Below are 243793 nucleotides of genomic sequence, written 5' to 3' on the forward strand. Positions count from 1 at the left end.
TAAACAAATAGGTGTGCCTGTGTTTCAATAAAGTTTTTTCAATAAAACAAAACAAGATGGTGGCCGGCTTTGGCAAAGCCTAGGACCCCTGCTCTACGCAGTGGGCTCTGTGAGGTCAAGGCTCATGTCTTACTGGCTTTTGTGTCTGTAGTACCTCACACAGCCCCTGGTGCATTGCAGACTCTGTTTAAATTATTAATAGATCATGGGGCACCCAGGTGGCTCATTTGGTTGGGTGCCCAACACTTGGTTTTGACTCAGGTCATGATCTCATGATCTCAGGGTTGAGCCCATGTTAGGCTCTGAACTGAGTGTGGAGCCTGCTTGAGATTCTCTCTCTCTCTCTCTCTCTCTCTCTCTCTGTTTGCCCCTCTACCCTGCTTTCCTTTTTTCTCCCTCTCTAAAATAAAAATTTTTTTAAAGATTAAAAGATTAATAGATCAATGGATCCATATTGGCCATCATACAAGTATTAGTAAAACAGGTAGCTGTAAAATCTTTTTGAGATTGTGTGCATTAAGGAGTTGACCAGAACAATACAGACAAACTCCAATGCTAATTCAGAAATTAAGGAGCCAACATATACTAAAAGAAGAGTGAAAAACTTTTCTTCTTTGTCACCATGAGTCAAGGTTTAGGTAGGTATAGTATTGCCAGAGAGAGTATAGGACATCGCACTAAATTTGGAATTCAGAGAAATAACAATTAACTTTTTGGCCTAAGTATGTCCCGTGCAATTTGGGGACATACACTAAAAAATTATTGGTTATATACCTGAAATTCCAATTTCACAGAGTACCCTTTCTTTTTATTTGTTCAATCTGGCCACCTTACTTACGCACAGACCGTTCACAATCTCTTCCCCTCTTTCCCTCCCTCAACCTTCCAGCAGAAAAGATGAGAGCCTGTCTGACCTGCTGGACCACCTTCCCAGCCCCCAGGAATAGGGCCCCCTGTAAACCTCATGGCAGCAGCAAGAAGTTCTGTTGGAACTGGAAATTTAATTAACAAAACGCTAACATGTAATTTCAAGGCGGGGGGGGCAGTGTTATCACAAAGTTAATAAGAGAACTATTTTAATTACAGTATTTAGCAAGTTATGACCATGCCACTGTGTTCTCTGGGGAAGGATTTACACAGTTCAAGAATCTTGGGGCAGGAAAGGGATCCAACGAAGAACGGAGGTGGAAACATTGCTATCCTGTGCTTCTCTGTAGCACATCTGTGGGTCCTCACACCCAGCATTGCAAAACCCCTAAAGTCAACTTGAAGGAGCTCCTACTTTCCAAATCTGGGATGATTTGAACAACAACAAAATCAATGAAGTAATGGCTTCTGACTTCTGAAAAGAAGAATTCAGGAGCCCATACTGATAGAAATAAATTGAAATTTTGATGAGACACAGAACACGTGCATTGCCTCAAAGTGTCTCCCCATGCAGAAAAAATACTTACTAATTACACAGGGAAGAGGGGTGACTTTCTAAGGGTGAGATCTGGCAGACCCACCTGCTTCAGGGCTCAGAGTTGTGTATTGCGTTTCAGGATGTAATGGAAAGAACACATCATTGCTTCTGTAATGTGTCTGTCAAAGAATCATTACACAAGTTTAAAACTAAGGGATATCCTAAGAGTTACTGGCCAGTGGTCTTTAAAACTGCCAATGTCACAAGGGTCAAGGAAAGATTAAGGAGCCGTGATGGTTTCCAGGGGCCAAATGAGACATGTCAATCACGATAACTGGACCCATTATTGGACCAGTTGGGGAGATGTGAACGGGTTAAGCGGTAGTAATGTGTCCGTGCTAATGTCAGGACTGGGATAGCTGTATCATAGCCACAGAGGCTGTAGTTATGGATACACAGCTATGTAGGAATCTATGCTGTTTGTAGAAATTACACACTAACGTTTTCACGGTGATGGGGCTGCGTGTTGGCAACTAACTCTCAAGGCGTTTGTGAGATCAAAAATTCTTTGTCCTGTATTTGCAATTTTTTTGTAAGCTTGAGATTGTTTCAGAATAAAAACCTAGGGGCACCTGGGTGGCTCAGTCGGTTGAGCGTCCGGCTTCAGCTCAGGTCACAATCTCGTGGCTCCTGGGTTCGAGTCCTGCGTCGGGCTCTGTGTTGACAGCACGGAGCCTGAAGCCTGCTTTGGATTCTGTGTCTCCCTCCTTCTCTCTCTCTCTCTCAATCAAAAAATAAATAAAACATTAAAAAAATAAAAACCTAAACAGTAATGAAAAAGAGCCCCCATAGGGTGATAAGAGACAGATACCAAGATGTAGTAGTAAGGAAACTAAATTTGGGATTCAATCAAGACAAAGAGGTTGGGGATTACAGTTGATGGGGCCCAAACTGGAATTGGGAGCTACAGGTTCGACCATACAATTTCACGTCAATGAAGCACAGGGGAGGGGGGTATGGAAAATTCTAAAGTGGGTCCTCCTCACTTGTGATGATTCACAATGAGGCTAAAACAACCGCCTGGTTCTGGTTCACCGCAGACATTCTTCTGTTCCAGAACACCCTTCTCATGCCGTTGGCGTTACCAGCAGTTTCCTGGGCAGGCTTTGCTTCCTTCTTTGCTCCCCTACAGTGTGCCAGCTGTCGCTGTGCGATGCGGCTGTCTGTCCTATCTGGACCCTCTCCCCGCTCCTCTCTGTGGAGCCTGGTGGCCTGCAGCTCACTAGGGCAATGACAGAGTCCCAGCAGGAAGAGCTCCCTTCTTCCAAGAGAAGGAGCTGAAAACGCAGCCCCCACCCATCCAGTATTAACAAACCTTTCAGCACCAGTTTCTCAGCTACATTTCAGGCCTCATGTCACCTCTTTCTCCTTACTAATTTGAGCCCCCCCCCCCCCCCCGGGGAGATCACAGGGGAATCCAGTGGCTCCTGGGATGGAATGGGTTTTCCAAGGCAGCCAGACACATGTCAGGGTAGCATGTTTGAGACAAAGTCAGATGACTTCATCTACATGAGATACGGATATACAGATGCACCACCTACCTCGGTCACAGATACTCCTAAATATTTGCCCTAAACACTTATGCAAATCCCTGTCTTCTCTGATGAAGGGTTGATAATGCCTCCAAGCGCACCTGTGTCTCCCTCTCAGCATGGTTTAGCTTCAAGAGATGCAGATCCACCAGGAAAAGGGAGGAGAAAATGCCTATGACACCAGTTCAGGTGTCTTTCCTCAGAATTTTCCAGAAGAGGGAAGAATGTGAACTATGCTTTGGTCTCCACTGCTGGCCTGCCAGGGGGCATGGCAGCGGGCGGGTCAGAGAGATGGCCCAGCTCACATAACATAACACCCAGCTCCATGGGGTACCCTTGACAAACCAAATACGAAAGTGCCAGGCTCATTCTCTGCCACCTGCGCTGCCAGGAACCCAACTCTGGATGAAATGAAAGTTTGTTTAAAAGTAGAGGAGATGAGCGCAAGGGTCCTGACAAATTTTATGGTTTTGCCTTAGGAAATAGGTGCCTGCCATCATTCACATATGGTGTTGCCCCATTAAAGAGCACAACTGTGCTCATCCGACTGAAGCAGAGAAATGTCGAATGGCCAACCAAGCTCATATTTAGGGATTGGGTCAACTAAGATGTTTCCGGCCATGATTTAAAAAAAAAATATCCAGAGAAAAATGACTTTTAAGAATAAATACATTTAATTATATCATAGAGTAAGAGGTCTGAAGGCAGGTCGTCCCAGGGTGAGTTAATTTGGCAGCTCAAACATGTCAGGGCTCTGGGTCACCTTCCCTGAAATTTTCCTCATGTTTCCTCATGGTCACAAAATGGCCACTGCAGGTCCAAACATCAAACCCTGGACTGAGCACCTATCATCTGCTGAGCACTGGGCCAAACAGATGGGATCCCTGACTTCTCATGCCCCTTACAGTCTACTGTCCACTGACATGGACCGTCTCCAAGTACAGTGATTTCAATTCCTTTCTAACCTGATGGCATAGGTTAGCTTTGCACAACCCAATCTGTACTCCTATTTTTTAAAACTCAGAGGTAGTTGGAAAGCTTGACATACCCAGAACTTCTATCTTCCAGGATTCCAGCTTTCCCAACCCCTTGAAGTGTGTTGTTCAATAATGAAAAGATGTTGTAAATAGAAAGCACCTAGTACATGTCTGAGACATGGTGAATATCCACAAAAAGGAAGTTCTCATGTTCATGTTCTTTCGTTGATCTTTGAGGTTCCTGGCCACCACCCACATGTCCCCTCACCTCTTTGGGGAGAGAGGTTCCTCTTCTTGTGTTCTGAAGCAAAGTACTGTCTAGTGACAGGAGGGACAGTGTTTCATAGGGAACCTTCTATCTGCGGCCTCAACTCCCCGACATGGGCATCTGATCTAATTGGTGTTTTCAGAGCATGGCTTGTACTAAGTCCTGATCATGAAATCGGTTCCAGATTAATTCTATACAGAGCACAAAGCTCTTCCATGGCTTCAGGAACCACTTCTTAATTGGTTCAACACCTCAGAGATCCTTGTCCTGACACCCATATAGATGGTTGTCTATATGGATGGGAGTCAAGAAAGAATCTTTTCTTAATCGATCAGTTCCTAGATTTAGGCTACCAGGCTACCTCTAATTTAATCCTCCTAATAATTAAATGAATTTTTATCCGAACAAACGTGGATTCAGAGGTTTGACAGTTTACCTGAGGCTTCGCAGCCAGTGGGAAAGCCAAAATTAAACCCAGCAGTATAGGGGTGCTTGGGTGGCTCAGTCCGTTAAGCGTCTGACTTCGGCTCAGGTCATGATCTCGCAGTTCATGGGTTTGAGCCCCGCGTCGGGCTCTGTGCTGACAGCTAGATCAGAGCCTGGAGCCTGTTTCAGATTCTTTGTCTCCCTCTCTCTCTCTGACCCTTCCCTTCTCATGTGGTCTCTCTCAGAAATAAATAAAACATTAAAAAAAAACAAACCCAGTGGTATTAAGACCTGGTCCTGTTTCCTTTTACCATAGATGCGGCCTTGACCACAGAGAATAAGGGGTAAGAGACCAAGGCTGGGCAGAATGAAACCTGCCCCAGTTATTCAGGCCTCAAAGCCCCTGATTTAGAGTGGTGAGCAAAACCACTGTTCCTTCAGTAAACACGCCTTATTCACTCAACAAACATGCTTGCCGTGTGCTAAGGACTAAAAGAGTTTAGGGAGTTCTAAAGTCAGTAAGACTCCATAGATCCCAATTTTCAAGGACCTCACACCTTCACATGGGTCAGATTGGTGAGGGGTAAATGTATATAGAATGTTTGTTTATTTATTTTTAGAGAGAGAGAGAGACAGATCGTGAGTGGGGGGGGGGCAGAGAGAGAGAGGGAGACACAGAATCTGAAGCAGGCACCAGGCTTCGAGCTGTCAGCACAGAGCCCGACGGGGAGCTAGAACTCACAAATGGTGAGATCATGACCTGAGCCGAAGTCGGACGCTCAACCGACTGAGCCACCCAGGCGCCATGAGGTAAATGTATCTATAGATCATTATATTTATTTTTCTTAAAAAGTGGAAGTGGAAAGAGAAGCAAGCATGTCTACCTCTAGAATTAAAAATATAGGTTTTGTTGTTGTTGTTTTGCTTTTAGTAAGAGAAGGCTCCTGCTAAGCAAAAGGTATTGTTAGGGAACTGATACATGTACATAAATAGCAACAGAGTTGGAAGGAGAAAGAAGTAATGATCTGATACCTCTGGTTGCCAAGCAGGAAAAACATTCCCTCCTGATTTTCACACCACTGTGCCAAGTGGGAAAATTCCCGTCCACATCCCTGTATCGAATCTCAGTGCCAGATCTCTGGAGGGCATGCGTCCGTGTGGACCAGCTTTACTGCAATCAGTTAAACAGAGAGCAAGGAGGCCAAGCAGGGAGGGCGAGGGAGAAGGAGTGACAGACTGAGGTCAGCACTTGGGTGGTGTCATTTTGGGCAAAGTCACCAACACACTTATTGAAGTTTCCATTTCTCCATATCCTGGAAATAACTAGCCTTGCCCCTTCATTATTAAAACAAGCAGACGGGGGGCCCAGGGTGGTTCAGTCAGTTAAGTGTCCGACTCCGGCTCAGGTCATGATCTCACATGGTTCGTGAGTTCGAGCCCTGCATCGGGCTCTGTGCTGACAGCTCGGAGCCTGGAGCCTGCTTCGGATTCTGTGCCTCCCTCTCTCTCTCTCTACCCTTCCCCTGCTCATGCTCTGTCTTTCTCAAAAATAAACATTAAAAAAATTTTTTTAATAAATAAATAATAAAAAATAAAACAAACAGAGGTCCACAGGCCCAAGAACTGATAGACCAGAAAATGAAACCAAACAGTAGGGGCCCACCCTGCCCATCGTCTGTTTCGCTCAGGAGACCATGTTTATCAAGAATTCTGACTTTCGAGTCTTTCTTGCTAAAATAACACTTGTTGACTCAATCACCTTGTTGAGGTCTCTGGATCCTTCCATCTCACACCTGCTGGTTCGAGGCCTCTTCCCACAACAAATCCCTCAAGTGCCCAGAGGTGGTTGATGTCCGGTGGGCCCGCTAGCTTTCTGCTTCTTTGACCCCACTTTAAGGGCTTGTCACTGTCCTCGCCCATCACCGACCCACTTTTATGGCCACGTCTTGGACCCGCCATCATCCCAAACTGTCCGGCCTCTGGCGTGTAAAACCTGAGATCCCTGACACAGTGTCCCAACTTTCCAGCTCTTTCTCTTGTTCAATCTCTCGCCTCGTCATGCTCTCCAGACTCTGGACTCCCCCCTTTTCTCACACTTTGTCACCTTTCTCCTTCTGTCCTTTTCTTCCCAGGTAAGCCCATCTGGCCACGGCCACTGGCATGCCAACAGCCACAACAATGCTGGCTACCTTTCCACTTTCAGCCCCAACCGTGTGCCAGCCCAGCCACAGGTCTGCTCTGCTCCCACATCCTGATGCCTGGGTGCCTCCGAGAATGGCTCACAGACTCCGACACGGGTGGGACCCCAGGTGCCAAGAGCCAGCCTTGGATGAATCCCTCCGTGCTCAGCCACCCTCCTGCAAGTTACTGATCAACCTCACGCTCCGTTTGCCTCACAGCAATGACATAATTGAAGTCCCTTCTGCCATCTTTCCTATCAGAGGGGATCTTGCCTGTCTCACTGAAACAAATGGAAAGAAAAAAGAGGCAAGCAGACGTTAACTTCCTCACTTGGTACCCACTGCATCCATACTTCCTTCCCACATCTCTAATATGAGTGGTACCTGCCTTGCATCCAAGAAGAACCCACATGTCACGCCCATTTCTCCTATGACCTCCCTCGAGCAGCTGGCCTTGACATTTCCTGTGTTTTCTACTTCCGTCTCTCCATTCGCTTCTCCCTGTCAGTCTATTGACATATTCAAGAGTTTTCTCTCTTAAAGAGTCTCTTAACTTCACATCCCCTCTAAATACTGTCCATGGTCTACTTATCATCTACGTATCCATTGATCAGCCGTCCGTCTGTCTCCCTGCATGCACACTACCAGGGTTTCTGCAGTGAAGCTTGTGTTTAGAGTGGCTACTTTGTCCCTTGTCAACACGCCTCAGCTCACTGGATGTGGCCCCTCCTTCTCTCCACTGAAACAGCTCTCTTCAAGGTCCCATGTGGCCTCCTATCTCCCAGACACAAGAGTGATTTTTGGTGGTTTTGGTTGCCCTTTCTGCCATGTTTTCACATTATCCACACTTCCTTCTCTGGATGCCATCCTGCCTTTATTTCAGACACTTGCCACTACCTCCTAATTGGCTCCCTTCTTCTCCCAATGCACCCCATTAGCCCTACATGGACTTGTCTTTCTCTCCCCATCCCTTGGATGTCGGTGTTTCCCAAGACTCACTACCTCCTTTCCCCGGGGGTGACCCACCCATGCCAGCTGCATGCTGGTCATCCACACTGGAACCTCCCTGGAGTGCCTCCGACTCAGCACATCAGACACCTCTCTAACGGCTGGTTCTCTTCATCTTTCTATCTCCCTCCACGAATAGAACCACCAACCACTGATTGTCCAAGTGAAAACACCAAAAGCCATGCTGAATGCTCCCCTCATTACTCACACGTGATTAAAAATCAAATCTGGTTGATCCCCAAATCTCTCAACCACCCCCTACCCCCTTTGCACCACCATCTGCATACCATTACCGTCAGCTTCCTTTGCCTGGAATTTGGAAAATTCCCTTATCTAGTCTTCTCGCCGCCAGTCTAACTCCCTCTCGCCTATCCTGTGCACCATGCTGGAGTCATCCTTGCAGCATGCAAAAAATGATCATCTGATCATCTCATCCCCATGCGTGTAAAGCTCCTTCCTGGCTCCTTACTGAGGACAGAATGAAAGGTATTCCTCATGGCATCAGACTTTCTGTGAGCTTGGTCCCTTCCCTCTTGTCTGGCCTCATCTCTCATCATGGTTGCTCTTGTGTGTGACACTCCAGGCATCCATAATTGCTCACCATCACGTGCTCTGACTACCTCAGTCTCTTGCCATTTGGTTTTTCACCTGTCTGAAATAGATCTTCTCTAATCCTGTGCCCCTCCAGTCTCTTGCCTGTCTTGAGGGTTTCCGCTCTTGAGGAGTCTCCCCTGACCACATGGAAGATAATGGGGCTCGGTCACATTGTATGGGGTTGTTTATCTGTCCCTTTCTTTCTTCCAAGGGAGGAGCCATGTTCTTTTGTCTTTATGTTCCCAGGGCTTAGACTCAGGTATAGTGAGTACTCATAAAATTATGTGGAGCAAATACGCGAATAAATGAACTAAAAGAAGAAATACCACTCCCAATCTTTAATCTCAAATATATACAGCTGAGAACAAACATGCCAAAAGAAGAAAAGGAGATGACCTCAATAAATGCAGCCAGGTCCAAATACGATGGCTTTTATCTAGAATATTATTTCAAAAACAGAGTCATACAACTAACACAGGATGTCTGTAAGTAGACTCGTAACTATGTGTGAGTTTCTATTATCTGAAGTATGGGATTGCTAATATCAAGTCAGCCCTCAAATCTGTGGAGTGTTCACTGTGTGCTAAGCCCCCTTCAGCTCCCGACTCCATGTCCCCACCACCCCAGAAATAAAGGCCTCACCTCTGAGCATCTGGCCACTGGACTGTGGCTCCTGGAGCAGATCAGTCTGCACCCCAGAGAACAGACAGTCTCCCCATGTGTTAGGTTGCTGCTCTCACAGCCCCCTTTTTTTTTTTTTCAAATAGTTTATTGTCTAATTAGTTTCCACATAACATCCAGTGCTCATCCCCACGAGTGCCCTCCTCCATGCCCATCCCCCCTCCCCCCCACATCCATCAGTCCTCAGTTTTTGTCAGCATTCAAGAATCTCTCATGGTTTGCCTCTCTCCCTTTCCCCCACCATTTCCACCCTTCTTCTCCCCATTGATCCTCAGTAAAATTCCTCCTAATCCTCCTATACATGCAAACATATGATATTTGTCCTTATCTGCCTGACTTATTTTGCTCAGCATAACACCCTCAAGGTCCATCCATGTTGCTACAAATGGCCTGATTTCATTGGTTCTCATTGCCATGTAGTATTCTATGGTATAGATAAACCACATCTTCTTGATCCATTCGTCCGTTGATGGACACTTAGGCTCTTTCCATGTTTTAGCTATTGTTGAGAGTGCTGCTATGAACATTGGGGTACATGTGCTCCTATGCCTCAGCATTTCTGTATCCCTTGGGTAAATTCCTAGCAGTGCTATTGCTGGGTCATAGAGGAGTTCTATTGTTAGTTTCCTGAGGAACCTCCACACTGTTTTCCAGAGGGGCTGCACCAGTTTACATTCCCACCAACAGTGTAGGAGGGCGCCCGTTTCTCCACATCCTCGCCAGCATCTAGAGTTCTCTGATTTGCTCATTTTAGCCACTCTGACCAGCGTGAGGTGGTATCTCAGTGTCATTTTGATTTGTATTTCCCTGATGAGGAGGGATGCTGAGCATCGTTTCATGTGTCTGTTGGCCATCTCACAGACCCTTTCTATCATTACTGTAAATTCACTGAAACAGATTCTCTCTGTTGGAGCAGGTGCCTCAGCCCAGCAGAGATGGGAGATGGAGTCAAGGTGAGAGTTGCAGCTCCACCTGCCTACAGCTTCTTGGCTATATGACTTAGCAACAAGCCAAGCCTGGGCTGGGGGAACAAGAGCATGCAGGGGGAGCCAGCCAGGAAGGGGTGCTCCCCAATTCCAGTCTGGTTTTCCAGCTTCTTAAAAAAATTTTTTTAGGGGCTCCTGGGTGGCTTAGTCGGTTAAGCGTCCGACTTTCGCTTAGGTCATGATCTCGCAGTTCATGGGTTCGAGCCCCACGTCGGGCTCTGTGCTGACTGCCAGCTCAGAGCCTGGAGCCTGTTTCAGTCTGTGACTCCCTCTCTCTCTGACCCTCCCCTGCTCACGCTGTCTCTCTCTCTCTCTCCTAGAAATAAATAAAACATTTAAAAAAAAATTTTAACGTTTGTTTAAATTTTGTTTAAAAAGAGAGAGAGAGAGAGAGCACAAGCAGGGGAGGGGCAGAGAGAGAGGGAGACACAGAATCTGAAGCAGGCTCCAGGCTCTGAGCTTCAGGACACAGAGCCCAACGCAGGGTTTGAACCCTCGAACCGCAAGATCATGACCTGAGTAGAAGTCAGATGCTTAACTGACTGAGCCACCCAAGCATCCCTGGTTTTCCAGCTTCCAAAATCTTCCAAAAAAGATATTTTGCCTTTTTCAGACCTCCAAAGAAGCAAGGCTCCTAGGAACAGAGCCATGTCAAAGAAGGGAGCAAGAGAGAAATGGCTTCAAGAAAAAAAAGAAAAAATTTTATCATGTCGCCATTTACGATAGAGCAAGGAATCTCAACGTGTTTTAGGCCAGCTAATATAATTTGGGGCGCTCTTTCAGTTAGAGAACACTGCTTTGGATGACTTCATAGCAAGGATCTCCCTATGGTCTATGTCCCGGCTCTTCCATCCCCCTCTCCATCCCTCAGACACACCAAAGGATCCTCAAGTTCAAATACATGTAAACCAAGCTTCTTCCATTCCCTCTCCAAGTCACTGTCAGACTCCTGATGGAGAGCAACCAAACACTGGATCCACCGTCTCGGCCACTCCTCTTTCAAATCACCGACCCCAAAACTAGATTCTTTTTATAGTTCCCCGAACTCAATGGCTGGCGTTTCTGTGCCACGCACACGAGCGCAGACCCATCGACCCAGGACTCCGAAAACATCAGGCCAGGATGGAGAAAATGTATCCGGCTGTCTCCTGCCACCTGAAGCAAATGTCACCATGTGCTTGCTGGGAAGCAGGCCAGACAGCGGTGGATTTTATTATGACCTCTGAAGACTTTGGGTCCCAAAATATAATCCTAAAAGCTAACCTAATAAATCTGGACATCCGGCACTCTCTTAGGCATGTGTCATGAACTGTGTCATTTAATAGAGCCACAAGAGACTTTTTGCCTCGCCCTGTGAGGAGACTGCCTATGACCTCTCCCTGAAGCCCCAAATGTGCCATGCTGAAGGGAGCACACACTCCCCCAAGCCTTTCCCCGTGGCTGTCTTGGGTGCTCTCTGCTTCATCCCAGAACCAGCATCCTCTCCTTCACTAGTGGGCTTGGAACTCTTCCAAAGTAGTCTACCTCTGGCCTTCTTAGCATGACCTCCCACACTGACCCCTGATTCATCTTAATGGGCTTCTGGTTTGGTTTTGCCTTGCCTTGCATTCCATCCACCCGCCTCCACACCTCCCAAAGCCAGCCCCTCACTCAAGCAGAAGGAGCCACAGCAAAGGCTCCTGGGAAGAACGTCACTCCTCCACCCCTCCACCCCCAAAATCAGCACCACACAGGCGCTTGATGATGTCAAGTAGGGAAAGGAAGTCCAGACAGGGACAGAGACAAGTCCCGGTGTCAAAGCAAAGCCACCGTGTGCCCTGTTTTTGCTGCATCAAGCCCAACTTAGGTCCTTCTTCAAAACCAAGCCTTCAAAGAATGGGACAGTGCCCTGGCAAGAAAGGCAAGCTCCCTCTCCTAGTTCCGGGGAGAATTAGCTCATCACAAATTCCTTGCCCACTGCTGTGAGATGAACTTGAACAGAAGGAGCTAAGGGGGAAGCCTGGCCGAATCAGAAGCTCTCGGCAGACCTTCCTCCTGCTACTTAGGTGGCCGGTCTTAAGAAAAAGAGTCTCAAGTGATCAGGCCGCAGCTTTCCTCTGAGTTTGCCTTCAGATCCGGGTCCTTTTCCTCCCCAGCCTGTCTTCTCCCCTCCCCCGACCCTTCAGCCTCTCCCCACTCCCCTTCCCTGTTCACTAGCTCTTGTCTTGTCCAGCACACAGAGGGTTAAGTGTTCCCAGAAGTAGAAAGGCCAGGCCACAGAGGGGCAGGTGCTAACCGAGAAAGTGTGGGCTGGAATCTAGAATGATCTGTCACCGTTCCAAGAGCTTCTTTGGGTGAGGAGTGATCACAGATTTGACTAAGTCTCCAGGTGAAAATTCCATAAATCTAGAAACTGTGAAACTCAATGGAAATTTAATTAAATGAGTTAATATATGTCGAGGGTTTGGGACAATGCCTGGCACATAGCGCGCTATATAAACACTTTGAAATGAGTAAGAGTTTGGGGAAATCTACATTTCAACATCACAGCAGTCGGTATATTCTAGAGCCCTTGCAAACGGTTATTTGACTTTGTGTCTGTGCAAAGTCACTGCTGTGTCTGCCACCGTCCTAAGGGGTTTCTCTCCTCCATTTCATTTCCTCCCTTCTCCTCTGTCCCCCTAAGAACCTGTGAGTTTGCATACACGGCTGAAGAGCCCCGTCTTCTGTTCTCACCATTATGCCTTCTCTTAAACCCAGTAAGAAGTCTTGATTTCCCCGAAGCTTGTGTTGCTGTGGCTTACAGGGTGTCTTTCCTATCGCCTTGGCAGCAAACACACTGGTTTTATAATAATAGCCATTTAGTGCTTTAGAATCAAGCTGTAATTATAGGAGTGCACTGGAAAGCCCATCTAAAGTAAGCTTTCCTCTCCCAAACACATTGGCAAGGGTTCTGGTTGGGTTTTCAGCACAGATGGGGTCTGGAAATCTCAAGGCAAAGAGGCCGGAGTCATGGAAGGAGGTGAGACTCTGGTGGTTCGAACGTGCACACCGGCCCTGAGTGTATCCACCCCCACTATGCACTGCTGGTGAAAAATGCAGAAGCCTCCACCGCAAAGCAGATAATGTGTAGTGTCCTTCCAAGTCACCACTCCGGGAGGAGAGGGAAAAGAAGCAAGAAAGCTTCCCTCTCCCTACTTAATGCTTCATGGGGGAGGGAAGAAGGTGGTCGGGAAACTCTCTGCACCCCCGTGCGCCTGGCACACCGAAGCAGACCTCACGGCTTTGCTAATTGCTCCTGGATCATGCCTGCTCCTGGTTGCACTGAGTTCCAGCTCAGATCGTGCCCAAGCCGCTCCTGTTCACCAGGAGAAGGGAGTGACAGACGCTGCTCCCCTGGGACATGATGAAAGATATGAGTCAGAAGAAGTGGGAAGGAAACTGGCTCTACGTTCAGGGGCCCAGGGTGCCAGCAGCTGGATGGGGCTGAAGGAAAAGGAGGGGGGATCCCTAAGGAAAATAATATCACTGATTCCAGCTTCGTTCTTTCTACCCAACTCAGATAGAAATATGCCAAGATACAGAGGGGTCGGGTCTGAGAACCAAAGAGCCATCTGTAGACACATATTGAGTGCTTCCTCTGCGACTCATGCTGTTCCCGACCTGAGTTGACAAATGGACCAGGGCAGGCAGGATGGGGAGGATGAGGCGAGGGCGATGACCCGGTTTTGATTTTGATGTGGCCATGCCATAAAACGTCCAAGTCAGTGCAGTTCTTAGGTACCGCTGTTTTGCAGATAAACAAACCAAAGCTCGGAGAGGGCAAGGAGTTTCTCTAAGACACACAGCGACCCAGCTGGCTGGCAAGACTTTGCTTTTTTGGCCCTCAGGACAAGACAATGTGCAAGGACAATGCAGAAGTGCTGGTGCATGGACTCCACATGTCTGCTTCCATGGCGACACTGACCTCACAGTTCTCCACCACCTTGTCACCTGTAGCCTTCAGGATGGGCACCTAGGTGACACCATCCACCTACCTTGTGGTCTCAGTCCAGATTAGAGTCAAGGATCAGTGATTAACAAGCTCCCGGGGTGCCTGGGTGGCTCAGTCAGTTGAGCATCTGACTTCAGCTCAGGTCTTGATCTCACGGTCCGTGGGTTCGAGCCCCACATCAGGCTCTGTGCTGACAGCTAGCTCGGAGCCTGAAGCCTGCTTCATATCTGTATCTCCCTCTCTCTCTGACCCTCCCCTGTTCATGCTGTCTCTCTCTCTCTTTCAGAAATAAATAAAGCATTAAAAAACCCAACAAGCTCCCAATCATAAGAAAATCAAAGGGATTCAATCCCTTTCGTGGTTTTCAATCAAACACCATAAAGCTTGGGGCTCTCATGGCTCTTTATTATTAAAAAGGGAAGGGACCCACGGCCGATGTAAACACCACACCATCTCCCTCAGTGTCCTTAGGAAAGCAAATAACAGGATACATAATCTGTGGTCCATCCAGACAATGTAATATTCTTCCACACTAAAAAGAAATGAGCCAGTAAGCCACAAAAAAAGTATGGAGGAGCCTCAAATGCATAGCATTCAGTGAAAGAAGCCAGGCTGAAAAGGATGCATGTGGTATGATTCCAAATCCCTGACATTCTGAAAAAAAGAAAAACGATGGAGAGGTAAAAGGCTGAGGAGTGGGCAGGGGGAGGGGAAGGGAGGGATGCACAGGAGCACAGAGGACTCTCAGAGCGGCGGAGCTCGGACGCTGGGATGGTGGCTACACGTCCTCACAGCTTTGTTCAAACCCACAGCATGTGACAGGGAGCGAACTCTGATGTCGGCTACGGGCTCTGGGCGATAAGGACGTGTCAACATCGGCTCATCTACCGTCACAAACGCACCGCTCTGGTCGGGGTGTGGACAGTTGTGGAAGCTGTACGTGTGAGGGCAGGGGTATATGGGGAATCTTTGTACCTTCTTCTTGGTTTTGCTGGGAACCTAAAACTGCCCTAAAAAAATAATAAAGCTCAAAAAAAATTTCTTTGGTGGCAGGGATCCAATTCAATCCAACCGACATTTAATTGACTTGTTAGTTTCCGCAAAATATTTTTTTTCCTCCTTGACATTTGCCAGTTTCATAGTTTTATTTTTTGTTTTTGTTTTTTGGTGTTTTTTTTCCCCCTTCTGTCTCCTTTGTGAAAATACAAAGAAAAATATCACGTGGCCCCGGATCCTAGGAGTACATTCTCCTGTAGTGTGCCCATTTCAACTATCCTTGTCACTTGGGGGTGTGGGGTTCTTGTTAAAAATGCACATCCTTGGGGTACTTGGGGAGGCTCAGTCGGTTAAGCATCCAACTCTTGGTTTTGGCTCAGATCATGATCTCCTGGTTCGTGGGTTTAAGCCTATGTGGTTCTCTGTGCTCCTGGCACAGAGCCTATTTGGATTCTCTCTCTCTCTCTCCCTCTCTTTCTGCCTCTCTGTCTCTGTCTGTCTCTCAAAATAAATAAATAAACTTAAAAACATACACATCCTTGGGCCCTCCCCCTAATCCATGAATTCAGAGCCTCTATAGGCAGGGCCAAGGAATCTGCATTTTCACAACCTCCCTGAGTGATTAATGTTTGCTCAGGTTTGGTAAAAGCCATTTCCTCCATATACTGGGAGTACATGAAGGCTCTGGGAGGAAATATGACAGCGACATGGCTGTGCCTTCAACGTTTATAATCTAAGATTGATGGGAACGGACACATAAAGGTCCATAGACATCAGGTTAGGAGCAGAGGGCATGGAATCCACACTCTCCCTTTCCGAACTGAGCAGATCTGAAAGTCCGCTTTCACTGTGGTTTTTCCCTCCTTAGATGGACAGCTCAAGAACGTCAGACACGTTCATGGTGATCTCTGCAGCCTGTGGACGAACAGATGAATCCCGCTTGCCTTGCAGAAGACACAAATAAAGACACCAGCGAAGATTGCCCAAACCCAGCCCAGATTCCTTATTCACCCCTACATGTAAAGGTGCAGCTTTACCTGTGCGAGCCACATGCTGAGCAGGGCAGGCTATACAAGTGCCGGGTAAAATTTAAGCAGGGTTTGGACACTACCCATTGGCTGCTAAGGAGAAAGTGACCCCAGGGAACTTTTTCACCTTCTGGAAGGCAGGAACATTCTGTTTCCAGAAGTCACAGCTCTAGGGAGCCCTGCTTGCTGGGGGTGGCGGCGCCTGGCATTGCTCAGTTTCCAGGATACCAAAACTAAGCAGCTAAACAGACACCAAGTTCCCAGAAGGGGAGAAGCCAGGAAGCCTGGGGCCTGTGGAAATCTGCACCCCTGCCCCCCCACACCATCTCTCCCACCACCTTGTAGAGCAGCCCTTGGTGCCGGCCCTTGAGATGCACTGCTTTGACCTTTTTCTTTTCTTTTAAATTGAAAGTGCTCCTGAAATTGTAGGGTTCCCTGATTCATGCTGGGATATAAATCGCTTGCTGTTTTAGCTCGCTAGGGCTGCGGTGACAAAGTATCTCAGACATAAGCATGTCATCTTCTGGAAGCTGCAGGTCTGTGTCAAGATGGCATCAATGTGTGAGCAGGCTGGCCCCTTCTGAGGCCCCCGAAGGAAGGATCTGTCCACCGTCCAGGCCTCTCTCCTCGGCTTGCAGATGGCCGTCTTGTCCCTGTGGCTCTTCACGTCATCTTCCCTGGATATGTGTCCCTGTGTCCAGATTTCCTTTCTATAGGGACACCAGTCATATTGGGTTAGGGACCACTCTACTGATCTCACCCTGACTTGATCACCTTCGAAAAGACCTCATCTCCAGATAAGGTCCCACCCTGTGGGGCTGGGGGCTAGGACTCCAAAACAACACAACCCTAATTAAGCAACCTCCTTTCTTCAGGACAGAAGCCAAAGAGAGAAAGAGGCTTGAGGAGGAAGAAAGCCTGAAAGAAAGGCTCAGCCACCCCAGGGGAGGTGGGGAGAGGGACACAGGCTCACAGTGCTGCCCAGGGCTGGCCTCAGTGCCCGGTGCTCCTTACCCATCCTTCATCTGGCTGTTACATTTGCCACTACTTCCCTTGCACGTGACCCTCGGGTGACACGCTGGTGTCACTTCCCTGCAACTATCGGCCGTGAGCAGAATTCGGAGGTTTTCACTAGCTCCACTTCTCCTCTGTCATCACACCAATAACCTGCTATCGCACTGACCCCCTGCAGACCCTAACAAGCTACACCTCGTTTGCTCCTGGGCTGCCTTGAAAGTACCTTCATTGTGACAGGGGGGCATATGTGGGCACCTTTAAAACACTTCCCAGTTCTGGGGTGCCTGGGTGGCTCAGTGGGCAAAGCGTCCAACTTCAGCTCAGGTCATGATCTCACGGTGTGTGGGTTCAAGCCCCGCGTGGGGCTCTGTGCTGACAGCTCAGAGCCTGGAGCCTGCTTCAGATTCTCTCTCTCTCTCTCTCTCTCTCTCTCTGCCCCTCTCCCACTTGTGCTCTCTCTCTCAAAAATAAATAAACTTAAAAAAATAAACAAAATCTGAAAACGTTTCCCAGTTCTTTTGGCGACGGGCTGGCCGGAGATCGGATACCAGTTCCGTCACTTACCACCTGCATGGCCCTGAGCAAATTACTTCACCTCTCCGTGCCTCAGTTTCTTCATCTCTTGGTGGAGATAATGGTGACTGTCAGTGTTATTGTAATGACTCAATAAGAGAGCGTATGCAAAGCATGTGCGTGTGTAGTCGGTGCTGGATGTTATCCAGTGCTGTGTGCTGCACAACTCCCACTGCCCTCTGTGTGCGTGACAGGCAAGGCTCCCCAGAACCAACTGTTGTCCATATGGAAGTACCAGGAAGCGGTCACCTCAGGGTGGCTGACCCCCAGCCAGCCCCAGGCCACTTGTCCCTGTCTGTAGAAGGCTGGCACCATCCCGACCTCTGTGCTTCGTACATTTCCTATAAGCCCCAAATATTCTATTCCAGATGTACCAACCCCTTGGGTCACTTTAAGGGAAAAGCCTCTAATAAAGGTTGGGGGGATACAGTTGGTGGGGTGAGTCATGTTTCAGGACTCAAAGACCTCTCCTGGGGTGGGGTGGTCCTGATTTCTATGGCCCCAGATAACCCCTCCCGATGCTCAGCAAGCAAAGCCAGTTTCTCTGCCCCTGATCCCTGGTTGTTTTTGAAATCCAGCACCCAGGCTTGAGAGTTCACATAACTTCATTGCAGAAGGATTTCTCCGTAATCTGTGCACACGTCCCAGGGATCAGGACTGTGGGAGGTGGTGCTATTCCGTGGCAGTTGCTTAGGCCCTTGGCCTGCAGCCCACCAAGCTCCCAAAGCCCTCTTGTTCAAGTCGATTTCAAGTTTAATTAGGAACAAGCAAGCAGAAGCTGAGGCCTCTGCAGAGCCATCGCCCCGGAGCCCGGAGCCGGCCAGCGAGATAAGCGTCTTCTCACCAAGCCGAGACGGGGAAGAGGCTGCTGTCGCCTCACCTGTGGAAACAAGCCAGCGGGAACAGGCAGGGTGCAGACGCACAGAGTTTGGGCTTTGAAGGAGCCGGAGTCACACTTGTGACTGGTGGAGCAAGGGTGGCCTCGATGGGAGCCGCCTTCCTGCTGTCCCCACAGCCTGCCTCTCCACCTCCCTCCCACCCTCTCGGGTCACAAGGCCTGGCACCAAGTCTGTCCTCACATGGCTCGAGCCCTGGGAAGGGCTTGAAGGACAAAAGTACAAAGAATAGAAGGGGAGGAGAGAAGGAAGGTGACACAGGCCAGGTAAGCTCACACACCTCTGGAGGGAGAGAGCCTGGCAGGGTGAACGTGTGGCGAAAGATTAGCGCCTTGGCTGATGAGTTAGATGACTGTTGGGTATTTCCGAGTGTGGGTCACTGGCTCCCAGAGTCTGGATAGCCCCAGAATCTGGGAGGCTTCCCATCAATACTGATTCCCAGGTCACCACCCAGACTTAGGAGAAGACCGTCAAAGGGGGCCAAGGATTTAGTAGTTTAAGACATCCTTCTGATGATTTTCAACACACGTTTTAAGAGGCTAGGACAGTCTAGAACAGGGATTGGCAAACTAGAGCCTGTGGGCAGAATGCGGCCCATGGCCTGGTTTTATAAATAAAGTTTTATTGAAACGCAGCCACCTCCACTTGTTTATATATATCGTTTAGGGCTGCTTTTGCAATACAATGGCAGAGCTGAGTAACTGTGACCGAGATCCTGTGTCCCTCAAAGCCTGACCCTGTTCAGGAAGTGTTTGCCATCTCCTGGTCTACAATAGCCACAACCTTAGCACTACATTAGAATCACCCAGGAGGCTGCGAAAATTACCGACGGGGGCCTACCCCAAGTCAATTAAGTCAAAATGGGGGTGGGGGTAGCCCCGGGCATGGCTAGATTTTTATGCTGCTAAGGTCTAGACCACGTTGGGAGAAACCTTGTGCAATTATAGAGTTGGCAATGATTCAGAATTGGCGACTACTCCCTCCCATGACGGCAAACGGCTTCAGTGAATATTTATGGAGGATCGTCTAGGAGGAGTAAGGCACTCGTGCTAGAAGGTGCCTCGGCCATACCTATCTTCCAGGGGTGCCCTGTCCCTAAGGAGACACCCTCAGCTTGCTCCAGTGGCTTCCCAGTGCCGGCTGGCCCACAGCCTGGTGGGCTCAGAGTCACTCGGGGGAGCGATTAGAAACCCAGTGTCTGGATCCCGCCCAGAACTATGAATCCAACCCTCAGAGGCTGGGGCCTGGGAATTGTTTCAGTTAATGGGCTTCCGTGTAGACGTCAAGGCATCAGACTTGGAACCTCTAGCAGAGGTCTCTTTGAGGCTTAGCTGGAGAAAGCTGCATTTTGACTGGATTCTTCAAAAGCCCGTGGGCCCAAAGGAGGAATTCTCCCTGGTTATGATGTGAATCGGAAAGGTGCTGATCCAGGTCCATTTCCCTGGCTTCTGGTAAGGAGTAGTCAGACCCCAAAGCCACGATCGCGCGTAGCATTGGTGTGTACGTGTGTATATGTGTGAGTGTGTGTGTGTGTGTGTGTGCATCAGTGTGAGACCATTTGTGGTGGAGAGAAGGTGGGTATATGCGTGTGTGAGTATGAACATGGTAGCGTGCGTGTGTGTGCACGCACACTGTGAGCATGTTCATGTGTGAGTGGATGGGTGTGTAAATGTGTGTGAGCAAGGGTCTGAGTGTATATAACCGTGTGTGAGTATGTCTCAGTTAACCCCACACAACAGGCCATTCGGTTCCATGAGGAAAAGCTCAGGTTCAAAAGCAGGTGGTCAGCCAGGTAGGGCCGGACCTCTATGGAGCAAGTGAGTTTCCAAAGGTCCTCACACATGGGGTCACGTGCCTCAGCTGAGTCCCAGTCCCCCTGCCCAACTTCAGGTGCCCCCCCACCCGCTCACCTGCCCTGTGAGAGCAGTCAGTGCCGTTCCCCCCCTCCCCCCGTTTTCTCTTCCAAACACCTGGGATAAGACCCATGCCTACGGATAGAGTTTGGAGAGGAAAAATAAAGAAAACGTGAGGTAATGCTTCCAAAGGCACAGTTGAGTGCCTGGCACATTTGTTTGTCATTTCGCGAGATGGTTAGTGAGAACCTGTCCTGGACACATTCTGTTCTCAGTACAGGAAATAAAGCGCCGGACAAAATAGAGTAAATTTCCTTGTCTTCATGGAATGTATGTTCTAATGGCGATGGAGATGCAAGTGAACCCACCCAAGTAAACGTGTAGTACCTTCAGATGGCTGTACATGCTATAAAGAGTAGTAGGCAGGGCCAGACATCACGCTAACATGGGACACGGACACTGGTCACAATTCCAGAAAGGATGCAGTCATTAGCATTGCCTCCCGAAAGTGAACGGCTCGGCTCCCCCTCTCCAAGATTCCCTGACTTCCTGGGACTCAGCTATAGTTATTTGTGGTTAAAAATCGAGCATTCTATCGAGAAAGCTATGCAAAGCAAAACAAAAACAAAACAAAAAATAAAACAAAATAGAAATGTAAAAACAAACAAAACTCCCCACACTTTTGCCGGAGGTTTGTTTTTGCTGGCGTCTCTGCCAAGAGGGAATATTTATCCGCACGCACAACAAGAAGGTGGGGCGTGGCAGAGCGCAGCAGAGGCTGGACCCCTTTTCCAGGGCGGCCAGCTGACAGTGACAGGGACGGCACGGACCCCGAGCCCGCCCCTCCAGAACCCAAACCCTCATTTTCTGCATGTAACTCTAGATGCAGAGAAGGCAGAGAAACCAAGATTGGGGCCGTTTTAGCCAACCGCGCTCCCAGGGGGGAGTTTTGTAATGGAGGAAGAAGATTTTGAAATAACTCTTGTAGCCAGAGAGACATAAATCTCGGTTTCTGGTCAGGGGCTGAGACTAACCGGCTCTTGGAGTCACTCAGGAGAGAAATCCACCGTCTCTCCCCTGCCGCGTCCCGTCCCCACCCCGGGGCCACCGGGGAAATGACCCTTTCCACACCCTGCCCATCCGGCTTTGAAAGGGCCTTCAAGGAATCACGAAGTCGAATGCTTGCTGCCGACTGTGATTTCTCGGCTGTGCTTCGTGTTGTTTCATCCAAGCTGCTGCTCATGGGTGACATTTGTTCCTATAGTTCCACTCCATGCGTCCCCTGGTCCAGCCACCCACCACACGCTCGCTCCCGCGAGCAGCCGGGGTCCAGTGTCAGTAAAAGTCCTTTAAAGACTGCAGGCGTCTACACGGTGGGCTGTTGCTATTCCCCATCCAGATCCACAAGACTCTGCCCCCAAGGGCCACGCTCATGCGCACGCGTGCACGCGTGCACGCACACACACACGCACACACACACACACACACACACGGTTGTTGAGAATTCTCGTGTGTTGAGAATACACAGAGGGCTGTTTGCACCTACTGCCACAGTTTCGAGGAAAGGATGTGGAAAACGAGCAGGAGCGATAAGAGATTCCGCCGTACAGGCTGCACCCTAAAGACATTCTGGATTCTTCTGCAGATGGCTGCCACACCCCTCCTCCCAGATCACGGGCCAAAAGGAGACAGACTAGGGAGAGAAGTTATTCCCACTTGGATTTTCACAAGGAAGCAAAAGACACCCCTCGACATGTATTTACTGAGCACTCACTCTGTCCCCAGTTCCCAAAAATGCAAAACAAAGAAGCCATGTTCCCTCTGTCCGGAATGCAGAGTCTATAAAGATAACAGATGAACAAATATAGTTTAAAATGAGAATAACATCAAACCTCCTTCCCTCTGACCATTAAGACCTTCTGTGATCTGGTCCCTACCTACTTTTCTGAGCACATGCCATACGAGTTTTGCCTCATTTATTCCTCTCTAGCTACTCCGGGCTTCTGGCTGTGCCCTGAACATGCCAAGAATGCTCCTGCCTCAGAGGCTTGGCATTTTCTCTTCCCTCTGTCTGGAATGTTCTTCCCACAGACATGCCAATGGCTTGCTCCCATACTTCATTCAGTCTCTGCTTCCCTGTGTCTCTCTGGGGAGGCTCTTCTGGCCATTCTACTTGCGACAGCCCTGTGGTTACTCTGTCCTCTGACCCTGCTTTATTTTTCTCTCAATATATCACTATCAGACATGAACAGTACAAATATATTTATTATCTGTCTCCCTCGCTACCAGTCAACCTCATAAGGGCACCAATGTTGGGTCTTTATTCCCTGCTATATGGTTAATGTCTAACTTACAAAAAGTACACAACAGATATGTATTTAAGAAAATAAGTAAATGCATAATAAAATAAGTGCAATGTAATCCATCCAAAACACTCCCAGGCTCTGGGAGGAACATCTCACTCACAATATCTCCCTTTCCTGGAGAGTTTCCTCTAAGTACCGTCCAAAGAATCAAATCGTATTTCCCTGATGGCATTTATTATGGGAGCTGGAGATGCGTTTCTCTAGAAGCTCACTTACACCACGGTACAGTGAAATCTCAGAAAAGGATTTTAAGCCACAAAAAAATACAATATTGTGATTTTCTGAAATATTAGCTGCAGAGTTGCAGAAAACTCACATGTGAATGCCCATGCTATAAGGCAACACAAAGTCAAGAGGGTGTCATGGAAATGGGGTCAAGGACCGGAGTGTCTTCCTCCCATCCCTCTTTATTCCCCAGAGCAGTTGCTAGGACCGATTTTAGGGCCTTTAGCCATCTAGAGGTACAGTTTAAAATGCAAATTCCAAAGCTTACCAAGAAAAGCTGGGAATTACAAAACGAAATCAATGAGAGCCTCTCTCTCTCTGCGGACCCCAAAGCTTCCAAGCTTACAGAAAGCCTCTCCACCAGCCTGTGACACACGGCACCCGGACTGTGCCCTCCCTGGCTGCCCACTGCAGCCGCCGAGCCTCTCTTTCTGGATTGCTCAGCGCTGGGTTCAAGACACTTCGGCACAGTAGCTGGCTTTAAAAAATGTGTTAGAAAGGAGATGCGACCGGCTCAGTCTGATCAGAGGAGAAAAGGAAATACGAAAGAGCGGTGATTCAAAATGCTGCAGGAGGGGCGCCTGGGTGGCTTAGTTGGTTAAGCGTCCGACTTTCGCTTAGGTCATGATCTCGCGGTTCATGGGTTCGAGCCCTGCATCGGCCTCTGTGCTGACTGCCAGCTCAGAGCCTGGAGCCTATTTCAGTCTGTGACTCCCTCTCTCTCTGACCCTCCCCTGCTCACGCTGTCTCTNCAGAGCCTGGAGCCTATTTCAGTCTGTGACTCCCTCTCTCTCTGACCCTCCCCTGCTCACGCTGTCTCTCTCTCTCTCTCTCTCCTAGAAATAAAAAAAAAAAAAAAAAAACATTTAAAAAAAATGTTGCAGGAAATGGCGGAGGTTTGTGATGGAAAAGTCTAGAAAGAATGGTATAAGACAGAAGCATAGTTATTGAATCTGAGGGAAAAGGTACTCCATGAAGCCAGATAGGGCACCAGCAGGTGAGACTCACATGTCCCCGGAGCCCCCTACATTCCACATGCCATTTGGGGACCCCTCTGTTGGATGAAGAGTCACAGGCACTAACATCTCTGCCCCCGCAGCTGTAGGACACTGACAGGAAAGCACTAATAGCCACGACAGCAGCAATAATAATAATGGCCCACAGTGCGAAGGGCTTCCTGGGTCAGCGAGACGCTAAGCATCTCACACGCTCGGTTAATCCGCCAACGACTCATGAGACCAGAAGAGGACTCACCCCTGCCTTCCAGGCCCACGTATATAGTTTCTCTACGGCTGCGCACCCTGGAATTTGAACGCGGCACAGACTGACCCTCGAGACCAGAAGAGCTTCTGCCTGCCCTCTCCTCACCTCCACCTGGCCCTGACCACCCCGCATACGTCACGGAGCCACTGTAAGGGGCAAATGACATGTCCTGCGTGCAAGCGCCTCACAAATGGGAGAGCGCGGTCTCTTGAGCCCTTCCTTCGAATGCACACCGCGGGCCTCCTCCAGGCCAGACTCGCTCTGCACTGTGGACTCAAGGCGGCGACCAGAGGGACGCAGGTGAAGGCCCGTGGCACGCGGTGCCAGCGGGCAACGCCCACGGCACAGAGCGGTCCAAAGGGCTGGAAGAAAGGCCGGCCGGGGCAAGGGATGGCGAGCTCGTGAGAGGCCATCGTGCACAAAGGCCAGCGGGGAGGCCTCCCTGGGGAGAGAACATTCCAACAGACCTCCACGGAGGACAGCACCCCAGCCTGGGCCCTTCTAGGGGAAAAGCATTTGGAACAGAACCACGTGTGCAAATGGCTGAGGCAGATGCGCGGACTGGAGCCCGTGAGAGGAAGGGTGGGCGTGGGGTGGGGAGGCGGCCAGGGACAGACCCGGGACTGTCCTCTTTCAAGGCGGGAAGTTGCAGGGCAGCGGCATCCCTGAGTAACCTCGAAAGGGACGGATGGCTCTTGCTGGTCGCAAAAGCAGCGCTCACTCCCGGCCTGCAGCTCCTGACCCCCACGAGCCCTGCAGGAAACAGCCTGGGCTGGTGGCCCCGGGGCTCTGCACGGGCCACTCCTGTTTATTCTCTTTGCAACCTGCACGTTGGGACCAGGATACAGGGAAGTTTGCCGAGGTGCCTCCCACCAGCTTCCCCATAACCCGTCCCTGCTTATTTGCGTGAGATAACAGCAGTGGGTAATTCATTGCAACCGAACAACAGAAACCCACAGATTTAGAGCAAGGGCATTCCATAGCAGGAAGTGATAAGGGTTAGAGGGACCGTGTTCAAGCAAAAAGGGAGCTGGGATTAATCAGGGTGCAGACTGGATGTAACCAAATGCGATTCTCTGCGTTCCTTTGAGGAACACCCAATGCAAAACTATTTGCATGCATGCAACCACTGTGTATGGCATTCGCTAACGCCGTGTGGGGACACACATCATTCAAAGGCAAAAAATATTTGCTGGATCAGCTTCTTGACACACGCAGCCGCTCGCTGGTGTGAGGCTCAAGGGTGGCGGTAAATGGGTCCACGCCATTATGGTTTCTCTCCTTGAAGTCAATCTTCTGGAAGAGCTCCCTTCCCAGGGTAACAGTCAGCACTGTTGCTTTGCTCTGGGCCTTGCACTTGGCCATGGAGGGGCCAGATTCTAGGCTTCCTTTACCGCTGGACCCTGAGCAAGTGTCTCAGAATGGTTGAAAGAGGAATTGGGTGCGCTAAGAGGGGACGTGATTTCTGATACAAGGGTCCCATTCACCCTCAAAAGGAACCAACCCCAGTGACAGGTCGATAGCACATTTCCAGCCTCCAGAGATGAGGCATTACGTTTCTGTTGTTTAAGCCACCTGATTGGGGTTTGTGATGCCAGCCCAGGAAATAAATACACTCATCAAAAGTACTTTATACTCTACAGCAGGTCTCCAGGGATAATTATGTTTCCCTGGGGCCTCTCTGATGCCCCGTGGAGATCGCTCATGAAGTTGTGGACAACTCTTGTACGGTACTGGGCTCTCCGCTCAATGTCTCCCTCCCAGACTGTCACTGCTCACCGTGTCATAGGCAAGATGTAAGACTTTATAGGACTACCACCAGTCGCTGTGTCGTGACACAGTCATTTCATCCTCATGATAATAACAGGTGTGGAACCAAGGACATTAGTTGTATATGAAGTTCATGATGGATGGCTTGGGAATCTGGTGCATCTTGGCCAACGGAGAGGCCTCCTGAGATGAGCTCTGCTCATGGCTGGTGGGAGATGGCAGTCACAGAGCTGTGAGTTCTCCTGATCCAAGGAAACACATCCCGGAGGAGGAAGAGGTAGGCAGTCAGGCTGAAGCTGCAAGCCTGGCTCTGCCCCTCATAGCCGTCTGGTCTTGGACACATGGATTCCAGAGCTTTCTCCATGAGAAAGGTATTGGCAGGAGTGTCCATGCTTCATACGACATTTAGCATCCCTAGAACTCACCCGCCCACTCACTGCAAGCAGTGCCCCACCTGGAGGACCCCCCAAATCATCCTACATGTTTCAAATATCCCTTAAGGGGACAGTGCCATACCTAGAGGGGAGCCACTGGGTCACTCAGAGTCTCATAAACTTTGACTCTAGAATGAGAAAGAGACCATCTTTGTGTGCAGGTCATGAGGACCTAGAGATTTCCATATATAGAGACCAAACTTTCTTAACCTCAGCACCACTGACATCTTGGACTAGATGCGTGTTTATCACAGGGGTCTGTCCTACATGCTGTGTCTAGCTGTTTCTCTGGCCTTGACCCACTACATGCCAGGAGCACCCTTCTTCCAAGCTGTGACATTCAAACATGTCTCCAGACATTGCCACATGTTCCCTGGGGGGCAAAACCACACCCCCTTCACTGAGAACCACTAATACAGATACACTCAGACCAGTATGATGCTTGTAGTGGGGTTAGAAGATACAGCTATTATCGTGGTGACACCCAGCTTCCTTCTGTTTTTACTCAGTGACAACAACCAGTCAATTCCATCAGACAATGAGAATGGCCCACTGAGCGCGAGCAGTACCTACATTAGGTGCACAGCCCACAAGCTTTCTTACTGATTCTAAGGACAGAGAGTAATTATCGCCATTGTCTTCCTCTTGCCAATTTCAAGAGCCTTTCCAGAAGCCTCGCCTCTGACCCCGTCCCCTCCATCAGTTCTCTGAAGATTTCTGCCCCCAAATCAGCAGTTAATCCCCCACCTGTCACTTGCCATTTCCTCTCCATCCTCACTGCCACCACCCAAAGCAAAGCGCCCTGCAGCCTTTATCCAGACACCCAAGCTGTTACTATAGGAAGACCTGGTCTTCCCATCTTCCTCCTTCAATCCTTCATCTCTCCGGTCAAGACAACACCCCTTGGGGATGCCTGGGTGGCTCATTCGGTTGAGTGGCCGACTCCTGACTTTGGTTCAGGTCATGATCGCATTGTCATGGGATCGAGCTCCTCATTGGGTTCCTTGCTGAGAGTGGAGCCTGCTTGGGATTCTTTCTCTTTCTGCCCTACCCTTGCTCATGCTCTCCTCTCTCTCTCACTCTCTCTCTCAAATTAAAAAAAAATTTTTTTAAGACAACATTTTCCAGACACCACATTCATGCTTCGTATAGCAAAGTCAAGATCTTTCACTGACTTTCAAGTTCCCTTTGTCACATTTTGCCTCCCCGCACTCGCAGCCTTACTTTCATCCCAGGTGAGTCCTGTCTGTCTGCATTCTGCCTCCCGCATCCCCACTGCATCCTCCGGGCAGCACAGAGTCGTTGTCCCTACCTCCTTCCCATTCCTCCAGCCCTAGCACAAACCCAGCTTTCCCCAAAGCCTTGTCGAATGTCTCCAACCCTAATGACTTTTCCCTTCATTGAATGCTAGTACAGGTATGGTCATTACTGTATAGCAGAACACTTACTCGTTTAAATCTGGTATTACCTTTTTTACCCTGGTGTCATTAGATGCAAGATTTTATTTCCGTGCTGTTAAGCTCAGTCCCCCACGCTGTCCCACCAAAAAATACCTGGCTTATTCTGTCATTCAGATTTTTCCTAAGCGTCACCTTTTTGCTTTAGTTTAAAAAATATATTTATGTATTTATTTTGAAAGAGAAATGGTAAGCAAGGGAGAGGCAAAGAGAGAGGGGAAGAGAGAGAATCCCAAGCAGGCTCCACACTGTCAGTGCAGAGCCTGACACAGGACTCGATCTCACAACTGTGAGATCATGACCTGAGCCGAAATCAAGTCATTGGATGCTCAATGGAGCCACCCAGGCACCGCTTTAATGTCACCTTCTTATGCAGCCTTCTCAGACCACCATATTTAAAATTGCAACTTCCCCGGGGCGCCTGGGTGGCTTAGTCGGTTAAGCGTCCGATTTTCGCTTAGGTCATGATCTCGCGGTTCGTGGGTTCGAGCCCCGCCTCGGGCTCTGTGCTGACTGCCAGCTCGGAGCCTGGAGCCTATTTCAGAGTCTGTGTCTCCCTCTCTCTCTGACCCTCCCCTGCTCACGCTGTCTCTCTCTCTCTGTTTCCTAGAAATAAATAAAAATATTTAAAAAAATAAAAATTAAAAAAAATAAAATTGCAACTTCCCCAACGCTCCCAAGGAACTCATCCCCTCACCTGCTGGGAACATGGCAGCTAAGGAGATGGAATGACTTGTTGCTTTCACATAGCCTATATAGGTTGACATATTTAGTTGGACATAAAATATATTCACTTCATTCACTTATTTCTTTCATAGTTCAATATCAACTCTGTTCTTCATATGACTTCACATCAATGTCTGTGTTCTTGACTTTAATCCCAAAGGCAACACTCTCCTCTGGACTTTCTTTACTAAACTTCTAATTCTAAAATAGTTTTCAATTCACAGAAAAGTGGGGAGGTTGGTACAGCAAGTTCCTATACACCCCAGTTTCCCCTGTTATTAACATCTTACATTACTGTGGTAGATTGGTAACAATTAATGAGCCAATGTGGATGCATTATTATTAAATGAAGCCCATAAATTTTTCAGATTTTCTTAGTCTTTCCTAATGTTTTTTTTTTTTGTTGTTGTTGTTGCAGTTTCTCGGCCAGAACACATTACACTTAGTTATCATTGTCCCCTCCTGTGTTTCTTGGCTGTGGGAGTTTTCAAGCTTCCCTTGCTTTTCATGACCTTGGTAGTTTTGCAGAGTACTGGTCAGAAATGCTGGAGAATCTTCGTCCAGTTTTACTTGTCTGGCATTTTCTCATGGTAAGACTGCAGTTACAAGTTTGGGGAAAGAAGGGCACAGAGGTAAAGTACCATCTCTATCATATCATCTCATGGCTACATGCTCTCAACATGCTTTATTACTGTTGATACTGACCTTGACCTCCTGGTTGAGGTAGTATTCATCAGGCTTCTCCACTGGGAAGTTTCCTCTGTCCCTTCCTTTCCTGACTGTGCTCTTCAGAGGGAAGTCACTAGGTCCCATCTCCTTGATGGTAGAGTGTCTACATAACTTCTTTGAAATTCTTCTGCACAGAGAATTATCTTCCCCATTTATTTATTTATTCAATAATTTATTTACATCAGTATTGACTCTCATGGATATTTATTTTATTCTCTGGTTTATAATCCAATACTACATTATTTATTTTCTTGCTCAAGTTATTTCAGCTTTGGCCATTGAGAGCTCTTTTACTTTGGTTCCCGTGTTCCTTTGACATACCCTCATCACTGTGTGTATGTGTGTTTTGGTTTTTGTTTTATTTGTTTGTAACTTAGGCATTCCCTTACTTTCTGGCAAGGCAGATGCTCCAAGCTCATCTTGGATATTTCCTGCCTCAGACCTGAAATCAGTCTTTTCTCTAAGGAGCCATGGTTCTTCTTACTAAAGAATAGGACCAGAAACAAAGGGCATTCAGTGTGCTCATTGACAGTACGGTGATGTTAATTCTAAATCCTCTCAATGGACAGAGCAAGGAAATACATGTGTATACAAATCCATGTTTACACACACACACACACACACACACACTTATAAATGTTTCTGTAGGTAATCATCTGTATGTATATTAAACTCATATTAGTACTAGCTCATAATGATATTTCCAACTCTAATCCATTGCCACATGGATCATACTAGCCTCCTCCCTTTGCTTATCTGAAAAGTCCATCCCAACAGCGAGAAGCTGGGCTCCCACCATCCACTGTCCATTTACTTACTTGTTCAGTTCCAGGAAGCGTGTACCAGTAGAACTGCTAACCATGCCCCCATGGGAACCAACTTAATGAACCACAGTACAGTTATGTGCAGTTCCTTTGGCCTTTAGTCTTACAGACACATTTGCAGGGTCACAAGGTCCACACCTTTCCCTCCCTAGCCCTCCCATGAGATTGCTGCATACATTTTCAATACAGTTAGATTCTACTATCACATTTGCCTTCCATCCTAGGATTTTCCAACTTCCTAAATATTTTTTCTTATTGCATACATTGCATATATTGCATACAGGTTTGCTCTCTGGGCTGTGAAGTTCTATGGGTTTTGACAAATACATAGTGTCGTGTATACACCATTACCATATCCAACATAACTGTTCCTTCCATTGCCCTAAAAAATCCCCTGGGCTTTGCCTGTTCAACTCTCCTTCCCTCCAGGACCCCTGGCAATCACTAATTTTCTTCTCTGCTTTTGCCATCTGTATTTTTGCCTTTTCCAAAATATCATAAAAATGAAATCACACAGTGTGTAGCCTCTTGGACTGGTTCCTTACACTTAGCAAAGTATAATTTGTGTAGTTTGGTAGTCCGTTCCTTTTTCTCCACTGAATAGTACTCCATTGATCATTGTAGGTACCACCAAAGTGTCTTGATTCATTTCATCTACTGGAGGGCATCATAGCGGCTTCCAGTTTTTGGTGATCATGAATAAAGCTGTTATAGACATTTGTGTGTAGGGCATATGTCTTCAAATCAGGTAGGTAAACATCCAGGAACACAACTGCTAGATTACATGGTAAGACTAATCTTTAGCTTTGTAAGACTTATTTGGGGGTTTGGTTCATTTGTTTGGTTGGTTGTTGTAAGCCATGCTCAGTACTGAGACATCCAGGACCAGACAGTTGATAAACAACATTTTATTTATTAAGGATCTGACAGTCAGCTGCTTATAGACTCAGTTCCTACTTATAGACTCAGCTTAACTGTGGGTGAAGGAAAGGGCGTCCCTGGCATAACTTCCTTCATCACCAGCATAAGGAGTCAGGAGGCCTCAACATTAAACCTGCCCATGGGGTCATATGCCATGCCTTCTTCTGCACCCAAGTTCATTTCAGTTCAGCCATGCCTTGTGGTTTCTGAGATCATACATGCAAAAGAATATTAATCACTATTAACTGCTAAACCATCAGTTAATGTTAAGCTGTGTGGCCCAACTGAAAGCCATATTGTCTCCATTTGATTATTTACTGTATCCTCATTCCCTAGGCACCCGTTCTCCCAATTCCAAACAATCTTGCTGCCACACCCCAGAGTGAGGAGAAGCCCATTTTTCCAGGGGGAGGGTGGGGGGGGGGAGTAGTGTTAAAGAGCCTGAGCTCATTTAGAAAATATCAGATCTCTCCAGGAGGATCTGGCTCCCCTCCCACGCACAGGAGGACAAGGGAAAGGATCCTACCTCTCTTCTTTTCTTGTACAGTGTGTGGTGGGACAGGGGGGACCTGTGATGTATCTGGATTCTCCTCTGCAGATTCAGCCAGAGCAGTGGGTCTGGGACTTGAGCATGCATTCAAACTCCCTAGATGTTAAAACTCAGACTCCTAGGACCCATCCCCACAGCGTCTTATTCAGTAGTCTGAGTTGGGACCCAGACTTTGCATTTCTAACAAGCTCCCAGGTGATGAGATGCTATTGGTCCTGGGTGAGTCTTGGAGAACCACTCGCCTAGAGGATTACCCTTCATGCATCCAATGCAGCCAACCCATCACTAGGACTTGCCTTCTCTACTCAGATGGAAGGCAAAGCTGGATGAAAGAGCTAGGGAAGGTTGAGCTTAGGTTTGGGGGAGGGGGGCCAATGGGCCTGACACTTTGGCACTAGGCATACAAGTCACCTGCCACTCTGGAAATGGCTCCTTGCTGTGGAAATACAGGCTTAGGGACATGAAATGGACTATGGTGGTCAAAACGCCTTCATTGTAAAAAGGAAGGAAGTGAACCCAGTGGGAGGAAGCAGCTCACACAGCAAACCAGGGCAGAGCCACAGTGACCTAAACCTCCTGGCTCTCCCTACAATAGTAGAGCTATGTTTCCTTACTCAAGGCAGCACAGGTGCCTTCTAGGCTCAGAGGTGAGGAGGGCAGGAGCAAGCCCATTATTGAAATGATGATGCTTGAATTGCCATCTCAACCACAAATGAGCAAAACATAGCTCCTCTCTCCATCCACCCCCTCCAAACACACACACACACACACACACGGGTTCACAAGGGCCAGAACTCCAAAGAGCCAGAGGGTGGGAAATGAGTAAGTAGGGAAGATGAAGGATCATTGTTTTTACAGCAACCCTAGTCAGAGCAATAACTTGTGTTGGACCACACAGGATAAAGAACTCCAAACTTCCAGGGGCGCCTGGGTGGCTCAGTCGGTTAAGTGCCTGACTTCAGCTCAGGCCATGATCTCATGGTTTGTGAGTTCAAGCCCCACATCAGGCTCTCCATTCTCAACATAGAGTCCTGTTTGGATCCTTTGTACCCCATGCCCCTCTCTCTCTGCTCTTCCCCTGCTTGCATGCTCGCTCTCTCTCAAAGAATAAACATTTAAAAATAATAATAATAAATTTAAAAAAAAACCTCCAAGCTTCTGGAAGATAAGAACAACTAAAATTCTCAGTTGAAAAACCAAAGAGGCAGAAGGACCAGAGTCGATGCCGTCAGTTCCTCCCCCAGAACAAAAGGAACTCTGGCCTTCCTGCCTTGTGCCCCTGGAAATTGCTCACCAGGGCAATTCACCATACTTGTTGAATATGAATAAATACCCATCACCATGTCTGGAACCCGGATCTCAGAGGCCCCTCTAAAAGGACAGGTAAGGGATGGGCAAAGGAAGGGGGTTGGGGGAGGAGAGGCTCTGCCTGCTTTTCCCTAGATTTTCAATATTATTAGACGATTTCCTTGAATTTCTAATAAGCAGGTTGAAGTTTAAATTACAAGATCTCTAACAGAGTCAGAATCCAAATGGCACAGGGGATGGCAGACAACAATGGCCATGGCCGGATGGATTTCAGGTTTGTTCTTGGCGAAGACAAAGCTCCCTTTGAGTGGTGGAGAGGAGGAGAGCCCGTGGAGGGTTTCCATTACCCTCATCACCATCCCCATGGCCAGGGGAGGACACAGAAGGAAGAAAGCTTTGCCCGACTGGCCAATGTGCTGCTGAAGATGACAGTGTCGTGAGGCACACACCTGCTATGGAGCAGGGTGGGGCTAAAAGACAAAGATGGGAAAAGAAAGAACCAAGCCCAGCTATGCAAGCCCATGCGTTCAACAAAATTTTTTTTCAAAAGTGCAAACAGCGGAGCAGAGAGTGGGCTCTTGGTAGCAAACGACTACATGGTAAGAGGCGAGGTCTCACTGAGGTCTTCTGGGAGATTTGGTTCACACTTCCTTCATTTTGTTTATGAAAACTTTGCAAAACCCTCAAGCCAGAAATTTTCATTTAATTCACTCTCTCAGAGGTAGTGTAGTCGTGTGGTTATGAAACCAGGATTTTGGGGTGAGGATTTCAATCCTGCTTGGGATAATTCATAATAAATGATGCCTATAAGCTCTCCTCCACCCCGTTTCTCCTAGGGTTTGGGGAAGCATTTAAATGCAAACATATGTAAATGTTAGCAGCCTTTCTATCACTTGTAAATCACAATTTGTAGCTACTTGTCCTCAGTCCCTTGTACCTTGAGAAAAGAGGTCTGAGGAGCACAGCGACTCCCATTAGACTTTGACCACTCTTGGGATCATCCTCCACCAAAAGACCTTCGGCAGATTGCTTTCTTGCTCAAGTTTCAACATTTCCAGTTTCTTCTCCAGAACAGCTGGTCCCAATCTACAAAATAACCCCTTTGCACACTCAAAGACCATTATTAAGATTCCCTTTGGCCATAAACATACGAAGAAGTGTTTAACATATGAAAAAAATGTTTAACCTCACCGGTAATCAAAGAAATCCAAATCAAAACAACAAAATGCAATCTTTGCCTATCAATTTGGTAACTTTTTTTAATGATAGTACTCCACGCTGGTGAGAGTAGGGTAAGGTGGCAATTTCGTACATTGCTGGTGGGAACATAAATTGGTACAGTCTTTCTGGAAAGCAATTTGGCAATATGTTATCAAGACCCTGAAAATTGCCCTTACCCTTTAACCCAGTAATTTCACTTCTGGGAATCTATCTCAAGGAAATAATCAAAGAATCGGACAAAGATTTCTCCTCCGTGGGATTTGTTATAGCACACAGTATTTTGATTTGTGAATAAGTAAAACCACCCAGAAGTTCAGGGATGCTGTGACACATATTAGCAGTCATGTTAACAAGGAATATTCAAAGGCATGCAGAGTGGCCACTGTAAAATGTGAAACACAAGGACAGGATACAAAACTAAATACCGTAGGATTTTAATTACATAATTACATATATTTATACTTTTATACGTGCATATGGAAAGACTGGATACAAAGACAGCAAAATATTAACAGTTCTTATTAGAAGGTGATAGAATTATGGGTGCTTTTTAATTTTCTTCTTTATAATTTTATAACTAAAACAATTATTTAAGAGCTCACGTGGCGTAATGTATGTTTCTAAGTAGCTCAGCATGGTCCCAGTCCTGCCATAGCTCATTGTCCAGAACCCAAACAACAGATGATTAAAGGTTTCTGGAAAGGGCCAGAGAGCAAATGCATTTTAAAAATGCATGTTAAGCTTTGCCGATCATAAAGTCTCTGTTGTACCTACTCGACTCTGCTGCTGTATGGCAAAAGCATCCATAAATAACACATCAACAAGTGGCTGTGTGTTCTAATAAAACTTTATTTGCAAACTTAGTCAGCAGGTTTGTTATAGTCCATAGCCTTGGTTTGCTGACTCCTGGCCTAGACGATTTGAATTTCTCCCAGCCTAAAAAACAAAAACAAAAACGAAAACACAAAAATTATAGTTTCAGACTTCTAGAAGAATCGAAGGAGGCAAAGTTCTTCCCCGCTCTCCTGATAAGTCGATCAGTCTGAAGCCTTTATTCAGAAGTGGTCAGTGAAGGGCCCTTGTTGCGGGTCTTGTTTATTCACCACTCCAAGGTGCTTCCTCTTCCCACCAGGGACACCACCGTCCAAGTGGGTTGGTCTGCACCACCCACTTGGGCCCTAATGCAGATGGTGGGGCGGGGCGTGAAGAAAGCCAGAAGTCTAAGTGATGACAGCTGAGACTGTAGACTTGGCACGGCTGATGGCTGGTTAGAGATTTCCACTCTCTGCCATCCATGTGGCTGTAGAGGCTCCCGGGGTCCTAGGTCTGTGGTTCTGTTTTCCTCCGGCCACTGTGTCCCAGAGGGAGGACAGGAGAGGGCTGGAAGACTGACTATATACTAGCTGCATCCTCAGCAATATTCAAAGGGGTGCAAAGAGATGTTTGGGGGGTGGGGCTCGGTTTTGTAGACAAAATGAACCCTCGGTGAGAGCACATGATGCACTTGTATATACACTCACGTACGATACGAAGCTTTGAAATCCGCCTTCCTGGGATTGGAATCCATCACACTCACCGTGGCATAGACACAGGCCATCATGGTGTAGGTAGTCTTTCTCCCCTCTCCCACCTCTCTTTCCCTGTCCCAACTCCTGGTGTGTGTTTCCAGTGGGGACACCTTATCGAAACCATTTTAGACATGGTACACTTGTCCAGGAGGCAGGAAAGGCAGCTCAGAGCAGCCTGCCCATCAGACCTAGTGATGTGGCCGGAGGTTATGAAATGGAGGTGACATTCCAGGGGTCTTTATTTCCTTGTCACTTTGCCCTACAACCCAATCAAACAACCAGTGGGGAACCATTGAGTGAAGATGGCTCAAGTGGAAAGAAAGAGCAGTAATTGGGGGCTTTTCCGGAAGTCCTCTTCTGACTCTTGGTTTTGATTCCCCTGCCTTGGCTTGGTCTGACAGTCATATTTTCTCTTAACTCTAAATCTCAACTCACAGGTTGTGAGTCTAGGACATAGGCACTGGCGTATCCCGGCTTTTCATAGGGACCCCACCATCCTGGCAATTAAACAGTGATAAGGAAGAGAAGAGAACAAGGAGATTTTGCATCAAAAAAAATTAGAGGGGCGCCTGGGTGGCTCAGCTGGTTAAGCATCTGACTCTTGGTTTTGGCTCAGGTCATGATCTTGTGGTTCATGGGTTCGAGCCCCAAGTCAGGTTCTGCATTGACAGCGTGGAGCCTGCTTGGGATTCTCTGTCTCCCTCTCTCTCTGCCCCTCCCCTGCTCAAGCTCTCTCTCTCAAAATAAATAAATTTAAAAAAAATTAGAAGCCCCCGGTGGCTTCTTTTGCTCATAAAATGCCTCTCACACCATTCCTAAGACAGAAAATATTTACACCAAATCCACTCCTCTACCTACACTCTCCACTAAGCTGCCTGAGACTTATTTTCCTGCTCACGACCGTAATGCATGTCCTTCTCTGATTTCCTCGGGATAGAGGCATTTGATTACTGATTCGTTGGAGCAAGGGTGTGTTGAGGGTCTGTGTTGCTGCCCACCATGTCCTCTTTTTTTTTTCTTATGAAATCCCATCCCATAAACAAATATTAGGAGTAGCGTGGTGTACTGAAAGCCCACAGGATTAGAAGTAATTCATGCAGCCTGCTTCTTAGGCATTTTTGCTATAGAAGAGAGGCCCGGTTTGATATGCCGTTCCATTACTTCCCAGCTGTGTGAATTACTTAATCTCCCCAGCCTTATCTTTCCTCTATTTAAAGAAAAAAAGAACTGTGTGGGGGTGGGAGGCACAGTGATATCTATCGTGCAGGGCTGTTCATTGGAACAAGAGACCCCGCATGAGAACAGCCGGCACCGTGTAGGACAGAACATTTTATTCCCTCTTCCCTTCTTTAAGCAAGGAATGGTGCTAATAACTCCGAGAGGTGCAGGGAAGAATGGTACCTGGCCCCACACTGCAAGTGCTGGTTCTTTAGGAAGCAAGATTTATATGCACAGGTCACTTGCAATGTTGGGTACCAGGCATGGCGGTGCAATGGCCTACTGGAACAGAGAAGAGGGAGAGATTCGTTCTAGCCAGTAGTCGTGGTGAAGGCTTCAAGGAGCCCGTGACGTTTGAGCTGGGCCTCGAAGGACGGGGATGGAGATGCGGGAAAGGCTTCTGGGCCGGGGAACTGTCAGAGCACAGGCTAGAGACAGAAAGGGACAAAGCACTTCAGGAAATGATGACACATTCAGGTGAGCTGAACGGTCAGGTGCACGAGAGCCCAGAAAGAAGGCTAGGCTAAAATCACCGAGGAGGCCAGATCATGAGGGACCCATGAGCACTGTGCGGAGATGACATGTTATCAGTGGGGACCATGAGATTTCGAAACCAGGAAGTGGCATCATCTGAATGTCATTTAACAGCGTGAGCCTGCATCTCTATCTGCCCAGGACGGTCCTGCTGCCCACTCCTTTCACTCCCAGAGTGTTTCTATTTGGACAGTTAATGATGTGGCCACAGCAATTTTTCACCTTGCTGCCAATGGGAGAAACTGGGGCAAAAATTGGTTAGCCCCAGGGGCGCCTGGGTGGCTTAGTCGGTTGAGCATCTGACTTTCGCTTGGGTCATGATCTCACGGTTCGTGGGTTCGAGCCCCGTGTCGGGCTCTGTGCTGACTGCCAGCTCAGAGCCTGGAGCCTGTTTCAGTCTGTGACTCCCTCTCTCTCTGACCCTCCCCTGCTCACGCTGTCTCTCTCTCTCTCTCTCCTAGAAGTAAATAAAACATTAAAAAATTTTTTTAAAAACTTGGTTAGCCCCAGAGAGATCCGTTCAAAAGCCATTTCAAGTATCTGGGTAGGAAATAAGAGTCTCCAAAGGCAGAGAACTGATGGGCACAGAAAGAAAGTTAACAGATCAACGACCCACTTTGAAAGTAAGTTCAGCGAGACCTGAGCATCGGCAGAGGAAAGAAAGAGGGAGCGTGTGAGGTGACTGGTATTTGGGGATTAGGTGAGTTGAATGAATGGGGTGCACAATATACTCTGGAGAAGCAAAGCAAGGAGCTGGAAATGGGAATCTGGGGCACAGGAGGGGTCAGAGCTGGAGATGTGGATCTGGCAGACTCTTGGGTGAAATCGTGGCTGGAGAGGGAGTGTGCAGGACCACCCAGGAAGAGAATAGACAAGATGGCACTCCAGGGGCTCACTGGCAGATGGTGAGTCATGTGTAAAAGAAATGAGGAGCCAGGAAGAAACAGAACCACGGATGCCCAGGGAGAAGGGAGTTTGGGGCTAACTGTTTGGATCCGCAGAGCCAGACGCTCCCGACGGACTGAGTCGACTGGAGGAGGGCCATTAGGAAGATCTTTGAAAGTTCCATTTCGCCAGAGCAGTGGGGGCAGGAGGCAAATTGCAGTGGGCTGAGGAGGGAGTGGGAGGCCAGGAAGTGGTGTCAACAGGCACAGACGATTCTTTGGGTAGATGTGTTAGTGAAAGGCAGGAACGAGATGGAACTGTGGTTTAAGGGAGTAATCAAGAGAAGGCAAGCATCGGCGGGGGGTAGAGGGTGAGTTAAATGGAAGCCGAGGACATCCCAACTGGCTAGGGGAAGGCAGTTCCAAGAGGCTGGAGATGCTCACTAGGAATAAGAAGGCTTCTGTTTCAGTGGTGAGGCTGGCCATGGACCAGAGACAGGACTCCCCATCGTCGTGAAGGGCTGGAAGGAAGTGCAGCTGTCACACTGGGCCATGTGACATGAGTGGCAGCGGTGGTGGTAACAGTCAAGATCGGCTTTGTGTGTCCCACGACACAACAGTTAACGGCCACCCTCACTTTTTGTTCACCTGCGAGTTCCACGTGTTAATTTAAACCTTACCACAACCCATTTTACAGGTGAGGAAACTGAGGCTGAGTGAGGCGAAGGAAATTGCCCACGAGCGACCGTGGAAGTGGCAGAGCCCTGATTGAAACCCAGGTCCTCCTGACAGCACAAACAGCCAGGCTCACAGGCTGCCTGGAGTCCGTGTAGACAAGTGGCTTCGTCCCGCCGGTAGAGCCGGAGGTGAAGTCATCCGCTGTGAATGATGGGGGTGGATTTAGAGGCCTGAGGAGGGAGTAGAAGAGTTGAAACAGCTGCTGGGAAGAATGTGGTCGGGCTGGGCCTGGGGAGAGAGAGGAGAGAGGGCACGGACAGCTTCCCAGAGGTGCTGATAGCTTCCAGGAGATTCCATCTCGTTCTTATCACCCTTCCTCCCAACCCCATTTCCTGCCGAGAACTTGCCCCACACTCTCCTCATATCTCCTCTCATCCCTCCCTCAAGGGACATAAGAGTCACGTGGCCCAAGTAGAGCGGGTCAAAGATTCTTCCCATCGCTGGAAGGCTTGTTGGTCATGAGCAGGGAATGGAGCTGGGGAGGTAATCCTGAGACTCTGTGCCCTAGCGAAGAAACCCACAGCCCGAAAGACTTAGGGAAGCAGTGCGGTCAGTAGGCAACAAAGATGGCAGATGGAATGTCTGGGTGCCCCGGACCAGTTGCTTGGACCCAAGCCCGTAGAGGAAGAGAGCGGAACCAAAGAACTTCAGACAGGTGAACCAGCCCATCCATCCTCTGAACCCTCTTTCTACTGAAGATGTATTGATTTTAGTTAGCAGACCCCAAAGAAATCTCCTGCATGTGAGCCCAGAGCTTTTGCACTGGTTTGACCACTTGGAAAATAGTAGCAGACTTAGGCTGGCTCTCCCTCTTTGGGAGAACTCCACTGAATTATTCACTGAAGGTGTTGGGCCTAGGGACAGGCCCGAAGACACAGGGTTATTGCTTGTTGGATGCGGCCCACCAGCTCGAGCACAACTCTTCAAGCCATTGGTCGAATTAATAACATCCATACGGGACCAGAGTCTAGAAGAAGCTGGGCTCAATTCAAATTTCCATAAAAGTGGCTAACAGGGACCAGGGAACTGGCATTGGATTCTAGAAGTGTGCTGGCTTTCTGCCTCCCCAACGTCATTTTCAACACACTGGGACTTGGGATAGAGAAATCTGTGTGCTGGAAGATTCCAGAAGCTTTTATTAGAATCTTCTCAGGGCTGTCTTTTCCACAGGGCTAGAAACTGACTTGAGAGAGGGTAATCCTAGTTGATTCTTTAGAGAAAAAAAAGCACAGAGAAAATGACCACGGCTTCTGCTCAGGCTAACATGGAATCATTTCAGGGGGTGCAGGCAAGCGGGGCTCCCATCTACATTCCAGGGCTGCTGGCTGTGGATCAGGGCAAGGGAGAGGGGCAGTGGGACTCTTCATGGAGAACTGGGCTAAATGTTTGTGTATTCAGAGTGCGTGGGCAAATGATAGAGAAGCAGTGATCCGTGTGTGTGTGTGTGTGTGTGTGTGTACACACGCGCCCACGGACACTCCAGGCTCAGGAAGAGGTATGTACCATCATCCTGCCCAAGGCAGAATAAAGCTCGTGCCTTCCCGTAGCCCCAGTTTAAACTGGATTCCCCTCAAACCCCTCCCTCTCCCACCCGGTCCAACATTTCTCTAATTAATGCAGGAGAAAATTAATTACAGAGGGATTTTCAAGACCTCGGCATCTAATGGCCAGCCGGCTCGCCCCCGCCTCCCTGGGCCAACTGTGGGGCCCCCATTGGCCGTGCGCACCCCCTCCTCCCCAGAACTGCGCACAATACCGCAGGCTAATTAGGCCGGGAAGGAGTTTCTTGGCAAAGGGGGCTGAGCGCTAGGTCAGTACCTTGAACAACCCAGAAGAAAAACAAAACAGCATTAAAAGAAAAAAAAGAAAGAAAGAAAAAACCCTGTTAATCCCAAGCGCATTTCCGCCAAATATTCTCCTTTTCAAGTGTTTTCTTCCTGGTAAACAAAATGCTGTCGCTGGCTCTGCAAATTTTAGGACACGGTTGCTTAGTAATATTGAGGAAAACACCAAGTCCTCACCTCAGCTCCATTTGTTTCTCTTCTGTCTTGCTCACTTCACTGAGAGGCCCTGACATTCCCACATCACGAGGCACCGCCTGGTTTGTAAAGAAGAGCTTCGGGATTTTTTGTTTTGTTTCTTTCTCTTCTTTCTTTCCTTCTTTCCTTCTTTCCTTCTTTCCTTCTTTCCTTCTTTCCTTCTTTCCTTCTTTCCTTCTTTCTTTCTTTCTTTCTTTCTTTCTTTCTTTCTTTCTTTCCTTCCTTCCTTCCTTCCTTCTCTCTTTCTCTCTTTCTCTCCCTTTTCCTTTCTCTCCCCTTTTTCTTTCTTTCTCTTTTCTGTTCTTTTTTCCTTTCTTCCCATTCCTTTTTTTCCCTTTCCTTTCTATTCCTTATTTTTCTTTTCCTTCCTTTCCCTTCCCTTCCTTTCCTTCTTTCTTTATTTCTTTCTTTTCTTATCTAACTGTTCCCCAAAGCCAAGCTAGGAACACAACTCAGTTCTTTCTCAACCAGTAGAAGTTTCTGCAACCATGGGAACGTACTATGTCTGCACCGTCCAATACAGTAGCCACTAGCCATTTATGCCAGAGAGGGCTCCTGACAAAACCCTTGTGAGCTGAGCTGGCAGAGCCATTGAGGGGACAGCCATAGAGTCTGGGAGTGTGTGATGAGAGTGAGGGACAGAGGATGGCTTAGTGTAAGGATCACACAGCACTCCATTAGAATGTGGCCCCATCTCTCTGTGCGGCTTTGTGTGTTACTAAACTCTTCCGTACCATTCTAGACAATCACACAAGTACACCTCAGGGTCGTATCTGAGTCTCTGATAATGGACGTCAGTCCCCAGCACATATGTGAGGCCCCCAGTGACCCCTTCCGCCAGAGAATAAGGACTATAGCTGGCACGGTCCACTCCTGGTCTTCTTGGCTTGCATTTCTGCTCCCAGAATTCTGTGCTGTTTCCTACTTCCATGCTTTCCTCTCCGTTCTGGAATACCTTGCTTCCCTGGTCCTCTGCCTTCACCTCAGTGATTCCTATTTGATCTAAGAGGTCCTAAAGACTCAGCCTGAGGATCCCCTGAACTGGGGAGTCTTTTCTTGTCCTCTCTAGTGCCCCTTACTCTCTCTGTCTCTGTCTCTCTCTCTCTCTCTCTCACACACACACACACGTTCACACGTGCACACCACACACCCCAGAGCTGGCCCTTCTGCAGCCTTGTCTATGAACATTTGCTCCTCCACATTTGTCCTGTAATGATCTTTTTATAAAGCGATCATCCCTGTTACAAACTGAACACTTTTGACACAGCCTGCCGTTGACTTTGTTTTGCTTTTCAGTGGTGTCCCCAACACCAGGATGGCATCGAGCACACAGTAACTTCTCAATTAATATTCGTCAACCATGAAACAGCAATGATTCATTACGGCTTACCCCCTGCATCAGGAGTCAGTAAACTATATAGCCCACAGGCCAAATCCAGTCCACCGTCTGCTTTTGGATGGCCCTCAAGCTAAGAAGGTTATTGTTTATTTATTTATTTTTTTAATGTTTAAAGGGTTAGATTTTAAATGGTTATTGAGTACCTACATAAAGTAATTGACTTTGCTTCTAGATCTGCAATGCCTAAAAGAGTCACTTTCTGGCCCTTTAAGAAAAAGTTTGCCAACCTCTGGTCTAGATCCCCAGGATAGCTGTTGATGGGGCTTAGTGTAGCTGGAAGTCAGAGAAAAAGAGAAAAGGGTGCTTAGGGATGGGTGCTGAGAGAGGAACCCCAAAGCTCCCATCTGGGCTGAACGCAGGGAGCTGGGCAGATAGGCACGAGCTAGTACCCGGAGATGCAGCCAGTGGGGCAGGGCAGGCCTCACTTTGTCTTTCTCAAACCACCTGCCTCGCCGCCCTGTGCACACCTCAGGGAGTGAGGGTTGGAGGGACACGTGGTGTGGACTTCTGTCAACGTTCTGCCATGCCCACGCTCAACCATGGCAAATGGAAGAGGGGCTTTACTGGCGCCCGGGTTGTGGCTTGGCTGTGTTAAATAGCAGTTTCTATTTAAAGTCAAGCCCCCAAACATGTTTTTAATAGCAACAGAAAGGTCTTCCAGAGCAACACGCACAGAGGCTTGGAAGCAATCATCCAGCAGGCAGGAAGCAATCTGTTCTCTGTCCTGCTAAGGCATGAACTGAGGTTTCTAAGAACCAAAGCAAAGATCAATATTGCTTGATACCTTATCCAGGTAGGCAAGAGGAGGCCAAACGTCACCCCACCTGTGTCCCATGTCCCTTCCCACCCTTCCATACAGTCTCGACGTCTCCCTGACATCGAGCTTGGAAGCAATCTGCCAAATATCACGGGCATCTGGGAGTACCTGGAGGCTCCCTTGTTTCCCTGCTTGGTTCCATCTTCTGACAGGGAGGGGCCGAGCGCACCCAGCATGCTAAATATTTCCCTGCTAGAGAGTCTAGTTTGCTTCTGCTGCTGCTTGGCAGCAGAGAGACAGGAAGCTATTTAGATATATTATCTCCCTTTTCAGGAAGTTTAGAGGAACTTTTCTATTGCAGTTCACACAAACATCCAGCTAATGGTCATTCAGTCATGCCGGCTCATGAAGTCACCAGTGAAGAATGCTCAGCCTGATGCAATGTCACCCGAGCTTCTCCACTCGCTGTCCTAGATCCGAGGGAGAAGAAGAACTGGACGGATTGTAACCAAGACCAGGAGCCCAGCCTAACGGCCATCGGGGTCCAACATAAAGCGATCCTCACTTCCCAGGGTTGCCTCTGGTTTTATAGAGTAATCGAAACGTGAGAGAGAAAGAAGACGGTCTCCGTGAATAGCTTCCGGCCAGATAATGCTGTATTTTAATGGAGGCCAAAGAGAACTCTTGGAAGGAGATTGTAAGAAGGCTGTTATGAAAAATGTGATACAGACCCATGGGGATGAGTCAGTAGCTAGAAAAGGAAATGGCGCGGACCATTGTGGCTAACTCTGTTGATCTGTTATTATGCTCTGGACACAGGCGTTTTACATGCATTAACTCCTCTGGGGCTCAAACAACCCAAGGAGGTAGGCACCATGAGGAACTTAGCCCAGAAAGCTAAGTACTTGTCAGTGGCTAGGTTGGGACATGGTTCTGGCCTGAGCTATCCAATAGGACTTTCTCCAAGGGTAGCTACGTCCCGTATCAGCTCTTTCCAATATGGAAGCCACTAGCTACATATGGCTTTTGAGCCCGTGAGGCTAGTGTGGCTAAGGAACTGAACTCTTATTTTATTTAATTTTAATGTATTTAAATTCAGGTGGCCCCACGTGGCCAGTGGCTAGCATATTGGACTCCCAGATCTAGGCAGTCTGGTTTCAGAATCCACACTCTTAAACATTAGACTACCCTGCCTTTTAAATCAATTGAGAGAATTTGGAACTACTTATTGGGAGAGTAATTAAAATCTAGAGGTAGAGTTGAATTAATATCTTCAAAAATAAGAACACATAAGACATTAAACTCAGTGAAAATGCAAGAGGGAAGAGTTTGCTTAAGTTAAAAAGGAGGCATTAAAAAAAAAAAAAGCAGGCATTAATTAGGATCAGGTGTTTGGCCAAATACCTATTAACAGAAGAAGGTGAAACAACAGCATGATTTGTCAAGAGAGGAGATAGTTTCCTCTTGTTTAATCAATAACTTGTATTGAGCTCCTACAATGTGACCTTATCAAGCCTCTGCTCTCTAGAGCTATGTGGTTTAGGTAGAAACCAAGTCAAATCCCTCAAGCAAATTAAGGCTACATGATCCAGGGTGGATGGTACTACCAGAGTCTGTTCATCTTGTTGGAATTCAGGTTAGATGTTTATCAGTAAAAGCAGGAATGATCAAGGAGGCCTTCATGGAGGAGATGGCATTTTAGCTGGAAGTTGAAGGATGGATTGGATTAGGAGAGTGGGAAGTTGGGAAGGAGGAATGCAATGGCAAGTGTGGAAGGAAAAACAAGCTGTTCCTGACAGATCTCTTGGAGACTGACATTTAGGAATACATCAAAAGTGGCTCCAAATTTTCTAGCTTGTTCAAAAATAGTGGTTCTGGGGGCAGATGTGGGAAAGTTAAGGGGTGGTAGGAGACAGTCTGGGGAAATTATGACTTTGCCTTTGGCCATGGGGATTCTGAGGCAACAGCTTGGGTAAAATCTCGGATTAATATTCACCTTTTCAAGAGCCATTAAATGTCCAATTTAGATGTGAGGAGGGTGGATCGGAATGCTGTCCAAGCTCGCCTCCATCCTAGTGCTCAGTGATGTTGCTCCCCCTCTGAGGTTCAGAAATTAGGCCATGGCAAAATGGAAGGGAAGCCACAGGACTCCAGAGATGTGCCCGTCACCACCCCACTGGGGACAAACGCATACCTTGTTTTCCCTGCTACGCTGAGTTGACAGACATCCGGCTACTTCATCTTGGGAGTTATATTCATCTGGCCTTTGGAACATCCTGCCCGATGACTGATTTCCTTAAATAGCTCCCCACCCCCCACCCCCCCGATTACATTTGCAATACCTACTCACCACAAAACATTTGGAAACTTTAAAAACAAAAATAAGAAAATGCCATCACACATATACACACACACAGACCTATACGTGTATGTGCATGTGTGTATATGTATGTATGTGTATATTTATACATACAGTTAACATATTTATACAGTTAGAGTTTACATCCATGTCTAGCTGGTATTTTAAAATATATTTTTGGCTGTATAAATACACACATATGTATGAATACATAAGAAACTAACAACACCCAACTTTTATTGATCTGTTAGTATGTTCTAGGCACACAGGAAAAAGCAGCCATCAGTCTCTACACACAAACACATCTAGAAGAGTCTATTCTTAAAACAAACCTATAGACTTTTCCTCTACTGCCGAGCAACTGTGTCTGTAACACCTCCTTTGGTCATTTGCTATTTTCCTTTCCACCGCTGTAGGTTCAGAAATCCCTGTAAGGGACCGAGGAAACCAAGAGGGGCCAGCATTTGGGGGCTAGGAGTGAGGAGTAGGGACCAGAGCAGGCAGGTGCCCCTCCTATGTTCTAAACCACACATCTGAAATTCTGGACTCTAAAGAACGTTCCAGACAAGGGGTGCCTGGGTGGCTTAGTCGGTTAAGCGTCCGACTTTCGCTTAGGTCATGATCTCGCGGTTCGTGGGTTCGGGCCCCGTGTCGGGCTCTGTGCTGACTGCCAGCTCGGAGCCTGGAGCCTGTTTCAGTCTGTGACTCCCTCTCTCTCTCTTACCCTCCCCTGCTCACGCTGTCTCTCTCTCTCTCTCCTAGAAATAAATAAAAACCTTAAAAAAAAATAAAATAAAAGAATGTTCCAGACAAGAGAAAAAACACTAAACAAACAGAGGGGAAACCACAAACAGATACATAGCAGCAGCACATGGAGCGAAGGGGAGAGAAGAGACTGAAAAAGACACAAGATGAGATTGGGTAGGACCAAGGCTAATTGATACGGTGACTTGAAACTGCCCCAGGGAAATCAGGGATTGAATTATCCCCTAGTGAATATGATCCATGTAGACAGAGAATCTATGGGCAACGGAAATACGCGCACACGCTTGCAACCCTAACCAAGGATTCTTCACTCCTGCCTTGGTTTCCTGGGGACTCAAACCAAGGCATTGGTGCTCTGTTCTTGGAAACACTCACAAACACCAAGGGTGGGGATGGATCCTTATCTGGTCCTTTTTTTTTTTTTTTTTTTTTTTGCAAGCAGCAGCTTGCTCCCTGAACAAAGTTTGTGGGAGGAGAGAGCTGTCTCAGTGTCTACACCTAGGGACAGGGTAACGAGGGGATGGCCTTTCCTCCAAAGATAACACAACAGCCCCAGATGGCCTGTGATTCTCTCTCCAAAAACTTCCTAATGAGCTGCCTGGTGGCGGGGGGTGGGGAGGGGGGGCATTTTCAACCATATTTTGGCCACTGCTTGTTTTTTAGAATTCTGTCTCCATTTTTCGATTTCACAAACGCCGTTTGCAATGACCTTTCCCTCTCCACCATCTTTGACAGTTTCTCATGCGTGAAACATATTTTTGTTCATTATTTTTTTTTTTTTTTTTTGTCCACAACCTCCCCTCACAACCGTCCAGCCCGGGCCTCCCTCCCTGTACCCTTCACCCCCATGTCAGACATATAATGAATTACCATTGCTTCAGACAACGGGGTTGAAAACTCGTGGTCTCCAAGGCAACGGGGTATCCTGGGGTGGGGTACTGGGGAGGGGGGCTTGCCCGGCCAGGAAAGGACTGGAAGCCAAGGGGGGTGGGGAGGCAGAAGCAGAGATGATATCATTCCTGAAGCCTGAAAGCAGCCAATCAGCTGGTGAGGATATGATGTCATCTCCCCCACCCCCACCCCTTTAGGCCTAGGTAGCCCCACTGAGAATTCTAGACAAGTATTGAGCTGAAGTTGTATTACTGTGAGAGAAAGGGGGCGGGCGGTGGCAAGAGGTGGGGGGAGAGGGATCTACCAGCTCTGTGGATGGCCCTAGCAGACACTGCCGTCTTCACTAGAGGCAGCCCCATAAAAATGTCATCAGCTTTGGGCTCTCCCTGCATTACAACACAATGATTTCTTTGGGGAGAAGAAAAAACCCTGAGATTTATTTTGCAGCCACACCCCCGCCTCCCTTGGAAGAGAAAAACCAACCAACAACAAGTTGTGAATGAAGTGTCTGCAGATCAGCACCCCCAGCCCAGCCTGAGAACTTGCTGAACGGAAAGACGCACGCGCTCACACGGAACCAGCTGAGCCCATTTACGCGGCTCCCTGCAGCCTCGGGGACAGAGGAAATGCTCTGGGTGAAGCCACCCAACCTGGCAGAGGGGCCGTTTAAGGTGCCGGGGGAGGGATGTCTGTCCCCAAGACAATGACAGTACCTAGGGCTCTGTGCCAGGCTCCTAGGAGAAGCAAACAAGCATGGCTTTAGGGAGGGGAGCTGGCGCGTTGTAGCGCCTACTGAAGTGTTACCCCCACGCAGAGGGGAGGGTGAGTGTGCACAGCTCTCTTCTGCCAGATTTTTCTCTGGGGACTGGGAAGCAGTGTTGTTTCATTAAAAAAATGTTCCCGGGAGCCCAGGCCACAGGACAGTGTGTCCAAGGGCTCAGACGGGGCCAGGGCTGCCCTCTCCCTGCCCTTGAACAGTGCAAAAGGTATAGGTTCCCCCCACCACCAGTGATCTTTCTGAAGTCTTTCCAGAGACATCCCTCAGAGACCCACTTATGTCACCTTTGAGGAAACAAAGAGTCAAAGAAAGATCCATGTCCACTCCCCATTTTGCAGATGTGGCCATCAAGGCCGGAGAAGGAAGGGACCAGCCGAATGACAAACACAGTCACCGGTAGATTTGGGACTAGACCCAGAGCTCTGTCTCCCACCCACTTGTTCATTGTTCGAGACAAGCCCATGACGTGGTAGTAGCCCTGGAAGATGGAAAGCCTTCCGTTTCAGCATCACCTGTTTACCATTTTCTGCATAAGCAATTACGTCATTGGAACGGGATGATGATCTCCAGACCCGCTCCTGTGAGGTGTGAGCAAGAGTCGCTCTGCAGACATCGGCCGCACATCCAGCCCCCGCCCCGTCCGGCAGTCCTGGCCACAAGGCACGGCCAGGCTCCCAGAGGGTCCCACGTCCAGGAAGGGAGACAAAACAGGGGTCACAAACATATGTGCAAATTGCACACAGGAGCATCGTGAATCAGGGCCGAAGACGCACGAGGGAAGGGGTGAACATGCGTAGTTTAGCAAGCACTTGCCGATTTCCTACTCTGTGGCAGGTGTAGAAACAGAAATATGGCTAAGCCTGAGTCTACACTCATGGTACTTATATCAAGAAAAGGACACTGAGACTGTGCGCACAGCATCCCCCTCTGAAAGCCCCAGAAAGAATTTTCTGGGAAGCAGGAGGCTTGGCCTTTCCAACATCCTGCGGAGAGGAAGGAATCTGCTTTGTTGAGGGGCTGATGAGCCCCTCTTAACACCAACCTGAACAAAGACATAAGAAACACAGTCAAAGAAATGACTATGGAAAGTGCCCATTTGCCATTCCCTTTCAGAGATACTTCTTGGAGCCGAAAGTAACAGATTTAGAGGCAAAGGCAGAGGCAGGAAGGTGCAATTCCCTTGCACCCGTTACAGCTCTAAATGCCACATTCTTCGAATTTTTGTGGCACTCTGTGCAGATTTTAACAGCCTGGATGGAAGACTCCCAGTGACTACCCTCATTTTGGGCACCAGAGCTGCCTAATTCTTTGTGCTTCTGTTCTTTCCCTCCCACATGACCTTTTAAAAAAACAATAATAAATAAAGGTAAGGGTTTTCTATTCCCATTTTACAGATGGTGGCACTGAGGTTTCAAAACATCAGGAGACCTGCCTAGTCACACAATGGGGCATTTGGTCACGAGCATCCCAGCCCCTCCTTGACTTGGGTCAGTTCATGTCGACAGAAAGTAAACCCAAACAAGCATGTAGTTCCGGGCTCTTCTTCACCCCCATCCACTTTACAGGCATGAAAGTGTGCCTGGCTGAGGATCTCACGCTGTGACAGCCCCCACCCCCACCCCCCGCTTTATCTGTTCTCCTGTGCCCCTCACACACAGCAGGGGGCAGGGGGCTGGGGTTCCGTCCAGAAGCAAACAGTGAGATGTGGCCCGGGGCCCTCCCCGTGGGAGGAACTTTAAGACGCTGATGAGACCAGGGTGTCTGTCCAGGAAGCACACCCAAAGCAGGGTGAGTGAGGGCTCCGGATGTCCTAGCAGAAGGGGACCCACTCAGGGGCCACCGTGCATCCCTCTCTCCGGGGTCAGAATGAGGACAAGCCTGGGCGCCTGGGTGGCTCAGTCGGTTAAGTGTCCGACTTCAGCTCAGGTCATAATCTCGTGGTCTGTGGGTTTGAGCCCCCTGTCAGGCTCTGTGCTGACAGCTAGCTCAGAGCCTGAAGCCTGCCTCGGATTCTGTGTCTCCCTCTCTCTCTGACCCTCCCCTGTTCATGCTGTCTCTCTCTCTCTCTCTCTCAGAAATAAATAAAACATTAAAAAAAAAAAAAAAAGAATGAGGACAAGGCCTACAGATTAGGAGGGGAACATGGGTGGGCCAGCACTAGCTAGAGGATGGTCCAGAGAGAAAACTGTGTCACCTGGTCCCCCATCAAAGAACCACAGGGAACAGAGACTGATCCTGACCTTCAGATTCCCTCCCTAAGCAAAACGGGGATGCCCAAGGCCCGCCGAGACCCTGCAGGAGTGTTTCGGATGCCAGCCTCATGCAAACCTTGTTCTTGTATTCTTTCCCTCCAGTGCCCTTCTGCTTGCCTTTTGCTGAAGAGGGGGAGCTTTGGAAGTCAGGCACCCAGAATAATTCACTTCGACCTGAGGTTCCACGAGCCTCCGTCCTATGTCAACGGGACAGTCCTCGGGACTGTGCTGTGGTTAAATTAGACAACGTATTTTCCCACTGCTGCTCTGCTCAGTGTAGCCCGGAGGACGCAGAAACCAGAGCTGTGTTTGGAGACAGAGCCTCGAAAGAGGTAATAAAGGTAAACTGAGGTCATATGGGTGGGCCCCAATCTCATCCTGATCAGCATCCTTGTAAAAAAAGGAAATTAGGACACGGACACGTGTGCGCTGAGTGGACACGGCAAGGGGACAGCCATTCGCAACCCGAGGAGAGAAGCCTTGGGAGAAACCGATGGTGGCGTTGCCTTGAACCTGGAGTTCCAGCTTCCAGAACTGTGAGCAAATAGATGTCTGTCATCTAATCCTCTCAGGCTGTGGTGATTCGTTAGGGCCACCTGAGCAGACGAAGACAGACAGGGGCCTGAACTCTGTCCTTCCTCTTGGCTCCCGCCCCGCCTTTCCCTTCTCTCTTCTCTCTTCTGCCTTCGTCTGTGCTCCCCCTGCCCTGCTCACAGCGCCCCTGGGTCTTTCCGGACAGTCTGTGGCTGACATGTTACTGGTAGCATTCCTCAAGAGATGAGGTGAGAGGGCTCACCTGGTCCAGGCCTCCAGTTTCTGAGCCCTTGGCTCAAAAGAAGATGGCGGAAAGACCCCGAAGATAGAACTTTGCATTTTGGTTGGATTCTATTTTTCGCTTAAAAAAATCCGAGTTTACCCCTGGCCACACTTGTGATGTGGGACATGCACCCACCAGAACCCATGGAACATAGTACGTGGCATTCAGAGCTGGGAGGTCAGGGCAACTTTGGAATAAAGTCGCTATTTATTGGGTGTCTCACTTCTGACGAGACTGGTTCTCTGCTGCCCACCCACCCACCAGGCCCGCAGGCATGGCTGCGCGGTGAGCACAGGCGTGGTGAGTCACCATCAGCTCAACCAAGGACGCTGGCTGCTTAGGGAGGGTGGGCCTGAACCCCCACTGGGCCAGCGGCCACAGTCAGGTCGGGCTCCCCAGAACCCCTCGGCCTGACTGATCAGACGAGGCCAAGAAGAATGCCCTTCCTCAGTGTTCTGACAAGGTGGCCCTCTTGTGCTCTGTCACATGGCTCCGGCCGCAGCCCCCTCCTTGTCCTCTGGAAGAGGCATGGGGGAAGGGGGGGGGGGGCTGCGGGGCCGCAGGAGAGGGAGGGGATCCTTCCTGACAGTCCAGCTCAGCTCTGCTCCATGGGGCAGGTGGCCTGTACTCAGGCTCCATTTGTGGCCCGTTCCCATGCAACCTTGGCCTTCCCCCGACGGCAAATCAGGGCATTTCCAGAAATGACTGCAATCAGCCACACTACCTGTAGAGCTGCCCCAGGGCCCAGCCAGGGCAAAGGAAAAAAAAAAAAACAAAACCCACACCGTTCTTCTATTTTATGAATGAACAAACCTGTATGCTTTCTGTATACATGTCTGCGTAAATCACTGGGGGGCATTCCCATCTTGGCACAAGGAAAAGCCCATCCCAGGCTGCAGAAGTGGCTTCTTCCCCAGGAGAGAGGCCCAGGGGCGGCTCCCTTCGTTTCTTCTGGAACCTGGGGAGCCGTCTCCTGAGCTGTTCTCTGGCTCTGTAGAGAAAGCTCTTGCTCAGACAATGACTCAGCCCCAAAGGGGCGGCAGCTCACCTTCCCAGGGGCCTCCCGGGCCGAGCTCCAGGGGAGGCCCAGCCAGGCCTGCTGGGGTTTAGGGGATTCTCCGTAAGCTCTCCTCCTGGCACTCCCGCCTGCCCAGACCCACGGCGGCGCCCCGCCTACCACAGCTCGCCAGGGAGGGGCGCCCGGCCGAGACAGCCACCGTGAAGGTCTCTGTGCCGCTGGCATTGTGCGTAAGGGCTCCGTGTCCACTGAACTCACAAGTAATCATTAATGTTACCCCTGGCCCATGTACCCAACTGTTAACCTGACACGAATGAAATGAGTCTCAGGCGCCATGACCAATATGAAAACCGAGTCTGCACGGTTAACTTCAGTGACCCAGGCTGCTTTATACATCGTGCCTTGCATTTAACCAGAATGGAGGGTATCTGATATCAAAATGCACAGGCATTCCTTCCACCCTGGCTTTATTCTTTCTTATTATATCCCGGCCCCAACTGGATTGGACCAGACCACACCAGACGGTCCCAGCTTTAACTGCTGGGATCCTAGTTCTGTTTCCTTGGTGAAAAGGGATTCCCAACACGGGAAATTTCATGGAAAATCTAGGATTGAAAATAATGTACTGCATGTGACTTTGGAATCCACTGGGATGGGCGTGCTGTGGAATCGACTGATTCAAATGGGTATGAGTCTTCACTATGGTTAAAAAATAAAGGGGGGTGGGTGGGGGGACCCAGTTTGAGGAGGGCTCTCCCAGCGGGGAGGATCCGGTACAGCAGGTGTCGCTTACCATTCTCACCTCCTTGAGGCTGGCCTCCGGGAGGCGAGAGAAAGTCAGGGTCTGCGAGGGCTGGGTTGCAGAGACCCTGCCAAGGAAGAGAAGCCCGAGCCACTGCTGTCCTTACCACTTCCCAAGCCTGCTGGGCTTGGTGGTCTCCCTTAATTTAGAAGTAAGTGATGCATTCATCCCACAGAACGCCACACTCACGCCAGGCAGCCTGCCTTCCCCCTGGTCCCACCCCTAGCGCCAGGGACATAGCCCAACACAGCCACTCAGCCTGCATCATCTGCCGGTGAATCATAGACTCTGTGAAGGGGGGCGGGGGGGGGCGGGTAGCATCAGGGAGAAACACAGCTACAGGCAGCCTTCGTTCCCAGGCAGCCCTGAGATGGGCATGCGTGGGCCAGACCGGGAGGCCAGGCGACCACGGAGTCCCGAGGCTCCTCTGCGACAGGAGCGCGTGGGTATTTAGGGTTCGGCAGCTATTGGGGCATTCCACTCCAAAGACCTTCGAGGGGCGCCTGGGTGGCTCAGTGGGTTAAGCGTCCAACTTCAGTCAGGTCATGATCTCACGGTTCGTGGGTTTGAGCCCCGCATCGGGCTCTGTATTGACAGCTCAGAGCCTGGAGCCTGCTTCGGATTCTGTGTCTTCCTCTCTCTCTGACCCTCCACTGCTCATACTGTCTCTATCTCTCTCTCAGAAATAAATAAAACATTTTTTAAAATTAAAAAAGAAAACCCAAAAAACAAAAAAACAAAGACCTTCGAAGCTGGTACTCCCATGAGCCAGTGTTGAGGGTTTGGGGGTGTTCCCAGCTGGCAGATAGCATCTACTCCCTGAGGAAGACTAGAGAGGTGCGGGGAAAGACAGGTAAGGAGCCCTGCTAAGGAATGAGTCAATACATTCTACGACAGAAGATTCTGGCAGATCTACCTGCCCCTACCCTGCCATGTGGCGCCGAGGACTGGATGGAGGCATGCTAATTTACAACAAAGCCTCCAGACTCTTTGTTTGTTGGGTGTTTTGTTTTTTTTTTCTTCACTACTTGCTTTTGATTCCCAGGTGTAGCTGTGTGACTTGGGCAGGCTACCTACCCTCTCTGAGCTTCATTTTCCAGTACAGTACAATGGGTATCGGTACAATGGATATAACAACCATACCACTCATACCAAAGGATTAAGCGAGGGACGCCTGGGTGGCTCAGTGTTAAGCGTCTGACTCTTGATTTCAGCTCAGGTCATGACCTCACAGCTGTGAGTTCAAGCCCTGTGTCAGGCTTGTGCTGACAGTGCATAGTCTGCTTGGGATTTTCTGTCTCCTTCTCTTTCCGCCCCTCCCTTGCTCACTTTCTCTCTCTCAAAAAGAAACTTTTAAAAAAATGGAATGGGGTGCCTGGGTGGCTCAGTCGGTTAAGCGTCTGACTTCAGGTCAGGTCATAATCTCGTGGTCTGTGAGTTCGAGCCCCCTGTCAGGCTCTGTGCTGACAGCTCAGAGCCTGGAGCCTGCCTCTCATTCTGTGTCTCCCTCTCTCTCTGCCAATCACTTGCTCACACTCTGTTTCTCTCTCTCAAAAATAAATTTAAAAAAGTAAAAAATAAAAAAGGATTAAGTGAGATACTTCATGCAAAGCCCACTGCACAGTGCCTGGCATGTGTAGGCTCAAACCCGATGGCTATTTTCATCTTCCCGCTTCTGTCCCCGCAGGGGAAAGTCTAACCCTTTCACCTCTGGAGGGGAGATGCTCTTTCCTAGCCTCTCCCCCCTTCCTTACTCATCGGCTCCACGTTCTCTTGTTCATTCAGCCCGCACAGGCTCTCCTGGGAGCCGGGGATACAGGTGGCAGGTCTGGAAGCTGTCGGGGGCCCCAGGGGGCACGAACCAAGCCAGACCATCTCCCCACAGAGCCAGCGCTCAGCGAGCACACTTCCACTGGACCCTGGAGGTGTGCCTGCCCGAGGCCACGCCCACGCGCTGTCACCCTCAGGCCCCGCCCCTTCCTCTGGGCCTGGCCTCACCTGTCCCTTCCAGCTTTCAGGCAACCCCTCTGGCAGTGCCTCATCAGGCCCTAACTCGTCTGGCAGGCTTGCCTTGGTACTGCGGCTTATCCAAACATCTTCATCGCTTTTCATAAATTCAATCCCTCCTTATCAGCCGCACCATCAGGAGGAAGGGCAGGGGGCTGTGACTGAAGAGCGGAGAAGACAAGCTTTAATTAGCCTCCCTGCTCCACGGGGTCACCCGCAGTTCACTCGCCCTGCCCTCACATGTTCCGCATCACGTAGTGGGAGCGCCAGGCTGGCACCCACTGGTGACGTCTGTCCCCTGCTCCCCACTCACAGGGCTGGGTAGGAGGCCAGTTGTGCACGGAAATCAGCTGGCGTTGCACCCCCTACCCCCCCACCCCGGACCTGTCTGGTCACTGCCTGAACTGCTAGAACGAAACCCCAACCTTGGTCCCAAGAGCAAACTCACTCCGCAGAGAGCGTCAAAGCACCCTTGGGAAGCCAAGCCAACCCGCTCATAATGAGTGGAAAGAGACCGTTCAGCTGTGCAGTTGCAAAAGATTCCTTATCTTAAAAGGGGGTGAGGGGCGCCTGGGTGGCTCCGTCAGTTAAGCATCCGACTTTGGCTCAGGTCATGATCTCACAGTTCGTGGGTTCAAGCCCCACGTCGGGCTCTGTGCTGACAGCTCAGAGCCTGGAGGCTGCTTCAGATACTGTCTCTCCCTCTCTCTGTGCCCCTCCCCTGCTCGTGTTCTGTCTCTCTCTGTCTCAGAAATGAACATTAAAAAAAATTTTTTTTAAGTGAGGATGAGAATACTGATCCTTCCTACCCCCCAGAGCTGTCAGCCCAGAGCAGAACCATATGCAAATTTTCTTCCTTATTTGCCAAATTCTAAACAAATGACATATATCCCTAGCTGTCCAGCCCACTGGATGTGTGGCAACATACGGGCCCAGGGACTGCTTCCATTCACGCTTGTATTTTAACTCAACTCTGCCATTTTCCTAAAGCCCAATTTCTTCCACAAAGACCTTGACTTGATTCAGGCACCTTGCTGATGGGGTTTAAAAGCGAGGACTAATTTGTCACAGTGTAAGGATATCGCACAAACACCACCGCACACGCCTCTGGCCATCTACTCTTTCTGCACGTTGAACCAGTCGAGGGCTGTCCAGGTAACCCAACACAATTGCTCCCAGACCACCTGCCTTGTGCTTTTCATAGGCATCACATCTCCAAGATAATCCAGCAGCCCAATTGGCTTGATAATTAGCACTTTCAAGGGTCCTTCTCGGTGCCAAGCCCTGTTCTAGCACCTAGGAAAGGTCCTTGACTTTGTCATGGCTGCCCAGAGGGGTTACAAGCTGGGGAGCCCACAGACCTGCTCCCCCAAGTTGGAACACCCTTGAGAGCGGAAATGTGCTCTTAGTAACTACATTGGGGAACACCCATGGAAACTGGGACTGTCCTGAGCAAATGGAGAGGTGTGGTTTTGCATTTTCTAGATCTCGAGGGAGATAAAGGAGAATGCAGGTGCACCTTCACAAACAGCATTTGGAAAGTGGATGCCCAAAAGGGTTGAATGAATGGATCCCTCCGGTGGGTCGCTGTGCTGTCTTGGAGAAACGGAAACACACATCTTCTAACGGGGCTCATCAAGGGCCCCGCTGGGGAGAGAGTCCCCGGGCGATCAGCTTAGCGCCTGGCACATTAACACGCAGACAGTGTTGGCTCGAGGGAGGAGACACAGTCCTAGATTCCCTCAAGAGGTCCCAGCCGAGGCATTTATGATTATGATTGTAACTGGCATGTGTGCGGTAAGGAGGCCTTCCCAGCGCATTCTCATGCATTTTCTCTTTTGATCTGAAGCAGATAACGCAGAAGGGAGCATGCGTCTGAAAGGCCACCCTGTTGAGCAGCACACTGCCTGAGCAAGAACAAAGCCCATAAATGAAGAAGGATGTTTGCACTGTGTTTCCCGCTCGCCTGAAAACAGGAAGCTTTGGGGGCCTGCTCAGGCGAGATCTCCACCTCTTCCTTACCCCAGAGCTACATGGCCCAAGAGGTTTTCTTTTCATTCCTTTTTTTTTTTTTTTTTAATGGGGCAAATCTCTTCTGAGGCTTTTTTTCTTTTCTTTTTTTTTTTGGTGTTGTTTTGCTGCAGCGAGAGAGAGAGCCATGTGTGCCCTGCTGGCTCAGTGTGGAGACCAGCCCTGGTGGCCAGCTGGCCCCTTTTTCTCTCACCCAACACACAGCCTCTGAAGAGCTCACTTCGAAAGAGCACCTTTGGGGAGAAGCCCTCACCAGCAGTGGGAAATGCCAGCAGTTGACCAATCGAGATGGCTGGGCACACTCTCGGGGCTAACGACTTGGGACAAATCGGAGGTGGCGGAGTGGGGAAGTATGCTTCCTTATAGAACGACGGGACAGACTTGTCCTGCGGATGGTATTCACTGACACCAGAAAAGATTAGAGAAGAGCCACCTTGCTGATAGGGGAGGACCAGGGACCGCGAGTGAAGGAAGCCAGGGGCCGAGTGTGGCTGAGCAGAGATAGGAACGGGACTGGGGAGGTGTGTTTGGAGGCAAGAGGCAGGACATGGCCCAGACTGGCCTCGTGAGTTTTTATTCTGCAGCCTTGGCAGCGGCCGGGTCTTCCAATCATACGTTCTTGAAATGTAAATGCAGGCAAGAGAGTAACGCTCTGAGTCAGAGCCCTCCAGAGAGCTAAAACCAATAGTAGGATATGCATGTATGTACATATTCTTGTGTGCGTGTATCGTTACAAAGGTGATGACAGATGGATGGGTAGATAGACAGATGACAGATATAGATACCGTTTTTAATGTATATTTATTTTGAGAGAGAGAAAGAGAGACAGTATGAGTAGGGAGGGCAGAGAGAGAGGGAGAGAGAGAATCCCAAGCAGGCTCTGCACTGTTAGCACAGAGCCCAGCATGAGGCTTGATCCCACCAACCATGGGACCATGACCTGAGCCAAAAGCAAGAGTCAGATGCTTACCCGACTGAGCCATCCAGGTGCCCCTGCTTTCAGTCTTGCGGCAGAATTTCTTTCTCTCTGGGCAACCTCAGTGTTTGCTCTGAAGGCCTTTGATTGATTGGATTAGGTCCACCCACGTTGTCAAGCGTGATCTTTACCTAAGGTCAGTTGATGGTAGGCATTCAACACATCTACAAAATACCTTCACAGCAACATCTAGATGGGTGTTTTATTAAATACTACGGAGCAGAACTTGGCAAAACTAGCCTTCACGATAAGGTCTTCTGATCACTGATAAGAGACCCCAAAGCCATTTTACAGGCTCTGCCATCCTTCTAGAATACAGAGTTCTATCTTCACGTGACACCTTGTTGAGGGAGGCACTATATTCACCTCTAAATCACAACCTCTTCATGAGCTGCTAGTGTGAGTAGGTGCCCAGTAATGCCCCTTGAGTTCAACTGAAGTATATTGAGACAATTAACTCAGTGGTATGGAAAGGGCACGGGTCTGATAATCAGAAGAGCCAGGTTCAAGTTCTAGCTCTACCATTAGTGGGTGGTGGACCTCAGGCAGGTGGTTTTTTTCTCCGGGCCTCAGTAGGACATGTAGAAGTTGAATGGTGTCTTCTCCAACCTCATCAATAACTGTGGCCCCACAAGTCCTTGAGGAAACATGCCTTAATGTTTTCAGGGGACAGTTGTACCCCAAGAACATGATAGAGAACATCAGAGCAAACTTAAAAATAGGTAAGTAGGTAGATAGGTAGATAAAATCTGTAATTAAGTATATCAAATAGAAGATAAAATTATATAAGCCAATATGAGGGGATATGTGATTTGTGCATTTTAAGATATGGCTTTATATTTCTCTTTCAGGTCTTAATGGTGGTTCTCTTAATGGACAGTTGCTGGGATGCCCTGGTAAAACCATATGCTTTGAATTTGGCTACAGCTCCAGTGAACAGTCTAAAGACGACATACCGTTGTCTCCACATCTGAAGATAATGAAGTCAAAGAGCCACCCTGGAGAAAGACACCATGGTGGAAAAAGGAACAGGAATCCAAATGGCAAAAAGAAGGAAAAGATGCTTGGTCTCCTAGGAATTATAGAAATTAACACTTTAGAGGTGCCTGCCTGGCCCAGTAGGTTGAGTATCCAACTCTTGATTTTGGCTCAGGTCATGATCCCAGGGTTGTGGGATCGAGCCCTGCGTCAGGCTCTGCGCTAACTGGGCAGCTGCTTGGCATTTTCTCTCTCTCCCGCTGTCCTTCTCCCCCTGGCGTATTCTCTCTCTCTCTAAAATAAAAATTTTTAACAACGAAATCAACACTTTAAGAAGTACTGTGAGGGAAAGGTCCTCTCGCACTGTCAATGGGGTCTTTTTGAAAGTCACCTGGGCAGATCTGCCAAGTTTAAATTATATTCTTCAACCTAATTCTTTTTTTTAAATGTTTATTTCTTTATTTTGAGGGGGGAGGGGCAGAGAGAGAAGCAGGCTCCTCCCTATCACTACAGAGCCCCCATGAGGGGCTCAATCTCACAAACCCATGAGGTCATGACTTGAGCCTCAATCAAGAGTCAGACGCTTAATGACTGAGCCACCCAAGCACCCCTTCTTCAGCCTAATTCTGTGTATAGGTATTTATCCCTAGGAGATAGTCACCATTGGGTGCATATATGTTAGAATGCTTATTGCAATCTTTTGGGTAGCTGGGGAAAACCACAAAAAGCCCCTACATCTACAATATGGTCACATAACTTATTATACATCGGGTGATGGAATTTCATATAGCAGTTAAAGAAAGATGGGTCCGTATGTTTTGATAGGTAGAATGGCAGAACAATGCATACACTATGAGCCAAATTTCTCTTTTAAACAAGCTCTGTCTCTCTGTGCATATGCGTGTGTATACGAAAACACCTGGGAAGAAAGACTAGAACAAGGTGCACTGGGATGAAGGAAGGGGGTGATGGCAAAAAGAGACTGTGAATTATTCAACCTACACACCCTTGTATTGTTTTATTTGTTTACAACTGGAGTGTCACCTGCATAGTTTGAATAACAACAAAAGTAGCATAGCGACAACCGTATTGAACAAAGGCGAAACAAAAGAGAATTCCTAGCCTTTTGCTAGTTCCTGGGATTATCTGCGTGTTGTCTACCCTCCCGGCTCCCCAGATTCTCCTGGGAGAGGCTCCCAGAAGCTTAGCTTACTCTTAAGGAATGTGAAAGCAAAAGGGTTTGTAAATGCCATTGCAGTTTCTAAATTCTTCCATCAAACTTCCAGTTCCGGTGTCAGTCAGGGTCTTGGCAGGAAATGGATGACACACTCAAATTAGGTAATCTGAGGTGAGTTAGTAAAAGGATTGTTTTACAAGGTGTGGGCAGGTGTAGGGAAATCATGAGGGGGTAGTACCATCTATAGGGGCTCAACGGCTGCCCTTGAGAGAGCAGTTGCCAGTGAACACACACAGAGGATGACAGAATGAAGCAAAGAACACCGAGCCTCACTGTCCACCCTTCTCTGCCACCTTCCTCCAAACTCGCCATTGTCCAGAGCCGATGTCTGGAAGCCAGAGGGACAGGGAAACTTTTGTTTCTTTAAGTTAATTTATTTATTTTGAGAGAGACAGACAGCAAGTCGGGGAAGGGCTGAGAGAGGGAGGAGAGAGAGAGAAGCCCAAGCAGGCTGTATGCTGTCAGAGTAGAGACTGGCGTGGGGCTTGAACTCACGAATGAGATCATGACCTGAGCCGAAACCAAGAGATGGACTCTTAACCAACGGAGCCACCCAGGTGCCCAGGGGCAGGGAAACTTTTGATGCAGTTCATGGAGGTTAGCCTGCTGGGGCACAGAACAGGTGGGGCAGGGTGGAGAGAGGCAAACAGGGGAAATCACACACACAGCTGTCCCTTCGAGCGCAGGAAGACAGGCATGACCACAGTTAGATTTTTAGCACTAGCATCACATGCACGGATCTCTGCCACTAACTGGTTCTGTGGCCTTGGGCTCCCTCCTACTCCAGTCCCCATGCTCAGAGTGAGCCCAACACAAAACTCAATCCCACAGCCCTGAGAGCCTGACGAGAGCCAAAAATCAAGATGGGTGCTCAACCGATGGACCCACCTAAGCGCAGATCTGTAACACGAGAGTGATGAGTGGATCAAATTATTTTCTAGATGCCTTCCAGCTCTAACTACCATGACCGTGAGTCCAGACCTCTGCCTGAGCCTTGAGCCCTTTCCACTGGTTGGAAAACCCTGGCAACCCTACCAGCTCACTTGCAGCAGGAAAAGAGCCAACTCTGAAGGACTGTGACGGTTGCACGTGGGTCTACAGGGCTTCTGTGCAGCTCCCGCCCCCTCTACTTGGCACAAAGAAGGCAAAAATGGGCCAGTGCTCAATGCCTCCTCTGCCTGTGCTCAAGGTCAGTGAGTGAAATCCACACCACTGAGCCTATAGGCAGCCCTCCTGATTCACTTTCAGACAAGGGGCAGGTGACTGGGTAAAGTTGAAAACAGATAACAGATTTTCACCCAGTCCGGCACCCCTTTCCTCCTCTGCACCCCGCTCAGTCCCAACCCTCTGAGTCAGAAGGAAGATAGTTCCATTCCTGAGGAATGTTGCCAAGAATCCTCCTTCCTCAACCAAAGACTCACATCTAAGGAATGTAATGTGCAGGGCACCTTTTATTGGGCCCCCTTACATCCTAAACAGGAGGATGGTCTAGTACCCAAGTGACCCCACTGTGGTTTGGCTCGGCCCCTCCGAGGCTGTAGGCTCATAGGTCTCCTCTCTCACAAAAATCCCAGGATTTCTCCTTCACCTCTAGAACATCAGGGCTCTTCGCAGTGGCCTTGAACCGAGAGTACACAAAGGCTGAGAAACCATCTGACTTCAGAAGGGCACAGAACCCAGCTTCATATCTAGAAGGAGCTATAGCGGTGATCCCAAATGCTTTTCCATGACTTAAAAAAACTATCACTTCCCACCACCCTTTCCTGCAGACTTTTGGCTTCAAAATATGGTGAGTTCACTTAAAGGCAAGAAGTTCTTGTGCATTTCCTTCTAGAGTGTGACAGCTGTGCTTCTAGTAGCTGGGAACCTGTAACAAGGAGAGATGGGATGGTGCCAATCAGCTGAAGAAATTGATACTGAATAAGGAAACGTGTCTTACCAGCAAGAGGCTCTCAGCGATGAAATAAGTCCCCAGTAATGCAGGGCATTGCAAGAGACTGAGTCACCCCAGCCTAGATCTGTGCCAAGATGAGATACTCAGTTACCCATCTTCTCAGGTATTAGAGCTAAAAAAGAAAAGATAGAAAAGGTCTGAGCAATTCTTCCTTCCTCCGCATTTGGTTGACTTTCATTTTGGGGGCTTGAGTGTGCCATGAATCCCCAGCATTAAATACTCAGGATCACAGAGACGTCCGAGGAAAAAGCAAAGGGAATGAAGAGTATTGGTCATGAACAGGCAGGCCAAAGGGCTTTGTAAACATCATTGTATTTTATCTTCACAATTATGGTGCCCATTTAAAGAGGCGGAACTGGAGACATTCCCTGGGAAAGGAGGTAGGTTGCCCAGGACCACTATTTAAACCTGAATCACTCTCCCTTCGGAGCCCTGGCCCCATCCACACCAGCACACTTCTACCTATACATGGATTCAGGGGAAGTCGATCTGGATCTAACAGCTTCAGAGACCCCTCCAAATGGTGTCACGTGCTATGTTTCTGTTCAGTGGGCTGTACCACTTTCTCTACGCTCCCCAGGACAAGGCGGTCTGGCCGTTGCAAAGGAAGGACTTGCTAATGGAAGGAAAGGAGACTCCCACCCCCGATCAGTACCTGATTGCATCTTTGCCATCACTGAGGATGGAAGATGGCACCAACCGCTTAGTTCTCCAAGATGGGCCGGCCTGACCTGCCCCAAAAAGGGAAAGGAACTCTGAGGGAGGCAGGTAGGAGCTGGGCTCTGCTCCCAAAGCAGGTGTGGTGGGATAATGTTTTGGAAGTCTTAACCAACGCTCACATGCCTGCTTCCCAGCTGTAATGTTGCCTTGTACCCCTTGGCCTTTCTTCAACTAGTGGGGAGGTTGCATGGTATCCACTGCTCTAGAGAATGGAAAGCACAGCGAAAATGAAAGAAATGATACATTGCAGTTGGAGTTTGAAAGAAGGCTTTGGGAATGTCTGGCCAATATATCACATAAGGGAGGGCTCAGCATGAGGATGAGCAGAGAAGCCCTTGGATAAAGACTAAGAGAGAGTCCCTGTGTTTGGGGAGGACAAAGAGAGCCCGATACCAGGGAAGGAGGGGGCACCTGGTAAGGGGTGTTTCAAGGCTTCTTAAAGCGTGGGACCCTTGAGGGTTTCTGGTTGGGAACAAAAGATGCCTCAGCAGTGACCGGTGTGGATTAACGTAGTTATTGGAGATGTCAGAGAAGGCCAGTGGGGACAATGACATGCTGCCGGCAGCATATTGATATATGCTGTGTCCTAAGGCTACTGTGTCCATTAAACCTTCCTCATCCTCTGAAATTCAACGCAGCCCCAATGTAAAGGGAAGGAAGGACCCTGAAAAGCCCTGATAGAATGGAGTTGTAAGAAAATCAAGTTATAGTTCTTCCATTTCTGAGAGTTTTTTTTTAAATAATATATTTTTAAGTTTATTTACTTATTTTAAGAGACAGAGGAAGAGCTCAAGTAGGGGAGGGGCAGAGAGAGAGGGAGAGAGACAGGGAATCCCAAGCAGGCTCTACGCTGTCACTGCAGAGGCCCCATGTGGGTCTCGAACTCAGGAACCATGAGGTCATGACCTGAGCCGAAATCAAGACACTTAACCAACTGAGCCACCGGGGCGCCCCATTTCTGAGTTTGTAAACAGAGGCTCACACCCGCTCTCCAGGACAGACCCCTGCCCCCACTCTCCTCGCAGGACACAGAGTCTACACCCTCCACTCCTCACCCCAAGGCCCCCGAGAGGCTGCCCCACAGGTGTCCCTACCACCCAGGAAGATCCCCGTGCGTCACTGCGTGCTGCGTGCACACAGGACACTGCACACTGGAGCCTGTTCTCCTGGATTCTGGGGCCTCAAACTGCCCCCTTACAAGGGCAGCCGCTCTGGTGACAAGTCCGCCCCAGCGTGATCCGGTGGCAGAGGAAAATGCTGGGGAGGGAGAGAGGCTGAACCGGAGAAGGACACTCTCCCCCTCCCGCGGTCTCTGGGAACACCGTATCTGAGGTTTGTTTGGCCACCCAAGGTGCCGGGCTCTGCCACACCAGATAACCATTCCGGTTTGACAGGCACCCACGGCCCCCTGGTATGTGCCTTTGGCCCACCTGATAGTTCTGTTTTCCTTTTCCTCTGGGATCCCTGGGCTGCTGTTCCCCTCCTCTCCCCACCCTTCCTCGCCCCTGACTTACAAAGCAGGCTCAGGGGATGTCACCCCTCAGCGTCCTCCAACCCCCCAAGACACAGGTGGCAGGTGCCCCAACATCATGATTTTTTTTTTTTAGTTTTTAAAACCTTAGTAACAAATGGCTTGACATTATCTCAGAGCGCCAGCTCTCTGCCCACCCGCAAGCCATGCATTTGTCTTTCCGCAGTTTTTTCCAGAGCACCTGTTATGCACCAGGCTCTGTCCTAGCAAACGAGCATTAGCCCCAAGAAAGATGTCCAAGACCTCGCTCTTGGGAGAACATTCTAGACTGGTGGGGCAGACACGGAAGTGTGCCACTCAGATCCCCTTCAAGAAAGGACTCGCTGCCGTACTGAGGAGCTTGGCTGGCCCCCGGCCCCCAGCCACTGGCATCTCCAAGGTCCTCTTCAGCTTTCCAGCTGAGGTCATGCTCTTCTTGGGGAAGCCCCTGGCCAGTGCCTGAGCAAGGTGGTGGGCCACGAGCCAAGCCATTTCCATCCATAGGGCATCTCCCCAACAGGCCATCTCTACCCTAGAGCTTTCGGGGGCTGGCAGAGACTTGTCGGGTCTTCCCATTCCCATGGCCCCTCCTGCCCAAGGCTGCTCTCTCCCTTTACTTCTTTTACAGGTGACCCTCCCCAGTAAACCCTAACTCCATCTCAGCGTCTGCTTCCTGGGGAGCCCACCCCATATACAAACCACGGCAACTGACATGTACTATGGAGAGAAATTGAGGCAAGATGGTAAAAGTGGACGTGGCCAAATAGGACAATATTAGCTAGATGTCAAGTGTACCCACCTTCTCTGAGGTGACACTGGACCAGAGACAAGAAGTGGGGGGTTGGGGGGAGTCAGCCATGCCCCGAGGACCAGGGAGAGGGTTCCTGGTGGTATGGGAGGGAGGAATATGTTAGAGGTAGAGAGTGGGGACTGTTGCTGGCACCCAGGAGCTGAGTGATGGGGGAGTCACAAGACATGAGCCAGAGGGGCTCACGGCACCTTGTGCATCACCAAGGGGCCGGGGTCCCTTCTACACGGAGGGAGAGGGTGGCCGTCCTGTGTGGAGCACGGCCTCATGGACAAACTCAAATGTGAGGAAACAGTGAAACACGTCAGTAATGTGTAATTGTAACACCATTCAGGGCAATATTAGCAAAAGTTCCTCTCCCTTCCTGCCAGTCGGGCTGTGACCTAAATGAGACAGGCCTGGAATAGTGGCCAATTGTGGCCACTCGGAAAACCATACTGGAAGCCGGGAGACGGCAAGCCATGTTGCTATGTTAGTACCTGCTCCAATTTGTTTTCAAGAGTGAATCACTCACAAACCTCAGGACGTTATTCATAGCAAGTCACTTGTTCCCTTCCTCACGAGTGATGGTGACACACGCGCGTGTCACTTCTCCCGGGGGGGCGGGGCATCAAGGGGCAGGATCTTCTCAAACAAGGAGCAGCCCCTCTCCCCAACTGGACATCTGGATCTGGGCCGCAGTTCCAGGGAGCCTTTTCCTAAATTGGTGGTTCTCAGCTAGAGACGACTGAGCCCTGGGGGGACATTTGGCAATGTCTGGGGACATTTTGGGTTCTTACAGGTCAGGAGGAGTGTGAGTGGCATCTTATGGGTAGAGGCCAGGGATGTCGCCAAACATCCTCAGAGCACAGGACGGCTTCCAGGACCCAGGATGATCAGCTCCGAGTGTGAGCGGTGTGGAGGGTGGGGAAGCCTGCCTCGGGGCAAGGGTCTCCTGTGCGGTTCCCAAACCAGCAATTTCTGCGTTCCACCAGGAACACGTTAGAAAAGCAACCCCTGGGCCGCACCCCCAGAGTTCCAGAATTTTCTTTCTCAGCCATTTCCTTATTTCAGTGATCCCAGCGGGCACCTCTGAAACACGGGATGGTCTCAGGCAGGTGCCTTCCAGGGAGAGCTTTTGCCCCAGAGTTTGAGAAATACAACCGGCCACTCGGTGTAATCTGCCATTGTGAGCACAACGGCTGAACGTCTGCACTGTCCTACTTAGCGTAGTGAAGGTACCAAGAAAGATTTCCTTAAAGGAAAGAACTCTAACATCTAAGATGGCAGCATCTCCCCACTGGCCGTCTTCCAGCCTGGTCGGGCCAAATGGGGTATAGACCCAGCCAGAGAGAGGGGGATGGGCAAGATGACCCCCTCCCTCCCTTCACCCCTCCAGTCCCCCCATTCCCCCCACCAAGGGAGGTCCTTTCCAGGCGAGCATTCCTATGATAATCATGTAGAATATGGCAGAGTGCTGCATTTTAATTAATTTTAGTTCCTTTCAAGACCACAGTTATTATTATAAAAACACTGATAATACCAAACACATGTTGAAAGTACACAGCAGGGCTCCAGCCCCGGAGACCTGGGGACGTGCTAAGTCATATGTCATCCGGGGCGGCGAGAAATCAGCAGGCCCCTCCCCTGTGCTCTCTGACACCCCACACCCTTCTCTGAGGGCCTGCTCTCTCTTTGTCACCAGCAGGCCCCTTCCCAAGCCCAACCCCTACCCCTCTCCCTCCCCGCAGAAACTGCCAGAAACTGCTAGGGCGGTGAGGTGTCAGGCCTCCAGAAATCCCTGTTTAATTATTTTATTGGGAAAAGGGGCGGGGGAGGCAAAGAAAAGGCACATTCTCTTATTTGGGGAGAATGCTTCATTATCTGCCTCTGCAGAGTGTGAAACACCTCCCTGGGCTGTAGGCAGTGCTGAATTATGACGTGAGAGGCTCAGGCGCCTGGGCGCTCCCCTTCCCGCAGCTCCCCTCCCAGCGCCTCCTGCCTGCCCCCCCCAGCCCCTTCCCCACAGCCCCCCTCCCTGCACCGGCCTCCCACCCCACGGGCTGAGTGGCTGAGCGGTTGAGCCGTGCATGGACACAGCCCACTTGCAGGTGAGGACGGAGATGGGCCAAGAAGCACAGTGTAGTGCACGTTCTCACGACGGGGCTGGGATCTGGCCCCAAGGCGGCAGCCCCTTTGAGGGCTCCTGCCCTGAAAACACCCCCCAAGAAGACAAGCTGGAATCTGCCTGGCTCCACTATCACTCTTGCCAGAACCCCTGTATCCTTGACCTCTGGTGGCTCCCAGTTTCCGAGGTGGGGGGTGCTCCTTGCCTGGTAAAACATATCGAGGAGTCCTCCGAAGAGGTGAGGAAGTTCCTTTGTAGCTAAAACAGAAGACGGGGCACCTGCACTGGGGGGAGTGGTATGTGACTGACGAGTTTGCAAACGGTCCCTAGCCACCATCTTCCTTAACCTCACCTCCTCTTGCAGATGACAGAGCGTATTGTTAGCCCTGTCTTACAGAGGTTAAGTGGCTTTTCCAAGAGTGCACGACAATTATAAGGCAAGGTCATGGGGGCCAGGGGCCGGGGTGGCTCGGGGCTCTTGTCCTCAGCAATAAATGCACTGTGGCCCCGTATCTGCATACTGATCTGCCCCAGGGCTGGATAACTCCCACATTTGGCTAGTAGAGCCCTTTGAAGACATTCTCTCTAAACCTTGGGGGCTTATGCCTGGAGGATCCGGTCCTTGTGTTCAAGATAGCGGCCTCCAGCACTCAGGTTCAAGCACTGGGTTCTCAGGCGGCTCTTCTCCAGCCGTCAGATACTCCTTCCCCCCCGCCCCCGGAGGATTTTATTCCAGGAGGATAAAATCACCTTTTCATTTTCTTAAGTGTCCTGAAGTTGGGAGAACAAGGCAGTATCTCAATAGATTATTCCGCCCCCTGTATGGTTAGCCCATAACCAGCACATCTCCCTGGGGTTCTCTTTCTCACAGCTGTATTAATCAGGTCAACTCATGTGAGCTGCTATAACAAACACTCCCCAGGCCTCAGCGGTTTAACACTTGGAAAGGTTTACTTTTCACTCTTGTCACAGACCAAATCGATGTCTGATAGGAAGCCTCCCAAGTGGGATTTCAAATGAGTCAGGGTGCCCAGCTCCTTTGATCTTGTTCTGCCATTCTTGGGGAGCAGGGAAAGGAAAGAGCAAGCATCGTGAGTACATTTCGCAGGGCAGTAGAAATGGAGTGCATCAGAGCCACCCATATTCCAGCATCCAGAAGCTCGTCGTCTGTAGCCCAAACTATGGTGGGGGGAGGCTGTAAAATGTTGAGTTCTCTTCAAAGGAAGAGACCGTGGGGTGAAGAGCATCTAGGGGTCTCTACTGTACCACTTACTCCGATATCTTCAGCTCTCCCTCTGTTGCATGCCTCCAACGGTCACTCTGGCTCTCTTCAAATGTGACACTCAGGATTAAACCTGCTTCTCTAGATGTGGCCCGGTCTAGTCCAGGAGACCCTGTAGCATGACCTCTCGGGATCTGGATACCATATGTCCATTAAAGCAGCCTACGAGGATTTTAGCGTTTTCAGCAGCAGTCACACTGTTGGATCATATTAGGCTTGTGGTCGACTAAAGCCTCCAGATCTCTTTCATGTGAACTGCTGCCAACGGAGGACCCTCTAATCTACTTCTTGTGCTTCTGAATTTGAAACCACACGAGACTGAACAGCAATAGTTGAAAGTCTTCCATCTTGTTGGGTTTGGCTGAGCATTTGGGTCTACGGAGATTATCAGGGATGTGAGTGCGTGCAGGCATCATCCCAGCTATGCTGAGGGTCATCGTTAGACTTTCTTGATGCTTAGTCAGGTCACTGATAAAAATTCAGATGCCGATGGAGACCTAAAGCACAACACAACTATGTTTGAAATGAGCCTTTGATTGATACTTTGGGTACAGTCGTTTAACTATCTGGGGATCGGCCGAACAGAACTGTTACCCAGCTTACATTTACTCTTTTAACCAGATGACGGAGTCCAATGCAACCTCGTTCATTTAGAACTAGCTCTTTGAAATATCTAATTCACCCCAATATATCATTCCTATTGAATTCAATATGCTATAAACCCTAATTAATTCATAGTCATAGTTTTATTTTTTTTAAATCTACGTTTATTGTTAACAGAACCCCAGTGGAATTTAGGTGGCCTGAATCTCAGTGCTTCCCACACCATCAAGAATACTTTGAGACAATCCAGGCACATGGCCTTGAAGCAGAAACTGACCCAACTAAAGTGGGGCCACGTGGCTGCCAGTTCCTCCCCCGAAATGCCCACATATTTTCCATCTTGCAGCTTCCCATCCATCAGGCCAGCATCCTGCCCTTCCAATTAGAAAGATGAGAAACATGACTGCCAAATATCATGTTGGGTAAACTACCTGGAGTCATTCAGGTGTGACTCATGTCATGTGTACGTTCATCACGGGCTTAGGGAAGGCCTCCCGGGGGACGCCCATGACACCGTCCATCAAAGTCCACCTCTCCACAGCCCCCAAGGTCAAACTCAGGGAGGAAGGCTGGTCTGGATTAGTGAAAAACTCCAGGTACAAAAAGCTGCCAAAGTCAGGGATGTTTGTATGGTTACCAACTGCAGAATGCCTCACCTAAGAGGCCGTGGCCAAGAAGAGGTTCTGCGAGATCTGATAAGAATCCTTCCTAATTAACACACTAATTGTTTCCAAGTAGATGCTTCTAAGGGCCTGAAAAGCTTGTTCCCTCAAGTAGACCCAAACCCTCCCTCTCTCCACCAAATATCGTTTCTATCGTTAACTCCCTGGGCTACACTTTTTATCACAGAAAATCTAGAGGTAAGCCTAAAACATGGTGAAATGATTCTGAACTCTTTTTTTTTTAAGTTTATTTACCTACTTTTAGAGAGAGCAAGCAGAGGGGGAGCAGAGAGAGGAGGAGAGAGACAACCCTAAGCAGGTTCCACACTGTTAGTGCAGAGCTCGACGTGGGGCTTGGACCCATGAACCGTGAGATCATGACCTAAGCTGAAACCGAGAGGTGGATGCTTAACTGACTGAGTCACCCAGGTGCCTCAAAATTATTCTGAAATCTTAATGAATGAAATCCCTGATAATTACTGTATATTTTTTCTTCTTTTTTTGAAGCTGAGCTTTCAGGACTTACTAAAGAATGGGGGCAAATCATCCAAATTAATTTTTTTTCAAACTCCAGAATCATGCATCTTTTGTTTATACTTTTTTTTTTTAATTAAAGTAATCTCTGCAGCACCCAACATGGAGCTTGAACTCACAAGCTCTAGATCAAGGGTTGCATATACGTGTGTGTGTGTGTGTGTGTATGTATATGTGCGTGTGTGTGTGTGTATACACATATATATATGATTTTTAGTGCTAACTTATTTAACTGGATAGCTTTCTGTGTAGGAGTCAGGCAGTGGACTGTGTTTTCATTTATTATCTCTATTAATCATCATAGCAAGAACAAATCAGCCCCATTTACAGATGGAGACAGTGAGGCCCAGACGGATCACACACTGAATAACACTTAGTTTCTACAAAGGCAGGAATCAAAATCAGGCCTCCAATTCCATCAAGACTTCACTTTTTCTAGGAAACATAGGCATAGGGACTTAAGCCAACAGGCTTTTTGCGGACACATGAAAAATGATTTGAACGCTTCAAGGGAAGGTATTGGCTCCAGAATAAAAAGAACTACAAAATCGATTTTTACCAAATGTTTAGCTAAATATCCTCAAAATAACCTTGTTAACTGGCCAATGGTAATTTAGCTCAGTTCTCAAATAGTTATTAATGAATATAATAAAGTTTAAATCATGAGAATAGACCTTTATTCCAAAATCTCAAAAAAATAATAAAACTCTTCTTGTTCTTCCCCTCCTAACATAAAATTATATTTAACATGGGGTGTGGGGACATTTTAAGACTTTTGAGAAAGATGAGGGCTGGGGCCTCCAAAAATAAGAAGCTTAGGGGTTGCTGAGATCTGAAAATGTCCACGGATTTGAGTCTCGCCTCGTAATCCCTCTGTTATACTACACTTCGTGTCCAAGCTCATATTTCTCGGTCCCTGAGATGAAACATAAACCTGTAGTTCTTTGTGCTTTTTGCACTAATTGACTCATCAACTTCTTCTATAGGTTGGCTTACAGGGTACACTCAAGTTGAATGTATAAAATGATATTTCTTTATAAATATTTGCCAATACACTAAAATTAAGGATTTGGGCTAAGTCAGAGGGCCCTGGGGAGAGAGTGCTGTTGGCTGAAGTGGCATTTCAGGACAACGGGCTAAGAACAGGACAACCTAGGAACAGGTTCAACAATAACTTGGCCCAGCTCAAAGGGACCATTGCGCCCCTGGGGGCATGGACCAGGCTTTTTCCAGGAGGAGCTGGAAGGATGGACGGCACAGGAAGCTTGCCAAACTCCACGTCCACCTACTTTCTACAGAGAAATCACATGCGGTGGCACCGGTCACAAGGGCCCCAATTTCTCAGAGGTGGTGTCCAGAACAGGCGTCCTGAGCCTCTCTGCCTCTCATGAAGCTTTTACCTCCCTCAGAAGCCAAAACAACCAGGCAAAACCAACTTCCTGAGTTAGAGAAAGTTCCAGAGAACCCAGCTAATGGTGACAGTCGTGGGTTGGGGGTGCAGGTGGGGGTCAGGGCTGAGCTCTCCTGAACCCTGCTAACCACCACTTAACAACCAATATCAACAGCACCTGACAGTTGGAGAGTATTGTTTTGGAAGCTACTTTTGAACATGGATCATCTGACATAATTCTCACACCAAGTCTGGAACGTATGTAAGGCAGAATACTTCAATGGCAGTAAGTAGGTGGGGCACACAACAGTTAAGGGATGGCCCCAAAGCCACCCAGTGATGTGAGGGCAAAGCCCTCACCAGCCCAGGGCCTCTGGACCCAACGATAGCCCTTTTCTGACTATTGCCGTGGCTCTCCCATCCTGTGGTCTGAGCCTCCTAAGAGTCACCAGCTCAAACCCTCCACTTTGGGATGCAAAAAAGCCCCAGAGACCCAGACCTGCTGGCAGAGGGCCTCAAATTACCCAAACTCTTGACTCCAAAATAGTGTTTGTGTGTCTAAGGCCTGGTAACTTGAACTACGTTTCTCATCTTTGCCCTTTAAAGTAGCCCAGGAGCCTGACTCACACTAGCTGTGCCGGAAGATTAGCCATACCACGTGGCCATCGCTCCTCCCTGCCACTGTGCTCCTGCTCTCTTGAGCTAGTGGGCAGAGCAGCTTTCTGGCCAAATGCAGCCCCATTTCACGCTTTAGAAACTGGGCTGCCATATGGCACCTAACCCTACGTCTAACCCTAAAACTAACCCTATGTCTAACTCTATGTCTAACCCTACATCTAACCCTACGTCCAACACCACATCTAACTCTACATCCAACCCTACATCTAACTCTATGTCTAATCCTACATCCAACCCGACATCTAACTCTACATCTAACTGTATGTCTAACCCTACACCTAACCCTACATCTAACTCTATGTCTAACTGTATGTCTAACCTTACATCCAACCCTACGTCTAAATCTATGTCTAACCCTACATCTAACCCTGTGTCTAACCCTATGTCTAACCCCACGTCTAAACGCACTTCTAACCCAAGTCCAACCCTACATCTAACCCTATGTCTAACCCCACGTCTAACCCTACGTCTAACCCTATGTCTAACCCCACATCTAACCCTACATCCAACCCTACATCCAACCCTACATCTAACTCTATGTCTAACCCTACATCTAACTCTATGTCTAACCCTACATCTAACTCTATGTCTAACCCCATGTCTAACCCTACATCTAACCCTATGTCTAACTCTACGTCTAACGCTATGTCTAACCCTACATCCAACCCTACATCTAACCCTACATCCAACCCTACATCTAACCCTATGTCTAACTCTACATCTAACCCTACATCAGCCCCAGCAGCCGCTCTCGACTGCTGTGTCCTCTGCCCACCTCATGTTCCCAGGACAGCTAAGTCCCCACAAACCTGAGACCCATGCAGCCAAGCCCAAGACTTTGCCTGCAAGTCTTGAGCACGTTCAGGGTAGCTGGCACATCTCAAAACCCTTGTCATGTTTACTGTGACGACCTCTCTCCCTGCCCCTCCCATGTGTCCATTCAACAGGTATTTATTGAGCTCTCCTGCAAGCCAAAGACTGGGAGACCCCTTGCATACAGTCTGTGTCTTCAAAGAACTCATGACCCAGGGGGATAAATGGACAAGGAGACAAGTACCATTCGAATGGATTCATGTGATGGGGGACGCACAAGGGCAAACTATAAACCCAGGGACAGAATTTTAAACACATGTAACTCAAGGAAGGCTCTCTGGAGGAGGCGACGCTGGACTGGAATCATAACCCATGGATCAGATGCTATTTCCAACCAGGGCTCTGCTGGCTCCGTCAGGACCAGCCCAACCCGCCAGACACTCCAGTTCATGCCAGTAGGTGCAGTCTCCCAGGCATAGCACCAGGGTCTCCAGGGACCCCGCCCCCAAGTCGGTAGCTGGTCTGTCTTTATCCAAGGCTGGCATCAGAGTTTCCCACGAACCAGAGAGCAGAGGCAGCAGGGAGGGTTTGATGAGAGCTGTCCTCACGAAGGCAGTATGCTGGCCTGGCCGGGAGGAAGAACCCAAGAACTGGGCTCTTCAGGACTGGTGCCTCCATGGAGTGAGGGTACGGGGACCAGCACATAAACCACCAAAGTTTGGCCGTGCAGGGCCCTGGAGAAGAGGATGCTGATTTGGCTTGGCTACCTTCCCAGATGAGGAGACAGAGCACAAACCCCAAGGCTGGTGGTGTTATTCCAGACGCCGAGCTGAGGCTCGGCCATGCCCAGAGACTGTGTCTGCGCATGGGAAAGAGGGCCCCCCTCCCAGGTGGCCACCAGGAGCGTGCGACAGGCATCCCTGAGTTTGCTGTCAACCTCATCCTGTGACTGACTACGGGCAAGGGAGCGTGTTGACCCAGCCCGGCTCCTCCCAAAGGAGGAGCAGACATGGCTCAGCCACTGGGCTCCAACAGGGTCCCATAGAATAGGGTCTGACAGAGGAAGTTCCGTGACAACCGCATGGGGTTGAGTGCAAAGCACGGGGGTTTTGGGGGGCAGAAGACAGGACACAGAACAGTTTACTACTTGCCTGTTACCCGTGCCAGGCACGGTGCTAGGGGCTTTGCATACATCATTTCAGATCGTCTGAGCCATGCCAAGAAGTGTGATTTGTCCGGAGTTAACAGACAAAGGTTGGGAGGCTCATCGAGGCTCAATGACTTGCCGAAGGTCAACCAGCCTGAGTGACAGCACTGAGGTCAGAACCTGGTTCACGTGACACCTGCTTTCCTCATGCACGATCGTATCCAAATAGAAGCCCCCTTCTGCCCCCACTCACACCTCTGTTGGTCAGAAAAGGTTTTCAGCTTGTCCAAACAGCAGGGAAGAGGACGGGGAGTGGGTGGCCAAGACAAGGCTCAGCCATGCAGTCATCCGGGCTCAGCCTGGGGAATGCCATGTGCCACCCCGGGTCGGGGGCCGGGGGGAGGATGATGATGGTGAGCCCGTGACCGGAAGGAAGCGGCATCTGCAGGGTGGGCTCCCCGAGCACTTCTGTCCTGTGTTCACCGGGCACCCTTTGGCGCAGTCAGCATCACACCCGCCTTCACATGGCCCGGGCAGGACCTCTCAGGGGCCCTGGCACCTCTGTGCACCCAAATGAAACCTCTGGCCTCTGGTTCCTTCTCCCACACCCTGCGAGCTCCACGGAGCCAGGCGGCAACCTCTCCGCCACCCTCAGTGGTGGCCGGGAACACCGGTGCCTGTCTCGGGGAGGCTCCTGGAAGCCGTGGGCACGGATCACTGCACTCAGCCATCGGATTAAAGGGGCTCAGAGTGAGGGCAGTCTGCGTGGCTGGGCCTGCCGGGCTGCTCGGAGCAAGGCCAGGCGGCCCTTCCCTCCTCTGCCCGGCCAGCGGGATGCCAGGCAGCCTCAAGAAGCTGTGGACAGAGAACAGGGGTTGAACTGGCCTCACTCTTTCCTTCCAGCTGTCTCAAAGGGCACAGCCCTTGGGCTCCGGAGGTGGCCTTTCCTGGGGAAAGGAAAGCTTCTTGTGGCCAGAGTCCCTGGAGGGGTGTGGACGGCTGCACAGACAGTGTCCCACCCGGGTCTTGTTTAGAGTGAATCACTTGAAAAGAGACCTGCAACTACCATACAGGAAAGCAGAGGCACAGGCCAAGAGCCAGAAAGAAACCAGGTCAAGCCTCATGGAATCAGGCCACCGGGAAGGAAGGCAAAGAGCCCAGTGTTTATGGAGTGTCTTCTCCGTGCCGGGCACACTCTGCACATGTGAAATGTCAGCCCTTCCGGGGAGGTCAGGCTTTGCCCCATTTCACAGATGGGCCAAGACGGTAAGTGATTACCAAAGCAGTGACCGAAGAAGCAGGAGATATGGCTAGGATGCGAATCGAGGTGTGACTTCCCCCAAAGTCAGAACTCTGCCGTCATCCCCAAGAGCACCTCAGGTCCCTGACACCCTCCTCCTGGGAGCACCGCAGCAGACAGCATGGAAATTCTCAGGGTCTCGCTGACTCTTAGGAGGCTGCCAAGTGTCAGGGTCAAGAGCACAGAGCAGAGTTCAAACCCTGACTCTGCACTTCCAAGCCGTGTGACTTCGGGCAAATGTCGTAACTTCTCTGTGGCACAGTTTCCTTGTAATGAAAAATAGAGCTATGGATGGTCTCTCCTCAGAGCTCGACTATGAGGCTGAAATGAAGGCTCTGGGGTAAAATGTTTAGGCCAGTGCTTGAACACTGTACGCGTTCCATGGGCGTTAGCTATTAGGATTACAGTTAACGTCAAGGTCAACCTGAATGTCAGAGACCTAGCTCCCGTCACCAGACCTTCCTTTCCCAAATCCCCCTCCTAAACCCCAGACAAGTTGCAGGTTTGCAGGCAGGTTGCTGACTGTTCGGGGCAGGCCCGCAGAGGGAGCGGGGACCGGCAGGGGAGGAGGCTGGGTGACTAGAAATAAACACTCATCAGCGGACCACACACTTCATTTCATCTCCCGCCCCTCCCACTGCGGACGGGAGCAGAGAATGCAAATTCCTCCAACCACGTTGAGTCAAGGCGAACGCATTTCTTCCTCGAGGGAGAGGAGGCCGCAGGAAATCAGACGCAAATGCCGCAAACTACCGGAGCATCACCTCTGTCAGGTGCGGCTGCACCTGGCGAGCCGGGGAGCTGGGACAGAGCCAGGAGTCGGGAAGGTTTGGGACCGTCACAGGCCAGGAAGCCAGAGGTGGGCACGTGAGCACACACGAGGGGTCCCATGTGCCAAGACGCACCAGCACTCCGGTCCAGCTGCTCCTCAACTCAACAGCCCTGGCCTCTGGGAGAGCCATAGCGCAACTCGACCTCCCCCACCATGACACAGGACAGAGCCGCATGGCCTGCGGGGCTCTAAAAGGAACATGGAGTCCGACACAGGTACCCTCATGAAGTCCCTGGAGACGGGACCTCCCAGGACCGCACCCAGAACACTCTGCTGTGAAAGACAATAGCACATTCCCCTCCCTCCTTGTCCCGTAGGTGAGCGCCAGCATATATTTCTGCAGGTCACCTGGTCCTAGACTGTAGCCCTCTCTGGCTCCAAGAAAGCCTCTGTCGGAGAGCCCCAAAGGCCCGCGGTTGCAGCCATTGTTCCTGGCCCCAGGGTCTCCCAGCTGTGTCGTCCGGGCAGCACGCTCAGCTCACAAGCATTAATTTACTCCCAATTCTCGAGGCTCACCTCCTTCACGGTATTTTCCCCCTTCACTGCTCCCCACAGCACAGCCAATAATGCCCCATTTTATATGGAAAACACTAAAATAGGATCACACCTTTTAAAAGATATTTCCACCTCACAGCCCGAAATCAGACTTCACCTTTCTCCCGCCCTCCACAACCATCACCCCGGCCCCCGCCCCCCCCCACGCACGCACTCACGCACGCGCGCACACACACGCGCACACACATGCATGCACACACACCCGTTTCGCTACCAGACTTCCCTAAGCCCGTTTAATTGAAAAGGCATGATTTAGGCTAATTGACAGCAGATGCGTTCGGCTGCAAAACGCAGAGAAGCATTTGTTGAACATGATTTACAGCAACGAGGCAAAACTTTCTCCTTTTTATATCGTTCTTCGAGCTCCGCGGCCAAAACAGCTCAGCAGAAATGAGAGGAGAAAAAAAAGTAATTAGTGTTTAATTTTTTAACAATTTTTAACTCCCTTTTTAATTGCTTTACATAAACCTGTCCTAGAATTTTACAGCCTTCAAATCTCTGTCTAAGTCTGGTCCTTGTTTCTGGTTTTAATTACAGGGAGGCTAGTCTGGCACATTAAATTAGAAGAAAAACACACACACACAATTTCAGAAATATTTTGCTGTTGGACTCCCAACTGAACATCTAATATTTCAGCGTGCGAACGGGAAGGCTCTGGTGGAAGCAAACGTGGGCCGAGAGCTCCCGCAGCCTCACTGTCAACCCCAAAGTGTCCCTGAAGTTATCAGCGGTGAAAGAGCAGTCACATGACGGTGTCAGATAGTCCACAGTGGCCCGGGAACCCCAGCGCCGCTGCGAAAATGACCGGCTTCCCAGACGAGCTGGGCGGGTTCTAGACCTTTGCAGGCTTTGGTCAGACTTCAGGTTCTCAACTTCCAAGCCAGGCCACCAGATCCTAGGTTCCGCTTCTCTGCAGTCCCTTTTCCGCAGGACAGAAACCAGAGAGGAGCACTGTGCGGAGCAGACAAAGGAGCTGGGTCCCCGCAGCGCAGGATCAGTGGAAGGGAAGGAAGGGTCCAGGTAGCAGCTGCAGGTTGCACACCGGCCAGGTGGCTGCATCCATGTGGCACCCTTTGCAGAGACGGTTCGAGCAAAGTCGGGGCCTTCGCGGAGCATTGCAACTTCTCCAATATGGCGGCCACCAGCCCCCACGTGGCTATTGAAATGTAAATGGGTGACCCTTAAATACAACTGACCGTTCCCTTCCTCAGTTGCACCGGCCACGTTTCACAGGCTCGAAAGTCTCCTGTGGATAATGGCTGGTGAATATATTGTCCAGTGTAAATTTGAGGCATTTCCATCCCTGCAGAAAGTTAGGTTGGACGGGCTTGCTCCGGACTCTTCCCGATGAAAACATGGTCTGGAGCGAGGCAGCTTGGCGGTCCCCCGGGGAGGCGGTGAGAAATGCAGGCTCTTGGGCCTCATGGAGACTTGGAAACTGCATCATAACAACACCCCGGGGGGGATCTGAGCACACACTCAGGGTCACATCCCTGAAGCAGCGTGGCTGCCTGGGCCCCGCAGCAGAGTAATGGCCCGTGGATTCTTTTCAAGGTGTGCACAGAGGTGGGGGAGAGCGTGCGGATGGGGGTGGGGGGTGAGGGGGGGCATGCCATAAAATGTCCTCGGGACACAAAGCCCCAGGGCTGAGCCTCCCCCTCCCCCCCCCACCGCTCGTGTTCATTAGCGCCGCAGAGGCCGCAGACCCCCTTGGCAGACCCTGCCCGAGCCTGCCCTGGGCTCCTCCAGGACTCCCGCTGGGAGGCGGAGGGGCTGCCTGGCGCCGCTGGGCGGGCCGCGCTGGGGATGGAGCCAGGCCAACGCCGGCTCCCCACACACGGTCATTACCTCCTGAAAACCCAGGAGTTATTACAATTAAAACACGTTGCAGGGGGGAGTGGGGGCTGGAGGAGGTCCCTTTAGGAAGGAACACTGGGATTAAAAGAAATTAGACAGTTGTCATGACAACGCTGCCAGGCCGGGCCTACCCTGTGATTATTTCAATGGGAACGGGATCGGGGCAGAGGGGGCTGGGACAGGGGGTGCTGGGGGACCATACCCAGCTGCGCGGGCAGGGGCCATGCTTTCTCCCCTTAGAACGAGGCCCAGCAGCCCGGGCAATGCTCCCCAGGCTCAGTCCTGCTGGCCTTTGCATTCTCTGTGCCTCAAGCCTATCCCAGACCACTGTCCTCCAGGATACGGACACCCCAGGCCTCCACCATCCCTTTTTAAACTGGGGAACTCCCAAGAGGGCCCCTGCTCTTGTGGCCCCATGCGTGGAACGGCCTGGCCTGATTTCCCCTCAGCTCCGCTCTGGCGATCAGGAGCCACGCAGTTTCACAAGCATCCCTTCCTCTGGGCGGCAAGGGGGACAGCCTGCGACAGGAAGTACAGGTGTGCGTGCCAGGCAGAGTCCCGGAAGCCAGGACTGGACGTGTTCTGGAAAAGGGCCCATGATAATGAGCAAGATGGAAATCTGCGTGCGACACCCCCAGGCACCCGCAGAGGATTAGGGTCCCTGCAGAATGGGGATCCTCTGTTTGGCAGAGCTACAGGCACTGAAAAGAGAAAACAGTAATTAGCTCTCCATCTCTCAGCTCGAACCCTCCTCACAGCAGCCCCCAGCAGGTCTGGCTGAGAGGCAAGGAGAACCTGTTTGGAAGCCCCTGGGGCAGCAGAAGGGACGGCTTGCGATGGGGGTGGAGGGGGAGAGGGATGCGGGCTGCTCCTGTGAGGGGAGCTCCCAGCAAATTCTCCCTTCTCCAGTCTTGGTTCCTCTGGTGCCAACTTAGTGCGCTCCCGGGCCAGGCTGCAGGATGCGGGCTACACGCTGGACCACAGGGTCCTGCCATGGAGAAAGACCCCAGGCAAGTCCTTGATCCTCCTTAAAGGATTTATTTTTTATTTTTATTTTTTTTATTTTTGAGAGAGAGAGACAGTGTGAGCAGGGGAAGGTCAGAGAGAGAGAGGGAGATACAGAATCTGAAACAGGCTCCATGCTCTGAGCTAGCTGTCAGCGCAGAGCCCGATGCGGGGCTCGAACCCACGAACCGTGAGATCATGACCTGAGCCGAAGTCGGACGCTTAACCGACTGAGCCACCCAGGCACCCCCTTGATCCTCCTTAAAACGCCAAGCTGGGGATCCCGGAAGTCTGGCTCCTCCTCCTCCTCCTGGCTTTGCCCTCCCTTTTCCAACCCCAGAAGCCACTGCCCATCATTCTGGATCTTCAACACAGCCTTCCCTGTTTGTATCTGCAAGATCTGAGGTGTCCCTATAAAAAATACATGCTTGTAAAATCAGGCCTAAGTGTAAGCCTGGCCCTAGCCACTGACTTTGCGCGTGACCTCGAGAAACTCACTCGACGTGTCTGTCTCAGGTTCCTTCTCTGTGCAAACGCATCTAATGTACAGTGTCGTCGTGAGGATGTAAGATAATGAACTTCAAGTTCCCGGCTCAGTGGTAACCAGCGTTCCCAATTTGCCCCAGTCTGAGGGCATTCTCGGCACGTAGGACTTTCCGGTTAATATAGGGACATTCCCCAGCAAACTGGGACAAGTTGCCCCCCCTTCCGGCCACAGCACGTGCATCCTGGAAGACCAGCTGTTACTGTCTATAGGGGGCTTCAGTCCTTTGTAAAATTCTTTTTTTTTTTTTAATTTTTTTTAATGTTTTATTTATTTCTAGGAGAGAGAGAGAGAGAGACAGTGTGAGGAGGGGAGGGTCAGAGAGAGAGGGAGTCACAGACTGAAACAGGCTCCAGGCTCTGAGCCGGCAGTCAGCACAGAGCCCGATGTGGGGCTCGAACCCACGAACCGTGAGATCATGACCTAAGCGAAAGTCGGACGCTTAACCGACTAAGCCACCCAGGCGCCCCTGTAAAATTCTTTATACATTATGTACCTACACCAAAGGTATATATTTACATACCACGTATATACATATATGTATATGAATTTTCCAAAGAGATAAATTGGGAGGTAATTATTCACATTTCAACAAGAATCCTCACTTGGCAAAATGATCAAATGTGACATTCCTGTATACAAGGTTGGAGTTAGGGAACGGGACTCTGTGTGAAAGGAAATTTCAGAGAGACCGAGCTGATAGATGGGAAAGCAACAGGAAATCCATTTGCTTCTGAGATCCTTTCATTTCTGGGGAAACCCCAGAACTTCTAGAAGACTCTGGCACCCGGCTTTGCTGCACTCTTTCTCACGGGAAGCAGAGTGCACCTGCACCTGGGCTCCACACGCATCTGGGGCCGGGGGAGGGGGAGAGGGGGAAGGGAGTCCCTCAAAGCCACTTGCCTGAGGATGTGCTGTCAGGACGGGGTAACAGAGGCTCCAGGGTGCACTCCAACTGGATGGGCTGGGCCTCCTGAGTTGCCATTGGTGACACTCAGAGGCAAGCATTCTATTTATTTTTCTGCCCTCCCTCAGTTCAGAGTTCATGGGCTGCCCGGGTTTGCCGAGTTCTAGAACAACTTCAGGTGGCGAATTCACACACACATCAGAAACAACTAACATCAGAGCATCCTGCCCAAGATTTCTCTCTCTCTTTCTCTTTCCTTCCTTCCTTCCTTCCTTCCTTCCTTCCTTCCTTCCTTCCTTCCTTCCTTCCTTCCTTCCTTCCTCCCTCCCTCCCTCCCTTCCTTCCTTCCTTCCTTCACCATTTAGCATTTAGGACAACAGGTAAGAGGGGACAGGAGGTAAAGAGGGGAGATGACAGAGGGGTCACAAACCCCCCTGCCCCCCACCAGCTTGGAAACCCAGAGGCATGGCTGAATGACAGGCATGTTTGGCCTTATACGGAGTTTCCAGAAGCAACGGACTCCTGCCTGACCCACTGAGTTGCAGTCCTGGGTACTGAGCTACCCCAGCTCCACGTCTCCTCGCCCCCAGCTTCTGGGCAAACCTGAGCAGAGCAAGGGAGGAGAGGCATCCAGAACCCTGTGTCTCTGCCCTCTCCCCTCCACCTGCTGCTTTCGGGAGTGGGATGGGGGGGGGGTGGGCAACCTAAGCCATGTGGCTACAGCCACAATCAGGATCACAAGCTTCACTCCCTCCAAGTCTAAATCATGAGGAGAAAGCGCCCGGCTGGCAACACACCCTGTCTCCCTCTGGGTGAGGTGCCAGCGGGGCCGGGCCCAGCAAGGGGGGAGGGTATTGGAAGGTGTTGAAAAGGAGAGCTCTCTTTTTCTCCCGGTTGGAGAGATCAAAGTCCTCACTTAATGAAAAGGAGGCAGATCACCTCTGTCCTCTGTGCCCCCAAGGAAATGCCATCTCCTTCCTCCAGGAGCCCCGGGCTCCCTGAGGCTAAGTTGCCCCGGGACCCAGCCCCCCAGCCCTGCCGAGGCCGAAGCTTAGATCCCAGGAGGCTGTCCGCCGGTTCTGGGCATTCTGGAACGGGCTTAGCAGTGAGGCTGGGTCTTATTGCTTCTTAGAGGGTTGTTTGGTGAGAGGTGCCAGTCCTGCTTGGAAGAGAAAGTGAGCTAAAGGCTCCTGACATTCCCCCCACCCCAAACCCTCATCTTGATTCCTGTTTCTGCCATTGCACTTATTATACTACTTGGAAGTCACTCATTCTCACTCCCTCCCTCTCTCTTTCTCTCACCTTTGATCTCTTAAAAGCAAGATTGGGCTCCCTATGCGTGCCTCTGTATCCCAGACACACACTGGGCACTAAAAGTGTATTTACCAAAACAGACTCTTTACAGCCTTCCTACTCTGTATGACCAAGGGACACAGGATCTATCTGACACCCAAGCCTAATCCCCCGGCACCCTGGCCAGATATCCTGACCTCTACCTACCTCTCACCTCTCCTTTTCCACAAATTCTCCCCAAAGGAGGCTGGGAACTGGCCCATTGTTCTGCCCCCTACCATTTAACAAGAATAAAAAGAGAAAAAAAAAAAAATGCAAACAAGCCCTAGAAGAGGAAAAGTAGCAAAAAGGAAAAAAAACAACCCACCAGGGAGCGGAGGAACAAAATGTGCGTGTGCACACATATAACACAAGTTAGCAGATCCCAAAGCCCCCTGGACAGAAACCAAACAGGAAATCGAGAATCATTACCAAATGCACTTCCCCTGTTTGCCCTGCCCTCGGTCCCTGGGGGTGGGCCAAGGGTCCTCAGGTCCTGCTCACGGAGCTAGAAGATGTGGGAGGGTGGGCCATTTCCTCCCCTCCCCCTTCCCTCCTGACCTCTTGGTAGGGTTTCTCGGTGGATGGTTGACAGGGCAGGACGGAAGCCGCTTGCTGCGGCCACCTCCCAGGAGCAGCAGGGCTCAGAGCTTTTCCATGAAGGCCCCCCACGGTGTGGGAGGGGAGGTGGCCAGCAGCTGGCCTCCCTCACCCCACTCCACAGAGAGCTGTGTGATGGCCCTGGCTTCGGGATCAAGACCTCCTGCTCTTAAGAAAACAGATCAGAAATTCTGGCATCAAAATAAAATATGTTGAGAGGAAGCAAGTAACCCGCGGAGCGAAACGCAGGCCACAAGGTCGAAGTGAAAAGTCTGAGCAGAAATCGCACCGCAGTGATCATGAGTTCAAGTTCATCCTCCATGGGCCGCTCCTTTCGCTCGGGGGCCCCGCCAAAGATCGCACCCTGGCTCTGCCTCCGCTGCCTCACAGATCCATCAAACATCAGCCAGCTTCTAATGTAAAAAGCCAGAGAGTAAATATTTTCGGTTTGGGGGCCACAGGGTCTCTGTTACAACTGCTTAATTCTGCCACTGCGTGAAAGCAGACACAATACATAACTGAAGGGGCATGGCTTCGTTCAAGGAAAACTTGACTTACAGGGGTGCCTGGCCGGCTTAGTCGGTAGAATGTGCCGCTCTTGAACTCGAGGTTGTCAGTTCAAGCCCCGTGCTGGGTGTAGAGCTGGCTTAAAAAGAAAATCTAAAAAAAAAAAGGGAAGGGGACTTTATTTATAAAAACAGGCAGCTGGCCAGACTTGACCCACAGGCTACAGTTCTCCAACACCTTGGCACAGTTCAAGACAATGGAATGATATGATGGTTGAAGAATATGGGCTTTGCAATCAGACAGATCGCATTCAAATCTTTGTTCAAGACTTATTAGCTGGGTCACCTTGGACCAGCCACTTAAGCACCTCAATGTCCCACCTTTAATGAATGGTAATACCTGCTCCCCAGGTTACGGCGATGATGGAACAAGCTAGAACACCTGACACTCAATAAATGCTGCTGCTAAGAACTCTCATTACAATGGGAATTCAGTAGACTCCAGGGTGGAGAGTGGCTTTGAGTCTTTACTGTTGTTGAAAGAGACTCTGCATACCTGGGTGATGAGGGTCCTCAGTGCTTTTCTGTGCAAAACCTCATTTCCCAAAATTCAATATTCCATGGATTCACTTCGTGACATTAAGCCAGTTGCACATTAGATGCATCTGAGAAGCTTTTAAATCTCTTAAACTGGAATCTCTGGGGGTGCACTGGTTTATTTTGAAGCTCCCCAGATGATTCCACTGTGAAGCCCAAGTTGAGACCCACCGGACTATACAGAAGGGAAGAACAAGGGAGAATCTTCTCATTTCTTTCTTCTACTCAAGGTGGGGTCCATGCACTCACAGCATCAGCATCACCAGGGAGCTTGTGAGAAATGAAGACTCAGGCCCCACCCTGGACCTGCTGGGTCAGCCCCTGCATTTCAACAGAATCTCCTGGAGACTCCTGCGTACATCCAAGTTGGAGGAAGACCAATCTATTCCACAGATGCCTGACCAAACTTGGCTCATTATCAGAATCCCCTGCAATGATTGAAAAATTCCTAGATCTCATCACCACCTCACTGGGTCGAAATCACCATGGGTGGCCCAGGGATCAGTACTCTGTTCCAGTATTTTCTTTGAAAATGTTCAAACACACAAATGTTGTGCCCACATACCCACCACCTAGATTCTATGATTGTCGAGATGTTGCTAATGTTTGCTTCATCACGGATCTATGCATGCATCTACCCGTCAACCCATCTCATTTTTTAAATGCACGCCAAAGGAGATTGCAGACATCCAGACCCTTCACGCCTAAACACTTCGGTATGCACATCATCAGTTTTTAGCAAGGTTTCCAATTGGTGCAGCTATTCATCTAGTGATAGTCTTTTTTTTCTGTCTGGAAGGAACAGTATGGGAGACGATTACTCGTGTTTGACCTCATTCCACGTTGCTCCGTTAACCCCATCTCTTCTTTCCCTTGGTAGGACATGAGCCAACGACCACTCGCTACTATCTCCCTGCATCTCTCGTATTTAACGATGTCATTCACTGGATACCGCCATGTTCCCCAAACCTGCCCTGGTGTGTTCCCTCCTGGAAGACCCTCCCCGTCTCTAGAATCCCATCTGGGGAGACTAACGGTGAGCCTGCCATTGCACCTGCCAATTCTGTACTCGAGAACTTTGGAATGGCCTTAGGGATAACGTGTGATGTTGCCACTGCTCACGGCTGCTGGGTTTCAGAATGTTGTGGACCAGAGAGCTGCCATGTCACCTCCACTTCTGGTTTTCCTTCATCTTATCTTTGTTTTCGTTCTGTTTTTACAGCGACCTGCTGGATGTAATACTCCAAGCTCTGTCAGTCTAGCCTGATGTGAACCCCAAACTAATCAGAGATATTTTTCTGGCTACTTTAAACCAGAAAAGAGGCGGGCCCTAGGACACAAGGCAGGAACATTCATTCTGGTCAACACCGGCATGCCGTTCCACTCCTGCACCCAGCCTTTTAGGAATCTTCCAGAATCGTGGAGTTGGGTTGGCAGTCAGAACCAGTCCACCCTGCACACTTCCCACCCTGCACACTTCCGTTCCTCCCCAGGGTACTCAGAGAACCACCAGAACTCTCAGGATAAATTAGTTCAGAGGTACTGCCCCTAAATGCCCGATGATTTCCAAATACTCTTCAACAGTCTCCAAAAAGTCTTCTCCGAGAGTCTGAACACATGACCCCCTCCTCCCAAGCTGCTCTGTCTTATAGACAGAGATAACTGGGTCACAAGTAAGGTCACGCTTCATTCAGCATTTCCACCTACCAACATAAAAGGGTGAATGGGTTCTCTCACCCCCTGCTTCTTGCCCACTTCTTTTTCCAGACCACCCACTCTCTGTTTGCTTTGGTCCCCCAACCTTGAAACCCGACACCCTCCTCTGTAGGAACCACCCATGCTTAAACAAATAAATACCCCAAAGTGACCCACTCCCTGGTGGTATTCAAATAAATGTCCCAGGAAGGAGTGTAGGGGAAGGAGGAAGGGTGCTCTGGGCCTTCCCTGCCTCGAGGCAAATTTGGGCCAGTGTTTCTTTGCAAATATCCGGCCAGAGCTTCTGTACAACACTAGCAAGGAGACCCACCAGAATGGAGAGGGACTCTTTGGGCTAAGAGGTTCTATAAGGCGGGGTGCCTGGGTGACTCAGGCAGTCAAGCATCCAACCCTAGTTTTTGGCTCAGGTCAAGATCTCATGGTTCTGTTAGTGAGATCGAGTCAGAGTCAGGTTCTGTGCTGACCTCACAGAGCCTGCTTGGGATTCTCTGTATCCCTCTCTTTTCGCCCTTTCTTCTCTCTATCAAAAATAAACATAAAAAAAAAGTTTCTTAAAAAAAAAAAGAGGTCTATAAGTCACATCTGGGGAGATTCTGGCTGCTGGAGATTGGGGAGGCAGAGACCAGGGCCTTGGGCGGTGCTCAGCCAAAAAGCAAAACTTCCAAAGCCTGTATGGAGTTCTCTCTGAGCTCCTTGTTACTCAGTCATCAGCCTTGAATTCCCTCCAACTGAGGCGGGACTGCTAGGGGCCATTCGGAGAGCGGATGGGTGGGTAAGTGGGGAGGAACAGGTACCAGTGTTCTCTATGACTCAGAAACACTTAAATATAGTCTTCTCCAGTGAGAAGAAGAGGGGTGCAGGGAAACAGGAGGGACCCGGCAAAGTGAAAACCTCCTTGCCTCTGACTCAATGCAGAAAACCACGAAGAGTCTTTGGTGTCACGGAATGTGGACAGCTAGGAATAAAGTCTCGGCTTTGTCACGGGTCAGTTGGTCAACAGAGTCTCTAATGAATGGGATTTTCGAGCACATCTGGGAAACTGGGGGGGGGGGGGGAAGACAATGCCACTTTAAGAGAACCTCAGATAGTTGTAGACCTCTCCCTACCACGACCCTCCTGGAGGAAGGGAGGGGGAGAGATGTCCTCAGAAGGTGGCCAGGGGGGTTTATGGATGGCCAAGGAAAGTGTGGGCAAGACAGTGTGAGAAAGCTGGCTGGGCGCCACTGGCGGGGAGAAGGCGACTACATTTCAAAAATAAACACAAACCCCAAAGTAAACACTGTTAATGGAAGTGACTAATCAAGGGTATGCTGAACTTGGTCGTTCTTGATAAGATACAGGGGGAAATGCACTCGGAAAAAATAACAGATATTTCCCCCCTTTGGTAAATAAAGTGATGGCGAGAGGCGTGGGGGTGTGGGGCACCAGGGTTGGCACATGGTTCAACCCTGCAGCAGAGATTTAAAACACAGCTTCTCAAGCCCAACACTATTGACATTCCGGGCTGGGTAACACTTTGTAGTGTGGGGTGTTGTCTTGTGCATTTTGAGATTTTTAGTGGCCTCCTCAGGCCTCTACACACTAAATGCCAATAGTACCCTCCCCTCAAGCGCTGACAACCAAAAATGTCCCCAGGCATTGCAAATGGCCCCTGGGTTGGGGATGGGGGGCAACATCACCCTTGGTCAAGACCCATGGGTTAAACTCAGGAGCACGGCCGAGTTTGAAAGTCACATATGAGCTCGCGGTAGAGGCTCAGGGGGGCAGACAGCTGGCCATCTGGAAAGGAATGTGGCATCTCATGCACTTGAGCTTTTGCTGGTGGTTAATAGCTGTGTGCTACCAGGACCTCAGCAGGAAGCCACCCGTCAGCTCCTAGACTGACATGACCAGGGTCTTGTCGGTTCAGAAGCCCTAGCAGTGAACTAGCAGGTTCACAACCACGCTGCTTCCAAAGCTCTGGAAACACAGTCGTCACTGGTCTCAAAGTCGCCTTCGCTGGGAAGCTGAATGACTATGATCCATTTCAAGGAAGAATTCTCCGGAGAAGGGACATCCGGATGCCAACTGGAGCCAAGTGGGTAGAGCCACCAGTCTCACTGGGCTCCAAAGTGCGCCATGTGTACGGGCCAATGACAGTCACTTCCCAGACCCCAAGCTTGTTTTGCAAGGCAAAGACCAAGGACAAGGCGGTGGATCCGGGAATGGTTTTTAAAGACACTGTTTTCAGAGACCCCTTGGCCAACCACAACTTGGTCTACAGAGCCTGCAAGGACCTAATCTGTATTTGACACAGCTGTCACTTTTGCCGGGTGGGCGTTGGGGGGGTGGGGAGGGGAGGGGAGTATTAACTGAGTCCTGAAGTCAAAACGTCAATCACCTCACATGCTGTCTTCACTGGCGAGCGCCTCCATGGGTCCAGGGATCACCTATAACTCAGGCCGCCCACATTCCCAGAAGACCATCGCATCGTAAGGCCGTCCTGCACCCAGGCAGGGAAGTCTGGCCTTCTGTGCTATGAGCCCCACTCAACGATGCACTACAGAAGGGGAGGTTTACTGCAACGGGGCTTTATTTTCCAGGGACGCACGGAATTAAATGCATTGCTTGCCTGTCTCACTGTAGAAGTAGAAATAATTTCAGCCGCTGCTACTCAGCCTCTGTAAGTCCTGCTTGGAGACAGGCTGCTGGGCTTGGGGAGAAAGGTGACGGGCAGAGAGATGGAGGAAGGGGAGAAGCCTATGGGGCCAGTCTGCCGGCTCCAAGTCCTGGCCTTTCTCTCTGCCTCCCTCCAACCCCCTATTCTGGAAACACCGCGAATCCTCTTCCCCGCTGGCCTGCTGCTTCCCTCCTCAGCAATCTGCTTTCCACAAAAAAAGTGTTCTAAATAGAGCGGAACTGAGAACGGGGCCGCAGCCCGGATGAAGTCTTCCCCCTCCCTGGAGAGCCCGGCGTCCCCCAGGGAGGGCTGCTCTACCCCCAGCGCCTCTTATTCAAAGCATTCTTGACCCGGGAGCGCCCAAGCCTGACGGCAGGCAGGCGCGAAGCCACCACAAATGGATTTTGCCTCTGCAGCACTTTGCCTGGGCCGGACCCCTCCTCCCGCCCAGGGAATCTCGGAGGACTCCTCTGGCCTCTTCTCCCTGCATTTACCCTTGGAGGCACCCAGGGAGTCCCACTCCAGGCAGAATTCAGAGGCTCGCTCCCATCAACGCTCATCATTAGCTTGCTGGGTGCGATCGGGTGGCTGACCCACCTGAACCCCCGTGCTCCCCAAACCAGCGTCTGAGAGCAAGGACTGTAGTCTCTTTCTTACCACAGTAGATTGGTGGCTACTAAGTTTTAGTAAGTTAGAGTCTCCTGCTGCTCTCAAGGGGGACTGGGCACCAGACTGGGGTCTGCAGACATTCCTCCTGCATTCTGGAAAAGTCTACCCGAAGCTCCTACCTACCCAGCACGACAACAGTGGCACATTTGGGGATCTGGGCACAGCATGCGGTTCTGTGTGTTTCACTCTTCAGCCCGCACACCAAGAACCATTCTAGCGTCAGCCAGATTTTACTAGTGAGGTTCTCAGACCTTCTGGAATAAGAATCCTGGCCTCAGGCCTCGGAAGACAGGGCCATGAAGAAGGCCCGCACATTCCAAAAGGGAGTGTCCAGCACCACCCTTCATCATGCCACCAACTCCCAACCCCGGTACCGAACCCAGGTCGGGGGACCCTAGGACAGCTCTAGAATGTCATTGGAGGGAGGTGCAGGGGTGGCAGTCAGGAAGAACAGAGGAAGTGGGGGGGAGCCCATCTGGAAGTTGGGGGGGATGCAGCAGACCCTTCCCTCCACCCCGGGCCACTCCCTGGTGCCTCCCCTGAGTTAAATCTTCTGGAATCTAGAGTCAAACCGATTCTGTGACTTGCCAGTGAGTCACGCCACTCTGTTCTTCACAGCCTCTCTGAATTCAGCACCTCCAAGAATATCAATTCATCCGACCAGGCAGAGGCAAGGAGTTTAGAAAGCGAAGAGAACTTACACAGAAAGTGGGGACTACCCACACATACCGCTGACCGATGAGGGCAGAGGGAGAGTTTGGAATATGAAAATAGGGGTCCTTAAGAATGCAGTGCATTTATAAATAGGAATAATCATCGTTCAAAATTGTTTGGTTTGGGGGGATTTGGGGTTTTTCCCCCCTCCAGTTTCATGTATTTCAGAGCCAGGAAGAAGAAGAAGAAGAAGAAAAAAAAAAAAAAAAAGCTTTTCCTCTCTATGTCCTTTCATTCAGAGCAACAACAATAACACCAAAACGTAAATGCTGAAACAAGGAATTGAAACCAGGTATTTTTCCCATCTGGATGAACTGTTTTACGATAAGCGACTTGCTGGGGTCAGGAAACCTGAGATCAACGGCTTTCTGCTCACACAAAAACTCACCATGGGGATTCGAAGAGCTTTGTGTAGAGAGATAGTCACCCCACATACAACCCCTTTGTATCTGTTTCAGCTTCTTTGGAAACTATTTCTCTCGTCTGCTTCACCTCCTTCCCTCCTTCCTGATTCTCACTTAGCCAATATTACCAGCTCTCCTGGAGGAGCAGGGTCCAGCCAGCGTGACTGTCCGCCGTGTCTACACCCTGAAGTGAATGAAATCCGAAGGCGAGGGTGCGGTGGGAGGGAAGGGGGAAACTCCAGTGGACAAAGGAAGGGTAGGAAAGAGCTGTTCCCTAAGTCCCGATAGGGAGCTTATTTTCTTTACTATTAGGTGTGTGATGCTCAAAAGGCAGAGGAATGGTCAAAATCAAAATAAATAGCCAACGGAAACAGGCGGCCCCTCCCTGGGAATGGTAATTGCACAGGATGAAAGTTTATCCAAACACAGGAGAAAAATGGTTCGTGTTGGAGGGATGGGGGAAAGGAGTGATCCTTACTGGAAAGGAAATTTGTTTACAACATTCTATTTGCTCCTTAGTTTTTAATGCTGTTCTGGCCCCGTGTCCTGTAAACAGACCAGCTTTTCCATTCTCCAGTGGTGCCAGGAGAGCCGTCAAAGACGGAGCAGACTGAGCCGTCGCCAAAATCCTGGATGACTGAGGTGTCCCAGCTACAGGAACCCGTGCCCAGCCAGGGGTCCGAGATGGAAGAGGGGCAGGATTTGAACTCTAGGTGTGGAGACACAGAGAAGGCTGGCTGGCTTATGAAATCACCTCTTCTCTGTCCCGGGGCAGGAGGCAACAGAAAGCATCTTGAGTACCCAATGTGCATGTCTAATTGAGTATTCTGTAGGGGACCCTTAGTCAGCAGAGGCCACAGACAGATTCTGGAGAGAACTTGGCCACTGGGGAAGAAAGCGTGACTGGTAGTAGAGTCAGGTGATGGGAATATGGTGTTGAGTGTGCCCAGGAAGGAGAATCACCGTTGCTAGAGTCAGGGTCCAGACACCATCCACATCAATAAGCATTCCCAGCCAGCAGCTCAGCTCCATCCCCAGTACCAAACCAACCAGGCCAAAGAGCTTGCTCACAGCCAGAGAGAATCAGCGACACCATGGCACATCAGGAAAACACAGGCTCCATGGCAGAGCTCACAGTTGAAGTTTCTCTTCCTAACCAGGCACAGACAGCATCTGGGCCAAGAGTCATGGCCGGCGGGCCGCTCGGCACCATGGATAGAGTATAGAGCCAACGCTGACTGAGTGCTGAGTACGTGGCACTGTTCTCAGTGCCGTGCCTGCAATAACTCACTTCCACCTTGCTGCCACCCCACGAAGCAGTTTAAAGATCAGGAAATTGAGGCCCAGGGAGGCAACTAACTGAGGTCTTCCTGCACTTCCTAGAGGTCTCAGGACTAGAGGGGTTGGGATGGTGCAGGTGCAGGTAGTCTGAAGCCAGAGGCTGTTCCATCCAGCCTCTCTGGTCGCTGTGTCCTAAAATAGAAGCAGAGTTTCTAGATTTCTGCATGAAAAGGGAGTCTTCCACCCCCACCGCTGCTATGCACATACCATAGAGGTGTAAATGGGAAAAACACACGTACACAACAGAGATCTGGGGTGTTTTGTTACAGCGGCCACCTGGAGCTGATACGGCTTGCGTGTTCAGTCCCTCCTTGAGGTGGCTGTGGAGAAACTGGCACATGGCATGGAGGGCAGGGACCTTATGGGGTGCACTCTACAGCAAGTCACTGATGCCTTCAGCTTGGTCTCCTCACCTGTAACAACAAAGTCTCACAACCTTCTCCCACTATGGCCGTGAGATTCAAACGACTGAAAACTGTAAAGCACGGCAGAACACGGAACATACTATTTCCTGAACTGCCTGCTTTTTCTCTGCTGAACGTCCTATCCTCTCTCAAATGTCTAAATTGGTACTGGTGACCACAGCCCACAGATGGCATCCACTGTGCCCCAAAGTCTAATTTTACTTGTTTGTACAAAGTGAGAAGAAGACGGGGTGGGCTTTGAGTTCTTCCCCCTCTTCCCAAAGAAAGTGAACCTCCCACAGAGATCTCTGCCCTTCTCTTTTCCTTCCCACGCTCTTCCCCTTGAAAGGGGTAGTTAATCAGAGAGAAAATGGGAACACCCTCTCTCTTCCCAGGGCTTGCTTGCGTTCAAGTGTCAATCCTTCTGTCTTTTGCCTTCTGTCCCCAGGTAATAATGGGGACCTGCTCCCCATTACCCAACTTCTCTGTCTACGAATTACTAGAAATGTTGGCATTAAGGGGGAAGGACAGGGAGTAGCATCCACCCAGGCTCTCCGGGAGCCCTAACAAAGAGCTCATCTGGCAAACACAATTAAGATTGCAAGATCCTGAAGGCAGGGAGCATCTCACATGTGATTTTTTTTTTCCTTCTGTTTCTCTCCAATTAGACACTGTGAAATTCTTCAGAAATTTTGACCTAAACTTTTGAGTTTCTGTTTCTCTTTCCTACTTTAAAAATGAACCCACCTCTCAAATAATCAGCAAAAACCAGACGCGTTCTAGTTCAAGAAAAGTCTCTACAGGGAAAACCACCCATCACGCAAGAAGCACATTTTCTGCACTGTTCAGAAAAAGAAAACACTTTACTGATGAATAAATAGCGGGCAAACAAGTAACCAGCAATTTGGTGGGAGACGCAGTGACAGGTCATTAGTAGGAAAACTCAACACAACATCTTTCCTATACATCTGCCATGTTCAAGCCACCATGCAGCAACTGAAGAGCTCTGAACTTGAGGCCCCTTAATGACCTTGATTTTGATCCAAACCCTCACATGTAAGACTGGGTCCAAGTGACTGATCCATGTGATTCTGTTTTCTAGGATTAAGTGTCAACCACAGTGACTGCCATGAGGTCATGAACATGAGTGGGCAACTCATCTCAGGGTTAAATTTCAGTGCATAAGGAGTGACCCAGGTCCTGCTCTTATAAGGGTAGGGGGTGTTGGGGTGGCGAAGGAGATGGAGCTTTAGGGAGAAGTAGGTAAAACATGTTCAGTGTAAGCACAGTAAAAGACCTAAGAAAAGTGCTGGGGTCCAGGAAGAAGGGATCAGCAATTTTCGAGTACCTATCCAAGGCCAGATGCTTTAAAAGGACAATGCCTGGTTGAGAGGGAAGAAGGGATTCAGGGAGCTTCCCAGAAGGGAGCCTTTGAGCTGAGCCTTGAAGGATCAGTAGGACTTCAGCAGCCTGGGGACCCAAGATTGACCTTTTTAAAAATAGGCTCATCCAGGAAGAATTGCCAGAGGATTAAAAATCATGCTGAGTTCAATCGAAAATCACCACTGGAATGTGAAAGGAACTTTCTTAATTAAGCGATTCCAGAACATTCCCAACTCTTGGCTACAGGAGTGGTGGCAGTGAACCATCATACCCTGAACTGGCCCTTACGGTGCATCCTCTGTGGACAGCTGCCAGAGTGGCCAGGGTACTGAGGGTCTGCCATGGAGCAGCATACCCCAGTGGACTGCACCCTGCATTGGTGGGTATCAGCAAGCACTGCCCATGAGGCCTGAGAACCCATGAACTGCAATGATTTAGAACAGACGGGCTTGCACTGAGGATGTCTGAGGCAAAGGGTAAAGAATCTTTCATGTAGTTTAGCTTCATTGCAGCTCATACTTGGAAACTGGACGGATCGGGTGCCTGTCCAGCCCCTCTGGTCACGTTTCGCTCTGTGGATGGTGACAGACCCTGGTCAGACCCCAGTTAGCACTCATAGCGCTACCTTCAGCGGTTCCTTTTTCAGTGCATCTGGCTGGAATCACCACTGTTCAGCACAAACAGTTACATATGAATGTGTATCTTTTTCTGTTGCCCATAATTATGCTTGGGGAGAAGGACAGAGGGTCCCCACAAGGACCACTGGTAGGCTCACAACCCCTTCCCCCTGAGCCTCCGTTCCAGCCACTGGGCAGTTCCTAGGCCAGCAGGAGCCCTGACTATAAACAGCTTCATGACCAGGACAACTCGTCTTCCACGCCCTACTTTCCCCACACCTTTAAAGCCCAGACCTGAGTTACAGTAACAGGGAGAAAGGACGGGAAAGGAGGGGAAGAAGGAGAAGGAGACGGGAAACAATCATTTAAAAAAAAAAAAAACACCCTTTGACAGAACTCGATAACCCAAAGTACACGGTGATCGGTGCCGAACGGCATACAAAAGCCAATGGCATGTCCCAGGACGGGTCAACTTAAGACTTAATATTTGCCTTTCACTAAGCAAACTAATAAATCCCCTCCAGTTGTAGCCACACAGAACTCCCAGTTTTTATTTATTGGTCAAAACTGCAGGCACGTTTCCCCCCTTCTTGTCACCCGGGCAAACAGCAGTTCCTCCTTCCCCATGCCTCTGCCATCAGTCTGTATGTCTATTTGTCTTCTGCCTCAACAAACTCAAGTTCGGCAACTTGACAACTAGTGCAAACAGCTTTGAAGTATTCTTTGGTAATGAACTTCCCAGGACAGCCCTGGTTTTTGGCCCGTGCAGCCAAAGACCGAGGGAGAGGAACTACTGGTCAGAGAACAGGTGGGCATCAGCTGGGTCAGGTGAGGCTTAGAACCTGATGCATGGGAGGGACCTGAGAGGATCACCGACTTCCGTCTCCCATTTTGTGGATGAGAAAACCGAAACCAACAGAAAAGTATCTAACGCTGAAGGACGAGAGTACAGATTTAGCCTGGGTAAAGGAGGTTGCACTCTGAAGCAGAGGTAGGGGAACCTGCCCGCTTTCCACTTGCCTGGCATGAAGAGTCTTGTCCAAGGTCAGTGGCCATTCCCAAGGTCATGCTGATGCCCTTTAAACCGTATTCCCCTGAGCAGAGGGCCTTACTTCACTATCCGAAGCTCCTATCTCTCCATCACCACCAGGGTTTCCCTTTGAAGAGGATCAAAAGTCCCTGAGGGTCAAGTTTAGGCACCATGGGAAAATCTCACAGGGGAGCCTGAACAAAATCTTGAGGCTGCGGTGCTCATTTGAGGTTATGTTCATAATGAATGGCAGCAAGATGAATATGTCCAGGATGTGGCTGAAATGTCTTTACACTGTACCTTGGGCAACATCTGATTTACTGTTCTCATATGGGGCCAACCCCCCCCCTCCCCCAGCAACTCTTCAAGGCATGGACTCTATTAAATAGGATGGCCTTGTGGATGTCAGAGACAGAAGAGGCTTTGGGGATCATGTGGCCCAACTTCTCCATTTTACAGGGAAGGAATGAAGACGAGGGCCTCTCTGAGACAGAAACTCATCCTTGCCTCCCCATTCTGTGCTTTCTATCAGCAAAAGATGCACTGGATCCAGAAGTATGAGACCGATAGACATCAGGGAGAGGGCAAGGTGGGTCCGCCTCGAAATCTCATTAAGAACTTGACATTCAGGGTCTCTTGGAAGTCCATGAGTTGCTCTTCAAACTCCTACCACTTCCCCACCAGGAAGAATACCACTCACCCCTCTCTCAGCATCGTCTCCCACTCTGCTTTTCAAAAAGGCTGCCTCCCCCAGGCCTGGACAGTCCCTGGTCTGATGTTGGAAAGGGGATTCCTGCATCAGTCAGAGGTAAATCTAGATAAAGATGCTACAGACCACTCTGAGCTCTGGGAATCTGTGTTTCTCTGTGAATGAGAAGATAAGGAGAGAAAGAGAAAGAGGAGATTGTTGCCTTTGGCATGGCAGCAAGACTTCTGGAACGAAAGACTGTACATAGACTGTATGTGGGATATAGATGAGGGAAATGTCTGAAATGAGTTCGTCTTTTTAAAAAGGAAAACAGCACCCAAGGAGCTAGACGAGTGTTCCTTCAAGGGCAGTGAAGGTAGAGAGAGTCTGAACAGGGACAAAGACTCGGCTACACGGGGGATCTCAGTTTTCACACAGGAGTAATGAATGAGAGACTGGTTTCTAGAGTGTTGCATGCTCCTCTTTACCTTAGCAGGCAATGACCCTGTGACCACAGCATGCATGCAAGAGGAGTGGGATTAGCTGAAGGCTCATGTTCCAATACCGCAGACACTCATGCCCATCTTTCAACGGCAAAGATGGAGGTCTGATCCCTTGACAAGAAGCAACAACTTCAGAATGGCATGCAATCCCGAAAGCCTGGATCTGCCTAACCTGAAAAGAACCTGTAATTTGCCTTCAGATTGTTCTTTCTTGGCATGAACACCGAAAACTGGGCAGGCACAACCTTCCCGTTCTCCACCGCCCACGACCACCACCAAGTTCCGCTCCTTTATCCCAGCTAAAGTCAGTGTCTGGAAAGGTAAGAGTGAGCTGGGAGGTCCCATTCAACATGATCTGAGTTGAACTCAAAGGTTATCTAGGAGACTTTGGAGAGAAAGCACACACTTGGGTCCAATTTACATGCCCTTGAGATTTCAAAGAATCCTAGAGTTCAAAGGAATTTCAGGAAGTCCTCCAGCCAACTCCTTTGCTCTCCAGACAATGCCATCCCAATCATTAAAAAACATTTTTTAGTGTTTATTCATTATGAGGGAGATAAGTGTGAACAGGGGAGAGGCAGAGAGAGAGAGAGAGACAGAGAATCCGAAGCAGGCTCCAAGCTCTGAGCCATCAGCACAGAGCCTGACACAGGGCTTGAACCCACGAGCGAGATCATGACCTGAGCCGAAGTCGCTCAACTGACTGAGCCACCCAGGTGCCCCATTCATCCCAATGATTTTAGCTCTTAGCCTCTGTCTCCCAAAGATGCAGAATTTTCTTCTTGGCTTATTCTATGTGGTATGTACATGTACCCCACAGATGTGTGCATATGTGTACACGTCGCAGTCTGTTTTCCCCTGTTCCCAGTGGCTGTGTTTTTGTTTCCTAAAGAACTGCTTTGTTCTTAACAAGAAAGCTTAGCCTCATCTTTTTAAGTAGGATTATATCGGAGAGGAATCCCTGATACTTTGAACGGCTGACATATCCACTATCCACAGCACTTCTTCTAAAGGATGTGGTCTCAGCTGATTCGCTACACCCAGGTTTTTATACAATATCATGGAACCCTACCACCCTGGAAAACACCGGATTTGGTCAGATTGGTGCTTGATCCCACGGCATCCATCTGTCGCCTGCCCGGTGGTCAATGATGTGGTCAGACACAAGGGTTCTGAATGGCAGCTGGCTGGATGAATAGAGGCAGCAGCAAAGGCAGTGTCATCTGGTCACGCAGTAAGGTGACAATTGTTCTGGTTTGCCCAGGGCTGTCCCAGGTTTATCACTGAACGTCGTGTGTCCCAGGAAAGCACTCGACCCTGGGCAAACTGGAGCAGCTCCCTCAGCTCATCACCAGTGCAGAATACTCTAGAAGCAGGAGGACTGGGTCCTGCTGCTGAGCAGAAGGTCAAAATGGCTGTGGTGGCAGAGTTCTTGCTCTTCCTGGAAATGCTGTAGCGAATGGATACCTTGAATGGCTTTGGGCTTCCAGAAAGGTCTTGCTGGGCAGCTGCTGGGAAGACTGTTTCCTGTCTACCTTGCTTCCAATGCAACTTGAAATAAGCCCTCCTTCATGGAAGCGATATGAGACACGGAAGTGATATGAGAAGCCCACAGACAAGCCTTACATTTCAACAGCACAAAGTGTCCTCAACAGGGTCCTCTCACTCATTTTGTGGTGAATCTGACATGCCAAGAAGGTCCCCAATGTTCCACTTAGAAGATACTGATGTCACTAAATGGTCATAGGAACCCATTCCCTACAACAAGAAGACAGACGTGTACAGCTTTAATTCCTTCTACAAAGACGAGCCATCCATTAGTTTGGGAAGCGGGACGTACGGACATCGTTGGTTCTGCAGTGTAGCTAAGATCGAATCTAGAGGTGTTTTCAGCCACGCGTATGGTGGTGACGGAATATTCGACTCATGTCTTGCGGGGCCCCGTCTGCTGTCAGGAGTGCCGTCAGCATCCTGGGGGAAGAGGGTGCTCAATAAACACACGTGCTCTGGTAGCCAGCGAGTCTGCAAGGAAAAACTGTGTTCAGGCATGGGTCCCAACTGCCACCTGTGGGGGCGGGGGGGAGGGTCTTCACAGCAGGCTGGGTGTCTGCATCAACAGAAGATAGCTGGGAAACAAATATAACGGTGTGTCGATTATACGTCACAACTTCAGTTTAAAAAAATGGAATATAGCTGGGATGAACAAGTAGTGTTTTTCGCTCTTCCAGACATACACCTGCGTGTGATCCAAACCAAGGAAGCTGGACACGGAGGACGCCAGCCTTCCTGAGCGAGCTCCCCTGCCAGGGGCCCCTCTGATGTCCCCGACATCTGAGAGCCCTGAAGAACTCCGGCACTGATCTGCATCGCTCTGGAACCCAAGGGGGCCAGATCCCAAATAAGCGAGAGGACAGAACTATTCCAACACTGCTCACATAGCAACACAAACACTGGCCGCTTTAGAAGGAACAGGAACGAACATTAAAATCCCATTTGACCTAAGTGTAGTTAACTATTCACTCTGTATCCGGCTGGAAGATAATGGAGCAAACAAGAATGGCTGAGGCCAAAGGCACAGCAGAAGGGGGAAGCGGGGGGCAAGACAGAGGGTGTGGTAGAAAGCCCTATGGTTCGTGGGATTGGGATGGGGGGGCGGTTCTTAAGAGCAGGCGGTGGCAGAGGGAATGTTTCCCATAAGAAGGAAGGACAAGGTCTGTGACAAGGTGTCTCGTCCAAATGTATGTAGGTCACGTCCGTCTCACACAGGTCCACGCAGAGGCTATTGCTTGGTGCATAGGTCTTTAGTTTCTCCTCCAATATCCTCTCAAATCTAGAACTTTCTTCCTTCTCCAAAATAGGAATTCTTAATCAGATCCAGAACTCTGGCCTCCTAAGGGATGGTCCCGTCTCAGCCGGGTCCTTCTCGGGGATCCTGGTGGGATATGTTGGCCCCACCCGGCTTCCGGGCGGGAAGTGTGGGCGACAAAGAGGAGCCGGGAGCCGCCCCTCCTTTCCAGGCCTGTGGACCGAAACACAGCATCAGAGTTAGAGTCTGGCTTCTGCTCTCTCGACAGGGAGCTTGACTTTCCTGTCTTTAGTCCAGAGTTCTAGCTGGTGAACAGAACCTCCAGTGCTAAACGAGCTATTTGAGTTAAGACAGAAAAAAAGGAAAGGCCTATTTATACCCCTCAAAGAACTCCTACATGGGATTATCACCAGGAACCTTCCACACAGACCTCACCACGATACCCACAGCTGACTTCAAAAACAAAGCAAAACACAACACACTGAATACAGCCGGCCCAGAAGAAGTAGAAAATTCTGTCTTGCAGCATTTCACAATGATGTCTATGAGACGTGGTGCAGGAAGCATGGAGGTGTTAGATCACCCACTTTACAGATGGGAAAACCGAGGCACAGAGGGTGTCGGTGTTCTCGGTATAGGATGCCAAGGGCCTGGTCCCTATCCTGATGTTCACCTTAGCTGGTACTTCGGGCTGTTCTCACGAACCCCTTGAATTGGGAAATTATCCAGAGCAGATGGGGTTCCTTAGAGGAAATGGAAAGACACACCTGAACACATTTTCTTTCCTAATGCTGGCCGCAGATAAATGAAGATGGGGCTGGGCTCTGCGTACGTCCCTCACTTCCACCCCCGTGGTCCCCTTTCCTGAGTGACAAATATAGCTAGTGCCACCAAATGCCCCTGGGGGACATCCCCATTTTGAAATCGACGAGGCCCGGCAAGGCCAGCAAGTGGCCTGCTCTCAGGCAGAGACCCCAGGCCTCGCAAGGGCAGCCACCACCATCAGCTCATACGGAACAACCCGGACAACTACAAATCCATGCGAATCCATACGTAACCCAAGTCCCAGCTGGGGCTTGCTGTGGTGGAAACGGACATAACGCGCACGGGCGAACCACGCCCTCACAGACCTCAGGAGAGAGGGAACTCGGATCAAGCTCGAGGGACACACCCTGGGCCCCCTTCCCCCCCTCTGCAGACCCATGGAGGTCGCACCTTAGCCCCTCGCACCCCTACGAAGGGGTGCACTCTCCTGTGGGCTTTGTCTATACCTCAGGCAGGGATGTGTGCAGCTGCCGTGACCTCCCAGAAACAAGGTGCTAATGGTCAGGAACGGGAGGGGGTCCTAGTGAGGGCTGGGGGTACTGAGCAGAGAACGCAGAAAGCATTGCTCTGCAACAGAGCTGCCAAAGGGGGGAGTGTGTGTGAGAGCCACCGACTCCGCAGAAAGCTGGCCAGGGTGCCTACGCGGAGGTGCCCTGGCGCTCCAAACGGCTCTTGGATTGGCGGCCAAGAGGAAACCGTAAGTGTCACCCAGGTGTGGCCTGGGCTCTCCAGACACTCTTTCATTTGGACCGGAAAGCACCCCCTGCCCAGCCCCAACGTTCTGCTAACTTTTCTCTGGTTTCCTTCCCTCTCCTGGGCCGCGGCCCTGTGCTCTGGCCCGCGGAGGGCCAGGAGGAGCTTTTTCCCCAGGGAGATGCACGCAGCTAGCAAATTAATTGGCAGTAGCGGGTGAATCACACTGGGACTTCCTTCTTGTTGCTGGGCAACCTCATGCCCTTGGCCACAGGACATTCAACACAGAGGGGAATGTTGGGAGGCATTTGCAAAATAAAATAAAAAGCAAAACATACAACCCCCCAGACTCATCCCGGTGGGCTGGACCCAGCCAAGGCAGGGGGGAGGGGTGGGGAGGGGGGCTGAGGGAGCCACTGCAGGGAAGGAAAGTAAGGTTGACACAGAATCAGCCCAACAGAGCCACACACCCCCACCCTCCCTCCCTCCCCACATGAACTCTGCCTGGGGTAGTGGCATTTGTTTGTGGCCAAAGACACGCCTCCGTTAGCCTAGAGAAGGGCACCGGGGGCTCAGGGATTAGCAGGCACCTAGAGATCTGAGAGATTACCTAGAAACCAGAGGGTTCACGAAGCTTGCTACGTGACAGCTGTACCTCCTGTTGATGCTTGTCAGCGTGCATCGTGCCCAGGTGAAGTCACGCTGCTGCGTCCGGGGCCAGGGTCCCCTCCCCCCAATCCTTCATCCCCGTGAGTGTTTTCGTGCCCGTTGCCGAGGCCGCTAGGAGCCGAGTAGACAAGCCTCCGGCACACCACGCTGCCCTTCAGAACCAGTCTCTGGCCTCTTTGAAAAAAACTCCCGGGGACAGAAGTGAAATATATGGAGAGCCTGTGCTGGGAACAGCTGACGGAGGAAGAAGTGGGGTCAAGGCCACGAAAGACGGGGCAAGGGCAGGAGAGCCCCTGTGATGGGCGGAATGTGAGCCCCCAAAGACATCCATGTCCTAATCCGGGCGACCTGTGAATGTTCCACCTCTGACAGGTAGAGGTGATCCCGGAAGAGCCGGGTGCTGCCACATGCCACCACAAGTGTCCTTACGAGAGGGAGGTGGGGGGAATGAGACATGAAAATGAAAGAAGGAGCCTGGGGTAATTCAGGAAGGGCTCAGAACACAAACTCCTTCAGAAGCTAGAAAAGGCAAGGAAATGGATTCTTCCCCAGCGCTCCCAGCACACACCGGGCCCGCGGGTCCTTTGGCTTGCGCCCGGTGAAATGGGCATCCAGAATGTATGAGAATCCATTTGTATTGTTTTAAGCCACTGCGTTTGTGGTAATTTCATAGCTACAACGGGAAGGTAATCTTGTCAGTCAGGCATACCGTGCCTCTGTCTCCCAGCAGATCTACAGAAGAGGGTATTGCATTAGGGATGCAAGTGACAATGGAATGCAGCTGGTCAGAAGGGACAGGGTCCCAAATCTCGCTTAGAAACGTCTAACAGAGACCGAATAGGCTCAGAAGGAAAAGGTAGGTCTCTGAGAGCAACTGAGGCAAGAAGCAGACCAGGCTTTCAGCAGCCTCTCAAATTACACCATTTGTGGCTGTCACTTGGGCTGGTGGCTTCATCTCTGAGAGCCTCAGTTCCATCAACTGAAAAACCGCCACACCCTTCTCTAGATTTCTGTCACGCAGGAGAGAATGCTCTTCTGTCTTAATAAGTCACTGCCAATTTAGAGTTTTCTAGTAACCATGACAGATGCGATATTATCACAGATCTAGAAAAACAGGATTCAGAGTCAGTCTAGAGTAGCCACTCTCAAGGTGTAGCCTTGGACCCACAGCTTCAGCAAGCACCTGGTAACCTGTTGGAAATGCAAACTCTCAGGCCCCGCCCCAGGCTTACTGAATCAAAAACTGGGGGGGCTGCTCTGTGCATTGTAAGATGGTTGGCAGCATCTATGGCCTCTACCCACTAGATGCCACTGGCACCGTCCTCTCTGTGTGGCCATCAAAATGGTCTCGGGCATTGTAAGAAAGCGGGGGCGGGGGGGCGGTCATCAAAACCACTCCAAGTTAAGAAAGGGTATCTCTCTGTAGGGGTTCATTCTTGACCTTGGCTGCACATCAGAATCACCTGGGACGCTTTTCAGTCTTCCAACGGCTTGGTCTCGGCCCCCCGCCTGGTGAAATCAGAATCTACTAGGGCAGGACAAGGATTCCAGTGTGTGGCCAAGGCTGAGAACCACGGCGTGTTGCAGAAGGCCAGGGAGTCCGGAGGAGAGGCCTCTCCGAGCTGGGCAAGGTGCACACCTGAATCCTGACTATGGGAAGCACAGGAGACGCTCCCAAGCAGACTAATAAACATGGCTGCTGTGGACCCGGGGACAGGCATCCTAGTTGCCAGATGGGGTGACTAGATGGGGTGGAATTCCTGGTGGCTGTGTCACCTCATTTCCCATCAGAACTGGGTGCACACCTTTCAGTGTCTGCCATGAATAACCACACAAAGCCTCAGTTTCCTCCCCTAATAAACACAGCACACAATGAGCCAGCAGCTCCCACAAGCTATAAACATGAGCTCATTCAACAAAAAGAACTGTCTTCATCAAGACAGTGGGACGGCAGTGGGGCCTATTCAGAAACGGGGAGCATTCATTCTCCTTCCAATTGGGTAAACTCCCCAGGCACTGAAACCACAATCCTCCCACAAGGATGCACCCGGAGCAAGGAGAGATTTCCCAGATATTTAACGGAGCCCTGAAATATCAGCCTGGCCGGGGCTCCACACTGGGTTGGAGCAGAAAGGAAGGAAAGAATTAAATGAGAAACCAGCAATGAAGGAGGGGGCGGGGGTGAACAGGTTGATGCTCTGGCTCCTCGAAAAGAAAGATGAAGTCACGTGTAAATCGTCTCTACTGCTGGGACTGTCTTTTTCCTCCATTATTTCACTCCCTGCCTACCCTGCAGAAATGCTGAGCCAAGCTCTTCCTTGTTTCCCTTGGCCCAGACCATTAAGTCCAGGATGTCACTAGGAGAAGGGGTGGGGGGGAGTGGAGTAAAGGAGGAAGAAGAAGAGGAAGAGGAGGAGGTGAAGAACAGAGGGAAGGGGGAGGGGGGGCGGGAGGAGGCGGGGCACAGTAGAGGAAGACAGGGCGATAGAGAAGCTCACAGGGCTTTGACATCCTAAGGCATCCCTTCACGACAGCACCAGGACAAGCTGGCCTCTCTGTCCCCTGCCTACACCAGCCCCCCACTGACTAGCCCAGATGCAAAGATGAGGAGCAGGTGTGAGTCTGTAACCCTCACAGCAAAAGCCAACCCCCCTGTGGGGCTCTAAGAGGCTAAGGCTCAGCAGGATGGAGCCTACCAGCATGTTCCCATCATTTCCCAGAGGACCTGATTTCTGCTCTTTCTAACCATGGAAGGCGGCTGATTAGAACAATGTAGAAGAAATCCAGCCACTCTGTACCAGCGGTACTGAAGAGGAGAGGAGCTCAGGTCCCCTTTCTGCTCCCAGCGCCTCTTAAAAAGTTCCTGTGCAACCAGTTCACCCAAAGCATCTAGGACTTTGCTGCTGACACCGGCCATTCCCAGGGTTCCCCCATTCCTTTCCCTACACTCCCAGCCTTCTCTAACGTCAAAATATATCTCCCACCTGACAAAACCCCTGGTTCCCTCCAGCCCGTAAACCTCGTGTGCAAATGTCCTGACTCTTGCAAATGTGTTAAAAAATAAACTTTAAAAAGCTTCCAGATGTTCTGTTTGTACGGTGGTATTTCTCCGCTCTTGTCTCCAGAGGCCAGTGCCTGGCGTCCAGCATCCTGACCGCCCGGATGAGATATGGGGTGGCCGAGAGGCACCGCCTGGGGGTCGTGGGAGAAAGTGACCCTTCCCCCAGGGCCACACTCAACCAGTTCATCTGTCAACCCTCCCCCTGCAAAGATGTGACCCTTTGCTTCCTCTTCGTTCTTCAGCCACGCCCACATCCCATTTCTTCCACTCTTATAGGTGAGATACACAGTCCTGGGGTTTGTTCCCTGAAGTGCAGAGACCTCCAAAAGATTCCAAACGAGTGAGCCTGAGATCTCTGAATAATACGCCTTCAGGCTTGGGCTCCTCAGAACACCCTCAAAATCCTTATACCAACTGCCTCGGATACAGACTCAAGTACGAAACGACACAGAGCACTCCTTACACGTGGAAGATGTGAAATCCCCATCTGCAGGGACATCTGAGGAGCTGGACCAGCCAGAACAAGGGGACGGTGCTCACGGCCGGCCAAGGCCCCTCGGGGCTGGTGGCCTCTGATCTATAGAAAGGTAATTGCCAACGGGCAGCCCTGTGCACACACAGCCCCACACGCACCCTCCCCAGCACACACACCTGAGGGCTCAGGATTCTTTGCACAAGGTGACGCCCGCTGCCTTTGATGTTCACCGGGTGTGTTCCCATTGGGTGAAAACCAGACCTCAATAAAGCCGGGCATTATCAAGAGGCTGGTGGTTTGCGATTGCACCAGCCTGTTATCTCCGCTGTCCTGGGCGGGGCTGCTTTGCGGTTCCCCCTTGAAAAGCATTAACTTCTAGGTGGATCAAAGACCCTTCCGAAGGAGCGACCTGACCTGGATCCCTTGTATATCTGCAGGAGACTGTTCCTGAAGATGGACTTTACAGATAATAAGGACCCCAGTCCCACACTCCCTCCGCCCTCTCCTGATCATGCAGCAGGCCCCTCAGGGGCCACCCAAGGGCCAATCATGAGGCCCTTCTCTTCTCTTTCTTCAGATGGCCCACTTACCAGTAGGTAATAATAGAGGACTGGGCCAGAGAGGGTCCGGCTTTGCTGCAACAATGACCAAGGAGACAGAGAGACACCTACGTGGAGATGCGGGAGCTCCTCTGTCCTCTGTGAATCATGCCAGGGACGGGGTTCCAGAGGAGGGTGGGTGCCACCCACTTGCCTTAGGAGGGATAAACTGATAGGTCCTCTCACTTGGTCACTAAACTCCCTTATGGGACTCTCCTGTCTACCCAAATGTTCGAGGGCCCAGAGCAGCCTGCAGTGAGGGCGCTGTGGGACCTGTGGCTTGTCTGGATCGAGAACACCAAGGACTGTCAACCCCGTGGGAGAGAAAGAGCCCATGCACTCAAGGACCCATGTCGGCAGGCTTCGAGGGCCCTGAATGTCCCTCAGCACCTCGCAAGTCAGGCACCGGTCAGCTGGAGGCTTGCTGCAGCAGCCACGTTTTCCTTCTCGGTGCTCAGAGGACCCTCTTTAGCGTCTGGCCCCAAAGAGGCACATGAATGAAAGAAAGAAAGGAAAGAAAGGAAAGAAAGGAAAGAAAGGAAAGAAAGGAAAGAAAGGAAAGAAAGGAAGAAAGGAAGAAAGAGAGAAAGAAAGAAAGAAAGAAAGAAAGAAAGAAAGAAAGAAAGAAAGAAAGAAAGAACGAATGATCGAGCAAGTGAATCACTAGAAACACAGGCTACTTATGTGACAGGCGTGGGAGGGATGTGAGGCAGGGACACCCATTCCCACTCACAGGAGACTGTGTCAGGCAGCACGCCTCACTGAAGACACCTCAGCTGCTGAAATGGAGTCAAATCAAGGTTTGCGTCCCGTATCCTGGGCAGGTGACCTCTGTTCTCGCTAACCCAGGTGTTAAACGGGAATAAGAGCAGTATTAGTGTTGTGAGCGCTGAGTTCAATACTGAAGGCTCAACAAGTATCTGTCACTGTAATTGTATCTATCTCTACCTCTACTAAAAAACACCGGAGCACACCTCCAAGGAAGGAGGGACCGTAAGTCACTGCCTTGATTATTTTCCTCGTGTAGACCAGGCCTAAGGTGTAAAAAACTCCAGAACCATCTTCTGTTACTTCTTTTTTTTTTAATCAATAAAGTTGCCTGTAGCATTTAGATTAACCATTACATCAACGCCTTCCATGCCCCCTCCAGCGCCCCTAAAACACATGGGAACGGATGCCCCCCGTGCAGGGAGCAGATGACAAAGGCCCCTCCTCCTGAAGCGCCCCCCTCCCCCACGAAGAGGACGGCCTGGCCACTGAAGGAGGGGACTGGGCTGTGACCTGGATTCCAACCCAGCTGAGGTGCATCGGAACTCTAGGTTTGATGCTGTTTATCCTAGAAGCACATGGACAGACGGACGGATGTCCTCTGCCCGCCCCCAGCTCTTAGGTCCCGCCCTTGCTTCTCTCCTCCTTCTAACTCTGAGTCCCTAACTCCTCCTCGAACCCCCCCGGGGCCGCCCGCTCTGCCCTCTCTCATTAGAGATACTACAGCCTGCAGAGCCGGCTTAGGCCCACCCGCCACAAAGGGGACCTCTGGGGACTCGGAACGGTCTGCCTGGCCCAGGCCCAGCCCCGGCCCCGCCTGGACGGCATGTGGCGTGGGTGCCAAGGTGTCACTACAGGGCCAGGCTGTTACCCAAGCCTGCAGCTGGGCTCTCAGAGGCCGAGGGAGGTCAGCAGCAAGTTCACAGGACAGGCCACCCACACGGCACATCAGGACCGCTGGACTGTCCCCGGGGCCAGCGCGGCTCTGGCCCTTGGCCCTGACTCGGAACACTCAACCATATGGCCTCCCTCAGGGAGGATGAGATGGAGGAAAAGAATAAACGGGGGATGGGGTGGTGGCGAGGGGGGGCGGGGAGGTGGGCAAGAATGAGCCACACCTCCCGCTGGGGGCCAGGGACCCTTCTGGGCTTGGGGGAGGGGAGTCTGGAAGCATCCCCAGCAGCAGGTCCCAGAAAAGCAGGCGGGTGTCAGGAAATGAACTCTGACAGCAGCACCGTGCCCGCGATGAGATGGGGTCTTCCTCTCTGTGCTCTGCAGCCCCCGATGGGTTCCCAGGGTTGGAGCTGAACTTCAAACACCCTGAACCTTGGGCTACTTCACACTTTTCCTATTAAAGACCCAAACTGGATTTTCATGTTTGCAGAGACAGCTTTGACCAAAAGTGTAGGCAGTGGAGCAAAACAGAAAGAGAACTCTCTCTCTTGTTCTCTGTCCCTTCCGTCTAAAACTAAAAGTACGAGGTCTGGAGAGGGGGACAGGAGGGAGGTGCAAACAAAATCTTGGCAGCTTTGGTACCTCGAGGTACCCTGGAGCCTGCCTGTGTTGTTTTCAAAGCTTTTCTCCCTTCTTTGGTTCTGCAGACACCAGTTGGTTGGTCACCAGTCGGGGCAGGGATGGGGGTCAAGGGGAGCTGGGCAAGGCTGTGGGGAAGGAGAAGAAAGGCGAAGAACAGATTCTCTGGCAGAGCTGCGGAGGCAAGAGCCTGAATGCCTCACCTGGGTGGAAGGCAACCTTCCCAGTTTCCTCGGCGTGCTGGGACTTGCTAGAAACCAGAGCCCTGGCTGGCAGAGTGAGGGTGGACAGCGGAACCGCAATTCACAGGGACAGCCGGAGAAGGGGGCCCCACGGGGGAAGAGGGGGAGGTTTCAGTGAATCATATAAATTAGAGACAGAAAGGATGTCAGGCCACCTTCACTTCCTTCCTCTCCTAATGGGAATTATCTCATTAGCCCCAAGCTTCCCAGAGGCTGACTCTAAATGATTCCCGTAATGGGGATTTCAGTCCACAGCCTCCCTATCGGATTGGACTCCTAGGAGGGCTAAGAAGGGCTCTTAAAGGGACAGCAGCAAACCACGCCAGTTAGTCTACTTGACACTGAGTGCCTTCTGCAAACACTTGGTGCAGCGTTAGTCTGACCCTTGTGTCCTGTATTTCCACTTACAGGAAGTCACTATGAGAAAGCAATTGTGGACACGGGGTTAGGCTCTAAGAACAACATCCCCTTCCCCCTAAGAATGACAGTTACGTTCCAATCCCTGAAACCTGTAAATGTTACCTTATATGGTAAAAGGGACAGGTGGGATTAGGTTAAGGGTCCTGAAATGGGGAGATGATCCTGTTACCCAGATGGGCCCTAAAGGCCATCACAGAGGCCCTTATCAGAGGGAGGCAGATGGAGGTCTGACTACAGACAGGAGAATGGATGTTGGCCACAGAGGTAGAGGTTGGCGTGATGTGGCCACAAGCCAAGGAAGGCGCCAGCTTCCAGAAGCTGCAAGGGGCCAGGAAGGACCCTTCCCCGGAGCCTCCAGAAGGAACCAGCCCACGACCTGATGTTAGCCCTGTAAGCCTTGTAAGATTTCAGACTTCTGGCAGCCAGAACCGTAAGAGAAGACATTCGTGTTGTTCTAAACCACCAAGTTCATGGTGATTCGTCACAGCAGCACCCAGGAAACAGAATGGATATGAATCAAGTTCTTGTTACCAGGAGGGCCTTCAGAGCCTTTCGACGCAAAAGAAGACAATGCTGGAAACATCAAAGAAGGGTTCCAAAATAGCTATGCCATACTCCTATGATGAAATATTATGCAACCATAAAAACACCATGATATCATTACTTAAAAAGAAATGACTGATATATAACTGAGTATGGATCCTGAATATGTTCCTTGACTTTTACAAAATTTTAACTTTTTTTTAGGTTTATTGATTTATTTTGAGAGAGTAAGAGACAGAGCAGGGGAGGGGCAGAGAGAGAGTCCCAAGCAGGTTCGGAGCCATCAGCACAGAGCCCAACGCGGGACTTGATCTCGTGAACCACGAGATCATGACCTGAGCCAAAACCAAGAGCCGTATGCTTAACTGACTGAGCCATTCAGGCTCCCCCTTTTATAAAATCTTCTAATGGTAAGCACCTTCTAATTACCTCTGTCATCATATAAGTCACAATTTGGCGGAGAGAGTCAGAATCCAGGGTCGGTACCTTTCTGGACTCTGAAGACTGTCTCCTGGCAGAAGGGATCCGCACCACACATACGGCATCACATCAGCCTGGCATCACGGCCCTCCACCCATGGGCCCGTGGGCTCGCAGACCCTCCTGCCTAACACACGACCCGGTTTGGTCTCCTGATGCGTAGCCTGGTCCCCTGGACTCCTCACCTCACGCCTGTTCCCCTAACCGACCACAGAGTGTGTTCACGTCTGCCTCACGCTCCATGCAGAGGCTGCCACGACAGATGACCACGGTCTAGTGGCATCAAACAACAGATGAGGAGGACACAAGTCTGAAAGGAAGATGGTGGGTGGGGGCGTTCCAGGTTTCTGTCCCAGCTGCTGCTGGCTGTCAGCCGTCCCTGGCCTGTGGATGCTTCACTCCAATCTCTGTTTCCATCTTGAGATGCCCTTCTCTGTGTCTCTCTGTCCCCCCCCCCCCCGTCCTCTAAGGATCTCTCATTGGGTCCTTAACTAACCACACCTGCAGAGACCCGACTTACAAACACGGTCACGTGTGAGGTTGTGGGTGGCCGTGACTTCTGCAGGACGCTCCTGGACGCACTGCAGCCTTTTCTTTGAGCCTCGGCAACTCGGCAAGGTCGTCTTGGATTCCGGCAGGTTCCAGATGTCAGTCCCTCCGGGAAGGACCCAGAGGCACACAGAGTCTCCTTAAATGAATGAACTTCCTAGCAACTGGAGTTGCCGATGCCAGGCAGGGCGGCCTCAGGAGGGACTCTCCACCGTGCCAGTGTGCCCAGCAGAGAACACCTATCTGGAAAGACTCAGAGGATCTCCTGGTCTGGATAGGAGATGGATTTAGGTGGCCGGGGAGAGTCTGGCTTTAGGAGAGCCAAGGAAAAGGCGCTCGATAGAGATTTACTGCCTCACCAGAGAGGCCCCCTTAAATCTCAACATTCCTCCTTTCACTGAAAGCGTGGGACGTTCTGGAGCAAATTAAACGAAGAATGAGATGATCTGTATATTCAACGACTATCTGTCGAGCACCTCCTTGGTAAACTGCCTTTTGAGATACAATCGGACATTCCTACGTGACCCTCTCTTCCTTCAGGGCAAGAGAGTGACATAGCAGGGCAAATCACACGGCCAGAGACACCTAAATCAGCACTTCAATGATTACGCCGACCGAGAAGGAGACTTAGTACCACTCGAGTTGGTCTATGGGCAGGTGGTGGGTTCTTCGGGAAAGCCTAAGAGATAAGGCCCCCGGGACCTCTTTCTGCTCCTTCTCGGCCCACTGAGGGAGGGAGTGGAGGCAGGGAAGCATCTTCTGGAGCAGCAGCCCAGACTACAAACACCTACGGGCGTGATCTATCAGCTGTGGGAGGCCCGAGAAGCTCTTAAGCCGCAGGTGGGTGCCGGTAAAGCCCTCCTCCCAGGGGAGCCCAGACCTCAGGCCCTGCTTGACTGCTAATCACCATAAGTACCACAGCGCCTCTACCCCGATCTGGGTGGCCCTTAACCGCTCCCAGAGCCTGGTCACGTGCTCGGTGATCTCAGCTGGCCTCACACACACCCTGTCGAGTAAGCAGGACAGGTCTTGTCATTATTCCCACTTTACAGATGGGGAAACCGCCTGAGCCCTTCGATGACTTGCTCGGGGCCACCCAGGGAGCACACGTCCCGGTCACCAGCCCAGCGCTCCTTGTGCAGCCCGGGCTGGCAAAGGGCATCCCCACCCCCTATGGTCTGCCCACGAGTGTTCTAGGGTTTGCAGGACACCACAAAGATCAGGGGATGGCTCTTCCCTCTCTCTGTGCTGGGCTTCTGTTTTGGACCCTGGGGCGCGGGACCCCCTAAAACTCCCACCTTTTCCTATTCAGTCAACTCTCCTCCTCCTCCTGCTTGACACAGGAGGTGGAAGGGCATGGCCAGGCAGAGGCAGGAATGACCTGTGTCCAGGCTGGGCCGCCCCTGCAAGGGTGGTGAAGCGTGCCTTCTGGGATCCGGGAGGAGAAGCAGCCCACGCGTGCCTCTCTGGGCATGGAGAGAGAGGGAGGGCACGAGCAGAGCTGACCTGAGCGCCGAGCTCAGCTTGCGAGCTACAGCCTCGTAGCCAACCCGCCCCGTAGAGGTCGTCGGGGCCGGGCCCTCAAGTTCACCGAGCTGTCTCGAGCGGCCCCAGGAAGCGGTTGGGTGGCTTCGGAGAAGAGCAGAGCAAGAACACCACTACCCTCTTCTGGGGCCACAGGTCAGCAGGGCAGGAGTCGGCCCGGGTCGGCCCTCTGTGGGAGGAGGCAGGGTTCCTTCTCTGGGGCCCCTGGAAAGACCAGCCCATACGGCCCCAAGGCATGCACGGCAGATCTGACTGAGGTCCTAGAACCAGAACCCTTTGGGCAGCAGCTGCGGGGGTGGGGAGGGGAGGGCAGGGCAGGGTCGGCCCCGTCCACAGCCCACTCCTCCCAGAATGCCCGGGTTCGGGCTGGCTCTGCGGACTTGATCTTCCAGCCAAGGTTTCCCCTTACCAAGCCATTTCCTCATCCCGTGTGCACTCTGTGTCCTCCTCAAGGCCCCTTGGGGGACACTGGGCAGCAAAGAGCTCCGTGGGCTCCTCAGCTTTTGGGTTCAGGCCGGAGGGGGGCCGTAAGAAGGGGCGTAGAGGGCGTGCAGGCTGTGAAAAAGCCAGGCCACCTCCAGCAATCTAGGCCAGTGTCTGGTTCCCATGACACTCTTACTGGCAGCGTTAATAACTAACCACGTCCCAGACAGGTGCTGGCGGCCTGGCCTTAGGAGTTCTTGCTCAGGGTTGATGGTGAGTCACTTCCCTTTTATAGTTTGCTAGCAGACTGAGTCACCCAGAGGCCGACCCTTTCACACAAGTTCTCACACCTGGGCCAAGTGGCATTCATGCCCACACCTTCGACCACCTATTCTCCACGTCAGCTGGGCCCGGTGAAGCAGACCCTCAAGGTCTAGGCCAAACAGCGTCCCCGTGCCCCAGCCTCTGCCCCTCCCCATCCCCACCCACTCCCTCAATAGGGACAGTGACCCCAGACCCAAGGAGTCTGCTGGAGAGATGTCTGAGAGAGGGGTACCTGGCGGGTGGTCACTCGGGCCCGACGGTGGGTTAGGTCTCTGTCACCTTCGACCTTTACCTTAAAGAGCACTCTCACACCTGCCCCCCGCCCCCCCGTTTGTACACAAGGACGACTAGAGGTGGAAAGTTCTAGATCATGAGCCACAGGATAAAACTGTGAGGGCATAAGTTAGCTCCATCACTCTCAGGAAGGGCAGAGGCTGTGGGGAGGTAAACTGAGTTCCATGACTGTCACACTCTCTCTGTCCTGTGTCAGGTGGGAGGCAGGACGGGCAGGGCCAGCTTCCCGTGTGCACTGGCAACACATCAAACCAACCTCACCGGGGAGAAGGTGGACCCCTCTTTGGGAAGCCCTTCCTTCCCCGCTCTTGCATGGTATTTCCTATAATTTTTTTAATGAAAAAGAGAAAAAGAAAGGGAAAAAAATGAAATTGAGGGGAAAAAAAACCCAGGAGGCAAAAAAAAAAAAAAAAAAAAAACCCAAAAAACTTCACTGAAACAGTTTGGGGATTTACTTTTTTTAATCCTCAGAAAGTCCCTCCCGCTACCTGGTTTCTAAAACAGACGATAAACACAAGATGACATCAGGTTGGATGGCACCGGGCGCCTCATCGCCAGGGGCTCCGGCAGGTGTGAGACTGACAGGTGGAGAAAAGATGACACTATTTCTATCCTTAGAAGATGAAAACCAAGCGGGAGAGATGACAGAAGAGGCTGAGTGCCGGGTGTGGCGGGAAATCCGACACCCGCCTCCCGCTGGCCTTTTGGGTGAACTCTGCTTGTCTAGATAGGGCGACGGGACGGGTGGGTGGGTGTCCCCCACCTCTCAGGTGTCAGAGTGCAACTCACCCTGGGGCTCAGAGAGCGAGGCTGCAGCGCTCTTCGCTGCACGGAGCCCCCCTGGACTTTGCAGACTGCATTCTGAAACCAGCTTTGGCGGCAGTGGCTCAAGCTTGCGGGGCGCGAGGGGCTTTCTCCGCGGCACATGTCCCGCACATAGTGTCCGTCCGAGGATGCGGCCGACCAAGCCGCGTCCAGGGCACCGAGAGTGCAGGTGCCAGAAAGGAGCAGCCCCACCCCCAGCGGCTGGCTCAGGGGGCCCGAGTGAGTCATCAGGCCTGAGCAGTGACCATGATGTCCCAGGGTGAGAAGTGGGAGGCCTGGGGACGGAGCCCGCTGCACAGACGCAAGCCACGGTGACTCACATTTGGACCCTGAGGGTAAGTTCCATCTGCGAGTCCTCTGGATGGCTCCTGTCCCCCGGGTGACGTCATCCCCACTGCCGCTCAGAACTAGGGCTCGCTTCTTTCTCCCAGGGCCCCGGCTTTTCCGTCTCAGTTACGGTCGTGGCAGAGAGCCGCGTCTTAGCCACAGCCCACCTCTGCCTCCCCCCGCACCCCCCACACCCATGCATGATGGATGGACCTGAGGAAAGAGCAGGTCCTCCCTGGGTGTCAGGCTTTTTCATCCATAAAAAAAGAGCTCTTCCTGCCTATGATCTCATACAGGAGCCTCTGGGGCGAAAAGGCAGTGACTACGATAACTCTGATAGGAAGTATCCTTCGTCAAGGCAAGTCGGTGCCACCGTATCATTCCTGTTGATGATGCCCGCCATGTGGACCCGACCATCGGGCTACCATCTTGCTCCATATCCCTGGGCCATCTGTCCGGAAGGAGAGGAGTGCACGGCTAAGGGGAGGACAGTGTCCCCAGCAGAGTCGGTGCCCGGGAGCCCGGCGAAGTCGTTCAGAAATACACTGAAGCGGGGCGCCTGGGTGGCTCCGTCGGTTAAGTGTCCGACTTCGGCTCAGGTTATGATCTCACGGTTCGTGGGTTCGAGCCCCACATCAGGCTGACAGCTCAGTGCCTGTAGCCTGCTTCAGATTCTGTGTCCCCCTCTCGCTCTGCCCCTCCCCCACTTGTGCTCTGTCTCTCTCTGTCTCAAAAATGAATAAACAACAAAAAAATTTAAAAAAAAAAGAAATACACTGAAGCTTGGCCAGAACTACACAGGTATTCACGTCACTCCACGCATCGTCTTTTCCCTTCTCCAAGAGTGTACAACAGAGCACGTACATGTTTCTAAGGCTTCGTAGGGTAGGAGGAGGTCCTGGCCCTGGTCCCCAGCTGGCTCCTCCTCCATGTGCGCGAGCAACTGAGAAGTCCCCCAACATGGGCGCGAAGCATCCCCCTTACGGGCTTAGTTTTCAGTGCACTCAAAATCGCAGGGCACTAGCAAACTACCACCAAGACCAGGTCCTCACGGAAGCATTTTGAGAAAGACATGCCGTTTCAGGCGTGAGCTCTGGGGCACCCTGAGCCTGCCCCAGCCAGGTGGTCACTGAGACCCCAGGACAGGAAAGACAAACAGGGAATGAGGACATCCCTGCCACCGTCAAGCTCTCTCTGACCACAGGAGGAAGAGGAGAGGAAGCCAAGGGTGCTGGAGGGTGACAGGGCCAGGGCTGTGGGGAGATGACGAGGGGCGGCCTCCAGCTGCCCCACCCTCTCGGTGTCCCCTGAGGGCAGCCTGCCCCCCCCCCACGCCCTTTTGCAACTAGAACAGGGAAACGGGGGCATCTGGCCTCTCACCTCCCAGATTTCTTCCCCGGTGTCTTCTGTTTCCTCTTTCACTTGTCTCTGGTGCGGAGCCCACAGCCTACGGGTCCGATGCCCAGTGGCTTCAAAGGCAAGGAGGAGAGGAGACTGACCCTCACAGGAAGCACCACCCCTGTGCACGAGGCGATCCTACATCGGGCAGTCATGGCTGCTGAGGTTCAGCTCCTAAGAAACGGCCTCGAAGCTTCTCAGCTCATCCCCGCCTTAAACGTCACCCTGTTGTCACCTGTACGTGACGGGACAGGAACAGGCACCTCGACAGCCCTTTCTGATCGTGCTGCCACGCCTCAGCTGCTCTGCTCCTCAGTGTCCACAGCAGGCCCCAGGAAGCGGGAGCACAGCACACTTCTCTCAAAACCCTGCAGTGGCTCCCAGCGTCCTCCATGGGAAAGCCTGACGGCCCCCTGTGCTCTCGCTGGCCGGGGCCTCATTCCAGCCCCACGGATGCCCCTGTCCTCAAAGACACCAGGCGGGCAGGAGCCCCAGCCTTGACGGTGCTCTTCCTCTGCAGAAAACTCTTCCCAAAGTGTTTGCACGGCCGGCTCCTTCAAGCCTGTGCTCAGAGGTCCCCTCTGCGGTAAGGAGCCCTGCCTTATTCAACACTGCAGCCCACCCTCCCCTCCCCTCCCTGCACACGCGGCCTCCCTTCCCGCCTACATTTCCGTTGTTTTGCTAGATAATTAACATCTTTACTATTTTGCTGTTTATCATCCGTCCGTCCCCCACTTGGCGGCCAGTTCTGTGCGAGCAGGACAGGGCTCTCTGCCTTGATGTCCTGGCGCAGAATGGGCGCCCAGTAACGCTCCGTTAGATGAAAGGAAGAGCAAAGGAAGGAAAGAGTGAGGAGCCCACTGCCATTCCCAAGGGCATTAAGGGCTGCCTATCTCTGGGAATGAACTGCTATTCAGGCTGAGGTCACTTGCGGAGGGAGGGGAGAGGGCGGGCTGAGGCGGAGGGTGCTGTTGTCACAGAGGCAGGGCCCACAGTGGGCCTGGAAATCCGCTCGGAGTCGCTCATTAACACCCCTGCCCCCAACTCACACTCTGTGTGCAAGTTGCCCTCCCTACCTGCAGCCTCAGCACAACACTGACTTCACCAACCGACTCCTTCTCAGCCCCCCACCTTGGTCCCCACCACCATCTGGGCACCTAGTGCGTGCAGAAAACATGCAGGGAGGGAGGGGAGGGAAGAAACACCCACGTGACAGAAAATAAGCCCTGCTCCACCCCCACCGCTGTGAAGGTGCCAGAAGGGAAGGCAGAGGTGAGGTGGGGCTCTGGTGGCCTGGGCCCCTGTGGATGTGGGGTTTTGAGGAGGTGAGCACATAGCTAGTGACATGGCAGTAGGGGGGGGAGGTGGGGGTGGTGGAAACATTCCAGTCTTGGGGATAGGATACGAAGCATGTAAGTTTGACTGAAAGGATCCAAATTTGAGTGGGAAGAGGTAGCAAGAAGATTAAGTGTCCAGTGAGATCTGGCTGCTCAGATAACTGAGAGAGAAGAATGAGAGGGTTGCTGTCTTCTTTTATCTTTTTTTTTCCTTTTGATCAGAAAGTAGCTATGATGAATACTGGGTTTAAGAAAGCAGGTTAGAGAAAGCACAGGTAGGGATCATCTGGGGGAAAGACAGACAGGAAAGCTAAAGGTTGAGCCCCCAGTGAGTATCCCAGTGTGTGCTACTGAAGTCAAGATCAGCAGGTGGCCGGGAGAGGGGAGGGGAAGGATCAAATCCAAAAATTGCTACTGTCAGGATTCGGTGATCTAGGGGATGGAGGAGGTAACACCTTTGGACACTTCCTCCTCCGTGATCCACGAGGAATAAAATAAATGAGGAAGGGAACGGACAGGGCGTCTATTATGATCTAGACTTTCATTTGTATTTTTGTATTGTCTTATTTAGTTCATGGCCTCCCCTGAGGACAGGTATTAGCATCACCATCTTACAGGTGAGAGGCTTAACAATTCACCCCAGGTCATATCCGGAGCTAAAGAAGGGGTAAAAATAAAAACAAAAAAAAACCGACTGGCATTCATTATATGCTTAATCCATCCCAGGCACTATGCCAGGCACTTAACTCTGTATCCTCTCATTTCATGTCCCAACAGCAGGGATTTGCTTGCATTGTCCCCATTTTACAGATGGGAAAGCTGAGGTTTAGTGAAGGCCACTGGCCTATAGTCACAAAGGGAGGAAGTGATGGAAGGCGACCCTGGATGACTAACCAGTCCCTCTGTCTCCTCATCTGCAGGCTGTGTAGAACGCACTGACCTGTGACAGTTGTGACAGGTGAGAACAAGTTCACCTGGGGAGAAGCTGTGAGAACCCAGCCTGTCTGGGATTAACTGCCATGACTGTTAGTGTTTATTAACCTGTGACCCTGAACCTCCCCCGACAGTGAACTGCAAGGCTCCTGCCTGCCAATCCCCTCTCTGGGCTGGCCCGCAGGTGCGGGTGTGTTAGGGATGTCTGGGAAGAGGGACTCTGCTGTAGAAGGAACAAAACTCCCAAAGCGAGAAGAGGTGCCCCCACAACCCCCCGCCACCGATTACCGCTCGCAGCCCACCTTTTTGTCTTGCCCTTCTTTCTTGGTTTGGAGCACCTACGCAGGTCGGCCTCAAACTTCTGATTTCACCTAGAAAAAGAAGAGAGAATTACACCAGGAAATAAGATAATAAAACTCATCTTCACGCTTAAAATGTAGAGGGGGTGGTCTCTGGGTGACAGGCAGCCTGCGAAGGACATAGGAGTTTAACAGTTGTTTATTCTTTTTTTTTCCCCCTTTATTTTAGCGGGAGAGAGAAAGTGTGAGTTGGGGGAGGGGAAGGGCAGAGAGAAAGAGAGACAGAGGGAGAAAGGGGGGGAGGGGAGAGAGGGGGAGAAGGGGAGGGAGAGGAAGAAAGAACCCTCAAGCAGGCTCCACGTTCAGCACAGAGCCCTACTCAGGGCTCAATGCCACGACCCTGGGATCATGACCTGAGTCGAAGTCCAGAGTCTGACGCTCAACTGACTGAGCCACCCAGGTGCCCGTTTATTCTTTAATATAGAATAAAACTACATTCATTCTGAATAAACACAAGCACCCATGTGTGCTGGTCACAGCACACATGCCGTGCCTGTGACCATTCCTATGTCAGTCACAGGCACGGCAAATGGAAGGATACTGTCAAAGAAATACAGGTTATCATCTTAATACACGACACCTACGATAAAATGAAATGAATATTACAGTGGATAGTGATTTTATTTCAAGTTAAATCTTAAATTGACAGTGGATCTTTACTAAAAAAAAAAAAAATCATCCCTTGCCACAGTCCTGAGTGGTTCTGGTTTTGAGGGTCCTTTGAGTCAGACTCCTAGGATACTACTGAATTTCATACGGTCTGACTCTATGGTATGTCTGAACTCATCAGATGGGATAAATCGGGAGGGACCATCTAGCTCTGTGCCTGGCCCCAATCGTTATTAGCTTCACTTTCGTTTATTCCTTTATGTGTTTCTAGAAAGAAAGGTTATTCCGTGCCATCCATATAATTCCTGAGCAAACGTATGCGGTTATCAGCATAGCTGCTGCTGCTGCTAAAATAGATATTTAATCTTTAAATCCGACCTCTGTTCAACCTGATTCAGACACCAGGAAGAGTAGTATTTCAAAAGGTGTTTAAGATAATAGCCCCATTCTAAGCTTCCCCATCATTAGGCTCAAAGAAATCACTCTAGACCCCTAGGTTGGCAAATGAAAACAGAGAGAAGAAAGAAAAAGGGGAAAATAATACCATCAGATTTGAAACAGAAAACTTGTAACCTTCACTCACAAGGGAAAGGATTGTTTGGGTGGTGTTTTGTTCTTTCGTCGGATGCGCACACACATCATCTTGGGGCTCGGATCCCTCCTGCGGTTTCTACAGTTACGGAGGACAGGGTCCTTGCTGGTACTCTGTGGCCAGCCCCACCCACCGATGCCCACTACCATATAGGCATCCCCTGCGCCCCACAAGTCCTTCTGCCAATCCTGGGGACACACGTCTGCCGGGCCAGCTCCTCCTCCCACGGCCAAGAACTTATCCCAAGGCCAACCACAAATGCAACATAAGGCTCTTGAGTACAGGGCAAGGAGCTCAACCATTTTAGCTCCGCTGAACCATGTAACACCTGAGACATAACCAGAGACTCCCCCATGCCAGAAAGGTCATCGAAAAGAAGCAAGCAAAACCACAACATAGCCTCCGACTTTACCTCGGGCACCAGAACGGATTCCCACTCCTGGTACTGCTTTATGTAAAGTCACTCCCATGCCCAAAGCACGTTCAGTTTAGTAGGTGGAAAGCGTCCGATAACCCCTTTCGAGTTGAGGTGTAGATGAGTGGAAATGAGTCCAGCCTCACCCTTCGGGGACGTAGGACATTTAGCACAAGTACGTCTGAGCTCAGCCTGCTCCCACGATCATCATTTCGATCCAGCCAGTGTAGTAGCAGACTTTGGGGAGTGGGGGGCTTAAACTCTACGGAGGGGGAGGAAGGGTTCTCACTGCCTAGGCTCCCAGACCCAGCTACTCACTGAAATCACTCCCCCTGGCAGGTGGAAAATCATACTGAAGCCTGGGTCCCATTCCCAGCAGCTCCCACTACTCTAGAGTAAGGTCTGAGCCTTGGGTTAAAGAACATTTTAAGTTCCCCAGGAGAGTTTCACATGCATCAAAATGTAAGGATCATCTGGAGGGTCTGATAAAATTCAAATTCAACCAGCCTGAGAATCTGTGTTTCTAATAAGCTCCTGGGCGAGCCCAACGCTGGTGGTCCGACAGAACACGCTGAGTAAGCAGGGCTTAGCAGGGATGCCCTCAAACAGCCGCCTTGTGTCCCCTGCCCCAGAATCCTCAGGCAACTGACCCCACCCGGCCCCACTCTCCCCAAAGCTTCTCCAGCAGCCCCCAGACCTGCCCCGCTGACTCCTGGAGTGCCAGATGGAGAGAAGTCACTCGTATCTCAAGAGACAGCTGCCCCTCTGCCGCCCCCCCTCCCCCAATCCAGCTCTCAGCAATCTAACCCTGGCCGGAAATACACTCTAAGAAAAGCTGCATTCAACAGAATGGGCTCTTTCTGATGGTGGATGCAGCCTCTCTCTGCCCACGGCACACGGACTCAGCACCTGGCACACGGAGCCCTTGGGTGGCCGCATACCCGCCTCCCCGCTGCCTATCCATCCTCGGTGTAGACTCTGGCAGGACAGGGAGTGGATGGCGTTCCCTCGGAAGGTGGCCAATGGCAGCTGGCCACGCCCAGTACCAAACCTCTGAGCTTGCATCCAGGTTGCCCGCAGCCTGTCCCCAAAGGTCCCTCCCTTCCATCTGTACCCCCACCCTGACCAGGTCCTTCCAGACATCTCCAGGGATACCTTGAGCCCAACACTGGGCCCAACCACCTCCACCCAAGACGAAGGGGCTGGTCCTCCTGGGTGCCTGTGACTGAGCCACGGAAGGCTCAGCAGGTGAGGCCACCAGAAGCCATGAGCCTGGAACACATCCTGTCCCACACCAACCCCCCTCCTCGCCTCTCCACCCACGCTCGTCAGCCACGCAGACGACAGAAGGCCGCACGGTGAGGCAGACCAGAGCAGGGCAAGATCAAACACCGGCTTTGAACACTTTGTAAGCGAGAGGTCCCTCTTTGGCCAGAATAAGGGTTGCAGTTGAGGAGAATTCTTGGACCTTCTGAATGGGTCCCGTACCACAGAGGAGTGACTTCCACGAAACAGGCCAGGGAGCTGTCAGCAGGCCAAACCGCGGGGCCCCATTTCTAAGAAGGTACCAAGGCCGATACCCACCGAGCACAGGACGCAGGGCCCAGGAGCCCGATCCAGGAAAATGTTCTAATTTCTTATAAAATCAGAAGGAGTAAAATGAGTATAATATTAATGCCTAAATAACAATGAACCCAGCCTGGATGATATTTACCCTTAAAATCACTGCAGTCATAACATGTCATTTTTAGGAGCGCCAGGGTGGCCCAGTCCATTGAGCATCTGACTTCGGCTCAGGTCATGATCTCACAGTTCATGGGTTCGAGCCCCGCTTCGGGCTCTGTGCTGACAGCTGGAGCCTGGAGCCTGCTCCAGAGTCTGTTTCCGTCTCTCTGCCCCTCCCCTGCTCATGCTCACTCACTCTCTTTCTCTCTGTGTCTCAAAAATAAATAAAGGGGAGCGTGGGTGGCTCAAGTCAGTTGAGCATCCGACTTCATCCCAGGTCATGATCTCACGGCTCATGGGTTCGAGCCCTGGGTTGGACTCTGTGCTGACCGCTCAGAGCCTGGAGCCTACTTCGAATTCTGTCTCCCTCTCTCTCTGCCCCTCCCCTGCTCATGCTCTTGTTTGCTCTCTCTCTCTCAAAAATAAACATTAACAAATAAAGAAAGAAACTTAAAACATTTTTAAAAAAATAATAAAATGTCATTTTTTTTTCTTTTTGGGGAAGGGACTCATGAAGACAAAAGGGCCTAAGGTCACGAGCATCTCATCCACCTCAGAGTCTGACTTCCTTCCAAACTTGCCACCCTTTACGCAGACCCTTTGTCAAATGCCCTTTCTTGGAGACCCCTCCCCAACCCAAAGCCCTCCCCTCGAGTGCCTCCCAACAATGCCCCGCTCAGTCTGTCCCAAGCTCTTCTGTTCCCTGCAGGTGCGCCGGGCCTGCTTCCGTCCAGGCTGACGAGCCCCCGCCCCCGCTCTGTGGACGCGGCTCAGCCTGGCAGGCACCGCAGCACCTCTGAAGTCCCCCCCCACCCGACACGCTCAGCCCCCCACAGCATCAGCTCCGAGCACACCTCACACCCAGGCCTATAAAAGATAATCACACAGAGGCGCCTGGGTGGCTTAGTCGGTTGAGCGTCCGACTTTCGCTTAGGTCATGATCTCGCAGTTGGTGGGTTCGAGCCCCGCGTCGGGCTCTGTGCTGACTGCCAGCTCAGAGCCTGGAGTCTGTTTCAGTCTGTGATTCTCTCTCTCTCTGACCCTCCCCTGCTCACGCTTTCTCTCTCTCTCCTAGAAATAAATAAAACATTAAAAAAAAAAAAGATAATCACACAATCTGATCTGGCATATTAGGGCTGCAGAGCCATCTGATTCATACAATGAATTCGAGGGCTGTATCGGCAGGAAAAATTAACCTGGATCTTTATCAGGATTCACCCCCAGGTCAGGATTAGGGTCTATGTATCTTCTCTAATTTTCTTGCCGAGGTAGGGGGGAAAGGCGTCCTCTGCTGCTCACCCCCTTCACTTCCCCACCCCATCCAGGCTTGGCTTTTGGACAAGCAAGATGCCCAGTGATCTTCCCCACGAACGAAGTCACTCTAGCTAAAGTCCAATCAGGCACAACTGGAAGACACAGATAGATAAAGAGATAGAAAGATAGGTAGGTAGGTAGGTAGGTAGATACGCAGGCAGTTAATTTTTCACGAAAGAAAAGTTGGGACATCCCAGGCCCAAATCAAGGGCTTTATTAGTTGGCACTAACTCAGCTCAAGTAAACAAAAGAACTGACATGCCAGGTTGGCAATTTACCTCCTAATTATTCTGGCCCAACTGTGAAAGGTGTACTTGGAGAACAATCATAGATACATATTTCCCTAAATACACGGTGTCTCTCTCCCTCTCGCTTTCTCTGTCTGTCTCCTGCCCATCTCCCTTCCGAGGAGCCTTTCTAGAGGAGACACCTCGTAACGAGAGCCACCTACCTCCTCAGCTCAGGCACGGCTACATCACCAAAGACCTGTTACCAGAATGTCAAGGAAAGCTGACACCAAGTTGGGGAGTATCCTTCACCTAATCGAAAAAAAGCACTGTGGCAGGGCGGCAAGGTTTCCCCTCTCTTTCCCCAGTGTGCCTTTCTGGGGGTCTCCCCTGGGGGAATAAATTCCCTGCCTAGATTCCTAAGTCAGCCCTGCAAACGAAAGACGAAGCCCCCATCAATAGAGCGATACTTCGTGCTCACGCCTTAGTGGCTACTGCAAAGGAAAGCCTGTCTGCAAAATAAAGAGGTGATGAGCACAGAGGCTGAGGACCACACAATGCCAGCATGTTACCCTGGGAATTAGTTCAATGTGCCTCTCTAGGAGACTGACTTGGCTCAGAGACAAAGTGCGTGCTTTTGCAGGCTTATAGTGGAGCCCACAGAACATTCGCTCTTTGATGAAAGTCTCTTGGGAATGTACTGTATGTGGGCAACCTCAACTCAAAAATATACGTATGCGTGAGTGAGTGAGTGTGTGTTTGTGTGTGGCTATGTATATATGTCCCAGGACAATGAGTTTACAGGAAAGCAAACCAGTTCTAAACAAGAGCCTTTGACTTAAAGCAACAGAAATGCGGTTTCCTTGCACCTAATCCATAAGGATTCTAGGCGACCCAGTTAAGAGCGGATGAAAAGGACGTCGGACTGTGCAAGCTTACTGTCAGCTGGATGACAAGCTCTGTAAAGAGTTCTAGCCAAATCTCAGATTCCGACTCCAAAAAGGTGGAGACGAGGGTATACATTTCAGAAGGAGACAAACATCCATTCCACGCGGACTGTTCTGAGGAGTCACGGAAGGAGGGAAGCAGCAAAGAAAAGCGTCTCTCTGAACAGTGACTATGTTGACGCGGGCTTTATTTTGAAGGACTGCCCATTCTAAGCACAGAAATACAGACCAGACGATGTCGAGTGTCCAGCAAATTTGCTGCAGATGAAGGACATCGAGTCTTGGCAAATAATCAAACTTATGTCACCCACTTCTGGGTTCTAGAGTCAGAGAGTCTAAGATAAAAATCCTAGCTTGACCACCAGCTAGCTCTATCACCACGGACCCCTTCCTGGGTATCCATTTTCTCACCTGAAAAACAGGGACAGCAGTAGCGACCATTCTTTGTCACTAGTAAGCCTCACACCTGTGAGCCATGATCATTCTTGATACTTCTATTTGAGGATGTAAAATATTTCACAGATTGGTTTTTGGTACTAAATTAAACCATTTGTTCAACTGTGTAGCATACTTCCTGGTCAATAGAAAGTAATCAACAAGTAAAACTGCTATGAGCGTAAACAAATAGATTATAGAATCACACAGCTTAGAAAAACAACCTTGGAAGGAGAAAGCAAAAGGTTACCCATTGCCATTTCTGGAGAGTACGTTTATGGGCAATTTGTTTTATTTCTGCATGTCGAAAGTGAATAGGCATCTTTTGGTAAAGGGGAAAAAAAAGTCTTGGTATTTAAAAAAAAAAATACAAGTGAAATGGACATCCATCGTCTTCAATTAGAAATAAAGCTATAAATGTAGTTTTTAAAAAACGGTCAAGGGACGCCTAGGTGGCTCAGTCGGTGAGCGTCCAACTCTTGATTTCAGCTCAGGTCATGATCCCAGGGTGGTGGGATCGAACCCCACATCTGGCTCCACATTGAGTGTGGAGCCTGCCTAAGACTCTCTCTCTCTCTCTCTCTCTCTCTCTCTCTCTCTCCTCTGCCCCTCCCCTGCTCACGCTCTCTAACAAAACAAAAAACCACAGTCAAAACAGAAGCTACAGGATTGCTTGTGAAATCAGAAATAGATATTGCAAGCTTGCCCACAAGTTAGCATTTGAGATGAGATCTAGCAAGGGTGCCCTTGGGACCTGCTGTGTGTCCCGTGGCCCAGGGGTAAGTAAGACACACCCAGGTGGTGAGCAGGGCAGCCCGCAGACTTCACTGACAGGAGAGCAGCACTTTGCACTGAAGGATGATACAGTCAATACTGGCTTGAACGGTAAACTTGACCAAGAATCCTAACTCGGCTGACGGGCTGCAGGCCAGAAGGTTAACAGACCTGCTCCGTGGCATTTTCCAAATACCTGTGCCATTATAGTCAGAGGGTTCTAATGACACTAGTCGTTTTGGTTCAGGACCTACGGCCCTGTGCACTTCCCGGAGCCTGTTACATAATCCCGGGCTGAAAACACAGGCCAAGCTCCATGGAGATGTGGAGACCACGCCAGAAACAAGGGGCCCGCTGCTGGAGAGTGTGGAACTGGGGGGGGGGGGGGGGAGGAAGGGTGCATTTGAGCCTGAGAACCAGGATCCTCATGGGCCTCATTTGGGCGCCCAGGTCCAGGAGCTTCCCCTTATCCTCCTCTTCCTCCTGGGTCCAGCACAGAGGGGCTCCCCACGGCTTGGGGCTCCTCTTGTTCTCGAAGATTTCCCAAATCCCTGCCCCTGTCCTTTTTCCCAAGCCCCAGTGTGCAAGTGAATCACTGATTCCCAAAGAACTTCGAATTCTCCACACCCAAGGAAGCCCTGATCCCCTCCACCGGGCCCACCTCGGAACCTCCCCATTTTGGTGAATTTAACTTCACTCTCTCAGTTATCCACATGGGTAATATCTCCCCAAATCATGGGAATCACCCTACCTCTGGTCAGTTCTGATGTTGTTCATGATCCGTCTTCTCTTTTGTCCCCATGGCCCTGACCACAGCTTCGGCTCTTGCTAACCTCAGGTCCAGAGCATCCATATAATAAAAATGTCATCTGTTGGGTATTTACTGTGTCCCAGCCCTTTACATGTGTGCCTTTACTTAATTCCCTCATCTTGTGCCACGTCTCACCCTGTTCTCTATCCTTCAACACACCAGCTCTATGTCTGGGCTGCAAAGCTCTAAGCTCTTTGGTGTCTCAGGTCCTTTGCACATACTATGTCCTCAGCCTGAAGCATTTTGTTTAACTTCCGACATCTCAGCTTAGACAGCACTTAGAGAGGCGTCCATGATCACTCTACAACATGGGTCACCCAAGCAGTCAAAACCACTCTGTTCCTCACAGCACTTAACCTAATCTGAAATGATCAGATGTATTTATTTCCTTTTAGTTTGTGCGTCTGCCTACAATCTTACGACTGGACTAGAAGAATCTGGCATGCAGAGATGATATCTGTTTGGTTCTCCACGGTATGATCAGCATATGTTGTAGGACCCAGCCCTCTTTTGGTTGAATGAATGAATATTAGTACCCCTATGTGAAAGATAAGGCAACAGATGAACAGAAAGCTTTACAACTCGTTCAAGGTCATGAGGCTTGCACATAGTTGAGTCCACATTTGCACCAAGGTCCTCTGGCTCTAGGGGTAAAGCTGACAGCCACCTGGCTATTCTGCCTGCCACGGGCTCCAATGACCCCCTACCTGGGCTTTCAACTTGCCCGATCCAGCCCCTTCGGTATTGCTCTCCCGGTTTATCATTCTGAAATATCAACTATGTCTACCAAACTCTGCTCAACAGTCAATCAGCAGCTCCCTACTGCCTTCCACGCACAGACCACACGCGGCGGCCTGAAATCAGAGGCCATCTACACTCTGTCCTTCCTTGTCTCTCCCCAGCCTTGTCCACAGGGTTTCTCCACTTCTTATCTAATCTCCGCTCCCCACACCTGCAAGGATGCTGCCCTCTCTCTGCCTCTCCCTGACACCTTCCCTTGAGGCCCAGCCCAGATCCGACCTCTCATGAGAAGCCACCTGGCTTTCCAGCCCTCAGTGGTGGCTCACACTCAAGCCACAGTATTACTGGGCGCACCACAGGTACACTAAACACGAGATGAAAGAAGGAAGAGGTTCCCTATCCTATCTCCCCTCGCTCCTGCCCGCTGCAAGATCTTGAATTCCTTTAGGGCAGGCAATATGCTTCCTGGCTTGGGACCCCTAGAGCTCAGGATAACCCTTGCGGAGAGGAGTTTTGCTGCTGCTATGTGCCACGCTCTGGCCTGAAGTCCTCCAAAGATGGGGGTGCCTGGGCGCCCGGTGGCTTACTTAGTTGAGCATCTGACTTTGGCTCAGGTCTTAATTTCACAGTTCATGAGTTCGAGACCTGCGTCGGGCTCTGTGCTGACAGCTCAGAGCCTGGAACCTGCTTCGGATTCTGTGTCTTCCTCTCTCTCGGTCCCTCCCCGATTCATGCTGTCTCTTTCTGTCTCTCAAACCTAAATAAACATTGGGGCACCTGGGTGGCTCGGCTGGTTAAGGGGCTGACATCAGCTCAGGTCATGATCTCGCAGTCCATGGGTTCGAGCCCTGCATCGGGCTCTGTGCTGATGGCTCGGAGCCTGGAGCCTGCTTCGGATTCTGGGTCTCCCTCTCTCTGCCCCTCCCCTATTCACACTCTGTCTCTCTCTCTCAAAAAATGAATAAAAAATTTAAAAAACTAAATAAACATTTTAAAAAGTTTAAAAACAAAGAGATGGGTGATGGGCACAGCAACGGCAAAGCTCTCTCACGGCCGCCAAGCCAGAGCAGCTGTACTCAGTGTCCCTGGAGGCTGGCTTCTCAAGTCTTTCCCACCCCCACCTCCACCTGGAGCTGCTAACAGGAGGGCTCCTCTGAGCTCTGTCCGGGGTCCTCCCTGAGCAGAGGCTCTAATGGGAACCTAAAGACAGAGCCCAAGCCACTGCGCTTAAAAGGGAAAAATAAAGTAAAATAGAAAGTTTATAAGCCCACTGTTTTTCTCTTTTAAAACCACCTCTTTGCCCCTAGGGGCGCCTTCTGGACTCGGTGTCAGTGAGCACCCTTCCAAGTACCCATCGGGAGCCGGAGCATCAAAGCAGAGCCTCCCTCGGCAGGGATCAGGACAGCTCTGGGGCTACGTGCTTGCCGAGGGCTGCCCCGCAGAGGTGTGCGAGGCCCCGGTCCCCCACCCTCTCGCCAAGTCTTGGCCTCCACATGTGTTGCTTTCACTGTGTTTAATGGAAAAGAAAATGCTCAACTCAAAAACACTTTTCCAACGATATTTTAAGGGAATATGAGATCACAGAAAATCAGGGAGGTAAATTGAAATGGTGTAACCCCAAGCCACATTTTTTTTTCAAAGAATCTCCTGGGGGGGAGAGGAGGGGGGTATATCTGGGGAGACCTTACCCTCGAGGCGACCTGGGCAGCAGCAACTCTGATGGTCACCATGAAAAGTCACGATGCTACCTGAACCCACACCCTCACTGCAAACATCCTCCTCCCCTCTGAGGCCCGAAGGGACCCCGAGGTCCCTTAGCTTTGCAAAAGCTGCCAACACCATCTACCCACCCCTGGCCCTTGCCAGCCGGGTCAACACCCTGCCTCTGCCAGAGATACCAAATGTTTCCTAAACCCACCCCAAGGCCAGCTCCCTGAGCTATGAATCGTTATTAACATTAACTCGGGGCATTAATTAAAAAATGTTCAGCCAGGCAAATTCTCATACTTTTAAAAAGTCATTTGGGTAATCGCCTTTCCATGCCACAAACTTTCCAAACGACTGACAGGTTGACATTTCATAATGTTGTTTGTGTTAATCAAGAAGGAGGGAAAGAGCCAGTGTGGTTCCTCAGTTCAGTTTTCAGGTGCTTTGATCTACTGATTGGCAAATCCCCACTTAACAGCTATACAGCAAGTCTGGGGGGCAAGGAGGCTCCCCCCTCCCCGGGGCTAGGGTCTGGGCTGGTGAAGAGGGAATGCCCCAGGGCATTGCCACAGCTTCTTCCATCTTCCAACCCTCTCCAACACCCAGCAAGCAGTTTCCCCTGAGCCTCACTGCAGAAACCCCCAAACTTTACTCCAGGCTGCACACCACCCCATTCATGCCCCCTCTCTGCCAGAGAAGGGCTACTTCCTGCACAAATATCATTGAGGGGGGTGCTATTTCAGCAAACTCAGGAATCTGAGGGCAGTGGGGACTAGGCTCTGAAACTCTCAAACTTCTTTCTTTTTTTTTAATGTTTTATTTATTTCTGAGAGAGAGAGACAGCGTGAGCAGGAGAGGGTCAGAGAGACAGGGAGACAGAATCTGAAACAGGCTCCAGGCTCTGAGCTGTCAGCACAGAGCCTGACGTGGGGCTCGAACCCACGAACTGTGAGATCATGACCTGAGCTGAAGTCGGATGCTTAACCGACTGAGCCCCTCAGGCGCCCCTCCTCAAACTTCTTTCTTAAAGCGGGAGAAACCAGAACCAGGCTGGAGTACGTGAGTTTGAATCCCACCTCCACCATTTACCCTAAGTCTTGGGCTTCTCTGTGCCTCAGTTTCCTCATCTGTCAACATTTGTATAACAAGCGTAATACCTGCCAAGAAGGTTGTTTGGAAGGTTAAGTCAATATTGGTAAAGCACTTGCAACAGGGTCAGGGCATAAGAGACGATCTATGTTTAACAGCGTTCCCTCCTCCCTAATGCACACGAATAAGGAGCCAGCATTTAACTGAAAACAGGGTTGAATCCGTCCTGGCTGACAAGAGCACAGAGGGCCACGCCGTGCCCACTTCCCCGTTTCCTGTTTCCAGGGGGCCACTGCACCCCCCCCCAAGGCCCGGCAGGGCCCCAGGGCACAAATGTGACAGCCACGGCTCATTCTGAAGCCTGACCTGAAGGCACGCCCGTTTCCACGTGACACCATGACCTGACCATGCCACAGGGTCTTCTACGGGAAGACGAACGGCGTCCCGGGAGCCTGCACTGAGCACTGCAGGCCCCACTGCGTCCACGGGCAGGCAGCCGACACAGGGCCGGCCAGGGCGAGGCATGGGGTCGGTGTGGAGGGAGCTGCACACTCACCTCCCAGCCCTTCCTCAGGACCTCACTGCGACCCGCCTGCCTGACGGACACCGACAGCAGCCACCACCCTGAAGGGAAGGATGGGTTTTCATTTCTTATTGTTGTTTTTTTTTTTTAAGTTTATTTGTTGAGAGAGAGCGAGCATGCACACACACGCACATAAGTTGGGGAGGGGCGGGGGGGGGAGAATCCCAAGTAGGCTCCACACTGTGAGCACAGAGGCCGAGTTGGGGCTCAAACCCACCAACCGTGAGACCACGACCAGAGCCAAGGTCAAGAGTTGAACGCTAAACCGACTGAGCCACCCAGCTGCCTAGGGAAGGGTTTTCTTTTATCTTTTTAATTTTTTTTAACATTTATTCATTTTTGAGAGACACAGAGAGATAGAGTGTGAGCAGGGGAGGACCAGAGAGAGGGGGAGACACAGAACCCGAAGCAGACTCCAGGCTCTGAGCTGTCAGCACAGAGCCCCACGCGGGGCCTGAACCCACGAACCCTGAGATCATGACCTGAGCTGAAGTCGGCCACTTAACCGAGTGAGCCCCTCAGCGCCCCAAGGAGGAGTTTTCTTAAGGAAACACCACCGTGAAGCCTCCCAGTGATCTTTTAACAACAAAATACGACACACGCAGGCACAGACCTTATCTAAAATCACTGCGGACCCGCGGATGCATGCCAGTGTTAATGGAGCACCTACTGTGTGCCTGTTGTGAGTACAGGCACCAAAAACACAGGGCACATGGGACGCCCAGGTCGCTCAGTCAGTGAAGCGTCGGACTCTCGGTTTCGGCTCAGGTCATGATTCCGCGGTTTCGCAAGTCCAAGCCCCACATCAGGCTGTGCGTTAGCGCCATGGATTCTCTCCCTCTTTCTCTCTGCTCCCCCCCACTCTCTCTCTCTCTCTCTCAAAATACATAAATAAACTTAATGAAAAAAATTGTTTTGAAAGAAATACAAAGCCCAGAAAGCCAGGTCGCAAGCTCCCCAGAGCAGGAAACCTCGTAGGAGAGATGACGTCCAAAACAAGCAACGCTCATATTATGTGTGCACATTATATAACGTATATGTCACACGGATACGTACAAGAGGGAGGAGCTGGGGGAGAAGGTGGCTCCAGGGGATGACAGAGTGGGGGCATCTGGGCCGGAGATGAGCAAACGGCTGCGGGGTCGTTAGCCAGAAGGTTAGCTGGGTTTTAGTGGAAAGGGGGACGGCGGGCATCTCTGCCTATGAATTCCAACGCTGGCGCTCTGGCTGTGCCATCTTGGGTTTTTAACACTTTTCTGAACATCCGTAGAAACGCATAATGCACAGACACCCCCACGCAGCAGGCAGGCAGTAGGTGATCGATTAATTGCCAAGGAGAGAAAAGCGAGAAAGCCTGGCCGAGGCGGTGCTCGAACGAGGCCGTCGGGAGGTGACTGGCTGGGCTCAAAGTCAGACCAGCAAGCGAGAGGCCCTCATGGGAGCCTGGTGGCAGGATGGCCCCGACCCTGCATTTATGCTGTTTTATCAGCCCCATCGGCAAAATCTGGGCCATCGTTCCTCCTCCTTCCTGTCTCCCCGGGCTGTCTGAGGACACACGAGAACCAAGCTGGGCCAGAGAGCGGGTAGGAGATCTGTGATTTCAGAAGAAAGGCAAGCCGGGAGCCGAAAGAATGATTATTCAACTCGTGGAGGCCATGTGTGGATGATGGTTGGGATTTCTTCAGGTTTCTCAGGAAACCCTAACAGAAGAGAGGTAATTTCACTGAGACCAGGAAAGAATGTGCAGATATTTTAAAATATTAAATGGAATTCCTGAAGCCCCATGATAGGACACCTCCTTTTCCGAGCCCGGCTTGATTTTAAAGCCTTGAGTGGTAACCAGAAGCCAGACAGATCACAAGCTTGTTTAACTTGGCTCCCTGATCCCACGGCAAGCAGCCCCCCCTCAGGACTGGGCAGCCCGGGGACCCAGCCTGGCTCCTCACATAGTGTGACACCACTGGCTTCCTTTTGGAGTAGTATCTTCAGAAACAGTTACTTAAACTGAGAGTCGCAGGCCACTCCAGGCTTCCAGTGAGACCCAGGACACCTGTGGGGACACAGCTGAACCCGCCAGCCCATCAACAGACAGGAAGGCTGGGGGCAGGGGTTGGGAGAGATGGAGGGCAAACTGGGAGAGGTCCAGTCTCCTGCCGAAAGGCTCAAAAACCCCCAAAACATAACCAAGCGGCCTGCCGGGGAGCAGTGGTCCCCACATGTGGGCATGTGTACAGAGGAGCGTGGAATAAACACGCCTTGCCACCAAGGGCTCAGAGCCTAATGCAGAAACTCCACAAAACCCAGCTCTATAGGGCTCACGATGCACACAGACACAGGCCGTGGAGCCGTGCCTTACACCATGACACACGCAAGCAAAGTTTTATTAACTTACGGAGGTGAAGGGTCAAGTTCACAACTGGAGAGAGACTGGGTATGCCCATCGCCTTAGATGTTTCAGAAAGAACTGGGTAGAACGACGTCTGCACAGGCACCAATACAAACTTTGGCACCGGTGGTTTTTTATTTGGTGTTATTTGGTGGACATTCATCTCCTCCTACGTAGCTGCTCCAAGTACTGCCCTCACCCCCCAACTCTCTCATGGCTCCTGCAAATTCTAGCTGCATCTGTATTATAAGAACTTAGCGGAGCTGTCTTACTGTCCTAACAAGGATAAACACCTCCTGAAGGCCTAATCCATACGCCAACTTTTGTGCCATTGGACGAATGTAAAATCCTTCAGAGTCCCACCCTAAGAAAGTCCACTTCACTAAACTTCCTCCATTTAGGATAGGGATGGAGATCATTCTACTGTTCTGTGCTTCGGAAGATGTCGGGGAGTCCCAATTCTGCCACCATTCGATCTCGAGCTATTTCTAATGAATAACACGGAACATTTAACAAAACGTGATCAAGAGATTGTCGGGAGAACCAGAGGTGGTAACTTGTACCACCAAATGGCTCAGAAGCCTCATAAATTAGAGAAGATGAGGTCTTCCAATCCTTCCTTGGAGACACCAAAAGCTGTTGGCTAGCTTTGAAAACAGACAGCACTTGCAGTCCAGTGGAAGAGGCATCAGGGAGCGAGGGGGGCCAAAGAGAAGTCAAGAGCCAAGAAACCCTCCCCTAGAGAAAGGCCCTCCGCCTCAGCACTAGAGATGTTTGGGGCTGGATCATTCTTCGTGGTGGAGCCTGTCCTGTGCCTGGGATACAGGATGTTTAGCAACCTCCCTGACCTCACCCACTAGATGCCAGCAGCCATCCCCAGCTGGGAAAATAAAAAAATGTCTCCAGACCACTGTCCGATGTCCCCCGCAGGGAAGAAGGATGCAAAATGGCGCCTGGTTAAGAACCACTGGACTAGAGTCAGGTGGCCACAAATTAGCAATGGGATCTGAAGGCTGTCAGAAGTCTCTGTTTCCCAGAGGCCTTAGCATTCTCATCCATGAGATGAGGACACTGGATGGTACCAGTGTTTCCCACACGAGGAGCGATGGTCCCCTAGTGGTACCTGAGATACTGGTGGCCACACTGTGACAAGACATTAAATAACACTGGGTCACACGGAAGTGCCTTTCCCTTTTCTGCTCTCTTTCCATACTGATCTGTACAGGAAAAGCATCCCCATTTGTGCTTTAAGTAATAGCTCTGCAACTCTGACTATATGAAGAGAGCAATTCTCAGGCACAGAGACTTGGGAAAGTCACAAAACCTCCATCTTTTATGATTTCACTGTATTTTCTACTTCTGTCCAATGACCTCCGATTCCATTTCCGACAGTGATGCGGATTTCCCTCTTAGTGTATGTTTATTTAAAAATATGAAACCATGTAGAAAACTATTAAGAAAACAACAGTATGGGGGTGCCTGAGTGGCTCAGTCAGTTGAGGCTCCGGGCAGCTCTTGATTTCGGCTCAGGTCATGATCCCAGGGTTGTGGGATCAAGCCCCACGTGGGGCTGCATGCTGGTAGAGCCTGGATGGGATCGTCTCTCCTCTGCCCCTCCCCCACTCATGTGCTCCCTCCCTCCCTCTCTCTCTCTCTCTCTCAAAAAATTTTTTTAATTTATAATAAAAAAATGAAAAAGAAAGTTATAGTGTGTGTGGCCGTATGGCAAAAATCACCAAAGTCTTGGGAAGCACTTCGAACGGGTACCTCTGCCCCTCCCCCATCAAGTTCTAATCTCCCACTGGACATTTTCTTGGGTGCCTAAAATTAACCTCAAGGCATGAGGTGAGATTAGTAATTTGAAAATTCTTGAATCCAAAGTCCCTCTATAGTTTGGTTGTAAAGGTTGGTCATTTGCCACCTGTTCTCGGTTGAATCGTGTCCCCCCACTGAGCAGATTCGTATGTACAAGCGCAAATCCTCAGTAGTTCAGAATGTGATCTCAGCTGGAAGTTAGGTCACGGCAGAGGTAAATCAGTTACGATGGAGTAGTACTGAAGTAAGGTGGGGGCCCCACCATGGTCTGCCTGGGGTCTTTATAAAAGGAAGAAATCTGAATACAGACACACACAGGGACCACACCACGTGGAAGTGCAGGCAGAAACGGGGTGATGCCTGAACGCACCAAGGGACACCAGCGATTGCCAGCAAACCCCCAGACGCCAAGAGAGAGGCATGGAACAGCTCCCCTTCAACCCCTCAGAAGGAGCCAAACCTTTGACCTTCTAGTTTCCAAAGCTGTGAGACCATAGAGGTCTATTGTGTAAGCCTGTTTATTTGCAGTACTTTTTGTAATATTAGCTCCTGCAAACTAATACATCATCGTAGATCAATTTGCTAGTTTGGTGACTGTATTTTGCACTTTTGAATCTCCCTGCAGGGCAGGAAACGCAGACACACCTGCTGAAGACCAGAGACAGAGGGCATGAGTGGGGGAGGGGCAGAGAGAGAGGGAGACACAGAATCTGAAGCTGGCTCCAGGCTCGGAGCTGTCAGCACAGAGCCCGACGCGAGGCTCAAATCCACGAACCGCGAGATCATGACCTGAGCCGAAGTCGGACACTTAACTGACTGGGCCAGCCAGGCGCCCGTCACCATCAGTGTTTACACACATCTTTAGACGTCCGCCGTAGGTACATCTTCGCAAACTGTATAAATTAGCTGTTGGTTTGTTGCGTACTCTTCTCTGCTTGCCTACACTGTGTCAGCTGCTAGCTGTGAAATATGGGTGCCCAGCTTCAGTATCAAGGGGGGGCCCAGAGTGGAGGCAGAGCAGGGCCGAGAACGCAGGTAGCTGAGCACAGGTGTTATCATCTAGAACTCAGAGTCCGTAGGATTCATACTGTTTTCCCTAAAATACGCCGTGGCCCCCCGTGCAGATGCTCCTACTGAGCCTTTCAACCAGAAGGCTCTGGCTACCTGCGGAGGCTCAGAGCAGGCTCCAAAGTTCCAGTATGGAGGTATTTGAGGATCTGTCACCAAAACCAAAGTCTTATTTCAAAAGGATGCTCTGGTGAGTAATCCAAAGCACACAGAGCCTTCTGAGCCCTTCCGCAGAACTCACCACGTGACATGGTCACATCAAGGACCGCCTTGGAAGTGACCGGGGCCACCTCTCACTAGCCAACAGCAACAGGAACTAATGGCTCACCTTATACTAATACCAAGTCAGAACTCAGGACTTGGAAACACTTGCCACGTGGCCAGGAGACTGCAGCCCCAGTTTTGGGGGGGGGGGGGGTTCAGAAAAATGCCTCTATGATTCTTCACCCCTGCAATATACAACAGCAATAACCAATAAACAGAACCCACGAGCCCACTCGCATTGTGTTTCCATCTAAAACAAATATGCCATAACCCCACACCTCCGATCACAACCGTCCGTTTGAGAGATCAAGAATCAGGCTGGAATGTTAAATAGCAATCTTTTTTTTCCCCACTTCTGGGAGTAGCCTAGTTCGAACCAGAGCCAACAGAAGCATTAGGAGCCAGAACGCACAAATACCCAGCTGTACCCATGGACGTCATTCCCCCGGCACCTATCCTGGAGGTCTTAATACCCGCCCCCATCCTGGAGGTATTAGTCCAAATCGTGATTGGGCATCCACAGTGTGTCAGATGCTGTGCTGGGGGCTGGGGCTTTGCCAGTCATGCAGTGGACACGGCCCCAGGCAGGGACAGCGGCCATGAATAAGGACACACGGGCATTCAACGATCGATCGCGGAGCTTCTGTGAGGAAGCCCAGAAGAACGATGTGGGGGTGGGAAGCGAGTTACAGCCTCAGCGGAGGCCCCTCTCGGGGAATGACACGAGCCATGTGAGCTAACACAGGGGAGCGGCCGCCTTTGGCCGGACCCCAGGCATAACTGGGGTGGACCCCACTACAAGGCCACACTGCAGAGTGGAAATTCTGAAACCGTTAAAGCAAAATATAACTAGGCTTGAGAGAACATAAGACCCATGAGGATACAAGCCAGGGGCACGCAAACTGCAGACATGACCTCAAGGTAAGCTAGGAAACTCAGCGAGTCCTTGACACCGATGCCTCGTTCTAGCACCTACCACTGAACCGAGGCGAATGGCAACAGGTCTTAAAGGGACCAGGCAGAACGGTGAGATTTCACCCCTCCGGTCCACGAGGTTCTGGAAAGGCATTGATGAGGGCCTTGAGCATGACCGCTCGACATTTTAGCACCGTGAGTGAAGCCTGGTTAAAATAAAGTTAAATAAATAAGATAAAGGCTTCCGGATTCCTTGTCCCTCACTGGGATAAACCCCCCAAGGCAAGCCTGGAAATTCCCTAGGCTGCTGAGTCCCTGGGGCTCAAAGTTCTCCTCTTCCCAGCCCCACCCGCCAGCGGAAAAGTACTGGCATCTCGGCGGCTGGGTTTCTTGCAGGGGTCCAGGATGGAGACGCGTCCATGCCCCCCTACCCATCCCCTACAGCGAAATCCCACCGCACCGGGTCGAGCCCCAGCCTCCCCCTCCGGCCTGACTGGTTTCACAGCCTTGAACAACTCTGCCCAAATAACCAAGCAGTCAAGTGTGGCCGGCGGCCAGGAAAAATGCCTTGAAAAGCAGGGAGCTCTTGAGATCCGACGGCTCACAGCTTGGCCGGGACGCCACCCGGTGTGGAAAAGGAACATGAAGGTCTGGTGGAGTGAGGGGGGAAGGAGGCCTCGGCACCCTGCAGCCAGCCTAGGACCAGAGGGCCCAGCGCCGTGGGGCCCGCGGTGATCACCAAGGGGGCGCTTCCAAAGTGAAGAGAAAGTTCTGGAACGGCAAGGCAGAGGTGGGCGACGGTGGGGCAGGCTCGAGGGGTGGGAGACACTAGGACCTTCGTGCCTCTTCTCGTGAGATGCCACACCTGACCGGCCAGGGCACACCTGGACGCCGGGGCAGGCCGAGCTCTCCAACAGTTGCTCACTGTTCCCTGAGCGGAGAGGCCTGGCAGCCGCACTCCTCCCAGACAGGGGGGTTTTTCTCCTCCTCAGTGGGGCCACGCCTTGCCCCAGGCACATATTCCGTCCGTCCAAGGGTTTCGTCCAAGCCCCAGGCTCTGACCACAAAAAGTGCCCTTTTCTTTGGCGGGCTCACCTCAGACGTGAGGTACTGGGGAGCCAAACCGCCTGCTAAAAGGACGTCCCCAGCACATTTCTTTCTAGTCAGAGGGTCCATGGCTGGCGGCCACAAACAGCACGCCCCCCCGCCCCTGCCCCCGGCCTGGGGCCCTCCAGACTTGCTCCCTTGGTTCCTATTTTATTTATGGCAGAGAAAGCAGTTGCCTGAAAGAGCTCTTGGCTTATTTAAGGTCCTCCAGGTTGACCCAAAGCGAGTTGGGCAAATCTCCGGCGAGAGCCAAGCCGTTGAACACAGAGCTTCAGGTCTTGCTTCAGTCGGCGCTGAGGCACCCACCCTGACATTTCTGGGAAAAAGTGCAAAAAATAATGGTGACTGCCTTCCCCCTGCGAGCCTCCCACCCCAATACTCCCATGTGCTCCTGGCAGAGGTGGTCGAGGGGACGGGAGGAGGGGGGTGTGCGGTTCACCCTAACGGTGGGGTAGAGGGGGACCCGCCTCACGGGAGCCTAGTGGATTTCTTCTTTTAAAAAAAAATTTTTTTTTTTTTTTTGGTCACACAAAACCTGGTTGTGAAAGGAAAAGAAAATGCCAGCCCTGTTTGACAGACATCAGATTTATGACCATTTTTTAAAGCCTCAAGTACGTCACAAGAATTGGCCCACCCACTGCACTGCCCAATTGTAAACACGGCCGTGTGCCCGTTGCCTCTCTCTCCCTATCGAATCTGTGGTCCCTGCAGCCCCTGTTTCCCTCCCTCAGTCTCTGGTGGGTTCAAGAGATGCTTGGCTATATATGTACATACGGGGGGGCTACACCATGGAGCTCTCCCAGCCAACCCCCCAAGACAAACACGGCCCGGCTCACGCCTCCACCGGTGGCAGGCAGGCCTCGGAGGCTAATGAACACAGTTGGGGCTTACGGTCTGTCCCGCCCATCGAGTTCTCCATCCATTTTACACCCGACAAGTCGGGAGACCATTTTTTCCCCCTTCTCTTAACGTACGAACTCAGTAAACTCTTGTCGGGCTTGGCGATAAATTTATGAATTTTGGCCTCCAGATGTGGCTGGAAATAAAAGTAAACACAGGGCGCGAACCACTGTATTTCAGGTTTGTGCCCTGGGAGGCTGAGTTTGCAAAACCAGAGCCGAGAGAGACTCATTTGCCCTTTTCAATGAGACGCCGGGAGACAGCTTTCCTCAAGGTAGGGATGCTATTCTGAGCAGGAGGGAGAGGCCAAGGTCCTGTGGAAATTTTAGGGTAAGGACTGGAATGCAGTGATTTGGCCCCTTATTCAGAGCCATTTGCAATCCGGCCCCCCACTCTGGCCCAGAGGGGGTCACAGCAGTGTTCTCCGATGGCTCTGCTTAGGACACAAGCCTGGTAGAGGAAAGTCTTCAGATGAGAAAGAATTTTAAAAATCTCTATCATGAGATCTGCTCTCCTGGTATCATCTATCCAGAAAGAGACAGGAAGGTGTTCAGAAAAGATGCAAAGGGATCAAGTGTAAACAGATAGGTCTGTCCATTCCAAACACAAACCAATAGGTTGCATTTGAGTTTGTGGGTCAAAAAACTACCGGGGTTTGAGGGCTTTTGAAATCTAAAGTCCCAGGGACTTATCCCTAGTGAGGGGCAGGGGAAAAAATAACACGGACCTCTAAAAAACGCAATGTGTTAGAAGCTGGCATTTCTTCGGCTTTTTCTTTAGAGGGGAAAAAAAAAGAGCACGAGAGAGAGAGATGGAGCGCTAGGCATAGCGTTTGACTGAAGTGGATTACCGCATGTCTTTCTGGAGTGTATTTGCTTTAGCAAAGTAATAAAACAAAAATTCATAAGGCAAAGGTTTTCTTGGTAACAATTCAGTGGAAATATTTGTGAAGTCGTGACCAACCGCACACACTGAAGATGTTCCCCCTGGAAATGGCTTGGCAGGGTGACAGCCTGGGCATGTGGCTCAACAAGGGGGCAGCGGTCACTACAATCCACCTTTGTTCGGTCCCAGAGAAGAGGCTAATAATTCATCTCCACATGTCGAGTAACATACCTACATCTGCCTGAAAACTGGATCCAGTAAGCCAGTGGGACTTGCTGCTCTGGGGGGAGGTCCTGAGCCATACACTAGGGATCTGCACAGTTTGGGTTGTACATATTCGGATTTTATATCTTGTTTTGTTTTCGAAATGGGACTTTAGGACGAACCTTGAAGGCTCCCTCCTCTGGATAAGGAGTCACAGAATCACTGAATCACATCCTCAGGAAGATGTGTGAAAGGTCAACCATCAGGTCTCCACCTCTGTACTTTGATGTAAGGGGGGCCCACGAGGCATGCCGCTAGCTGGCTCAGCATACAGACCTGAAGTGTGCTTCAACATTCTTTAGGAATTAGGTGATGAGATGCAAAGACAGGAGATTGTTTGATCGTACATAAAAAGCCGGCTTTGGGGATGGTCTTGAAAAACGAGAAGATCTGGCAACCCCATGCTCGGATTCCTACCTAAGAACAAGCAGCGAGTTAAGAAGCAGCAACCTCTTTAAGGCAGGGCGTGTGCTCTCCAGGGCGCGGTAATCTGTACTATGCCAAAGCATCAGCCTTATTCATTCCCTTGGGTTATCTCTGTGGGCTCTGAACGCATCTAAGCTTACAATTCCTGGTCAGAGATCATCTCCACTAGATGCTTCTTATTTGATCTCTTTCACTGCAATGTCAAAGATGGATACTGGTCCACCTGGCCCTCCGGCCTACACAGAAATAACACAGTTTGGTAAAAAGGGGATCAAAGAGAAGAGGTAACATCAGTGTCTGGCTCTCTTTGACTTGCTGGTACAAGCCAGTAGAATTTTTAGTGCTTTGATACTTCGAAGTCTCTAACCATGAAATGATTTGAGCAGGTGTATCTTAGATCTATACACTATAGATGTTACTTAACAGCAGCATGGAGGGACCCAAAAAAGTATGCAACAGACACAGGTCACCTCTCTCTCTCCTCCCACTGCATCTGAGTTACTATCACACGTGGATCTCAGTATTGATGTGTTCTCAAGAGGCTTACATCTTTGTAAGGGGCTACAGTACAGTAAAAGTGTGCTTGTATAAGAACCTAGGAACCAGTTTGAAGGAGCTCTCATTGACCAAATCTGGGATAGTTTGAGCACCGAAATAATCAAGTAAAGTAGTGAATTATAAACCAATGAATACTTAGGTATTCATGAGTCCCTGCCAAGGGTGAACAGACTCATTTATTTATTATACAAATAAACAGGGAGGTGGGTAGGCTCTTGCTAATAGTAGAATGCCAAGAACCAAATGGTAAATGTTGAGGGAACAGTGAATGTGGAAAATCATTTGCAACCAGCAAAGTGATTGGATCAGGCAAGAATGATCACTGGATGCCCACTTCTAGGAGGAAATTTCGATGAGAATTTTTGCCTGACCTTAAAGTATCTCCCTAACAGACCATTTATTAGTTGCAAGAGAGAAAAAAAACACAGTAATTATACATTGGAGAAACCAGACGACACCTTCCTTACATGGGTGGGCAAAATCCACACCGGACAGATGGACACTGGGTACCTCTAGATGTGTCGTGCTGAGAAAGACACCATACCACCTACTGAGTAGTCCAAGAACACATAGCCTCAGTCGAACCATAAGAAAACTTCGTGCACAAAATGAGGAATTTTCCATTAGCAAAATGGAGGAGAGGAGAAACTGTACTCTTCAAAAATGCCCATGTCATAAAAAAACAAAGGCTGTGCAAACATTCCAGATTAAAGGGGCCAAGGAGACACGACAACCCAATGCGACAGCTTTCTCTAGACTGCATTCATTTCTGGAGGGAAATGGTATCATAAAGGGCATTATTAGAACAACTGAGAAAACCAGACCATGGACAAAGAGTAGATGAGAGTATCACATCCGTATAAATTCACGAAGACAGTCGCTCTTCAAACGAGGATATCACTCTTCTTAGAAAATGCACACCAATGTATTTAGAGGTAAAAAGCCCACGATGAATTAACTTACCTTCGAGTGGTTAAGGAAGAAAAAAAATAGAGAGAGAGATAAAGTAAATGATAAAGCAAATAGGGCAAAATGTTAACAACAGGTGAATCTGGTTAAAGGGTGGAGGAGTATCTCATACTATTATTAGAATTCTTGAATTATTTCCACATTAGAAGTTTAAAAACGTGTGGGCGTGTGCATGTGTGTGTGTTTATGAAAGCAAGATGGCACACGAACACCCTTTTAGCACAAATCTGTGGGACAAGACATGCGGGCGGAGCAGAGGAATGAACTCCACGGACTGGCAAAGCTGGGAAGCTTGAACGTGGGTCCCACACACAGGTAACTCTCACAGTTAAAAAGGTGGGGCTGGGGTGCCTGGGTGGCTTAGTCGGCTAAGCCTCTGACTTTCGCTTAGGTCATGATCTCACGGTTCGTGGGTTTGAGCCCCGCGTCGGGGTCTGTGCTGACTGCCAGCTCAGAGCCTGAAGCCTATTTCAGAGTCTGTGTCTCACTATCTCTCTGACCCTTCCCTGCTCGCTCTGTCTCTCTCTCTTCTAGAAATAAATAAAAATATTAAAAAAAAAAAAAAAAGGTGGGGCTTTCCACACACAGGTAACAGCAGGTGCCAAGATCAAGCAGCTGGGGCCTAAGCGTCTGCTGAGGGGGTGGGGGAAACTCTCCCCAAATGGACTGTGTACGTCCAAGGGGTATGAATTGACAGCCAGTGAGGGTCCCAGATGGGAGATCAGGGAGCTTCTGGTCAAGATAAAGTCTAGGGAAGGAACAGGAAGTAGCACATGTAAAAAGGTGCATAATGCACTAGGGAGCGGGCCAGACTGGAGAGATGGGCACTCGGCCAGGAAAGCCAGCTGGGGACCACTGCCCAAGTCGAGGCTGGCGGTCACCTGATGGCCACAAAATTACCGCCGGTGTCCCACAAGATGAAGACATGCAAAGCATTGTTAGAAGATTGACAGCATAATGCCTTACACAAACATGTTGAGTTTTTCAAATATTTAGTGGATAAAATATTAAGTCATTACTCAGTCAATAGGAGTCTGTGAAAATAGTTAATATTAATGTGGGTCTTCATGTTCAAAAGGATGAGAAGCTCTGGGGATAAGATGTCAAGTTCCCGTCCAGGGTGGGGCCGTGGAGAACAGGGAGGTGGGGGAAAAGAAGAAAAGTGGATTGAAAGTGCTATACAAGTTTAGGGAACAATATTTTTAGTTTAATTATCACATATTTACTAAGATGCAGTGTGTAATGAACTCCCAGGAAGTGCAGAGAGGAACAGGACAGACATAATGACCCTTGTGTTTAAAGAGCCAACCCTGCAGGTATATATTAAATTATAGTGACCAGCTGACTACCAGCCAGCAGGTAAATAGGTAACAAAACTTCACACTGATGTCCAGACAAATTATTGTAGCCCAACGGGAAAGAAACCTAGGGCAGAGCCCAGCCTGGGGGTAAAAGTAATGAACTTGAAGAGATGGGTGTAAAATGGGATACACAGAGCTGACATATGAAGACATTCCAAGGTCAAAGATGCAAGTTTCAGAGCTTTTTTAAAAAATTTTTATGAGAGGTGTGGCTAAAACCCTGGCAGCAGATTGGACTCTAGAAAATAAATGTAGGGCTGAAGCTCATCTCCAGTGAGCAGAGGTGAGATGGGGGGAGCCCGTGGGGGGTCAGTGTTAAACAGGACTAAGAAAGGCAATGAGAAGGACTCGCACACGGAAGGACTAAGAAAAGGCAACTAGATATGAAGTGGTTTGGAGGGAACCACACGGAAGAGTGGGAGAGCTGGAGTGAGATTTCCAAGGGGAAGGGATGGGTGAGCTGTTAAACTCAGAGAGGATTCACAGAAATCTTTACCTCTCTGTGTAAGGAAGGGAAAAAATTCAGCGGCATGGTCCAAGAACATTTTTAAGTTCAGAAAGGCCCTTGGACATGTTTGCGGAGCTGGTGAGACAGACAGAATTAATGGCCTGAAAGGGTCAAGGTGAGGAGGAGGCATGAACACACCTGAGAGGCAGTGCTTCTGAGTTCTCTTGTCCGTATTTGTGATTTGGGAAAGGAAGGGGTTAAGTGGGATAAGGGGAAAGAAGCAGAGAAGTTGGGGGCCGGGGGGGGGGCAGACAGGAAGGGGCTGCATTTAATGCCGAGGACAGGAGGAGACCCGGCCATGTGCCTTGATAGGGGTAGTTTTCTCCCAGTGGGAGCCCTCTCCCCTTGTCTTCCTCCCAATCTGCCTGCATATCATTTACCTGGTTTAGTTAGAAACCATGGAAACAGGAAGCATGAAGAAACCCTGAAATGCGAGGAGGCCACCGTGCCTCATGGGGCCGTACTTCTGTTTTCTGGGGAACGGGATCCTTCAGCAACAAAGAGTGAGATGTCACACAGGCCGCTGCCGACTGTCCCACAGCCGGATTTGACCTTTACGGGACAAACGAGCTGGCGGCAGCTGTGGACCGGGCACAACTGAAGCCCAGGCTCCCAACATCGGCCCAGCTCTGGGGACTCTGTGCTCGGCGCATCCTTCCCTCCCCCCCGCCCCCCCATTGCCAGCACACTCCCAGCTTCCCAGGATCAATCATCCCAGCCCTGCTCTCCTGCGTGGTCCTTTTTCGCATCCTACAAGTAACAGGTGCTCGACTTCATCGGAAGATGCAGGAGTGGGGCGCCCAAGTGGCTCAGTCGGTTAAGCATCCGACTTCGGCTCAGGTCATGATCTTGCGGTCTGTGAGTTCAAGCCCAATGTCGGGCTCTGTGCTGTCAGCTCAGAGCCTGAAGCCTGCTTCGGATTCTGTGTCTCCCTCTCTCTGCCCCCTCCCCCACTCATGCTCTGCCTCTCTCTGTCTCAAAAACGAATAAATGCTAAAAAATTTTTAAAAAAAGATGCAGGAAAAACCTGATCTAGACTCTGCTGCTGCTCTGGGGTCTTAGCAAGTAGCCATTTGCTCTGCATCCTTTTCCCCATTCATACTCAGCACTTCGAAACCCCCAAATCCTAAGTCCTATGTTGAAACCATAAGCGCCAGAGTCGTGGTATTGGGAGACGGGGCCTTAGGGACACACTCAGATCGTGAAGGTGGAGGCCCCACGACAGCACTAGTGCCTTTTCAAGAAGAGACGTGAGAGAGTTTGCTTTCTTCACCGTCCGCCCCCCAAGCCCCCGTGATGAGAGAAGGCAATGAGAAGGCAGCCATCTCTAAGCCATGAAGAGAGCCTTCACCCACAGCCTGACCATACTAGTGCTCGGATCTCAGACTTCGAGCCTCCAGAACCCTACAGAATCAATGTCATTTTGGGCCACCCAGTCTACAGAGATTTTGTTACAGCAGCCCAAGCGAATACAAAAGGTAAAGCCTTTAGACCAACACATGACTCTGAGCCAAAGACGTCCGCCCTTCCATCCCCAAGATTTAAAGCAACCTATAATGTCGGAAGCCTTATGCCAGCCACACGAGGGGCCTCGGGGCCACAAAAAGTTCACTCGGCTCAAACCTGGTAACTTGACCAATGTCGACAAGGTCACTCTCACTCTCCAGCCCTGACTCGGCGTACAATTTCTAGATTTGTTCAGTCCTGTGCATGGGATCCCGTGTACCTCTGACTGGACTGTCACCCCAGGGGACAGGAGACTCAGAAACCCTGGGCTGTCCACGGGCAGGCTCACGTGTCTCTTAAATACTCGGGATTTTTCCTTCCTCCCTCCCTCCCTCCCTTCCTTGCTTCCTTTCCCCTTGGGAAATAGGATGAAACAGCTGCCATTGCCCTTAGCTTCTGCCTTTCAAGCTGGCCCCTCCTGGTTCTCCCTGACACCTCACCTTGGCTCCCCTCCCGGCCAGGTCGAGGAGTGTCTGGATCAGAGGAAATACCCCAGCGGCCACAGGCACCCAGGGCCTGCGTGCGCCACGGTGGTCCTTGCTGAAGCGGTCACGGCCCGCGGCCAGACCCCCTCGGTCCTCCCCGCTCGGGCTCTGCCAGCCACAGACGTCTTCAAACAGAGGCTGTGAAAAGAAGCATTGCTTTGAATCTGCCCCCTACCACCGTCCTGGGAAACAGGGTCTACAAGGAAAATATTTTCTTAAAGTAACTCCCTGGTTTGGGGGTTTTACCTGCCATAGGGGAATTATTATTACTATTATTACTTTTTTTTTTTTTTTTTTTAAAGAAAAGCATTTAGCGGCCCCTGTAAGAGCAGCTGACAGAGAGGAGGGGAAAAGAAATCTCTCTCTCTCTCTCTCTCTCCAGACCCGCCTGAATTTGAGGTTTGGCTCAAACATTAGGACAGGGCTGGCCAAGAGAAAGGTGTGGCTCGCTGAAGGACATGTCCAGGAGGCCAGCAACAGTAAACCTGAATCCCGGCTCTAACCTCACCTAACTCCCAGGCTGGACCGCCGGTGACTCACTTCATCTCCCTTGTGGGACTCCTGACCTCACTGGGGAGCTGGGAGATTAGCTCATGTTTATAAAGCGCTTTGAAGATGAAAAAGCCCGTGCCTAAACGGGGCTATTATTATTATAACTACCTGTGAAAAAAAGAGAAAAAAGAATGGGAATCCGTGTCTAATGATCAGTTCGTAGCACCCGTGGAGCCAGAGGTACAGAGAGCAGACCCTTGTGGACAATTACTCTGCGCGGCTTATACTTATGTCCACGGCACTGAGAGAGTAGTTCCCAAAGTCTGGGATGGGAAACATCACAGGGGTGCCCAGCACACAGTACAACGTAGCATCAAATCACGAGGAAGGAAGCAACTCCCTTCCCTTTCTCTTTGAATCCTCCTGATTGCGTTTAAGGAGAGAGAGGCTCAGTTCCATGCAGGCAGGTCTGTGACATCGCTCCTCTGTGCTCATTTCCTTTCGCTGTAAAGAGAAAGATAATCGCAAGGCCAGAGGCTTGGCAGACGAGGGCATCTCCCTGGAATGCACCAACATGGTTTGGGTTTCAGTGTGCTCCTTCTTTTTACATTCACTTTGTATGGGAAGCGGCAATGGGTTCACTAAATTCCATTTTAAAACCATATTTTCTTCGGGGTGCCTGGGTGGCTCAGTTGGTTAAGCATCCGGCTTTGGCTCAGGTCATGATCTCTCAGTTCATGGGTTCGAGCCCTGTGTCAGGCTCTGCGCTAACAGCGCAGAGCCTGGAGCCTACTTCAGATTCTGTATCTCCTTCTCTCTTTGAACCTCCCCTGCTTATGCTGTCACTCTCTCTCTCCCAGAAATAAAACATTAAAAAAATTTTTTTAAATAAAATAAAATCATGTTTCTTTAAATAAGAGTTTATCAACTTCAGCCATGGGAATTGGGGGGGCTGGTTATAATTCTTTGCGGGGGGGGCTGTCTTGTGCATTGTGGGATATTTAACAGCAGCCTTTACCTTGTCTATACATTAGATGCCAGTAGCATTGCCGGGCCCAAGTGACAACAGCCAAAAATATCTCTAGACACTGTCTAATGTCTCCCAGGGCAGGATGGGGGTGCACCCCCACCCCCAATTTGAGAATCATTGTTTTTAATTCAATTCACTTTAAACAACAACAACGACAACAACAGATTTTAACAGTAAAGACTGAACTAAAATGGCCCCAGTAAGGGAAAATCTTAACAGACTAGCAGCTGACTGATGGACAGGAGATTCAACCATTTCTGGAAGGCACAAACAAGAATGTTTGGAAGTCATTTTCATTCCGGGCCATTCCCAGGGGTCATGCCTCACTTATCAGATCTCCAGAACTCAGTGGACACCTGCTTGTCATGACTGGCCTAACCACCTAGAAGCCAGAGAAAGGACGGGACCAGGGCAGTCACTGGGAAACGTGGGTGGAGCCCATTCAGAAATGTCTTAAGGTCCCAGACGGGCCTTACGAGGTGAAACTGTGGCCCAGGACGAAAGGTTCTTGGGCCCGGGGACAGATTCGGTCTGGAGTAAAACAGGCCTAGAGCGTAAGGCCTCCCAGCACTGATCATTTTCTTCAACATGGCACCGTGCACGGCACCACCCAGGAAAAAGAAGGTATCACTGTCCTAATACAACACAGGGCAAAGAAAGGGCTTATAAGTAGGCTGCTCCCAAAGGCTAAAAGTCAGCGGCAGCACAGCTCTAAACGTGAAGTAATGAAACCCACATGGCAGCCGCCCGGTAGCATGACGGACGCCTACTCCGTCACCACCGATGGCCCGGCGCCCACCAGGCCCAGGCCATGAGCAGCTGCCATCGGGGGCTCCTCGGCGCGGCCACCTCTGGGCTTTCCAGGGGATGCTTTCCTTCCATGCCTCTCTCTCGGGTGTGGCCCTGCCTTCCTTGAGCCTCACCTGTTTGTCCCCAGATCACAAAGAGGTTAAATGGCCCAACTTCCTGGTTCATGCAAAGGTGAGGCTCTCTGACAATTACACGGACACCAGAAAAAAACAAAAACAAAAACAGTCTAATTGTGAAAATTTGGTGTCAGCTCGGCCCACAACGCTTCTGTGTGTCAGGGACTGGCAGTAGACATCTGACACAAAGACGAAGGCAGCTCACAGAGGAGGAGGTTCTTTGAACCATCAGCCGGAAGGATATGAGGGAACCACAGGGCTGCGTGTTGTCACAGCCAACGAGCCCGGTCTCCCTGGGCTTCACCTCAGCATGGCAGGAGGAGTCCCTGGAACACGATGTTCCCGCGCATTCCTGGGGACAGCCTGGGGAAGCAGTTTTTCCTGGTCCCACTGGCAGATAAGAAACCTGAAGGCCATGCACCCAGGTGACCTACTCTGCGATGTGGAGAATCAAACCAACGTAGGCTAGTGACTGGTATTAACACGGCCACTTACGATGGTTATACCATCAATGGGCTGCCCTATCAATTGATGAATCAATAACTCACTTAGCCTCTCCCAGGAAAGCCCAGAGCTAGTCCTCCAAGGACCAGACAGACACATAGCCATGACCTGATCTCCGAGAATCCTGAATCTTAGGGAGCACAGAGAGAGCACACAGAGTAGGCCCCACTGTTTCTAGGAAGTTTGTAGTCCAGATTGGAAGATGTTGACGGAAGGTGAGAAAGAGATTTATTTTTTTTAGTTTTTAGTTTTTTTTAAAGTAGGCTCCGTGCCCAAGGTGGGGTTTAAACTCATGACCCTTGAGATCAAGAGTCATGTGCTCTATTGCCTGCACCAGCCAGGTGTCCTGAGAATTCGATTTTTTAAATTATTTTTTTTAATTTATTTCTGAGAGAGAGACAGACAGACAGACAGCATGAGCAGGGGAGGGTCAGAGAGAGAGGGAGACACAGAATCTGAAACAGGCTCCAGGCTCTGAGCTGTCAGCACAGAGCCCGACACGGGGCTCGAACTCATGAACCATGAGATCGTGACCTGAGCCGAAGTTGGATGCTTAGCTGACCCAGCTACCCAGGCGCCCTGAGAATTCAATTTTTAAAATCTCTGTACTATGGATAAGTTACAAGGCTAAGGTTAAGAACACCACCCTCTCCCACCCCCAAAATTTATGAGCCCATCCTCATTTCCCGAGGGCTTGCAAGATACGGTCCCTTTTGATCATGTATACAAATCCCTGAGAATGAACCCGGGGGTGGGGGTGGGGGGGGTGAAGTTATCATTGTCCTTAAACTGAGTCCAAATGAGCCACATTTGCCCCTGAAAGAATCCACAGCCCTGGTGACAGGGTGTCTGACAGAATGAGGCAGGTTTTATCATGTGATTAAAATCTCCGGTCCGCAGTTTTATGTTCCCTTGCTCATGCGGATATAAAAAACATCGATGCTCCTGCAATCTCTCACAGGTAAACCCAGTGACACGGGAGGGATGCTTATTGAAAAGTTGCCTCTTGGGGTCCCTGGGTGGCTCAGTCAGTTGAACGTCCAACTTCGGTTCAGGTCATGGTCTCTCTGTTCGTGGGTTCTGTTGAGCCCCGCGTCGGGCTCTGTGTCGACAGCTCAGAGCCTGGAGCCTGCTTCAGAGTCTGTCTCCCTCTCTCTCTGACCCTCCCCTGCTCACACGGTCTCTCTCTCACTCTCACAAATAAATAAAAAGATTTTAAGAAAAAGAAAAAAGAAAAGTTGTGTCTTGTGCCAAAGAGGTGGGGACAACTTAGGTGTCTGTCACGAAGACAGCGGACACAAAGAGCAGTGCATGCACTCTGCTCCTGCCTAGATAGATTAGAAGCCGTAGAACTCTGTCTGTCAAAGGCCGGATACTCCTTAATCCCGAAGAAACAGTGAGGAAAGAGCCACAGACGATATATCCACAGGGAGGTGTGTCTGGGTCACAATAAAACCCTATTTACCAAAACAAGTGGCTGTCGGTTTTGGCCTGAGGGCCATCATCTGCTGACCACTGGCCTAGAACATTCTTTCCCCAGATACCTGCCTGATCTCAGTTCAGAGGTTATCTCCTGAAGAAACCTTCTCTGGCCCCACTCCACGATCCCTGTCTTCACTCTCTCCCTTTATCCCTCTCTTATTTTTTTCATAACATTTCTGACTTCCGGTTCTGTTTGTTTATCCGTTAACAGTCTGTTTTCCCTCAGGGATACCAAGATTTGTTTTGTTTTCTGTTTTGTGATCAGCGCCTGGCACTTAGTAGGCGCTCAGCGACTGCCTGTTGGGTGAGGGCAAGAGGGACTGCCCCATCCATCAGCCCACGTCACGCAACAATGCACGTGTCTCATACTTTAGGACCAGGGAACACTTCAAGGTCAGCCAGGTTAGCAGACCACCTCCCTGCCCCGAGGGAGGCTACATGCTAAATCACCCTGCACAGATCTCTCTCTCTCTTTTTTTTTCTCTTGGGAGAATCTCCAGAGAAATCAGACAGTGAAACACTCCCGGGTAGCAACCCCAGGTCACTGCTCTGTGCCACCAATGAGAAGGTCCCAGGAGCCAACAGCATTTTCTCTTGGAACCTGCCAACCCCTTTGGAACATTCCACGCAGGGCTCTGAGAGGCAGAAGGGGGGGGGGAAGAGCAACTCGCGATGGCTCACCCTCACATCCGCCAGAGGCCGGCTTCACTCCTGTTGTCCAGGAAATGGAACAAGCACATTTTCTCGGCCCAGAATGAAGCCCACCTCTCCCCATGTACCTAGTGCGGGTCCTTGCTTCCTAACCTCCCAGCCGGTTTCTCAAGTGCTGCCGTAGTGAAACCTGCCTCCCCAAACCTTGAGGCTTCTCGAGGAGTCAAAACCTCTACCGTCGAACGGCCTCAGAGACTGCAGAGCAGATTATAATCCCCAGCCTCCCTCTCCGTCTTGTGACTCACAGCCGGCTAATCCCCACTGGCAGATTACTGATCGGCCTTTCTCTTTCTCCCAAGGGCAGAGGGACACCAGACAGGACTGGCCGCCGCAGAAAGAAACCCCACCCCACCTAATCCATGAAGGGACCCGACTGAAGCTTTTCCCTAAAACCGCGATCAGACGAAACTTCGATCCGTGGCTGTTCCCTGACCCTGAGCGTCTCGTCTTTTCTACTTCCCCGTCCTCTGGATGTGACCTGAAGGAGCCCCAGGCGGCCTCAGGTGCCTCGCCACTTGGTCTCATTGGAAGAGTCTGCGGTCACACTTTCTGTCCAACCGGTTCTGTCCCTTATTTTTGTTTCAGGAAGGATTATTGCCATGGTGATGTCCAGGTGACAGAGGCAGGAGGGGAAGGGACCCACCTGTAGTCAACCCTACGTGCTTCGAGCGTGTCAGAAAGCAGCAGCCGTGGGAAGGGAAAACCCTGAGCCGTGTTCCGTACCTGTCTCAAGATAGAATACACTAGAAAGTGGCTGAGCCGTGGCCGCCAGGCAGCTCTCCGCGAAGGAGGCGAGGTCAGTCCGGCACTCCCAGAGGCGGTGCACATCGCCCCGTCCGAGGTTGGCCGGGTGCAAGTTTTCATGTTCAGGACAGGTGTGGCAGGAAGGAAAGAGAAAAGCAGAGTATGCGATTGGGGGGGTAGGGGGAAGTAAAAAGGGAAAGTGGTTTTCAAACGTGATTCAGAGGGTCGCCAAGGCCCGCGGGCCTCCTATCCGCATGGTGCTGGTCGGTTCTGTGTTTGCTGTGCCGCAGCATGGCCTTCTATCTGCACCTCTAACGAGAACAGGTGGGGCAAGCAAAAGCGAACCCAGTTCCTGGGTATTATTAGCTCAGCATCCGCAAAGGTCCTCTCCGCCTCTGAGGAACTGGAAAGCCGCTAGAGCTACGCCCGCTCACAAAGAACACAAGGAAATGCAGAACTCACTGGAATGTTCCCCATCTGTGCTAGGACGAATCTCCAGAGGTACCCACAGACAGGCTCATGAAATAATGAGTTTATGAGTTTGTAGCTGCTGCTTATTATTTTTAGAGAACTTTGTTTTGTTTTTATTTTTGAGAGAGAGAGAGAGAGAGAGAACACAAGCAGGGGAGGGGCAGAGGGAGAGAGAGAGAGGAAGACACAGAATCCCAAAGCAGTCTCCAGGCTCCGAGCTGTCAGTGCAGAGCCTGATGTTGGGGCTTGAACCACAAACTGTGAGATTATGACCTGAGCCGAAGTTGGATGCTCAACCGACCGAGCCACCCAGGTGCCCCCTTTGCTTTGTTTTATTTATTTATTTTTTAATGTTTTATTTATTTCTGAGAGAGAGAGAGACAGGGTAAGCAGGCGAGGGGCAGAGAGAGAGGGAAACACAGAATCTGAAACAGGCTCCAGGCTCTGAGCTGTCAGCACAGAGCCCAACGCAAGGCTCGAACCCACGAACCATGTGATCATGACCTGACTGAAGTCAGACGCTTAACTGACCAAGCCACCCAGGCGCCCCTGTTTTGTTTTAAATAAGTATTGGGCACCAGTGTGTGCCACAAGCCAGCTACACAGCAAACTTTACGGCTGCAGTGGGCTTCCCCAACAAAATCACGTCCCCAGTTCCAATGCCACGCCACTGACCATCACTGGAGCCCCACCTCAGCTCCCTGGTTTTTTCATTTAATTGTTAAGAAGGCATAGACTAGATCTGTCCCTTCGTGGTTCTGTTATCTGGAAAGGACATTATATTTTATAGGTTTCCATATTCTTGCTACCCAAGAAGGCAGGGACAGTCCAGGGGCTTTTCAACAGGAGAGCCTCACAGGTGAGGAGAATGAAGATTTTATAGACATAGGAAAGAACGCTTTAATTAAGCAATGATAGGTAACGGTGCACAGGGAAAGGCTCTATGGTATCTGCTAGTTTGATTGCTAGCTCGGTGTGTTTATCAGGTTTGTAAGAAAAAGTGAAGTGGTGTGAGGCTGCTGTGAGCTCCCTCCCTGTCCTTGTCAGCTATCACTTGATCTTAGCCAAAAGGCCGAGAAGCGATTGTCTCTGTCAACTATCAAGGCAGTAAGAAGGTCTAACGGGCCCATTTATGTGGGAAAAGTCGCCAGAGCTCTAAGGCTGGGAGACAGTAAGCCGACTGCACATGGCTGGCCTTGCCCTTCTGAAATCAATTAAAGGTGGCCAGCCCCTCTAACCACACGATTCGAGTGTGCATGCCAAATGAGGAGACGTCGCGGTCAAACAAGCAATGTTTCGTGCAAATCATGGGTTTGGAGCAGGGTTTTGTGGAGGGAGAGTCTTTGCGGAAAATGCTGGAATGGCTACGGACGGGTGGGCGGGGCTGTCCATCCGACCCACCACCTCCCCATGACCGTGCAGATGAGGGTTCTCACCACCCTCGACGGATACACAGTCAGGAGCTAATAATGAGGTCCCAGAAAGGACAAGATGCGCCCTTTAAAACACGCACCCACACATATACTCAGGAAGGTTCAGAGCCTCATCTCTTTTGCCCGGGCTCTTTCACGCAGAGGATCTGGGTATAACCCATGGGAAAAAGCTCCTCCGAGGCCACACGTGGCTGATACCCTCCTCCCAGTCTCCCAGACGCTGGCTCCCTTGGGAATATGTGAGCACAGAGCCACTGGGGTGATTCATACGCCGAGCGCTCAGCTCGGACACCCATGGATCTGCAGCTTCCATGACTCAGCTTCCCCTGAGCCCCTCCCCCGGTCCCAGTCAGGGCCGCTGGCTGCCGTTCCAGGCCGGCCACCGTGCAGGGATGGGCACCTGCCTCGGGCAGCCTCTGCCCCTTCCTGCCTGGTCTCCTCCATCAGACTGGGGAACTTCGCAACAGGAGACACTCTCTTCTGGGACTGGCACTTCATTCTCCTGGCTTGTATTTTTGCAACAGTAACTACACTTAGCTGTTGAACTGGGTACAGGACAGCACAGAGGACCTCAGCACTGCACCGCATGTATGTTCTTGATACAAATCTGAACATACATGATACATGATACATGATACACTCTGCAAAGGGCAGTCTTCTAGTAAGGGTCACGATGCTCTCCGATGAGCTGTGAAATGACATTATACCTTCCAATCATAATTTTTGGAAAACAGCTCATGTGAGTTTCCTGATAGTTGGGTAATTTGCTAATACCCACCCCCCCGCCCCCGGCTCTCAGGTCCTCCTCAAGAAACCCGATTTGGGTTGCTACCTGAATCTGTGCTCCCCAAGCTGCAAGTCTAAGATCCCAAATAAATGCTTCAGTTCTAGTTCAGTTCTGCCTCTTCTCTTGGTCGATAAGACTCGAGCGCACACAACGGGTCCCAGGAAGAGTGGGGGATGGGCGTCACTGTGGGCTCAGAGAAAAAGGCAAGAAAACAACAGTTGAAAAATTCGAAGCTCAGGTCCAAGGTCATCATATTTTAATTTTTTTTTATACTTTTTTCAAATGCCTATTTATTTTAAGAGAGAAAGAGAGCGATTGGGGGAGGAGCAGAGAGAGAGAGGGAGAAAGAATCCCAAGCAGGCTCCACGCTGTCAGTACAGAGGCCAGTGATGGGCTCAAATTCACAAACCTCGAGATTATGCCCTGAGCCGAGATCAAGAGTCGGACGCTTAACTGACTGAGTCACCCAGGTGCCCCGAGGGTCACCATTTTAAAATCACCAACGAGGGGTGCCTAGGTGGCTGAGTCAGTTAAACGGGTGACTCTGGCTCAGGTCATGATCTCACGGTTCATGAGTTCAAGCCCCGCGTCGGGCTCTGTGCTGACAGCTCAGAGCCGGGAGCCTGCTTCGGATTCTGTGTCTCCCTCACTCTCTGCCCCTCCCCCGCTCACACTCTGCCTCTCTCAAAAATAAACATTAAAAAATACATTAATCAAAATCACCAATCACACTCTACTCAGCTTACTCTTCTCAGCCACAGTCTCTAAGCTTTGCCTCTTCTGTGATTTGTGATTTTGTACATTCAGGGTCCCGGCTGCCATAAATCCTTTCAAGGACAAGGTGGAATGAGTGGACCCCACTTGTAAAAGGAGGAGGGGTGGGGGGATAGATACATTGTACCTCCCCCCTGCTCTCTGTCCCATCTTACCCCCACCGCCAGCCCCACCCCCACCCCCACTGGAACTGACCCACCCATTCAACAACCTGGAGTTTCCTCTCCTGAAGGGAACTTTAGAACATACAATTCTGCCAATACTTGGCAGTCCACTATCCTGAAACTCCGAGCTTATTTCAGAGAACATGTCATAAATAATCACTATAGGATTTCCAAAACTCTGACCCTGTTTCCTCTTCTCTTAGCTTGACATAGCAAAGCTTTATCTCCTTTGCTGATTGTTACTGGGCTTTGCTCCAACGTCCACGAAGCCCTATAATTGTTGTTCTGCGTGCCCGCACCTACCCTGCCTGTTTAAATAATCAGGAATCTAGAACCAGGACTGGCAAACTTCCTGCAAAGGGCCAGACAGTAAATATTTCCAGCTTTGTGGGCTGTATGGTCTCCATGACAACTCAACTCTGCCTTGGTGGTAACAAAGGAGGCACTGGGAAAGTGCAAACGAATGGGCACGGCAGAGTTCCAATAAAACTTTATTTACAGACACTGAAACGTAGATTTCCTATCATCTGCACGTGGCAGAAAACATTACTTTTTAAAAAAACTTTTAATGTGAAAATGATTCTTAGCTCACGACGTGCACAAAAACAGGCAGCAGGTGGGTTTGAGCCCTTGGAAAAGGAAACCCTCGGTGAATTCTTGCTTTTGAAAAAAAAAAAATAATGATAGTAATAGCTAACATTTATTGAACACTGATTAAACAGAAGGACTCGACAAAAAAAACCTGCTTTTTGTTCTCACGGGTGTTAACACCCAAGGTAGGTAAATATCATCCCTGTTTAGGAGACGGGGAAACTGAGGCTTAGAAGAAGACAATTAATGTGGCAAGTTCATGGAGCAAGGGTATTCAGCAAAGAAAGCTGACTCCAAGGGCGCCTGGGTGGTTCAGTCGGTTAAGGCTCTGACTCTTGATTTTGGCTCAGGTCATGATCTCACAGTTTCACGGGTTCAAACCCCATGTCGGACTCTGTGCTGACAGCGCAGACCCCGCTTGGGATTCTCCCTGTCTCTCTCTGCCCGTCTTCCGCTTGCAGTCTCTCTCAAAAATAAATAATAAATTTTTTAAAACTTAAAAAAAAACAACAACCTGGTTTCAGACAGAGACGAGGAGGCACTGGTAAGGCATCCTTAACCAACAGAATATATTAAGGAGGATGTGAGGAGAGGAGGTTCGAGAAGCCATCTGCCTGGGGCTGAGTTCAGAAAAGCCTTCCGTCAGAGCGGGCACGGAGTGGGGGACACCCATCTCCTCCCTGCACCAATGCCTTCTCAAACATTCTCCCAAGTGAAACAGAGCTTGAAGGGACACCTAAGAATCATCAAGCGCTGGGGTGAGGGAGGAGGCTGGAACATTTTAAAAACTAAGTGCCCCCTTGTTCAGCCGGCCACAGAGAAGTGCAGGGAAGGGACCGAATACAGGGCCATGAGCCTATCTCTGCTCATCATTCTCAGCGCTGGTGCATGAATCGGCTCACCGGCCCCTGAGGTTCCCCCCCGGGATCCCCAGAGTGGTGGCTGCCTCCCACACAACTCCCGACAAGAAGCCTCTGCCTTTTCCAGACGCTCTGGTCTCCTAAGTATTCCTTGGTCCCGCCTTCGCCCCAACCCAGCCTGCCTGCTGCCAGTCCACCTTCCCAGCTAGATGCAAAACACCCTCTGCGCTCAGCCTCCCTCTGCGGCCGCCCAGAGAGAATTCCATTCAAAAGGGGGTGGGAGCCAGGAAGAGAGCTGGGTGGCTGCTTGCAGCTCCTTTCAGAGCTCTGCCTGATTTCCTCTCCATCCCGGGCACACCAAGGCACATGTGAGTGCAAGAGCACACTCCCTGGCTGCCTGTGATGCCACCACACCCGGTGGAAAGCCACGGATCCTGGATATAAACCGACCAGCTCGGCTGGAGCAGAGCTCAGTCCTGCAGACACGCACCCGGGTTTCCTAATCCTCAGGACTTTAAGGAAAAGGAGGCCCGACCCGCGGGGTGCTCCGGCAGGCCGATGGGGAGGGAGGCAAGCTTCTCATTATGTAAAACACTTGGCTCCTTCCTCTTTCTCTGCATCCTGCTAGCAATTTTGTATCCGGTTTGGGAATTCCAGGAACATCTGTGATTGTCTTTGGCCCAACCACACATGTGCAAGCTGAAGGGCTCAGTCATGTTCCTACCTGCCCGTGCCCTGTCATTAGCCGTGAACTGTGCAGTGAAACATACCAAACCCTGGCCAGCAACCACACCTGTGCGATCCCACCTCCCTGCCCCGTCCCGCTCAGACCCAAAGCACAAAGACCAAGTCCCCCTTTCCTGCAGTGAGAAACTCAGAGGCCCCAGAGGGCTTGTTTTGAACAGCCAAAGTCCTCTGACCAACCAGTCGGCACATTTTTAACACAGTTCCCCGCCCCTCCTTTGGCCTCTGCTGGCATGTTAGAGTTTGTGTGGCAAGGTCAGGGCAGGCCAGATGGAAACAGGTGAGGTGCGACCTAGTTCAAGAATCTCACAAGAGGCACTGGCTTGGCTGAGTTGTATTTCAGGCAACACCGATGGCCGCTGTAACATCAGAGAGTGAGTCTTTGGGACAGGGATCCCCCCAAATGCAAGATCGCGGGGGTCAGCTACCCCTTCTTCCTCTTTGGGCCTCAAATCTGTAAAATGGGGTAGAAACAGCGCCTCCCATCATTTAATGAACTAAGTAAGCAGGGCATGTAATGCGTTTAGAAGAGGCCGTGACCCCTAGAGCACATGCAACCAGTAGTTGTGAATATTTATTATTCTTACCAGTCCCCGTCCCCACCATGGAGCCCTGCTCTGCCCCCACCACCCTGCACACGCGTGGCTTTCTCCTGTGTCCCCAGTGGTTCTTCAGCCTCCAGCCATCTTACCGCCGCCGTCTCTTCTAGCATTCCACCCTCACGTCTCTGCTCCTTCATGTACCAGCCCTCCCACCATGGGCCTGTCCCAAGTGACCTCTTCTGTAGGTGCAGATGCACACCTGCAGTCTCCCCAGTGTCCCCGGCCCCGCTCCACCCCCGCATGATCTCTGTGTTCGCGTGCTTATCTGTCACCATTGGTCATTCGCTAGGCTCCAAAAGGAATGAAAATGTATGCATGGAGGAACCCAGTCAGTGTTTAAACAAAGCAGTAGCTTGGGCCTCTCTTCCTACCTCTGAATTCCCATCTCCGAGTGGCGAGGTAGGCGACTCCCCATGCACATCACGGCAGGTCCAGAAACTCAGAATCCCTCCTGCATTCTCTACATCAGCTTCCTCATTACATCCAGATCTTAACACACGGGTGATACCCAATAAATGCAAAGTAAACCACTCACCCATCAGCTTAGGTTTGGGCTGACATTTTAGACATCACCTTGGATGTATCCCTCGCCCCCGCAAGCCTTCAGTCCCCACAGTGTCAGTTTCACCCCCTCCCCCAGTGTCATCTGCTGTAGTGCCCTGTTTTCTATCACCGCTGATGCTGTTACTAGTTCCACAGTCCAGTGACTGCCTCCTGGCTCACAGCCATCCCTCCCCCTTCCTAATGTCGGGGAGGTGGGGGGTGCAGATTAAATCCTGCCCAGCTCAAAAGCTCTCCCAGTTCTGCAAACTCTCAGGCCCTGGCTGTTGAGATCCTCCCACTTGTTGGCTCCATACGCCATTTTTCTTAATGTTAATGTATTTGAGAGAGAGAGAGAGCGAGCACAAATGCATGAACGGCGTAGGGACAGACAGAGAGGGGGAGAGAGAATCCCAAGCAGGCTCTGTGCTGCCAGCGCAGAGCCCAACAACTCAGGGCTCGAACTCATGAACCGCGAGATCATGACCAAAGCCTAAATCAAGAGTCAGAGGATCAACCAGTGGAGTCACCCAGGCGCTCTGACCCCACCCACCATTTCAACCCATGTCCTCTACTCAGGTCCTCCAGCCCCAGCCAACTACTGGTTTCCTGCTCTGACCCACTTCTGGCCCCAAGTTCAAAGCAAGCTTCCACCTGACTTGGCCTTCTTTCCCTCCCCACCTCAGCTCTGCTATGAAAGCCAATGATCCCCTACAGCCTCCTTTATTCCTCTCTGACAACATTCCAGACCTCTCCCAGACACTCCTGCCTGCCTGGGTCTTCCACCCAAGTGCTCCCGGTCGCTAACCTAGCACGCGCATGTTCCGCCATGTGTTACACCAGTCTGCCACCCCCGTGGGGACAGGAGCCACATCTTACACTTCTGGGCCAGGCAGAAACACCCTGCACAGAGCCACCACTCGTAAATGGTAAGCATACATGTGCTGTGAGGACATATAAATACACTTTCCTTTTTCTCACGCAGCCACCGCTGAACAGGCTCTGAGCACCTCACGGGTGACCGCCTGGCAGGCAGCGAGGTTCCCATTTGCTCACATCAAGTAGGTCTCATGCCATCCTTCACGATGGGCCACGGGAGCCTGGGAAAGGGTAGAAAACCCACACTTGCCTTTCCCAACCCGCCGGTCCCCTTCAGCCACCACAATCAACCATTCTATATATTTGACTTTCATCAACAACATTTTGTTGACATAAAGGGATAAGTGGCTATATTCTTTTTAAAACTATGGGGCTCCTGGGTGGCTCAGTCGGTTAAGTGTCTGACTTTGGCTCAGGTCATGATCTCATGGCTCATGGGTTCGAGCTCCGCCATCCAGCTCAGAGCCTGGAGCCTGCTTCGGATTCTGTGTCTCCCTCTCTCTCTGCCCCTCCCCTGCTCATGCTCTCTCTCTCTCTCAAAAATAAACATTAAGAAAATAAAAACTACTAATATACTCCAGCCAGTTCACTTTCAGCAAGAGAGGGGAGGTGACTTGCCCAAAGACACACAGCCGGTGAGGGGAGATTATACCTTCACCCATATACCCCCAGATCGGCCAACACACTGGCACTTGCCAAATAAGTCCACTGTGGAGAGGGTCCCCGCAGCGCACCCAGCGGCCACCCCACTTGCATCCATGGGCTCCCTCACTACCTCGTTTCCTGCAGTGAGTAACTCAAGGCTTCTCCTGAGACAGAAGGGTCTCAAACTTGGGAGCAGGTGCAGCACAGAAACAAGTGTTTCTGGGTGAATTCTGGGTGAATGTAAGAATGAATTAGGAGTCTGGGAAAGCTGTGACAGCCCCAAGGAGGGGGCGCTTTGCAGCTCTCAGGGTCTGCAGCCAATGGGGACCTGGCTCTTCCTCACTTTTCCTAGTAAAGCCAGAGATCCAACAATTCATAGTAAATACCCACAACGTAAACATCAGCAACACACTCAAACCTTTGCTGCAACAAGGTATAGATGAAACAATCACACCAATACCCAGGTCCCTGGGGCCATAGACTGGTGCATTCTGACTCTTAAGAAGTCCTTTCTGGATGAAAGACCAATTAGCAAGACAAAGGGAAGCCAAGAGCTGAGACCCTGAGGTCATAATGAACTTTGAGTCTGAAAGTATAAAATCTAGTACAAAATGTAACTTCTAAAAGTAAGGCAATTTCAAACAACCTACAAAAATCCCATTCTTGGGGCGGCTGGGTGGCTCCGTTGGTTAAAGAATCTGACTCTTGATTTCAGCTCGGGTCGCGATCTCATAGTTTGTGAGTTCGAGCCCCGCAGCAGATGCTGGGCTGTCGGCACAGAGCCTGCTTGGGATTCTCTGTCTCCTTCTCTCTCTGCTGCTCGCTTGCTCACTCTCTCTCTCTCTCTCAAAAATAAATAAATAAAAATTTATTAAACAAACAAGCAACCATTCTTGCATCCATAATGCCCAGGCAGCGGCTTGGGATATAGGATGTCCTGGGGTAGACAGACAGTAGAAACAAACCAGCCATGTTTTGCTAATAAAGCTCTTAAAATGCCCCCCCCCCCCCATTAAGTAACTGCAGTTCTGACTGTGGAGTAATAATAGCGACCGTAAATTAGGGAGAGAAGACTCAGTGGCTTGCGGATCGAGGTGGCTCTCGGATGCAACATCCTTAAATTCAGACAGACATCAGTGGGAGAAACGACCCCGGTTATCAGAGTCGGGGCACCCCCCAACTTCCCTCTGAGTCCTGTCCATAAAACAAGGTGATTTACGGAGACACAGGGAGGGACCCTCGCTTCCCTTGTGCAGAATTTATTTCCCTTTAATGGGCTGTCGTGCCTCCCCTTCCTTCGAATCTCTTCCTCTCCAGGTTTGCTCACCCCTCCTCCGAGGGACAGGGAGTCAGGCTGGCAAAATGCTACGGGGCAGAAGCAAATGGTAAAAGAACGAAAGGGCTGGGCTGAGTGGGCACTAGAGGAAAGTGGCCGCAGCCTGAAGAGGGCTGGCTTGGCAGGTGTGGGTTTTCCTCGGCTCCCACCTGGCTTTTATTGGGGAAAGAATTTATTAATGTGAATAATCCCGCCTTTAGTGAAAAACTAGAATGTTGCAGACAGTGGGGGAGGGGGGACGGGGGAAGGAGAATGGACCCCCTTAAGGGGGACACAAATGATTTTCATCCTCGTACACAGCTTGGGGACTCATGGGGACCAGACTCTGTAATGAGACTGCCACTAAAATTACTCCAAATGCCCCCCTTTCTTAAAGCTCCCACCCAGTTCTTGTCTTTTCTAAGAAGTGACTGCTCTGAACCCAGGAGGCCAGGGGTTCCAAAGTGAGGGAAGGTCTTAGAAGTTGCATCCCTCCTGGTGAAGGCTCCTGCCTGACACTATGAGAAGGTCACCTGGGCATGGGGGGGTGGGGGGTGGAGAACGGAACTTCCCCCGGGACAGGTAACTAGACACCTGCTGTCATACTTCACCAAGCTCCTTCGCTGACATTAGTTCATTTGATACTTGCGATAGCCGTGCTAGGGCAGCGGGACTCCGCTTTATGAAGGAGAAACTGAGGCCCAGAGAGGTTAGACAACTTGCCCCAGATCACACAGCTAGCTAGTGACATCTCTCAGCCCCAAGTGTGAAATTATTCTTCCATAAGTACACCCACCAAAGTTGTTTGGAGTCAGGGAAAGAAAGAAAAAGAAAGGAAGGCAGGCAGGCGGAGGGGAGAGGAGGGGGGGGGCAGGAGATTGCCAGGCGTGATGGACTCCAGATTCCCCGTGACGTGGTCGGACACCCTCTGCAGAAACTCCCCAGGGGTGCCTCCTCTGGGAGGAGTTTTCTCTGGGTGGGGCCGACACAGGGTCAAGGTGGCGCCGTGGGCTTCAGGCTCCAGACGCCCCCAGATGGCTCAGAAAGAAGTGTCTCCAAGGACAGAGTCCCTGTGTTTCTACACCTGGACCCAGGATATACCCACCCTGGTGACAGACCCCAGAGGCCACTCGACTGAATGGCCTGGAGCTGAAATGTATGTTTCTGTAGAGGCTACGCCTACGTCAGTGGTGAGACTCTCACCGAACCGGTGACGGTCTGGAGGAAGATGAAATCCAGACCAGGTGGCCTGGCACGAAGGCTGCCACCCACCCTGAGTACACTCCACACTCAACCCGCACGTCAGGCTTGGTAGACCAGGAGGCTGGTCTCTTTTCTTTTGGGTTTTCTTCCTTCCCCACAGGGACCTCCTAACAAATGCTGCTGGCTGGCTCGGACCCTACTGAGAGCGGTGGGCAGTGCTGAGTGCTCGCCTTGCCTGATCTACGCAGGCACCTTCCCAGGGAAGGCTGGCTCATGAGCCCAGCGGTAGAGATGCAAGTAATGGATCCTGAACTGGATTTCACATGCTTTGCTCACCTGCAGAGGAAGGCCTGGGGCAGAATGAAAGAGACCCTTACCAAAGCAAGCCTATTCCCTCCCGTAAGAGATTGGGAAGTCTTGACATTTAGTTCAGGTGACCACTCAGCTCCCATTCCCTCCCTCTCTCCTCAGGGCCACCCACCCTTCCAGCAGGCACCCAGCCTGGACATAAGTCTTATTCTCAGCTGGCTGCCCACAGAGTCGTAGAAGGTGTTAACTGATAAGCAAAGTAGTGATTCAGTCATTTATATCCCTAAGTGTAGCCAGCCCCTCCTCCCAGGGCTATTGTAGCTTAAGAGGTTATTTTTGAGAGAGAAGTCTTTGAAAATTCAAAGGAAAGCTGTGTGACATAGCATCTCTCAACCTTGACAGTACTGACAATTTAGGTCGGATAATTCTTTTTTTTTAATGTTTATTTACTTATTGAGAGAGAGAGAGAATGAATGAATGAATGAATGAATGAATATATCCCAAGCAGGCTCTACGCTACAGGCACAGACTGATGGGGGGCTCATTCCCACGAACCATGAGATCATGATCTGAGCTGAAATCAAGAGTCAGACCCTTTACAGAGCCACCCAGATGCCCCTAGGCTTTATAATTCTTTACTGAGGGGACAGGCTTGTGATGTCTGGGGTGCCCCTCTTCCCCCTAAGTGGTGGCAATCCAAAGATATCTCCCAACATTGCCTGAGGTCTCCTGGGCTTGCAAGATGGCCCCTGGTTTGGGACCACTGATGTAATAGCGGTGGGCAGGGAGACTAGGGAGCAAGGGCCCCATCAAATCATACCACCCTGGGCCGGGCCGCTGCCTAATCAGGCTACTGTACGACTCTGACCACGGGGCATTTTGGAAACGTCACAGTGATACCAGCAGAGAGAAGGAAACGGCCTTCTAGGTCAGAGGAGAAAGCCAAGGCAAAATCAGATAGCCAGAGCTCTCTCTCCATCTTTGTCGAGGAGAGAAGGTTGGGTCACTGGCAATGAGAGCTGAACGCAGACGTTCCCAAGAAGTCGAGGGCCCCTTCTGAAATCCCATCTCATAAAGGAGATGACTTGTCCACCATCATTACCTCCCCTTCTTCCAACATGGCCCCTCATCCCTTCTAAGGAAAAGTCTTCTGGAGGCTTCTTATTAATAACGGAGGAGAGACCTGGAAAGGCCTGCACTAGTTTTTATTTACCTGGGCAGGTGTCTGTCAGTTTGGCCCCCAAAACGATCCTGGAAACGAGGGTCAAGCTAGGCCCCTGATAAAAGATGCTAAGAGAACAGCAGGAGGAAGGGATGGCGGGTGGTGGGTGGGGGGGCAGCAGGCTCCTGATTAATTGAGAAAACGCAGCCATGCCCTGCGTGAATTAGGCGGCCCAGAGGAATGCAGGGCCCTTTTTTGTGTGCTCATTCATTTGAAACAAAAGCGAAGAGAGTGGGCTACAAAGGGGTCAGGGGGGAGGGGAGAGCGCCAAACCAATGGGTTCCTGCGAACAGACCTTGTTTGCGGGAGACGGAGGTGCTCCAGAGAAAGGCGGTAATGAGCATGTGTGGATACAGTCTGTCCACCTATGTCCTTAAATTCACTTTTTATTCCTGTTTACTGAGAACAGTTTATTCCCCAGATTTAACCACTTCAACTTCCTCTCCAGCCCTGCACTGTCCAGGACACAAGCCACCAGTCGATGGGCCCTGGAAATGTGACAAGTCCGGCCTGAAATGTGCTGTCATGTAAAATACACACCAGGTTTCCCAGGCTCTGTATGAGAAAAAAATAATAATAAAGTAGAATAACTCACTAATAGATTTCTATCAGTTACATATTGAGATGATAACGTTGGGGATACAGCGGGTTATATAAAGTATACTATTAAAATTGACTTCATCTGTGTCCCTGTCCTATTTTTTTTTTAATAACAAAGCAATGCTCCTTTAATTTTTATTTCATTTATTTATTTATTTTTAGAGAGAGCAGGGGAGGGGCAGAGAGAGAGGAAGAGAGAGAATCCCAAGCAGGCTCTGCACTGGGGCTCGAGCTCACAAACGGCGAGATCATGACTTGAGCCAAAATCAAGAGAGCGACGCTTAACCAACTGAGCCACGTAGGCACCTCTGTCCTTTGTCCTCTTTTAAATGTGGTTACTGGAAGGTTGAAGATTACATACCTGGCTTGAGTTTTACTTCTACAGGACAACGCTGCTCCGGGCTGATGGTTCTCGGTTTCTGCTCTTTCTCTCTTCCCCTACCTTATGTCTTCCCTTCCTTGCAAAGCTGCCTCAGGTTATCTGGATCCTTTTAAAGAGTGTATCAATCTTAATTCATTTGCCAAAGACATTCAAGATGTGTTGTGCCCAGAAAGCACTAAGTTGGCATCAGTAGGGGACCCCAAAATGAATCAGACTTTTGGACAAGAGGCATTTAAGGACCTGAAGGACCTGGCTTACCCCTTTAAGAAGTGAAGTTGAGAGCGCCAGCTCTGGGAGACCCACCAACACAGAAACTGCAAACTCCCTCCCCTTTTGGCTTGGCCGCCATGTTGGATCCGTTCCATGTGGGCAGCTGGTAAAGCTTAGTTTTTTTACCTTCAACACACAAGTGGTTTTTCTGGTTCTTTTCTCTCTCTGGTGACACTAACCCCGCCACCAGTGGTCCCTCTCTATGCCACAGATTTCTTTTTTCCTTCCTCCTCTGGCATTGGGATTGTACATCTTGGAGGAAAGAACCTGTGTTTGAGGACACTGCGTTGTAGCTTCGTGTCCCTGAAGCCAACTCCTTCTTTGGCTGAGGGCTTCAGCCTGTTGAAGGCCCAGAAAGAGCAATGGGAGATAGTTGAGAAAAGGCACTCATCATCCCAACTGACTGCATGGACTTCGAAGGCTAATTTTCATCCAGAGAGTCCAAGTGAAATACATCAGTGATTGGTACCATAACTAAAACAGGGGTCCTCAGCTGGAAGCAATTCTGACCACCACCCCCCCACCCCCGGGACATGTGGCAATGTCTGGAGTCATTTAAAAAATCTTTTTTTTAATGTTTTATTTATTTCTAGGAGAGAGAGAGAGAGAGACAGCGTGAGCAGGGGAGGGTCAGAGAGAGAGGGAGTCACAGACTGAAACAGGCTCCAGGCTCCGAGCTGGCAGTCAGCACAGAGCCCGACGCGGGGCTCGAACCCACGAACTGCGAGATCATGACCTAAGCGAAAGTCGGACGCTTAACCGACTAAGCCACCCAGGCGCCCCTGTGTGGAGTCATTTTTGATGGTCATAACAGAGAGGGGGGCACTGCTGGCACCTAGCAGGTCCAGGCGAAAGGATGCTGCTAAACATCGTACAACACAAATTATCTGGCCCAAAATGTTAATGGTGTCAGGGCTGAGAAACTCTGAATATGGAGGAGATGGGCATCCCCCCACGCCCCGCCGCCGCCAAGCCAGAGCTTGCTCTGATCTCTGGCATCAACAGCATCCATCCTCTCTCAACACCACCTTCCAGCAAACACACCTGGGAGAAGATCCAGGAAAACCTGAAGGATCAGGGCAAGACGAACAACTGGGAGAAGAAAAACAGTACAAACATGATGAAATAAATTAGCCCCGCTAATTACCAAGGTTCTAACTTAGCACCTGGAGCAACAGCTGGGGGTGAGCAAACAGCACCCCCAATCTAGGCAGACTCTGGGCACACTGACTTACTCCTCCCTGCCTTCCTCTGGCAAAAGACTCGACTGAGGAAAGAGTAAGCAATAAAGTCTTCAAGCAGAGTGGCTGCCCTCTGGAGGCCGCCCAATGCCACAGCTGCCTCTGGCACACCTGTACACCCCCAGCCAGGACATTCCCGGAAGAGACGGTTGCTCAATGCAGTAAAATCTCCTCCGAGGCTGAGGTCCTGGCTTCCCAAGCTGGTGACTTCTGCAGCTTACCAGGTCGCCTGCCTCCATGAATACTGTTCACCTGTGTGTGTGAAATGTCCAGACAGAATGCTACCGCCCCTCCCCCACCTCCGCATTAACTACTTCTCTGTTCCTATGTTTCTCCATCTTGGAAGAACTGTCATTGGTTCTATAAGGTACTCCCACGAAGACCCACCACTTACTGCTGTGATCTTTCCCGGGGGTAGTAAGGTCTAAGCAGATGCCCGCTGAGCTCGGTGAGACTTCCTAGCCCGCCCACAGGCTCCACACCACCGCGGTCACTGTGGTGTCACAGTTGTCTCCAGTGCCCATAGCTGCTTCCTCCGCATCACCCCTGCAACTCAGCAGCATCCCAACCACGCGGCGTGGAGGTAAGAAGCACTGTGACTCTGGTCAGGGGCTATGTTTAATTTTGATTTAAAACCTCCTGTTGAAATAGATGCTGGTGAGGATGTGGAGAAACGGGAACCCTCTTGCACAGCTGGTGGGAGTGCAAACTGATGCAGGCATGATGTAAAACAGTGTGGAGGCTCCTCAAAAAATTAAAAATACAACTACCCTATGACCCAGCCACAGCATTACTAGGAATTTATCCAAAGGATACAGGAGTGTGGATTCACAGGAGCACGTGTACCCCAATGTGTATAGCAGCACTTTCAACAATAGCCAAATTATGGAAAGAGCCTAACTGTCCATCAACTGATGAATGGATCAAGAAGATGTGGTTTATATATACAATGGAATACTACATGGCAATGAGAAAGAATGAAATCCTACCATTTGCAGCAACGTGGATGGAACTGAAGGTTTTATGCGGAGTGAAATAAGTCAGTCAGAGAAAGAGAGAGATCAGATGTTTTCACTCATATGTGGAACTTGAGAAACTTAACAGAAGGCCATGGGGGAGGGGAAGGGGAAAAATAGTCACAAAAACTTAACAGAAGGCCATGGAGGAAGGGAAGGGGAAAAACAGTCACAAACAGAGAGAGAGGGAGGCAAACTATAAGAGGCTCTTAAATACAGAGAACAAATTGAGGGTTATGGGGTGGGGAGAGAGGGGAAAATGGGTGATGAGCACTGAGGAGGGCACTTGTTGGAATGAGCACTGGGTGTTGTATGTAAGCAACAAATCACGGGATTCTACCCCCGAAACCAAAAGCACATTGTATACACTGTATGTTAGCCAACTTGACAATAAGTTATATTTAAATAAATACATACATACATAAAATAAAATAAAATCAGAAAATTAAATAAAATAAAACCTCCTGTTGAAGTGATTTTCCCAGATTGCACACTTTCCTGGGTTGAATGGCGGCCCCCGAAAGACAGGTCCACATCCTAACCCTCAGAATCTATGTATGTGTCCTCATCTGGGGATAAGGGCCTTTGCAGATGGAATTAGGTTATGGATCTCAAGACCAGATCCTCCTGGACTACCCAGGTAGGCACTAAGGCCAATGACAGTTGTTCTTACAAGAGACAACAGCAGGAAAAGACAGATACATCAAGGAGAAGAACATGTGAAGACACGGAAGCAAAGATGGGAACAGTCCTGTCCCGAGCCAAGGGAAGCCCTGGCCACCTCCAGCTGGAAGAAGCGATGGGAGATGCTTGCCTAGGACCTTCAGAAGGAGTCCGGCCTTGCTGACACCTTGATTTTGGACGTCTGGCCTCAGAACCATGAAAGAATAAATTCCTGCTGTGTGGCCCAATTAGTGGCAATTTGGGCCAGTGGCCCGGGGACACAAATACGCTCACACCCAACCCCACCTCTCATCAACCATGCTGCTCAGGCCTATGGCTTATTTAAAACGACATGTGGCACTCTGGGCTTGCGTGTTGCATTTATTCATTATTTTTACTTATTTTTTTAAATTAAAATGTCTATCTTTGAGAGAGAGCACACACGCTCATGCACACACAGGAGCAGAGGAGGGGCAGAGAGAGACGGGGACAGAGGATCTAAAGCAGGCTCTGCGCTGACAGCAGAAAGCCAGATGCGGAATTCAGACTCACAAACTGTGCAATCATGACCTGAGCTGAAGCTGGACGCTTAACCAACTGAGCCACTTTGGCGCCTCCATGCTTTCATTAAACATCAACTCTATCCAAATATCACCTCCTCAGGGGTTTCCAGAACAACTCCATCAAAATGGTCCTTCCTGAATCCTCCACATATCGCTCTCTCACCTCCTGTCCTGCTTTTTCTTCACACCCCTTACTTCTCAGCAGTACTGTAGATTTCTCTCTGTACTTGGATATCTTCTATCTCCCCAATCTGAACATATGCTTCCTAAGGGCAGAGGTTCATTCTACTGATTTACTGCTAAGACTGCAGCAAAGATGATGCCTCGCACCTAGAAGGTTCTCAAAATATTTTGGTGGGATGAATAAAGTCAGTTCTTTTTTTTAATTTTTTTTAATGTTTATTCATTTTTGAGAGAGAGAGAGAGAGAGAACGTAAGCAAGGGAGGGTTAGAGAGAGAGGGAGACACAGAATCTGAAACAGGCTCCAGGCTCTGAGCTGTCAGCACAGAGCCCTACGCAGGGCTCGAACCTACGAACTGTGAGATCATGACCTGAGCCGAAGTCGGACACTTAACCAACTGAGCCACCCAGGCGCCCCTAAAGTCACAGTTCTTATCCTCAAAAGCAGAGAAAGCCTAGACGTTCTACTGTATTTTAATTCCAGAGCTTTTCTTTTTTTTTTTTTGCAAATAAAAAAGTTGTCTTGCACTCTCCCTTTGGGCTACCATGGACTTTTATGCATATCATGTTTGCTCCGTGAGTCAGAAGTACATTAGGATTTGTCTTTGGAAAACATGGGATTTTTCTCCGAAGGGAGATTCCCATGCTCCTGTTGGCTAGAGCATATTGCCTAAAATGCCCCTAAATTTTTAACAAGTGACCATTTTTCTTTTTTTTGCATCTCCCACCGCTAGCACATTCTTCAAGACACACAAGGTCATGGTCATGCTGACTGGCAGGCTAGTGCTCCCCTGGGTAGTCGGGGCTCCAAGTAGGTGGTTGCCACCAAGGCTCGCAGTGTCCCTGGCACACCTGAGGCCATTCATGACCTTGAGGTCACACAGAGAAGATCCGACCAGACCTCTTCTTTAGGAATGCTAAGATCCAAGGAAGCTCTGTGAAAAACGAATGACACCATTCGGTCAACCTGTAGCTCAGCCCATGTGAGTGCAAGGGAACCCTGAATGACTGGCAAGCTCTGCTCTCTCTGTAAGGCATAAATAAGGCCCTCCCTATTCACACTTTTTCCAGACGTTAGTTCTGTAATAGGCTAGAGCTGTTCCAAGGCAGGATAATAAGTAAACAGAAGTCTTTAAGGTTTTGATGCCGGGGGTGAGGGGGATATTCATAGGAAGAAAAATAATTGAGAGTAACAAGCATCCGTGAAAACTTGAAAGAGACTGTCCTTCCAAACAAAGCCAAAAATATTATCCGTACTTCAGTCTACATTCATTTGGGGTGCCTGCCTGACCAGTTAGGGCGGTGGCTCTTTGTCCTAAGCTTTCCATCAAGTATCAGCCATCAGTGTTTTGCTACTCTGGCCCAAGGTCCACGTTGGGAAAGGAAGTCTACCCTCAGGAGACGGGGAAAAGAACAAAATGACCTTCATGTGACAGAATAAGAAGGTTCCTTAAGGTGGTTTCAAATGTACACAGCAACAACAACAACAACAAAATACTTGTAGAGTTTGGGTGAAATATCAAAGAAGAACAATTATCTAAAAAGGCTATGGGGACGCCTGGGTGGCTTAGTCGGTTAAGCATCCGACTTTCGCTTAAGTCATGATCTCGCGGTTCGTGGGTTCGAGCCCCGCGTCGGGCTCTGGGCTGACTGCCAGCTCAGAGCCTGGAGCCTATTTCAGTCTGTGACTCCCTCTCTCTCTGACCCTCCCCTGCTCATGCTGTCTCTCTCTCTCTCTCTCCTAGAAATAAATAAAACATTAAAAAAAATTAAAAAAAAATTAAAAAAATAAAAAGGCTATGAATATATTCTCCCTTCGTGTAATACCTATGTGGATGCGATTGGACTTTCTGTGCATACGTCATAGCTACATGTATGTCTACAGACTGAATGCAGAAGCAAATATGTCCATCCATCCAGACAACGGAGAGCTTAGCAAATACATGGGGGAAAATGCCACGCTTCCCAATTTTTTGCTTTGGAAAATAAAAGTATCATAAGGTCAAAAACGCAATGCATGTATTATTCTGATTTTTCAATGAATAAACAACCTTTAAAATTTTCTCAGCTTTCATTTCGAATACAGTAAAGATCAAAAATTACAAGCCAACACAGAAAAGCTCTTTGGGCGACGTCTGGGTGGCTCGGTGGGTTCAGCGGCCGACTTCAGCTCAGGTCATGATCTTGTGGCTCATGAGTTCGAGCCCCGTGTTGGGCTCTGTGCTGACAGCTCAGGGTCTGGAGCCTGTTTTGGATTCTGTGTCTCCCTCTCTCTCTGCCCCTCCTCCACTCATGTTCTGTATCTTTCTCAAAAATAAACAAACATTAAACATTTTTTAAAAAAAGAAAAGAAAAAGAAAAGCTCTTTGGGCTCTCAAAAATCTAACTGTGTAAGAGAGTTCCGAGACTAAAAATGGCAGAAACATTGCTATAAAAGGATATTTAATGATTTTGCTAAATTGGGAGGGGAAAAAACAGACTATCAAAGCCTATGGCAAACACGAGCAATTTTATTTTCTTCTCTGGATTCTTCCTCTATTTCTAATTTTCTGTGAATACATGGTGCATATTACATGGCTATATAAAGATACACAAACACAGCATTTCACCAGCTCCTGTGTGTAATACTATCTCTGTAATGCAAAGCACAATATTTGGGGCGTACCTCTGGCTTATGTCCAGAATAACGATTCCTCAAATGAATTTTTTTTTCTTCTGGGAAGTGGGGGAGCTACTAAATTCTCAAAAACCAGCACCAGCAATATATGATCATCTCAATTAAAACATTTTTTTAAAGCCAGGGGCCAAAGTAGTAAAGCCATAAAACTAAACCTAGGCTGGGTACGGAGGTTTCTACTTAAAAAAAAAAAGGGGGGGGGGGGACAGTGGCCTGAATCTGTTTATCTGTTTACCCTCTGCGAACAGGGTAAACAATCCCGAATAGCGATGCTCCCATAGCATTAGGAGATGCTAAGCGAAGGATAACTTTAAAAGAAACCTGCCTGGTCTTTGGTCACCTGGCTCTTTCTGGGTGGCCTTCTGAGCAACTGACTCTGGAGATTTCTGTCTCTGTGGCTCTGCAAAGAAGCTAATGAGCATTCCCAGGGGAGCAGTGAGACCCAGAATGCTGAAGACCAAGGTGGTTGGTTCTGAAGAATTTCTGGAACAGGGATCCTGGAATTCAGAGGCTCCCGGGGACTCTCCAATGCCTGCTGTCCTGCATGGAGAACCTGCAGAAGACTGGATTGAAAACCACTGCAGTTGCCATGCAAGCAGCCAGAGCATCCAGGAGGCTCCCTACTCCCCCCAGCCAGGCTCAGCGGCCCAGCCCCTGAGGCTATTTCCTGCTCAGACCCCAGGCACACAGACCCCTTCTGAGGTTTTCCGTGTCACCTCTCTGGGCGGCTCTGGCAGGTCCACACGGCTCCCCGGGGCTGCATAATTAGCGGGCTTCAGGCTGCCCGTGCCCAGTGGTTCCCGACTCCCAAACATGGCCCTCGAGCCCCCTCCTCACCGGCGCCACCCCTGCAGCCACACCACACACACCCTGCCCTTCCTCCCCTCCCTCCCGCCCCACCTCGACAAGCCTGGGTCCCCCACACAGCCGCCCCAGGGCCGCCGCCGCCCCCTCACACTGACACGTTCCCTAATCCGCAGGCAAATGCAGACCCAGTTACAAAGCCCTGCTGTCACCATCTCAGGAGCCAAACTTCGTCTCAACCCATTTAGAGACTTTCAAAGCTACGGGGGAATAAGGGAAACGCAGGAACTCAAGCTAATACTTATCGCTCATCTGGAGTCTGTGCTCTCCGTCTCCTTCCCTTTCTCTTCTTGCCTTCCCTGCCCCCAACCCCCAAATCATAGCCCCCCCTACTTGAAGGCAAGGTCTTCAGAGGTCATTTATTCTACCCTCCTGCCTTTGGGCAGGGCTATCCTCGAAACAAACGTGAAAACGAGTCCTCTGTCTCTAAAAGGCAGAGGCCGCGCCGCCCTCTTATACGTGGGCCTGGGCTACGAATGCAGAGTCAGACACATACCCGTGTGCTTGACAAGGAGCACGAAACGCACAACAGAGCAGTATGACTGGCGGGGCGCCTGGGTGGCTCGCTCCGTGAAGCGCCCCGCTCCGGGTTTCGGCTCAGATCACGATCTCATGGTTTCGCGAGTTCCAGCCCCGCGTCGGGCTCTGCACTGACTACGCTGATTCTCTCTCTGTGCCCCTCCCCACTCACACTGTCGCCATCTCTCAAAAATAAATAAACTTAAAAAATAAAACACCATGTAAGTGTCTCCATGCCGGCCGGGGACACTGCTCTAGACCACACGGACACCCCGCTCTACCCAGGAGCTGTGAGGACACCCTCCTCCGGGGAGCCCGGAAAATGCAAGAGGGGACACACCGGTGGGGGAGGGGCTGGGGAAGCACACCCGTTCTTTGTGTTCTCAAGTTTACTTTCAGCCTCAGCGAGCGAAGGGCTTTTTTTCCCCTTAATATAATAAAAAAAGTTATGTGACTTTAATTAAATGCACTTATTAAAAGAGTGAAATATTTGGAGAGGCTGTTTTGTGCTGCGGGCACATTTTCCAGCGTGCTGTAGAGCGTCTGCATCCATCCGCTCGAGGCAATTTTTAATGCACAAATAAATCCGCACCTGACGTGCTGACAGATTATTATGCACTGTTGCAGCCAACAAAAGTAAACACAGGGGCAAGTTTTAACCTCTTGTAGTCGCGGAGCCTTCCCCACTGGGCCCAGCTCAGGTGTACAGAGCCGCCCGCAGACGCCTGCCCCCGGCCAGCCATCGCCCGTCGTCCTGGCCCCCGAGACAGGCCGCTCTCCCCATCAGGCTGCCACGCTCCGTGGGTCCCTCTGGCCACCAGACCCGGCCCTGCGGACGGACAGCCCTGCCGCGTGGTTCTCCCAGCTCTGCCCCGAGCACGCGCATCAGGATGGCTGCTACAAGGCGACGGGGGAGTTTCCACTCTTCGGAGCTTCAGTTATGGAAGTGCCAGTTAGCATATGCTGAAGGGATCTACTGAGAACTACGGGCCTGTCTCCTGTTGCTCTGGTTAGGTGGGATGTGCAAAGCGAAGCTTCCAGAAATGGACGCTTTGCAACAATCAGAGGTCAGGGTTACACCTGCCTGGCCCGTTCCATGCGGCTCAGGGGGCTCATGTGTCCTGTCTCCCACCTTTGAGCTGCTGGGCTCCGCCCAGAGTTTTTAGGACCTAGGTTTCTTCATCTGTATAATGTATCTTCAGCTGAAGGGCTGGGCACGGGGAGGGAGATTCTTAAAAGAGAGGAGACCAGTCTCCTCTCCCACAGTCTGTCAGGCTGGCCATTCCCACCTCTTACCTGGTGGCTGAGATCAGAGCGTTCACCTGCATCTGTAAATACTCGCTTTGTTAGGATAATTTATTGGGCGTTTACTACAAACCATACCCAGTGCTAAGTGCTTTAATACATGATCTCATTTTATCTCCAGATTCTCTAAGGCATGGATCCCTTAACTCCATTATTACCACTAATTTGAACAGCTTCCTCCCTGCTCATTCTCTCAACAATCTTCCTCATGCTTAGTAAACGAGGTTATTTCTCTCCAGGGAATCCAGGACAAAGACCACAAGTACAGAGAAGCAACCACATCATCCAGAGCACACCTATTTCAAATGTGGAGGAGACCAGGGCACCTGGGTGGCTCCGTCAGTTGAGCGCGTCCAACTCTTGATTTAGGCTCAGGTCATGATCTCACGGCTAGTGAGTTCAAGTCCCGTGTCGGGCTCTGTGCTGACGGTACAGAGACTGGGATTCTCGCTCTCTGCCCCTCCCCTCCCCCTCCCTCCCTGTCTTTATTTTAAGTTAAATAAAAATAAACTTAAGTTTTTAAAATATAGATCTGTTATGACCACAGAAACGATACTTTTTCTTTCCTCTGCGGATCCCTTTCGGGATACATACATTTATTTTTAAAACAACCGGAAGGCTTGGGCACCATGAAATGTAATCAGACAAACACAGGGAGTCCCTGCAGCGGGTAGAAGGCTGAGTGAGGCAGGTGCCCTCCCACTGGCGTCAGCAGGCAGGTGTCACTCTGGTGGACATTTGTCAATCTCCAGGGACTGGGGACTGCCCCGCTCGGTGAAGCAGAGCGCGATGTTGCTGCGATGCTGAGGATGCGGGTCCTCCTTCTCCGGCTCCCTTGCCTTTAGGGCAAGAACAAAGGCTTAGGTTCCCGGAAGCAGTCACGCCCGTGCCTGACCTTGAGCATGAAGGAGTCATACAAAGCCGTGGAAGTCCTGAGAGACCCAGACCGGTGAGAACAGCTGACACAGGACTGACTGCCCGCTCTGGGGAGGCAGCCAATCTAGCACAGCCTCCTGTCCCCAGAGTCAGTGGCACAGCCTGTGACGGACGTGCCCAATGGTACAAGAGACACTCATCAGACCAGCTCTGCACCATCTGAGACCTATTGCTGGATGCAGAGCCTCGAACCGGGTTTCCTTCCCTTCACAGAGATGCTTAGCTAATGCAATCTGCTTTTAATAAATCTTTTTTGGGGGGCTTAAATGAGCCAGAGGTCATTTCTGTTGCTTGCAAACAAGAACGTGATGGAAACAGAACTCTGTGCAAAAAAATCCTAGCTTTGGAACCTGGACGTTACAGCGCTGTGTCTCTTAGGTTGGGCTTTTTGCTTTGTTGTGTCTTTGGCCTTTATTAACTTTTAACTTTTTACTGCAATAAAATATGCAATAGAAAAGGGCTGTCTGGGTGGCTCAGCCAGTTAAGCGTCCGGCTTGTGATATCGGCTCAGGTCGTGATCTCAGGGCTTGTGAGTTCGAGCCCCGCATCAGGCTCTGCACTGACAGGAGAGCCTGCTTCGGGGATCCCCTCTCCTCCCCCCCACCACTGCCCCTCCTCACAAAATAAATAAATAAACTTTAGGGGCGCCGGGGTGGCTTAGTCGGTTAAGCGTCCGACTTTCGCTTAGGTCATGATCTCGCGGTTCGTGGGTTCGAGCCCCGCGTCGGGCTCTGTGCTGACTGCCAGCTCAGAGCCTGGAGCCTGTTTCAGAGTCTGTATCTCCCTCTCTCTCTGACCCTCCCCTGCTCACGCTGTCTCTCTCTCTCTCTCTCCTAGAAATAAAAAAAAATATTTTAAAAATAAATAAATAAACTTTAAAAAATATGCAATAGAAAAAAATGCACACCTCACAAGACAGCTTACTGAATTTTCACAAAGTAAACCCATCCGTGGAACTGGTACTCACGTAAAGAAACACGATCGCTACCAGTACTCGCTGGGGCCCACCTTGCTGTCATCATAACCAAAGACGACCACTATCTTGATTTCTGCTACCACAGATTAGCGCTGCCTGTTTTTGAACTTTACGACTATATAGTAATACAGTGCGCAGTCTTTACATCTCACTCAGCAGTATTCTCAGGAGATGCACCCATACTGCCATGTGTTGCTGGCACTCCTCCGTTTTCACTGCTGTATAGTATTCCACTGACTGAATATATCATGGTTTATTTGTCCATTCTACTACTGACCATGTGAGTGCTTTGTAATTTGGGGCTGTTTCAAACAAGGCTCCTACCAACATTCTAGTACATGCCTTTTGGCAAAATGTGAACATATGCTTGCTGGGTTATAGAGAGATGTTCATAATACATACACATACACACAAACACATATATAAACACACATATATACGTTCAACTTTGGTGAATGCTACCCAAAGTTTTCTAAAGTGATCATATCCATTAGAATGATTTCAATTTTTTTTTAAATGTTTACTCATTTTTGAGAGAGAGAGAGAGAGAGGCAGACTGCAAGCAGGGGAGGGGCAGAGAGAGTGGGAGACACAGAATCCAAAACCGCCTCCAGGCTCTGAGCTGTCAGCACAGAGCCCGAACCGGGGCTCAAACCTATGAACCACAAGATCATGACCTGAGCTGGAGTCGGACACTTAACTGACTGAGCCACCTAATTGCCCCTCCATTAGAATGATTTTTAATTGAACTTCCAGAATGCTTTTTGCCCCCAAAATATAAGACACTGGAGAAGGATGAGATAGGCAAGGAGGGCGATGTCAGTAAAATTCATACTGTGACGTTTTGTTCTCCTTAAAAATGATTCCACTGCAGACGTATGAGTAAGTCTTGGTATTCAGCACACAGCCACCCGGCTTGACCTCCGTTAAATGACTGCTGACAGGTCATCGTGAAAGTCAAGGGCACAGCTGGAAGGAGACTTCTGAACTCATGGCCTTTCGACCCAGCAGCACAGACTCACATTCTTGCCAGCACCGCCAGCCCCAGGAACCCAGCAGCCGTGCAGTATCATGACTTTCCCCAGCATCCGAGAGGAGATGGCATGCGTCTGGACTGGGGTCACCAGCCTGCATGCCTACAGGGCCAGCAGGAATTTAAATCAGGCCACAAGGGCCCGGCACGGCGGGGATCAGGTCAGGAGTGCTGGGGATTTGGATAAATTGAGAGCGAATGTCCAGTCTTAAAGGGACATTTATTACTCAGCCCGCTGATTTCTGCCATATGGGAAAGAAGAGCCCGCTGCCGCCAGATTTTTTGGACTTTTCAAGGGAAGCTGGAAAACTGCATGGTTTTTTATGAGATGCTGCAATTGGTAATGCTGGTAACTAACCTCAAAAAAAAAACAAAAAACAAAACCCACACGCTGTCCGCCCAGCAAGATACATTTATAGGTGAGATCTCCGGAGAGGACCACCTCTGATGTACACGGACTCAGCACATAATGTTCACAAGAAGAAGCCACAGGAGGCAGACACAGCACAGAGCAGACAGGAAAGAAATAACGGACACTGAGAGCCCCAGCAAGGCACAGAAAAGAACCCAATCCCTACTCTCTTAGGTGGATGGGCTCCCTCCTTACCAACGACCCTTTTTGTTACCCTGATGAAGTCAGCATTGGACCTAAAACCCTGAACGTCATGAACACCTCGGACAAGGTGCCTCACACCTGAAGGGGAGCAACACTCTTTGTTCTTCTCTCTACATCTGGCAATGAGGTGTTGTGTCATTGCCGTAGGCTGCCGTCCCTGCCCCCGAGCCTCGTTGCACTGGTGCAGGAACCATTTGAATGGACTCACGTGTGGCGAAGTGAAGCACAACCTGAAAACTAGTTTATCTGCGCGAGAAGTCATCGATGAGAAGACGCTCCCATTTTTAGCAAATCAGATCTACCTTCTCATTCAGGCAACTTCCACACACAGGTTTCCTGAGCTTCCTACAGCAACATTTGTGAGGTGGGCCACTTACCTCTTCTTTTCCACTTCTTCCCCTACCAATGAGCACCGACAGCATCTCCTTGCCTCTGCCCTCATTAAACATGTCGGGCTCACACACATGCATGCAGGCGCACACACATCCATTTACCAATTCCAGGAGTGAACAGGTAGAAGCAATCTAGCCACCAACATGGATGGGACTCCATCTGCCCGTACTTTCCCCTGGCCTCAACACCCACTTTCTGGTTCTTAGCTAGGCAGATGCACAGTGGGCACTCAATAAACATCTGTCAAATGTCCTGGAGTTGCCGCGACAAAATTGCCAAGTCCCACGTGTGCCAATGGCCGCTCGGGAGTTCCTACTGCGGATGTGTGATCCACCACGCCCCACAGGCAGGTGGAGACAGGTGTTCCCAGATGCGGAAACAGGCACAAAGAGGTGCTGAAGCCACCTGGGCAGAGAACAGATGGAGAGGCGAAAGGCAGGGCCTCTTTTGGGTCGTTAGCCTCCAAAACCTGACTTCCCGAGTGGCTAAGATGATTATTCAATAAATTAATAACCCAAGTGCTCAATAAACACAAGCCAGGTAATGGACACTTCATATCAGGAACTAAGGTAACTCTTCCAACAGCCCTACGAGGCTCGACCGAAGAGCCTTAAGGGAATAAAGAGCTCACCCAGGGAAATTAAACAGGTTTGGCTCAGAGCTTCTTAAAGTGGGGGTATTTGGGGACATACGGTGTGGGACGTTCTGGGTTGTCACAATTCATGGAGCATCTCTGCCATCTGGTAGGTAGGTGGCAAGGACACTGAATTATCTGCATCATGCAGGACATCCCTCCTGAATGCCAACAGCATTTCCCAGTTGAGAAACACTGTTTTTTTTTGGGGGGGGAGGGTTATATATATACATATATATATATATATATGTATATATATATATATATATATATATTTTTTTTTTTCCTTCCAGAAAAGGCAAAGCCGGTATCTGAACTGGGGCAAGGTGGCCCTGAGAGCCCTTGCTGTTCTTACTGGTCCCATTCTTCATCTTCAAAGACGTTCTTCATGCCACGTGGGCTACTTACTGGTACAATGACTGGCTGCCTTGTGGGCCACATCTTATGGTAACTGCAGCATGCAGAGAACAGATCTTGATCTAGCACGAAAAGTGCATCTCTCCAACAGAGAACAGATGTTTAAGAAGCATTCCCTACAGGGGCTATAGCTCTGAATGTAGTGTTATGAGGAAGTGCTTTATTTTACGATCACTTTTTTAAGATAGAGGCGTGGTTTCAAAGGCTGCAATGTCCCAGAAGATAGAGGACCCGATGGAACAAAGCAGACTACGAGTGGCACCAAGTAACCAATAGAGACCATGCACGTTCCGGGACTGGAAACCAACGGAGACCATTTGTGACAAGTGTTCAGAGAAGGCGTCACGAAGCAAGCAGGACTTGAACCAGACTTCCGAAGACGGAATTGATTGCAATCAGCACGAAAGGAAGAAAGACGACGTGGGCAACCCAGTCAAGTGTGCAGAAGCGAGACTCAGCTAGCCGAGGCGAAGGGCGCTGGGGAGACCCCCAGGTGAATCACAGGCTCCACCCATTCAGAGCAGAAAGGGGCGAACCTACGGGATTGAGGAAGGGTTTCATCTATACCCGAGGAATCCCAATCGGTCTTATAGGACATCAGCACCCACCAGAGGCTGAGTGCAGAAGAGATGAAAGTGGTCATTTCAGGAGTTAACAGACCTCACAGGAGTAGGTGGGGTGAGGGGCCAGTTAGAAGTGCTCTCAATAAACCCGCCATGAGTAAGAGCCTCCGTGAGGTAGTACCAACAGAAATCAGCTGCCAATTCCTGCCTGCTACGCTGTTTTGTGGTCGGTTGGATAGGAAACCATGTTGGGAGAGAAGAGAAAGGATTAAATCCCACTTCTCATTTTAGACTCTGATAACCACAAGGATGATGGCACCTGTCACTAATAAAAAAAACATTGAGGGGGACACCTGGGTGGCTCAGTTGGTTAAGCAACCGACTTCAGTTCAGGTCATGGTCTCACGGTTCATGAATTTGAGCCCCGCGTTGGGCTCTGTGCTGATAGCTCAGAGCCTGGAACCTGCTTTGGATTCTCTCTCTCTCTCTCTCTCTCTCTCTCTCTGCCCTTCCCCCACTCATATTCAGCCTCTGTCTCTCAAAAATAAATGAAACATTAAAAAAAATTGAGGAAGGGTATTTAGCCACCCAATTATTTAGGTAGAAAAGTCAAGGGAATAGTAAAAGCTAATCAGAGAGTCAGCGCTGTAATTCAGAGACAACCTTGTCATTCTCAGATGCAGAATGAGAACTTTCCCATCAGCCGGCTTTTGGGAGACTAAAAGCCAACAGCTTCTATGCTAACCGTGAGGTCGGCGGCTCCCGGTGAAACGTGCCTCCTAATGCTATGTGTGCCCTTGTTCAATCCCCACCCTTGAATGGAGGCTGGCCCTGGGACTTGCTTTAACCAACACAATGTGGCAGAAGTAGTGTTATGCTGGTTCCTAGGTCTTAAGGAGACCCGAGAGCCATTCCACCCTACTCGAGGGGCTGTGCAGAGAGACCAGGTGGAGAAAGAGAAGCCCCGAAATGATAAGGGAACAGAGGGAGGTCCAGTGTCCCAGGGGCCCAGCTGAGCCCAGCCCCAGTGGGTCTTGAGCTGAATGACGCTTTCTGAGTAACCACTGACCAGACTAGTAGAAGGCCTGCCCAGTCAAGCCCATCTCTGATTCCAGAATCATGAGCAAATAAAAGAGATGCTATTTTAAGCCACTACGCTTTGGGGTGGTTCGCTATACAGCAGTAGAGAGCTGATATGCCTCCAGAAGACCATCAGCTATGCCAGAACACCCTGCTGGCCCATGCGAAGCTCTGAGCACAGGGACAGATATGTGCTTATCGTGAGTGATGAGAAGTATGGACATACACAGCAATACAGAATCACTTCCATCTACCATCTACTGGTACCCAGCTTAGCACACAATTGACATCTGGATAAACATTTGTAAAATGGACACAGAGCCATCAATCTGATATAACTAGATGCTAGAGAAGCTGGTCCCAAGCTTATTTATTCCGGCAAACCTTCCTAGGAACTTGTAACCTTCAACATCAGGAAATGTTCTCACCTCTCTGACTGTAGTCCCCAAGGCTCCTGAAGCCTGTTTCGTCTTACCCAGTGGGATGGACAGCAGCGGGTCAGTGTCCCAATGCCCACCGACAAGGCACCGTCCTCAGCTTCACCGAGTTCTCTTTGTTAAGAAAAAAGGTTACTGCATTTCGACTTGTGCAAACTGTTTTTTTTTTTTCAACCATTTCTGGAGAGGCACTCTTTCTGCTTAACAAGATCCTCCTGCAGATCTTGTTAAAATGCAGATTCTGCTTCAATCAGCCTGGGCCGGGGCCTGAGAGCGAGTCTGCATTTTTAGCAAGTCCCAAATGCTGCTGCTGCTGCTGGTGATCCAAGGGCCACGCTTCGCACAGCCTTCTCACTGGACGGATGAGCAGAATGAAGCACAGAGGGAAAGTTCTATGGCCAACTTCAGGCCCCCAGACCAGACTGCATGTTCCCCGGAGGAGCGTTAGCTTTAAACCAGCGTGAGCAATCAGGGCAGGCCGTACTCAGCTACAGAAGACCGCCAGAGCAGCCGTTCCCGGCCACCGAAGGAATGGCCTGCTGTACTGCAATCAGCCCCAGAGCTTAGGAAATGCATATTCCCAGGCTCCCCTGCAAGAGACCGACTCAGTGGCTCTGGCACGGGGCTCCAGAAACTCCACGGGGGATTCTGATGCACAGCTGGGTTTGGGATGATTCTACCTAGACTACTTGTGGAGCACTGTAGTGCTCCAAATGACGCACTGGCCAACACTTATTAAGGGTTTTCTACGTTCCAAGTGCTGATTTAAGTCACTATTAAATGGTCTAAGCTTCACCAGAACTCAAGGTATTGTCATCCTTCCCATTTCAGAGAGGGCCAAACTGAGGCATGGAGCAGCTGTGTGACATGGCAAAAGCCACTCCCTTAGTAAAGGAGCTGAGCTGGGATTAGAACCCAGGTCCTTGAGTGGAGTCTACATCATAACCACTAGGCTCTCTACCTCCCTTTACAGTGAAGGTAAGGAAGCTCCTTGGAAAACCCCTGCGATGAACTGTCTGGGCACCTGGGCAGGAGAAGCCACACGCCATTAGTTCTCGCGCACATCACTGCATGCTCCTCGGGACAGAAACGGGGGAGATGCCCTAAATCAAACTTGGTAAACCCTGCATTCAGGCGAACTGGACAGATTTCTCCTTGCGACATAAATACATTAATCTCCCAGGGTGTGGAAGGTACATTTTACACCTCTGCCCAGCGGTACTGACCGCAGAACCCTTCTGTCCAAGGGCACCTCGAGGTAGGAGGGGGTAGTCAGGATCCCGCTTTCGGGAACCGTAGGCCCAGAACTGTGCTTTGCAAACTGTAACTGCAGATCTCGGTAAAATGCAGGTTCTAGTTCACGAGGTCCCGGTGGGGCCTGAGAGTCTGCCTTTCTAGCAAGCTCCACCTGCAGCCGCTGCTGGGTCCCACTTGGCCTGACAAAGAGCTGGAACACGGCGCCGGCTGGCTGTGCTCTGCGCTACCTCCCTAGACAAGTCTTACCCCGGCTCATCATCCCCGAGAGAACACCCCTTCTGCAGATTTCCAGAGGCCCCGGCTCCGGCTTACCTCCCCAAATGTGGACTGTTCCACACACTGCCAAGTTTGCTCACAGACCCAGGGGATGGGGGCAGGCGGGAATCCAGGCCTTACAGAGAAGCATTTCCCCCCGGGGGTCTGCACCCCAGCCCTCCTCTCTGTCATTCCCCACCCCGGCCTCAGAAAGCCCTCAATCTGCAGGTGAGGTCCCCTCAGCAGGCAGCCTCGCCTCCTGCTACGGATCAGCCGCAAGGAAGGCAGAGCAGGGAAGAGGAGGAAAGCAGCGAGCAAGGAGGCCCTGCGAGGTCTTGTGACCGACGGGGCCTCCTGGTGCCGCCGAGGTGGCAGTGCCAATGGGCAGGGCTGAAATACTTGGCCTGTCTCCGACGCAAACACCCAATCCAAACAGGCCCTAGTGTGCCTCCGAACAGACTGTGTAAATAAGGTGGGGGGGGGGGGAGAGGGAAAAAAAAAACCCAACTGGCCACAGATCTCGCTTTCAAACACGTTGAAACAAAATAATCCCTCTCACTCACTCCCCTCCTGCTCCCTCTTTTTTTAAAATTTCCACTGGTGCCGAGGCCTCAGTGGAGCCTGGCTGGCGGCGTGTTAGAGCCTGCAGCCTACCTGTCCTGCATAGGAATGAAGACGAGGGGTTACATGATCTGCCCGCGCTGCAGGCCCGGGGACCACGGCTGCCGCATTCAGAGTCCAGGAAACAGAGAAAAAGCTGTTCTCAGAGCTCCACTGAGAAGGGACTTGGGGAGGGGAGGGGGGAGGGGGAAGAGCAAGGCAGAAGGGGGAGCAAGCTGCATGAGAGACGGTCCGATTAGCCTGGCTTTGACCAGAGGTGGCCCTGCCTCCAAACTGCACACCCCGACAATCAGGGTACTGGCCCCACAGAGCAGAGCCGGGAACACGCAGCCCAGCTTGGATGGCCTCTCTCCGAGGGCGCCGCTGAACTCCAAGCGTGTGTACCCAGACAAGGGGGCAATTCGCTTGTGGTTTGCTGCTGGGTTTGTCTTTGGTTTTGAACTTTCTAATGGCAGGGCGGGGTCGGAGGGGGCCGGTGGTGGAGGGGTAGGGTGGGGGGGGGCATGAGTCATCTTGCAGATGAGAACCCATCTCCCCCCTTCTCTGCAAGTTGAAACAATTGAGTTGTCTCTCTCGGTTCTTGCCAACGTCTCTTACTCAATCTTGGATCAAAAGGGCGGAGGGGAGGGAGGCCGGGACAGGAATCCAGACAGTTCTCTGCCTCTGACATCAGGCCCAGCTGTTGGAAGTGCGCTGAGGATATCTGACCCAGAAGGGAAGCCAACCCAGCGTGGCGAGGTGGGTGAAGGAAACAGCAGAGGGTGACCCAGTCTGGGGAGCCCGGGGAGGCACACGTTGTAGAGAGAAGGGCCCAGCTTCGGGGTGACCTGCCCGGGTCACATCCACTCGCCATTTCCCTCCTCGCTCATATTCTTAGAAGCAGGACTGTGACTTTATCCCGTACACAGGCAAGTCCCCTGTAGGCATTTCACAGCGATTATTTACAATCACAGCTACTCTACTCGGGAGAGAGGAGACTCAGCCGGGCGAGCCCAATAGCCTGCGGCTCAGCAGGAAGAGAAGTCTAGGTCCCGCGTCCAAGAATATCAGCAAATCCTCAAGAAGCATCCGTTGTTGTAACACAGTTTAAAGGCTCTGGTTTGCAGGGCCTGTCTGACACTGTCCAGGTCTGTGGGCAGAGCCGATGCCACACCTATCATGGGATTTCGGCTTCCTTTGCAAAATTAAAAAAATAAAATCCCTTGCACATTAATCTCCACTTACCGTGGCATGTGCATTTGGTCTGCAAGCATAGACAGCACCGTATACAAGAGGGGAGCCCAGAAAAATCGGACAGCCCGACCCCAGGTTTCAAGGACTGTGTTACCTTTACAGGGGAGACACAATTAACCTGCTAGAGTTCAATGGCCTTAGTCTCTTCTGAGACACACCTGTAAGCATCATGGGAGCACGGGCCACCCCCCTTGGCTGTCCCTCTGTACCGGGCAGCAGGCTAAGGAACTTCGAGGCAGGGATCTGATCCCCACAACCATCCGGCAAGGTAGAAACCACTGCTGCCCCATTGCATGGGTGAGCACATGGAGGCTCAGAGGAGAAGCCAACAGGCCGGTCACACAGCTGACAAGTGACACAAGGGGACTCTCTTCCCGTGACTCTGTCATGGCACCGACTCACTTTCTGCCTGGAAGTCAGGTGGCTCCCAGACAGAGCTCCAGAGGGCCAGGCAGATGGGTCTTACGTACTTCCAAACTGCCCTTGGCCTTGGGTTAGCACCAGGAACACTAAGCAGATGCTTAGACGGAGTTTGTTGAATAAATGAGTCAAACTTACAAGAAGGGAGAGGCCACTTGGTCCCTTTATTCAGATATGTGTTGAACATCTACCACGGGTCTCTCACTCTGCTGGCCACAGGGACCCAGCCGAGCTGAGGGAGCCCACGTTTCAGGGGCTCAGTCTGGTGACAAGGGTGACTCTGGAGCCTCAGGGAACAAGCTATACGTACACAAATCCCCGAGGGCACTGCTGAAAATCAGACGGAGACCCAGCCCCTGCCATGGGGGTTTCTGTCACCTAAGGAGCGAAAATAGATCAACTAGAGAGAGAGAGAGACAGAGAGACACAGAGACACAGAGAGAGACAGAGAGAGGAAAATGGAATCAGAAAGCTCTAGTTTGCTAAGAGAAAGGTAAGCTGGCTCATAAGCACTTTTCTTGTAAGAATCCCTCTTCCTGCCAGGGACGCCTGGGTGGCTCAGTTGGCTAAGCGTCCGACTTCAGCTTAGGTAATGATCTCACCGTTCATGGGTTCAAGCCTCACATCGGGCTCTGTGCTGACAGCTCAGAGCCTGGAGCCTGCTTCAGATTCTGTGTCTCCCTCTCTCTGTCCTTCTACTCAGTCTCTCAAGAAATGAATAAATATTTAAAAAAAGGAATCCCTCTTCCTGCCATTACATTCTGCCCTATGTCTAAACAGAGGAGACACACATAACGTACAGTGAGAACGCAAGCTCTACCCACACACTTACCAAAATGGCTCAACTTCTCAAAAGTGACCGCCCCTAAATGGGTGATGGGCACTAAGGAGGGCACCTGTTATGACGAGCACTGGGTGTTGCCTGTTAAGTGACGGATCACTAAATTCTACTCCTAAAGCCAATATGGCACTATAAATTAACCAACCAGAATTTAGATAAAAGTTCAAAAAGGAAAAAAAATCCAAAATAAAAAAATAAGTAAAAAGCGACAGCCCCAAATGCTAATGAGGAGAGAAGCCACTGGAAGGTTTGTGCACGGTCGCACAAGGTTTCCCAGTACAGGCGCACTGACTGGGAAAGGGTCTGATGGCTTCTTCTGGAACTAAGCAGATAGCTACTCCCTGACCCCACGGTTCCATTCCGAATTGTCATTGCCCGCGAGAAATGAAAACGCACATTCACAAAGGATGTCCACGGCAGCTTAGGTCAATGCAGCCCAACACCGGAAACAAGAGAGGTGCCCGCCAGGAGAATGGATAAATGAACTGTCATTCAACGGGGCAGCAGTAGAAATGCACAAAGGCACTGGATGTCCACTAATGGGATGAGTCCCTGAAACGTCACCCTGAGTCAAAGAGGGGTCACATGATGGAATGAATACACATGGCATGACTTCATTTATGTGGCGTCCCCCCTAGAATGGGCACAGTCATCTAGGGAGAAAAAAAAATCAGAAGAAGAGGTGTCATTGGGGGCATCAGGGTGGAGAGGGGCGGCAAAGTCCGCGTGGGGGAACCTGGGGGCGCACGCAGCATTCGTACGTAGGGACACTGGAGATGGGGGCCGAGGCTGCCTGAAAGGAAGCAAAAGGCCTCTAACCAAATACTGAAGTCCAGTTAATGACATGCATGCTGGGGTATTTGCAGGGAATTAGCAACTTACTTTGAACGGATCAGAGAAAATGGGGACAGAGCGCGTGGAGATCAGGCTGGCTGTGAGATTCGCTGAGTCCAGCAAAAACCAAGCATGGAAAGGAGGTGGGGGGTGTACGGGTGCTTGCTGTAAAATGCTTTCTTTCAACTTGTACGTACATTTATACATTTCCATAAATAAAATATTGGGAGGGCAGGGAGGGGGGTAATCGAAAGGGCACCCCAAAACAGCCTCATGTGAAAGGCACCTCGTTGCGGTGAGTTTCCAGAGCTGCTTAGGGATACAGGAGGCTGTAGAGAGAGGGCAGAGCTCAGAGCCGGACCCAGGGCCTCCCAGTGCAGATTCCCCGCGCCGTCTGGGTGAAGACCAGTCACGGCGGCCTGGGTCTGCGTTCCATCGCTGCGTGCAGGACGCAGTTTCCTGCCCCTTGGGATGAAGCATGTCTCGGACTCACAGTACCTCTTCCTAAACGGCGTTTGGGTGAGTTAAGTGTCAATGAATCAGAAACAAATGGATTAAGTTTCTCCGCACACATGCGGGCCTGAAGAAAAAATACAAAATAAAGGGTAAGGAGTCTCTGTTTCAAACTGCGCACAAAACCAGCATTCTGAGAAATACTTGACTGACTGGCTGATCTCAGTCCCATACGCCCAGGGCTTCTGGGGCCCGGCTCTTCAACACGCAAATGACTTTGAAAAATATTTCTCCTCCTGGAAAGCAGAGGGGGAAAGGAAATGCTTTGAAGCCCTCCTGGTTATTTAATTATTTTTTTCAAAGGTAAAGCAGTGTATTTTTATCCAATATTAAATAAACATTTTTGAAATGCTACGTTCAAAGCTTTTAAGCCTCTGATGTTGGTTCGGGATGCTTTTTGCTTACTGTTCTGGGGGAGGGGGCGGGGCAAGTGAGTATGGGGCCTCTTTTCTTGCCAAATGTTCTAGAATCGCAGAATGTTAGACCCAGGAAGCCTAAGCCACCAGGATAGTACTGTGGAGGGGAAGGAGACTCAGAAAGGCTGTGGTGACCTTGCTCGAGGGATAAGCAGTGAGCAGGCTGGGCTCAGGATGCTGGCGGCATGGCCTCCAGGGCTACACGTGCAGAGCCTTCTAGACTCTGGAGGAGATCTCCAGTTGGGCTCTGAGGCTCTGAGCTGGGATCCAGGGGCCTCGCTTCCTGGACAGGTGCATTTACAGAAATGTCTTTTCTCAGTCACCAGGAAAGATGACAATGGCCGTCTCCCCAGGGACACCGGGAGACGCCTCTGTGTGTCTGCAGATAAGGTAAGGCAAGGACATGCGAAGTCAATGCACCTTTATGAAAGACTCTGGGCTGGGGAAAAAAAAGTCACACCTCTGAAGGATTTTTTCTCAACTGGCCTAATTTAGACACAACATATACAAACACAGCCCACAAAGATTATTTGGGCATGGAGCATGGGGCAGTGGGATGGGAAGGGAACAGCATAATCATGATCCTCAAATACTTCATGTTTGAGTAACAGCCCATAAATCCTTATTAAGTGAATTAACAAATATGCTCATCCATCACAGAAGTAATGATTAGCATAGAAGATTTCAGAAAAGATATGCTGGGGTAAGATACAGCCAACACCAGGCACAGAGTCTTCTAGGGGACCATGGCATCCATTACGCGTAATGCCGTGTGGGCTTGATTAGCTTTTGCCATGGCCTTAAGAGAACGGAGTCATTAACCCCACTTTATAGATTTAAAAAAATTTTTTTTTCTTTAAGAGCAAAGTTCTTGATCATGACATATCTTGACTGCCTGGTTATGCCCGGAAGAATTAAAAGTTTACCCTAAAGGATCCATGAAGTCTAATGGGGAGAGACATAGGCAATAATAACCAAAAAAATGACAACAAAATTCTATCGGGTGCTACTCTCTTTCCCCAGAGGGAATAAGCTTCCATGATTTTAACGTTTATTCATTTGAGAGAGAGAGAGAGAGAGAGAGAGAGAGAGAGAGAGAATGCAAGCGGGGGAGGGGCAGAGAGAGAGGGAGACACAGAATCCAAAGCAGGCTCCAGGCTCTGAGCTGTCCGCACAGAGCCCCAAGCAGGGCTCAAACTCACGAACCATGAGATCGTGACCTGAGCCGAAGGTGGACGCTTAACCAACTGAGCCATTCAGGTGTCCCTGCCTGATTTTTTTTTAAAACATAATTCTCACTGCAAACTAGAAAATTAAGATCATCTATAATCACAGCAGCACTCAGGCAATCTGCTCATCTTTTGTTATAAATCCTTCCAAAAGTTTTAAGGGTGCTTATATGCTTTTTCTTAAAAAAATTATTTTGGAAAAATTTTAGATTTACAGAAAAGTCGCAAAGGCAGTACAGAATTCCGTAGGTCCCTCACCCAGGAAAGGTAACAACGTGATGGATATTTTATGTAACTATGGTACATTTGTCAAAACTAAGAAATTAACATGGACACGCTACCGTGAACTACAGATTTTTTTGGATCACCCCAGTTTTTTGGCCAACGTCTCTTTTCCTGTTGGGGGATCCAGTCTGGGGTACCACATTGTGGGGCAAGTAATGTTGTAAACACACCGTTTTCACTGAACAGTCCACATCGTGAACCTATTTCTAGGTCAATCAGTAGTAGTCTACAGCATTATTTTCAATAGCTTCCCAGCACATATTCCACTCAATGGATGGGCGATTCCCTCCTCTTGAAGGACACACCCATTGCTTTCGGGTTTTCACTGTTCCCTAACTCCTAATGCACGAGTTCGCCCAGGCTGTGTGTTGTCTAAGGCTGTCCTCGGAATCAATTTCTACAAGTGCACGGCGAGTGTGTCAAGAGCATGTCCTTCAGGACTTTTCTTGTACGTTGCAACCCTCACCTTCGGAAAGCCTGAGTCCTTTTGTCTTAGGACCAATTGATCAGTCACTTTAAATTCATATGGACAATCAAAGACTCTTCTACACCATAGAGAGAAAACCAGTGGACTGGAAAGAGTTGACGGACATTTGGGACAGGCATTCACACACACACACACACACCCTTGCAAACCAGACTCATTTCAAAGAGCCACCCAGAAATTAAACCTTCCTTCCCTTCAGCGCAAGCTACTTCCACTCTCCTCTCTCCGGGTCTGACAGAGAGGGGTATCTTTGGATCCTCGGCATTTCAATCCTGGAATTATTTTCGAGGTGCAGGGGCAACCCCCGCCGAGTTTAATTTCCTTCTCATCTCTCTGCAGTACCTACTGGAGCTCCGGGAAGGAAAACTTGAGTAGGCCTGTGCAGTAATGCATGCAACGGGCAGAACAAAAGGATTCGATAGTCAGCAGAGTTGTATGCCTTTTATTTTTATTTATTTATTTTTATGGTGAAAGAAATAGGGGAGAGGTAGAGATCGCAAAGAGGCTTGCTTATCCAGAAACGGCTCACTGCGAGCCCAAACCAGGAACCTACCCAGCTAACTGGGAGCCATCACCCCCTTCTGAAAGCAGCCCATATTTTATTTTGAGACTCCTATTCTTCGGTGCAAAACACTTTGTCCCCATGCTTAGCACTAAAACGTTACATATTTGAGAAGCCAGGAAAAGAGAGGGTGGCAGGAAAGGTTTGGAGAAACGGAGCCAGACCCCATGCTGGGGAATTCTTAAGTGCCATCCTGGCCTGCAAAAAGAGGAAAAAAAAGAAAAGAAAGGAAAGAAAGAAAAAGAAAAAACAAGCTACTGGTCAGAGGGAATGCTCCTCGGTGCCAAGCTCAGCTTGAATTCATACACAACACAACCTCTTAAAGGGAAGCAACACTGCTTTAAACTCAGAGCCTCCCCTCTCGATGCAACTGATGAAAAACGACAGGAAGTTCAGAATATTCTGGGAGGAAAAGGGCTGCAACATGAGACACTTTCTTCGCCTCAATGTTTGCAATCTTGTCACTCTGGTCAAGGCCACACCTTCAGGTCAGGAGGGATCAAGTCGTTGGGGGCAAAGGATGCCAGGTTCCATTTCCCCCAAGAAGAATAGTCCCCAAGGTCTTGGGCTCGTCATCTCCCTGGGGCCTCTGTGGTCTGCTTGTGTGGCTGGTCAAGCCAATTTTGCTTTTGAATTCTACCCAGAAACTACAAGAGGGTCTTCCCAGGAAAGAGAAAAATTGAATTGGTTACAGGGGTCTAGGGTCTGCCCAGAGGACAATCCTAACCCTCCTTCCTACACAGCCCCCTGGCTGCTGGGGAGGTGGGGCCTTGAACCTACAGAATCTGGGTGCAAGGAAGAAAACAAAATGAGCCTTTCACACAAAGGGGACACTTCCCCTCATTAGCTGATCAGGTACTGTAGAAACTTAACAAGAGCAAGCAAATGCAATGAGAAACGAAAGCCTTAAAAACCAAGGCACCATACCTCCAACATGTATCTTCCAGGATGAAGCCAGCATGTTGCTGCTAATGGAGCCGTGTTGAGCTGACTTAGAGATTTTTGGCATTTAGGTGATTCAATCTACCAACCTTAAGTTATTTTTTTGTTTTTTTATTAAATTTTTTTGTTTAATGTTTATTTATTTTTGAGAGAGAGACAGAGACAGACAGTACCTGAGCAGGAGAGGGGCAGAGAGAGAGAGAGAGGGAGACGCAGAATCTGAAACAGACTCCAGGCTCCAAGCTGTCAGCACAAAACCTGACATGGGGCTCGAACCCACGAACCGTGAGATGGTGACCCGAGCTGAAGCTGGACGCTTAACCGACTGAGCCACCCAGATGCCCTCAACCTAAAGTTAAAACCCAAGCCATGACAAGATCAGACAGACCTCAGGAGTCTAACTGTGTGAGCATACACACGTGTGTGCTTTATCACGGAGCGGAATTTGTCAAGTGACCAGACTTTAACCGAAGCCACGAGCTGTAAGCAATACTCCCTCGGCGTTGCGTGTGTTTGTTTTCTTTTAATTGTGAAGAGTTATGCACGCCCTGTAAGCACAAACTGTAAGAGGGAAGATACATGGGCAGACCCTCATACTGTAAATAACACATGCCGCTGGCATCAAATAAAACGCGAAGCAAATTAGGCCTGACATTTAGGGATAACCTCGTGTTACTGCCCTACACACACAACTCCAGCACACGAGACAAAACCTCTTGCAGAGGTGATTCAAGTCAGCTGGGGCGGGGCGGGGGGGGGGGGAGATGGTGGTAGGGAGGCGGGAAATGGGGGAGGGGAGCAGAGAACCACTGGTAAGTCCCTCTAGAGGCTGGATTACAGAAGCTTTAGCCAGGACTCCAACTCAGCATTCTGGACGAGAAAGCCACCCCAGTGCTGTGTCACAGGATAAACAAAACCACATGACTCCTTCTCTCGGGGCTGTGACTCCAGCCGAGGTAGGGGGCACGCTGAAGCCCAGGGAGTTGGCAAGGGAGCGCCGGCTGGAAGGAAGGGGGTTGAGGACCTCAGATGTCCCTTTCCTCTCCAGGTCTCCAGGTCAGAGAACCTGGGAGGTGAGATCCAAGGACAGCCGGGCGCATCCTCCTTCAAAGATGCCTAGTTGCCTTCGTTTCACCTGTAATCCCTCCAACGACGTGTGCACTTGCGTTTGAAGTAAATGCTTGCAGGGGGGTGCCTGGCGGCTCAGTCAGTAAAGCGCCCGCTCAGGTCACGATTCACCGTTCGAGAGGTTGAGTAACCATATTGGGCTCTGCGTCGGCAGTGTGGTGCCTGCTTGGAATTCTCCCTCTCTCTCTCTCCCTCTCTCTCTCTCTCTCCCTCCCTCTCTCTCTCTCTCTCTCTCTCTCTCTCCCCCCCCCATGCCCCCCAGCTCACACTCTGTCAAATTTAAAACAAAAATTCGAAGCAAATGTCTGCAGGAACCTGAATGCTTTCAATACCTCAGAACATGCTTTGGTTCTGTATACAGTGTAAAGTTTACTTTCCTAGCCAGGATCGACCAGAGGTGTGCGGGGTTATATATATGAACACGGGCGTCCAGAAAACCCATCCCCTTCTGCCTTCACCTGCTCGCAGCCTCCCCACCCCGCCCCCGGGCCTGAGGCAGGTACCACAGTTCCCATACCCTAGAACGGAAAGACCTGATGGCCATTTGGAATAGGAGAGAAACCCAGGGGCAGCCAGGACCCATCAAGAGACATGAGTGCCCCATGCACTCTGTGGCCAGGTGGAGAGGAAGTGGGTGGGCACCTAACCCCAAGGCTGACTCCCAGTGTGTCCCTGCCGCCCCCCCACAACCGCCCTTCCAGAAGACAAGAGTGGTGCTGTCACTCTGGGGTCCCTCTCATCTGCCCTCCTTACTGGGCTACCCGGAGGTGGGCAGAAGGGAAAGCCACGGCAGCCCTGGACCGGCCTCCAAGCCTCGGGGCTGCAACGAAGAGACGGTGTGAAATGCACAGCTAAGCCCCCCTCCGTGCCCATCTCTGCCCAAGAGGGAGGTGAACTTGGCCACCTGTGTTCAGGGGCCCTGACTCCACCTGTGCCCGGCCCCGGCAGGAGCTGGGGTCTACCAGATGGCTAAAAGGTTGACTGCAGGGGCTCTGGGGTCACTCATTCACACCAGAAGATTCTGATAGATTCTGACCCATTGCTTCCCCTCATCCAGCCCCATTCCAGAGAAACCCCGGAGCGCTCCTGTCCTTCCAGGCGGGGTCTCTTTAAACAGCCACCGCCAACGCTGTGGGGGATTTGTGGTGACTCAGCCCTGGCCCCAGAGAAGCTGGACGCACTGTCGCTCAGCCAGGACGTGGCTGCAAGCCCACGAGCCGCCGCGAGGAGACAAAGCCGCTCTCTGGAGCCTTCGGAGGCCCCCTCCGTCTGGCTTGACAGGCCTATCGCAGTCCCCGCCATGCTCCCCGAGTGGACATTCAGGGGCTGGCTGCGGCCTCCTGATGGCTTGAAGGCAGGACAATTGCCCGCCTCAGTCCCAGAAGAGCAGGCAGCTTGGGGGGGGGGGGGGCGGCAAAGTGGGTCTCTGCTTCTGTTCCCTCTCTTGTTGAAGGCAGCTCTTCTGAGTGTAGATGGAGTTCTGTTTGTTTTCTCCTCAGGAGGCAGGGCCAGGGGATGAACCAGCAAAGTCAGAGTATGGAGCCCAGTTCAAACCCGGTGGCTCCAGAAGGTTCAGGAGCCCCGCTTCGATTGTGACTGGCCTAGTTCCACCCGTTTCCAAGCAACACAACACAAAATCCACTGGGATGTTATCACCGAGCCGGTGAACTGGAAGGCACTGGGCGTCACTGGGGCTCACACCCCCACAGCACGGTGCCTGGGGGCGAGGAGCTCAGACACGGGCAGAGGACGGCAACGCTCTGCCCAGAACGCTAAGCCCCGGGGCTTTTACTTAGAGGCAGAAAATGAGGTCCAGTCTCTTGAAGGCAAGATGAGGGCACCCAGCAAGGGGCTGAGCCAGGCCCGCCCTCCCCCGTCACGGATCCCGGGTGTGGACGGCTTAGGCGCCTTCCAGGTAAGCACTCCCAGCCAAAGGCGGCCTCAGGAAGCCGTGATGGGTCCACCTGAATCCATTCTGCTCACTTACAATTTAGCTCTCTGCTCAGTAGCGTCCTTAAAATGCCGGGGAAACGCCTAGAAATTGTTACTCAATCCCCTCCTACCAAAGCAAAAAAACTCCCCTCACCTGTTTTTATCTGTCTCCCTAGGACCCCTCTCTAATTATGTCTGAAACAATGTCATCTCGAGGGCTGGGCATCAAGCACGGTCTTCCCAGTTACTCAAATCTGCAGGGAACTGTGAGTCCAAACCAGATTTTAGGGCATATTTTAGGAAGGACACATAGCATTAACAATAAAAATCTGGGGACGCCTGGGTGGCTCAGTCAGTTGCGCGTCTGACTTTTGGCTCAGGTCATGATCTCACAGTTTGTGGGTTCGAGCCCCGCATCAGGCTTCCTGCTGTCGGGGCAGAGCCCACTTGGGATCCTCTGTCCCCCTTTCTCTCTGCCCTTCCCCTGCTCACGCTCTCTCTCAAAAATAAATAAAGATTTAAAAAATGAAAATCCACTGAACACCAAAAAAGGGTGGGTTTTACTGTAGCTCAGTTATATCTCAATAAACATGACTTTAGAAAAAAAAATCTACAGGCTCATCCTTCCTAAAGAACAATAAACACACACACACACACACACACACGCGCGCACGCGCACACACAAAATTAGGAAGAAAATGCAAAGGGAATCAGCATCTTTCCGCTTGACTGAGGTGTTAATAAAAAATACAAAGTTCCCAAGAGAGTTCTGAGGAGGCTGGCTCCGAGGCTGTGCTGGGGAGCTTGTTCCTGCCCAGCTCTCCTGAAAAGCCCACGGGGCCAGACAGGAGTGGGAACCAGGGCAAGTGTTAGCCACACTCTCCCTTCACGGCACATCACACACACACAGGCTGGCGGCAAAGGCTTCACAGCCGGGAGACCAAACAAAGAGGTTTCGCAAGGCACCGATCCCTCACAACAGCCAAAAACCAGAACCACCAACGGGCCCCCCAACATCCCTGCAGCCGGCTTCAGGCACACACCTAGCAGGTGTTCTAGAAACCTCACAAAATTACACTGACCCCGTGTCGGGCTGCAAATGAAATGGAGCCCCCTTTCCCCAGCCGCGTAAGGGACGCGGGGCGCCTATCAAGTCTTCTACGCTTTCTGCAGCCCCTCTGTGTCGCACGTGATTAATGAGTGCCATGTCACCAACGTCCCGGGGGTCAGCCTACTGGAATGGAAAACATGAATGAGTCACAAATGGCCTCAGAATGGGAGAAATTCCAAACATGGCGAAGCAAACGAAAAAGAAAAAAAGGTGACATTCTGCCTTGTTGCTGACTTGAATAGAAGCAAGGTTTGCTCCTTGTCACAGACCAAAAGTTTAGAGCTTTTCAGAATCCTGAAAGCCAGCAAATGCATCTAATTAAGTGATACCCTAAAGCCCTGTGCACTTTCTAGAAGTTGCCAGAACCCTAGGGTGGCAAAGGTTGACGTGGGCTGGGGGGGGTGGTGTTCAGATTTACTTATCCTACATTTTATGAACAGTAACCAATTACTGTACTGATCCCTAAACATCATGCGCTGCCCTCAACGTGAAGTGATTTATGGTTAGCAGCACACACAATTACCGTGTAATCATCACAGCCCTGAAGGAAAGGCATTGTCATCTGATTTTACAGGTGGAAAAACTGAGGTCATGCACCTAAGAGATGACAGCAAGGAGATTCAGACGCCCTGCTGACTCTGAGGCCCGCACCCCTAACGCTGCCGCACTGACTCTCTGATGAAAAGTCAGGTCTCGTCCACACAGTGCACTGAGCTGAGCTTGCTGTCCAAAGAGGAAATGGTTTGGACTTTTCAGATTTCTGATCCCACGGAGGAAAGGATGGTAGCACTTGGACGGATCGCAAGCATGGAGGGCTGCTCAGGAGAGGAGCCTCTTCACCAAGTCTTCCCCAGGTCCCGGAAAGCTCCAGACTTGCCTCTGCCCAGCCAGGCAGAGAGGGAGGGCCTGGTGGCTTTACTGAAAGTCAAAATGTCCTTCCCAAGAAGACACTGGCGAGCCTCTGGTGGAAAAGCCAAGGGATGGAGAGATCAGAGGGCTCACGCCTGCCAGGAACGAGATCCAGAGGTTCCCCAGGAACTGTCCCACTGTCCCTTAGAGGAGTCCCCACCCTGAGCACAAGACAAAAGTCAACCTCCAGCACCTTGAGAATAAGGAAGAAACCAGACACAAAAGACCACTACTTGTGTGCCTATGTTTACATGAAATGTCCAGAACAGGCAGATACACAGAGACACAAAGTAGATTAGTGGCAGTCAGGGGCTCCCGGAGTGAGGGAGGAGTGGACAGTGCCTACCTGATGGGTATGGGGTTTCCTTCAGGGGTGGGGGTGGGGGCATAAAGGTTCTAGAACTAGATGGTGGTGAGGGTTGCATAACACTGTGAACGTACTTGAGGTCACTGAGCTGCACACTTTAAAATGATTACAGTGGGGGTCCGCCTCGGTGGCTCAGCTGGTTAAGCATCTGCTTGGGCTCAGGTCACCATCTCACGGTTCATGAGTTCAAGTCCCCAGAGGGGCAAGCAGGAGCCCTGCTTTGGGGGAGTCCCACTTCTCTCTCTCCCTCTCTGTCTCTCCCCTGGCTCACTTGCACCCCCTCTCTACCAAAAAATAAAAATAATATAAAACGATCACAATGGTACATTTCACATTATGTGTATTTTGCCGTCACTTGGGGGAGGAAAGAAGTGAATCTCCAAGGAATCCTTGAACACATTCAACGGAGCCTGAGACCAAACCGCAGAGCCAGGTCTCCGCTTCTACGAGCCTTAGAAGTGGATATTCCCCCAAAGACCCTCAAATTCATAAACTCTGTGTTTAGATAAACTCTGTGTTTAGAGAGAGGGTGGAGTGGGCAGAGAGGGAAGGAAGACGAGCACGGCCGCCAGGGCTTGGAGGCAACCCGGGCCCCGGGAAAGCAGGCCACCCTCCCGGGGCAACTGCTGCCCCCTCCCCAGCTGGGGCCACTCCGGACCCCGCCCCCCCAGCCTCCGCCCACCCGGCAGGCATCCTGGTTACTTTCTTGGGGCTGGGAGCCTGGTGTCCTTGGTCTGCAATACAGAGTCAACAGCAATTTATCTGCCCTGGGCAAACAGGGCAGCGGTAAGTGGCGGAACTCTGACAATATTTAATGACCCAGGGGGTGGGGAGGCCTTGCAGGATGGGGGGGGGGGTGAGGAGAGGAACCAGAGAGCCGGCAGAACACTCCAGGGGAAATTCCGTCGGGGGGGAGATAAAAGGGGGCTGTAAAGCAATTTTGACAGGTTAACAGACAGGTAATATTCCAACGCTGTTTACTTAACCAGGCTAGCGCTCCATGCGGCAGCGATTAAGCCGCCGCGCGGAGCCCCGGCAGCGGAGGGTTTCACAGAAACAAAGATCCAGTCAGAGAAAACCAAATAACGGCCCGTCGGACGCTGGCCGCCCCGCCTGCCGCTCCCCCCGGCGCGCGGAAGCCGCGGGGGACGCTTCCTGGAGATCAATCTGGAGACGTGGGATGTGCTGCGCGGCGGCCCACCTGGGGCAGGGGGCGTGGCGGCCCACCTGGGGCAGGGGGCGTGGCTTCTGGCAGCGCCTTGGAGGGGGCGGGGCCCAGAGCGGCCCTCCCTCCCCCTTCAGGCCAGACCAGTTCTGCCCGTTCCCAGTCCTAGAAAGGCAGCTTGCCGGCCCCACCCACTGTCCCAGGGCTGCTGGCTCGGGACAGTTAGCCAGCAAGGAGGTTCATGCCAACCCCCCAAAACCCCAAATACCCCCCCTGGATTCAAACCCCTGTTCTCCCATCTCCGAGCTGTAAGTTCCCTAACCTCTCTGGGCCTCAGTTTCCTCACCTGCAGAATGGGACGGTGATTCCCACCAAACTGTTTATTTAATACACAATTAAATCATTATGAGGAGTACATAAAGAACATGAGGGTTACATGAAGCACCCTGCCCCAATCATCCTACGCAGGCAATATATTTTCGTTTCCTGTTGTAAGTGTTTCTATGACTCACCTGCTCAGGTTCTTTTTTAATGTTTATTTTTGAGAGAGGGAGAGAGAGAGCGAGAGAGCGAGCCGGGGAGGGGCAGAGAGAGAGGGAGACACAGACTCCAAAGCAGACTCCAGGCTCTGAGCTGCCAGCACAGAGTCTGATGCAGGGCTCAAACCCACGAACTGTGAACTCATGAACTGAGCCAAAGTTGGATGCTTAACCCACTGAGCCACCCAGGCGCCCCTCACCTGCCCAGATTCTGAATAAAACAGAACCACCTACAGATGGAAAGGTGCTTAATTTTTTCAATGTGTTGAGGCTGTTCTGTCTCCAACCCTGCTCTCACAGAATGGGGGGAAAGCTCTTCATGGGGACCAGAAGAGGTGTCCCCTTGGCTTAGGTACCAGAGTGAGACACCCAAGGCACTCACTGTTCTCTGGGAGCTCGGCAACCTGATACGGCTCCATATGCCTGTGTTCCTGGGAGTACGTGAAAGTGTTCGAAGCCATCGAGCCAGCACATCGGGGGTGCCAAGATTCTGACTTCATTTCCTACATGGCTCCCTGGCCCGTGTTACAGGACACTATTTTGAGGTTGGATTATATATTTTTAGGTTATTTGGAAAATCACTGTGGCTTTAAATAATAAAATTCTGAGTGACATCTGTCAGCCCCGATTACAGTGAGCCTGCTAAGCGGCATGCTCTTTTTCATTTTTGAAAGCCCCATGAAGTAAGTGTTACCTAGAAAGGCTTGCAAGAGGCTTCAGGGTTGTGTATTCAACACTCTCTGGAAACTGGTCCCAAAGGCATGTACCAGAGACCCTGCTATGCCCAAGAGCTGAGCTGGCAAACCCTGCCAGCAACAGGGTATAGGCATCAGAAACCAACGAGCCACAGGGGCATCTGGTCAACCTCCTTCATTTCATCAGTGGGGAAGCAGAGGCCCCAGGAGGTAGTGGTGGGTCTCCCCAAGGTACATCCGGCACTTTCCAAGTTATCAATAGTTTGTTTCTTCTCATTCCATGACTCACAGCAGCACACCAGTGCGGTCTGTCTCCTCCTGTACCGGCCAAGAAATCACCTCACAGAAGGGTTCCTTCACATGAATCTCTGCCCCAACTCTTCGTTTTCAGGGTGCAGTCATTAGCCCTACTCAGAAAAGTGCATCTTTATGCCTACCTCTCGGTTATTCATCATGTGAGTCTTACCTGGTATGAGACTGGCAGTCTGAGAAACCCCTGGGGCTGTCACGATTTCAGTCCCAAGGGGAAGGTGTCATTTGCAAAATGAGCTTGGAACGTCTGGGTTCAGACGGTCTCTTTCTCAGACATCAGGGACCCCCATGCCAAATATCTACCAAAACCATCTGCCCCACCCCCCACAATCACCACCAAGTCCTGAGTATCCATAACCTGTGGATACTCCCCTTTGATAACTATGAACACAGAAAACTATGAAGACACAGAAAGGCTGTTTCCATCCAAGACCTTGAAGAATTATCTGTGAGCACAAGGCACGAACTGGACACTCATCCAAAGGGACAAAGAGCTACTAAGAGTCAAACTCCACTTCCCCTCCCTTTTTTTTCCTTTTTCTCTTTAGAGGGAGAGGGAAAGGAGAGGCTGCAAAGTATGAATTAGCCTCTGAGCATTACAATAATCTGGTAATACGATTTCATAGAATCCTCCTTTTATCCCCAAAACAGTGTGATCCTTAATGTCTGAAATTCTGTTCACCCCTCTCTCAGTGGGACACTAATTCAGTGCCAAGCACAGGGAATCGGTCCGTGAATGTCGGACGAACAGGTGAATAGATTTGGAAAGTAAACCTTTCAGGGCAAACCATGAGAAGATAAAGCACATGACCTGAGCACACATTTTGCTATACAGATTATGTGACTTGAGCACACATTTCGCTATGTAGATCATGTGACCTGAGCACACATTTCGCTGTACAGATCAAGAGACTGGAGGCGGGCTGAGAGTTCCATTTCAACTGACACAAAACCCTGTGTTAAAGGTGTCTGGGCTTTGAACTGTCCTTCCCCACGAAGACCTCTGTAACACAGAGAGGGTAGGATTATTCTTCACATGTGACCAAGGAGAAAACTGGGGAATGCAACAAAAAGCCTCCCTAGAGTCTCCAAATGAATTAACAGTAGAGCTGGGTCTAACTTTTGGCTTGCTCACCCTCTTATTTTCAATTCCCTTATCATGGTATTTTAGAGTCTTTCCAAAAAAACAAACAAAAAAAAACCCAACAACAACAACAACAACAAAAAAACCCATATCTACCTACCTACAGACTAACCGACTGACCTACTAACCTACCTACACATCACATTAAAAGCCTCCAGACAATACTGACTTAGGGGATAATGAAATGATACCACATTCCATCAGCCTTGCCAATAGCCTATGCCTAAAACCACATCACTGTTTGTGGCTCTGGAGCCCAGGAAAACAATCCTAATCATATTTCTGGAAATCTAGGAAAGATGGCTCGCCAAAAGAGAACTATGAGACCATACCTCAAAGCCTTCTGTGCAGTGAACACTAGAAATGAGGAGCTCTGAATGATACTTCCCCCAAAGAGCTCACCTTCATCCATCCGTACTTCTGTATCCCCATCAAAGACACTGACACCACACCTGGGAGTACCCCCACCCCCGGCCTACAAGATAACAGGTGAGCAGTCAGGAACACAGTGGGTGCTCCATATATGTGAAATTAAGAAGACTCTGGGTCCATGATGCACTTGCACTAAAAACTATGCTCTAGGGGCACCTGAGTGGCTGAATAGGTTAAACATTCAACTTGAGCTCAGGTCATGATCTCATGGTTCAGGAGTTTGAGCCCCACATCGTGCTCTGTGCCAACAGCTCAGAGCCTGGAGCCTGCTTCAAATTCTGTGTCTCCCTCTCTCTCTGCCCCTCCCCCAGTAATATTCTGTCTCCCCCCTTTCAAAAATAAATAAAAATTAAACATATGTATATAAACTATGCTCTAAATGGGATGTATCCATAATGGAATATTATTTGGCCCTGAAAAGGAGGGAAATTCTGGTAACACGCTCCAGTGTGGATGAACCTTGAGGACATTATGCTCTGTGAAATAAGCCAGTCACAAACACGCAAGTATTATAGAATTCCACTTAAATGAGGCCCTTGGAACAGCCAAATCACAGAGAAACAGTAGAATTGTGGTCGTCAGCGGACTCTGTGAATAGAGAGCTCTTACTTAATAGGGACAGCATTTCAGTTTTGCAAGTTGAAAAAAGTTCTGTGGGTGGATAGTGGTGATGTCTGCACAACAGCGTCAATGTGCTTAATGGCACTGAACGGTACACAGAAAAAGGGTTAAAATGGTTAATTTTATATTATGTAGGAGTGTTACCATAATTATAGGTAAGTAAATAATGAAAAAAGAAACTGTGCTCAAAGAGAAACCCAGGTTTTGACCCACCACGTTCCCAACAGGGCAAGAGGCTGAAGATTCCTTCAATAGACACCGTCAATGTCTTGGTGCCCATCCCTCGGTCTCTGACATCCCAAACACAAGACAAGGAGACAATGCAAAGGGCATTAGAGCCTTCCCCAGCATTCTGAGGCTCCTTCCTTCATTTCATCGGCCAGTTGCCACGCAGCTCACCAGGAAGCAGGCTGCAGTTCTGGAAACGAACAGACTCACGAAAATCAACATGGATGTAGCACAAGAACTGTCCAAAGTCCAAAAATCTGCTGCTCTTTAAAGAAGCCAGAGGAAAAGAAACTAGAAGCCAAGAAGAGACCAGCAAGAAGAGCCGTGGCTACCGGAGCAGAATGAGGTGGCACCTGGCTTCCTCTTGCCCTGTAGGGCAGGTGGGAGTTCCTACACTATAGGGCAGGAGGTGCCCCTAGACGAATGCATATCGTCAGCCCCTCTCTGCCAAGTCTGCTCCAAGAAAAAGAAACCGTGTTTAACCAGAGACACAGGATAGAAAAGGAGCCGACTCTCAATACGTGGGCCATTAATGCACTCGAAGGTTGGTTTTGCCCTTAAAGGAAAAAAAAAATTATGGTTTGTCAGGTAAGTAGAAAGAAAAACCCTCAGGATGGAAACCTGGCTGGATAAAAGTCTACACATGAGCAAAACGGTTTCTTAAAATGCAGTGCCTAAATATCTCAGCCTAAAGAAAAGGTCCTAGGATCCACCAAACTTCATCCCAACTCAGAATTGAGCTCCGTTCTAGTTTCACTTCAGACACATGCCTACCAGAAGCCGTTCCTTCTTTCTTCGTCGGATGGGCTGGTCTGTGGATCACCTGGCTGTGAGTGTGCAACCCTTCCATTCTGCAATAAAACACTACAATCAACCATGAACTATCTGGCGAAAGTGGGGAAGAACTGGCGAGACAGAACCTTCCAGGTTGCTGGAAATATTCTAGATCTTGATTCAGATGGTAGTTACACAGATGTACACATCTGCAAACACTCATTAAGCTCTCCATTCAATATTTGTTTACTTCATATGCATTATATTTTAGTAAAAAGTATACATATACACTCATGTGCACACACAGAAATTTTAAGTCACTAGAGGCTTATTTCATGCCCAACAAGAGCCAGTTGTTTGCTAAAAAGGGTTCCAATCAACAGTTAATTCCTTCTCCCGAGCCCCTACCTCTCCTCCTCTGTGCCCTACACTTCTGTTCCCCAAGCTGGCTCTACCCATAGGTCATCTGGAGGGAGGAGAGTCCCCAAACTCTCCCCAAATCATGCTGAAATCTGTCACTCAAGGATTTTCATGAAGGTGTCCTCTTCCGGCATTATAGGACGCCATGAACAACCCATGAACATTCACTTCTCAACGTGACACCCTTTCAAACAGCAAAATCCACTGGTGATGTCTCATTCAGGCAATTTACCCATTCAACACGTAAGATTTATTGGGCGGCAGTGATATGACAATGTTTCTGACACAGAACGATTCTTCAGACCCCCTCACGATCCTGGCTACCCTCCTCCAAATATACTCCAATTACCAGACCCCAAAATAACCAGCTACCCTTAGTGCTCTGTATGGCCCAGAATCATTTTACCGTAACTTTCATTACCTCGGACACTGTGATTCTCTTGATGCAGCTTCGTATTTTAATCGTACGGTTGACTTCCAGAGTATTGCCCCTTTTCCTCGCTTATACAATTGTGTAGGACCTAACGTTGCCCAGTTTCATCTTGTTGGTTTCACCCCAAAGTCCCTGCCCCTTTGGGCCATGTGGAACCTGAGTGTCTGGGTGTGCCAGCTGTCCTGCTAGCCGGGGTCACCTCTGAGTACGACAGCTCCCGTCTTCATCCAAGCAACGTGCCGGTGCCGACAGCCCCTGCCTACGCCCACATGGTTCAAAACCAGTTCACCTATCTGCATAGCCGGGGATGCAATACACTGAAGGTTTCTAGTTTCTACCATCCACCCTGCAATTCTTTATCTCCTCCAGAAGCACACCGAAAAGAGCCATCGTATCTCCTGCGAGCGGGATGCTTGCTGCCTGCAGCAGGTCCCTGACGGGCCAGCCCTATACAACCACTGCAAGGTTCCAGACTGCCTTTCTCCACGTCCATCACCCCCACTCATCTCCCAGCTACACAATCAGGAACGTGTTCTCCTGGTCTTGTGTATTTTCCTCTTCCGTCGTCTCTCGCGTCCCCACTGGCCTTGGGAAACATAACTTTATGTAGTTACCACCCCGGTGTGGGTCACGCTCAGCCCTTGGGTCAGTACAAATGTGTGCTGGGTTCAGCCCCAAAGCCCGGCTCTGAGTTGGTGCAATAATTAGCCCAGCAGAAAGTGATGTGCATCGGCCACGTGAACTAAAGCTGGCTCAGGGGGGCAGCCACCGAGGACGCCCCGAGACCTACGCGCAGCTCGCTTCATCTTGCCTGAGCCCACCAACCCTCGATCTCATGTCTGGCACTTCACCAGCCAGTTTTGTCCACTCTCCCCGTGCCATCTTGCCTCCAAACAGCCCTGGTGGTCAACCTACCTAAACTGTGAGGTATCCTCATGACCCTGATGCCCCCCCCACCCAACACCCACCCCCTCAGAGTGCACCCAGGCTCCCGTGCCCACCTCCACAGAGCACCCCCGGGCCCCATACCCAACCTGGCGGGGAGCATCCAGCTCACGTCCCCACCCCCACGGAGCTCCTGGGGTGTGTGTGTTTGTGTGTACGTACACCTGGACCCATACTTCTGGGCTGGCATATCTACTTGTGCACAAATATGTGCGGAACTATACATAAAAGCCACAAATGAATGCCTCTGAAGGAAACACGAAGGCTACTCTTTCTGTTTTGTGTGGGAGATGAGGCACGCGGACCTCCTTCAGAAACCAAGTCCGAACAGCAGCTCTGGGAAGGGACTGACGGGGGTGCAGGGGCTCCCTGGGGCTCTGTTTACCCGGCAGGTATATTTTCCAAGGATGGACCCTCCTTTGATGCTCCAAGGTGACATGGTGTGAGCCTCAGAGAGACTGGTCCCTCTCCCACGTGTCTTCCTATGGGTGGCATCTATAGGTGTCTGAGGCCACCAGAAGGCGTGTCAGGCTGGCAGTGCTGGGGAGTCACCCTTGTGAGCAGGTGTAGTACCCACCGTGAGCACTGTTTGAGCGCCTAGTGTATACTGAGTCCTGAGCTAAGAATACGTAGGCACAGTTAAAGATAAGCCCATTCACTGTTTCTATAAGACAAGACACTACCAACTTCCCCATTTTCACTTCCAGAAACAACCCTAAAAGAAACATCTAGTCAACTTAATCAACAACTTAAAGTCACACACAACAGGGGGCGCCTGGGTGGCTTAGTCGGGTAAGTGTCCGACTTTCGCTTAGGTCATGATCTTGCGGTTCGTGGGTTCAAGCCCCGCGTCGGGCTCTGTGCCGACTGCCAGCTCAGAGCCTGGAGCCTGTTTCAGTCTGTGACTCCCTCTCTCTCTGACCCTCCCGTGTTCACGCTGTCTCTCTCTCTCTCTCCTAGAAATAAATAAAACATTAAAAAAAAAGTCACACACAACAGTGCACACGGTACAAAATCATTGTTCTCACTCTGCTCTTACTTAATCCGAGGATTTGTATGATGGAGTAAGAGCCAAAGAGAGGAACACCTGGCCCCTAAAACTGATCCCCCTCAAACAGTCCATCCCCGATAGGACAAAACTCCCTCCCCATCTCTACTCGACTATTTGGGAACTGCTACTCCTGCACAATCGGCTCGGTGTTCAGATCATCTCACAGGGGTGGGGATGGGGGGTGCGGAAAACATTCCTAATGATATTTTTCACAGAGGCTGCAGAACAGATATACCAAGCAAGGACCCAAATTGGGTTATTCTTTGCGCTTGAAAACACAACCCCCAACCCCCTGGCTGGCCCAAACCCTGCAGCTCATGTGATGCTTCAAAGCACCTCTCTCAACACATTTGTTTCGTTTTTCATTTTGATGATCTTGCGGGAGGCCAGCTTCTCGGCCAGCTCTTGTTACTCATGACCATCTCCCTCCTTTCAAAAGAATGAGCCGGTCCCCTCCTTTCCAACCACGTAGGCACTTTATGAGCAAACAAACAAACTCCCTCGCTGGCGCTATCTGGAGCACACGATGTTAAGAACAAAGGCTGAAATCATGTTGCAGGTTGCGGCCCGTAAAGTCGCCCAAATGGTGGGAAGATTTTTGTGGAGTGCACGGAAGTCAACTGCAAGAAACGGAGAATGCTCTCGGGCCGCAAGGGTTTGTGCCTTTTAATTAATTAATTTAATAGAGAGGGGAGGTCAGGAAGGAAGCGCCCTTTGTAACTTCTCAGGCGGTGCTGGGGTTTGGGACAAGGGGGCACTGGAAACACACAATGGGTACACTGTGAAATGCGACATTTCACGGGGGAATAGGTTGCAGAATTCCCAGGAATTTTGAGAATCAATAAAGGTGACTTCCAAGAAAACTCCAGGCTGCAAAGAAATACCCAGGCCAAATGGCTAGATCGCATGAGAATTTCCATTCCTTTCTGTGTCTATAATCTCCTGGGAGTGTTTCAATGTTAAAGCTTGAAAATTATTTAGGGGCGCCTGGGTGGCGCAGTCAGCTGAGCATCTGACGTCAGCTCAGGTCATGATCTCACAGTCTGTGGGTTCGAGCCCCGCATCGGGCTCTGTGCTGACAGTTCGGAGCCTGTAGCCTGCTTTGGATTCTGTGTCTCCCTCTCTCTCTGCCCCTCCCCCACTTGTGCTCTGCCTCTCTCTGTCTCTCAAACATAAATAAATGTAAAAAAATAAAATAAAGAACACAGAAGGTGTGAAACGCGATTTAAAAACAAATTTCCTCCTATCATCCAAACACATGGGTCACTCACAGTAATGCCAAGCCTCCAGAACTCAAATTCCAGCCATCCAATCCAACCCACACTTAGTTATGATCACTCCTGAAAGGGAACCGATCACATCTGTCCGAAGCAACACACGATATGAGTAGGTTCAAAATAACGTCCCATGTTTCACGAAGACGGTATTTACGTCAAGATTTCCTTTGCCAGCTGCCGTCACAGAGCATCTGGTGATCTCATGAAGAACTACATCAAGGATACAAAATGCAGGAAGAGAAAGTCTGACAAGTGGAGAAAAGGGAAGTGATGATGTCACTCTAATCCCAGAAAGATCGTAAGAGCTACTAACCTTTTCCCGTAGCACTCCTGCCTGGCACTGGGCTACGCATTTTACCCACACGGTCTCATGTCCTCTTCCCCAAAACCCACACCCCTGTGCACACCCAAGCTGCAGTGTTACTGTTTTGTTTTGTTTTTAATGTTTTATTTATTTCTGAGAGAGAGAGAGACAGCATGAGCAGGGGAGGGTCAGAGAGAGGGAGACACAGAATCTGAAACAGGCTCCAGGCTCTGAGCTGTCAGCACAGAGCCCAACGTGGGGCTCGAACCTATGAACTGTGGGATCACAACCCGAACCGAAGTCAGATGCTTAACCGACTGAGCCACCCAGGCGCCCCCAGTGTTACTGTTTCTTAAACACTCCCTTCCAAGCGTGTGTGCGTCTGCACTTGCTGTTCCCTCTGCCTGAAATACCCTTCCTCTCACTTCCTCCACGCAACGCTCTTTGAATACCTCTCAAACTTTCAAGGCCCATCGAATGAACGTCCCTGATGAAGTCTTCCCGCTGGCCACGGATCCATCACTCAGTGGATCCCTGGGAGCCTAGCCTTCTCTCTTCGGCCACTTAGCACACACCACTGCCCTTACCGGCTCGCAGCTCCGCCTCCCTAGGACCTGAGGGCTGCCCTTGAGGACACGTACCCACACACCTCTCTGAGGCCCCAGCGTGTGGCACGGTGCCAGGCAGACAACACACGCCTAACAAATAATTGTTGAATTAATTAACAAGTGAATCAATTTCTCTCCACGAAGATCTCCAGATAAGAGGTTTCATTTTTTTGGAACACAAAACACGTACCAAAACTCAGTGCCGGCACAGATGTTTACAAGCGTCAGACCCACACCTCAACCCCAGGGCAGTCTACACAGGGATGGAGCACAGGCTGTAATTTGTTCAGCAAATTTCCCCACTGTCTATCTCGCCCAAGCAAACAACCTCCCTGAGCTCCACTCTCGCTTACTTACAACCTTCCGAAAGTGACCTCTAACTACGTGAAGGAGCGTGGGAAGGGGCAGGGGCGCCGGCCCACCTGTTTTCACCTAAGGCCAAGTCCTAAGCTCAACAGGGTGACCTTGGCTTCTCGTCCCCCAATCCCAGGAGGAGAGATTCCTCTCCCAAGATAACCCCAGGGGACGAAGCCGACCCCGCGCCCAGGTCCAGGCGGGGGAGAAGGGCTGCTAAGGTACAAACCCCAGACGGCACACCCGTCCCACTTGCGACATCCAGAGCGGACCGGACTCAGGTATGCGCACATGGCTGTCACCATGAGGTCAGTGGGTTGTGTCTGAGACACTTTCCTGCCTGCCGGTCCCACGGGGACGCAGAAGCCCCAGAGGGGTCCAACCACTGCACGTAGCTGCCCGGCCGGCCTGAGAACAACCCGCAGACAACAAAGATCCAATCTCAGGAGACAGCCACATGGTCCTATGTCATCTTTGCCTGAGGGGACTATGTGACACTTCCCCTCCCTCATCAGCCTCCAGGGGCAGGGCAGTGGGATGCAGTGTCAGTCCAATGGGCCATTTCCATCTGGAGCAGGCTCATTAGACGGTGAAGGTTTTTGTTTTTGTTTTTGTTTTTAATGTTTGTTTATTTTTGAAGGGGGGGAGGGGCAGAGAGTGAGAGAGACACACGGAATCCGAAGCAGGCTCCATCCAGGCTCTAAGCTGTCGGCACAGAGCCTGACGCGGGGCTCCAACCCACGAACCGTGAGATCTCGACCCGAGCCGAAGTCGGACACTTAACTGACTGAGCCACCTGGGCGCCCCAGAGGGTAAAGTTAAGCAAGTTGGTCATTTACTTGCTTTGAGACCTCCCTGTGGGTCACACCCCAGCCTCTAAACCGCAGTGTCACCTGGAGCTAGGCAGGAAGGGCACTCGCTATCTGGAGCTATCTGGAGAGGCAGAGAGACAACAGTCGGTTTCTTAGTTCTGCCTCCAATGCTGTGTGACCTCAGGCAAGTTGCTTAACTTCTCTGGATATGCTTCTTCATTCATAAAATGTAAATAATACCTACCATCCAGAATTGTGAAATCTGAGCAAGCGTGTAGTCAGTAAACAGAAGCTATTACAGTATTTACATGGAGTATTTGACCATAAGCCTGGGAGGGCAATCTTTCTTGGCTTCTATGAAGTACTGTTCCCAGCATACGCTTGTCACAAACAGCGTTATCGGGATGCCCCGTCCTAGCCATAGGCAGCATGTACGCACGATGACACAGGGGTCCCTGGGACCCGCACTCGGGGGGCTCTGGCCCAAGATAATCAAGCTAACACAGCAGAAGCCTCAGCCACACCACCCGAGGCAGATAGGAAATGCCAGCTTTCACCCGGGACCATCTTTCTCATGCCTTCTCCAAACTACTCAGTGCGGTTGTTTTCAGAGCTAGAAAGGCGGCATCTCTACCCCCGCCGTGAACCCTCGGGCCGGCCACCAGCATCCTCAAAGGAAAACAACGAGTACCGGCGCCGGTGGGAGCATCGGCGTAATGTGGGACCCACATAAGTGGGTTTTCAGGGGGGAACATGGGGGGCTCCAAGGGGCCATCTCCATCTGCCCCGGGCCACTTGTCACGCACTGTGGAAAGATCCCTCAGACAGCAAATCCGAGGGAGAAAATCTTGCCTCGAGCTGGCCAGCTCTGAAAAGGAAATGGCACTAGGCGTCACCTATCAGAAAGCCCCTCCCTACAGACACCTGGCCCCCCGGAAAGTAAGTAACGTCACCCCGGCTGAGTCGGGTCCCCGTGTTTGCTGTGCGTGTCCCTTCCTCTCGCCGTCCACCAGGCGACAGTCCTTCGTCACCATCGTCATCCTTGCCAACGGGTGGGCCTGAAGGCAGTCGTGTTCCCTAGATGATTGATTTTGCTTTAATTGAAACTCACACCGGAGTGTCACCTCGGGCAGTGTTAGCCCTCTCACCCCCCCTTCCCCTGCCCCCAGAGTCAAATGAAAGGACTTTTCTTTTTTAAAGGATCTGAAGAACCACAGCAAGGAGACAGAAGGCGCTTCGGCGGGGGGGCCCCAGAAGACACCCCAGCCTTTCATCCTGCTCTGGAAGGCTGTCTCTTCCCGTCCCTCCCCACGCGCCCCTGCCCCCGCCTTCCTTCCGGGGAGATGCTCCATCTCGTGGCATCGCCCCTACCTGATGCCCTGGGTCACTTCTTCCGGTCGCTGTGTTCCTTCCACCTGCAGGGTGACCAGGCCCCACACGCACAAGTGCACCCCCTCGGGGGACGTGTCCGTCCTCAGTGGAGGAGAGTATGGGGCAGGCCTGTTTTTCACATCTTACGGCCACAAGTGTGCATCTTCATTACTGAACACGCTGCCCCTTTATTCAAAGCTCCACGGTTGTTTCTTGCGTCGTTTCGGAAACAGGAAGTGGATCCCATGACTTCTAGAAGGAACCCACAAGGCTCCAAGCCGGAGGTCCTTGGCAGGGGCGGGATGGGCCACCGTCTGACTGGATGCCTCCCTCGAGGAGAACACGGCGGGGGGGGGGGGGGGGGGGGTGAGAGCCAGTCAGCAGAATGCGTCCCGCCGGGGCCCTTGCCATCTGGGGGACTCTGGGCATGGTGACGACGACGTGTCTGGGTGCCTGCTCCCACCGCAGGGACCCTAACAACACGTACGTTGCTGGGATCTCGCGAGATTAACTGGGATAATTTACACAAAACCCTCACGCGATGTGTGGCTCGTGGGAGCGCGGGATAACTATCAGCTTTAACGAAAGGACCCTCCATTACCTCACCTTCCTTCACATCAGCCTGGACGGCTCAGAGCTTCTCGATTTTCCGGAAGAGAAAACAAAAGCCAAGAGAATTGTGAGATCGCCCGAAGGACACAGGCTAGAGGCAGGCAAAGCCAGGGTGTACGTGAGCTCTGGTGGGTGTGGCTGCGCCCCCGCAGGCACTGGGGACCTGAAGGCCACCTGGGCCATCAAGGCTCACTGTCTCCTTTGTCCCCGTCCCCTGCGGTTTCTCCCCAGAGTCCTGAGAAAGCCAGGGACCCCTGGGCCTCTAGAGGCAGCCAGGCAGGTGGTGGGAGCCTAGCAGCAGCGGGCAAGAGGGAGGGAGGAGACAAATAAAGGAGCGCTTTCCGTCTCCTGGAGCTGGCGTCCCGCCGCCCTGGGAACAGGGGACCCTGCGATGCCAGCTCCAGCCTCCCTCCTGCCCGTGCCCACTGCTGCTCTCGGGCAGAGCGCAGGCCAGTCGGCTGGGGCAGGCTCGCTGCGGCGTGTGCCCTGAGGGACGGAAGGCAGACCTGGAAGCAGCAGCCTGACACACATATGCACATGCACACGCATGCACACCCGGGCCTCTGCATCCATCCCACATCCTCCAGGACAACGAAGGCCTGCCTCTCGGCCTGCGGCGGTGCCGCCTGCACACAGGTGCCCGGAGGTTCTGCAAGGCAAAGCCCCGGCGCCCAGCACCCCGCGCTGGGTGTCCCACGAGCTGCTGAGTGAACCGGGCAGCTCGCTTTGCAAACGGAAACGGGGCAACCCTGGCCTTGAGCAGGAACCCGGTCTCCCCAGTTCTGCCCTCCCCGGGAGCCACTGTTCAATCGCTCTCTTCCAAAGTCTGAATCACGGCCCCAAGGAGACCTTTTCACACAGAAACCTAGCGGAGCGCCGTCTGCATGCGAAACTTCACACGTAGGCCTGCTTCGGTGCAGTGTAGACAAGCCAGCTTGCCAAGGAGAACCGCGCTCGGTGCATTAAATTAAAAATCGGGCACCCAGACCAATGAACCAACGGAACCCATCTGGGGGCGAGGGATTAGAAGGACAGACCCGCACGATGACAATACATCTTGGAATAAGATGTATTGAAATAGAAGTCGCTTCTGGGTAAAAAATCATGAATGTTTTCTATTTCTTTCTCTGCGCCCTTCACTGGTTTATAAATGTGCACTATGGAATGTTTGGAGTCAGATAAAAAGCCCATTTTTAAAAAGCTTCCTTTCTTCATCTTAATTTTCTTTGCATTCCACGCTAGCCGGCTCGCTTCAATTCTGTGTTCAAACACGGTTCTCTCCCAAGCACCAGACCTAAGAAGGATTTTTTTTTTTTTTTTTTTTTTTTTTTTTTGGAGCTAAGTTGGAGCCACAGAAAAGCTTGAAAAGAGGAAACAGGCCAGCCGGGCCATGGCTCCCTTCAATTCCTCCCCAAAAATCAGAGCAGAGATTAAATTAAATTGTAGTTCTTTGGCAGGCCTGGGGCCTGGGGCCACGGACTCGGTAAATAGCTATTAGTAAGACCGCAGAAACGTGGTGCCGGCGAGTAAACAAATCAAAACAAGGAAAAAAAAGAAAGAGGTTTTAGGAAGAATGAAGTCAGTGGCGAGGATCGTCTGCACCGCCAGGACATGGGCAAGGGCAACATCGCCGAAGCCCCACGAGCTTCTTCCGTGCGGGGTGTAAGTAGGGAGACGCTGGGTCCCCGGCAGGGGCTTTGTGCTCCCGGGGGTTGCGCCTCCGCGGGCTGAGCCCAGGAGAGCCTCCCAGCGGCGGCGTCCGGGGTGACGGGCAGCACCGGCCCGCGGCCACCAGTGAACACGCTCCATGGAGCCACAGCGCCACCAAGCGGCCATTCTGGGAACGGCCACGCAAGGCCCAGGAAAGGTCCAGGGCTCCCAGGCCCGCCTGGCTCTGGGAAGAGGGTCTGGAGCAGGTCCTGGGCCTGCCAAGCTGTCACTCCAGGCCCGGAGGCAGAAGCCTGCAGACGGACACCAGCTGTCCAGGCGCACGACGCAACCCAGGGCCGGCCAGAAACCGGCTGCCCTAGAGGATGCTCTGGGTCTGTTTTTGCAATCCCAGACCCACCCTCTCCTCCAGCAACTTGCTCCAAGTTTAAAAAGGGTTTTTTTCCCAAGAAGGGCGGGGGCCAGAGCCCAGGGGAGATGTGATGGGCAGCAGGACCGCCCGTCACACCCTTTGGGGTTGCAGAGAGGCACACAGCAGCCATGCATCAGGTATATGGCCCCAGGGCTGTGAGACAGGCCACTGGGTATGTTCCCAGAGAATCTGGGTTTGGGTCATGGCGCCGCAAGGACCACAAACTAGGACACGTCTCCCCTGGGACGTGGTGCATGATTCCATCCGTGTGCCTCGGGGACAGACTCTGGTCCTCTGAAACAAATTATGGGGCCGTGCAAGAGGAAAACACATGATCTCCATTCACAGAGCATGGGAGGAACCCAGCACAGGAGAGCCACAAATCCTTAGGACACCAGGAAAACACATCCTAATAAGAATATTATAGAACAGGAAATCATTGCAAAGGCATTGAGCATTTGCTACGTGTGAATGACCGGGCTAATTCCTTTATACACATTATCTTATTTAATCTTCCAAACCACCTTAAGAGATGAGCACTTCTATGGTTTTTGTTTTACAGAGAAGGAAAGGCAAATACCCAGAGGTTAAATAGCTTGCCCGAGGCCTGCAGCTGGTGAGTCACAAGGTCACGCCTGGATCTCAGAGCCCCGAGCCCACTCCCTCGCTTATTGGGTGCTGAACCCCCTCTTCGCATCCAGCCCCCCGTCTCCCAGGGGTAGATTTGGGTTTTGTGGGACCTGAGGCTTATACATTTTTCTGGAGGGAGGGGCGACTTCTGTAAGAAAAATACTGAGGTTAAAAATATACGTGAGGTTAGAAATAACAGTTTGGTGCAGAGTGCAGAGGGCCCATGCAGGTGGGCGGCTGTTGCTTCATTACCGCCAGGGCAGATCCACCTCTGCTCTCCCCCACCTCCCCTGCAGCTGGCTTCCCTGTGACATTCAGCATTCACCACTCGCGGCCACTGCTCTGGCCTCTGCAATTGACAGCCGTGCCCCGCTTGTCCCTGAAACTGCTTTGAGTCAAGGTCACCAATGACACCCCACCTGCCAATTACAGTGACTGTTCTGCAGCCCCCCCCCCCCCCCCAGAAGAATTACACCTCTTACATTTCTGCTCCAGGAAATTCTCTTCAGGCCTCCTGGACACCACATTCTCCTGGTTTTCCTCTCAATGCTGGCCACTGTTTCTCTGTGTTCCTCACCAGCGGAGTTCCCGTCACCTGCTCCTTAAATGTCCAGCTGAGCGTAGCAGAGGAAAGAGCATAACCTCTGAGACAGCCAGACCCAGGGTTTAACCCCCTCCCCACCCCTACACCCCCCAACCCTGTCCCTGGTAAGAGCTGTGTGGCCATAGCAAATCAGTCACCCCCTCTGAGCCCATTTTCTCTTCTGCACAATTGGGATGAAACGCTGTAAGCTATTTTTTAAAATAAATGACATGATACATGCAGAGTGCTTAGTAGGCTGGCCAACACATAGTAGGGCTCCATGATCACTGACGGCCAATGTCAGCCCCAAGTGCCAGTACATCACTCTGTCCCGGGGACTAGGTGACTATTCCCAGCACCTGCAGATCAGCTCACCCGCAGTCCCTCTGAGGACGCCATCTTGTCTACAAGTGTCCTGGGCATCACCCTCAAGCCTGTGCCCTCCCTTTGCTGACTTCTGTAAGACACGGGTGACAGTGTGCGGAGACAAGATACCCGGGACTTGTCCTGAATCCACCTTCCACCACACCACCAATCTCCCCGGAATCCATCAACCACACCAAGGATCTCCCTCCCTCGGCCCACACCCTCCTCTCTGGCTTGTGCCCAGGCTCTCCGGATCTTGCTCCCGACCTCTACATGATACACCCCCCTACATGATACGCACCCCTGCTGCCCCGCCTCCCACCCATGCCTCTCACCAGAAGAGCCAGCTTCCTCAAACACATGTCACATTACACTGCTTCTTACTTAAGAAGCAATGCCTTTCCTTTGCCATCAGTAGGCGGTTCAGCCCCACTACAAAGCCCAGGTTTATCAGACTCCTGTCGCTCCTATACCTGCTGCAGCTCCCCCTACAGTCCCCTGCACCATCATGCTTCATTCAGACATCCCAGACTGCCTGCATCTCCCAAGCATGGCACCTGGTGGCTGTCCCCTCTGTGCCTGGGCATGCGCTATTCCAGCACCTGGAATGCTCACCCCTTTGTCTGCCGACTACCGTCAGGACCTAGTTCAAACGTCACCTTCTCTTGGAATCCCTCCAGGATGACTCCTCAAAGATACGCCAATTCCCTCTGTATCCTGGGCATGCCCTTTGCATGCCCATCCCAGCACTATGCAGACCCTACAACATTCGTATTGATTTGCGGTTTCCTGGGCCGTTATATGGTGAGCTTTCCGAAAGCAGTAACATATTGAAAGGCAAGATAGTACACTGCAGAGGGTGAGTTCTGGAACCAGACACCCTGGGGACAAGTCCCGGCTCTATCTAGCCTTTCCCAGACAGCTGAGAGAAGTTACAGCACCTCGCGGAGCCTCCACTTCCTCATCTGTACCATGGGACACGGGTGGGGTCTTGGAGCAGGTGGCGGTTGGGGGGGGGGCGGTGTCAGGGGGAGGATGAACTGGCTTAGAGAGTACCTGACCAAGGCCAACACAGACCAAAAGCAGCAGACGGAAGTCCCACAAGTCATTTAGAATGTTCTAGCAGCCACTTGAAAGAACGCCAAAGAAACAGCCAAAATTAATTTTAATCATGTTTATTTAACACAATATATCTCAAGTCTTCTCATTTCAACACGAAATCAAAATTTTTAAAAAGTATTCATGAGCTGTTGCGCTACTTTTTCACAGTGAGTCTCTGAAATCCGGTGCCCACTTCCGGCACCAACAGCACCTCTGAACTCGCACACGTGGCTCCTGGTGGCTGCACCAGGCGGCGGGCTCCGGGGGACCTCCCAGGGAAAAGATGCGGGGAGGCATGTGCCTGGTTTTCCTGACATTGCCCCCTTTTCCTCGACTGACTTTTCATTTCATCTTTTCACTGAAGTCAATCATAACTCAGAGTACAGCTAAAGGTGGGGTCCTGTGAGTTCCAGGAAACCACTGAAATGGGGGGGCGTCTGGGGTCTCCAACTCAGCCCCCCTGCAATGTGCAGGTTCTGTGATCACCGGGCAACTACCCAGCTCATCATGTGTCCCCCCGACCAGGCCCCGTGAGCTTGGGGGATAATCTGTGCAAAGGAGTCTTTGCCAGTTTAAATGAACAGACAAGAATTCTTGTCTCTTCCATCATTGTGGATTTAAGTTAGTTTGCTTCGGATTCTGTGTCTCCCTCTGTCTCTGCCCCTCCCCTGCTCGTGCTCTCTCTCTCTCTCTCTCTCTCAAAAATAAACATTTAAAAATTGAAAAAAAAAAAAAGAAATTAAAGCTGAAACATTTCTGTGGGCCCTGAGCCCAGGCCTCCTGCCCCGGTAAGGCTATTCCTGGGTGGAGGCACTGAGGTGATCACCTGTAAGGCATGTTTTTATAGATGGGAAATGCATGTATCTCAACCTGTGTCCACCTGCTTCCCCGCAAAGCAGGAAGCCACAATCCTACAAAAGTCGTGTAAGCCACACGGAGGCACAACCGGATTCTTCAGGCTAGTACTCTCAGGTGAGGGAGGCTCCCCCATCCCTGAGACCTGCCGGTGGACGCCTCATATCCGGATTTTCAGGAGGATGGTGTTTTAGTACTGGTCTGCAAGGCCAGGTGGTGGCTCCTGCCTCTGTGCTAACGCGGAGCTGAATGGCGACCCACATCCATCCAATGTAATAATCCATTTAAACACCTGCCTCCCCCACTGGCACAAGCTGAGCGTGAGACACAATTCCATCTTTATTCCTCTCTGCTGCCCAAGGTCCAGCATATCACCCGGAAGGGAAAGAAATTCTGACCACATATTAATTATAAATCCTCTCTACTCTAATTGCCTTTCTATACGAGGCTATGATAAGCTAATGGAAAGGATTTTAGTGCTACCATTCCTTAAGCCAGAATTTCTATTACTTCTCTCCAAGACACAGGTGTTATTCTTTCCATTGCACGGATGACTCACATAATTTGCCCAAGGTCTCTCAGTTAGTACATCCTGCCCAAAACATGCTTATTACATGGCAAATATTAATTATTCTCATCTTAAAACAAAGGGACAGCACTCCACGTCCAGGCTGGCGGTGCGGCATTCTGAGATCACAGGCGCCAAGAATACCAAAGGCTGGGACTTCCATTGTGCTGGACCCTCTCTCATTCATACTCTCTCCTGGTCTCTTAGCCAGCTGCCACAAGGTGACCGGTGGACAGATCCACGTGACAGATCCACGTGACAAGGACACAAGGTCTTCGATCCAACAGCCCATAAGGAACTCAATCTGGCCGACAACCCTCGAGTAAGCATGGAGTAGACCCTGCCCCACTCGAACCTTCAGATGACGGCAGCCCCAGTCACCACCCTGACTGAAGCCTCCTGAGACACCCGGAGTCGGAGGATGTGGCTTCATCACACCCACATTCCTGCCCCACAGAAACCTGAGACGATGCACGTTGTTTCCAAAAAAAAATAATAAAGGGGAGGCGGCAGGAGTGTCTGGGTGGCTCAGTCAGTTAAGCGACCAACTCTCGATTTTTGCTCAGGTCATGATCTCACGGTTCATGGGATCAAACTGTGAGGTAGGCTCTGTGCTCAAAGAGCAAAGCCTGCCTGGGATTCTCTCTCTCTGCCCCTCCTCCTCTCATGCTCGCTCTCTCCGTCTCTCAGAAAATAAATAAACATGAAAAAAATTTTAAGAACACAGGTTGTTTCGAGCTGCTAAGTTTGGGGGGATTTGTTACCCAGTGTGAGGTAATGAGAACAAGTAAGTACCTACAACAGTGTCTGGCACGTACGAGGTACTTGAATATTTGCTGAATGAGTGAAGAGAAAGAAAATTAGATTTTTTTTTAAATGTTTTTTATTTATTTTTGAGAGAAAGAGACACAGAGTGAGCAGGGGTGGGGTGGGGCAGAGAGAGAGAGAGAGGGAGACACAGAATCTGAAGCAGGCTCCAGGCTTCAAGCTGTCAGCACAGAGCCCGACGCGGGGCTCGAACCCGTAAACCATGAGATCAGAACCGGAGCCAAAGTGGGACGCTCAACCGATGGAGCCACCCAGGGGCCCCCAAAATTATCTTCTAAGATGATGACTTGCTACCTTGACTCTGTTTTAGAGGAAGGAGCCTATATATTAACAATTTATATCGAAATAGCAACCTCTCTCCCTGCTCTGCACAGCCCCCAACACGAGGGCCAGCCTGTGGGTCACTACTGCCCTGGCCGCAGTTCCGCACCACTGCACGGTGACAGCAGCCTCGGACAATGTCCCCTCTCTCACCTCGTCCCACCCACGCTCACAGACGGGGTGCAGGTTCATCTTCCCAAAGCCCTCTGTTCAAGCCTTTCAGGTGCTTCCCAATACCTGCAACGTCACTGACGGTCAAAACTGACTCGTGGGGCGACTGGATGGCTCAGTCAGTTAAGCATTCAACTTCGGTTCACGTTTCATGGTTCATGGGTTCGAGCCCATTGGGCTCTGTGCTGACTGCCAGCTCAGAGCCTGGAGCCTGTTTCAGAGTCTGTGTCTCCCTCTCTCTCTGCCCCTCCCCTGCTCACACGGTCTCTCTCTCTCCCTCTCAGAAATAAATAAAAACATTTTAAAAATTAAAGACAAAAAAACAAACTGTGACTCATGGCGGAAGGGTCCTCCCAAGGCTGCCCTCCCGGCCACCCCTCCCCACCCCGCCCAGCAGCGTCTAAAGCATCAAGAATCCACTTTTGTGCACCAATTCTTCTGCCACAACCTAGTGCACAGAACTGGGTAGATTATACGCCTGCTGTAAACTCAGAGCCCACTCACCGCGAGAGTCTGGGTCTTCTCCTCAGCCTGGCAAGCTCACGCCAGCCCCCCCCACCACCCCCTCGCCGACCCTGCCACTGGCCGCCGCCCTTTGGTCTATGAAGTTAAGCACGGTGCCCCCTAGGCCGTGTCTCAAACTCCGCTCAGCTAGTGTTCATCTCTCCGCTCTGCAATCTGGCTCCTTCTTGCTCAGAAGGTCCTAGATGAATGTATTTTTATGGGCACCCAACCAGGACACCCCCTAAATTGTATTCCACCTCCTGATTTGATCAAAGTCTTTCCCACCATAATAAGGAGAGCAAGTCCCTTGGTGAGACCCGAGAGGAAACGCCAGGTCACTTAGGTCAGCAGTGCTCCTTCCACTGGTAGCCACACCCATGGAAGGACTCTCTCTCCCTTACCCTGCCCACCCTAAAGATCACCTTCCTGGTCATCTCACTCCTAGACCTGCAGCCTCACCCCTAGGTAAGTGGTCTTGGTGGGGGGAAAGGGGGGCTACAGGACCATCCCCAACATCCACATCCCTAACCCCGGTGCACGTGCAAATGTCCCCTCTGAAATAAACCACACGGCTGGACTTGACTTCCCCTCCCAACAATGCCATAGAATCTCCACGGCTGCTGGCTCCTCCCCTGTCCCCCCACTGAGGCAGGGGAGGCTCGTCTCCAGAGAATTCCTGGTGTATTTGACATTACCTGTCTGGAACTATGCTGGCTTTAGCCCAACCATCCCATAAACTGCTTGGGGAGGGCGGTGGCGGAATCCCCTCGGAAAAGAGAATCTCCTTCCGACTCCTAATGCCTTTGAGTCCGTCAGTTCTTCCTTCACCTCCATCCCTATCAGCGTCTCCTCCTTTTACACTCACCTCCTCTCTCTCTCTCTCTCTCTCTCTCTCTCTCACACACACACACACACACTGTGTTTCTGTCCTACAACTTTGAGCAGATCATGAAGGACATTAGCATCATTCCCATTTGTGTTCAATAGAAGTGAAATTTTAGCCACAGGAAAACATAAAATGGCTCATGGGAGGGATGCTGTGTAAGTGTCTCATGGGTGGTCACAGGAAACTTGAAAAACATCAAGAATAAAATGTTTTATTATGAAGTCAAACTAATTAAACCAGCAGATAAAGAGGACAGACAGTCCCCGGAAGAGGGAGACTTTGACACTTAGCAGGTCACATGGATGCATCTAAAGAAGGCATCACGTAGAAGCAGTGGCCTTCAGACACACAAGTCACACGTGTGCCATCGCACATGCATACACGTACCCCACACATACACACGTCCATGCTTGCAAGTGTGCACACACTCATGTGTCATATGCACGCACACATCCCCACACATTTGTATACACCCCACATGCATGCATGCACACACACGCATTCATACTCGATGCCCACCCACTCACACATGTGTGTGCACACCCACACACCTGCACTCATTTACCATATACACTGACACGTGTGTGCACACTCCCATGCACACGCATGCACATCCCCCACACACGTGCACACACGCTCTCATTCTCTATGGACGTTCACACACTCACACACACACACAGCTCCCAAGTGCACATGCCCCTGCAGTCATGCACACTCACCCCAAGTTAAAGGATGGAACATGGCGCTGCACAGCCAGCCCCATCCAGGGAGAATCAGGTAGACTCTGGAGGCTTAGGGCACCCCCTTCTCTAATCGCTAACCCCACACTCACCAGGTAACAGCCTGAATAATAAGGGGGCCTCTTAGATGCCGTGAAACTGGGGTGCGGGTCATGGCAGAAGCTCCAAGAATTCTAACAGCTGGAAAAGGATGGCTCCTACCTTCAGAGACACACCAACACCTGATGCACACATCTGCCCTGTCTCCCACAGCGTCCAGCTGTCCCCAGGCACCTAGTCATTTCCAGTCTCAATGGGGCCAAGACCTAAGACCCTGGAGAATTCCCCGACTCCCTCTGAATTTCCCTCATGCCCTGGCATCAGCCTTGCCTCACAGCCCAGACCACCACTTAATGCTGGGGCGCCGGGGGGTCAGGGGCAAGGACTGGGGAAGCGGTGATGGGTGACCCCACACATATCCGAGGTCAGCATCCCCTGCGATGTGCTACTGTGGGTACCACGGAAACCACTGAGGCGGGAGCATGATAAGTGAGTGATGGTCTAGATAGATCCAGTTCTACTGAGGTTTGGCCATGACCCTGAGGAGGGCCGTGAGCAGTGTGGCCTATGGGCTTCCTCATTAGGATCAAAGAACAATGCCGGAGCCCTGCTCACAGCACGTTTTCAGGGTTAAGTAATAACAAAGACCTATGTGTCCCAGGGTGCACAGACATGAACTCCAGTCCCGGCCTTTGCCTTTGCAGATGGAAAGCTGGAGGCAGGGAGCAGGGCAAGCCCCCCCGACCCCCAAAAGAGGCACATTCGATCTGAGCAGCACCACGATTTCCATGCAGAAGTGGAGCCCGCACCCTGCTTCCTCTTACAAACTAGACATCCAAAGTCTTCAATCACCACAGGCTGCTGCCAACCCCCACCTGAAACAAAGTTCTAGTACCGAAAGACCCACATGTCCAAATCCAAGCAGTAATTAGACACACACATTATTACGGGCTTTTTATAAACATGGCATTGAAAGAAATGATAAAGAAATATTCACTCAAAACCAGAACTTAGGGATGATCCCCCTAAGCTTGGAAATAATTATTCCACCATCAAGACAAGGAGGAATCTGTTTTAACAGGCATCCGTGAGCCCATACTGTTATGAGTAAACAACCAAATAGACACATTAATGGGGTGGGGAGAGACAAAATCCCTTACAGGAGAATTCCCAACAATATGGGCAGATACTTCCCCATCTAGGAGATATGCTGGCTTCCCCTCCTGCTGGGTGTGGACTGAGCCCGGTGACTCTTCTAATGGACAGAGTAGGGAAGGGGAAAACCAGCCAGTCTGCAGTGGAAACACCCGGCTGAGCCACCTTCTCTGAGTGATGAAGGTCAACATCACCAGAGAGAAGTCACGTGGCTCTCACATACCCGTGATGTGATGCAGTGGATACTCCACCTCTGTGATACTCTTCCCCAAACGCCAGTCTATTATGAGAAAACATCAGGCAAACCAAAATTAAGAACATTCTGCAAAACACACAACTGGTACTCTCCAGAATGGTCAAGGTCACTGAAAACGGCACAGACTCTGAGAAAGCTAAGTGCAATGTGGGAATCCAAACTGGATCCCCAAACAGAAAAAGGTTATTGGTGAAAAGACTAGTGAAACAGGCAAAAAAAAAAAAAAAAAGTCTGCAGTTTAGGTAATGGCATTGCACCAGCGTTAATTTCTTTGCTTTGCCAACTAGGTCACGGAAGATGTTAGAGCAACCCTCTGTACTGACTGTGCAACTCTTTGGTAAATCCGGAATTATTCCAGAATCAGAAGTTTATTTTAGAAATTGTACTGGATACAACAGGTGGATAATGGGTCAAAATCATTACCACCCTCTCCACCACCCCCCCACCACCCCAGGGATTATACAATAGGATGATGTTTGGAAGCTGTATGCATAGGTTCACTGGCCACAGATCCACGGTCCATCATGAAAGGCAGCTGAACCGCCACTGTGCCGGCCGCCTCGTTATCTCTAATTCCCAGACCACCTCGGGCATCAGCCTCCCCATAAATGGGAAAAGGACAGTGGGGGGCGTTAAACAGCCTGACAAAGTCACCTGGCATTCAGGTGTGCCTCTGATTCAGGGCTGGCCCTGAAGTACATGTTGTCTCCCATGAGCGTGCCCCCTCCCCCGTCCCTTTCAATACCAGAATCATGGCTGACCAGCAGCCTGTAATATCAGAGCCTCAGTGCCCTGTAACAAGAGACAAGCCCATCTGGAAGGAGTGGAAGGGATCCTCTGTCAGACAGGTTCAGGGTCCCAGGCCCTGGAGAGTTCTACTGAGAGCTGATACAGCGAAGAGCCACTAGGTGGCGATAGACCCCACCAATGTCAAGGAGAAGTGTTCAGGCAAGGAGAGGCCATCCCTAGCTTAGACCCGGTTCTTTAACTCAGACTTCCCAACAGCAAAGCTTTTAATAGGCCAGTGTTTCCTTGGCCACTGACGCGCGCGCGCGCGCGCACACACACACACACACACCCCTGAGATGGATCTTTAAATTCAATCTTCAGGGGTCAAGGTTAGCAGACCTCACCTTGACAAGCATATTAACACTCACCACTGTGGACAACAGGGTTCTGGCCCCCATTTTTAAACCTCAGGGGCTCCAGGTTGAGAACCCAACTGCCTGGGTTTGAATCCCAGCTCTGTCACTTCCTATATGAGTGACCTGGGGCACCTGGCTTACCCGAGGGCCAGTTCTAAGAACTGAAGGCTCGGCTCATGGGGGGTGATCTCAACCTCTAGCCAGTTTCGAAGAACCCACCGAGACGGACCACCCCTTGGGCAGGGAGAACACGAGGCGACCTGCACCTTGAGGGAGACACCAGGGATTTGCATGACAACAAGGCAATGCTTTATTCTTGTTCTACTGAGATGTTTCTTTTGAGGTCAAGGTGAATGTTTAGGAACAAATGTTTTACAAGTTTTTCTAGGCTAGGGGGTGCCTGGGTGGCTCCGTCAGTTAAGCGTCCAACTCAGGATTTCAGCTCAGGTCATGATCTCACGGTTTGTGGGTTCCAGCCCTGCGCTGGGCTCCGTGCTGACAGCATGGAGCCTGCTTGGTATTCTCTCTCTTCCTCACTCTCTGCTCCTCCCCTGGTCGCACATACTTTTCTGTGCACGCTCTCACTCTAAATAAATAAACTTTAAAAAAAGAAAGAATATTTTTTTCTAGGCTAAAATGCTACAGCCTGTATCCAAACCTTGGAACTGGGAGTTTGTCATTCTTGCTACTCGTGTGTGGGATGGACACGCCAATGTTTTCTGGAGACAATCAAGCTAGAGCAGAGCAGAGGCAGGGTCTCCCATTCTTGAGAGAGGCCCTTAACGGTCATGTGAAGTGTCAGCCCCATCTCAGCAGGGGGCCTCCGCTGTAACACCCGCAGGGAAGAGGGACCCTCCCTGGCCTGGCAGAGCAAAGCTTCCAAACTTGTGTCCGTGAATATTCACCACGAACCTCCGCTGCCAGCAAGGATCCATCCTCTCTCTCTAGACCAGTGAGTCCCCAGACCAGCAGCAAGAGCATCATGGGAGCTTATTAGAAATGCAGGGCACCTGGGTGGCTCAGTCGGTTCAGCGTCCGACTTCAGCTCAGGTCATCATCTCATGGATCGTGGGTTCGAGCCCCGCATCAGGCTCTGTGCTGACAGCTAGCTCAGAGCCTGGAGCCTGCTTCACATTCTGTGTCTCCCTGTCTCTGCCCCTTCCCTGCTCATGCTGTCTCTCTCTCTCTCTCAAAAATAAATAAAATATTAAAAAAAAAAGAAATAAAGAAATGCAGACTCCCGGACCCCGCCCAAGAACTATTCCATCGGAAACTCTAGGGGTGGAAGCAGGGATCCGTGTTCTAACAGTGCTCCATGTGGCTCAGATGCACTTAGGCTGGAGAACCACCACTTTTTTGATATTCAAAAGAGTACCCATCCTTCGTCACACCAGCTGTCACTGCCCTGGTCCGGCCTTCCTCTGAGAAGCACAGACCTGCTCGTTGCTATTTACGCCGCACGCCTCCTTAAAGGGGAAGGACAGGGAATGAACCCAGAAGTTACTTGAGGTTCAGAATTCCCTGTAAGAATATGACGCCTCAGCCACGTGGCATCTTGCAGGGAGCCCAGAGGCCCGGGGCATCTCTACCAGTCCAGGCACATGGACAATGTGATCTACTGAGAAATGACAGAACTGATTTAGAAGGCTCTAGACTACTCTAGACCGTATCCATGACACATATAAGGATTACAGCAGACCGTTTGATCCTAGCTATGTTTGTGGCTTCCTTCGTCTTATGTTTTCCACCTTTATTTTCTTTACTTATAAAAATAAGATTGTCAATAAAGTGCCTTAAATTCATTTGGCAACAAGGCTGGGCATAAGTAAGTTTAACATTTTGCAAAGACACACAACTTCCTTAAAGTGATGTCCAACTGGGTAGAGAAAAGGCAGCTTGGATTTTCAGTTTGTCAGCCCCAGCCTCAAAGTTGGTAAAATTTGGAGATGCGTCTGCAGTAATCTCACCTACACACTAGAGGGCATCACAGCCCAAGAGTCCGGCTGGCCGAGACCAGGCCCTGGGCAGCTCCAGGGGCAGAAACACGGTAAGAAAAAGGCCCGTAACCACCTAAGCTGCGAGATGCAGGCCCCTCCCAGCCTGGCACCTGTACACTCCCACTGCCCGTGTTCACACACAGGCACGGTCAGTGAGTGGACACCTGCGGACACCCAGAGCTGCAAACCCAGGCCACTCAGTCGGCATTTGTAGAAGTTCCCACGCTCGGGATGCCTGGGTGGCTCAGTCAGTTTAAGCGTCTGACTTCGGCTCAGGTCATGATCTCATGGTTCGTGGGTTCGAGCCTCACGTCGGGCTCTGTGCTGGCAACTAGCTCAAAGCCTGGATCCTGTTTCAGATTCTGTGTCTTCCTCTCTCCCTGACCCTCCCCTGCTCATACTGTCTCTCTCTCTCAGAAATAAATAAAACATTAAAAAAAAAAAAAAAAAGTTCCCACGCTCGCCAAGTGCTCAGAAGATAAAAGGAGATGGTGCCACGATCACCTGGGATCATATCACTTTGCAGAACCTTTTCTCCCACCGACAGACATGCACAGGTACATACACTTCAGTTACACCAGCACCAGCGTCCCTGGGAGGCGCGTTCCTTTACCCCACGTGCTGATGAGGAGCACGAATCCCGCAAGTGCAAAGTCACCTCCGTGGCCAGATGTCTGGGCCGGCTGCTGGCTGAGCTTCGGCCAAGTGTCACCTGGCCAGGGTGGTTTTCATGGTAGCCCAGCACCTCCCAAAAGGCAAACAGGAGCCCATTCTCAGGAATGCTGGCCTCGGTGACCCAGAGCTGGAATAAACCCGGGGTAATGTTGCTGGCGGAGGCCAGGGGTGCGTCCCCAGGAGCCTTGGCTCATTGCCAGCAAACAGGAAAGGGAGGGTGGGAAGCCTGGAGTCCCTTTATCTGCCCTGAGACTTCTGCCCCCCACCCCCAGGCTCCTAACATAATTTCCAATTTAGGCCCCTCCTTTGTCTACATCTGCTGCTGTATCTCACTCTATAAAAAGATGGGGGTGGGGCACCTGGGTGGCTCAGTTGGCTAAGCGTCCGACTTGGGCTCAGGTCATGATCTCACGGTTCGTGGGTTCGAGCCCCACGTCGGATTTTGTGCTGACAGCTCAGAGCCTGGAGCCTGCTTCAGATTCTGTGTCTCCCTCTCTCTCTGACCCTCCCCTGCTCACTCCTGCTTGTCTCTCCCAGCACCTCAGTCTGACCACCGTGGTCAGCGCCCTATTCTCAGTCACCACTCAGCAGGGTCCCGCCCCATAGAAATTTGGAAAATACATGAAAGAAACAAAGCACTTACCCCCAAATTCACAGAGGTGTGGAAGCCCAGGGGACAAATGGACACTGTGCGGGGGGGGGGGGGGGTCCTGCCTCAAGGCTGACTGTGCAGCACAGCCCCCCGGTAACCCAGCCCGACTCCCCGGGCACCAGGGACATCAAAGCCAGAGCCCTGCAAATCAGCACAGCGGGAAGCAGCCACCGATTCATGTAACTCCCCTGCAACAGAATCAGAAACACGGGTTACACAGCCTGGTTCCAATTTACTCCCTTTCTGTCCTGTACTGATACATACCGTGTGTCAAAAGCAAGCCCCTCGACATGGTTTCTGGGCAGAGAAGGACAACGGCGACCTTTCCTACATCCCCAAGAAGGATGAGTCTGTTGACCCACAGAAGTCCCCAAGGATACATCACGCCTCGATCAGGAAAGCTGCCTCCACTCCAGCCCCAGGCGCCTGTCAACTCCCGCCTGGTCCCCGTCAGCAGCCTGCATCCCACGCTGCCTTGAATTTCTGGGCTACACCTGAGCTAAGCCAGTGTGTACACCCCATCGTTCCTGGGAGGTAGCAGCCCCCGCTTCTCCCTGTGTCCCCCATGACGCGCAGCCCAAATGCTAGGAGAAAAAGATCTGGATGTAAGCTTTGCCTGGGGTGGGTAACTGCAGTCTCTGCCCAAGGACATCCACTTAACGCATAAGCCATGGCTCAGTAGGCCTGTGGGTGGGGCTCCAGGAGTCTTTTTCCAGCCGCTTCCCTCTTTACAGCCTTCTCAAGGTATACTGCTGGGGGGGGGGGGGGGTGGGAGGGGCAGGTCTGGGTGCTGAGCGATTGCAGGGAGCTGTAGCCACTCTTCGGGGACCTTCAACTCAGAGGAAGAGGCTTGGTCATGGAAACCTGGGCCCAGAGGTACAGGGACAGAACCCATGGTATTTTTTTTAAAAAAATTTTTTAATGTGTAATTTTTGAGAGACAGAGACAGAGTGCAAGCAGGGGAGGGGCAGAGAGAGAGGAGACACAGAATCCGAAGCAGGCTCCAGGCTCTGAGGTGTCAGCACAGAGCCCAGCACGGAGCTCGAACTCATGGACTATGAGATCATGACCTGAGCCAAAGTTGACGCTTAACCAACTGAGCCACCGAGGCGCCTCATGCCTATGGTATTTTTAAGGGCTATGAACATGTTTTAATCATTTTGAAATCAGAAGAATAAAAGAACACAAACTTTTAGACTAAAGAAAATGTCTTAATATATGTTAATATGTTTGTCTTGATAATAACACAGTTGTGAATTTTTTTTTAAAGGAAGAGGAGGTCCCTGAAGGCAGAGTGCCTGGCAAAGTCCACGCGAGGCCGGGAGCAGCCTGGGAGGGAGGGGTCCACGTCCCAGAGCGGGACAGCTTACGCACACTTGCACGTGGACCCCAGAAAGCTCCCCCTCTCCACAGAAGCCCCTTCTCCTCTGCCCTGAGGGGAGGGCTTCTGCGCCCAAAACATCAGGACACGGCTCCACCTCACTCATGTTTCCTGCTGCCAAGAGACTCTTCTAGAATCAGGTCCACTTTGCAAAAGGGCCTCATCCAGTTCTGGGGCCAGGACTCCAAAGAAGCGTAGAGGACCGGACGGGAGCAGAGAACCAAGAAGATGGGGCTCTGACCAAACTCTACCTCAAAGGGTGTCCCCTTTCCCTCTTACTAGTAATAACATTCACGTAACATAACTCCTCATTTTAATGTGCACCTAGCTTGTCCACACTGCTGTGCAGCCATCCCCACTCTCTGTTCTGGAATGTCGTCAGCCCACCACAAGGAAACCCCACACACCCATGAAGCAGTCACAGCCCTCACCCCCACCCGCTTCCAGGACCTGGCAATCATTAACCTGCTTTCTGTCTCTTTCATAGCAGTAGAAACATACAATCCGTGTTTCCTTTTGTTTCTCGCTTCTTTCACTGAGCATAACACTTTCAAGGTTCCAAGTGTCAGTACTTAATTCTTTTTGTGGCTGAGGATCATTGTATTGTACGCTACCTCTTAGTTCTTTTCTCCTCTTGGTAAGCATGAGAGCACTCAGAAGGGAAAAGCAAAAGCCTCTATGACTCACATCATCAAACTTCAGTTAAAAGCACTCCGCTCGGTCAGAAATACAGGGACACACAACTTTCACATGCACAAAGTCAGATGCACATACAAACACGCATTCTCTTTGGCTGCTGCCATGACATCCTCCCCTCGGGTCCATTATCCAGAGCCCATAAGTAAAGTGCTGATCAAGCACTTGGATTAGACGATTCCAGAAGCATGGTGGGGGGGGGGGTCTCCACCATCTTGGCCATAAGTCCGTCTCATCTGGCCCTCAGGCAAACTGCTGGTCTTCCACCACCTCCCTCTTCCATGAAGGGGCGAACCAGCCTTGCGTCCTGGGAAAAGCAGACTTGGGAGGGGGTGGATAGCAGAGAGCAGAAGCAAGTTCGAGGAGGCAGCAATGAGGTTCCGCGCTTTGCAAATGAGAGAGCTTTTTAAAAATGAAGGAGGATGAAGAGAGGAAGAGTGTACAGCTCCTGGGAAAGAGCGAGCTGAGACACCCCCCACTCACCCGAGACCACGGTGAAGGCTGCTTCCCATTGACCAAGTCAACAGCCTTGGCTTGGGTCACCACCTCCCCCCCGCCCCCCACCTGCAAAGAGCAGGTGAGAGAACACGAGCACAGCTTTGCTCCTCTCCCCAGCCTCTCTGGAGGTTTAAGGAAGTGGATAAGACTTATGATTGTCAAGTCAGAGACCCAAGTCACTTCAGATGCTCTTATTATTTAAAAAAAAAAAAAAGTACAAAAAAGTTTATGACAGCCTCGGGGTGAACAATGGAAATCCAAACACTGGGGACTGGTAAGAAAACAATGGCCCATTGACTGAGGGGCCCGCATGCCACAAAAGATCATGACCCAGGGAGGCCAAGACACAGGAAAATCTCCTGTGTTACAAAAATGACAGAAGAGGGGCACCTTGGGGGTCAGTCAGTGGAGTGTCTGACTTCGGCTCAGGTCATGATCTCGCGGTTCGTGGGTTCGAGCCCCGTGTTGGGCTCTGTGCTGACAGCTCAGAGCCTGGAGCCTGCTTCAGATTCTGTGTCTCCCTCTCTCTCTGCCCCTCCCCTGCTCGCATTCTTTCTCTCTCTCTGTCTCTCCCTCTGAAAAATAAATAAAAACACTAAAACCAGATAAAAAATAAAATAACAGAAAGACAGAACAGAATCCATACTACGGAAGCATCATCCCCTGGGATACGGACGTCTGGTCAAGGCGTCGAGGAGCCCTCTGACATAGTTCCTCTCTAGGCCGCTGCCAAGGGTTCGTCCTCCGACACTGTTCCAGTATGTCCGTTGCCGTGAGAACGAACAGCGTCCGCGTCACTCGCTGCCACGCTGACCTCCGGGGCATTTCCCACCGCCTCCCTCCTCTCCCCACAGGACCCAGCAGAGCTCTCCTGGAATAAAGGCTCAGCCCCGCGCCCCGCCCCGCTTCCCCCACAAACGTGTTCGTGTACGTCTGCGTGTGCACACACGTGCGCACACACGCATTCTGCAGTGCCTCTTAGCGGTTCCCAAGTCGGGGCCACTGGTGGCACTTGAGACCAGGCCATCGGCACTGGAAGCACAAAGCGGCTTTTCTCTTTCAAGGGGTGTCGGCTTACTGCTCGGAGCTCCTGAGCCCGGGAAGGGCTACGAAAAGAGGAGGGCTTTTCAACGCTTGGAAGGAATCCCAGAGCAGGCTGCTCCTGTCTTCCCATCCCTCCTGTGCCCAGTGGTCCCTCCAGGACGGGAAGGCAGGGAGAGAGGGGGAGACGGAGGGGTGCAGCCAACATGGAAACATGGAGCGGCCCCTGGGGACACGGGGCAAGCCGGACACTCAAGCTTCTCCTTCAAAGGTTAAGAATTCTGCACCCGCCCCCCGTCCCGGAGCCTGGAAATCCACTCACGGGCACAAACATTTGCTCGGCTGCGGCTGAGTGTCGGGCAGATCCAGGAACAAAACTGAAGCAACTCCTGAATCTCCGGGATGTGCATCTTGGGAGGAGCGGGGAGAAGACACCAGAGACCAGGAACGCGGCAGCGGCGTGCATCCTGCCACTGCAACACCCAGTGTGACCGAAAGGCACAAGAAGCACCATACAAGAAGTTCCGGGGCCTCGTGTACAACAGGCTAACCTGAAGCTGGTGGTTTTCTACCCAAGAGTTACACGCAAAGCAAACGTGGTGTCCGCTTGGCAGAACACCGCAGGGGCGATGAAACGAAACACGAAGACGGGAGACGGAAGAACGTGGAAAAATGCAAACAGAAGCCTGGGCTGAGAAGGAGAATCAAACCAGGACTCTGCAAAACCCAGATGCGGACGGGAAAGAGCTGAATGGACAGAAAATACAAGCGCGTGGCAGGGAGGCGGGACTCTGCAGAGAGGTTGTGCATCCAGGGGTTGGGAGGAACAAGTGTGGTTTGAATCGTGGTGTAAAACCAGAGGAGGGTCTCCGGAGCGCCTCCGAGGGCCGGCAGCCGAGGAAGCACTGACTGTGTGTCTGCGGGGGACGCGGCAGGCTCCCCAACACCCCGCACCTTCCAGAGCCTGGGACGGGGCATCTCCCACCAGCTTTCTCCTCCTGTGTCTGTCCCTTAGCAGTGGCCACAGCATCAGTGGGCCACCTCCCGGGAGCAGAGCATCCCCACCTTCTGCAGCCACACCGCCCACTTCTTCCTGACCAGGGCAGGCAGCGCTGCGGTCTCCCCCATCTGGGGGTGGGTGCTCTTGCTCGCTCTGCCTCAGCTCGTCCATTTTACGCCTCCTCACCCCCTCCGGGCTGGGAGCCTCCGCTGCCAGACACCCAAGACCAGTTTACTGAATGAATAAATGGCCCCTCTCTCCTTGTCTCCTTGGATTGGGGCTGGGGAGGTGGGGAAAAAAAACCTAAATTCATGAAATTGGGCATTTTTACTCTTGTATATAACAGTCTTGAGAATCAGCCAAGGGGGAGCCTTGGAGAGAGGAGGGAATTTGCCAACATCCTCCCAGACGGCCTCTGGGGAGTGGGAACGAGGCCTTGGGAGGGTCAAGTCCTTCCTGGCTGGGAGGAGGGCTGGCCCAAGTTCCAATCTTCCACTTACTTTAATTGCCAGGAAACAGAGCTTCTCCGTCTGTCATTATGACTTAATTAAGCCGAAACCGCCCGGAAGGAGGAAGCCAGGTTCATGAAAGCTGGCTGGCAAGGTGGGACGTGTGGATCAGGAGCCCGGGCAGGAAGCGGCGTAGACAAGACACGCCTCAGACCCCCAGGTACAGCCCCCACCCTCCTACCATCACATAAATGTGTTGTACGTTTCCGGTTAACCTATTCACTGCACCCCACACACACATACACCCCTCGATGAAAAGTCAGTGGCGGCCACTTGGCCACTTTCTCAGAATCATCCTAAGCCAAAGAAGCCAAGTCGGAGGCCTGCATGGATACAAAACGCCCACGTAGGGAAAGTGACACAGCATATCAGCAGTTGCCTAGGGCTGGCCAGGGCAGAGGGGACCGGTGGCTAACGGGCACAAGGAAATCTGCAGGGGCGGGGGGGGGGCGGGGGGAAGAGGAGTTGATAGATGTGGCAAAATTACATCGTGGGACAAATCCCCTGCATCGTCGGGATGGTCACTCAAGTTTACAAATTTACTGCAACTCACACTGTTGAACGTTGACAATAGGTGAACTTTGTAAGATGTAAGTTACTTCTTGATAAAGCTGGTTTCGGGGCGCACGGGGGGCTCAGTCAGTTAAGCATCCGAATTCGGCTCAGGTCATGATCTCGAGGTTCGTGGGTTCCAGCCCTGCGTCAGGCTCTCCGCTGTCAGCACAGAGCCTGCTTTGGATCCTCTGTCTCCCTCTCTGCTTCTCCCTCACTTGCATACGCGCACATGTTTCTGCTCGCTCTCTCTCTCTCAAAAATAAACATTAAAGAAACAAAACTGGTTTTTAAAAGAAAGAGTTGGTGTGCAGGTAGGCAGCTCAAGGGAAAAGAATGAGGTATCATGCTCAGAGCCACCCCTCCCCGCCCCGGCCAGCAATCCTTAGCATAAATGTGGCTCGCCCACCTCCCAGGGACCAAAAGCCCCGGCTGACAGTGGTGGCCGCACAGCCCACGGGCTCCCCGCTCAGACCAGCCGAGCCCCTCACCAGCAGTCTGATCCTGCGCACGCCTTCCTGTCTTCTCATCTGTAACGATGCTAATAATAGTCACCAAGACGTGTAATGCCGCCAGAAGGTGGCAAGTCACACACACTCAACACACTAGGGTTTTCCTTTCCATTTAACAAGTGCTTCCAGCGACCACAGCGTGCCCGGCCCTGTGCCGGGTGCTCCGAGGGACGCAAAAGTCAAAGGAAAAGTGCTCCATGTTTTCAGCCTTGTGCATACACTTAAAAAGCAGCTCACAGCGACTGAGAATAAAACGTCACAACCAGGGTCTAAAAACTCAGTGCTGAAAATTCAAAAGAGGGGGGCCATGGCCTGGAAGGAAGGGGTCCCCGAGAGGGCCTCTCAGAGGGGCCGAGGGCCAAGCCAGCTTTGAGCAGAGGCAAGAAGGCAGGACCTGCCAGTCCCCAAGCCTGATTTAAAGTCCCTGCTCTGCCCCTCACCAGCTGTGACGCCGGGCAGGATACAGAACATCTCAACCACATCAGCAAAACCAGCTGCAAAATGAAATCCCTTCCAACGTTTGTGTCAGGAGGACGGATGCGGCAGGTGGAATGAATGTCACAGAGCCCAACACATAGTAAGTGCTCGCTTATCATCAGGCGCCTGTGCCTTTAAAGAGGTAGCCATGGAAAGGTGAGGAGGAGGGAGGGGAGAGGAGGAGGAGCGGGGAGGGCAAGGAGGAGATGGGAGAAGAAGGGAGGGGCGGGGGTGGGAGAGGACACGCAGATCAGTAAAGATGAGGTCTCACCAGGGAACCCGGGAAGGGAACAGCCTCACGGAGCACTGCGTCCCTGATTCCCCCCCCCCCCCCCCCCCCCCCCCCCCCCCCCCCCCCCCCCCCCCCCCCCCCCCCCCCCCCCCCCCCCCCCCCCCCCCGTCTCCCTCAGAAAGCCCGCTGGACCCACCGCTCAAGGCCGCACACCCAGCCCAGGGCAGCGTCTGTCCCTTCCTCCACCCTAGCTCCTGCGAACAATGAAGGAAGCCCCACTAAGCCGGGCGGACCCCAGACACTGAACAGGGAGGACAGGATGCGCTTCCTTCAGGGAACAGACAGGCCCCACTTGGCACCGTCAGCTGCCTCAGGAGGCCGATGCGTCATCACAAGTGGAAAAAACGGGGGGGAGGAGGGGGATTCGCGTCAGCAACATGCAAGGCCCAGGAGCTGGGATTGTGGGGGCGGAGCCAGGAAAACAGGACAGAGCACCCCACAGGCAGGAGGCAGAGCGAACCCCCTCTTCCTCCCACGCCGGCCCCCTCGGTGAGACGGGGACGGACACGCCGGCTCCTCCGGACCCTCCCTCAAACATGAAATACAGGGATTTAACGATCCCGAGCCCCCCGCAAGGCAGCCTGACTGCGGTAAGGGATCCAGGGCACGGGTGTCCGCGAGGGAGCACCGCAAGCGGGTGACCCCGAGCCCGGTCACTTGACTTCTGTGAGCCTCAGGCTCTGCCACTGAAAACAAGGACACACAAAGCCCTCGCAAGGCTGCGGGGCGGGTGGACATGACCACGGAATGACCGACCACGAATGACTGCAGCTCCCTGGGAACACAGCCTGGTGCTCAAGCACAACCCCCGAGCCCAAGAGCTTCGGTTTGGGGCCAGCTTTGCATCACTTGATAGCTGTGTGATCTTTGATGTTACTCGCCCTCTCTGTGCCCGAGTTTCCTCATCTGTAAAATACGGATAATAACGACGCCTTCCTCATAGGGCCACTGTGAGGAATACGTGAGCGGGTGCGTGCATGTGTGCACGTGTGCCCGAGCAACCTTACACGTATGCTATGTGTGCATGTCTTAGAATGAGCACAGAATGTGCTAGAGTGTCGGCAAGTATTATCCACTAATAAGTAGCACTAGCACTTCTTGTTAACTCCCAACCACGGAACTTGAACAGTGTAGAACTCCTCTCTCAGCACAGGGTCGTATCTGCCCCTGTGCGATTCTGAACCCCCGCCTCCTGCGAGGAGTGTGTCAGAGCTGAGCATCCACACCCACAAATGGCTCCCCCAAACCCGCCCCAGAGTGCAAGGCCTTGGGGGCCAGCCACCCCACAAACTCCCATCGAGCCTGCTGTCCTTCTAGGGGTCCAGGTTCCCAAGCCCATCGTCCCTGCCTGGGAGTGCTCCTCACACACCTCCTCCCTGCTCTGCCCCGCCCCCCCAACTTGCCCTGACCTCCCTAAACAAAGGTGCTTTTCTCCCTGCTCCCACGGTCACCACGCTTCCCTCAGACCTATGCTTGTTTTCTTTCCGCTTGGGGCCATCGCAGCTTCCCCCCCCCCCCCACCAAAGGCACCACTATACCCCGGGGACAAACCCCGTATTGTTTTTGCGGATCTAATAAATGACAACGCTCCCCCACCACCTGCTACTCATCCCGCGGGCCGCACAGCCCCGCCTTTCCCGCTGAAGTCTCCCTTGTGGTGAGGCGTCACCCCCCCAGTGAAAGAACAGGAGGCTGGTGTCCAGGGCAGGGGGACACCTGCCTGTGACCCCAGGTGCCGCCCGGGTGCTACCAGGCGAGCTTCAGTCCAGAGAGAGGCCGCCCCCGTGGGCACGTCCCAAACGCAGCCTCCGTCCTCCCGGTCAGGCCTGGACCCGAAGGGAACACAGCAACATGGTAATTAGCAGCGCCCCTGAGAAGACTGGAGAATGTTCCGTCGTTTTCCAAAACACACGCCTCACGGAGAAAGCTCCCCTCGCCCACTGCAAGGGGCGGTGACAGCAGGGGTCAAGCCACCACAGACTCTCCTCCCGGTCAAACCGGTGAGGCCGACCTGCCCTGCTGGGGGAGGGCATGTTGGTGCCCCAGGAAGGCTGAAGACCAGCAGAAAGGGCTGCTTCTGGGCCGCCTGAACGTGGGCTGCGCCAGGGTGTGTGAACAACGAGCTAAAGGAAGAGGTACAGGCCATCTGCCCAAACACGGACTCACACAAGCACTGTCCCAGCCCCACAGAACAATCCCCGGAGCCGCCCTCCCTCCTCGACCACCTGCTCTGAGCCTCCGGACCTCGTGCTCAGTGCTGCCTGTTCACCAACCCCCCTCGGGGCTGATGCAATAGAGGTGAGCCCCCCTCCCCCCGCTACCAGGAGACCAGCAGCCTGACTTCTGATGCCAAGCGGACTCTCCTGCCCCTCCCCGCCCTTGGCCAGGCTGTATATGGACCAATGGGTTCTCACACCCTCACCGTCGCCGAGGCAAGGGTCCCACTCACTGTCCTTGGGCCTGGGTGGAAAGTGGGATGGCATCCTTCCTGGGCAGGAGCGACTTGAGCCACAGGGAAATGTGCACGAAGCACCGAGGGACAAGTGAGTCCGTGCACATACCCGGACACACTCACAGACCCACACGGGCACACGTCGTAAAACATGTGCTCGTGTTACTTCCAGAGCTGGGCGGGACTTGGGGGCGCGGCCTCGGTATTGGGCCTGTGGACTCTGCGGGGCACAGAGGGGCAGGGTAAGCAATCCAAGACCTCTCGCCTGGGAGAGAAGCAGGCAAACCTGGAGATGCGGGTGAGACCCTAGGCAAGTTTCACCCTCCCTCAGGCGGCCAATCCGTAGATCCGTGGCACCAAAGCCTCCAGGTATGGTAAGAAGCCAACCCGAAACACTGGCCCTATGAAACGAGGGCTCACGCCGCGACAAAGGTGACGCAACAAGCGGGGCCCCCTCACGAAGGCGGCCGGCCTGCCAGGAGTGACCTGGAGCCACACCCATCTGGCCCTGTCCCATCTGGTGCGTGCTGCCATTGCGCCAACGTCCCTGGGGATGGCAGGGACCTGGGGCCAGCGATACCCGTTTTCCGGGTCCCGTGCCGGGAGACGAGTCCAGGGACACACCAAGGATGCGGAGACCCGCTCCCCAACGTCCAGGCTGAGGATGCGACTGCTTCTCCAGGGCTGACGTCTGCCTGCGGTTCCGCATCCTCGCCACCCTCCCCCCAGTCACCACCCTTCCCACCCCGTCCCCAAGACAAGAGCTCGGGCTCCCCTCTTTTGCTCCATGCCTTCTCCCCACCCTGAACCCGGCCACCCCACCGGCTCACTTTCCTTCCTGCCACCATCGGTGCCTGCGTGTCTGTATAACCGCGGAAGGAGCACAGTTTATTTCTCGCCCAACACCCTCTGGGCTCCATCCTGAATTCCGCAAACCCCTCTTCCCCGTGCCCAGCGCCTGCTTCTGAGACCCACCCGCCCTCCTGTAGGAAGTCCCCCTCAGTGATTCAGGGTGACTCTCACCCCCCTGGTTCACACTGCGGGCAGGCCCAGGGTAGTGGCCAAGTCAGGCTCCACCAGACAAGGGGAAGGCCCAGGAGCCTCCTGCCCTGGGATGTGAGACCCCGGCTGTGCCAGCAGCTGCGATACATGAAGGAACAGGGACTCTGCCCTGGGCCCGGAAAGCCCTGCCGAGAAGGCCTCGCTCCTTGCCCCTGCCCCACACCCCCCACCAGGCATCCGCAGGAAGACCAGAGCCACACGGAGACAGAACACAGGTGACTCCGGAATTTCAGGGGCCAACTCTCCTGTCCCCCACCCCAACTCCCACAGACAGGTCAGCCCCCAGGGTCCCCCACCCTGAGAAAAGAAAATGGGAAGACAGAGTCACAGCTTTGGGGCCGCGGCTGGGTCAGGGTTCCTCTCTAACATCAACAGGGAAGACGCTTTCTGGACCCCCGGCTCCAGCAAGGCGCCTGGACCCAGCCCGTTCGCCGACGCAGCCAGGCTTCTCCCTTCCAGCCCCAGCTGGGCCGTCTCCCCACTCCAGCGGGCACACGTGGGAGCCAAGCGCCCCAAGGGCACAGGCTCGAGAGGGGTGCAAGATAGACCAGAACACACAGCTTCACCTTCTAGCACCTTAAGTAGATTTCGCTTAAGGGAAATCTGGGGGAAGGGAGCAGGGAAGGGCAGGAGATGGAGGGGGAGGGGGAGGCGGGAAGGCTAGGGCCGGCAGCACCCCCATTCTGCCTTGGCCCTGGCACGCTCAGCTCTTCCGCCTGTGCACATGCGCTGTGCTGGGCCCTGGCGGGGGGGGGGGGGGCCTGCTGGTCAGCAGGGAGAGGCTCCGGGCTCTGGCAGGGCGGGAGGCTCAGGTACCCACCTCCTGGGGAGGCCGGGCCCGGAGCCGTCCCACGACAAGACTCCAATTCCAGCGACTCACAGACAGTGCTGATTTACCTCTGGCCACATGTAGCAAAGGCTACGCCAGACTTATGGCAACAGCCAAAGGTGGGGGCCGGGGGGGCCCCACATACCCAAGATGGGACGCTTGTGACAAAACCATGCACAGAAGGGAGGGTGTATGCACACACTCATGCACACAATCACACCCAGAAGGGAGGGTGTATGCACACTGCACATACGCACACACACACATACACACATGCACACAAGCACTTTCCCAGGTGGTCAAATTTATCCGTGATGCATGCTGCCTAAAGACCTTTAAACCAAGAACCTTTTTAAGCTCATTTATTTTTGAGAGAGACAGAGACAGCACGAGTTGGGGAGGGGTGGAGAGAGAGGGAGGGAGAGACAGAGAATCCCAAACCGGCTCCATGCTGTCAGCACAGAGCCTGATGCAGGGCTCGAACCCACGAACTGTGAGATCGTGACCTGAGCTGAAAGCAAGTCGGAAGCTTAACTGACTGAGACACCCAGGTGCCTCTAGACCAAGAATCTTCACACACACACACACACACACACACACACACACACACACACACCGCTGGGGCCTGGCCCACCTAGTGGGTTTTGCCCTACCCAACAGGTTGAAGACAAAACCTAGGGATTCCTCCCAGCAAAACAAGACAAACTTTCCAGAGGGCATCTTGCAGACCAGGAGGGAGAGCCAGAGCCGGGGAGGCAGTTCTGGGGGGGGGGGTGACAGTCCACTGCCCCCCCACGGAGATGCCCCCCAAAGATAAACTGATAAGATAATAACCCAGGAGGCTCTCCCCCACCAGCCCCACCACAGACCCCTCCTCTGTTTGCTCAGACCCCTGCTCTCCAGCACAAAGTCTCTATTGGTCTCCCCGCAGGGGTGAAGAAAGGGGGTTTTGTCCTCCTCCCCACGGGTCTGAGTGAGTTTATCTGAAGCTGCAGCAGTCTTTGTAAGCTGAGTGTCCCAGGATAAACGCTCCCTTAAGAGTTGCTTGGCTTGGGACAGAGGGACCCTCTCCAGAGGAGAATGGGGAGCTTGTTCCGATGGTCTTTTAATATGGGGGGTGGGGTGTCACTGAGGACAGGCCTCCGACAGACTTTCACAGAAGGGTTTCTGTCCCGGGGCTACAATGGAGAGAATTCTTAAAGACACAGATGCAGAAAACGGGAAGGATTTTTTTTTTCCCCCTCTAAGAGGAGGGGAGGGAGGAGAGGAAAAGGGAGCGTGGTGAGGACGTCTCCTTCCCAGAACAATTCAGGTTATATATAGCCAGGCATCTCAGCCTCAAAGGCCACATAAATGCTAGCAGAGACGCAACCCCGCGGAGATTTCTGGTGGTGTGGCCGCGTGGCCGCGTGCCCTGCAGCTGGGTCCGCTTCCCAAATCGACCTCGGGAACCACCCGCGAGCAGAAGAGAATCTCATTTTTACCTAAGTGAAGGGCCTCTGTGACACTGTACTAAAGGATCGATCCTTTGAAGGCAGTCTGGGTCCAAATGTTCACTGTAGAGAGGGGGTGGCGAGCAGCCACAGGCCCTTAAGTAAACAAAATTCTCTCCAGCCACAGGCCCGAGAGGGTAATTTAGTCTTCGAGATGTTTATTTTGGTACAAGGTCACCCTCGCTTTCTTCTGAAGACACCCCAAGCTATCACAAATGATGCTGGATGAAAACTGCCCCCACGGGACCATCGTATGTTTTGGTTTCATTTATGTTTAATTGAGCACTTCTCCAAGAGGCCGAGCGGTACGGCAGAAAGGCCTGGGAAGGATGTGTCCACCGAGAACGACCGGGCGTTCCTTCTTGGCCGCCTTGCTCGCGGAAACCTGCCAGAACCAGTGAGGGAAACTAGGAGGCACCCTCGACGCCGAAATGTATCCAGGAACCATCGAATACACTGTAAGGTACAAAGGGAGGAAACTGAGGCCTCGAGATGTGGCAGAACCTGCCCAAAGCCACAAGGCAAATTAGGAGACTGAAAATGGGCAAAACCAGAGCTCCTGGCTGAGCCCCAATTGTAGGCACCAGGGACAGAGGCATGTGATGCCCAGGACTACTGGGAGCAAAGATCGGTAGCGCCTTCTAAAAGCAAGATGTGAAAAGCCATTTTTCTATGCAATGTGTCTGGATGAAGTAGGCAGAGTCCACGGCCCCAGCACCCACAGCCACACACAGCAGCAAAATGGCAGGGTGGCCTGGACCTCTGACCCGTCACCTCATCAAGTACACATTGTTTTTACTGGAGTCGGCATCGAGCCAGGCACCGTGAATGCACACTTCTGATTTTACTGAAGAAGGAAAATCCAGGGCGGTGTATATTAGATGGTCAGCGATACAAATTCAGGGACGGAAAAGACCCCAGGATGGAGAACCATCGAGGGTACCTCGCTGCCTCCTCCCCCACACCCCAGGCCGTCTGCCCGCTCAGGCCAACACAGGCCCCAGGGCTGGTGAGTCACTTCCAAGCCACCTTCACATAGGTCACTGCACTGAAGCCTGCACTTCCCAAAGTCTACCCTCTGCAGCTCAAATTCTTCGCTTCTGAAAAGAAATCCCAAAGAGAACTGGACCCCTTGACTAGAAAGTGGGAATTTCCTTCCCCAGTTAAATCCAGCGACATCAGAGCAAAGACACAACGGCAGCCCAAGCAGGTAAGGCCATGGAGCTCATCCATTTCTGTAACATTTACACAAGTTTTCAGCCAAGAAGAGGCAAGAAAAGAAGCAGAAGGAGGAATCCAAGATTCAATCCACTGGACCCGGTGAATGAGACACACCTTGACTGCCACCCCTCCCCAGCCCCAAGGTCACACAGGCTCTATGTTCTACCCTCCAACGTCAATGAAAAGGACAGAGTGCATGGTGGCTGATGGCAGTGAACCCCAGAGGGGCAAGGAGTTCTCAACTGCCCTTAATGCACTGGGAGGCAATGTCGGTACAGCACTGGCCGACTCCATCCAATTTCCAAGAAGAAAATCAGAAGGGCAGGCCTAGCCACAGGTGTGGGCTGAAAGCCCAGCTCAGCTTTCAGCTCGAGGAGTCAAGTGCCCACAACACTGTCCTGTTATTAGAGAGTTACAATCCTTCAACGCAAAACTTCCATTAAACACCTTGGTCGTGAGCCGATCTACTTCCCTGTCCCCCTCAAACATGTGCACCCAACTTCACGAGGCTCCTTGAGAGAGGATGCTAGACCTCCCCAGAATTATCACTCCAAACGCCAATGGTTGCAGGAGATGGAAAATGTCACAGGAACCCAACTGGGGACGCCAGTGGCCTGAGCATCTCTGATGGGATTTCAGCAATAAGGGGGTTTATGATGTTGACGTGTGTCTGGGACGTAGGTACCTCCCAAGTGAACAGAGTCAGGACAATACTATAGGGAAATGTAGTGGTTTAAAAATTCAATAGACCTGCATGCGGATCCTTACTCCAGGCTTGCTGGCCGGGAGATGGCGTGCGGTGACTTCTAGCTCTCCCAACCAAGTCCTGCACCCGCAGGGAGGATGGCAAAACAGAAGAGGAAGACCTCCGGGAAAGGCCTGGAACCTCGGGAGAGGCGGATGATAGTTGCTCATCAGCGAAACTCTGGTAGGAGAATCTTTCAACGAGCATGGTGTAAATGTTTTAACACTGACTTCACTGAGAAGGGACAAGGGACGAGGAGACACTGTTTTAAACTTGTCTGTGGTGGCTCCCAAGGAAGGGGTGAGAGATGAATCACAGCCTCAGGGACCTTATCAAATGCATCTGATTTGTGACTTTCAGCACTCTCCAAAAGCAGCAGGGATCCGAGCTGGCAGCCTGAGGCTAGATGACGCAGTCACATGCCAAGCTGGAGCAGATCCAGGTCTGGCTCTGGGCAAGTCACTTAAGCCCTGGGAGCCTCGACTTCCTCATCTATTCAATGGGGCGATACTAAATGCAGCAGCTAGCACGCGGCCGAGGACATCCATCACTTTAATACGTGATAATCACCCCTTCTCCTCAGCTGCACTACCCTTGCTAAAAAGCCTAATCACACTCACGCTTCCCAGTAGAAATAATCTGTCACCATGACAATGAACTTTTCCCCCTCACGATGGCCAACGGGGGCAGCTTGGAGCATCTGTCAGGGCAGCATGGCGGCCATTAAGAGCTCACGGGACCCATGAGCGTAAGTCAGTGTTCCTCGAACAGCGCCTACCTGTCTAACATGCGGACAAAACAAGCAAATAGGGGGCCCCCCACCTGGGGCTCAATGGCCAGGAAAGCGAAGCCATCTCTTTAACATGGAGCCCACAGAAGCTGGGGCACCAGACGACACGTGAATGTGTGGACACGATGGAGCCATCTACAGAAGTCCACATACATGCCTGTTCCAGAACAAGCCATCCGTCTGGTCTAACAGGGAGCTCAGGCTCCTCCCCGCCTGCCGCACGCAGGAGCGCAAGAAGTCTGCACACATCCATTAGCCCCACCTCCCATCACTGGGCTTTTCATACCAGGAATAGGACACAATGTGACCCCTCAGGTGAGAGCTGCCGTGCCAAGCGTCAAGTCTCTATTCCAGGAACAACTCTTTCCTGAGGGTCAATGAGAACCCAGCACTGGGCAATCCCGTGCAAGGCCAGATCGGGGATCCAAGACCCAAATCCCCAGTCTCTTGATGGAATGAGAGGACATCCTGTTAAAAAAAATAGACTTTCGGGTCCAGAAACTCAGAGGAGGAAAGAACTGGTGAAGTTCATCCATTTGCCACCTGTCCCTGAGCATGACTACGCCCCTACACCCCCCTCAGGTCCTAGGGGAAACACAACTAATCCCCTGCCCACCATTCATCCTGGTGGATTACCCAACAGTCCAGTTCATTCAGAGTGAACTTCTGAGGTTTCTCTGCATCCTTCCCTGTCCCTAAGGCCCTCCCTTCCATCTGCACATCCCAGAGGCTCCGCGCGGAGGGAAACTGCCTCCACCCACAGATCAGCTGTGGGGCACGTGACCACAGGACAGCCAATCAGTGCATCCCACCTGCAGCTCATCTGAGGCACGTGACCACGGGACAGCCAATCAGTGCATCCCACCTGCAGCTGCAGCTCAACTGAGGCACGTGACCACGGGACAGCCAATCAGTGCATCCCACTGGGCCACAGGGATGAAGGGAAGCCCTTCTGAGGGAGCAGCCCTCTGGAAAGCTGAAATGAGGGCGTTCTCTCGCTCTGGGTCTGTAGAGGCAGGGCTGTGCCAATCCTTCTGCCCTTTCTGCTTCTACCAGGGAATTAAAACCCAGAAATAAAAAGAACTGGAGAAAAAGAGAGAGCCAGATCACCCCAACGCACAACGCCTAGACTTCCCAGGCAAATGAGCAAATGAACCACCCCAAACTTGATTGTTTAAGCCAGTTAGAATTGGTTTCTTTTCTGTAACCAAAAGCACCCAATCTAAAAACAGACTCTTACGGATGAGGAAGTGAGTCCCCAGAGGCCCAGTGACTCGTACAATGTCACGCAGACACTGGTGACTAGGCCGGGATGGGACCCCGGTGTCAGGCATGCCACAGAAACATGGCTCCTTCCTTCCAAGTGCTTGGGGGTTAAGGATGTTCCTGGGGCGCCTGGGTGGCTAAGTCGGTTAAGCGTCCGACTTCAGCCCAGGTCATGATCTCACGGTTCGTAGGTTCGGGCCCCACGATGGGCTCTGTGCTGACTGCCGGCTCAGAGCCTGGAGCCTGTTTCAGCTTCTGTGTCTCCCTCTCTCTCTGACCCTCCCCTGCTCACACTGTCTCTCTCTCTCTCAGAAATAAATTTAAAAAAAAAAAAAAAAAAAAAAAAGGATGTTCCTTCCAGTCTCCAAACAGTCAGAGGAAATAATGTCCACATCCAGGCCAACAGGGGTTAAGAAAGAGATGCTGGGAACACCTGCTACGAGCCTGTGAAAGGTTGGCTTCTCTCTCCTTCCCCAACAGAACCCCGCTGCTCTGGTGGCCGCACTGGTTGGTGGATCCTATCTGTTGAACCCTCACACAGAAGGAAAGAATACGACAAGGTCCTAGTTTAAGGGACAGGCAACATCAAATGGCCATTTCAATTGTGAACAAGCATCTTCCCCAAGTCAGTGCCCGACAGATGCCAGGATGAGAAGGGCAGAGAGAAAGAATATGGAAAAGGGGAAAGACATTAGCTCAGATGCCACGGGAGG

General features: G+C 51.1%; 1 long non-coding RNA gene across 2 annotated transcripts; it reads right to left on the reverse strand.

Moving 5' to 3' along the window:
- Positions 1-97321: 97321 nt before the first annotated feature.
- On the reverse strand, positions 97322-242560 carry LOC120230281. 2 transcript variants are annotated; one of them, XR_005527961.1, is made up of 5 exons: positions 242451-242560; positions 242101-242282; positions 241030-241165; positions 118037-118105; positions 97322-99685 (listed from the first exon to the last, which is right to left on the reverse strand). It is a non-coding gene; the product is annotated as an uncharacterized LOC120230281 (long non-coding RNA). The 2 variants fall into 2 exon arrangements; XR_005527962.1 differs by having other exon boundaries at positions 242431-242560.
- Positions 242561-243793: the final 1233 nt, after the last annotated feature.

The sequence above is a fragment of the Hyaena hyaena genome, unplaced genomic scaffold (assembly GCF_003009895.1).
Source record: "Hyaena hyaena isolate Hyena2069 unplaced genomic scaffold, ASM300989v1 scaffold_39, whole genome shotgun sequence".
NCBI classification, from domain to species: domain Eukaryota; kingdom Metazoa; phylum Chordata; class Mammalia; order Carnivora; family Hyaenidae; genus Hyaena; species Hyaena hyaena.